The sequence below is a fragment of the Rhipicephalus microplus genome, chromosome 7 (genome assembly GCF_043290135.1).
Source record: "Rhipicephalus microplus isolate Deutch F79 chromosome 7, USDA_Rmic, whole genome shotgun sequence".
Lineage (NCBI taxonomy): Eukaryota > Metazoa > Arthropoda > Arachnida > Ixodida > Ixodidae > Rhipicephalus > Rhipicephalus microplus.
Window position 1 is genome coordinate 70,917,505 of NC_134706.1, and position 288,358 is coordinate 71,205,862.

At 44.9% G+C, this 288,358-nt stretch overlaps 1 protein-coding gene and 1 long non-coding RNA gene across 2 annotated transcripts; both read right to left on the bottom strand.

Moving 5' to 3' along the window:
• Positions 1–13,205: 13,205 nt before the first annotated feature.
• LOC142767787 (uncharacterized) lies at positions 13,206–149,497 on the bottom strand. The gene is made up of 7 exons (XM_075870028.1): positions 149,412–149,497; positions 130,241–130,279; positions 125,446–125,505; positions 109,418–109,522; positions 102,322–102,359; positions 16,126–16,266; positions 13,206–13,301 (listed from the first exon to the last, which is right to left on the bottom strand). The coding sequence occupies exons 1-7, from the start codon at positions 149,467–149,469 to the stop codon at positions 13,206–13,208; spliced, it is 537 nt and encodes a 178-aa protein (XP_075726143.1). The 5' UTR covers positions 149,470–149,497.
• On the bottom strand, positions 98,767–100,674 carry LOC142767502 (uncharacterized). Its single transcript, XR_012884930.1, has 2 exons — positions 100,466–100,674; positions 98,767–100,339 (listed from the first exon to the last, which is right to left on the bottom strand). It is a non-coding gene; the product is annotated as an uncharacterized LOC142767502 (long non-coding RNA).
• Positions 149,498–288,358: the final 138,861 nt, after the last annotated feature.

Consider the following 288,358-nt stretch of genomic DNA (forward strand, 5'->3'; position numbering starts at 1 on the left):
CACGTTTATCATGAAATTGAGGCTGTTGTATTTTCACAACGCGTTTTAGGCTGCAGGTGTTGCGTCGCCTTAGTCAACTGTGTTCGAGGCTAATTACGCGTTCCCTTTTTGTTGTTGTCGTAGTCATTCCGCACACAGGTCGTATCGCTCGAGTTGCATTTGGCGCGACGACGATCTTTTACAGCTAGCAGGAATGCGGGCGCCAGCACGCACAAACGCTTTGTATTACAATGAAGAAAAGGCATACAGTGGCAGCGGCATTGCACGCTGCGATACCGCGATGCTATCTACAAATAGCTGAAGGAATTGACTGGTCAGAGATGTTTATGATTGGGCCTGGTGTATATCGTTGTGCGCGGCTTGCTGACGCGCTCTTTACTTTGCTCTATAACATGTCACAATGAGCTCGACAAGTATTGAAGTAATTGAAATTTCAGCCTAGAAGAAAATGTTTAGCATGTAAGATATATTCATTAAAGCTGGAAAAAATGTATGTGCATATCAAGTAGTCATGCATCATAAGAGAGGCGTTATATCTTGTTTTTTTAAGAATCCAAATATGAAGTGTAATGTGTGTTTACATTTTATTCAAGACACCTTGTTTCTGTCGAAAACACATGTCTGCATTTTTTTTTGGTGTACGTAAAAACTGACACCACAAACATCGCTGTTATTTTAACTCCTCTGAAGATTTCACAATTTATTTGTTACAACCCATTCACTTCTACATTCCTGTTGCTCGCCTCATCATCTTTTCCCATTGGCAATATGGTTCATTGCATTCACAGACACAGCCTCAATGTTACATGGACAAACATGATGTCATAACCAGGTTTTCATTTCAGAATATTACGTTTGTCCACCCACTTGAATGTTCTGTGGATGATGAGTGACAAATTTTTGGTGCTTGAGCTTCCTTTTTCCACATTTGATTAATTTTTATTAGGAAATCTTCTGTTTAGCTATGGTCACAGTAGTCCAGTAAAAGGTATGTTTGAATGAAATGCATTTTTCTTTTTGGACGCCAATGAAACCATGAATCTCGTTCACTGGCGCATATTTGTGCTTACTCTAACGTAAACTTTCTTTCTCATCACTCAATATCTCAGTCTCTTCTGGGGAGCCTGAATGCCTCCATTTCATATTCTGCTAGCTGGCGCAGAGTGGCAAATGCAGTAAAACATGGGCAGCATCTAAGGCATTCTCATTATGAACAGTTGAGCTGTGTCTAACGTCTCTTTCTTAGACACATTTGCAGCTATCAGTCATTTTGGGGCATAATTGTATCAGTAAATTCAAATCAATTGTCACTTCTGCAATTCATGAATTTTTAGGTTTTCGCAAGGAAATATTGCTGAAAATGGAATTGTGTTGAAGTGTGTAAGGCTTCAGAATAGACAAGAACACTTCTCTTCGCTTTAATTCTGGCTACATAAACAAGAACACCTACAACGTAGTGTAACGTGCTGTGCAAGACCATTCAATTGGCACAAGGCATGGCCTTGGCTTTCACTAGCTGTACTTGGGACAACTTGTGATACAATTTGTGATTTCTTCTTTTTTGGCTGCCAAGTTAACCAGTATAGACTATTTTGAAAATATGCCATCTTATCCTGAATTCTGACTGGTGTGAAAATGCTTGAGCCTCACCACTTATTTTTTTTGTATACATGTCCTTCTATTCTAAATATGCATGCAATGTGTGCCTTCACTATATGCATACACATGGTCATGGCAACGATTCACAACACTGAAGTGAGCACCGGAATGTGTGTGAGCTGCCACAGGGGTGTAGGCAGTTTTTTTTGTGGGCGTGAAATTTGAGGAGGGGCACCACTATGATCTTAAGTGGGGCCCGGTTCATGGATGTGATCAAGCGTCATTTTGCACTTTGTATACTACGGGGGGAAAATATTTCAAAATGGGAGGAGGGTGTTAGCCCGGTGTGCCAACCCGTGGCTTTGCCACTGGGCAGCATGAACGTTGCATGCCTTGCCATACTAACCATAGGATGTGTAGGCACGGCCTACTTTCACTGACTACAGGGTGACCATGATGTGACGTGCGGAGTTGAGATGAGGCATTCGCATGCTAATGTTTCTGTTGTACTATCCTAAAATCAAATATAAGTCATGCTGTACTAGCCCATCGACCCGTTTCGTTCTGTCACTTGTGGTAATAATGTAAATGTAGTGGGTAGATCACAAATTGTTTTCTGCTGATAACATGAAGGATTTTCTGCTGATAACATGAGTCTCTGTCATATTGCTTTTGTAATAATGAAGCATCATCAGCAAATCGCAAGCCATTGTTGAGTCAGTCTGATGAGGCATTTTGTCCGTCTGTGACAGTCTGTTGCCATGGAGCAGAACAGGAATGGCTCAACATACTCATGAACACCCCAAGAAGATGATTACTGGCAGTGTTATTACTTTTGTAATATGTGAAATACTCTACCTGTAGCTGCTGTTTCACTAGAAAATTTTGCTAAGAAAAAGCACATTACTGAAAAAAGTCTCTTTTTATTTGGAGTAAATATATATCTTGCTCTATTGCCTTGTCTTGAACCAGATTGTCACAGCATCCTTATACAAATTCAATATTGATTTTAAATATTGCTTTTTAATGTGACTACTGCGAGAACAAATAGCAGTAGATAAAAATCCACCTGTGGTATCTCTTCTCACAAAGGTGATGCATAGTGCCAAATTTCATTCATCCATTTATTGAGTATTAAGCATAACAAGTGTAGAGGGGGCACCAAAGCCTACAAAACAAGGTCTTGGTGGCTGACCATCTGCCACTGGATTTTGTTTTAAAAACCTATAGCTCAGTGATAAAGTTTCAAAAGGTGAGCACTTGCTAAAAAATATAACATGAAATGACATGCGAAGCTTCCCAGTATCTGTCTTTTATTCTAAAGTAAACCAAGATAGCACACCGAATTAAACATAAAATGGGTTCAGTGATGTCATAGAAAAAAAAGGTTTACCTTCTAGCTCACGTGCATTTCTTCTAACAAGCTGCTTAAATGGACACTGAGATGAAAGCTTGCAAAAAGTGACTTAGGACAGAACAATGAGCCACATGTGCTAGCGTACTAACTGTAAACTGCTGCAAGTTATGGACAATCAATTCAATTTGTCTGAATAACTTTTGCATCTTCTAATGAAAGAGAATAACGGTTGCATTACACAAGGTTGTTCATTAGCAGCTTACAAAAGATATAGCATAGGGTACGCAAGGAAGCATGTCACGTTGTTTTTGGGTTGTAGTGCAGACCCACAGTTCTTGGGCACCCCTTTAAAACAGTGGAGAATACGTTGCATGCAAATGTGATACTGTGAGCATGTTTTACAGTAAGCTATTTATATAAACAAGTATAATGGAAGCAGCCCCATCAGCACTATAAAACAATTTCAGACTCTGCGTTATTTTAAAGCCACAGCAGCCAAGTCATTGTGCTAAAGGTTAATTGATCATGCATTCACATACTCAATGCAAATCCACACATCACAAGTAGTGCTTCATTCCTTCCCATATTGCCTATGCTAAAGACCGCAAAGAAGCTAAAGGATATGTTTGAAACACCTAAAAATGATTCAGTTTGAATGTGCGAGATCATGTACACTCACATTTGTATGTACATAGTGATTATACTGCCCCCCCCCCTCCCCACTCCTCATTTCCTCAAAATAAAATCTGAGCGAAGTCCAAACACGAGCTTTTAAGCACTAAGCCTGACAAATCATGGGAATTTGAAATTATTGCACCAAAAGCGACCATAAGTGGATCATCGAAGATGGCACTGTGCACGTCATGTATATACTAGTCGGCATGCATGATGTAAAATGCCTTCTTCGCAACATATATGCTCGTTCATTATTTGTAGTACCACCATGGTGTCGCATCAAACCCCAATAAAAATTGTACCCAAAAAGTAATTTTTAATAAGAATCATTTTAAATCAGTTTGCCCGAAACCCGCCTAAACCCAAGCCGAAAAATATATCTTGCGAATTTAGAGCAAAACTTTCAAACGTAGGACATCATACCAAACTAGCGGTACTACAACTGAACACATAACTGAAATTTTGTTTTTGAAAGTGTGTCTGCAACCACATTGCCAAATACTATAGGAGTTATTGGTTTGAAACAAATAAAGTGGTTCAATGTAAGTGTAAACAGCATATGTTGACTCTTACATGGTGAGTTCAACTTTAACAATTCTCCAGCAGTGACATTTTTGCATGGAAAACTGACTTCCAGAAAATTGCTAAGGGGATTACTAATGGCAAACAGTTGCCTGCCATTCAGTAAGTATTCCTCTAGGGGCAGTGCCAGCAGTGGGGGGGGATGTTGTGGGGGGCTGGAGCTCCCTGAAAATTTCCACCGGCTCCCCCCCCCTTGCCACCACAAAAGCAAACATAGTGAAACGCAGCACAGAAGTTCTCAGCGTCCCTGCCCCCTGAAAGAACTCGCGTATCACGGATGACCCTCCATAGTGAAGAAATCCTTGCGCCACCCCTATATGCACCCCGCCATGGTGGTATGGTAGCTAAGGTACTCGGCTGCTGACTCGGGAGTCACGGGATCGAATCGAGGCTGCAGCGGCTGCATTTTCAATGAAGGCGGAAATGTTGTAGGCCCGTGTGCTCAGACTTGGGTGCACGTTAATGAACCCCAGGTGGTCGAAATTTCCGGAGCCCTCCACTACGGCGTCTTTCATAATCATATGGCGGTTTCGGGACGTTAAACCCCACATATCAATCAATAAATCACCCCTGTTAGCCTTTGTTTTTTGCCATCCGTCATTTTGGTGTCGTATTAGTAGAGCCACCGCCCCGAAAGGTGTTGGTCTCTGGTTCGATCCCCGGACCGGGATAAATTTTGCGGCAACTAGCTTTTCCTTGTCAGAAATCCGTACAGATTTCCTTGTGGCCTCGTGCCACAAGCAGGGAGTTGTCATGTTTCCCTTTCTGAACCATTCTGCCCCCTTGCAGGTTTCCACAGAACGTATTTGCATTAACTTTGTTGTCTCATGTTACACAAAGCAGTTTGTTATTTCACAAACATTAACAAGCTTGTGTTCCTTCAGAATTATGCATTATGTCGTACCCTCCAAAGAGACCATGTGTTTTAAATGATGCATGCTGCTTTTCTTTCACCTTTTTCAGTTAAAGTGACAAAATCAAAGCATTTCAATGTAAATAATTTTTGGCAACACATGTGACATATTCAAGTGCGAGTATTCATTGGCCCAAACTGAAGAATCTCTTGCATGCTTGCAGTGTGGATATTATTATATTGATAAGAATAGAAGCGTATATCACGCTTCCTTAGGAGCACAAAAAGATGTGCATTCATGCGAAATGGTTTGCTTTTGTGTGCAACCAACACAAGTAGTGTTAACCAACAACCTACGCAAAGTGAAACCTTACATTGCATTGCTACATTAGGACAAAACTATTTACTTTCTTATGAGTGCTCGCATGCTAGTCGTAATATCTGCAGAAGTCACTGTAGTGCTCAGATTCTAGTATTACGGCCCGTGTACTTACTGCCACTCATAGTGATTCCTTCAAAAAACTGTGCTGGTGGCTACGTATGCTTTGGTACCACATTATGTAGGCTGCATTTTCACTGGAAGGAGAAAACCACCATGCTATGCGAATGAAATATTACAAGGTATGCCAGTAATTGTCATCTGCTTTTGTTTTTAATTTCTATGTTTGCCAGCACATGTTTGCTAGTGCCAACCTTGCTATTATTTTTGCATATACCTCAGGAGTATGCAAGGAAGATCTCGCCACATCAAACTCAGCTTGTAAATTATTCTTGCAGGATATCTTCAACTCAGTGTGCACTCAAAGAACAGTGCATTATGAATGCGTCTACTTGTTTGAAACAAACTGAGTGCGAAGTTTGCTTCGTACAAGCACATGCATCGATGATGCACTGTACTTTTTCTTTTTATTAAATTCAGTGTGACTGACATAATGCTGCCGCCATGTCACATGTGGTGTACGCTGCTGTTGCCAGCAGAAAATAGACTTTCTTGTTGTATTGCTTTCCAATCAAATTCCGCGGTAAATATTTTCAAAACTCCTAATCATTCGTCCCAAAGACTTTCACTCAGTGAACGCCTGTAACAACTGTAATGAAATTCGGTGGACTTTCATTTTTCGAATGTGCCTGTCAAAACTGAGCTTTTGTTTAGACTGGAACAATATAATGACGTGAGCATGTCTTCATCAGTAAGACAATGAGGATGGTATGTGCCCATAGGGTGTCCTTTCGAGGCATTTGTATGTAAATGAAAATGCTCCTGGCGAAAGAGGATGCATCCTGACAATGCAAGGGAACAGGAAGACAGTTAGGTTGTCATGGAGTTAGAGGCTTTGGACATGCAGTGTCACATTTATGACATCTTCCATCAACTGACAGTGTACAAGACCTGGTTGACTGGAGACGTGTCTCGTTGATGTTGTAGGATATGCAGTATTTGGTGAGGAGTTTAAAAAGCAGGCCAGTGGTTCATCAGCCAGACTAAAAGTCTGTCCAGTGTGTAGGGAACTTTGCTGTCCCAACGAATGATCATTTGTAGTTGTTATTGTGCAGGCCAACTGACAGCCTTCCTAAGTGTATTAAGAGGCTACAGACAGCACTGTGCACTCTTATCAGTCAAGGCTGTTAGCCAGTAATGTTTAAAGTGTACAGTCAATCCCTATTTGAAGGTTATTACGCGAGTCACATCCAAGAACTATAGTATTTTCATGTCCAAGAATACACTTTCAAGAAGAAGGTGGTATCACGCAAACTTAACACACTCTTTTTGCTGTTCCTTAAGCAGCCATCGCTCCCACCTGGAGAAGCTGTTTCAAAGAAGCAGTTCCTAGCACAACCTGTAACATATTTTCCCAAGTAATTCTGTAATCGGCTGCGGAGATAGAAGCCCATGAAGAATCACGTAACACCCTTCCAATCCGCTCATATCCAACATCTTGAAGCGTGCTGGATCGCAATTACAGCATGTGTACCAGCAGTACATTTACCAGCTTCCTGTGTCGACACATTGGCCGCTGAACCAAAACCACCCACCATGGCTGCTTAAGTTACTAACTATTGAAACGCCAATAGAAGGACTACGCAGCAAACATGAAGTGCAAACTGTTGCAGCACAGAAGTTGGCATTACATCATCAGTTTTACAGGTACCAAGAATACACTCACGTGTAAACTGACAGCTCCATCACCAGAGACAGCGACATCAGCATTCATAATTCTGGAATTGCACGAAGAGTATGCATGTCGGTTGGGCCACCTCTCTTCTTCAACAACGTCAGAGCTCGTAGCGATTTTGCTAGCCGTAAGCTTTATTAAACTATCAACGACACTAAGAAAATGGGTGGTAAATACAGACTCTCTGGCACCACTGCCATGTGTGGAAAATACCACTTCTTGACACATCGATGTGCGTATAGTATACACTAATCTAAAAGTGTTCTCAGAAGCTACGAAGTCGAATCATCGAGTGGCATTTCAGTGGGTTCCCAGTCACTGCGGAATGAAGGGAAGTGAAACGACGGATGAGTTGGCGAAAATCGCTCATAATTCTACGCAAACGTGCCTCATTACGGCATCACAATATGGTGTAAATAGTATTTTAAGAACAACAAAACGTGAAATATGCCTGTCTACCTGGTTCACAGACAAAACAAAGGAATCGATCCTATATTCTGTTGATCCTAATCTTGTATACCGATCAGACCGTGACCTCCCAAGACGTATCGACACGCTCATTCATCGCCTACGACTCGAAACTGCTTACACAAAGCACTTCCTACTTTGTATTCAGCATGCAACATCGTCAGCATGTTCACACGGCCACGACGACAAGGATACCTGTCACCTCTTGCTCGACTGTCCGAAACACGACACACACTGAAGGCGACTAGAACAGGAACTGAATAAAATAGATCCCAAGCGGCCATTTGTGCTGAATAAAATACTAGGTGCTTGGCCATCCAAAACAAATGGCAAAGCAATGAAGGTGCTGCAACAGTTCTTCAAAGAAACAAATATTTGTGACTACTGAGCGGACAAAAGTTAAAAGTGAGCGAAGCGTCTACGTGTTTGTTCTGCCCATAGGAGAACTATTGCTCTCACCCATGTAGGACTGTATATATGTATAAATGCTAGTGTTTTTATATTAATATTTGTACCAATCAAGTGGAAAGGGGTAGCCGTCGCTAAGTAACTGTGACAAAAACTCCTCCGTTTATTTTCTAATTCAATAAAAAAAGAATACATTTGGATTGCGACGGAGGAGCGACACAAAACTGAGAGAAATTAAATGTGTACAATTCGCCTTATGGTTGGTTGTTGTAGCATGCAACTGGCAACGAGGGAGAGAAGAATGCACAATCTTGATTTGCACTGTTTATGCCACTAGCCCTCTGGGATGTTAGGCAAGTCAACAGTCGCACGGCAACTTTCATATCTCGTGCAACTGCACAAGTATGTTGATAGGCAAACGTGAAGAATACAGAAAATCCTGTTTAGTGGGAAAAAAGGTAGATCCCTGCAGTTGGTCTGGGCAGGTGTTGACCCAGTGTGAGCTCATTCCGGTACAGCAAAGTCACAACCTTGCCCTATCGTGCGCAAGGCAGATTTCCAGATCCAGTGCCCCAAGCTCGGCAAGTGCAAGCCTCTGCCTCAACCTCAATCTAAGTGTATTATTGTTGCTAAAGCTTGGGTTCGACTAGTATAGTTATTATTGTTGCTGAAGCTTGGGTTCAACTATCGTTAACAAATCAGACCCACAAATGACATTTGTTTAATAACAAAACACCTCACTTCAAGAAAAGAATGGTACTCCAGCACAAGTGTAATGGAGTTGCCATACTAAATGGAGTGTGCAACTAGCTTCACAGTTACTACACTCAGAAACAGTCGATGTGAGTGTAATAAGAATGTAGAAGAGGCTGAAAAGCACGAGTTACCATCACAGACAAGCGAAGCATTCACCAAGTATTAGAAAGAGTCAGTGGATGTTCCCGTTCAACCAAAGAAAACAGTAGCATGGGTCAAAAACAATAATTAGGGGAATTTCTGACCGGTCGTATGAAGTTCAGTTGGAAGACAGCGTCCTGAGAAGGAACCGAGTACTCAACAAGGCAAGCCCTTCCTCAGAAAAGCACATTTAAGTCAGTTAGCTAGAGACTAATCAACCAAAGCAGACTGGAATTTCTGCCGGACCTCGAAGAACCAAAGAGCCTCCAAAGAGGCTCGAGGATTTCACTGTTGAAAGACTGACTTCAGAAAGTGATAAATGTAACAAAAAAGATCCACCATTGCAGGGGCGTGCCGACACACACACACACACACACACACACACACACTTACACACACACGCGCGCGCACACACTTACACACATACACACACACGTTGACACACATGCACACACAACACACACACATGCGCACAGGTACACACACACACAAACACACACACACGCACACACACGCACACATATTCATCGTGTGGGGACCACTTACAAACGACCACGAAAAAAGTAACAGAATAAACTATTTTCAATACGGAAGCATATTGTTTGCCATTGCTTCTTTGGCATCTAAAATTGTCTTTGTGCCATAAAATCGCCTACCTTTTACATCAGGAATCTGTGGAAGTATGTGGTGTTCATTACAGCGCATGCACAATAAACAGGGCATTCATGCACTGAACAATACCTAAATCTTTTTGGGGTAGTCGGAGGGCATATTCTTTTAAATAATATTCAAATAAAGTAGCCGCCGGTCACATTGTCAACGGTTACTTATAGCAGCTTCCAAGATGAAGTAACAAGAGCGTAATAAGATATTTTCACTTGCAGCATCAAAGTGTTTAGTAGTTTGTGCGCGCACACATCTCTGTGAACTCATCCTTGCTGAGAGAGAGGAAGAGAGAGAAATAAACAGTGCTGCACGTGTTTGCTTCTTTGCTGTCCAAGTTGTATTTTGAGCTGCAAAAGACCATTTGAGTTGAATGAAAACCTACTAGCCTCACTCTCAATTAGGCCTTCATAGTGCTGAAAACCATACTCTTTGACCTTCTCCTTGGTCAGGTGGCTCAAGTTAAAGAACAAGCCTAAAAGCTGAGATTTCCATTGTGCTCACAATGAGATGGATAATCCAGCCCTCGATTGCCAGATTACAAAAGCGGAAGTGAGGTCCGCAGTTTCACAACTGAGACCCCAATCAGCGCCTGGCCCGGATAAAATTACAAATAAAATCTTACGAAACCCTGAAGAAGACTCACTTGAAACTCCCACATCTTATTTGCAAATGGTTTGGGAGTCGGGAGAAATACCAACAACATGGAAACCCGCCACAGTCATTCTGATACCTAAACCAGGAAAACCACTGACTATCGAGAACCTTCGGCTAACATATCTGACATTTTGTGTCGGCGAGCTACTCGAGCATGTTATTCACACTCGACTACAAAGGTCCATGGAATAACATGCCCTCTACCCGCATACAATGTTCGGATTCCGCCCCAAACTTTCGACACAAGACGTGATCCTGTAACTGGAGAGTCACATTATTACGGTGAAGACGGCTCTCGGTATGGGACACGTACTATTCTGGGGCTAGACTTTACCTAGACATTTGACAATGTGCTACATTCATCCATCCTTGACGCCCTCGCTACGCTCAAAGTAGGTGCCCGTACCTACCGCTACATCCGCAACTTTTTAACGGACAGGACAGCCACACTTTCGGTCAACGATTTGCCTGCACCTTCCATCACTCTCTGTTGGAAAGGGACACCACAGGGGTCGGTCCTCTCCATTCCTTTTCAACCTGGCCATGCTTCACCTTCCGCTACTTCTAGAAGATATCCCCCACCTTCACCACAGCATATACGCGGACAATATCACCTTGTGGATTGCCAGAGGTAGTGACGGAGAGATATAAGATGCACTGCAATTGGCGATTGATAGAATCACAACTTACGCTAAACAACTAGGACTGTCCTGCTCGCCCCAAAAGTCAGAGTATCTCGTCTATCGACCTAGATCTTCCTACAAAGAGGCCTTCCCACGATAAATCTGCATGTGCAACATCACGCTGTACGAACAGTTCCTACCATTCGCGTATTGGGCTTCCGCATTCAGCAGAACGGCGGCAATTCGGAAACAATGCAACTACTACACCATCATGTCTATCAGACTACTAGGCTCATCTTCCGCATCGCCAATAAACAGCACGGCATGAAAGAAGCCAATCTCGTACGACTGGTGACCATCTCCTCCATAAGCAGAATCCTTTACGTTGCTCCATTTATGAAACTTACGCTCACCGACAAGGAAAAAAACTAAACAGAATGATCAGGTGCTGCTACAAGTGCACGCTGCATTTCCCCATGTCTACGCCCAATGCGAAACTGAATGACCTAGGACTTCATAATACAATAGACGAATTCAATAAAGCCCAACGTATATCGCACTACGAACGATTAGGCCAAACTCCTACAGGACGTCATCTCATGTGCGCACTCGGCATACCTTACGTCTCCCAGTTTCGCTAGAAACTCCCAATTCCTTCGGAAATTTGTGACACTTTCGTGATTCTCCCCATGCCACGCAATATGCACCATGAATATAACGTGGAAAGACGAGTAACCGCGCCAAGAAACTAGGCAAGGGCTGCGCGAAAGCCACGTACGTGGCGTATGTAGACGCAGCGGAATATCCTACGCATCGTGCCGTGGCCCTCGCTGTCGCTACCAGGCCGCAGTACATAATTACCGCAACTGGCACCATTCGTGCAAACAAACCCGAAGAAGGAGAAGAAGCAGCCATCGCTTTCGTCTACGCTTCAACCCAAGCATCTTGCATCACCAGCTACTCCAAGACTGCCATCCGCAACTTTACCAAAGATTTGATTTCCCAACCAGCGCACCGAATTCCCACAAGTACACCTCTGTCACGTCGTCGCCGCGTTGAAATCATCTTGTCTCCGGGCCACTCGGGGCTCACGGAAAACGAAAACGCTTATGACGCCGCCCGAGCTCTCGTCCACCGGGCGCGTCATCTAACAGAGCACCACCCCTCGCGACCTGACGCGGCTGAGCGAGAGATGATGGTCTCCTCGTTTCGCGACAATGCAAGGGACAGAATGGTTACCTTTGGAAAAATCCTAATGTATTACCGCAAGGCCAGACTTAAATACCCACCACCAGACAAGTGCCTTGGTAAGCAGCAGTCCACTACCTGGCGTCTATTACAGACACGTACTTTCCCCTGTCCATCACTGTACAGCTGTATTTACCCCGCTATTCACACACCACAATGAAAAACGTGCGGTGCACCTAACGCTGAGCTCGACCATATTATATGGGTCTGTTCCGAAGCTACTCACTCAGTTAAACACAGCACGAACCCTACATTCACAATCACCACAGCCGAGCAGTGGGAGGCTTTGCTGCTCAGCACGTGTCCAGAGGACCAGCTCTGGGCTGTCTGGCTGGCCGAAGACGCCGCCAGGATTCAAGGCCTGGCCGCCGCCTGAGAAAGGGGGTTACAGAGGGGCCTGTCTCCCGGCTCCCCAGCACGTTTGACCCTAGCAGGGACACTTGAATAAAGTTTCTTCTCTCTCCATTTTTCTCGAGTCCGCTGCTTTGTTTGTCGCCACTTTGCAAGCTGCCACCATTGCTCCAAGTTACCATAAAAAAGGCTGCTCAAGTTTATCGGAGACTAAAGCGGAGATCCCTTTTTGGCGCTTCCAGATAACACTAGAACATTAAAAAAGATTTGTAACATAAATCAGCTCACAGAAGCTTCGACAAAGCAGCATTGATATACATTTTCGATCCAAGAAAATCATTTTCCTGAAGCAACAGATCGTTTGACCAGTCCATAAAAAGTTTGTTCGTTCGCATCCGTAAATGCATCAGCCACTCGCAGCGGAACAAAAGCGTGGACAAGCTGTACAATGTTATTGGGCCCCTGTTCAGCGCTGGCCTGCTCTGCAATGCTACAGCACAAGACACCAAATCGCCGCTTAGGCGGCTCGCACCACAAGAGCTAACAAGGAAAATTATCACAACTGCAATGTTGGAGAAATTTCACCATATTGTAATATTCTCTTGTATTAACATAATTCAGTGAATGCTGTGGTGAAGGAAAACATCGCCTCAATTGTTGCTTTCCCCGGCATGCAGCCAACAGCCACCGCTGTCGAAAGGGCGGGGGGTGGCTCGCGCCCCCTTTGCCCTCCATGGCTGGTACGCCTGTGCACAGATGACACAAAGCATCGTTTGCAGCATCCTACACAAGCCACATGCTTCTTTGGAATTCTCCACTTCCTCCTTCTATGAGAAGGCACAGTGTTCAGGGCAGTTGGTATTGATCCATAACATTTCTAAGCACTAAATGCACGTATGTAAGACGAGCCAACCGCTTGTCCTGTGTCCTTCACTCGTGTCAGGTGTGTGCATTTAGCGCTTACAAAAGTTACTGATCCCTCTTCTTTGTTCATATACACCTCCTCCTCCTTTTCGAGCTCATGAAGTATCAAGTGTCTGCCTCTCCGACTCTGCACATAGGTCACTCCCCACCTGAATCTCAATTATGCATCCCTGCCTGCATGCACAAATACGCAACACCTTATTGTCTCTGGCGGCACCCCGCACAACAGTACAACGTCCGCTCCCGGGACGTGGGTAGCAAAGGCACCCGCACGCGGACGTTCACAATAAGGGGAAAACCGCGAGCACGTCTTAGCTGGTAATGGCGAGCTTTGACAAGCCGGTCGGGAAAAGGTTCCTCGCGGCTATGCTGCGCACTCTCACGATGGCCAATGGGCCTGGTCGCGAGTGTTAGGGCAAACCTCGTACGCGTAGGCCTACGGCAAGTGCGGCTCGTTGTGGTACGACCACTTCAAGCACTAGGCACCGCTGTGGGCTTAGCGTACGCTACCGAAGCTAGCACTCAAGTAAACACGCCTGCCGAGGTGCCCAAGGCCACCCCAGGCGGGCTACAGTCTGGCGATTCCCAAAGGGGACGTGGACGAAGGAAAACACGTGCTTACCCGGCGCCGACCACGGAGAAGAGAGCGCTCCCTCGGCGCGCGCGTTCCGCGTGCCGTGCCCGCATGTGGTGCCATCTATCGCCACGTGGTGTTAACAGAGCAGAAAAGTTAAAGGGTGTGGCCGTGCGGCGGAATGCCCGCGAAATGGTGGCGGGCGCGCCTCAGATCCCCACAGTAGACAATCGATCATAATGCGTACCTTAAATATTTGAAGGGGGGGCTACATGCAGAAAAATGTCTTGCATGCAAGCTCCTCTTCAGGGCACATGCACGACACTACACGAATCGGAAACTGAGCTGTACACTCCTAAATATTTCAAGGTTTACATTTCATGAACACACTTCACAACACTGGACAGAATCGCTCAAATGTGACACGGACCTCAGAACTTCACCACAGCGCTACCCACAACAGCACTTGTACGGCGTTGCGCATTACGAATGACAACAATGACGGGCAATAAAATTTGTCCTTCCTTATCGTAGCAAAAGCTAGCGCTAGCAAGCGTTCAAAATTTGTGCATGCTATTTGCTGGTACGAACGGTACACACGGAACACACCCGACGCTAACACTTGTTTTGATGATTGCAAACTTTTCACTTCGGGTCGCACTAAACGCATATCCTGCTTTAGAAAGGCGGATGATTACATCACAGACGTTCTTTGCGATTACACTTGAAAATATGAATGCTAACACCCAGGAAACACAAGAAACAACGACACTCACATCCCCAAACTCACTTTTCACACTGTGCTGGTTTCTTCGTTTCAGCTGTTGATCGCACGTGCTGACGGGGTAGTGAACACTGGCTGGCTACCGATATCTCCCCTGGAGTCTCACAGCGCTTACGATGGTCACAACAATAAAATCAGCTGTTCTTTTTCTTTTTCCATGGCGCTGCAGCGCCCGCTTCAGCAAGCGCCATGTTTGCAAAGCGAGCCGACGTGGTGGCCGTCCAGGCCGTTTTTGAGAGCGAAAGTTAAGAAAGTTGAGAAAGTTGAGAGCCGCTCTCGCCCGGTTGTGTGGTGCGGGTGTGTGGAGTGGCTGTTCGGCAAGCGCGTGTAAGGGCCCTAAGTGGCTTGGACACTGCTGTGGTTACTCCTCGACGGTCTATGCGTTCATCGTGCGCGCCCATTGAGCTCAATTACTCCTTTTCGCTTATTTTTGTCGTAGAATGTACTAACTTTAAAACGCGTTCATACGCACGTCCAGATTTGTCAAGTTAGCTATAAAGTACTGGTAATATAGACTTTGTTCGCTTTGCTTTTTTCACGCTGGAAATGTGCTGGCGAGTTCGATACGCCTACGTGGTCAAGCGTGCCGTCACGACACTACTGACCGTTTATTTTGCGTAACTGCACGCACCCCGTATAATTTAACACGTCCACGCATCTAACACTACAGAAATCGCTCCCCTGTTGGATAGGTTCACACAAAAGTATGAACTAGCCCATGTTACAGAAAATATTGATCAACACACTGACTCGAAATTGAGGTTGCTTCTGTAACCGAACCAAGACACTGAGCGTGAAAGTCATCCGTCCTATCAGAAAGCTGCACTAGTGCGAGAAACTGCTGCTGATTTAAGATCTATACAATCATCATCTCGGGTAAACAAGTCGGTGTAGTTCCAGTACTGGCTAGATACTTTGAAAACAATGAAAGAAAAAACGTTGCATATTTATTACAATCAAGCAGCGAGCTACAGTCAAGCAATGATTGACTCTGAGAGAAATACGTTAATGACCGACACACATGATACCTTAACGCACAGTACGGTTCAGATTGCTTGTGTTCTCTAATGTGTTCACTGATCTCAGTCTCGTCATCAGTTACACTACTGACACCACTTAACTTGATGAGCCTGGCGAGCATTCAATGTACGAGTAATACACAGCTGGTAATTATTTGGTAAAAAGAGAATAAAGAAAGATGCTGCATTGCCAGCTACTCTCTGTTTCTCGTGATATAGATGCTCACATTGAGCGTTTAGTACTTGGAAGGTTTTATAGCACTACTTACCGGTGCTCTTTTCATGAGCAGAGTGCGGTGGATATATCCTCCCCGAATATCATCATACTTTGTCGCTACGCATGAGTACTCTGACTTGTTGAGAGTCTTGGAGTAACCCACAAGGTAAAGAGTATTTTGTGAAGCGGGTAACTAAAACAGAATTGATTGTTTTTATTTCGGTTAACAGTACTACTATAGTCGCATTCAAAAAAGAAGCTAAAGCAGTTAGGTAGACATTCCACTATTATGCGTGATGCGTCATACTAACCTCTCATAAGTCAAAGTTAACGTTGGAGTGCTGCTGTACTAAAACTAGATGACATACAAGGCGAGAGAAACACAGGTAGGAGAAAACTAGTTTGTGAAAAGGATTATTAAAACTTGTGTCAACAAGAAAACTGGTTTTCTATTTTCCAGAAACAAATAACCATTGCGAGTCAAGTTTGTTTTTATCTCCCTGTTAATATACGCCCCTAAGAATATACAGTTACATGGGTTGCGCTGATGAATTTGAGGCAGTGTGTTCAATTGTAGGCAATGACTGCTGTGATACAACAGTTTAGAAATAAAATCACACCCACGTAACGGAATAAGGGCACCTGCTAGGCAGCTCTAAATATTCAAAATTGATTGGTTAGCTTTCATCTGTAACTCAAACAATGAGCTTCCCAGCAACCGAGTTAGCACCCATGGACCAGAAAGCATTGGCCCAAAGCCATAACTAGCAAAGACCTAATACGTGGGCAGGAAATCAGTAGTCTAAAGTGTTGGATCAATTCCTACAGAGATATACAGCTTGTAAGGCGCACAGGTGCTACGTGTGACAATAAATGAAAATAGGTAAATAATGAATTATGATTCTTACTATATAAATAAAACTCAGAAGCGAACCTTGGCATATAACATAAAACAAAGAGAGAAACAAAAAATCTACACTGCACTGATGCGCTTACTAAAAGAATACTGCAAATTACACGTGGTTTAAACAGAGATTTTTACGTTCAGCCTACTTCTCTGCTAAAATAAATTTGGCCGAAACCCTCTTTTCGGGTGCTAGCTTTGCTAAATGTAAGTAAACACGAAGTTCTAGAAGATGTCTGCAGTCATTATGAGGAGGAAAATAAAGGTAAATTGAAAATCGACCTATTCCTTGCGCCTCCGCAGACATGAAAGCTTTAAAAACAATCAAAGACGCCAAGCCTACGCGGAAGGCACAGCGCAGTCACAGCGAAAGGTAGAAGAGCAGCCTTTCGGAGCTTTTTTAAAACACTTATTTGGTAACTGCTGCAAGCTCACATGCTTGGTACCCTCTGTAAGCATTAATAATAAATTTATTAGGTGGTGTCCGCTAAACACTTGCAAGGAATTTTGTGCGAAGTGTTCATGCGGTGGCTGATGACGATGAGGAATCATGGCTGAAGTGGGTATGCGCCACAGTTAATGGGGGAACAAGAACAAGCATTTGTATTGCGTTGGAGCATTGAATGGCCGATTCGTTACGCTATTCACAATGTGCGACTACTGGTAATTGTTCTTTTGATGTTTTAAAACGCTCGATAAGGCAAAATATGCTTTCCCGACATCAAGCCGGCCTAAGGCAAGTTTGCCAACAAGTCACAAGCGACAGCGTAGCTGAGTGGTATAATACTGGGCTGGTACCCAGCGTACCCGGCCTCGAGCCCCACTGTGTCATTTGTGCTAGTTTTTATAAGGGGCAAAGCTCCATAAGCTGTGGGTCGTACGTCCGCGATGTATGTAGTAGTAGTCATCGTAGTATTACGTAGCCACCTTCACCTGGACTATAGTGCGGCACACGGCTGGATTGAGGAGCGGCACACGCGCACTCGTTTGAATTGAGGAGAAAACGCGTGCACGTTAATCATAAAGAAAAAAAGATTGTCGTTTCTGATAAAAATGACCTACGGAGAAGAGTATTGGTGGCTTAATCTCCAATAAAATTTTTCTTCAATACGATGTTTACTAAAAAGCTAGTATCCGAAAGACGGGCTTTCTGACCACAATGCATTGCCACGTTCAGCTCGGTAGGCGTAACCTCCTTGGTTTTAGAAACGTTTACCGAGAGTAAGGCCGCAGCGACATGATGTGGCAGCAGTGAAAGGTGAGAACTACACACGAAGCGAATGCCGTAAAAAAGTGCGTGCATGCCGCTACTTTAGTCCGGCTGTACCACCTGTCGTTCAGTACTTGGAATGTCCGCTGGATGGCGGTACTTCGTTATGATGAATATACGAGGAAAGGTACGATATGAGGATACTTCAGTGTTCAATATATGGACGGACGGATGAACAAACACGCGTACCAAGAAACAAATAAATGCACGGACGGACTCACAGATGAATAGACGCATTGACGGACGGACGCGTAGACTGGTGGACGCACACACGGACGAGTGGATGCACGAACAAACAGACGGAAGCGCGGATAGACTGACGGATGCTTCGCCCCACTCTTCTTCATGCACTTCGTGGATATGCTGTGCTCTTTCTAATTTTGCGCAGTGTGGTTACGGACAACGGCGACAGCGGCGGTAGACAACTGCGCGTCACCCCAGTTGTAATCCCATAAAAGCTTTCGCTGTAAAACTGGATACTAGAAAAATTCGTAGTATCCTTCATTACACTGTAGATAACAGAACGCGGTACCTGTTAAGACGGACTTTGGAGGGACACGCATTTCACAGTTTTCCAGGTGCCAGATCGCGACGAAGTGACAAGTAGTCAATCGATCTGAAGCTACTGAAGCACTCAGTGGTGGTGATCGTTGTTCCGCGGCCCTCAAGCTTTTACAAAGTGGCATATGGGCAATTAGGCTTCCTCGTTGTGGGCCTCCCAGAGCAGCGGTCACCCTTTCACGTGAGTGGGGGACTACTTTTGTCGTTGGAGTCGTATACGAGCCATTTCACTTTGCTCGTTCGTATTATTTCAACACTGTCGAAATTTGGGCTTGTTGGTGCATTGCGACGACTGAAAATAGCGCTAAGAAACGAGGACACAAGAAGTGCTGTGTGTCCTCTTCTTGTGTCCTCGTTTCTTAGCGCTATTTTCAGTCGTCTATTTCAACAAGTTCGCCTTTTAAACTCGTATTCACACACAATCGCTTCGCATATCAAGAAATGATTGTGCGTGCTTGCTATCGTACACCTAACTGCTCCTCCAACTTTTGCAAATAATTCCATGACTGTATGCACGCTATTTTTGTCAGATACCCAAATTCACAAATATTTCTCATGGTGTACTTTAATATCCCAGTAATTAGTTGGAGCAGTGAGGATGGAGAGGCTAGCTGTCTTTCAGCAACAGGTAACCGCCTAAATATATGCAAATATTTAAGTTTTTCTAAAGTATCTCTTGAACCCACGTGCAAACAGCATTTTTCCAATATACTTGACTTGGTTTTCACAACTAATCTTTCAGTCAATTCATCGATTTACCAGCTGCCTGAACCCAGTGGTGATCGCGTTGCACAGTTCACCTCCACTATTCAACCACAATGTCCAACGTATGCAACCGAAGTTATAAAAGATATGCGAAAGCTGATTATGCATCCATAAGTGCCGAGTTAGAAATTGGTAATAAAAAGTACATAGCATCTGGCTTCAAGCTGACCCTGGATATCTCCGAATGGAACCAATATTCATTGATCAATTAGGCTTTTTTTACCTAATACCTAAAATGAAAGCATCAGCACCTAGCAAAGATAGTCACTTCTCAATTTTTCAAACAGACGGGCATTCATTGATCAGTCATTTTTTGCAGATTTTTTTTACAGTCACTGGAATATACGTCTCATTGCCCCGTGACTGGAAGGCAGAAAAGGTGCTTCCTGTGGTCAAATCCAGTGACTCATATAATCCTTTCAATTACAGGCCTATTGCATTGAATAGTATTCTATGTAGGCTTCCTAACATGCCATCTATTCTGACCTAAATTTATTGATTGAAGAAAACTTCTTTCACGACAGTCAGCATGATTTTAGGAAACATTACTTTTGCGAAACCGAACTATTTCTCTTTGCCAATAATTTATTTTCAGAATCTGACAATGGCTCCGAAATTGACCGCATTTTCTCTGATTTTTAAAAAAGTTTCGACACCGTTTCTCACCGTTTACTCTTACTAAAAGTAAGCAGGCTAAATCATTGCTGGCTAAAATGCTTTACGGTGGATTGAATTCTTCTTGTCTTACAATACTCAACACTAACAGCTAACGGTCACAACTCACACATTTGTACCGTAACATCTGCTGTGCCGCAGGGTTCTGTCCTTGAACCCCTATTTTTTATTTATAAGCGATGACCTTCGATCCTCTAATATATAGACAATCAGGCCCTTTGCCCATGATTGTGTCATCTATTGAATAACCAAACCGCAGTATTCATGACAACTTCAATCTGATCTTGATAGCATTAACTCATGGTTTTCACTCAGGTGCATAAAACTAAATGCTAACAAGTGTAAAACAGTAAAGATGTCTCGAGGAAGTACTTAATGCACTAGCCTTGTTTATTGAATTAGTAGTTTTTAGTTACCATCTGTCACTACTTACAATTATTTAGGTGTTCACATTAATAACAATTTAAAATGGAATAGCCATATTAGTTTTGGGATTTACGATGAAAACCACACTCCCGGCTTTTTGCGCCGTAAGTTTTCTTCAGCGGCTGTTTCATTAAAACTTTTTTTGTAAAAGTCTAGTCAAATCTAAACTCCAGTACGCCTCATCAATTTGGGAGCCTCAATCTTGCACACTTGTTGGCGCACTAGAAGCCATTCAGAATCGTCCAGCACGTTTCATTGTTGTGATGCGCTCTCGCACTGCTAGTATCACATCAATAAAACTTCTCTCGGCCTCCCTACCCTTTCTAACACGATAAAGCAGGCCCGCCTATGTCGCTTCCACAAACTTTTTTTCATGATTCCTGAAATATAACACACATTCTTCTCGCCCCTTTCTGACATTTCATCTCGCATCGACCACAACTTCAATGTTCATGCGCCATTCTGCCATACCGACATCTACTTCTCCTCCTATGTGCCCAAGACCTCATCTTAATGGAACTATCTTTGTGCTACATCGCCAGACACCCTGATCTTGCATCATTCAAGACTGCTATTGCTGACTTGCAACACCACTCCTTTCTGTAACGCCGCCAATTACGTTAGGAGTAGGTAAATAAATTATTAAATAAATAAATAAATAAATATATAAATGCATAGAAGAGGAATGCCCTCTACTGCAGCGATATCGACACGGCGCGAGGCGTAAGCAAAGGCTGCCTGATTGCTGCTGCGTCTCTGCCCGTATAACCAGCTTGCTCTTGCTGCTTCTGCACCGACGCTGCTACCACTATTTAGTTTGCATTTACATTATATTTTGGTGAAGCGTTTTCCCCGGCCCTGGTACTGCGTAGCCGAAAGCTGCCGTCCGACACTGTCTTCACGCCCTAATCGGCTTCACCATGCAGGGGCTGTCCCGTTGCCCAGCTCTTACGAGAACCCGACATTTTCAGCAGCATCGACGTGAAAGACTTTGAGGATTAGTTGGAATTCTATGAACGAGGCAGCGCTACCAGCAAATGGGACGATACTATGAAGCTGCGTACCGTGATGTCGCATTTAACGGATGTTGCCAAGCTGTGGTACAGAAACCACGAGGTGGATATCCCCTCTTGGATGACCTTCAAAACCTGCATCACAGATGTTTTTGCACGCCCTGGTGTGCGCAAACGTCGTGGAAAACAACGCCTACGATGCCTGTCGAAACAAACTGGTAAGATATTCACCAGCTACATTGAGGACATCGTCGACCTCTGCCGGCATGTCGCTTCAACGATGACGGAAACTGACAAGGTACGACATATCATGAAAGGCATTTCTGACGACGCCTTTCGAATTCTGCTCTAGAAAAACCCTGTCACTCTCTTCGAGCTCATCGAGCTGTGCAGAGTTTCGACGAGTTCCAACAATAGCGTCTTCTCACGCGACGGCCTAACTTCTCGGATGATACCCTCTCAAGCCTGACTACCATCTCTGAATTTCAGTCGCTGCTATCGCAGATCAAGGACTTTTCTTGGATTGAGGTCGCTCATCAGCTATCGCTGATATCAATAGCCGGCCAACCACCGTCACCTCTACCAGCAAATATTCGCCAGGGCATCCAGGAGCAAAGTTTGCGTGGCTCTGCCACCTGCACGTGACACTTAGCCGTTGCCTCCCCCGTGGCTTGTGCACAGGTGAATGCACCTCCGAGCTATGCTGACGCTACCGCTAGACCATCTTTTTAGACTTCCATGACACTACCATCAGCCGTGCCACTGTGACTCACTCCTCGGTTTGCTCAGCCAAGGTTTGTCCAGAGTAGTGTACAATGGCGTACACTCAGCAATCGGCCAATATGCTTTGCCAGTGGCCTGCTTGGCCACGTAGCGCCATACTGGCGTCGGTGCGCCGTTGTCTATCTTCTGAGCTACCACCATAGCTTCAAACCTGCTCTTATATACCACCACGCCTTTCGTTCACAGGCTCACAGCAACCCGACCAGATGTCATCGTGCGCCAACCAACGTCCTCCTGTCAACCGCCGCTCGCCATCGCCTAGACGCTGCTCGCCATCATTGATGCGTCGTCGTCCTTCATCGCCGGAGCAGGAAAACTAATTGCCGCAGTTTAAGAGGCAGGAACTGCGTCACCCGCGAAAAGGCCAAATCCTCCTTCTTCACCGACTAATGTTCTCGACGTATATGTGGACGGCGTCACTGCACTCGCTCTTGTCGACACTGGTGCCGCAGTTTCAGTGATCAGTGCTAGACTCTGCCACTTGCTCAAAAAGTTATGGCGCCACAACCGAGTATATCGCTTTGTACAGCCAGCGCAGAGCATGTCACGCCGGCCATAGCCTGTACTGCTCGCATTATGATTGATGGCGTTATCTATGTTATCGGGTTGCTAGTGTTAGATTACTGCTCCCATGACCGCATTTTGGGTTCGGACTTCTCCACTACTAAAGCCGTCGTCGACTGCTCTCGCGCTGAGGTGGCATTTAAAGTGTGTGTGGGGGTGCTGACACCCCCTGTAGAGTTGTTTGCGCTGCGTGACGCACGTGTCTCGCCAAAAATCCACATTTCGGGTTACCGTCGGGCGGTAGGTGGCGTTGTGCTCACGTTGAGCACCACTATAATCATCATGGTTGGTAGAGTGGTAGCGCCAATGGGGACCCCTTGCGGAAGGCAAGCCTCGGTGGCGGGCTAGAGTTGAGCGAGTCTCCATGCTCCAGAAACTCAAATTCCCGCGGTGGCCGTAGAGGCCGAAAAATTGACCGCAGCGAGTTTCATCAATTGCGTATAGTGGAACTACTAACTCCTCTTTTAGCGGTCAGATAAGTTTGTGTGCCTTTTCTCTGTTAGGAGTGCTGAACATGGTGAAATTTTTATTTCAGAATGTATCGAAAATTGCTAAAAGAGTAGTTACTACGTCGTTTATCATTAAAAATTGAATAAAATATTTTTGTTTTACTTTTACTAATAACATAAAAGCGGTGATTGGCTTAGCTAAAGTATGAAGATTATCCTGACGCTCCAAAAGCAGCAGTCTATTGGCATCGATTGCGTTTCTGTCGCTTCATTTGTTCAAATTGTCTGCGGTTGGCCACGGTACTTTTGCTCGACCGGCATTTCGAAGCTCCGTTTTAATTCAGCTTTGATATATCAATGCGAGCTTATTAGTCAGACTTTACGGGACGCTATGATGAAGCGAACGTTTATAGAGGCTGTGAACTACGTCAGATGCTGAGCTTCACCGACGTCTGGCTGCACAGCCTCCAGCGTAAAAATTCAACGCCGGCAAATCCCTCGGAGACTGCTATGAAAACGGAATAATCTTGCACAATGTAGGCGTGTTCGCCGGCTATTGAAATGCACACCTTGTGAATGTTTGAGATTGTTTAGATCATTGTGAAGTTCACAGAAAATATCTCTACTGCTAAAATTTGTAGCACATATCACAGCATATGTTTTACCTGTTTCTGCTCAAAATGAGTCTGCCGCAATAAATGCTCATAAATTCATTGCATAGTAGAGCATAGTGTCTTTAGTACGTATACGCGTTCGTACCTTTTTCGTAAGTTTACATTGAAGCATATAACTTTTCCTTGAACTATATAGTCTATCCTGTTGGGGAATTACCTATCTTTATCCTCTAAACAAAGTCACTAAAAATTCATTATACTGCCATCCGCAAGACTAGTTCACAAAAACGCCAATGTTATGTCCACCCTATCTTTCTTATAAAATTGTTATTATATACATTCTTTTTAGTCAGGAATGACGAATCTGTTCATTCTTCTTCCAGAGTAACCAGGAGTGTTTTTTACAACCAAACCTCAGCCTCCAAAGAACTGCTCACATCAGTGTAAGCTTGGATGCGTCATTACTCTGAACTTATCTCATGTCAGCGGACACTGCGTCATTACTGAAAGCAAGCTCATGAGCCAAAATCCTCGCAAGGAATGGTTGAAGACACTTTAATAATTAAACATAATTTGTTCAACGACTTCTGTCTTACCCTGCTCATGAGCCTGTTTTATTTTCTTCTCAGAAATATCAAATAAAGAGAGACCATTGATTTTCAAGCTACCCACATCCTGTCATAAGAAGCTCTACAGTTGCCATAGTGACAACCCCATGCGCCCACCAATATGCCAGGCGGACAAATGGAAACCTTATACTGAAAAGCAGTGATAGCGTATGGTATGTTCAAGCTGTATGAAATAGGGTACACATATTATTGTTTCTTGTTTTATAATTACTCAGTTTACAGAATATATGCAGGCTTAAAAATTCTTGGACAATGCATGTCATGGGTTACGCATACCGTACTTTTATTTATTTATTTTTTTATCAATACTGTTGGCCGAAGGTCATTACAGGGTTGTTACGTTACAAAATATGCAATAAAAAGGGAAAAATGCCGTCGCAATCGAGAACAGACTAATCGTACAGTACACGCAAAAGACACAATGCAGTAGTACACGTTATACAATGATAGAAAAGGTACAATGCGAGCAAGAAGAGCTGTATACACTAGTAAATCGTGGTACCAACAATTGTTCCGTGGTAGCTGAAGCAATCAGCCCTTATACAACAAGAACGACAGTTTTCTTTGGGTAATTTGAATCATCAATGTATAGGCTGTGCGTCTGCAGTCGAAGTGAAAAGTTTAGTTATCCAAGTTTTGAATTATCTTACATTGTTTACTAACAGTAGTTCACGTGGCAGTGAGCTTCACTCCTCGATTGTTCTGGGGGAAAATGAGTATTTATGTGAATTTATTCGAGCTGGAATTGGTAGAACATGTTCTTTGTGGCTGCTTCTGACTGTTCGGGACACTAGATGTTTTTTATATTTTTAAGCATTGAAATTAAACTAGTTACGATGAATGAAATACAGAGTTTTCAATCTAGCTATTCTCCTGCGTTGAACAAGTAAAGGCAAGTTTAATTTGTTAATCATCTCGCTTACGGAGTCAGATGATCGGTATTTTGATAAGATGAACCTTGCAGCTCTTCTTTTGATTTTTTTAATTCTTTCTATCAGGTTCTTTTTAAAGGGGTTTCACTTTTCAGTTTTACTTTTTCAGTTTCATCTACGTGTCAAACTTTGCTTTGAGTAGCACATATAACTAGGTAACAAATGGACTTGTAGTAGTGCATATTTAGGAGCAGTTCTTTTTCACATTGTGTATAGATTGCTGTGAATGTAACGACTGTTGCCAGGCAATGGTAGGTACTGCTATAGTAGTGTTGAAACAGTTACTGATACCACGTGCATGTTGGGAGTGACACTATCGATGTTGTAAAAAACTGTCCAAGAAATCGTGTCTTCATTAAGCAAGACATGCGTTGCAGAGGTAGCAATTACGGAGCCGGATGATGAGAGCAAAATACCTAGAAAAAAAAGAAATAATAAGAATGGGTGGATCACATTCGGCAAGCACTCTAAAATCATGAATGATAATCTGTCACTACCTCTCAAGAGGAAGGTATATAACAGCTCGGTCCTGCCCGTACTTACTTACAAAGAGGGTTCAGCTTAAATTGAGGACGACGCAGAGAGCAATGGAAATGAAAATAATTGGTGTAACCTTAAGACACAAGAACAGAGCCGAGTGGGTCAGGGAACAAATTGTTGCTGAGGGTATCTAAGTTGAAATCAAGAAGAAGAATTGGACATGGGCTGGGCACGTTGTACGCAGGCAGAATAACTTTTTGTCGTTAAGGGTAACTGACTGGACTCACAGAGAAGGAAAACGCATGAAGTGAAGACAGAAAGTTAGGTGGGCCAATGAAATTAAAAAGTTTGCACGTATAACGTAACATCAGAAAGTACAGGACCAAGTTTATTGGCCGATCAAAGGAGAGGCCTTTTTTGCAGTGGGTGTGATCAGGCTGATGATACGCCAAAAACAAGCACCAACACGCACGCGAACAGTGAGTCTTAGTGTTTTTACCTATTTCAATATTTGTGCTTCGAAACATGTTTGTTTACATGACAGAGTAAACGCAATCAAAATGAGAAGTAATCAGTAATTTGCATTCGCTTGCATTTATTCCACTGTGACTCCATGACCATCATTTCTAGCTTGCCCAATGGCTCTAGTTCAGCTTCCGAAATCTCATCTGCTGAGAAACGCTGATGTACAGTTGTCTTCCTCCTCTAGTAAATTTAGCTAGGGTTGTTTTTGCAAAATGCTGTCATCGCTCTGGACAGAGTCGTGCGAGCAGCAACGAAAACAAGGGGCTCCCAGTGTGAATGAGCTGTTGTGGATACCAATCTGTTCAAATTGTCGAGAGATTTCCCCTATTAGAAATACACAGGGCTGTGCGCTTTTACGTAACCGAACTCAAATAACGACCTTTTAGTGTAATAATATTTATTCTATGTAAGATTCCTGACGCATGACAAGGAATTTTTAAAAATATGTTAAATTTTAACGGTACAATGACTGAGGGCACTCAGTAGGTATAATCAAATTTGGCCATTGTTTGTGCATGTTGATAGTTCAAATGTCTACTAACCGCAATTTCCTTGATATTGCTGTGAAACAAGTAGCCAAAAGGCCTAGTTTTGTATGATACCCGTGCAAACAATGAGGCAGACAGTTAAGAAGTAGTGAAGAATAAAAATGTGAAATCAGCTTCGGTAGTTGTCCATCGTTCGAGCAGTGTCTTTGGTGACTATTCGCAACTCAAATGAACATGAGAGGGCGCTGTGGAGTTGAAGCATGGTGGACCCAGTTGCAGAAAGTGGACCCAAGTGTAGACGCGGATAGAGAAGAGGCTGACGCGAAGTGTAGGCAATCTGAGGTCGAGGAAAAAATGAGGAAAATGATGGTTGCCCAGAGCGAACTGCTGATGAGAATCGCCGAGCTCGAGACTGCGTTGGCGACAGAGCACAAGAAAACGAGGGCAATGGGAGAAAGACTGAAGTCCGCCGAGGAGGCACTAGTCAAGGTAAACAGAGGAGCGGCCTACGGAGAGAACAGCAGGGAACCAGCGACCAGAACGGTGGTGAAGGAAGAGCAAGCAAGCTTGAAAAAAATTACCCGCAGCTTCCCTCGGGGGAGCACTGAGGAGGATGCGGAGCATATAATTGGTTAACGGGGTGTTAAAGTGCGACTTACTTGGGTCGATGGCTAAATTGGTTAACGTGGTTGTGAAATGGGGTGTTAAATTGCGACTTACTTGGGTCGATGGCTAAATTGGTTAACGTGGTTGTAGGAGGGGGTGTTAAATGAGTGAACACGTACACACGTATGCGAAAGGGCGGCGCTGGTCGAAGGGACGTCGATCATTGTGTTTGTGGATTCGTTGGAATTCATTTCACCGCGACCTTGGACGTCGACGCGCCGTACAAACCAACCGACGAGCGGCAACTGAGCGAGCGAGCGCCGACCTTGAGTATATATACAGCTCGACGGCGCATGCACTGTCAGCTGTTGAATGTTCTCGAAGCGCGACGCCACATGCGCGTCCACTGGAGAATCAGGAGAATTGTAGATGTCGAACGCGGTGTGTAGAGGAGGAAGGGTGCACAGATGGTGGAGGAGTGAAGCACGCGCGGTGTGTAGAGGAGGAAGGGATGCACAGATGGTGGAAGAGTGGGCGACGGCGCGACGGCGCATGCGCGCACGTCAGCTGTCGAATGTTCGAGAAGCGGTGCGGACGGCGCGGACGGCGCACTACAAGGCGCGAGTATAAGATGCTTCCGCATCTAAAAACAGGTTCAGCCGGTTCATTGTCGCAAGGCCCAGCTTCAGCGAGGTAGTGGTGGGGCGGGGAGGTGACAAAGCAGCCGGCATCGCAGGTGCAAGTAGCCCCCAGGTGCAGAACGCTCCAGCTGAAAAGTCACAGCATGTGATAATCGCCGGGGATTTGAATTTAAATCGATGCACAGAAGCCATCAAAGAGAGGGTAAGAGGTGACAATAGGGTTGCAGTAGGGGTGTTCCCAGGACGCAAGCTTGAAGCAGTCATGAGGCAAGCAAGCGCAAAACTCAAAACTACAGCTGATAGACGAAACCTTGTGATAATTTCAAGCGATTTAAACGATGTCCTAAATGAAGATACAGCAGGACTAGCTGCCACACTGGCAAAAGGCGTCGATGACATGTGCGCCACTTCTCCTAAGGTACAGGTAGTGATATGCACGATACCGGAGGTACCGGTGCGTGATAGCCACCTGCAAAGAGTGGTTGTGAACGCAAACCAAGAGATATGGCGGATGAGTCGAGAGAAAGGCTCTGACGTGGTGGAAATAAACAGAGAGGTGCATAGGTAAGGTGGTTTTCAACGAGACAGAATTCACTTCGATGGACGGCTAGGTCATGAGGTGGGCTGGCGGCTTGCAGGACGCGCAGTAGCTTTTTGGGGGGCAAGCGAGCCCTTCGCAGTGCAGGATAGCTAGTAACGAGGAAAACAGCCAGGGAGACTCCTCGACAGGTGGTATGGACAGATACCATTCCAAAGTGGCACCAGTATCTAAGATAGGTAGAGTCCGGGGCATAAATAGACGTAGTCACAAGCGCCGAGCCGATTCAGACATAGGGTATATTAACATGCAGGGTGGTAGGAACAGGCTCAAGTGGGAAGAGATAGAAGAACAGCTAAGGGAAAAGAGGTCAATGGTATACGGTTTTGTAGAAACACTTCTCAGGGACATGGAACAACTTCCGAACAATCCGCACAACACGTGGAATTATTGTAATAGAACAGAAGGCAGCAGAAAGGTGGGTGGTATTGGGGCATTAATTCATAATAGTACAGACTGGCAAAGGATCAAGCAGGAGTGCAAGGAACATTTATGGCTAAAAGGGAAAGTGGCTGGTCAAACGACACTCCTTGGTTTCGTGTACTTGTGGACGGGAGCAAAGGCCAGAGAGGAAAACCAGGCAATGGTAGAGTGTATATCAAAGGACATTCAAGAATTAGGAAGAGAGTGCGAGATAATTATAGTAGGAGACATGAATGCGCACATAAAAGATATAGATGGGTATACTGACCCGACAGGCAAAATGATCATGGATGTGTGTGAAAGCCTTGATTTGACCATTTGCAACAGTACCGAGAAGTGTGAAGGGCAAATAACATGGGAGGTAGGAAGGCTGCAGTCGACGATAGATTATGCACTGATGTCTCATAGAATGTATGATAAGCTCAGGGGAATGCAAATTGATGAAGGTGGCTCCAGAAGTCTGGGTAGTGATCACAAATGTATCGAGCTAAGTTTTCGAAGAGCAGTGAAAGTGGGAACGAGAGAAGATGAGCAACTACAGCAACATTTTTATTCAGAAAGGCAAATTGAAATTGCCACTAAACAAATTGAGAAAGTAATCACGGAGGATAATAAGACAGTGTGGACATACACGAATCTAATTAGACTGTTTGAGCTAGAGCTTGCTAAGACGCGTGACACGTCACCCCGGAAAAGAAGAAACAACCCAAACGTTGGTGGAATAAGGAAGTTAAGAGAGCCATAGCAAAACGTCAGGAAGCCTCTAGGGAACACAGACATACTAAGCACGGAGTTAACCGACAGATGATGTAGAAAGAAAATGGGAAACCTTTCTAAGCTGTAGAAGCGATGCATCCCTTCTGATCAATGAAAAGATTAGAAGAAAAGGAGCTCAGTGGCTGGTAGAACTACATAAAAAAGTTAGAAAGGCAGCTGTGAAATTTTGGAACCATCTGAACTCCCTAAGAAATGAGACGCGCCGAGAGCAGAGGTTTATAACTACAGCCCAAGGTGCTAGGCTAGAAGGGAACGAAGCTATTGAATATATAAGAACAAGGGTGACAGAAACATTTCAACAAAGAAGTGCTTTATGCACCACAATAGACAAGGACGAACCAAGTGGTGCAATGGCTTCATTTTCACAACGTGAGTGGGAAAGGGCTGAGAAAAGGGTACCGAGTAGTACATCAACAGGTCCAGATGGCATTCCAATTATGGTGATAAAGACATTAGGTCCGAAGTCTAAGCAGGCTTTGAGAGAGGCAGTGAGCAAACTAATAATCGATGGGGAAGTTCCCGATGGATGGAAACTTAGCAGGATGAGCATGATCTATAAAGAAAAGGGGGACAAAGCTGACATAAACAACTACCGTCCCATAACAGTCACATCAGTGGTCTACAGGCTGGCGATGCAGATTATAAACGAAAGACTGCAGGCATGGATAGAGGATGAGGGGGTGCTGGGAGAACTACAGAATAGGTTTCGGAAATACAGGAGGCTGGAAGAAAATCTGTTCTCGCTGACGCAGTGCATAGAAATAGCAGAAAAAGAACACAGCCCCTGTTGCTAGTATTTTTGGATATCGAGGGAGCGTACGGTAGCGTGGTTCATGAGGAATTGTGGGGAATACTGGACGCACTATGCGTGGAACATGTAGTGACTAATCTTTTAAAGGATATCTATAAAGGTAACAAGGTAGTTATAAAGTGGGAAAAACCGGTATCCAAGCCTGCAGAGGTAAAACGGGGGCTTAGGCAGGGGTGTCCCCTGTCACCCTTATTATTCATGATGTACCTACAAGGATTAGAGGCCAAATTACTGGGAAGTGGACTGGGCTTCAACCTCTCTTTTGTCAAACAAGGAAAACTCATTGATCAGGCACTACCAGCATTAATGTACGCAGATGATATAGTGCTATTGGCCAACAGCAAGAAAGATTTGCAGAGATTGATGGACATCTGCGGTAATGAGGGAGATAGGTTAGATTTCAGATTCAGTAAGGAAAAATCAGCAGTCATGATTTTCAATGATAACGAAGGTAGTGAGCTTAGAATACAGGAGGTCACGCTAGAGATAACAGATAAATACAAATATCTGCGCGTATGGATAAGCAATGGGACCGAGTACCTGAGGGAACACGAAATATACGTGACGACTAAAGGTAACAGGAAAGCAGCAGTGATGAAAAATAGGGCACTGTGGAATTACAATAGGTATGATGTTGTGAGAGGAATATCGAAAGGGGTCATGGTTCCTGGGCTGATGTTCGCCAATGCGGTCTTGTGCATGAGATCAGAAGTTCAAGGAAGATTAGAAATTAAGCAACGTGGATTAGGTAGGCTTGCTTTAGGAGCTCACGGGAATACACCAAATCAGGGAGTAGAAGGTGATATGGGATGTACATCATTTGAGGGCAGGGAAGCTAGCAGCAAGATAAAATTTGAGACGCAATTGAGAGAAATGGGTAAGGAGCGTTGTGCTAGGAAGGTCTTCAGCTACTTGTACATGAAGAATGTCGATACAACATGAAGGAAGCGAACCAGGAAGTTGACTGGTAAATACTTAGAAAACAGCAGGTGGCCAAACTAAAAAGAGCTATCGGTTAAGAAGAAAGTGAAGGAAACTGAGACTGACATGTGGAGAATGGGCATGATTAAGAAGTCCGCACTAGAGCCCTAACGAACCTTTAAGCAGAAAATTGCCAAGGAAAGGATCTATGATAATACTCGGGGTAGTTCTCTACTGTTTGAGGCCAGGACGGGAGTACTGCGAACCAAGACATATCGGGCCAAATACGAAGGGGTAGACACAGTATGCAGTGCGTGTGGAGAGGAAGAAGAAACTGCCGAACACTTGATAATGTTCTGTAAAGGGCTTCACCCTATAGTTCAGGATGATGGCGCTGAGTTTTTCAAAGCACTGGGGTTTAGGGACCGGGAGGGCAAAATAGGTTTTAAGCGGGTTGACTTAACTAGAAGAAGGTTATCTGATTGGTGGCTGAAGTCTAGGCACGAGTGAAAATTAAACCCTCCTTTGCAAAATACGAATCCTCAAACTCACTTTTTAAAGAGAAAAAAACAGGAAAAAAATAAAAAAAATAAATCTAGTTTTTGGTTCATTAAGTATGACGGCTTGGTGGCGCTAGCCACCGCCCGATCTAAAGGGTACAGCCATATTCATCCGTCCATCCATCCGTCCATGGCGGATTCATCAAAGTCGCAGCGTCCACTGTCGCTAACATAAAGGTTGAGTTTTCTGCAGTGTGATTGCAGTTCACTCTTGCAGTTTTGTAGAAGGGGAGAGCGTTGTTAACGCTGAGCATCTAATTTTAACTGGCACCATTGGTCCCGCAAGCGCGAGCGGCGTTCTTGAAGTGGTCAGGTTGTGTGTGTATTAGACAAGGTGCACGGCGTCCCTGCGAAATTCGTTTACATACTTCGGGCGCCGCTGCGACATGTAGTCAGTCGATACAATGGTCATTTATTATGTTCGACTTATAAGGTAACTTTGTTACTTCACCTGGAAAGTAGAAATCTGCTTCGCCATACGTTTTTTCTTCACGGGTGACACCATCCTACCAAGCTGCTACCATATAACACCGGCGATTGGACTGTTTGGGCCTCATTATGCAGCTTCCCTATATTGCCTCTAGGTGCCACATAAATGTCTGGAGTCACGAATGCACCATTTCCCAAAAACACTCATTTATTCATCTGTCAAGGCAGCGCATAAGAGCTTTGAAGGCCATTCAAAAAGTAAGGAACATTTCGTTCCAGGCAAGTAAATATTCATTAGCAAAAACTTTTATTGGTGGGCTTAGTTTAGCAAAAACCTACTTCACTTTTCTACAGAATCACTGCTAACTTCTTAGTGCTTCTCGTACCACCACAGAAGTTTCTTTATTCAATCTAAATAAAAAGAAAGAACAAAAGATCTTTTATTCTTCTGAATAAAAGATCACCGCTTGGTAATTGAATTTGTTGTTAACGGTCACTTTGAATTTTTCACTGCCTTCAGATCGTACCCTGAGCCATTGCTTCGAGTGAAAGAAGAAGAATAATCACACGGTGCTGGCATAGGACAGTAGGACGAGCAATCAGTGTTCCCCACCAAAATATTTGTTCTTCTCATTCGTTCTGATTGTGGTGCAAGAATGCATGTTTTCTAGTAGGAGGTCAATTCCAGATGAGAAATAGTGACGTCATCAATGTTTATCGTACTTATTACTGTAATGAGTGTTTCACAGCATATGTCAGCTGTAAGTGTGGCTTCTTTTATTAAAAAAAAACCAAAAATTCCCTTTTACTTCGAAAATGGTAGCCATTATTTTCCAACTAAAGTAAGCTAATTGCTCGAGTTTTTCAAATTTCAAGAAAAGAATCGGTGGCACCACTGTGTTGTTTCTGCAATTGCATACATTATAGAGCGTCGTCACCTGTGCAACAGTGTGCGAAAACAAATCATCCCTGTTTTGCCGGTAGCAGTCCAAAATGCTCATTCACTTGATGTCCTTTATTGTTTTAGTTGGTCGGTAAGTATTTTCGGAACCTAGCTTTGTGATTTCTGGACATATCGGCTACATATGAGCAAATTATAGCGAGGCCAGCAAGGGGAAGTTTGTCTTGCAGAAAAGTAACTGTTAGTCCTCAATGTATTGCAAAATCTTGTTCACTTGAACGATTTGATTGGTCATGATGCTTGGCGTGGTGCTCCACTCGTTTGTGTATGCATTTGTGCAGGCATTTTGGAAGTTTTAACACCGTGTTCTGACACTTGTTTGAATCCTCATAGTTGGTTCATGTACTGTGCACAACTATTTGTGAATTGGAAAAGCTAGTGACTCTTTTGCCTGCAAAAATGTATATACAGTGTGCACCCCACAACGGGCGGGAGCAAAAATATTAGCCAACATTGTTGTCTGCATTCTCCGTCAAGCAGATGACGAGTGAGCCAGAACAATCACATCAGTACTTTTACTGAGAAGTAGCTGAATGTGCTGTGCACATAACTCTTCAGTCTGACGTGCAAATACTTAAAGATGAGGAAATGGTCCTTACTTTGTGAATAAATATTGTAGAAAATTTTATTAGGCAGATTTGACTAACTGATTATTCAGTGCTCATTTTCTGACATTGCTACCATGACTTCCAGCACTTCTTAGCTCTGTAGTTTACTAGGGTTCCATATGCCACTATTGTATGCGTATATGTCATGTGCAGTGTATTGCGAGTGCTATTCAATGAAGTACAATTTATTTTTTGCGAATGGGTGCTTTTGGTAGCACCAACCGGCATCCTCTATCTCGTGTGCCGGCTGATCTACAGTATGCGACCAAGGGCAAGGATAGCTAATTCACTTAACTTGTCATTCGTGACAACTTTCACAAGAAAGTTGACTTACTGAAATGTTTGACTCAGGCCTACGTTATTCGCCAATAGTTACTCCATTATTGTGCCCATCACTGCAACCCTTTTACTTCTCTTGAAACGTAAACCAAGGTTCCTTTTCAAAATGATCCTGTAAATGGTGTTCCCCTGCATGCACTTGCTTACCACAACTTGAAGTAGATCTAGTTAGTCGTAAAAAGATCAAACGCGCAGGTTAGAACACAGATTTTAAACACGATGTCGAGAACAATGTTATATACAGGGATACCTAGCACAACAGCGTGGAGTCATTTCTTTTTATGAAACGCGATGTGCTTCTCGCAAATGCATTGATCATTATCATAATACAGCTCAGGCCAATCGTACTGACACTGCACTTTTTGAGAGCATGTCTGGTGAGAAAGACTATCTGCAGCACAGTACCATGTATTGTGCATGGGGTGTCCACTGTAAATAACGTTGTCTGACTGAACAAGCCAAGAGACAAAGTTGCCCAATTTTAGCGGGTAAATTTATTAAACAGCTGGCTCTCACTGCTCTTTATTCAATGGTTCAACTCTGTGAGAGACAGTGTTTCTTGTTTACATGTAAACTGCTGCATTCACGATTGTTAATAAACAATGTAAGCTTACTTGCTTGGCGTGTGTTTGCCAGTTCAGGCCTTTTGGTGACTTGGTGGCATAACGGAAATATATATAGCAACGTTAGGGTGCCGTGCACGCGATTACCACCCCTAAATAGCAGTGAACAAACACCCATCAACCTTCGGGCGTGCACCGCGACCCCCCGCACCCACTACCAATGCAGCCGCCACATTGCCCTAGCGCAAAGATGATGATAGGCCTACCAGCGCCGTCTCTAGTTTGGATAAGTTAGTTTACAACGCCACAGCTACTCTTATTTTCCTTGCATTGCCAAAGGTACAGTTTCCTTTCTCTGAATGGTAGTGTATAGGTGTTCTGTAGATTCTCTTCTACGCGTGGGGGTTGCCGCGAACAGCTGTCTCTAGCGTGGGTCCCCGGTACTCGGCACCGTGGGCTGCGCGCTGGGGGACCCAAGTGGTAAGTCAAGCATTGGTGACGCCACCTTGGGTGTGTTATCGCGTTTGTCATGTTATTGTGTGTTTGTCGTGTTACTGTATTTGTGATGGAGTGTATGGTCATATTGTGTACGGATGTCCTAGGGTGTTGATAACGACTGATGCATTGATTCGGCGGATGATATCGTCGTTCAAAAGTCGTTAAACGAATAATTGTGTGTTTGGTTTGTACTGACCGCGTCTGCTGTGTCCGTTCACCCCAAGGGTGTGGCGCTCGCTCGCCAATTAGATATCTCACACTGGTTGCCCTGCGTTAAACTCTTGGAGTGTCGGACAACAGTTTTTGCGGTTCGGTACAAGCTTGTGTTAGAGCCGGGGAAGAGTAGGCCTAGGGGGGACGGTGGTGTGTCGGCGGTGTGCTGTGTTGAGAAGCAAGGAGATTGGTTTTGTAACGTGTTTGAATTCGTCGGCAGATTGAGTTTTTTTTGTGCTCGCAAGCGTTTTTTTGTTGTTGTTGTCGTCGTTGGTTTTTAAAAACTTTGTTGAGTTAGGACGAGAGCCTTGCGGTCTGCATCCTGTGGTAAGCAAGGCTTAGGACACGTAGATTGTAGGCCAAGCCCGAAGCGAGTGAGTACGGAAGGCTTGTGAGTGGTTCAATTTTTTGTAAAGATCTCCTTCTATCTCTTTAAGCTCAGAAAGCCGGGCGTCGTCGCCGTCTGGTATTGTTGTTCGACGCCATGGCGTCGCTATATTGTCCGCGACAGAGGACACCCATCATTTGGTAAGCTTGGTGTCCCTACACCGTCCGGCTCTGTGGACGCCGATCGCTCGGTAAGCTGCTGTGTGCGGCGAGCGATATGGCCACCTTAAAGATTTGATGTCTCTTTGCGGCTGCCTCTTCTGCATATAGGCTGGGTGCTGGGTGGATGCTGGCTGTTGTCGAGCGACTCATTAGGCTTAAGGCTCTGCGCAGCCGACTGTCGCACGTGGCACAACAAGGTGGATCGTGGCGCCGAGTTCTCGCACTCTGCTTTCCTCACTTTTTTTCTCTTGTGATGCACGAAATAGGAAAAGTGACCTTTGCTTTATTTTTAAGCTGGACGTCTTGGCTGCCGCCGATGTATCAACTAGCACTATTGACCATCGTACCACATGGGTGAGGAGCCCTAAGCCCTGTTTCCTTTGGCCTACTGCATTGTTCTCTCGAGTGTTTTGGAAAGTATGCGGTGGGAGTGATGTGACCTGCAGCTGGCTGTCTTCTGCACATCGTCAGCACCACTGGCCAGGACTGCGGTCGTAAGGTCGGGCGATAAAGATGCCTGGGACCGGCGCAACTGCCTGCAGTCCGCCGCCCTCGCGAATGCTGGTCGCAGCTGCAAGACTGAATGCTGGTCGCAGCTGCAAGAATGCTGGTCGCAGCTGCAAGGTTTGTCGCGGCAATGTCAATGCTGCTGTTGTGGACCGGTAGTGATTTGACGTCAAACCGGACAGTGCAGCAGTGTCGACCGGCGGCGGTGTCGTGGTGCATAGCCATTATAAAAGGACATGTTTTGTGATTTTTTGTTAGAGCTTGTGCAGCTGATTTTTCTAGTTTTTTTTCGGGAATATGGTTTGCATTAGGGTTGGGAAAATGTGGGGGTGCTGACACCCCCTGAAAAGGTGTTTGTGCTGCGTGGTGAACGTGTCTCGCTCAAAATGCACTTTTGGGATTACAACCACCGGGCAGTAGGCGGCGTTGTGTTCACGTTGAGCACCAATTCATTATCATGATTGGTAGAGTGGTGGTGCTGGCGGTGACCCCTGGCGTAAGGCAAGCGTTTGTGGCGGGCGAGAGTTGAGCGAGTCTCTGCTGCGCGTGGTGGTTGCCGCGAACGGCTGTCTTTAGCGTGGGCCCTCGGTGTTCGGGACCGCAGGCTGCGCGCTGGGGGGCTCACGTGGTAAGTCAAGCGTTGGCGACGCCGCCTTGGGGGTGTTAGTGTATTTGTCATGCTATTGTGTGCTTGTCGTGTTATTGTGTTTGTCATGAAGTGTATGATCATAATATGTACGGATGTCCTAGGGTGTCGATAATGACTGATGTATCGATTCGGCGGATGATATTGTCCTTTCTAAATTAGTTGAATAAATGGATGTTGTTTGGTTTGTACCGACCGTGTTTACTGTGTCCTTTCACTCCAAAAGTATGGCGTGGCGCGTGCTTGCAAAGTCAAGACCCCACAAGTGTTCGGCGACGCGCCGTTATATCGTTACGTATAATAAGAGGGACGAGAATATTCGCCAGCGTATTTACATCGAGAAAATCAAGAGCACAGCACCCAGAGGGAGAAAACCAGTCCTCTTTGTCGTCCTCTGTCCACAAAATGGTTCCCCCTTCATGCGATAGCTGCGTAGCATTACCCCCCGTTTGTAAAAGCACCGGCTAGGTGCACTTTATAGGTGTTCTTCAGAAGGAGGGTGGTATGCTTTCAACCTACAGACGTGGACTACGTCACTGGGGGTGTTTGCTGACAGGTTAGTCCCAGAGACTAGAATTACCTTATAGGTAGCATCCGTTACCCGTCGTATATAATACGGTAAGGTCCCTTGTACGGAGATAGCAACTTCTCTGACAATCCAACACAACAAACTGGGCTCCAGAGAAGAACTAGAGAACCAGGTGAGAAGTCAATGTCGACATGCTTGCTGTCGTAGAGAGCCTTCTGGGTTGCTTGCGAAGTCAACAACCTAGATTGGGCAATCTGACGAGTGATAGCATCACGTGCGTATTCGCTCGGCGAAGGTGTAGTAGTCGGTAAAAGGGTGCCTAGTTGTAAGGTTGGATTACGGCCATAGAGCATGTTACCACGATGGTAATGCCAGAAGGTAATGCCAGAGGGTAATGCTTGTGTTGGTGGCAGAAGAGGAGAGCGAAGAAGTGAAAAGGCTGCTGTGGCTGAGTAACTGCTCATCCACTTAGAGTTCCTGTCTATCGTTTCTTCCTGCGACAGACACGGGGACGTGCTGGATTATGCCTGCTGGTCCTGAATCCGGATTATGCCTGCTGGTCCTGAACCACAAGCAACCACCACCAGTGCACCAGGGTCTGCTGATATCCATCGAAGCAGCTGCTGCCTTAAAGGACTACCACCACAGCACGGCCCTTTGGCACGTTCCGTCAGGACAATGTTTGCCACATCCGCAACCCAAACCGAGCACGACCCATTTGCTAGAGTACCCTGTGTCATCAACACGCCTCGCACACTCAACCCACTCGCCGGCGATGCCGGTAAGGATGTCGAAGACTGGCTTGACCATTGCGACTGGGTTGCAGCCTTCAACGACTGGGACCACCGCCGTAAGTTGAAAAACGTGTACATCTCTTTCTTTGACGCGGCGAGAGGGTGGTACGAGAAACGCAAAGCTTCACTCACAAGTTAGCAGCAATTTAATCGGCAGCTTCGCGAGGCGTTCAGTAACCCCGAACGGAAAGAGGGAGTGGAGCAGGCACTTTCATCGCAGTTTCAAATGCCGAACGAGAGTGTCGCAATGTTTGTCGAGGAGATGTCATGACTGTTTCTACGGGCCAACCCCCACATGCCAGAAGACAAGAAGGTGCGCCTGCTAATACGAGGCATAAAGGAGCAACTTTTTGTGGGCCTTGTGTGCAACCCTGCTACGATTGTGTCGGAGTTCATACGTGAGGCCACAATTATCGAGCGCATGCTTTGGCAGCGGTTATCACAGTATGAGCGTCAGACGGCCATGTCCACTGCGTGCTCGCTTAAACCAGGAGGAGATAACAGGGAGGTTCGCACAGAGCTCATAAGGCAAGTTGTACGCGAGGAACTTCAGAAGTCTAATGCAGCGTCCCATCCCAGGAGTGCTGCCCTTACGGACGTCGTTTTTAACGAAATCAGGCAGTTCGTTCATTCCTCACCACCATCGCAAGTAGAACCTGCCACGCTTTCCTACGCAGATGGCCTGAGCGTCTCTACGCCGACGACGACACAATTTGCTCTTCCACCTGCTGTGAGCCCCAGACGCTTTCCAAGTCCAACCCATCGCCCACCTTCTCAGGCCGATTTTCGTCCTAGCCCGCGGAAGTTCACCGTCTGGCGTGCACCTGACAATCGTTCTTTGTGCTACCATTGTAGCGACGTTAGGCACATGTACCATGACTGTTACTACCGACGAATAGGTTTACGCAGATTCCACCCAGATGCTCGTAGTCCACGCGAGTGTGAGCGCCCGTAAGAAATTGCGGATTACTTGGAAGGTAGCCATCACGCGCCTGTCTCGACGCGACGACAGTCACGGTCACCATCACCCCGTCCGTGTCAACGCACCGCGCCCGACCCGCCTTTAGGTCCCCTGGTGCCAGTGGCGCAAGCCCACGCTGGGGAAACTGAAAACGGAGACCTCCGGAGGTGAGGCCGCTGTCACGTGAACCGACAAACACTGTCCGTCGCTGCCTTTCGACGAGCCGTTCAAGGCTGTCACTGCAACCGCTAACAGAACGTTCGTTGCCATTACCGTTTCCGTCGACTGTCATCCGCTGACTGCGCTTGTCGGCACGGGAACTGATTACTCGGTGATGAGTGCTTCATTGGCTACCCGTCTACACAAGGTACTCACAACGTGGGATGACCCTCAACTAATCACCGCTGGAGGACACCTCGTATCCCCCATAGGAAGGTACACCGCCAGGCTTGAGATTTGTGGGTCGGCTTTAGTAGCGTCAGTTCTTGTACTGCCCAATTGTTTTCGGCCGGTCATTTTAGGCACGTATATTCTGAAAATGTGTGGAGCAACAATTATTCTGCGTGATTTCTCTGTCAGTTTTGCTAACTCTGTTTCTCCAGATTCCGACATTGAGAACGAACATCGTGGCATAGTCTTATGCGTAGTTGATGATTGCGTCACGTTGCCACCTCGCAGTAGTATCTTCGTGCTTGCTGAGGGTCCACGGGAGCAGTCAATTACGGGCATAGCCAAAAGTCACCTGACGTTATTGCTTGATCGGGAACTCGCTCGAAGTATCGTTTAACTGCGAAATGGCCAGACTACCCTTTTAAATACAAAATTCAGTGGTGAATACAGTAATTTTGTGAAACGCACAACTATAGCTCACTTGGAGGCATTGAATGACTTGGGCGCCTTCCCTTTGATTACGACGATCTAGACTGAGAAGAGCTGCGATACTGACGTGATTAGGCGCCTCAACGTCAGTCGTCAGAAGAACCTAAGAGGGCAAGGCTTCTCAGTCTCCTCTCATTCTTTAGAGACTAAGGTGCCACTACGTCGAAAGTCCGGCAAACCCCTCTAATGAAGCACAGAATTATCACTGAGCCCAACGTCCAACCCGCGCGCCACAATGCTTACTGCGTGTCGCAGAAGGAGCAGGATGACATCTGTCAAGTGAAACAAATGCTCGACGACGACGCAATTTAACCATCGACTACTCCTTGGGCGTCATCAGTTGTTCTGGTTAAAAGAAAGATGATTTATTATGATTTTGCGTCGACTACTTAAACTGAACAAAATAGCGAAAAAAGATGTATATTCTCTTCCTCGCATTGATGACTTCTTGCATCGCCTGCGACACGCCCGTTACTTCTCTTCCATGGATCTCCGCAGCGGATATTGGCAGATTGAAGTAGATGAATGGGACCGAGAAAAAAAAACAGCGCTTATTACACCTGCCGGTCCCTATGAATTTAAAGTTCTCCCTTTTAGCCTGTGCTCCACTCCAGCCATATTCCAATGAATGATGAACACAGTTTAATGTGACCTGAAGTGGCACTCTTGTTTAGTGTATTTAGATGACCTAGTCATTTTTTTCTACGACTTTTGAACAGCGCATTGAGAAGCTTGAGGTGGTTCTTCTGGCAATTCGCACTGCTGGCCTCTATCTGAAACTAGAAAAGTGTTATTTTGGATAAAAGGAACTCAAATTTCGTGGCCACATTGTCAGCAGCAGTGGTGTTTGCCCCCACCCTGAGAAGGCTATGAAGTTACTTCTTTCCCGATACCAAGAACAAAGCATGATATACGCCACTCTCTGGGCCTTTATGAATATTACCGCCGCTTCGTGCCAATTTTTTTTTTTAAAATCGCCGACCCTCTACAACAACTCGTCAAGGACGATGTCGCCTTCGTCTGGGGTCCCAAACAATCGGACGCTTTCCGCGACCTTCTTCAAAGCCTACAAACGCCGCCTATTCTTGGTCCCTTTGACACCAAAAGAGACACAGAAGTCCGCACTGACGCGAGTAACAATGACCTCGGAGCTATTCTCGCGCAAGATCAAGATGGTGTGGAACGCGTCATCGCTTACGCTAGCCGCACGTTGTCATGTGCGGAGAAGAACTGCTCGATAGTTGAAAAAGAATGTGTAGTTGTTGGATGGGCCGTAACTAAATTCAGGTCCTTCTTGTACGGACGCCCCTTTCTAATCGTCAGTGACCACCATTCTCTCTGCTGACTAACGAATCTGAAAGATCCTTCGGGCCATCTCGCAAGATGGAGCCTTCCGTTACACGAATTTGATATAACGATGGTTACAAGTCTGGCCAGAAACACACCGATGCTGACTCTCTTTCCTACGCACCTCTCGAGATCACTGCAGAAGACAAAAATGAAGACATCAGCTGCCTTGTCATTCTCGCATCATTCAACCCGGCTGAGCAGCAACGCGACAACTTGAAACTACAACCACTGATCGAATACATTGAGGGACGTCGCCCACAACCCCCCCCCCACCCCCGTCACTTTGTGCGTGATTTGTCATCTTTCTGTCTACGCCAAGACATTCTCTGCAAGCGCAACTTTCATTCAACGAAAACTGTTTACCTTCTCATCGTTTCTGGAGCTCTACGCGAGAATATTTTGCCTGCTTGTGACCACGAGCCAGTGTCAGGTCATCTTGGCTTCGCAAGTATTCTGTTACGGATCAAGGACAATTACTACTGGCGGGAACTTACAAAAACCATCCGGCATTACGTCAACACATGCACAGCCTGTCAGCGCCGCAAAAATCTAACGACAAAACCAGCCGGTCTGCTTCAGTCTTTATCTCCCCCTCACGCACCTTTTGAAAACGTCGAAACGAATTTACTCGGCCCATTTCTGAAGTGTACGGCTGGTAACCGCTGCATTGTGGTTGCCACCGACTACTTGACCAGATACTGCGAAACACGAGCCGCCCAGTGAGCAACAGCTACCGATATGGCTGACTCATTATGCGCCATGGTGCTCATTCTCCACCATGGTGCTCATTCTGCACAATGGTGCTCCCGCAGTCGTCATCACAGATCGTGGTACTACTTTTACGGCAAAGTTGCTCCGAGAATTCCTGTTGCTGAGCGGCACGACGCACCAAACAGCAACTGCGTACCACCCGCAGACTAACGGGTTAACCGAACGCCTTAACAAAACGATTGCAGATATGCTTTCGATGTATGTCGCCAAGGATTAGAAGAATTGGGATGAAATCCTCCCGTATATGACATTTGCCTACAATACGGCCCTGAAGGAAACCACCGCTTTGCTCCTTTTCCTGTGGTTTACAGCTGCGACGTCACCACAATGCTTGACACCATGCTGCAACCAACTCTGCAGGACATGGTTACCCTGGACGCAAATGTACTTGTTCAGCGTACTACAGACGTCCAGCAGCTGGCGCGCTTATGCATTTTATCGCGGCAAAATCAAGACGCTCGCCTATACAACACTCACCACAGAGCAGTAATATACAAACACGGTGACCTAGTCTGGGTTTGGACTTCTATACGTCAACGTGCACGCTCAGAAATATTGTTAAGTCGGTACTTCAGACCCTACCGAGTTCTTAATTGCCTCGGTGAAGTGAACTTCGAAGTTGTCTCAGCAGACACGTCGCGCCGTTCTCATAGATCACGTTCCTCGGAAGTGGTTCACGTCTCCAGGATGAACCCGTACTACTCGCGTTGACTGCAAGGCAAGAACATTGTTATGTGGAACTTGCCTTTAAGACAACTGTACATTTATTTCTCGCTTCTTTTTTTCATCTTGTCCTTTTTACTTTCAATGGACACAGGAATTTTTTACTACCTTTTGTTGTTTTTTGAAGCTGCAGCATTCATGCAACGTGTCTTGTTTTTTTTTTTGGAGAGAGGGTATTGCCACGATGGCATTGCCAGATGGTAATGCTACGTGTTGGAGGCAGAAGAGGAGAGCGAAGAAGTGAAAAGGCTGCTGTGGCTGAGTGAAGAGTCATCCACTTCGAGTTCCTGTGTATCGTTTCCACTCGCAACATTAGAAAAAGGTGAATAACCTGCCTATCATGACGAGATGAATTATAGGTGAACATCACGTGAGGGAGCGCTAGATCACAGTCATGGTGGTCAGATGAGACATTCATCGAGAGCATGCCTATGAGGGTGTGATTTAGACGTTCGGTAAGGCCATTTGTTCGATGATGGTAGGAAACGGTCAGTTTGTGTTGCGATGAGGAAGAAGGGAAAAGGTCATCGAGTACGCGTGACAAAAATGCGCGTTCATGATCGGTGAGCGATCGCCGAGGAGCACCATGGTGTGGAAATATATCGTAGAGCAAAAAGTCGGCAACCTAAGTAGCAGTTCTCGTGGGGAGTGCTCTAGTGATGGCAAACCTGGTCGCATGGTCTATAGCAATGGCGACCCACTTGTTCCCAGAGTTTGATTCAGGGAACTGTCTGAGGAGGTCTACAACAACACAGAAGAAAGGTTCGATATGGATAGAGATCTGGTGAAGGAGATCAGCAGTAGGTGCGGCAGGTCGTTTTCGACGTTGGCATTTATCGCAGGAGGAAACGTAGCGTCGAATGGACCGCGCGGGACCACGCCAAATTAAGCGGTGCCGGACGCGGTCGTAGGTGCGAGATACGCTCAAGTGGCCGGCAGTTGGCTCATCGTGAAGCTCATACAGGACCGCTGAACAGAGATGGTTAAGCAAGACTAGAAGTATCTCAGGGCACGGCGGTACAGCGTGTCATTTAGGAGAACAAACATGCGGAGTGACACGTCGATAAAGCTCAGATTGCAGACGGGCAATGAGTGACCGCAAGGAAGGATCGTGACGCCGTTCGTCATCACTCTGATGAAACCCAGACATGGACATGACGCAAGGGCCAGGCTCACCGACCAATTCATCTGGTTGTCAGCATGGTCAACAAGCAATCAGCGTCCAGATGGAGGCGTCCAGACTTGTAGGCAACTGAGTAGGAGTACTGCTGAAGACACAATGCCTAATGACCAAGTCGTCCAGAAGGGTCCTTCTGTGCAAAAAGCCAACAGAGGGCGTGATGATCTGTGATGGCAAGGAACGGGTGACCATACAAGTAAGGATGAAATTTCGAAACTGCCCGACAAGGCCAAGACATTCCCGTTCTGTTATAGAGTAATTGCGTTCAGATTTTGAAAACAGACGGCTTGCATACGTGATTACGCGGTCGTTGCTTCACTGAATTTGCTCCAAAACTGCACCAATTCCGTGACCACTCGCATCTGTTTGCACTTCTGTAGGAGCATCGGGGTCTAAATGTGCATGTATCGGTGGTGTCGTAAGAGCGCTGACTATTCGAGAGGAAGTGTTAGCTGGAAGAGGACCCCAACGAAACGGGACAGTCGTGTTTCAGAAGTTGTGTGAGTGCGCGTTTGAGTGCCGCAAAGTCTTTTACGAACAGGCCCAAATAAGAGCGTAGGACCACGAAACTACAAACATCATGGATAGAGCGCGGATTGGCAACCTTTGTTACTGCGCGTACTTTTGCCGGGTCTGGTCGTGCACCGGAAACGTCAATAAGGTGGCCAACCACAGTACGTTGACGAAGACCGAAGTGGCACTACGACGAATTAGGCTGGAGGCTGGCATGTCCGAATGTTGATAGAATGGTCGAAAGGTGTTCAAGGTGTGTGGCGAAGGTGGGTGAGAAGATTATCACGTCATTTAGGTAACACAAGCACGTCGCCTATAAAAATCATTTAGGCAGCGTGTGCATCATTCTCTTGAAAGTTGCTGGGGCATTGCAGCGACCAAACGGCATGACCTTGAGTTAATATAGGCCGTCGGAGGTAAAGAATGGTGCTTTCTTGTGATCCATTTCGTCTACAGCAATTTGCCAGTAGCCAGATCGAAGGTCGAGAGAAGAGAAAAGGTGGCACCATGAAGACAGTCAAGTGCGTCGTCATTACGTGGAAAAGCATACACGTCTGTCCTGGTTATTTTGTTGAGGGGCCGATAATCAATACAGAAACCACAGGAGCCGTCTTTCTTCTTTACAAGTTTACTGGGAAGGCCCAAGGGCTTGACGTTCTTCGATGGTGTATTTCGATAGCATGTTGTCCAGTTCTTTCTGAATCAATAATGCTCGTTCTGATGCGGACACGCGGAATGGCCGACGGTGGATAGGCGCATTGTCACCAGTGTTAACTCGGTGCTTGACAATATTAGTCTGGCCCAAGGGACAATCACAGATATCAAAAATGTCACCATAGTAGGCCAAAACGCGGCCGAGAGCGTCGGCCTGATCAAGCGTAAGATGTGGTTCAATCATATTTTGAAACATGGCTTCGGCAGAACCGGGCAACCATGAGACTTTAGCTTGATCTAGAACAGTTACAGCGAGAAAGTTTATGTTATCATCTATTATGGCAGTGAGTTGAGCAAGCGACACCTGGTAGGGCAACACTTGAGGAAGGAGGCAGAAATTTTGGAGCGGATGAAACACAGTTGTCGACTACGGTGGCGATGTTATGGGGCACTGAAACACTGCGCGTCAGTCGTGTGTATGTTATCGGTGTAACAATGTAGTCTCCGTCGGGAACTGGAGGGGTCGGTGACAGACAGACGTATGTCACAGCTCGAGGCAGCAAGCGAACAAAAGTGGTTGGACCCAAGTGGCTGACGGGATTTTCACGGGCATCGGAGAGCAAGGAAATGTCGAGGCTGAGCGTACCAGAATAACAGTCAATTAAAGCCGAGTGCGCCGAGAGAAAATCAAGGCTTAGTATGAGGTCAAGGGGGCAACGATCTAGTACGGCAAAAAAAATCACAGCGTGACGACCAGCAATGTTGACACGAGCAGTGTACATTCCGACGACTTCTACAGCGCCGTTATCGGAAGCATGTATGGCTTGCGTAGTAGAGGGCGTCATGATCTTCTGCAAACGGTGGCGTAGATGTGCGCTCATAATAGATAGGTGGGCGCCTCTGTCAACAAGGGCCGTAACAAGGACATTGTCGGCGTTTACTTCAATGAGACTGAGGTGTGTGGGCAACGTCAGTAGAGGGTTTCTGGGTGCCGTTCGCATTGAAGCTTCACCTCCATAAGCTGCAATATCTAGTTTTCTTGCTGCAGAGAAGCTCAGTGATGAAAAGCGCCATAGCGGCGAAGAGCTGAATTGGCGGCGTAGCGGCAAGGGGGAGCGGGAGTATCGGCGACCAGAAGAAGGGACGTCAGTGGGGAAAGGCTCGTGAGGAGGCGGCGAATGGAAGTTGGACGGTGTAGTGGCTGGACGTCCAGAAGTGGTAGGGTGAATATTAGTAGGGTAGCTCATACGTGGTGGGTTGGGCCAGCGGCGATGGCAATGACAAGAAATATGTCCAGGTTGGCGCCAGGAAAAGCAGATAGGCTTGTCGTGAGGGGTTCGCGATTGCGTAGGTCTTCCAACGTGCAATGATGGAGGAGATCGGTGAGCGTTACTTGATGGGTATGGGCGTACTTCAGGGTGAGTCACAAGACACGCTGACGGCAGACCGAGATTAGTGAACTCCTACCTTACTACAGCTTGAATTAAGGCTGCCGATCGGTGTCATGGGTCAGTGGCTTGGGTTGTAAAAAAATAGGCTGTTGAATGGGAACTGGACAGGCAGCTTCAAGCTCCCGACGAAAAATTCAGGTGACGTGGTCATAGGTAGGTGGTTGGCGAGCAGCTTCACACGATGAAGTTGCGGCCGGGTTGGACAGGCGTGTGAATCTCTTCGTGATACAGCGGCTATTAGCATGTTCAAGCCGCCGGCACTCTTTGATGATTTTATAGAAGGTGGTGACGTTAGCGTATATGAGCAGGTCGAAGGCATCGTCAGCGATGCGTTTAAACACATTCAATACCTTCACAGGCTTGGGCATTTGTTCATATTCCTGGCGGCAAAGGGTGCTTACGTCATGAATATACGCGACGTATAATTCGGTAGACGTCTGTGCCCGAGTAGCCAACTGATTTCGCGCAGTTATCTGTAGGAAAGTGGTGTTCTCAAAAAGGTCACGGATATTCTCCTTGAAAGTGTCCCAGCAGGTAATGTCGGCTTCGTGCGTCTCGTACCACACCCACGGATGCTCATCAAGGTAAAAAGGCACGTTGGCAAGCAGGAGAGTCGGGTCACACCTAAAGCTGGCGCTGAGCCATTCATATACGTTGGGCCACTTGTCAACGTAAGGCCATCCTGTCCGGAAAATACGACAAGATCACGAGCAGGAAGTAGGACAACGTAGGCAGGAGTCACAGAAGAGGCGATGGTGAAGACGGTGTACCTTGAACCTGTGACATGGTAGGACCCGTGATGATGCGGCCGTTGCGGATCTTCGTGATCGGTACAGGGAAGGACCAGCACCTTCACCACAACTGTTGTGTTACATAAAATGAAACGGGACGTGAGTACTTGCAGGTGTATTTACACCGATAAAGTCAGAGCGCAGCAAACAGAGTGAGGAAACCAGTCTTCTTCACTATCTTCTGTCCACAGAATGATTAACCCTTCATGCGATAGCCACGCAGCAATATGATACTTTTAAAACATGAAACACTATTTCTTGCTGAAGATGTCACCATACCGCCACACTCATTCGCCCTTCTCATGTTGTCTTGCAATTTGCTTGCAGATTCGACGGCCCTTTTCATGCCGTCTGCCTTTTTTTGTTCGTCGCAAGTGTTCACCGCTACCTTATGCCCTTCTAGACCCACATGGCGGCGTCAGCAGACTTTTTATCTCGAACCTGTTAAAGTGTTTACCTTACCACTGTCCTGGCGCAGCGCAAACCTAGACTCCCTGAATATGTCGTAGCATATGCAAGCCGTACGTTCACGAGCAGCCGAACTTGGCCGCATGGGGGACAAGCAACGACGTCGTGGAGACGGCAATTAACGAGAAGATAGACCTGGGCGAGACGGTGGTGGCATGAACGGTGGTTCGTCGTGATAGGGACGCCTGAGCTGGCCAGCAACACGCGAAACAATGGGAGCCGGCTGTACGCGAGAGCAATAACGTGCTACGTGGCCGCCGTAACAACAGGCAACGCAGATGGGCCAGTTGTCGGCTGTGCGCCATCGGTTTGCCGGGGAAGGTCTTGTCCATGTCCCAAGAGCCGATGGAGGGAACGGTGGCTGAAAAGGCTGAAAGATGGGCTGGAGCTGAGTCTGATCGGTCACGTCAACATACGTAGCCATCATACCCGCTGCAAAAGATGGAGGTCGTGCGGCAGCTTCGGCGTAAGCCAGTGGGACAGGCACTTGAACAACTGCAGGCGGCCTGGCGACCACTTGGGCATAGCTGGGGAGCGCATGAGCCGAACATTGTTGTGGGTGGTAGGCAGGCATGACCTCCGCGATTTCTTGATCAATCGCTCGGCGAATGGCGGAAGAATGGTAGTGGCTGATTGTTGAACAGCCGGTGGGTGGGCAAAGGGCAGGAGAGAGAACTGGTGCACGATTTCCTCACGTTTGAAGGACTTGAGGTCTGCCAGCAGCGCCACCTGATTACAGCTCACCTCCAAGCCAGCAAGCCCTGCATCTCGTTGTGTGGAGTGACGGGTCATCTAACGCTGCCAGCGGAGCTCCTCGTAGCTTTGGCACAGCCTGATGGCCTCAGCGATTGTGCCTGGGTTTTTGGCAAGCAGCATCATGAAGGCATCATCGTCAATGCTTTCCATGACGTATCAGATCTTGTCTGATTCGGACATGCAGTCGTTGGATTTCTTGCACAAATCCAGGACATCTTCATTGTAACTGCTGAATGATTCACCGGCCTGCTGAGCGCGTTCGCCTAAGCGCTGCTCGGCTTGCAGCTTACGAGCAGCAGGGTAGCCAAAGCGTTGGTGATAGCGGTCTTGAAATCGGAGCAGGTTGCGAAATGGGACGCGTGGTGTTGTACCACAAACTTGCAATGCCAACAAGGTAAAACACCAAGTTTTTCAACTTGCCGTCCTCGTCCCACTTGTTGGGGACGCTCACGCGCTCTTAAATGGCGAGCCAGTCATCTAAGTCAGTACCATCGGCGCCCGTGAAGATAGGTGGATCGCTGATCCTAGGCACACTGGGACAAAGAGGCGACACGAGAGGAGGCGTTTGCTGAGAGGCATCGTGGGACATGGTAGATGGCAGGGTACGTGATCGTAGTTCCAAGGGCATCGTAGGGGATCGTAGCACTCTCCACATATTTGTTGGGGCGTTTGTTAGCTTGGACGCAGCGAGCCTACACAATGACGACAGTAACGGCCAAGCAGGGACTCTCAGCGCGAGCGACGTCCTTTTTTTGGTAGACCCACCAGAAAGCACTTGTTAGTTCGACCGATTTCAATATTCAGAGGCTTCTCTACAAACCTATTGTTATTTGCTGTAACACTACTTCAGGGTGAGTGCGTCAGGCGGCTTTACAGTATCGACCCTACTGCAACTATCGACATGACGACGGGTCCTTCCACCGAACACGATGTCGCCGGAGTGACCTGTGCCTCTTTGCCGCCGACTACTAGGCCTGAGGTACTGAGAAGCTCCATCGCCGACACGTTGACCGTTTCGTAATGTGATCGGCGTCCACGACTCTTGGACAAGTTACGTTCTTCCTTAGACTGCTAGAATTTGCTCCTCGGCCGCACGTCGGCAGTGTGTCACCGCATCAACAAGGGTACCAATGCGCCACTGCGTCAAAGACCCTATTGGGTGTCCGCAGCTGAAAGCAACGTTATCCAAGACCAAGTAACTGACGTGCTTAAGCGTGCCGTCATCCATCCTTCAAATAGCCTCTGGGCATCTCCAGTCGTTCTCGTTAAGAAGAAGGGCGGGTCCATTGGCTTCTGTGTTGAGTACTGTCGTATTAACAAAATAACTCGAAAGGACATTTACCACATTCTGAGAATCAACGATGCCATTGACTGCCTCCAAGGGGTGTTCTTTTCTAATGACTTACGGAGTGGCTACTGGCAAGTCCCTCTGGCACCTGAAGATCAGCCTAAAACAGCCTTTGTCCCACTTTATGGCCTTTACAAATTCTGTGTCATGCCTTTTGGTCTTCGCAACGCGCCCACAACATTCGGGCGGATGTTATACAATCTATCGCGAGGCCTAAAGTGGAAAACATGCCTGTGCTACTTGGAAGATGCATTGATATTTTCACCAGGTTTTACAGCGCATCTCGCAGGCTAGATAAGTACTGCAGTGCGTAATGGACGCTGGCCTTCAGCTTAACCTGAAGAATTGCGGCTTCGGCGCTGGTCAGCTCACAATCCTCGGCCATGTTGTCTCTAAAAACAGTATTGTTCCTGACACCGCAAAGCTTCGGGCAGTTGCAGAGTTCCCTAAACCTGCGTCTCAGAAGCATCTGCGCAGATGTTTTGGGCTCTACACGGGTTTTCGCCGCTTTATTCGGAACTTTGCGAAGATCACCACCCCCTTGACTGAACTTCAGCGCAGTAACTCGAAAAGTTACGCATCGTCACCTGCCTGTGACGATGCTTTCAAAGCTTTGCGCTGCCTGTTAACCTCGCCGCCAATATTGCGTCGCTTCGAACCGACTGCACTGACTGAGGTACACACCGATGCCAGTGGTGTTAGACTCGGCGCCTTGCTTCGAACTCGGCGCCACCCTATCTAAAAACAGCACCAGCTAAGGGAATTGTTGTACTACACAATCGCACAGTCAGTGAATGCGTGGGTGTGTTCTACAAAACATAATAATATCTGGGGGTTAGGACAATATGATTATCATTGCAGCCAATGGGCAAATCCGCTCTGACTCATGTACAGCTGCAAAGGCAGCATTTGAACTTGTTTAGAAACCTCAGGACTCTGAAACAGGGTAAACTCTTGAGTACTTTCTTGTGGGTCTAGCCAAAAAGAATGCGGCTCGCGCTGTGACTCCATGCTTGGCCGTAACTGTCACCATAGCGTGTGACCACTGGTTGCAGGCTAAAAATGTCTTAACAAAATGGTGGTGAGTGCTACGTTCCTTTTCGATGCCCTTGGAACTTCAATCACGTACATTGCCATCTACCATGCCCAACAACGCCTCTCAGCAAACGCTTCCTCCCATGCCACCCCCTTGACCCAGTGTACCCATGATCCGCGAGCCATCCATCTTCACTGGTGCCGATGGCAGTGACGGGGAGGAGTGGCTCACCATTTACGATCGCGCGAGCGCTACCTACTAATGGGACAAGAATGGCAAGATGACCAACTTAGTATTCTATCTTGCGGGCGTAGCCAGTTTATGTACAACCCCCACGCGTCCCATTTTACAACCTGGTCGGATTTTGAGACCACGATCAACAACATTTTTTGACGCCCTGCTGTTCGTAAGCTGCGTACCGAGCAGCGCTTACACAAAAGTACTTAGCAGGCCGGTCAGTACTTCACCAGCTACATCGAAGATGTCCTGGACTTGTGCAAGAAATCTAACGACAGCATGTCCAATTCTGACAAGATCCGGAACATCATGAAGGGCATTGACGATGATGCCTTCATGATTCTGCTCGCCGAAAACTCAGGCACAGTGGCTGAGGTCATCACGCTGTGCCAGAGCTACGAGGAGCTCTGCCGGCAGCGCTCGATGACCCGTCGCTCCCTGCAACGAGATGCAGGACTTGCTGGCTTGGAGGTGAGCGGTGACCAGGTGGCGTTGCTGGGAGACCTCAAGTCCTTCATAAGTGAGAAAATCGTGCGCCAGTTCTCTCTCGTACCCTTTTCCCACCCACTGGCTGTTGAAAAATTGGCCACTACCCTTCTACCTCCCATCCGCCGAGCAATTGAGGAGGAAATACCGGAGGTCATGGCTGCGTACCAACCACAGTCACCTCCCGCTCTACATCCCTAATTTACGCCCAAGTGGTCACCAGGCCACCTCCGGTCGTTCCAGTGCCCGCAAATCTGACTCAAGTTTTAGCTGCCGCTTAACCTCTGTCCCCTGCAGCGAATATGCCAGCTACGTATGTTGACGCGAACCCTGAGACTCAATTAAAGTCCACCCTGCAGCCTTTCCAGCCACCATTCCGTCCGTCGGCTCTTGTGACTTGGGCGATACCTACCCCGGCGAACCGATGGCACACACCCAACAACCGGCCACGTAGCACGTTATCGCCCTCGCGTACAGCCGCCTCTCCTCTCATCGCTGTTGCTTACCAGCTCAGCCGTCCCTATCACGACAAACTGCCGGCAATGCCACTACCGTCTCGCGTAGCTACATCTCCTCGAAGGTCGACATCTCCACGACGTCGCTTCCTGTCCTTCATGCGACCAAGTTCGGCAGCTCACGAGCTGAAAAACTAGTCGTCGCAGCCCCCGAGGCAAGGGCTCTCGCATTGAGAAAGCCTCGCATTGAGAAGCACTCGCAGCGAGAAAGCCCTCAGAACAGCCTATCTATTGTCAGTGACGCGCTTGTGGACGGTTTTCGTGCATGTGCTCTTATTGACACTACAGATGCCGTATCAGTTATGGACGAAAATCTTTGCCGCTTACTTCGAAAAGCGACGACACCACATTCTGGGTTGTTCTCGATACCGCTAGTTCGCACTGTATTCATTCTACAGCAAAATGCACAGCTCGCGTTGTCGTTCAGTACGTTTTGTAGGTCGCCCTGTTTATCGTCATTCCTGCATGCTCTTATGACGACAACCTGGGATGGGATTTTCTCTCCCGCCATGACGCCGTCAATATTTGTTCCACCACCAAAATTCAACTGTCACCCTTCTCGCATTTGACGCAAAAAGACAGTCCCCCGACACTCACCAAGATTCTCGTGCACACGATACAATAGTGCCTTCTAAGATCCACGAAGGCTGTTTTTGTCTACTGTGCCAGTCTCTCTGACACAATTGCACTCGTTTCGCCATCTTATTGTTCTTGCAGTAGTAAAAGGTTGCTAGTGCCTTTCACGACCCTGCAAATTACCCAGGGCAACGCCACTATTTTTGTAACCAAACCATTCTCTTACACTGCTACCTTGATGAGGGGAATGTCTCAGCAGAGTGAAACCAGTCGACGACGCAAAAGTTCTGGGTGTACCCGATGACTCCCGTTGTCTCAGTTCGCGCACCATAAGGGCTCTTTCCACTTCTTATTCGTCATCTCCTTAAGTATTTGGCCCTTATATTGCTGACAACCTTACGTAGGTACAGCGTTTCCAGCTGGTGAACCTGTTGCAAGAATATCGTTCTTCTTTCGATGTCGGGTGAAGTTCTCTCGGATCACGTGTCAGCTGTTACGCATCGCGTCAATAATGGTGCCCATCCATCATTACGGCAACGTCCATATCGCGTCTCACCTACTGAACGCCGGGAAATTATCGAGCAGAATTACGACATGCTCTGACGCAACATTATTCGGCCATCGGACAGTCCATAGGCCTCTCCTGTTGTTCTCGTTGCGGAGAAAGATGGTTCTGTGTGGACTACAGACGGCTCAATTAGATCATTCGCAATAATTTTTATCCACAGCTGCCCATAGATGACGCGAATGACAGCCTTTGTGGAGACGCATTTTTTTTATTCTCTCGATCCATGCTCTGGGTACTGGCAAGTACCCACGGCTGGTGACGCTTGACCGAAAACCCTCCTCGTCACACCCGACGGCTTGTACGAATTTAACGTCATGCTCTTTGGTCTATGTAATGAACATGCGACCTTTGAGCGCATGATCGACATTGTTCTATGCAACTTGAAATGGCACACGTGCTTGTGTTACCTCAACCACGTCGTTGTCTTCGCTATAGATTTTTCCATGCATATACAGCGTCTGAAGGAAATGTTTGAGATCTGAAACAGTGCCGCTTCGCAGCAAAGCAACTCGCCATCCTAGGGTACGTCGTATGGGGGCGGAAATGTTGTAGACCCGTGTGCTCAGATTTGGACGCACCTTGAAGAATCCCAGGTGGTTGAAACTTCTGTAGTGCTCCACTACAACGTCTCTCGTAATCATATCGTTGTTTCGCGACATTAAACCCCACAAATCAATCGATCAATCAGGGTACGTCGTATCCAAGGACGGCATTATTCCTGATCCGAGCAAGCTTCAGGCCGTGGCCGAATTCTCCAAACCTGCGTCCGTCAAAGAACTGCATAGATTCGCAGTCCTGTGCTCATACTTTCAACGCTTCATACAAAATTTCGCCACGCTCATATCACCACTGACGAATCTCCTTGTGTTACGGGAGTTTACTGAGGTACACAGCGACCGGGAAGATAGCAGCAGCAGCAGGCAAAGCATAGCCAGGGAGCGAACAGCCAAACAAGCCAGGCGATGCCAATGCGCTTCTGCTTGTGTATATCTCCTTCCTCACAAGAACCCCCGGTATCGAGAGGTAGCCATCCTGGCGACCTAGAGAGAGGTCGGAGGGTCATAATACAGCTCAAAACGGCTAATGTGGACTGTTTCTTGCCCCCAACGACGAAGGTCGGAAGATGGCGTAACAGGTTCAACCACAAAAATAGCAAGAGAGATCTGCGCAATCACGTGGTAGGGTTTGTGATACTTCGAAAGAATTTTAAACGAAAGGCCTGGAGCAGCAACTGGCGCAACACAAAGGCACACGAGAGAGCCGACGGTGAAAGGGTCGGGTGGGATTTCGGAGTCATGACGATGTTTTTGGCGACACTGTTAGTAGTAGGGGAAAGAACAGGCCAGAGTTCGGCTTTTCTCGGCGTGGTGAGCTACTGCAGACACAGGCTGCTAGTTGTCAACGTCTGGATGATATGGTAGAGTCGTATCAATGGTGCTAGTGGGTTCACGGGCGTATAGCAAGAAGAATGGTGAGAATCCGCTGGTTGCTTGGGAGGCGGTGATTTAGGCGGTTGTGACAAACAAACAAACAAGATCCCAATTCCACTTGTCTGACAAAACGGACATCGACAACATGTCAGCCAGAGTTCGGTTAAATCGTTCCGTTAATTCATTTGTCTGTGGGTGATATGTGGTAGTGGTGCGGTGAATAATTCTGCATCCGGATAGAGGATACCAAAACGTGTGAGAGAAATACATGGCCCCGATCACTGAGCAGTTCCAGAGGGCCACTATGGCAGAGAAAAAAGCTGCGTAGAATAAACGAGGAAACGTCTTCGGCTGCTGTGGCAGGTAATGCAGCGTTTTCAGCATATCTTATCAACTGATCCACGGCGACGACAATCCAGTGGTTGCCAGCGCCAGTGCATGGGAGAGGCCCATACGTGTCAATGCCGACGCGATCAGATGTGTGGGCTTGGCAGGGAAGCTGCTAGTGGGGCGCTGTGGAGAAATTCGCGACTGCTTTGCGTCGTTGGCAGGCGAGGCATGAGCAGACGTATTTGCAGACAAAGCTCTACAATCCGCGCCAAGAAGAGCGTAGGCGAAGGTGCGTGTTTGTCTTGAACACGCCCCTACGGCCACACTGAGGGTCATTGTGGAAAGTGGAGCACAGATCGCGATGAAGATGGCGGGGCACGACCAATAACTATGTGTGACCATCGTTGTGGTAGTTATGGCACTGTAAAAGACCATCGTGGATAGCGTAATGCTGCACCTGGAGGTGTAGCGCTTGTGGAGCGGGTGTGGTCAGAGGGCTTGACAAAAAGTTTAGAATTGTGGCGAACCAAGAGACATTTCGTTGCTCCGAGGCCACGTCCAAGATGTCAAGTGGCGAAATATTAGGATTGAGACTTGATGCGTTGGCATCTGAAATAAGTGGGAAGAGTGACAGGTCTTCAGCATTAGAGTGTTGTTGGCGAGAACAATATACAACACGGATGTCGTACTTCTGGAGTCGTAGGGCCGACCAAGCGAGGCGACCATAGGGGTTCTTGAGGTTTGACAACCAACTGAGAGCGCGGTGATCTGTTACGACGTCAAAAGGACGACCGTAAAGATGAAGGCAGAACTTTTGTAGAACCCATATGATGGCCAGGCACTCTTTTTCGGTTACGGTGTAATTGGTCTCAGATTTTGTGAGTGCACAACTGGCATATGCAACCACGTATTCGTCGTTGGCATCGGCACGTTTTGAGAGCACAGCACCAAGGCCGAAACCACTAGCATCATTGTGAACTTCTGTGCGTGTGCTCGGAGCTAAGTGACACAAAATTGGTTGAGTCGTAAGCAGGCGTCGAAGGGTCGCAAACGCATCGTCACAAGTTTTTAACCAGGTGGATAGTTCGTTGTCAGCTTGGAGGAGTGCTTCAGAGGTGCGATGACAGTAGAAAAATTTTGAACGAAGCGCGGTAACTAAGAGAATAATCAATGAAGGTGCGTAGTGCTTTCAGGTTAGGAGGCTTCGAGAACTCGGATACGGCGTGAAGTTTTGCAGGATCGGTAAGAATACCTTCTTTGGAGACGACGTGGCCTAGTATAGTAACTTTTATAGCACGAATAGGCACTTTTTGAAGTTAAGCTGAAGTCCGGCATTTTGGACACAGGTCAAAACTTGATGCAACCGTTGTAGATGGGTCGAGAAATCTGGCGCAAAGACGACAATGTCATCTAAATAGCAGAGGCAAGTGTGCCACTTTAAGTCGAGTAAGAAGCCGTCCATCATGCGTTCAAAGGTGGTGGGTGCGTTACAGCGACCGAATGGCATTACATTGAATTCGTACAATTCATCTGGTGTTACAAACGTGGTTTTCGAGCGGTCAGTCTCAGCCATGGGCCCTCGCCAGTAGCCAGAGCAAAGATCCAAGCACTAAAAGAACTTCGCTCCTTGCAAGCAGTCGAATGCGTCATCAATTCGTGGCAAAGGGTAAACATCCTTTCGTGTAATCTTGTTAAGCCGGCAATAATCGACGCAAAATCGTATTGCGCCACTTTTCTTCCAATACACGACGACAGGTGATGCCCAAGGACTGTTGGAAAGTAGAATGATACCGCGTCCAAGCATGTCATTCACCTGGTCATCAATAAGGCGCTTTGACTCGCCGATACTCGGTAGGAACGCTGTCAAATAGGCGCATGAATTCCGGTGTCTATAGTATGCGAAACAGTCGTTGTGCGGCTGAGTGCCCTTGCTTCGCTGTCAATAGAGGAAGAGAAATTGCCAGGCAAGCGAAGAAGTTGGTCTCCTTGTGTCGTCGTAAGGTCGCTAGCTATAGCTGGTGTGAAAGATTGCGGCAGTGGCCGAGGAGTTGATGTCTCGAGGGTGGTCATATCAGTGCGGTCATCTATTTTGTCGAATATTGAAGATGATGCCAGCGGCTCGGCCTTGCCGAGGGTTTCCCTGCGGCACAAAATGACTGGCTGGGACGATGGATTGGTAATGTACATCACAGAGGCACCTGAATGAAACTCGAGAACAGCGAACGGCAATATCAGTGATCGGCAGCGAACTAAAAGTGCAGACGGTGAGAAAAGCACTGAGCCGCCGTCTTCATAGCCACAAGAGATGGAGACAAAAGCAGCAGACCGCGATTTCGCGACATGTGATTTTGCGACATGTGTCCTTGTCATTGATGACGTCTGTCGAAAATGGGAACTACTCGAGTTCAGCGCGGGCGCAATTGACGATAACACGATGTTTAGAAAGGAAATCCCACCTTAACATGACCTCGTGAAAACAAGATGGCAACACAATGAAGTCGGTCCGTAAAGAACATCCTGAATGACGACACGGGCTGCGCAGGCACCGGATGACTCGACGTGGTGCGCATTGGCCGTACTAAGGGATAGTCCAGAAACAGGCATCGTGACTTTTCCGATATGGTGGCAAATGCGGCATCAATCGCTGAAAGGGCAGCGCTGGTGTCGACAAGGGCTAGCGTTCATGTTCCTTCTAGATCGACTTCAATAACGTTTCGGGGAGAAATTCGAAGCCTTATCGATTTCGCCAGAACCACAGTTCTAGCCTCGTGAACTGCGCTACTTAGTTTTCCTGGCGCACAGGACTCCCTCGTCGGTGCGCGGGGAAAAGGGAGCGGCGGCGTGGAGAAGGCGAGCGGCGAAAAGATGGTGGGGTCTGGGAGGTAGGATCAGGTTCGTAGTCGTCATAGTAACTGCGGCGGTGTTCACGTGGCACATACGTCACCTTCTGGTGAACGCACACTGTTGGAGATAGGGTGGTGCACGAAAGCGACAGTAACGGGCCACTTGGCTAACAAGACCACAATGAAAACAACTATGGCGGTTGTCTTGCGTGTGCCAAGGGTCATTGGCTTGTGCGTACTGTACGACTGGGCGGGCGGGCGGTGATGCTGGTGGGCGAATAGGTGGACTACGTGGGCTGTAACCTTACTTCACAGACCTGGAAGCGAGTGCGGCATACGTCAGGGGAGCGGCACTCGGAGCCTGACAGAGCGAAGGTGATACTTCTTCGCTGACCTGGTCCCTGATGATGTTTTAGCGAGGGGGTGCCAATGGGGAATTCGACTGGTCGTGAACAAGCGGCATCAGATAAATGTGGCGAGAGACCTCCTCATGAACGAAATTCTTAATCTGTAGCAGCCGAGATGAGTCGTCAGGATCAACAGCCAATCCTGACATTGAAGTCACCTGCGAATGAGAGTGGCACGTGGCTGTGTGTTGTTTGCGAAGCTCATCAAATCTTTGCAAAGACTGACAAGTTCAGACACTGTGGACGGGTTCTTTGCCAGCAGCATCTGAAAGGCGTTGTCTTCAATTCCTTTCAAAATATGCCTAATCCTATTAGCATTGGTCATTGCGACATCAATGCGGTTGCACAGGTCAACAACGTCTTTAATGTTCCTGGTGAAGGTTTCACCATTCTGCTGCGCGCGGCCACGCAACAGTTGCTCGGCTTGAAGGTTGCGAACTGCAGGGCGCCCGATTACCTGCGTCACATGCGTTTTGAAAGCAGCCCACGTCGGGAAGTCTTGTAGGTGGTTTCGATGTCACATGCTGGCGATGCCGATGAAATAAACTCACACGTAGTTGAGCTTCGCGGCGTCATCCCGGCAGTTGATCACGCTTAACCGTTCATATTCGGCGAGCCAGCCTTCAACATCCTCTTCTCCTGTACCACTCAAGATTGGTGCGCCGCGTTGAGGAGATGGGCCAGAGCAGACCAATGTGTTCACTAGGACAGCAGATTGTTGCTGCGGTTGATTTGGTACTTAATCCGGCATCGCAGAGCCTGGCTTAAGTTTACGGCTGCGAAGTTCCTGGTTGTTGCTACCCAGCAGCTCCACCATATGTTACGGGGTTTTATTGTGGTACACAGCGACCGGGAAGATAGCAGCAGCACCAGCAGGCAAAGCATAGTCAGGGAGTCAACAGCCGAACGAGCGAGGCGATGGCAATGCGCTTCCGCATGTGTCTATCTTCTTCATCACACTTAGAAGTAATGGGCCCCTCGATTCGTGGACGTCCGAGTGCGACGACGCGTTTGCAAAGCTCCTTATATTTGTTGACGTCTCCTCTTATTCTACGCTACGACGAGCCTACGTCCCGAACAGAAGTGCACACGGATGTCAGTAATGAAGGCCGTCGGCGCTGCCCTGAAGCAGAGCGAACCCGGATTCCCAAAATATGTCGTGGCATATGCAAGCCGTGCGCTCACGAGAGCCGAGACAAACTACACCGTCACTGAAAGAGAGTGCCTGGCGATCGTATGCGCCCTTACAAATTGAACTTATGGTTAAGGTCGTCCATGCGATGTTGGCACCGATCATCATGCACTATGCTGGCTATCCTCATTTAAGGACTCCTAAGGCCGTTTTGCCCGTTGATCTCTTGGCTAACAAGACTACGACATCCGCGTTCTGTAGCGCAACGGACGCTTGCGTGCTGACACCGACGCCCTCTCGCGCTCCCCTCTGTCTGAAGACGACGTGCCCTGCACAGTATCCTTTATTGCTGTTTCTGTCATCAAAGTTGAAATCGTCCCTACCGAACAGCGAAACAACAGTTTAATCACCCCGCTGATAAAGTTGCTCTCTGATTAGTCCCAGCACCTTCCACGTACGCCATGCGTTGTGGAGCCCACCGTTACGCCATCCGTTACAGCTTCCTACACCAACGAAATTACGACGCCGATGGCCGGCAGGGGTTACTTGTGATACCCCGCAGTCTGCGGTCGGAGATATGTGAATCCTTAAATTCTGATCCCCAATACGTGCACCCTGGGATATCCAAAACCTGCCACTGCATTCGACAACGCTACTTCTGGTGCTTGATGTACCGAGGAAGAATGGCGATTTGGGCTAGTTGGTTTGAGTTCATGATAATAAGGGTTGCAGCGCGAGCACGAATGTGCTAGAAAAAACAGACGAAAGTCGAGGTATGGAAGGCAAAGAGGACAACACGAGTGCTGACTACCAACTGAATTTTATTATTCGCAGCACACATGATAATATATACAACAGGCAACCTTTGAACAGCACACGTGAGCAACGTGACATATTCTGGGGAATATTCTTATAAAAGGAGGTACAAAAATGGCTAACCCTTATCTAAAAGTGCAAACCCTTTGTCATGCAAGGCCACCGAAGGTTGGCTCACGCAACCGTCACCATTTTTTCTAATAAAATACGCTTCAGCTATTTCCCGAGTTAACTTGTCCATGTGGCGTGCCAGCACACTCACGCCCGGAAATCGAGGCTGGCACCCGCAGCTTTTGCAGTGCAAAACAAGGTTTGAACTGATTCCTTTACATATATCATTCATATGTTCTCCTAACCTTTTATTAATGCACCGCCCAGTTTGGCCTATATAACAACGACCGCACGTTAAAGGAATCATGTGAACAACACCAACTGCACAATCTACAAATTTATTTATGTGTTTTACGGCGCATGTCCAACTTTTTTTGGTGATTCCTCTAAGTCGCTCATCCGTCATTCTGCAAATCTGGCTTACTTTGCACGGAGCTGATAAAACTACATCCACGCCATATCTCGAGCCCACCTTCTTCAAACCATGAGATATATTGTGGAAGTATGGGATGACTGCAACTCTTTTTCGCTCCTTATTTCCTCGTGCATTTTCTTGTTTTTGTTTGATTTTTTGCAACAAGGCTTCGCACACTGAAGAAATTACAGATTTTGGAAATCCTGCTAACAGAAGTCTGGTAATTTGCAATGATACACTATCCGCCATCTTGTGTAGGCATGACTTGGATAAGCCAGCACTTACAGCCGACGAAGCAATAGCCCTCTTGAGCAGTTTTGTGTGGCAGGAGGCATAGTTTAACAAGGGTTTAACACTTCGCGGTTGATATTCCCAGCATACGTGATTTGCAAACACTGTAATATTAATATCTAAGTACCTCAGTGATCCCTGTTGGGGAACTTCGCAAGTGAAGTCTAGCCCACCTCCATGTGTTTTAAAAGCACTCAATACAAGTTCAGCCGGGTTTTTACTGTTAGTTACGGAAGGCAGCAGAAAAATTAAATAGTCGTCCACATATCTGAAAGCGGTTTTCACCAAATCCACAAGTTTAGCACAAAGGATGGTGTCAATCTTGGCAAGAAAAATGTCACTCAGAACCGGGGCGACCCTTGACCCAATGCAAACTCCCTTACGTTGTCTATAAAGAGACCCTCCCCACGACGCAAAAGTGGAGTTCAAGTAGAAAAGCAAAAGTTCCATGAAAGAATTAACACTGACACCACAATCATTAATGAACAAATCTTCATGATTATCCTTGGTTATACAATCTCTAACATAATTTAACAATGTGCTCTGAGGAATGGAGTAATACAAATCTACAACATCAATACTTAAAACAGGGCACCCAATTGGATTATTATCCTTGAGGTATCTGACAACTTCTTGCGAATTACGGACGTGGTAGGGGTCATTCAAAACTAAACTAGATAGAGTCATGCCTACACAAGATGTCATGCCTACATGCCTACACAAGTCATGCCTACACAAGATGACGAATAGTGTATCATTGCAAATTACCAGACTTCTGTCAGCAGGATTTCCAAAATCTGTAATTTCTTCAGTGTGCGAAGCCTTGTTGCAAAAAATCAAACAAAAACAAGAAAATGCACAAGGAAATAAGGAGCGAAAAAGAGTTGCAGTCATCCCATACTTCCACAATATATCTCATGGTTTGAAGAAGGTGGGCTCGAGATATGGCGTGGATGTAGTTTTATCAGCTCCGTGCAAAGTAAGCCAGATTTGCAGAATGACGGATGATCGACTTAGAGGAATCACCAAAAAAAGTTGGACATGCGCCGTAAAACACATAAACAAATTTGTAGATTGTCCAGTTGGTGTTGTTTACATGATTCCTTTAACGTGCGGTCGTTGTTATATAGGCCAAACTGGGCGGTGCATTAATAAAAGGTTAGGACAACATATGAATGATATATGTAAAGGAATCAGTTCAAACCTTGTTTTGCACTGCAAAAGCTGCGGGTGCCAGCCTCGATTTCCGGGCGTGAGTGTGCTGGCACGCCACGTGGACAAGTTAACTCGGGAAATAGCTGAAGCGTATTTTATTAGAAAAAAATGGTGACGGTTGCGTGAGCCAACCTTCGGTGGCCTTGCATGACAAAGAGTTTGCACTTTTAGATAAGGGTTAGCCATTTTTGTACCTCCTTTTATCAGAATATTCCCCAGAATATGTCACGTTGCTCACGTGTGCTGTTCAAAGGTTGCCTGTTGTATATATTATCATGTGTGCTGCGAATAATAAAATTCAGTTGGTAGTCAGCACTCGTGTTGTCCTCTTTGCCTTCCATACCTCGACTTTCGTCTGTTTTTTCTAGCACATTCGTGCTCGCGCTGCAACCCTTATTATCATGAGCTTGATGTACCGTTACATGCAGCAGTTCAGTCGCCTCTGCATCGTTTGCTGACGACGCAAACCGTCAGAATGCATGTCGCCATCCGATGTGCAATCGTTAACTTGCCCTGATAGTCGATTTAGGTGCATAGGTATCGATTTGTATAAACCACTTGCTGTGACGTCGACTGGTAACCGCTTAACCGCTGGGTCATTGTCGCCGTAGATCATCTAACGGGATACACCGAAACGGCCACTCTCCCAGCAGCTGCTGCACGTGATGTTGCGTGCTTATTACTGCTTCCATTCAATATACGGCCTGGTCTACCCCATGAGCTTCTCACCAATTGAGGCCGGGTCTTCTTGGCGGATCTCGTTGAAGCCATTATCACGGAGCGCCATTCTGTCCACCGCAGAGCCCTTGCTTACCACCCGAAGTATAATAGCCTCACCGAACGCTTTAACCATACTTTCGGGGACATGCTTTCAATGTACGTCGCCGCCAACTACACGAATCGGGATACTATACTGCCCTTCATCACCTACGCCTACAACACCGCCCCTCGGGGCACAACCGGTTTTTCACCTATGTTCTTACTGTACGAAAGGTACCCGTCACACACCATCGAGACGATACTACCGTACACGCCAGATTCATCTGAGTGTGCACCTACTTCTGAGACAGCCAGGCTTGCTGAAGAGTGTCGCGAGCTTGCCAAGACTTTTACAACACATAAGCAAGAGCGGCAGAAGAGCCTTCGCTATGTCTGCGCCATTTCTGAGCCCACGTTCCCTTCTATTGCGCTTGTATGACAGCCTACCGACCTTTGTAGCTGGCATCTCTTCCAAAGTACACCCGAAATACAAAGGCCCGTACCGTGTCATCGAGCGCACATCTCTGGTCTGATCGAATACATTTAACAATCTTCGGACATGCGCGTCGTGGGCGCGACATAGTCAACGTGGAGCACCTGAAGGCTTACTATGACTCGCTCATAGGAATTAGTTGTCAGGTCTCCAGGCGGCTCCTTCTTCGATCCCGATCTAATTGCAGAAAAAGCCTCTAAACTTTTAAATATGTCCAGCTCTTTGTCAACCCAAAAAGGATGCCACTCGCACTGTGAGTCCGTGCTTGGCCGTGACTGTCACCATAGCGTGTTATCACTGGTTGCCGGCAAATAAACACCTAAATACACTATATAGACTTCTCACATTCTTTGGCCTGCGTAGTTAAGCAAGAAGTGTAAAAAATACGAACAGCCCACTTGATTAGTGTTACTCTCTGCATCTATGTTCGGACATAACACCATGTTCTTTTATAGACGTTCCGCGGAAGAGGCCACTGCAAAGCAAGGATAACCCACTTATACTGGATACGTGACCTCTGCATTAAGGCTGACGTTCATTTGGTGTACAGATTGGGGAAATGGGCTGACTGGGCTAGTTGCTTGTGCACACTTGAGGCTAACAGCGCGATAAAAACAAACGGCGGACAAGAAAAAGACGAAACAGGCGCCGACTTTCAATTGAAGCTTTCTTGACAAGAAGGCTCACATATATACCTGGGTGAACCATAAAAGACAGTGAGAAAAAAATGAAAACAGGTGCAAAGATACAAAACAAGTAAACATAAACAATCTCCCAGGCTGCTACACGGACCCTCGTAACCTCAGAAAGCAGAGATTTTTTTCTGACAAAGCAGCTGATGGCTTGCTTGCACACGTGCTCCTTCCATGTGCTATCTGAGCAGCCTCACAGATTTCACTTTTTTTCACCTTTCACCGTTCTTTACCGTTCATTTGGGTATAAATAAGAGCCTTCCAGCCATTAAGAATGCAGTTGGACGTCAGTGCTTGTCCAGTCTGTTTCCAGTACGCTGGGTGTTATTTTCGCACTGTTAATTTCACGTATGCTGAGAGAGGCATGACTTAAGAATTGTTTCTTTAAAGCTTAAACTGCTTAGACTTGAAGTTTGACAGCTGTAGAGAAGGTCCAGAAGAATGCTTCCAGCAAATGTAGTTCTTCAGAAATGTCAACAAATGCCTGGAGTTTCATCGTTCTGAAACAATGTCGCAAAGACTTTTGGTAATCCAATTCCCCTAAATATTTCGCTCTTCGAGGTAAACACTGCTTCAAATTGATCACAACAACAAAATATCTATCAAATAATTGTACACGTGCACCAAATTAAGGAACTTACCTTGACCTTAATGCCACACCACTTATCAGATTTATATTTTAGTACAGTTGAGAAACTCTTAAAATATCGCTCATATATTACCCTTATTATTATATTTAATTACCAGGAAAATTACGAGATAACTTTTTGTATAGGAGTCATAAACTTGAAGCCATAATTACAACAGCGAATGGACAATTTTGCTGAGTAGGGCGGGAGCTGAAGTTTTTTAATAATTAGCTCAGTATTAAAAATCGAAAAATTTTAGGACATTGCCACAGCATTTCCCGAAAATTGTGCGCTGAAAGTAGTTTCCTTGATATTGAAAACTGGTCCTCTAATTTAATCATTCCAATTTTTATGAACTGCACATGCATTGCTGGGTCTTCCCTTAAAAGGATATGAAGGGGCCAATGGTATATTTAAATTTTTAATGTTATTTTAGAAAGTGCTGCAAGTATTGACATAAAACTTCACAGGTTCACAAAAAACGCCATTGGTCATCACATGGTGACATTTTTTGAAAGCCTAGATTGCCTATCGTTCTTGTGGCCCATTAAAAAATTTCAAGTGGTTTCACTTATTCATTGTACATTTTCTCTGGCTCACTGCGCCATCTTGCTGATAATGCTGAAAACACGATAGTTACCCCCAAGATGCCCGCGAACAGCGGTAAGTGGTACTTATAAATAGCTTGCCGTTTGAACGTCCAAGAAGATACCCCACTGTGGGTCAGTGGTTAACACCTCGCATTCACGACGCGGAGGTTCCACGTTCGATTTTGTGCGCCGATGTTTTTCTTTTCTGGACTTTTTTTTCCTTTTCATATACATAGATACGTATACATATACAGTGTATGACATAGACTCTGACGCCCACGTTGACGCCTACGCCAGTGGCGAAATTCAGCGGAGAGTCCGTATAAATGCCTTCGCATGAAACTATCACGGATCTGTTCCTTGAAAATGTCCTAGCTGGTAATGTCATGGTCATGGGTATCGAACCACACACAAAGGGTTCCGTCGGCGTAAAAAAACTGAAGTTCGCGAGCATGAGTGTGGGGTCCCAACTATAAGTGGCGCTTACTCATTCGTAGAGGCGTAGCCTTTGGTCGACGTCTGAACCCTCGCAGCCCGAAAACACGCCAACCTATTTTAAGGCGGGAAGCGTCACGAAAGTTGTTGCCGCCGCTAGGTTGGCAGGCAGGGCAGGGGGCCGGACTACAAGAGAAGATGTAGGTGACTCTTGGGTCGTCATGTTGAAAGCTGCGAGCGAGCGTCGACTTCGGAGTCTCGCGGCAAGGACGGGGATCACACCATTCACCCAAATATTTTACGAGAACGAGACTGACTCGGAAGAGTAGACACAGATATATTTACAGCCGGTTAAGCGAGCAGCGCCAGTCACACAGGTTATCTCGCACCAGTCTATCTTTTTTGTCCTCTTCTTATACATGCAACTGACACGAAGCAATTTGAACGGGTTTGCGAAAGCCATATTAACAAATGTGTGTTACACAGTTTTCACATTCAGTGCTTATCTCGGAGGCTAAAGAAGGTGGGAAGTAGATAAGACATAATGACGTCTTTACATCTTCTAATAAGCAAGGTCATGTGTACCGCTGTATTAAGAATAAGCAGAAAATTGGCAAAAGGTGATGTGGCAAAATTTTCTGCAACACATATTAGCTAATTTATCTATTGGTGTGTAGTTGCGGTTGATAAAGTTCTCCATAGCTGTGGCTGTTTCTACACAAGACAGAGAGGCTACTGCGTTATTCAGATAATAATAAAATGTTAGATGTCATAAACCGATGGCTCAATCTAATCAATTTCTGCATTGTCGGGGGCGAATATGCAAAACAAAATTCTATGAATGCCAGCTATTATCTGTTACTATCAATATGCCTGGCATATCAGTAGTAGAGGAAGTGCATGCTGAGGAAATCTATTGAACAATAACCTTTACAATTAATACACGAACAGCCTACACAGTTCTGAAGTAAAGACCTACGTGTTCAGAAATGATAAGTGGTGCCCTAAGCCTGCGTATGCCTAAACATTTGTGACTACTTTTTTTCAGCTTTCAGCAAGGAATAATGTTGTCCCAATTTCTCTCTCGGGTTCCCGTTTGCATGTTTATAACTGTTGAGTATGGTTCAGAGTGGCGTGACTGCTCGATGCTCAACCGTAGTTTTGAAAACAAAATGTCCTCTCATTGCGAAGCTATGAAAATAGGATGAGTTAGACACTGAACCGTGAACACAGCTGCATGAACGTAAAATTAACACTTACCCACTGTTTTGCTACCTGATCTGAAAAAGCATTGCACCTCAAGACAGCTTCTTTGTATATCTAAAGCAAGAAGGGAAGATGAAATATTAAACAAAGCACTATGAACAGTTTTTACAATAAAAATTCACAAGGGGTAAACAACAGCAAGTTCTATAAGCTGCTAGTCCTATATAGGAAGGTTCCAAGAAATAGTGCTAGAAGCATTCGCATGCAAAATTTAGACAAGATGCATTGTCAGTGAGTCAACATCTTTCGTCTGTTACGTGCTAGGTTATCTACGAGCAATCCTTAACACAATGCCCAGACACAACTATATCAATGTACTTCATCCTGATCAGCAAGATCATATTTACAATTTGATGTCATGTAAAGTCTCGAAAAGAAGTTCTACAGGTGGTGCATCACTTGCCCAATCAGTTTATAAAATTGCTCAAGCAATCGCAAAAAGTCCTTCAGAGATTTTATGGTCACGAAAATGGCTTTGAAGATGAGTGAACAAAAGTGCAAAAGATAAATGGCACTCTATGACTCGGGGAGCACTTTACTGTGCCGCTATCTGCAAGAAATGATTTGTTACGCCACAGATATCTCCGCTGACATGGGTGTTGCCAAGTACTATGAGTATTCAACGACACTAGGACAGAATGTTTACAGCCGCGTGTAACAATGAATCAAAGCAAGAACCCATGCAATGATTAGCTGCTAGCATATCCCGTTCCCCATGAGAAAGAAAATGTTGCAAGGGTGCATAAAGTGTGTAATTGTGCTTCATGTATAGCCCGAAAGTATTATAGCATTAAAAAAATAGAGCACTGTGAATGCACCATCTTACATTCAATACATCGTACAACTTCAGAATGGTGCTGAACAAAAGTTCACACATGTTGAAATAAAAACAGCATACAAGAATGCGATTACGCACAAATATCACGAGCCATGGCGCCATTTGCTTAGTAGATTTCGGACTGCTCCCAAACATTTGAAGTGTTCTATGTTTATATAAACACAGACACGCACAAATGCTGCGCAAACATATGTGAAAGCCGAACTACAATCCCTCAAAAAAAATTTCTGCATATGTGTTGGCTGGTTATGTATGTGTGTGTTATTTTCTACTAGCTCCATTTTTAAGCTCTAGGAAAAAGACACAGCTGTGCCATGGTGCGTACTTAAAACGCTAAAGTGGCTGCGAAATTGCTTGAATGTGGCCATATTTTCTTGATTCAATGAAGTAACTGTAGGCGGTACTAATACTAAAGCGGCAAGTCCGAGTAATGCGTTACACGTAGACACATGACCAATACAACACTGTTCTGATGTTCTAGCACCTGAATAGGTTGCTTTTGGATTAAACTAAACTTGAATATTAAGCGACATACTTTAGTTAACTACATATACTTGAAACCCTATGTTGACGTGTGGACCATAAGTCGGATGCATTCAAAGAAATTCCAACACTACATCAGTAGCCCCATATGCTCCTCTGCTGATGTGTAGCAGAAAAACCTAAGCCTATGCGAGCAACCATACATAAATTGCAAAAGCTTATTCTGTGGCAACAATAATGTCAAAGCTGTGTACCTTTGGTCTACCTGTCTGTATTCTTAACTCAATTTCACTTCAGCATCGGCTGCATGTAGACACCACCAGATTCACCAGGCCAGAAGGAGGCTGCACTCATTTCTTCGTTAAAACATTGCCAAAGATTTTATCTGATTTGTTGCCAATGAATTCTGGTAAAACACACTTTGAGAGCAAGTTGTGTATTAAGGCTGTTGTCAGACAATACAGAGCTTCGTCTCATTCAAATGTAACTCTAAATAATGAATGGCACAGATAAACACAGTTAGTTCTGCTGAACATGTCAGTAATGCGTTATGCACTATTTCATTTGTATGATAGAAAATAACCGCAGTGAAAATAAATGATTTTACTAACCACATAAAACAATCCCCACCACCTGCATGCTATACTGGGCCTTCGACCATTAAATATATACAAACGTGTGCTTGTTATCTGAACTTTTTGAAGCGTTATGGTTTATGTGATTATTACTCAATACGCTTTCACATGAATTCTATTGATTGAAATTCTATGGTCTACATGTTTGTTTACAGACACCAAGCTCAGCATGCCAGTGTTGCATGGTGCATGTCAGTGGATCGGCACTGCATCTAGGGCGAGTTGGCACATTTACATGTTTGGGTTAGCGTGCAGTGTGGTACAGAACAGCAAACAAAAATTCAATTTCATTTCACTTTTCGTCTTTTGCAAGCTACATGTTGAATCAAACCAGCAATACATGTGCTAGAATATCTATTTTACATAGAGCATGGCTTATTTCTGTCTTTAGGTCAATACACAACGAACAAGTATATTTACAACATAGTTCAACCTCGAAAAAACTAAAATTTGTTTCCCGTAATACAGCCTGAGCTGCAGTCATTGAGTTTGATAATAGGACCGCTTTATGATACTCGCCGTTGTCATAAAAACTACAGTACACCTTTAGCATCTGTTGAGCACCAATAATCTGTAAATGATTCTGCGTATTTGCCGATTACGAATGCAATAAATGCAGAAGTTGAGCTCAAGGGAAAATGAGAAGAAATATTCGGGAACACGGTGTGCAGGCGACACCCAGTGTTCATGAATTTCGCAAGTATACCTACGTCGCAAATAACTTTAGTGCCCAAATGCACGTCGAGCACCGAAATCCATCGAAAATTCAACTGATGATATTGTCATTACAATATCTAGAGGTTTAAGTCCCAAAACAACGTTTTGTATATGAAAGATGCCATAGCGGAGGGTTCCGGAAATATCCATTCGATGTTTTCCACAGTGCGCAAAACACGGGTGTGTAGCATTTTACTTCTACTGAAATGTGGCCGCTGCGGTTAGAATCGAACCCGCGATCGTCAGGTCAGCTGCGGAGCACCAAAACCTGTGCTCTACCTTAGTGGACTGCAAAATTTAGCTGAGAATACGGCTCAAATTCGGTGATTATGCGTGGAGGTCAAAAGTTGGCCCAAGAATTTGTGCTAAACACCGTCTCATGCTGAAAAAAATGCAATTTAGCAAATCTACTTCGTTCCGTATAGCTCAAAAGACGTTAAAAATGTCGTAAAGTGATCTCCAAAATGCTTTCACAGATCCTGTTACTCAATAACACGCACAATGCACACCTAAATCAAATGGCGTAGAGCAGTGCGTGCATGTCAGCTAACTGCCAAATCTATTTAAAACTGAAGATTATACTCCTGAGAAATGTAGCGCTTCAGCGCAGTCTACACAAGTACAACAGCGTGCAGTAAAAACACGTTATACGATCTCAATGGGCGACAACACTACTACAATAAGAGTAACTCACAACGTACAAATCAGAACGATGAAAATCACTTACCACTGGCAGGAAACCATGCCATCCGCTGGTGTTCAAGCGATGCGCCGAGCAAAGAACGGCCACCGGTCGCCGTTCACCGTATCAAACGCCAAAGCATTTTCCAGGGCACAGATAACTTCGTCAAAAAAGGATTGCGGCACTGCTATTCACTGATAGGTCATTTCATGCCAAACGTCGCAGTCATTTCGGCGATCATCTCAAATGTATTTGAAAAAAATTGAGCTAATTTATTGCACTGAAAAGAGTGAAACGGTAGAATATTTCCGACAGAAAACTGTTTTGGTCACCTGGCTGCCTTCCGAACTTCCCAGAATGTCGTTTAGGTGTTGTCTGTTGAAAAAATTATTCTAAAAGTACCGCTTTTTTTCTATACCAAATTTGGTCTACATGTTATGCAAGGGTTTTTGTGTAAGGTGTTTGAAGCTCAGTAATATTAGTGCGTATCTTCTGGCACATACCGCTCCAAAAATTTACATAACTGCGTTATGTTTGCATTTTTTGTGTTGCACTACTGACCTTTGTATGAATATCTGAGTAATGAACACTGACTTCACAGAAGGTATCTTGTGAGAAAAAATATTTTCATACCTCTCAATTTGCTAAACCTCACAAGAAAAATTCTTAGGTTTCACAAAATTGTCAATTTTGTTCTTAATGAGACGCAGTTGGCACCCTGTGGTGGATTTAATCAAAATCACCTTCCTGCCTAAATCGAAAGCAAATAAAGACTTGTTTTCATATGACAAATCTTATCAATACAATTTTTTAAAGAAGAAAGTTATTTTTGATTGATATATGGGGTTTAACGTCCCAAATTCACCATATGATAATGAGAGACGCCGTAGTGGAGGGCACCGAAGAAAATTATTTTTCAACTTTCACATTGACGGCGATGAGGAATATCAAAACGGAAGCTGTCGTATGACCGAATGAAAGTATAACCGCCAATGGACCAATTCGAAAATTATTTTCTTCCTTAAAACCAACATATGTAATGATAACTTTTGTAATACCGAAAGAACTGCTTATTCGCTTTCCATTTACGTATAAAGGTGATTTTATTAGAATCACCACATGGTGCAAAATACGTCTTATTATGGATTAAATTGGCAATTTAGTGAAATGTGTGAATTTTCATCTTGATCTTTAGCGCCTAGAAAGGTTTAAAAATGTTTCTTCCTCAAAAGATACATTTCGTGAAGTAAGTATTTACTACTCAGATATTCATACAAAGGGCAGTATTGCAAGAGAAAAATTCAAACATAACACATTTTCGCTAAATACTTGGAGGTGTATGTGCCAGTATAATCGCACTATTTTTGAGCTCCTAACACTTTACACAAACGTCTCTGTTTAACATATACACCATATTTCGCATAGAAAGTAGGAGCAGTACTTTTCAAATAAAATTTTCTACAAACGACGCCCGAACGACATACCAGGAAGTTCAGAAGACAGCGCCCCGCCGTGGTCGTCAAGTGGCTAAAGTACTCGGTTGCTGACCTGCAGGTCGCGGGATCGAATTCCGGCTGCGTTTTCGATGGAAGAGAAAGTTTTGTAGGCCCACGCGCTAGGATTGGAGTGCACGTTAAAGAACGCCAGGTGGTGGAAATTTCCGGAGCCCTCCACTACGTTGTCTCTCATAATTATATAATGGTTTAGGGACGTTGAACCGCCATACTCATGCAGAAGACAGCCACGTGACCAAAAAGTTTTCTCTCTCCAAAATATTCAAGCAGTTCACTGTTTCGATGCAGTAAACCAGCACGTTTTTTTAATAGATTTGAGACTGTCGTAAACTGGCTGGGACCTTTGCGTGAAATGACCCTGATGTGTAAGGTACCTCGTTAGTCGAGTTGCTTTGAAGGACGCCGTAATTGAAGTGCGGGTATAGTTCAATCGAAGACATTTTTCGTCCGTTGATGACACTGAACAAATGAGTCGCAGAAGTCAACGTCACACCGCCGGTACCTGGCGATATTTTGCCGCACACCGCTAATATAACTAGGCGAAGAACTTGCGCTTACGTCAGTTACTGCAAGACACAGCACACAACACAACGCAGGGCCGTAGAAGTCAGTGGCACGAAGAAAACTGGACAGATATGATATCACGCAGTAAAGAACGTCACCATGTCCGAGGAAAAAAATGGCCCCGTGTCAGCATGTTAATCTGCAAATGTCGTCGAAAGACAATAGTCTTGCATGTGCAGAGAGTAAACAAAATATTTATTTGACGTTCTGCGCAAGAAAATTGGTGAATGGTGTTGTAGAGGCACTGCGTTAGAGTGCTTCGAGCGTGCAGCGAAGCCGAACGAGTGCATGAAGTCGCGTCACACGGGAAACATGAGCGCCATCTGGCAGTTTTCTGGGAAAACGAAGCACGTGGCTCTGAGACGGGTGTGCGCGCCTGTCTTATAGGTAAAAAATTGCCCGCAGCTTCCCTCGGGGGAACACTGAGGAGGATGCGGAGCATATAATTGGTTAACGGGGTGTTAAAGTGCGACTTACTTGGGTCGATGGCTAAATTGGTTAACGTGGTTGTGAAATGGGGTGTTAAATTGCGACTTACTTGGGTCGCTGGCTAAATTGGTTAACGTGGTTGTAGGAGGGGTGTTAAATGAGTGAACACGTACGACACGTATGCGAAAGGGCGGTGTTTATTTATTGCGACGAACTTTGAGCACGATGGCTTTTAGATGCCACTTTGGCCGGCGCTGGTCGAAGGGACGTCGATCATTGCGACCTCGGACGTCGACGCACCGTACAAACCAACCGACGAGCGGCAACTGAGCGAGCGAGCACCGACCTTGAGTATATATACAGCGCGACGGCGCATGCACTGTCAGCTGTCGAATGTTCGAGAAGGGGGAGAAGCGCAACGGCGCATGCGCGCGCGACAGCTGCCGATGGTCTCGAAGCTCGACGGCGCATGTGCGCGCGTCAGCTGCCGATGTTCTCGAAGCGTGACGGCGCATGCGCGCTACATTATACAGCTAGCGAATGTTCGTGAAGAGGAGAAGCGCACGCGGTGTGTAGAGGAGGAAGGATGCACAGATGGTGGAGTAGTGAAGAGCGCGCGGTGTGTAGAGGAGGAAGGGATGCACAGATGGTGGAAGAAGGAGGAGGAAGCTTGCGGACGGCGCCGCACTACAAGCCTCGAGTATTAGATGCTCCGCATCTAAAAGGTGTAGAACGCAAGGCGGCGATTAGGTGCTACCACCGTCTCGTCTTAGCAAAGCGTCGGCAAACATTCACCTTGTCGTGCAAGCGTTGCATGGTAAGCGCAGCGTGATAGGCGCTACGGTTCTCAAAATTACTTATGTAAGCCTTTTGTAGTAAAGGACGCACATGCAGAGTATATACGTGTTGTTATTGTGCCCCTTACATGCGCGATAATTGCTTTTAATTTGACCACTGCACAAGTATGAACGCCGAATCTTGAGCAACATTGGTGGGCGCTGCAGATGGGGTCAGCTGTTTCAAGTGCCCGATGCCGTTAAGGGTGGACAAACAGACAAACGTTCAGACCGACTGACAGACAGACAGACAGACAGACAGACAGACAGACAGACAGACAGACGGATGGACTGACGGACGGACGGACAGACAGACAGACAAACAGACAGTCAGACAAAACAAAATCTATGCGTTGAAGTTCCCCAAGAAAGACGATCGTCATTAAAAAACACGCAGAGACAGCATTGAGACACGGTGATCGGGGTGCCACCACGCCCTCAGTTTCAGTTTTGCTATCAAGTTATCATTTGAGAGATTGCAATTGTGTTCCTAGAAATGGCTCAAACACGGGTAACAACGCCATCTTACGCAAATGCACTATCCTTTATATATGTTTGTTATATCTTTCAGTAAAATTGTCCACCATGTATTCATATAAAATACAAACTATATGGAATAGTTTGTGAAGTTGTTTAGGTGAGGTTTGCCTTTGACTTGCGATAATAGTGTGCTTAGGGTGTCCCTTGAATAATTAAGTGGGAGAAGGCGGTGGCGAAATTAGATTCATCTCATCATAACCATAAATGATAGTCATTGAAACAGTAGACTTTGTGCTAACTTCGCCCTCCCCCTCCCGCGCACGTCGGTGCTTACATTATGATAACACACTTCATGCATTCACGAACATTTTTTTGCATACTTTCACCCGCAGCCTAATCAGTGTTTCTCCTTAGCGTTCTCCGCATTTCTTAACTAAAGTGAGTATGTCGTGAACCATGTGATTTATTACTTCCCGTTCCACAGAACAAATGTAATGTTCAACTATGCTTGAGTCTTTTTTTAGAGAGCCAAATCCACTTTGGGTGAAACTGAAAAAAGTGAACTTTTTTTTCTACTGACGACACAGTTTGGCCTACTCAAATAACTTTCTGCCAGATGTTTCTTTCCCTTAAATACCACACATCTCTATTGTGGCTACATTATACCTAGCAAAAATTTCAGTATTGCGGAGTAAGAGAGCGAAGAAAAATATAGAAAAATGGTATTTGGCTCATATAGATCGAAAAACGTTATTTGAACAAGAATTAGCTCGTAAATTACCTGTAAAACGGTTCAAATGTACGGTATTGCAATATTTCGTGATGGAATTGACATCATGCTGCTGCTTCGGTCGGTGCTGTGCTTCGAAGCATAGGCGTTAATAGCGATTACTAGACTTGAAGAGCCAGTGGTCCTTCCTAGCAAAAGGGACACCATTCTGGACTGTACTCAGTGTTTTCTTAATCCTGGCTTTTATATGGCATTGAAAAGTGTTCCATTAAGTTCTATTCCATGCCATTTCTGACCCCTTCTTTTCTTTAGGGAATACGTAAGCGCCCAACAACTTTATTTCATTCCTACTTTATTTCAAATACACCATGTTGGAGTGAATGGCGGATGGTGCTGTTGTACCAAAGTTGAAAAAATCACTAAGATACAAAATAAAATTTGCAAGTCAGCCTCTTACTCTTTAAAATCGAGTTTTGTTTTACAAAATGATGTCCTTCAGGAAGTTTCAACTCAGGCTGGAAAACCTAATTGTGGAATGCAAACTCGATTACAAAGCAACTAAAACACAAATAATTTGGTTGAGACCAAGTTGGTTGTTTGGTTATGTCTGTAAACGCAGTGCCGGTTTAATGAATGTGGCTCACCTTTATTCGAACAGTGTGAGTATTTGGCTTATTTGTGATTAAGAACGACCTTTTTGAGCTCGAGTTACAATAAAGAATAGGCCCATTTTGATTATAACTGTTCTAGAAATGGAAGATACTTAGGCATGCATTAGGTTTCAGTGAAATGTAGCCTAGTTTAGGTTTCTGCACTTGGCTGGTTTAGAGAAAAAAACGCCTCACGTGTGCTTTTCAGGTGCATTCCTTAGTTCCCACAAAATCGCCGTTCGTGCAACGTGATCAGAAAGTCGTGACATTGCTGCCAGCTGCAGTGACTTAGCAAAAGTGTGTCCGCAATAAATACAAGCAAGTAACATATGTCTGTCGTTTGATCGTTTCACTAACGCTGCCACGTACACGACGTTCCCCTCTACATAATTACCTTTACATATTTTACAACGTCAACACAATTCTTTCATGATGTTGGAACAATCAGAGATCCAACTTTTAGAATACTAAAGGTAACAGCACAATTGGCGTGAATGTGTTGCGTGAAGTTTCGAACTGTTCGCTTATATTTTGTAGTCATCCATGAGGTTATACGGGAAGCTTGAGCCCACGTTTAAAAATAACTTTGTTTTTTGCGAGTAAAGGCCATATTTCATGAAATAAATCCCAGGTAGAGTTTAAAAAAGGGACCTTTCAAAAATCCACCTTACGACGTTTTAAGGGCACCTAACGAAGAGCGTCTTTATCCGTGTAAGCATAGTACGACCTGGTATGGCTATGGGTGAAGTACGACAATCGTGGGAGCTAAGCCACGCACGTTTTTACGCTTGAATTATTCATTATTCTGCGTAAAACTCATTCCCACAAAAAATATAAAGGAACAGATCATTTAAACTATCAAGCACGATTAGTATTATGCAAAAAGCTTTCGTGTTGCAGACATTTGTTGACTTAACTTTCTCTCTGGCACAACACAGGGCGTCACAATAACATTCAATACAATTTACGTCATTTTTACGTGGTTGTTGGCGGTTTTGCGTTAATTTGCAATTCTGAGTAAGATCTCGAAGAAGGGCCTTGTGTGCAATCTCTTGTTCTGCCTGGGGAGTTGCATGTTTCTCCCCAGTAAGCTATGGTCTGTAAAGTAGGGGGTGAATCACACGAGGCAGATTTGCAATAATGTCCTCGTGCGTGCGGTTTGTTGTGTTCCGTTGTTTGGCGGCCGCTAAAATAGTGATGAAGGTACAGAAACGAACAGTGTGTGCGGATCAAAGTGAATGCGCGTGAACGATGTCTGCCTGCGTGGTGAATTATGCCTTCTTCTAATACTGTTCTATTTAGGTTTTATTCTGATAAATTCGTAAGACCCTCGCCTTTCTGCACGAGTGTTTTCTTTGACCGCTGTTAGAACTTTTTCCGTTGCATGTTAGCGCCACTGTACAACAGCGGAGATTCTGGGTTTATTTCAAAGACACGAGAAGACTGATCAAACTGAAGAAGCATTTATAACATGTGAATGCGGTTTCAGTGTATTCCTAATTTCGAGTATCGAAGACGGTGGCGAATCTTTGATACTCAACCGATATATTTGATTATTGTTCAAATTGTGTCTCAAATGTGCCAATTTTGTGGCCTCGTCACGCGGGAGATGTGCCCTCAATAAAAAACGACAAATGTGATCGCTCTCATATTGCTTCGGCGAAAGCGCCAAATATAGCTATTCTGCTATCATAAATATAGCTATCATAAATATAGATATTGTGGTGGATGTCGTGCTTTGTGCGTAAATACACGCATCGCCATGCAGGGTCGAGTAAGCATTATAGGCACCTCTAAAGCTACCTTACAGGTAGCCATTCTTGTAAATTTGTCTAAAGGGAGCTGTTGCACACAAATTCTTGAAACGTAAGCCTTAAGGAACCGAGGAAGTATTACAGATGTATGTGCTCTTTAGAGTACATCTTTATATTGCGCCAGTGCATCGTAATCGACGGTGCAACCCCAAGCAACTTATGCGTTTGCGTTAGATTGAGTCACTTGGCTATGGGTGAAGTACGACAATCGTGGGAGCTAAGCCACGCACGTTTTTACGCTTGAATTATTCATTATTCTGCGTAAAACTCATTCCCACAAAAAATATAAAGAAACAGATCATTTAAACTATCAAGCACGATTAGTATTATGCAAGAAGCTTTCGTGTTGCAGACATTTGTTGACTTAACTTTCTCTCTGGCACAACACAGGGCATCACAATAACATTCAATAAAATTTACGTCATTTTTACGTGGTTGTTGGCGGTTTTGCGTTAATTTGCATTTCTGAGTGAGATCTCGAAGAAGGGCCTTGTGTGCAATCTCTTGTTCTGCCTGGGGAGTTGCATGTTTCTCCCCAGTAAGCTATGGTCTGTAAAGTAGGGGGTGAATCACACGAGGCAGATTTGCAATAATGTCCTCGTGCGTGCGGTTTGTTGTGTTCCGTTGTTTGGCGGCCGCTAAAATAGTGATGAAGGTACAGAAACGAACAGTGTGTGCGGATCAAAGTGAATGCGCGTGAACGATGTCTGCCTGCGTGGTGAATTATGCCTTCTTCTAATACTGTTCTATTTAGGTTTTATTCTGATAAATTCGTAAGACCCTCGCCTTTCTGCACGAGTGTTTTCTTTGACCGCTGTTAGAACTTTTTCCGTTGCATGTTAGCGCCGCTGTACAACAGCGGAGATTCTGGGTTTATTTCAAAGACACGAGAAGACTGATCAAACTGAAGAAGCATTTATAACATGTGAATGCGGTTTCAGTGTATTCCTAATTTCGAGTATCGAAGACGGTGGCGAATCTTTGATACTCAACCGATATATTTGATTATTGTTCAAATTGTGTCTCCAATGTGCCAATTTTGTGGCCTCGTCACGCGGGAGATGTGCCCTCAATAAAAAACGACAAATGTGATCGCTCTCATATTGCTTCGGCGAAAGCGCCAAATTTAGCTATTCTGCTATTATAAATATAGCTATCATAAATATAGATATTGTGGTGGATGTCGTGCTTTGTGCGTAAATACACGCATCGCCATGCAGGGTCGAGTAAGCCTTATAGGCACCTCTAAAGCTACCTTACAGGTAGCCATTCTTGTAAATTTGTCTAAAGGGAGCTGTTGCACACAAATTCTTGAAACGTAAGCCTTAAGGAACCGAGGAAGTATTACAGATGTATGTGCTCTTGAGAGTACATCTTTATATTGCGCCAGTGCATCGTAATCGACGGTGCAACCCCAAGCAACTTATGCGTTTGCGTTAGATTGAGTCACTTGTTAGGTGAAGCACATGAATCTGGAACTTTGCGCAATTAGGCGAAGCATGTAGGTGACACGAAATGTCATTTTAGAAGTGTAGCACTTTGTCGCTTACGTTTTGTGCGATTACTTAGGTCAGGTTTTTGTGCAGTGCTTGCGTTGCTCATTGGCTGAGAAGTGAACTTTGCTCACTTCGTTTGTTATTGAAGAAAAATACCTGTAGGTGTGCGCTGAGAACTGCTGCAGAAAGTACTACATCTCAAAGTTCTATCTCAAAAAAATCAAGTTTTTCTTCAATGAGTATTACGCAGGACAAATAAAGCTGATCACCAAGCATTCCTAATAAGTAAAGCACGTGCAAATCGACGCTAGCTCCTTATCATGTGTTATTATCACATATATTGCACCAAGCATTCACACAGCAATCGCTACATATACTACCATCCACCAACTTTGTGCACCGAGTTAAGCAAACAGGTGTTTGGTGGAATACGTGGTCAGCAAAGCGGTGGAAACTTAGTCGGTTTCCACCGAGCACGCCCACTACATCTCTTGGCGTCCGCCATCCGTGTGTGTGCCCACCGTGTTTCCACCAACCCACCTACCTTCCCAGTATCAACCCGCCACTCCCACTAAGTGTCTCAAAATGCCCACCACTATTTTCAGCATGTACACCACCTTTCCCGTCATACCCGACATAATTTCATCAGTTTTCACCATAATTTTTATAGTCAGCAATGCTGAGATTTTCAATAGATTTGTACTGATGAATCAGCCCATTACCTTATATACGCTGACGATATGAGCTTTTTTTTCCAAGCACACTTAGCAGCGATCTAGATAGCTGAGCGAATGATGCACTATCTGAAGTTAACTCATGGGCCGAGGAATACGTACGAAAACTAAACATAAATGAAACAAAAGCTAATTTATTTCACACTCACCACACTGAACTTCAATCCACATTATTTCTATTACTAACTCAGGAATTGAAGTTAATGCGTGTTTTGAAATTTAGCGTGTGTTTTCCCAAAACATGACTATAGATAATCACGTTAACCATATTATCAGTAAACTACCTCGAATAATCATTTTATCGCCGTCATTGCCACTACTTCCTGTTTTTGTATATATGTTTATATGTAACTTGTTCTTTACTCCTTTTTGAATAGTGCCTTTCTTCTACACTTCAGAACGACAACTGTAAACGTTCGCAAGCTCACCATCTTGCAAAAGAAAGTTTTGCGCCTTTCTTGTAAATTGCCACATTGCTTCCACACAGCAGAAGTTTGTAAAAACACTTGATTCTTCAGGTTGCATCAATATACGATTCAAAGTAAGTTGTTTATATATGTTCTGCTTATTGAAAAATATCAGTATGATTGCCGAAATAGCTAGGTTAAAGGATAAATTTTTCTGCTTGTAATGTACATGAACCCGACGCATGGTGCACATCAAATTATAGAACGAAATACGGAAATGAAATGTCGATGCTTTTTTTTCTATACCGCATAATTAGGGAGCGTAACAAACTTATCTAGCGTATCAATAAAACAATTGCAATTAGTGTTTATATATTCATGTGACCTGATGGCTACCTCTTTAATACGTTAATTGCATTCATTCGTTTTGTATCCATCCATCCATCCAAACATCCATCCATCCATCCTGCCATCCACCCGTTCATCCATCCATCCATCGATCCCTCCATCCATCCATCCATCCATCCATCCATCCATCCATCCATCCATCCATCCATCCATCCATCCATTCATCCATCCATCCATCCAACCATCCATCTGTGGCATACTTTTCTTCTTCTGCTACGTCACACTTGGGACATAAGATAGTAATGGGTAGTCTCCTGGAAAAAGAGGAAGGAGTTGGAAAAACAGCGGAGATGCAATAATAAACCAGGCTGTGTTTTCAGAACCGCGTTTCAGAGTGCCATAGTAATTGGTGACCCGGACTACGAACGCGACCTTCCATGGAGCAGCGTCAGCATCTCGATAGCCTCAGCCTTGGTACCGCTGCCACTGCACCCGGCCATGTACCCTCTTTGGGTGTTGTTGGAGGTACTACTACCTTGACGCTACCACAGCTGTGGCTTGCCGTTCCCTTATTATGGTTCATTCAAGTCGAGAACAAGTTCCGCATTCATCGCATCACGTCAGAAGTTTGCAAGCATGAGCTCCTCGTGGAAGTGTTGCCGCCACAGGCAATGACCGAAATACGCGTCATCCTCGTGGGCCCGCCTGGTGACACTTCATATATGACAGTCAAACAGGCTCTTCTTCATCGACTCGTTCCGCCTAAGCATCGGCGCATTCGGCAACTTCTGTGCAACGAAGAGCTCGGGGACCACCGTCCCACACAGCTTCTACGTCACCTGCAGCACCTGCTTGGGGACCAGCACGACGTCTCGGAAACAACCATAATACGTGAGTTGTTTCTACAGCGTCTTCCACCCACCATGCGAATGGCTCTTTTTCCAGCTCATGATAAGCCACTGTCGCAGCTGGCAGAAATGGCCGATGACATGATGGACGTTGCTTCGGCAGTCACAAACACTGCCCACACCTCTCCGATTTCCGAAGCAGATTCCCTTCGAGAAACGGCAAAAGACCTCGCAGCTGAAGTCGCCAAGTTGCATCTGCAATTGCTGAGCATTCGCCACCTAAATGATCAGCCTCGTCCACATGGACCATCTCTCACGTCGGCTGCTCCGCAACGGCCCCTCCCCCAGCGCGAGCACTGCTTTTCACCGCGGAACACATGCTATTATCACCGGCATTATCGTGCCGCGGCTCGCATATGTGTGCCACCTTGCTCACGGCACCTGGAAAACGCTCCGGCCGATCGTCAATTACAGCGGCGGGCGATCAAGGCCAAGCATCAAGCCGCCTCTTCCACATCACCGACAGAACCACAGGTCTGCGCTTGCTGGTGGACAATGCAGCAGAAGTCAGCAGAAGCAGAAGTCAGCTCCTTTACAAGCGATCAATTCTTCGGCCATCGAAATTTACGGACAGAAGTCTCTGACCCTTGATCTCGGCTTAAGAGGAAACTGCAGTGGTTATTTTGGGTAGAAGACGTACGCCACGCAATCTTAGGCGCCGATTTCTTGAGGCATTTTCATCTGCTCGTGGATATGAACCGCTGTCACCTGGTGGATAGGTATACCGTCTAATAGGTCAATGGTTTTCTGTCACGGGCTACGGCCCTAAACCCCACTTTCGTGAAACCGCCCACGTCACCATATACAGCCCTGCTCAACGAGTTTCCGGAAATTAAAACGCAGTCTCCCACGGATAAGATCCCCAAGCACACTGTGACTCACTGCATCGTTACCACACGCCCACCGGTTCACTGCCGCCCTCGCCGACTTGGCCCTGGTAAATTTCGAATAGCTCGTAACGATTTTGAGCTTATGTTACAGTTACAAATCATTCGTCCGTCTCAAGCTCCTCGTCGTCGGCGCTACACATGGTTCCCAAGAAGAAAAATGAATGGCGGCCCTGTGGTGATTATCGGGCTCTCAATGCAGTCACCATTTCAGATCGATACCTGTTACCCAATATTTAAGACTGTACTGCCTTTTTAACCAGCGCAGCTGTATACTCGAAGATTACTCTTGTGAAAGCTTATCTACCAAATCCTTCTTCAGCCTTCTGACAACCCCAAAACTGCAATAATTAACCCACTTGGACTCCTTGAGTATTTACGAATGCTTTTCGGTTTGAGAAACGCTGCTCAGACATATCAGCGTTTTATAGACGAAGTACAAGAGGCTTGCCGTTTTGTTTCACCTATATCGACGATCTTCTCGTTGCCAGCAAGGACGCTGAAACGCACAAGGCACATCTACGTCAGCTTTTCACTCGATTGCGCGATTACGACCTTGTCATCTGTGTAAAAAAGTGTGAGTTTGGAGTCTCGAAGATAGCATTTTTTGGACATCAGATCACTAAAGATGGCATCACTCCTCTACCTGACAAGGCTCAAGCTATCCTCCAGTACGCGCCTCCCACGTCCATACGCAGTCTACGACGTTTGCTTGGACTCATCAATTTTTATCGCCGCTTCATCCCTACATGCTCTACACTTCTGCAGCCTCTGGAAGCACTACTCTGGACTTCGCAAGCCGAGTCAGCCGCACTTCCTTGGGACACGGTCGTGGATCAAGCTTTTGCCGCCGTTAGGACCAAGCTCGCCCAGGCCACCCTCCTGCACCACCCTTCACCAACTGCGCCCATTAGCCTCATGGTGGACGCTTCTTCAGAAGCAGTTGGGGCCGCTCTTCCTCAATGGATCAATGGTGCATGGGCTCCAATTTTATTTTTTTCCTGCAAGTTACGCGACACTGAGCGCTGATATAGTACTTTCGGACGGGAGCTCATCGCGGCCTACCTTGCGGTGAAGCATTCCGGGTACTTCCTTGAAGGGCGACAATTTGCTGTTCTTACCAACCACAAGCCCCTTGTTTCGGCTTTAGGTTCCTGCAGTGCCACGCACACACCTAGAAAACTTCAACATCTTGCTTTCATTGCCGAATTCACCGCAGACATACCTTAAATCAAAAACAGCTTTAACAGTGCAGCGGACGCTCTCAGTCGTAATACCATCAATGCCACAACAGGCACCACTGACCTTTCGTTGTCCTCGCTCACCGAGGCACAGGCATTAGACGATGAGCTTCCACGACTCCGATCCTCTACTGCCCTCCGACTGGAACAAATCAACTTTCCCGACGACGACGTTACGCTCTGGCGCGATGTTTCACCCAACTCGTATCTATGTTCCTTCACAGCTTTGTCGTGCTGTTTTTGGCATCCTCCACTCCATCTGCCATCCAGGCGTAAGAGCTACGCAACATCTGGTCACTGAACGCTATGTCTGGCCGCGCATACGCGCTAACATTCGTGAGTGTGTTTGCACTTGCAGAGCATGTCAGCGTATCAAGGTGCAATGGCACACCAAGCCTCCATGGGGAAAATTCCCTCTCCCTGATGCACGTTTCGACACCATTCATTTCCGCATTGTCGGGCCATTACCTCCATGTCGGGGAAATACTTATTTGCTTATGTGTATTGACAGGTACACTAGGTGGCCTGAAGCCGCTCCAATGCCTGACAACACGGCAGGAACAGCTGCTCGTACCTTTCTTGCTACCTGGATTGGCCGTTTCGGTGTACCATCAACGGTGACAACTGATCGCGGCAGACAGTTTGAGTCAGCACTTTTCACCTCTGTCACATCTCTACTGGGTTGTGCGCGTATTCGCACAACTGCGTATCATCCAGCATCAAACAGCTTAGTGGAGAGACTCCACCGTCATCTAAAAGCAGCACTCGCCTCGCAGCCTCACGCCGAAGATTGGGTATCACACCTTCCCATCGTGTTCTCGGCCTCCGTTCAACACTTCGGCCAGAACTTGCCTGCTCTGTAGCCGAGATGGTTTATGGCTGCACACTCCGTTTGCCTGGTGACCTCGTCAGCGCCGTTACTACGCAGAGTGTTTCGGAGCCATCTTCTTTCGTCCAGCGTCTGCGGATCTTCATGCATAACATGCGCCCATCGCCAACTTCAGCTCACTATAAGAACGACGTTTTTCTGCCGGCAAACCTACAGACATCTCTCCACGCGTTTGTTCGTGTCTATCCGTCTCGCTGTGCTCTTTAGCCTTGCTATGACGGTTCTTTCCCAGTCATCAAGCGTTCTGAACATCATTTTACAATCCTGCGTAATGGGCATGAAGACACAGTCAGCATTGAAAGGATCAAGCCAGCACCCATTCTGACAAGCTCCGTCTGATCATTTTTTTGTCAAGTGCCAATGGCCACTTGTCTGCAGGGAGGGAATATCGGTGGCATACTTTTCTTCTTCTTCTGGCACGAAACACTTGGGACATAAGCTAGTAGTAGGTAGTTTGCTGCAAAAGAAGAAGGAGTTGGAACACTGGCGGAGATGCATTATTAACCGCGCTGTGTTTTCGGAACCGCGTTTCAGAGTGCTATACATCCATCCATCCATATATCCATCCGTCCATCCATCCATTCATCCATCCATCCATCTATTCATACATCCGTCCATCCATCCTTCCATCCATCCATCCATCCATCTATTCATCCATCCATCCATCCGTCCATCGATCCATCAAACTAGTCGCCTACGACTTTTAGCTGTGTTTTGTCGATGGCACCAATACCACATTTGGTATGGCATAAGATGAGTGAATTACGAGCGTAACTGACTAGTCGTAACTTGAATATTATGACATGTATGCCTTGAATGTTATGATTTACAACTCAAAGTGTTGCTGCTCTTGCGGTGGTTTCATTGTCATGGCATGCTGAAAAAACTGGTATGGTGTGACATGACTGCATGGCGAACAAAAGTGACCGACTTTAACGTGAAAATTATGACATGCATCGGATATAAGTCAATGTGGTTGATTGGGTGAGTTGGTGATATATGATTGTTTTGAAATGAGAGGTCACTACTTAGACGCGGACAGAAAAACAGGGCCAAGCAATTCAAGTAGTACGCTTTCATTTCAAAACAATCATGTAAGTCATCTGTCCTGACTATGTGACACACTCATGGTGCGCTCACTGTCGTTTCGCCTGCTTCACATATTCCAACTTTGGTATTACCTGACATGAATGAATGAGGAAAGTATGTGACTGGTGCAAACATGAAAATCATGAGATGCGTGTCACGTAACAACTTGACTACATGCCACGCTAATGATGCGCTCATAACCGTTTCTCTAGCTTCACATGTTCGAAATTCGGTATTACGTGACGGTAAAGGGCGAGAAAGGCAAATTACACGTGCAAACATGATGATCATTATACGCGTGTCATGTAACAACATGACCACAAGCGGCGCTCATAGTGCGCTCGCGGTCGTTTCACTAGCTCTACATGTACGAACTTTGGAATTACGTGACGTCAATAGATAAAGAAGGTATATGACAGATGCAAGCATGATAATAATTACATGCGTGTGATGTAAGAACATGACAGCTTTCCACGCTCAGGATGCGCTCGCAGCCGTTTTGCTAGCCTCACATATGCCGAATTGAGTATCGCGTGACGCGAACGGATGACATTGTACACGCCCAAACATGATAATCATGACAAAGAAGTTATGTACGCGATATTTTACGTCCGTGTCTTAACGTTGCGTTGATTATAGTGACCTATAAACCTTCCTCATTCCTGCTTCGCATATTATTCATTCTCACTGTGCGTGGGATATGCCAATTTTCGCTTGCGTATTCTTGCTAAGTGCTTATATTCTGTAGTGTGACGTTTTCTTCGCAATAATTGTGGTGCTTTAACGCGATAGCGTTACAGAGATCGTGTCACAGAAACTCCGCCGTCGGCATTGGCAACGTCGTATGTGAGCGAAAAATCATCCGTGAGCGAACAATTGAGGAAGAAGGAAATAAAACAAAAAAACTAAATTTTAGCTCCCACTGAGGGTTGAACCGGGAGTGTTCTCGAGGCAAATAGGATCCTACCACAAAGCCACGATGTTGCGTGCATCTGTTTCGGGCAAAAACACTACGTAAATGTCACGTGGCGGAAGGAGTCTGCTTAACTCATTTTGTTCGACAGGTGTCATGACAAAAACGAGCCATTCGTCGATTTGTAGGCGCATTTGGGAGGCCATCAAACTACGTCTAAAAAGTCTGGGAGAGTGCAGAAGTTGCCGCTAAAACACACAGGAACTTACAAACAGCTCTAAAATGAACTACGAAGTCTATATAGCGGAAACATATCATGCCTTTCTTGAGGCCTTGATCAAGGAATCACCAAACGCTAAACAAACTGCTGCCATCTTAGGCATTGTGAGACTTTTTATGGCCTCCAAAACGACGAGCGCACTGTGTATATATTGGAGGCTATGCGACTTCTGCTTTAGATCAAAAACCTGTATTTACCATTCGTGCACGCACGTGTACGCGTGTGTGTGTCTGTGGGTCATTTCAGAAACATTGTGAAAAACGTGTCTCGACTTCAGCAGCGCGCAGCTCTAGCAGAGGTAAGTGGCCACACTGCACAGGCACTGCATTTCTATAGAAACTTCGTGCCTGCGTGCGCGTGTGTGTGTGCGTGTGTAACAGAACATAATACTATGTATACATTTTCCTGCTGAAGGCGTAGCAGGGGCCGGATTTCGGTGTCGCATTCAATTCTTAAACGCGTAGCTTAAGGGTCCTCTAACTTCTTGTTTGCCGAAATTACTGAGGTAAGGTGTGTTTAACGTAAAAAGCGAAACCTTTATTGCTGTTACATTGCATCATCGTGCAGCGTCATAGCTAATGCACGCTCGTAAGTACCACTTTAGGCAGCCTTCTCAAAGATTGGTTTTTCTGTCGGTGAATTACCCTTGAACGTAGTCAACCTATATAAAGATATGACGTGTCAAACCAGTCGTCACAAGAGGGAGGTGTTAGATGTTTAATTATTATGCGGACCACGTAACTATAGCAGAGTGCGCAATCGAGCAACTTCATTTTCTCTATGGCCATTATTTTGTCAACGCTAATACTTCAGGTGCTCACGCCTGGATGTAACACTACCCTTTTTGTTGTGGCACTTCATCAGACCAGCCTTTCACAAAAATTACAGTTTATGAATACTTAATCTCTAGCGACTATTAAGAAACTTGTGTCTAGAATTCAAGTACACAGAGATCACAGCATTCCCAAATTTGTTGTGTTTGCAGCCGCATAATTTGTGGAATTGTCCGAAGATGTTAGGTGACAGACAAATTCACGACATGACATGGCAAATTCACGTTAGGTCTTCATAAAAACTGCATAATTTGTAGTTTGTTTCAATTTACTTACTTTGCTTGGTTAGTTTATGGCGTATTCGTTTGGGCGTTTTCGAGGCTCTGAAAAGTGGCTGCCTCTTGGGTTAGTTGAATTCGAGCTCTCAGACTACCTTCAGTCGATTCTTTCTGAGCGTTAGCCTCAGGCTCAGAGCACTCCCGACCACTCTGTCATCGAAGTGAGAGTGTGGCGTGAACTGACCGGGAAGAAGGATCACGTGACACACGTCGGCTAATCACGTGGCTGCCGGCAGGTTGTCGAGGTGAAGAGTGCGAGCTTGCGTTATGGAAGGGGATATAGTTTTTGTATATCCTCTTAAGAAAGGGGATATAGTTTTCGCGCGTGTGTTCAGTGAATTGACATCTATTAAGCCATAAATGCACTATGTCAATAAATTGGTGGCTAACGAAAGCAAGGGAGCCCTCAATGCTGTCGTTACAGCAGCTCACGGAGAGCCTTGTGATTTGCCTTAGCAGCGCGGACGAGGACGATCGCCAGATTTAGATGCTGAGATCAGAAGGTTTTCACTACATTGAGGAAAGTCAGAAAGAGAAAGAAGGAGTGAGAGAGAGAATATATGAAAGGTCAGACATGCCTGAGATATACACTGAACTAACTGATCGGCACGATTTATTGACAAGCGCAAAAATGTTTACCCAGGAGCTTCCCGCGCTGGCTACACGGTGGTCCTACAGGCACGCTGCACTAAGCGCTTCGAAACTACCAATGCAACCGGTTGGTGCACTGCCTTTCGCGCACTGATTGCGAGTTGCCTCTGCATTTGGCTACTCAGAGAGAGGACCAGAGTGGCCAACCGAATACGCCATTAGACATATTATGTCCTTAGCTACGGAGGTGTCCCAGGAAACTTGCCCGCAGTACTGCGAAGATACACTGCGAGGCACTATTCTAAAAAGGCCGTTTCTTTTCTTGACCACTACAAATGCATTCAATCACTCATAACATTGCTACTATATTTCATGAGCGTACAAATATAAAACTTTACACATTACACGATATCAATTTAACAGACTCAAATCACGCACGGGCAAAGATGTAAACCTCTCTAAGTGTACGCTCATGAATTATATTGAAGATGTTATAAGTGAATAAACGCCAGGCTTACCATAAGTGGCTTTACTGCACAGAACCGATATGACAGAATGCCAGCTGACAATTGCAACTTAGTAATGAAAACGACATTGAGTATCCTGATTTTTTTGATAAAAGGTCAACGTGCGCACAGACTGCCTAATGATCACCAGATACTTACACACGGTAGGTGTAATTAGGGGTGAAGCTCCTTAAGATGTGGGTCATGTGTTTTCTGTATGTAGTAGCTACCTGTCATTTTAGTCCTTGGAATGTCCGCTGGATGGTGGTAGTTGTATATGATGAATATAGGGTAAAATATGTGAGATGACAGTACTTGAAGTCTTTACTAGATTGACGGATGACTGGGCAGACAGACATACAGATGGGCATGCGGACAGTTGGATGGATAGCCGGACGGATAGAGAAGACAGCGACAGGCGACAGACAGACAGATGGATGGATGGACACAAGGACGGATGGATATACACATACATACATACATACATACATACATACATACATACATACATACATACATACATACATACATACATACATACATACATACATACATACACATACATACATACATACATACATACATACATACATACATACATACATACATACATACATACATACAGACAGACAGAGAGATAGACAGACAGACGGACGGACGGATGGACAAACTAACATACAGACAGATGGAAAGACGGATGAATAGACAGATATACAGACATACAGACGCATGCGGATGATGCACTGTTTGCAGACAAAACCCTTCGAAGTTTCGCCCTACTCACCATCATTAACGCGGTGTATATGTGATTTTCTTTCTTCAACCTCGTACAATAGAGATAATGTACCACCCGCACCTGGGGGGCACACTGTGAATATCAATACTAGTTGGTATATGTATGGTTACCTGTATCACGAAAGGTATATGGCAAGCCGTCAGCGTCTCGAATAAGACGAAGAAGTTGTGGCGCAGCTGCTCCGCTTGTTTGAAGCAGCACGAAAGAAGACGCCAGCAAAAACAACAGCGTATTTGAAGGTTCATACCAGAGCAGGGATAAATAAAGTATGTAAGAAGCCAAACGCCATACGTCTCCCGACTTGTAGTGACCCAGACTTCGAGTGGCCACGCGCACCTACTCATCCTTTCGTCAACACACCGAGCTTTGTGGCCAACTCTGCTTTTTCTGCCCGGTTCATTTCGGCGGACCATGGACACCACAGCGAACAGCGACGCCATGCCAAATTTAATGGTAGCTGTCCCTGTCATCGCTACGTTCAGGCTCCCCAAGAGTCAGCAGGCGGACTCTAAACTGTGGTTTCTGAGCGTCGAGCCACTCATTCGACGACACCGGATAATGTCGCAAACAGCGAGGTACGACTAGGTTACCAGCGGTTTACCGCCTGCTGTTCTCGCTATCGTAAGATACATTCTGCGTTCTCCACCTTCTGACAACCCCTACGACATCCTTAAATACGAGCCCATACACCGGCCAACTGAGTTGGAACAGCGTAGGCTTCAGCCGCTACTCCCTTCCGAAGAACTCGGTGACCTAACAACTACGGAGCTTCTGCGTCACATGCGACACCTGATCAGGGACCACCCTGCTGCATTGGACACACCCATCCTACGCAAACTCTTCTTACAGCGACTGCCAAAGCCGGTGCGGGAGATTTTGAGCGTGTCATCTACAGAAACCCTCGACTAACTAGTGCGGATGGCTGACAAGATTATGAATATCGGTGCGTCGTCCATATCTGAGATTGAAAGACCACGCGAATCTACTTTCTCTGCACCGGTCTTCGACGACTGCTTCGCCCGCCTTCTTCAAGCTAACGAGAGGTTCAACCGCAAGGTGGGTCAGTTGGGCACTGAATTGAGCCCGCTCAAGGTAGACCAACGCCGCAATGCGTCAAGAGAACGGCGCCAAAGCTGCGAATGATTGCCAAGTCTGCCTTTAAGCGTCTGCTGGTACCACCACGGATACAGAGCTTAAGCTCGTCATTGCAAACAGTCATGCCAGTTTGCGGGAAACGCACAGGCCACGCACTGACGGCGGCTAATGTTTCAGGCCCGACATACGGCCGCCTATTCAATGTCACGGACCGCGTCGCCAATGACTACTACCCCAATGACATATGTGCCGACGTGGTTCCTCCTACATTGGAGGACCACTGGCGACGCCAGTTCTTGCCGCCTGTCACCGCGGTCAATGGTTTGGCTATACGGACCTACGGACAAAGATCTCTCACGCTTCACATCAGCCTGAGAGGCACGTTTCGGTGGATCTTCTTAATCACCGACGTACATGTACCCATCATGGTGTGCATTTTCTATGGCATTTTGAGCTTGTGGTAAACCTACGACATAGCTGTTTCATGGATTCTGAGACCCTTCTCAAAGTTCAGGCCGTGACATCAAATTTTCCTCCCTTGTGTCCCTTGCAAGCTCATGCCAAAGTCTTCCCGCCATGGTCTACGCTTCTGCGAGAATTCTCCGACCTATTTCATGCTCCATTTCTTGAAGACCCGATACGCAAGAGTGTCACTCATCAGATAGTGACAGTAGGAGCGGCAGTGTTTGCACGTGCTCATCGTCTCGCTCCTTACCGCTACAAGATTGCACGCCAAGAATTGAAGCACATGCTTGTACTTTAATACGTCCACCCCTCTTGCGGTTGCCTGGCCGTCACCACTACACACGGTTCCCAAGCACTGAGGTGACTGGAGATGATGCGGTGGCTACCACGCCTTCAACCAACTGACGGTACCGGTCCGCTATGCGATAACCACACATGCAGGACTTCAACGCATTGCTGCACGGTTGCACCGTATTCAGCTAAATTGACTTAGTAAAGGCATACCACCAACTACCTGTCGAGCCTTCCGGCATACCAAAGACTGCCATAATAACAACTTTTGGCATGGTTGAATACACGCGTGTGCCCTTAGGTGTACGAAACCCCGCACAAACCCTTTCAACGGTTCGCGGACCATTTACTTCGTGGTTTGACCTTCTGCTTCACGTACATCGACGACATCCTCGTCTTCAGCACCACTGCAGAAGATCACGAACTTCACCTGCGTCAAGTTTTCCTACGACTCTGCAAATATGAACTAGTCGTCAAAGGACCAAGGAGCAACTTCAGCGTTTATTCACTGGACTTTCTCGGCCATCACGTGACTTCGCGTGGGATCTCTCCACCGGCCGCGCGTGTTGAAGCTATATTGCAGTTTTCACGACCACCAAATATGAAGCAACTACTTGAAGTCCTCGGGCATGCCAACTATTACCTGCGGTTTATTCCTCATTGCGCTGCCATCTTGCAACCACTCCACGCACTTCTATCCGGTCAAACGACGTCCAAAGATTGCAACTCCTCGACGCGCAATGCAGAGACAACTTTCAGTTTCGTCAAGGAAGCTCTGCCTAACGCAACGCTCCTCGCGCATCCAAAGGGCGGTGCCATCACGTCACTCACAGTGGACGCCTCGGACGTCGCCGTAGGAGCAGTCTTGCAGCAGTTGGTCGACGGGGCTTGGTGGCTGGTCGCTTTTTTTCACAAAAGCTTTCACCGACCGAGTATCGTTATAGCACATTTGGTCGCGAACTGCTCGCGGCCTATTTGGCTGTCAAACACTTTTGACACTTCCTAGAAGGTCGGCAGTTCCATATCCTCACCACTCACAAGCCGCTTACGTGTCATTCGACCACTGCCAACTGTTTCCGCCCCCCGCGTGAGATCTACGTGCTTGCCTATATATCGGAGTTCACGAGTGATATCCGGTTCGTCAGTGGCAAAGAAAACCCTGTTGCTGACGCGCTTTCCCGAATAGAAATCAACGCAACTATAGATGAGCACCCACCAGTCAATTTTCAGCCATGGCTACTGCCCAACAGGACGACAGCGAGCTTCAGGTATTGCGCCTCCACGAGAACTTCCTCAAGCTCGAAGATGTCCAACTTCCAGGCTGCGCGATTCCCCTTGTTTGCGACACCTCTACCAATGGTCCTCGCCCATACATTACAGTACCATTTCGCTCCAGAGTATTCGACGCCTTGCATTCCTTGTCTCACCCCTGTATACGGGCGACTCAGCGCCTCATCACAGGGCGATATCTATGGCCTCGAATTAACATCGACGTCCGCTGCTGGACATGGCATTGCATCAAGTGCGAGCTAACCAAAATCTAGCGCAACACGGTCAGCCCACTGGGTACCTTCACGTCTCCTGACTTGCGGTTCAGTCACGTGCACTTGGACCTCGTCTGCTGCTTGCCCCTATTGCAAAACAGCCGTTATATGCTAACTTGCGTAAACCGGCTCACGTGGTGGCCTGAGGCACTACCGCAAACCAAAATCACAGCAGAATCAGTCGCCCGTTGACTCATCACCGTGTGGATAAGCCGCTACGGAGTTCCCAAGACCATCACAATAGATCGTGGTCGTCAATTTGACTCCGCGCTCTTCCGCAACTTGTCTTGAATACTTGGTGTCAACCACATCAGGACAGCGGCCTACCATCCAATGTCGAATATTATGGTTGAGTGATTTCAATGCCAACTCATGGCCTCGCTATTTTTGAAACCCCGAATGAAGTGACTACCACTCGTCCTCTTCGTCCTGCGCAGCACGATACGTTTGAACGCGTCCTGCTCCTCAGCTGACCTTATATTTGGCAATACACTAAGGCTCCTTGGACAGTTTTTTGACACGTCACCGGTATCACTATTGCACGCAGCTAATTATGCCAGTCGCCTCAGGAATGCCACGAGAGATATGCCCCCTAATCATGCAGGTCAACACTCAAGCCCAAGTCTTGTCAGTCATGCACTCCGTGACTGCACCCACGTCTTCGCACGAGCTGACGCAATTAGACCACCACTGCAATCTCCTTACGACGGCCGCTTTAGGGTCATCAAGCGTGGCCTGAAGCATTTAGTTCTGTGGCTTACCGAAAGCAAAGACATTGTCTTCCTTGACCACATAAAAGCGGCTTTCTTTGACACTGACGCCGTCCTTGAAAACTACAAGCCATTAACGAAAACCAGACGAACGCGCTTCGCGATAAAAAACCTACAACCTTCCCATAGGTTTGCTCCTTCGCGCACGGGCTACCTCGCCAAATGAGGGAGAGGGGGGTATAAGAAGCCGGCAGTGTCTCAACGACGAAGTTGTGCTGCAGCTGCTCCGAGTGTTCGAACCAGCACCAGAGAAGAAGACGCCAGCAACAACGACAGCGTCTTTGGACGTCCATGCCAGAGCAGGGATAAATAAAATATGTTGGAAACCAAACACCCAACCTCTACCTACAGGTATCTGCGTTTTTTTGTGATTATGATGTGTGTGCCGATGTCCGTTAAGTATATAAAAACTCTAGTGGGTAAGGTACTCTAGTGGCAAAGGTACTCGGCTGCTGACCCGCAAAACGCGGGTTCGAATCCCGGCTGTGGCGGCTGCATATCAGATGGAGGCGGAAATGTCGTAGGCCCGTGTGCTCAGATTTGGGTGCACGTTAAAGAACCCCAGGTGGTCGAAATTTCTAGAGCCCTCCACTACGGCGTCTCTCATTATGTTATGGTGGTTTCGGGACGTTATAATAATAATAATAATGGTTTTTATTTCCACCAATACACAGTTGATGGAGGGGGTGAGAATAAAAGCGATTATCCGCTTGACTAAGTTCTCACCCCCCAATGTACATAAGGCAGTGGCGGTGGCGGCAACAGAACACCACAGCTGACAAGAATACACAACATTAACAAAATTAGAATTGATAAAGCCTTCAAACTAAAAAAGAAAAAAAAAAAACCAACACAGACACAGTGCAATAAACATATATAGTAATATAAATCAAAAGTCGCAATATGTAAAGCACGAATACATTAAACATATTATTTACATGCAGCGGTGACTGCATTTTCATCCTTTGTGTTTTTGTTTATTGTTTTCCCTAATTGTTATCTACGAACTTTGAAGATAAGGTCTTAATTGTCAGGAGTGTTAATAAGATATTGGCGAAGTTGAGAAAGGGTGATATCTGCTATGTTAACACCTGATGAATATAACCTGTTTAATTGTAACGGTAGCTGATAAGTAATTTTTTGTTGTCCATAGTTAGTTCTTATACGAGGAAGCATCCAAGGTGGTTGATGACGGTGAGGGTACTTTGATTGATAACGTATCATGGAAGCGATATCTGTAATAGTAAATGAACGTTTTTTTTGTTCGATCTTATAGCGGCGTAAAAGCCTGTAAATGTATAGGTGGTAAACATTGATGATTTCATGTTCACTAAACAAGTGATCTGTTGTATGTCTGTGAGGAAGGTTGTAAATTAGACGGAGGATTTTATTATGGAGTGATGAAATTTTTCTTAAATTAGTTTTAGTCGTTGTCGCCCACACTAACGTGCAGTAGTTCAAGTGTGAAAGGAATAAAGCGTGGTATATAGCAAGCTTTGCCTTTAAAGGTAAAACAGATTTATGTCGCCAAAGTATACCAACCGCTCTCGATGCTTTTAATAAAATGTTGTGGACATGATCATTCCATTGCAAATGTAGTGTGAAATAAACTCCTAGTGATTTTATTGACCTGACAATTTCAACTGGCTGGGATTTATACAGCAAATGTACTAAAGTATCAGATTTTTTATTAATAGAATTAAAAATTATAGCTTTAGTTTTATTTACATTAACTGACAGTGCATTTTCCTTTGTCCAAACTTCTAGCTTACCTAATACATTGTTACCACGGGAAGATAGCTCATTGTGTGTATCAGCTGACAAAAGGATTGTAGTGTCATCCGCATAAATAATAAACCTGGATTGATCATCAATGTTCGCAATATCATTAATATAAATGTTAAAGAGAAGAGGCCCAAGTATACTGCCCTGTGGCACACCGGCTGTAATATCACGCGTTTTGGACTGAAAATTGCTGATTTGAACGTACTGCTTCCGATGAGATAAATAAGATTTTATTAAATCTAAAGCGTGCCCTCTAATACCACATAAATCCAATTTTCTAAATAAGATACTGTGTACTATGCAGTCAAATGCTTTGGTAAAATCTACAAAAATGCCTAACACGAACTTATTTTTTTCTAATTTATCAAGAATATATTCTTTTTGATGAATCAAAGCAATTTCCGTAGAACGGTTTTTTCTAAATCCATACTGAGAATCATTGATAATATTGTTAGATTGTAAAAACTTGTCCATGCGTTTCAGTATGATTTTTTCCAGACATTTAGAAAAAACAGGAAGGATACTAATTGGCCTATAATTGCTAAAGTCATTTTTGTCTCCCTTTTTGTAAAGCACAATTACTTTTGCTATTTGCATAGCCGAAGGAAATGTAGCGGTTTGCAGGCACAAATTAAAGATATGTGTAAGCGGCACACAGATTAATTCAATGACATATTTTACTGGACGAATTTGTATGTTGTTTAAATCACATGACGTACTGTTTGAAAGCTCAAGAAACGTTTGCGTTACTTCACTCTCACCTACTGGTTCAAGAAAAAGAGTAGATGAACATCTGGCAGTAGGGGTGTCTTGTGAGTTATGTGGTGTAGAATGATCCCTTGCGAAGTACAAACTAAATGCCTCAGCTAATTTTTCCCCTGTGTAATCTTCTCCTTTATGAGTGATCTTGTCGAAATGCGTATCCTCAATGAAATTAGCGTCCAGAGAACGGATTTGTTTCCATAGTTTATCAGGATGCCGAAATGAATTTTCGAATTGTTTTTCATAATATCGCTTTTTGGCATTTCGGATGTCACTGGTCAACTTGTTTCTGTAGCTTTTAAACTCTTGAAACAGCTGTGTGCTTTTGGAGGCAATGTATGTGTTATAGAGTTTATTCTTCTGTTTAATGCGTGTATGAAGTTCATTACATATCCAAGGTTTTCTTATCTTTTTCATAGTACGTTTCTTTTTTAGCGGAAAGTGCCTATTATAAACACCGCAGAATTTACTAAGAAACTTTTCATAAGCTGCCTCTGCATTAGTTTCATTGAACACATCACTCCATGACATAAGTGACATTTTACTGTGAAAATTTTCAAGAGCATTAGGTGTGACGTACTGAACCATTGGGGTACATGTGTGTTTAGATCTAGGCTGCTTTTTCTGAAAAAACAAATAAATGCCCATGTGGTCACTTAAATCGCAACAGATTACCCCTGAATGTATAACAGAATTGTTAATATTAGTAATAAACAGGTCAATCAGTGTTTCTGAGTTAGTAGTTATACGAGTAGGAAGCTTAGTAACAATACTGAAGCCAAAACTTCTTAACAGCACATCAAAATCAATTGCATGGGCAGAATTAGACATCATGTCTATATTAAAATCACCGCCCATAATGACATCATAGTGATGCGCAGAAGTAAAAGAAATATATGATTCAATGTACTCAAAAAATACGTCAACATCTCCACTGGGTGGTCGGTAGAACACTGAATAAACGGTATTATTTGCCAATACAGAAACAACCTCAACAGCAGATGACATGCAACAAAGTTCCGAGATCAATTCACATTCGATTTTCTTATTAACGAAAATGCAAACACCTCCACCACGACCCACATTACGATTGACGGCAAATGTGGAAAATGATGGCAAACAAAAGCTACTGCTCAGCCATGACTCAGATACCATGACGAAATCAAAAGACAGGTTAAAACTGTCTAACAAAATTTGCAGTTCATCAGCCTTATTGTTCAGTGATCGTACATTCAAATGAAAACATTTCACTGATGAGCCCAACCAATCGGTAGGCATGACGCTGCGAATGTTGCAAGGCAACACGAATCTATTGTTAGCCATTTTGACGTGATGTTCACATATTATGTGCTGACGTGCCTAACCACAGTAAAATTAGCCAGCTGACTCGCGTCCCTGACAACATGGGACGGTTCGCCATCTTTCCTGCGGATGAAGATTTTCCCGTTTGCATACCACACGTAACGGAAGCCATTATCGCGAGCCCATTGCTTCACAGTCCACAATAGTGTTCTTGCCCTGCGCGTTAGGTTTTCCGAAAAGTATATGTTTGCATCCTTTTCCTTTAGTAATCGCCTTTTCTGCAGCCACATATCCCTCAGCTTTTGGCTTTGAAAACGTATGATAATGGCGGGGGTCTTATTTGCCTTCGCCGGAAGGCGATGATAAGCTTCAAGGTCGTGATCGCTGACCTCAGGAACTTGGATCATCCTGGCTATCTCGTTTATCTTTTGGAGTAGATTCTCGTGCTCGTTGAAAAGTTTCCCATGAATTTCCAAGTTTCGGCTCCTGCTACGCATTTCCAGGTCATTCAAGTCAGAGTTTATCTGGTGTAGTTCCTCGTCAGGCCTTGCTCGTTCCAACTGTTCAGTTCTCTTACGGAGCTGCTCAATTTGTTTATCTTGGCTGTCCAATCGCTTCAGAATGGTATCGAAATGATCAGACATTGTTTGCACTGCCTGTTCAATGCTGTTCATCTTTTCATTTAGTGGCATTAGAAAATCAAGTTTTTGACTTAACTCCGCAAAAGCAACAGCAAAGCTAAAATCCTGACGAGCCGCAGCAGCGGCACCTGCACCGACGCATGGCGCACCAGTTTTACACGTGGAACACACATAGTTTTTGCGAGAATTGGTGCCACTTCTCGTCTTATCAAGCGGCTCAGTCAGTCCAGAGCACTGTTCGATGTGATAAGAATTACCACACTTTTTGCATTTCACTTTAGCATCAGTAGTTTCTAGGGTAAGCATGCAAGCAAGGCATATGTCCTCCCCAGAAACACTCATCTCTCATACACCTCGAAAAGCATGACTACGACGACAAGTTTGGCAGTAGCAGCAACCAGCAGAAAAATAGGAAAAGGAAAACACTGTGTGAATGTGTGAAGACAAACCTGTGAAAAATGCAGATGAACACGTCAGAACGGGCGTCTATCGCCGGTCACCGCTACTGCCAAACTGCCGATAACAGGTGGGGCAGGGGCGTCTCAGATCATGACGCAATCCCAATGTTTGCGATGCCAGATTCCGTCGGCCGCCGAGTCCTGGACATCCAAAAGAAGAATAATGTAGCAGTTGCCGGCGTTGCAAGGTACCACGCTCGTCAGTGCGGCAGAACCAGCTATCCAGAGAATAGGACCACCGGTATCAGCGGCAGGACAGGGACGAACCTGTGAAAAATGCAGATGAACACGTCAGAACGGGCGTCTATCGCCGGTCACCGCTACTGCCAAACTGCCGATAACAGGTGGGGCAGGGGCGTCTCAGATCATGACGCAATCCCAATGTTTGCGATGCCAGATTCCGTCGGCCGCCGAGTCCTGGACATCCAAAAGAAGAATAATGTAGCAGTTGCCGGCGTTGCAAGGTACCACGCTCGTCAGTGCGGCAGAACCAGCTATCCAGAGAATAGGACCACCGGTATCAGCGGCAGGACAGGGACGAACCTGTGAAAAATGCAGATGAACACGTCAGAACGGGCGTCTATCGCCGGTCACCGCTACTGCCAAACTGCCGATAACAGGTGGGGCAGGGGCGTCTCAGATCATGACGCAATCCCAATGTTTGCGATGCCAGATTCCGTCGGCCGCCGAGTCCTGTGAAAAATGCAGATGAACACGTCAGAACGGGCGTCTATCGCCGGTCACCGCTACTGCCAAACGTTAAACCCCACAAATCAATTTTCTAATGTTAGTCTATCATCCCCACCAATTCAAGAACAAAATAATGGTATCTTCGCCTTAGTGTCCTATCCGCAGGATGCTGTTCGCCAACATAATGCCTCATGTCAAGCACTTCCATAGAACGGGGGTCGACCCACTAATCACACATCGTTCACTGCAGCAGAACATTAATTCAAAACGATTCAGTGAAAACCAATTAGGTTTTGCTGCCACGGCTTGTGAACACGTGTGGTGCAATGTGAATTGAGCTCTGCTCCAGTGCATGCAATGTATAGTGTTACCGGAAAGTGTATCCAATCACTAGTCATTGGTAGATGGAATTAAAGTGTGCCACCAGATGTCAACATTACTGCATAAACGTTAAGGGTTACGAAGTAATTAAAAAGCATTAAACGACATTTATGAATCTGCACAAAACACCGGAACATTTCTGTGAAAACAAGTTTTACGTTCATGCATTATACCAATTTTTACATTAAAATGATCAGCCATATTTCTCCTTCTCATATATACCAGTCGTGAGTGATAAGACTAACGCCCAATCAAGAACACCTGTGAATTGTTACCCTCAATGTCAATGCCTCAGAAGAGAAATACAAAGCAGGTACAACGATCTGTAGTAATTATGTGAGCAACAGAGTGCATGACGAGTACATAGACTTCTTGAGCATGGTAGCTGCATCAAGCTGTGAGACCGTGTTTGCTATTCTTTTTGGCAAATCTGCCTGCTCACCTTATCATGCTTACTGGGAATTTAGATACTCGTTGTACCAGGGCCCATAGCATCGATGTGAGCAGAGCAGTCTGTGATGCGGAGGTACTACAGGTAGCGTACACTAAGGAACCATGACGCTACATGTGAGATAATCATTTTCTTTATATATGCGATATTTTGCTTGAAGTGAGATACAGTTGCGGTGGCATTAACATGTAGGTGACGCCCTAGATTTCCATGTTTTGTACTATTTAACAGGTCGTCGAGGGAAGCCTACCGGTCATCTCACCCTGAACTCTAAGATTGACTCCTCTCATGCATTTTGAAAACAAGGAAAGTTGGTCATGGCGCTATCATTCTCTTCGGTTATCCTTCTGACACCTTACGGAAAGTATAAGCAGAAAACGACAGTCAACTTTTGTTCACGCATACCTATATTATCGTGAAACACCTTTCGACAGACTTTTGCGTTGAAGACATCAACGCATACGTAGTACACTACACGTAGCAGGCGCTCGGTGCCTTTCCCTTATGCTGTGGGCTCTGGCGCCACAGTTTGCCATCGGCGCAATCGTGGCCAGCAGCGACTGCGTCCCCTCAACGGTCTCTCCTGCTTGGTGGCAGTGTGTTGTGTGTCTTGCAGTTTCCCTAATTTTCCCGAAATCTCACGCTGAAAAGCATCCACCGTTCTTCATTTCAGGAAGCACGTTCTCGCTTTCTTCTCAATTTCGAAACCAAAGCAGCTCATAGAGCTGCCCTGTAGAACTTTAACCTACCAAGGCGTTGGTACTGTGACTATTCACATAAATTTTCGGTGTGTCTCTAAATTTACTAAAGTTTTGCCACTGTTGTGAAACACAATTGAGGCTTTATGATAGCCCAAAAACATTCAAACAATGCTTACCGGATAATAAGGGCCTGTCGTTTCATCAAACGATTTATCTGGGCGAGAATAAAAAAGCAGTATTTAGATCACTTGGGAGGTCCTACTTCTCGTAATTTATTTATTTATTTATTTATTTCATTTATTTATTTATATTTCATTTATTTATATTTCATTTATTTTATTTATTTATATTTCATTTATTTATAATTCACTTATTTATTTATTTTATTTATTTCTTTATTTCAAAAATCAAGTTACCGAGATAGCTGTGCGAGGCTACTACTTGTCCAATTAGCAAATCAACTCTCGTGAATTCGTAAATAATGCGTAGGGATGTGGGCCGTCTGCCTCAAAGGACTGCTACGAGTCGTAGAAAATTTCCAAGAACATTTTTATTAGAATTATGAAAAAACAGCGAAGTTCGTGGGTCAACACACAATCTATTAACCTATGCCCAAGCAGGGGCACACCGCGCGTGCGCACGCCACACCATCACTGAGCGCCTGGCCACCGTGTTGGAAGGACCTTTCTGAAGCGCATGTCTGGGCTACGCACATCGCTTGGGCGCAGCATGTGTCGCGCCAACCGCGCGATCCGCGTGAATTTCAGAATGGCTATATTTCAGATGGCGGCGAAGTTGCTGTAGGCTCGTGTGCTCGCATTTTGGGGCACGTTAAAAAGCCGCCCCCCCCCCCCCAGTGGTCAAAATGTCTGAAGCCCTCCGCAACGGCGTCTCTCATAATCATATGGTCGTTTTGGTACGAGAAATCGCACATATCAATGAGATAGTGAGTGTCTGAAGGTGTAGTTTTTGGTGACAGTGAAGTACATTTGAGCAACGACTGCATGTTGATTAGTTCTAGTTATTATAAATTCGCTGCAAACCTCCGCCTAGTTTGCAGTATTTGCAATATTGAAGATAGCTTGTATGTAGTCTGTTGGCTAGTGTTCAAGTCCCTCAGTTCTGGGCCTGGGCCAAACGTGTTACAATTTAAGGCCCGAGAAAGTTTATTCTGTAAGTTGACATTTCTTTGCTTCGTGTTATGTGTAGGTTAGAGAGGTTCTGGTGGTTGACGAGAGTTTCTTTTCAACACCGTTTTCACCAGCTACACATGTTGAGTTGATCGGTATGTGGTGTTTATTATCACCAGACAACCATATGATTATGAGAGACGCCGTAGCAGAGGGCTCCTGAAATTGTGACCTCCTATGGTTCTTTAACGCGTACACAAGTTTAAGCACATGGGCCTACAGTACTTTCGCTTCCATCGAAATTGCAGTCACCGTAGCAGATACCATAACCTGCGGGTAGCAGCTGAGTACTTTAGCCACTAAATACCGCAGCGAGGCTCCTACACCGGTAAGTCAATACAGGCATCATTTGAGTCAATACAGGCACCGCTCTGTATGTATGTAGTTTGAAACCAGGACTACAGACCCGAAATTGAGTACCTTAATCAATACCTGGGGTGACCATTGTGCTGGAAGGAGTTAAAGGAGCCAACGGGGGTGCTTCTGGCTTCCTAGATTGTAACGTACCTGTGACAATACGTGGGCTATTGACATTATGTTTCTTCCCTTTCACATATTGAGCAAAATAACTCAAACTGCGAGTGCTCGTTTAGGGTCTTTCCAATAATTTATTTAATATGTAGCAGATTGGTATTCCATGTGTTCATGTCTGTCATTTTGCGAGAAACAGATCACAGTGTGTGATTGTTACGACTGGTTCTAACGTTGACACATGACAATTGTTCACTGTGTATACAGATATCATTCGGCACGTAATCGCAATGACCCATGTAATATATCGTAGTATAACTATAAAATAAAACCATTAACGACACTAGAACGCTCTCTCTGCAACGAGAGTGCGGTTTCTTGTTGCCATAATACATCATCGTCATGAAATACGCAGCCCCCATAAGTTCTTATCGTTTTGAGCCAGTCAGTCGTACACAGGCCGCAGGGCTGTTCTGTACGCATTACATTAATTCAAAGAGCCTCCCTAACTTCCTTACGTTTGGAGCCAGTCAGTTTTACACAGGCTGCAGTGCTGTCCTGTCCGCATTACATAAATTCCGTGAGGCAACCGGTAAGGCAAGTTGCCTGTGGTACCGCCTGATGGGTACGATTCTCCCACCGTCCCCACACTTTTTTCTATCTTTTAACGTGACAGTGTTAAAGAGCTCGTGTCGCAAAAGCCCTCCGCTGGTGTCGGCCCCACTGGTTGTGAGCGAAAAATCATCCATGTGTCTGACCAAAAAATCAAGTTACCGAGATAGCTGTGCGAGGCTACTACTTGTCCACTCATGCGCGCGATCACACTGAAAAAGCCGGGCATTTGAAGAAACAAAGTGCTGAAAGTCATAGGGCGCAGTTGTTTTTTTGCCCTGCCACTCCTCCCTGCTTAGCTTCTAGCCATTTCGTCGGGACGAGAGAAGATATAATGCAGTAGCAGCATGCGACAAACCTTTGTAACTACACTCGCACTAGACGGATTTCTAAAGTGTTTGGGCATTGACTTCATGAAGCAATAAGCTCTTTTAGTGAGATCATTCAATGGTTACTTAAAAAGTGTTTCAGGGCCCCTTTAACGCTTTTTGTTTGACAGGTGTAACGACGAAAACGAGCCCATTCGGCAATAATAGCGCGCGCTGGTCCATTCTTCTGTGTGCGTGTTTGTGTACGTGTCTCTCTGTGTGTAAAACATATGAATAAGTGTGAACTTAGCGGTTGAAGGGTGCACAAGGGGCCGGATTTCGCTATCGCGTTCAGCTATTGAAGGCGAAGCCTAAGGGTCCCCCAATTTTTTATCGCTGGTTTTTCAAATACTTTAACCCCTTTTACTTTTGTTTCTACGTTACATCTCGTACTCCTCTGAGTTCTCTCTCTGTCTTTTTTAGGTGGCTTTGTGTCTGAAACTTCATTAGAGCATAGTGTGGCCAATCTCCCTTGCGGGAATACGCCAATATCTTTTAGGCGACAAAAAGTATAACAATATTTTACAGATGTTTATCGGAAATCTCATTATCCACAAGAAGACAAATGTTCACATAGGGCGTGCTTTGAAAACCTAGGGTTCGTTAACAGGTCCTTCAAACTTTGATTTTTCTAGTTGATACCTTGAAAAAAAGCTCTAACTTCACATAGTTGGCCTTGCCGAAAGACAAACCTACGTTTATAATTGGCAGTAGGCAGTGTCTCAGTCGTCGGTGATATTGTCCCTGTTCGTTAGATTTCAAGTCTTTTTCTACTTTGTACCATGAACGTGTTTTATGCCTAGGTTCATAGAAATTTCTAATATAAAAACACGCGGCTTTGCCACTGCTATCGATCACTGACGATGAGAATAACAAGTAGTATATAGATTAGCCTAGGCTTCGTGCTTTCGGGCTTGCAATTGCATCTATTGCTTCTCTATGGCTGCGTTTCAATTTTGAGCAAAATAAAAAAAACGTCTTGAACTTCGTGACCGGGTTTGAATTGGGCAGCTTAAAAATTTTGGGTAGCGAAGCGCAACTGATAAAATATTGCTGATTGCTCTTTTTGCAAAAAAAACAATATGAAGGCATGCAAACCCAAGCACGATGTAAAGTAGGAAAATTAGAGAAATCCACGTACTACCCATAAACCCCAAACTCGCTGAAGCGTCATGCATTGTAGCTCCCTTCAACACTGGCGCCAGAGTTCACTCTGGTGTATATATAAAAAAACTCTATGCCGAGGTTCACCACAAATCTGTGACGTATTTTCCTCAGAGGTATGACGTTGTGAAATAGTTTCTAAAAGATACAAAAAAAAACGAGAACGAAATGTTCCGCAGCAGGGCGTCGAATTAGCGACCTCGCGCTTTTCACAGTGCGTGACACTAACCACTAAGCTACCGAGTGACCCTACTCTGACATGTGAACGCCGAGCTATTTATATACACCAGGTACTGCTGGCTGTCTTTCGATCTCGACACTTCATCAAGTTTTCGTAATTGTTGGCGAGCTGGCATGACGAGCGTGCGTTGTGTGCGCGCGTTCTAAAGGTCGCTGTGCCGCGCCACCCCGCACGTGGATGTGCCCACGTCTCTCCACATGGCGTGGTCAAAGTGCGTATAGATGATATCTTGCATGGTGGCTTCCTCGCGCGCGTGCTTATCTCGGGATTCGGGCGCTCTTTACCTCTTCTGCTTCCACCACAAAAAAGCACGTTTTGAAGTTGCAGTGTTGAAGCCAGCATGAATGTTCCTTCGCTCGTCACTACGGCTGCGTTTACTGAAGGATGACGCTGCCCACACACGAAGAAATAGGAATGGTGAACAGTGTTCGTGCTTGTCCAGGTGTATGATTTTATGTTTGTTTCGTACGCCTTTCATTTTGAGCAGCGCGCTTTGAGTCTCGAGCTGTGACAGGTGTTTGTCCACAATCATCCCGTGTATATGCTCCTGTCGTGCGTGCTTTCTGCTTGAAGAGTGCGTTGCGAGTTTCGGCTGCAGTCACTTTTCGCGTGACATTGCAATTTGTTACTGCAGCATTCATTGCTTCGCTCTTGTGGCGAAACCATGCACAATGGAAGTTTAACTGCCTCTGCGAGAACAGTTTTCACTTGCACTTTAAATTCATTCCTAAATATAGGTACCTAGCACGTTTCCTTTTTTATTGAGTTCAATGCAGTTTTCTTTTCATTTTTCCCTGCATTACTTACCGTCTGGCATCTTGTCCACTACGAAATTGTCCTCCTTGCTCTATCTTGCTTTTCCTACGCTCTCGTTATGCTATTTTTTTTGCAACGCTCTGTGGAAATGTCTGAAAAGCCGAGTGACTGCGAAGCCCATCTTTGGATTGTGGTCGTACTGGATCGAAACTCGCCTTGTGTCGAACTTTTTTCACCAAAAAGTTTTGTGTCTTTAAGAGTTTTCTTTCTCTTTCTTTCCCTCTGTCTGCACTGGTTGTGTTCCTCAACAGATATATTGCATTCCGCGCCGGAGTAATCAGCACATGGGTTTGACAGTGAAGCTTGAAAAATGAAGGCCGTAACGATTAAGTAGAGGACGAGCAGGCCAGGCTCTTCCCTCAGAGAGTACGTGTGGGGAATCTGTGACATTGGTGGTTGCTGGTATACGCAAAAGTGCTGACGGGTTTCTGTTCACAGCAATGCTTCTACGGTCGCTTAATTAATTGTTTGATTGATATGTTGGGTTTAACGTCCTCCAAGAAGCTATATGATTATGAAAAATGCCGTACAGGGCTTTGGAAATATTGACCACCTGGTATTCTTTACCATGCGCCTAAGCGCATGGTAAAGAATACCATGCGCCTGGTATTCTTTACCATGCGTCTGAGCATAGGGGCCTATAGCATTTTCGCCTCCATCAAAAATGCAGCCGACACGGCCGCGGTTCCATCGCACAACTTGTGGGTTAGCAGGCGTGTACTTTACAACTAGATGACCGTGGCGTGCGGTGGACTTAGCAGGTCATTGACAAAAGGCAGTCTGACACCCAGCTGCAGCATGAAAGTTCAAAAATTAATGAAGAATAAAACACATTACAGTTTCTTTTTAGTGCTGGGGTATAAATCTGCGTTTTGGTTTCCTGACGGTTGGTCTCGTGCGTAATCTGCCAAGCGTCTTAAAAAATCAGGCACAAAAAATTACGAACACGTTATCTTGCCGAAATAAAGAAATGAGCTCTACTAAAGTTGAAAAGAACAACTTTAATGATGAAGGTTTCAGTCGGTGCTTCATTGAAATATTTGGCGTTGGTGTGCTAAAGGTGACTGGCCGGATGATGCGTGAAGCCACAAATATATTCATAAATTCCAGCAGAATTCGATTTCGGGAAATTGAGTTTCTCAGATGCCTTTTATTTTTCTGAATAACCTACTTCATGGGTCATTTATTCGGTGGATGAATGCTGGGCCCAGCATGAAAGACGGCTGCCGATTCCACTCGAAAACAGCCATCTAATAACACAAGTGCAGACAAAGAGAAACAAAAAGAATGGAAAGGAAAACTGTATTTAAGGCAAACACACGCCAAGCAGCGCTCTCCCAGATTTCCCAATAAGGGATTTTTCCTGAATTTTCGACCCACACATGTCTTGATTTATAGGGGCACGTAGTTAAAGTCTATTGCAACAATCACGCACTGAAGAATGACTCGGTACGACATTAGGCTTCTTTCAATAGGATGAAGTCAATTGAACCATGATTCGAAATCTTAAATTATGACAAATGACAGATGGCAACAAGCAAACAATAACCCCGTCGTTAGCTTTTAAATAAGAAAGTATATTTGCCTGCACAGTAAAGTAACATGATTGCTCACTAAAGAAGTAACATGAAGTAACATGAAGAAGTAACATGAATTCTTCCTATCAAAAGAACCTGTACACAATAAATCGTGGCTTCAATGTTTTTGGAATTTTAGGTGGCATGGCACGAGACGCACGTCACAATATTTTTCCGCGATCGTTTGTTTTGGGAAAGAAGGCGCATTGCGGTAAAGCATCAACGCAGACACCCACAGGTACGAAAGTGACCAAAGTCGCTTTTAGAAAACCCAAGGTTAGGATAATTGTTTCAAGAATTGTATCAAGGTGCCAAAAAAACGGAATGTAAACCTAATTGCAGGCGGGGCCTAGAGAGGTGATGAAACCCTCTTTAATCTCGAGACTTTATAGGTGTTTTTTTTTCGTTTCCTCGCATAACTCATCCTCATACTTAAAAACTGATTAAGGAATTCTCAGTTCCTGGACTATCTGTCGGTTTGCACATGTCGTCCTGTATGACGCCTATTTTCATATATGACTCAAACAACGGCCAACTATAAGCCGGTTCCTTTAAGGTACAAGCTATGATGCCCCTCGAAGCTAGCTTTTGTCCTGATTTCAAAAATAAGTCCTCGGAGAGTTCATGAGTAAGAATGGCGTGAACCACCTCAATAATTTGAGAATTTGAAAACATTGGGTGCGTCAATCAAAACTTTTGCCTCAAAATGCCTCACATAGAGAAAAGTCAGAGAGCATATAGCAACCTTGATATACCAGCATGCATTGCAATCTGAAGGCAATGTTTTTATTGTTTGGAAAAAAAGCATAAGAATCAAAGGTGTTATGTCTTACCTAATTCATTTATTGGGCCTTCTATAAGTGCCAATGGCGGCTCATCTTCGCATAGCATTGGGTTTAAGGTCTTGTTCACGCAGAACGTTCCCGGCCCGTTCCAAACTGAAGACATGAAAACGAAAAATGCTTGCAGCGGCACAGTCCTAAAGACTTCTGTTGATGGTGTTCCAAAAGGAACTAACCAATCTAGGACCTACTTTGCTTAAGTGGATCAGGCAAAACAAATTGATGCATTAGTTTTTAACCACAAGAAGTTTCTTCCTACGCCTCCTAATGATGGTGTTACCCTCTATTTCAAGAAAACGGGCTGTGCAAACACTGTAGATTGTAGACCACAAAATTCTATTTTTTATTGAAGCTTGTGAAGTTTATTTTAAAAATTGGTAAACCCTCGGCATACAAATCCGTATAAAAGGCAGTGAAACTCATTTTCATAAAAGCTGTGCTTGCTGTATAGTGATACGTGGCAGCTTTTACAATATATATTTGTGTTTTGGAGCTATAGAATCACTTGATGTTTGTATACTAATGTTAATGCATAGTGCCACATCTCAATCTTGACGACTAACACTTGTGATCATGATGTAACCGTTATAGCAGCTGCAGGTGTCCACTTATAGGTGGGCACAACGCCTTGTTCATCTCATCTTAATATGACATAAACCTAGTCATATGAAACACTAGTACACAATATGCGCGCATTCATGGTGTCATCAATTAGGGAAGAAGCACACACGGTGTGTGCTTCTGAGTAGTAGGATATTCTGAGGTTCGAGTCCCGACAAGGAAGGTTTTTTCTCGTTTGGTTGCGCTAACTTAATCCACGTTATATGCACAATGAAATAACCTGACTAAGGTCTAGCTGAGCCTACAGTACTTCTGTAGCTGAGCTACAGAAGTACTGACATACTTCCGTAACGGAAGTGACGTTGAAAATATATGCTGAGAAATTCCCGAGAATAAAAAACAAAAGACAAGGATATATCACGAAGAATGAAACCAGCAACCTCTCGCTTCTCAGCGTGCAGCGCTAACAACTACGCAACAGAGCACACTTTTTTGCTTTATTGCCAGATCATAGGAGCGCAAAATAAACTACCAGTGTAACAGAAACAAGCAGTGAAAGTCAGACTACCTAAAATTTCCTAAGTGCTGCTAAGGGTTCTACGCCCGACAACCACTCAGGTGTAATCTCCTGAGTTTTCTGCAGTTATAATCTCCTGAGTTTTTTGCCATACATTCACGGAAATACGTTCGTGCAAACCGTGCCCCATAATCGCAATAAAATCTTGCCATACAGGCCGCGCCATAATAAGTGAAGGCCACATAGCATAATCAAATCAAAACGCATTCCCTCTTCGTCAACTATTGGCAGAAATCTTATACCATAAAAACTTCAAGCGAATTCCTTCTTGATCGTCATTTCAAGTACATACTAAATGTATACTCCTTCCTAACACTGTTAGAAAACAGGTTTTATAGTTTTTAGTTTTTCATAGTTAAGGCAATGGGTCCCTCAAGGTGATCAAAACCACACTCTGCTTCAAATGTCCTGCCAGATAATGTACCCGTATGAGCTCGAAAGAAGACTTTGCGGCAAGAGTCACTTGAATTCTTTTCACTCGTTCAAGCACATCTTGCCCTTGACTTCCAGTGTACATGGCACGGTACAGGGGTTCAGGTAAAACAACATCACACACATCGTTGTAGAGCTTTTCACGAGTCACTGAAAAAATATTCATTGAAAAATCTAACAGAAAAAAACCGTATACTTAGAATAACCTCCTAAGATACCCGCAGACAGCACCAGTCATGTCAGTTGTGCTAACCACATATTAAGGTAGAACCCACATATGTCTCACTTGGCACAGTGTACGTAAGAAAGGATCCCTTGTGTATCAAAAAAACAAAATGAACATATTTATGACTTGGTACCTGAAAAGATGTGGTAAACGCAGCACTCCATGTTTCACTGTTCGAAACAGACTGTTTCGACTGCATCTTTCCTAGTTCGAAGCCAACGCGAACTTTGCGATGAGGCGATGGAGCTTCTGTATGTTTGTTCTTGAACGATTCGATACTTGCACCACATACCAAAGTGCTTAGGCAAAGAAAAGATGTCAGACAATCGTCCTTGAGAACACTAACAGTTGATTAGCGCCGCTTCGGCGGTCTAGTGGCTAAGGTATTCGGCTGCTGACCCGCGGGTCGCGGGATCGAATCCCGGCTGCAGCGCTTGCATTTCCGATAGAGGCGAAAATGTTGTAGGCCCGTTTGCTCAGATTTTGGCGCACTTGAAGAAAATCCAGGGGTCGAAATTTCCGGAGCCATCCACTACGGCGTCTCTCATAGTCAAATGGTGGCTTCGGGACGTTAAATCCTACATATCAATCAAATCATCCAACAGTTGATTACCGTTGCATATATTGGCTTTCATCACATGTCTTTCGCTTGTTTTCGCCAGTAGTTTTTGTTATTTTTATATTTCAGTGGCACGCCAAAGTACGCGGTAAGTGCGGTCACCCACTTACCATTGGCAAAAATTCTGGTCTGGAGGACCACTCTCCATGCCAGAAGCCGAGACATTTTTCCCAGTTCACTAGACTGCCAGTTGCAATGCCAAACTTTTTAAATACAGTGATAACAGTGCTAACACTATGAAATGGTTCCTTTTCAAATTCCTTTTAAAACAAACCACGAAGGCCGTCCGGCTCGGGAGATTTAGCACAATTTATTTTTACTATAGACCTTTTTACTTTACTTCCGTCGGTGACATAGATAGCTCTAAAGCTGATTTGGTGTCACCAGATAGCTTCGCCGTTCTGCTAAGAAACTCTCTTAAATGCCTCTGAGTCAATGGAAGTGGCAGCGAAGAGTGCCTCGTAGTGTTTACCGAAGGCGCATCCTACGTTATTGTTGTCTGAAACTACAATACTGTTGATATAAGTGTGATATATATAGTTTCGTTTGGCATCAATCTTCTCTAATCCAAGCGCTCGCTTCATTGGGCGATCATCCAAAGTCATTGATGTTGCTCTGGTTCGCACTAGCACTCCGCCGTAGCTTTCCTTCTCATATACCACTATCCTCTGTTTGATACTCCGCAAATTGGCTGTGTATACTGCGAGTTTTTCACAATCAAGAGCTGTTAGCTTCTTAAGTGTCCGTGTAAGCTCTTTTTTCTTCTTTTAAGATCCAAAACATAAAACGCTCAATCTCTCTATTGCTTTCATTTTCATTCGCTGCTTGAAAAGCTCCCATTTTTCTTCTATTTTGGCCATACGCTCAAGTTAACAATATTAATTTTTGGTATAACTGATTTTGTACATGACTCAAAAGGTAGGAGGTAGACTTCAGTTTCGTTCCCCAAAAACAGCAATCCTTCCTTTGACCCGATATTAAAATTTTGAAAACAGTGATCAGAAAAGAAAACAGGGACAACGTTATAACTGCTACACAGAGCTATCGCATCCGCAGTAAGGTAAAGTCGGTCCAACCGGGCATTACTTGTGCCACGAAAGTTGATATACTTCACATATCAGGATCTATACAGTCACTGTGCTACATCTACTAACTCGTATTCAATAATCACCTGTTCCAGGACATGAGGACAGAGGTTTCAAAGAGGACACAGCTGTAATCCACCACCAATAAGAGTTTCCTACCAGTACACGTATGCTGTCGTAAATTAAAAAAAAATACTGCCGCTTGCATGGTAAAGAATTGGAGCGTAAACGGATAAATTGCGATCTTCAGTGTCACAGTGATTGCTATCACACTATAATACTCGGCCTCATGAGAACGAAAATACATTTGTATGAGTAATCCAGGAAGTTTTTTTATCAAAGAGAACACATCCCCCGCATGTAACGATGGTATGGCTCACAGTCGCAAAATACCGTGACGTAAACTTAAGCGCCATGCTCCGAGTTTCCTCCTCTCCTTCAAATTTCGTCTTCTGCACTGCAAGTGTACTCAGATTTACTTCCAACAGCAATCGAATCAATTATGTTCGCTTCTTCTTTGAAGCTAAGCCTCTAACGTTCAGGGTGGCAAAGCTAAATGACACTTGAGGCGCCATTTCAACCAGGTGAAGGAGTTGGGCTCGCAGTATGTCGCTTATGTTGCACGTCCAACGCAACGCTAGATGCCTCCGAGACCGCCCGACCGCCCGGTTTCACTACAAAGTGGAAGCAGTTTGTTCACACTTTTCTTGTCCGCAATGCCACTAGCCCTTGCTCCAATGCTGGCGCGTCTGCCAGCCAACGTCTTTGCTGGTGGTTCTTCCATGCTGCTTGCGCTGTTTCTGTCTCGCATCTTCGAAGGTTCTTCCAATGGTATTTTAGTGGCGGGAATGGCACTGTCAGTCGCAGTGACGCAGCTGGTGTTACGCGCGTCTCCATCCGTATTTATGTCAAAGCCGACGTTGCAAAAGGCACCATAGACTACTTCGCTCTGTTTCTACGAAGAGGCATACGTTCTTATGACTTCACAGCTTGCCTCTGTCACAGTAATGTCAGCCGAATCTGTCGATACAGCTGCATAACCTTGTCGTATGCCCACAGGTGCCGGTGTAGGTTCGTCTACTGTCGCTGCAGACTCACAGTCAAAATTTGCTGTGACCTGATCTTCGCAACCTTCAGCTGCGTCCTCTGCTTCCGTCACGGCCACAATGTGATTCGTTGCATTCTCGCCTTCCGTTGACCCTGTCACTGAAGCGTATGAACGGAAGCAATCTGCGTCCACGTGAGTGGGTGAGTGAATGAGTGAGAACAACTTTATTATGGCCCAGGGTAGACACTTAAGTTGCCACACGTCACCCGGCTACTTCCACGTTGGTACCCACAGGTCGAGCCTGATGGCCCTGTCGCGGGCACACTGGACGGCCAGTAGTTGGTCCTGATATTCTGGGCTGCGCAGAAGCGCATCCCACTCGGGTTTGCTATAAGTCGGTAAGTGACCCGAACTCCCAGAGCATGTAGCCTAATGTAGCCGTCTGCCCGCAAGCGCCAATGGCGGCATCGGGGATTTTGTGAGGATACATTGCATTAGGGTATGCTAACGACGGGTACAAATGGGTTTAAATTAAGCGCAACGAGACGGCCTGTGCTCTATTGAGCTTTGAATTTGGCATTAGGAATGCCCACCTTGCCATGTAGTAGTACTTCGTAATCTAATTGTGTGCAGTAGGTGTGTCTTTTTGTCCCTCGTCGTCGGCACTGGAGCCGTCGCCCAGGTCGAGACCAGCGCGGTCAGTGAGTGCGCGCACTGCTGTGTGGGCAGACTCATTCGGAATAAGTGCAATGCCGTTTACGGAGTCGACATGCGTGGGGATGCAATATATGGCGTGAGGGACAGTCGTATCTCTGGTGGAGTTGTTCAAGGTCATGGTGGCCTGTGTTCGTTGCAGCCCTTTTGAAAGGCTCTGACTGTAGATTTGAAGTCGCTGTACACCTCATCGCACCGACCATTTAGCAGAACGAGTGCCATGGCAACTTGTTCGGCCACCTGGGGGTTCATGTTGCGTACAGTGGCGCAGTTCGTAGCCGAGCCCGTTCAGTCCACGAACCGCTGCGAACTTCTTGCCATCTCCATATGCTGCAGCTTCAACAAAACTTGCATATACACCACTATTTGTCAGTTGCTTCAGTAGAGCCGTCGCCCTTGCCCCACGACCTCCCTCAATGTGCACAAGAAGAGTGTTGCAGGGTATGGCCGCACGAATGGCGTTTTCCTGTATATGTTTTGATACACGCACGCTATTTTTTCCAGCTCCATAGGGTTAAAACGTAGCTCGCCAAGTATGAGCCGACCAGCCGTCATAGGGGACAACGGATCCAGCAGCGAGATTTGCTGCACTTCCGCTATCTCGGCAGCGTAGTTGTGCACACAGGAGCACGGGCAAGTCTCGGTGTGTGTGCTTACGGGAAGCCCCAGTGCCCTTTTGACGATCTTTCTGATAATCACGTCGAGCCGGTCCCACTCCGACCTAAGCCAGTCGCACATGGCAACGGTGTAGGTAAAGTGGCAGACCACAGAATCATTCATGAGCCTAACAAATTGTCTTCCATAAGGCCTCTATGTCTCCTGGAGATTCTTTTGGCGAGTCGACAAGAGTGGTCAGTCTTGGCGACGATCTTCAGCACAGTGGTGCCGTTGCCATCCTTCGCTTCAATAAACATGCCGAGGATCCAGATGGTCTCTGCCCGCGGGATTTCCTCCCAGTCACTCGTGCAAATGCGTATATCGCTTTCTTCGACTCGTTTCCATCCCTCAGGTTGGCCAATTTGTTCTTTTCTATAGAGCAGTACCTCCGACTTGGCGGGTGAGAATCTCAGTCCCATTTGGCGCAGGTACGATACCAGTTTGGCGACTGCTTCTTGAAGGGCATCTTGCACCCGGCCTTCGTTGCCACCAATGCACCAGAGTGTGATATCGTTGGTGTAGGTGGTACGCTTAATGCCGTCCACGCTATCCAGTGTTTTCCACAGTTCGATCATGCAGAGATTGAACAGTACGAGAAAAATCAGAGACTCCTGGGGCATGCCTCAATGTCCGAGTTGTACGCCTTCATAAAAGTTCCCGATGCCCAGCCTCACTTTTCTTCCAGACATGAAGGACTTGATGTAGTTGTACAGCCCAGGCCCAAGCTCAAGTTTTGCGACAGTCTCCAAAATAAATTCGTGCTTGATGTTGTCAAAGACTTTCTCTAGGCCTAGGCCAACAAGAGTCTTTGTATCTCTAGAGTAACTATCAAGGACTTGGTGCTTAATTAGCAACATTGCGTCTTGGGTTGAAAGGCCGATACGAATCCGATCATATTGTGTATGTAAATCTAACTTCCCTCCGGGTAGTCGTTGTGTCTGTTGAGAATTGCATGCTCTTCCACATTAGTCACGCACGACGTGAGAGAGGTGGCGCGAAGACTCTCTATGTTAGGAAACTTTCCTGGCTTAGGAATCAGTATGGTGTCGGCTAGCTTCCATTCCTTAGGAAGCCTAGTCATTTTCCATGCTTCATTGATGAAACTAGTTAGACGTTCTATGGATGTGTCGTCGAGAATTGTGAAGGCTCTGTTCGTGATCCCGTCTGGCCCTGGTGCCGAATTATGATTGATCATTTGTACCACTCTCCTGATTTCAGCTTCTGAAAAGTATTCGTCCAGTTCAGGTAAAGGGGGGTCACCACACCCTGGGATCACGCCGTCTTCGTCCTCTCGTTCGGCTGGCACGTACTTGGAAACTAATCGCGTAATGAATTCGTCAACCCCCTGTTCTTTGGTGACTTGCAGACAAGCTATTCAGCAAGCAGAGGATCATGTTTTTAACCAATATGTAGTTTGTGTGGCGAATAAACACCTCACCGCATCGAGGAATGCCAGCACCGATATCGAATACTGTATGTCGTCAGGTGCAGGCAAGGCGTGAGGGCTCGCGGCACTCGGGAAAGGTCTTCATCTGTCAATGTCGATAGCATCCTCCGGCTCAACGAGTGTCATCAGCAGAGCCAGCCCAGCCCATCGGCTCCTAGAGGCCAATTCAAATCACGAGGGAGATCCAGAACCAGAGACAATTGCAGGAGTCCCTCTCGTCCAGGGTGCGTCTCGGATCCCATTCAAGATCCGGGGCCCACTCCATGTCCAGGACACGGTCTCAATCCACAGATGGTACTAGACCACGTCTCAGCTCCCGTGCCCATTTTGGATCCAGTCACCGACCTGGCCAAAGAAAGACTGACGCACCCAGCACCGGACCAGGCCCCTCGCTCAGGGCAGACTGCGGGCACGAATGGGGACTACTCCTGTCCGCGGCAGACCATGCCAGCAAGGACCAAATCAGGAGCGAGTCAAACCTAACCTGGGCCGAGAGGGTTCGTAGTAATTACAGCGAGAAACCCACGCAATGCGACCCGCCTCCACAGCATGCTAGAGACGCGGAGATATTACGATTGAAAAAGGAAAACACCGAGCTTAAGGATACGTTTAGGAAGTCAAAAAATGAAATGGTGGCGTTTAAAAGAATGCTGAGCACGATGCACAGCAATCAAGCAAGGAAAAATCCTTGCTAGGAAGTCTGAGAACTCGAAGGTAGTTCAAGTTACATGCGAGGATGATCTCGCGAAACTAGTGTAGCTGCTCTTCTTGATCACCTGCCACAAGAATTTTCAGAGAAATGGCTGTCACGATAACTCAAGTAGATCAGCTCATAGATAAGACACACACTAACATATTTGACTGCAATATCCACAGTATAAGGAAAAACCTAAATTTGCTTCTTGCTTTCTTATCTAAACATACAAACCACTTTGATGTGCTAGCAACTACAAAAACATGGTTAAAAAAGGAGAGAATGTCAGCATTCCCGGATACGAAACCATATCACATCAGCGAGACTCATGCTCACGTGGTGGTGGAGTGGCGCTTCTTGTAAAAAAAGGCTGCGCATATACAGTTATATCCTTCCTGAACCACAGCTCTACCGATATAGAAGCACTTTTTATAAGACTCCCCTGTTTTGGCATGATTGGCGTGGTTTACCATCCACGAAATTCCAATGCAGCGCATTTCCTCGATGGGATGGAAGAAATTCTTTTCTGTCTTTCAACCAAGTACCAGAACCGAGCAGTCATCGTTGGGGATATGAACATAGACACCGCAAACACTAGTTACACTCATTACACACAATTGGTTAGTTCATTCAATTTTCGTAATCTCATACATACCCCTACGAGAGTAACCAGTACGTCAGCAACAACGATTGATCACATCTTAACTAACGTATTATCGAAAGTGAATGCTGGTGTTTATAATGAACCGATAGCAGATCACATTTCTACCTTTGCTTCCATAAGGAAAACTCCTAACAAGAATGCACAATTTTTCAGCAATGCAAGCAAGATCAATTACAACCTATTACAGAATCACATTCTCTCCATCGAATTTGAAAAATTGTATGACAATGATGCCAACATTGAATTAGAGAACATAACAAAAGCCCTTCGCCATGCCATTGAACGCAGTCGTTCACAACTGTCCGCACGCTCATATAACACCTCGCTAACTCCTTGGATGACAACAGAGATCCTTGCATTGCTGAAGAAGAAAGACTTCTGGTACCACAATTGGAGACAGCACAAAGAAAATAAACATTTATGTTAATTCAAACTTTTAAGAAACCAATCCGTGAATCTAATGAGGCAACAAAAAAGGTCTATTAATCTCGACTCATTTTTCAAGCACAAGGCGATTCAAAGAAAACATGGCAAATTGTAAAAGAAGTTGTCGGTAAAGAACCAACACAGCGTGTATCACCTTATGTAGTCGATGCGCGTATACTTGATAAATTTAATCTATTCTTTACTGAAATCGGCTCTACCTTAGCCGCGAAATTTCCTAGTAGAGAAAAGAAATGTTTTTCAACCTCCTTAACAAATTCATTTGCTCTTCACTACATCACTGAGGATGAAATTCATGACACTGTTGTCAATATAAGCACAAACAAAGCCACTGGAATAGATGGTATTACTGCTCGCTTAGTGAAACATAACATTGATATTTGGAGTTTCATCTTGTGCCACGTATTTAACCATTGCTTGCGTACGTCGACGTACCCATCTTGTTTAAAAACGCCAAAGTTGTGCCGGTATATAAAGAGGGCAATCGCTCTGATCCTTCAAGCTATCGGCCCATATCTGTGTTAAGCATTGTGAACACGATATTTGAAAAGATTCTTTGCAAACGAATGCGCCTATTCTTAGAAAAATATAATGCTTTTTGCCCGGAGCAGCATGGATTTAGATCACACCATTCCACTTTAACAGCTGTGTTATCGTTATCCCAGAATATTACCAAAGCACTGCACAACAACCTTCTTGTGGCAGTTGCTTCATTGGTTTAGAAAAGGCATTCGATACCGTCGGTCGTAATATTCTGCTTATGAAATTAAAACACTATGAATTCCGCGGCAAAATTTTTAGCCTCTTTTTTAACTACATTGATGGACATCATCAAATGGTCAACATGCAAGATCTTACGTCGTCATTATTAAACATAAAGACAGGGGCACCTCAGGGGTCCATCCTGTGGCCACTATTATTCACACTGTACGTAAATGACCTGCCATGTATACTCAGATTGGCGGAGTTGCTAATGTACGCTGATGACACAGCTTTATTAGTTACCGCCGATAACATGGCCAGTCTAGAATGTAGAGCTAATGAAGAACTAGAAAATATTTTAAGTGGTTTACAGTGAACAAATTAACACTCAATGCAAAGAAAACCTAATACACCATTTTTCACTCCCGTTACCGAAATGTAAACTGTGAGTCATTTCGACTTACATTGAACAACTGCCAACTTGAGCATGTAAAGGAATTTAAATATCTCGGTTTAGTGTTCGACAGCCAATTACACTGGAAAAAATCAAATTAACTCTGTTTGTACTAAGCTAGCATCTGGCTGCAGTATGCTACTGACTGTTAGAAAATATTTTAGCAGAAATATTCTCAGTGTTCTTTATTTTTTCGTTTGTTCATAGTCATCTATCATACTGCTTAGACTCATGGGGATGGACCTTTAAAACTTACCTTGATCTTACCCGAATATTACAAAAGCGTGCATTTAGAATAATAGATTATGCGGCATATAATGAACCCAATGCATCTTTGTTTCACGAGTTGGATATTCTACCTTTTGATTACTTATGGCAGCATAGAACCACGGTCAGCATCAACAATGTTATTGCACACAGTGTACCTTTCGATGTATCTATCTTTTCTTCCTCGGCCCGCATCACTAGATGTATGACATTGAAGAATTTTAATCTTCCACTCACTAAAAACGTGTATGGTGAACGTTTACTACAGTTCGTAGGAGCTAAAGTGAGGAATAACCTACCACTTCAGATTGAAGATTCTAGGCTTTTCTCCAGCGCACTCAAAAAATATTTGCTACATTTAGATCTATAGTAATCACCATGTACTAAGCCTTACAGATAATTTGATGTTTTGTCAATACTTGATTATTTCATTATTTATGAACAAAGTACAACAATGTGTATCTTGTATTTTTGTTCGTTTGTTGAAAAATCAACGTTTTTTGTTTTGATTTTTTTCTTATATACAAATTGTATTCTGCTTGTATACTTTCTCCCGTTAGATCCCTTACTAGCCTATGGCTATGGGTCTAATCAGTGTTGTGCATTTCTTCAAATGTGGTCATAACAACCTCAATAAAATGTAAAATGTAATGTAATACTGAAGGCGAAACCACTATACGCCGGTGCCAGCCCCTATAGGAGATAGGCCCTTGGCAACTAAACGCAGGGTGGTAGTGAGTAAGCTTAAGAACATGGAATCTCAAGTCGAGGAGATTAAGGAAACGCTGGTTACAATTACAGGTACCATTTGGATGGTGGCTAGACTACAAAAACTGTGAAACAGATTCAAGCTTCACTCAGCGACCCAGTCAAGAGGCTGAGGGTAATGAACGAGCGCATCATTGTGCTAGAAAATCACGCCAAACTGTCTAAATCTGCTCCACAGGGTGAGTCGCCTGGCGACGTGGAAATGGCCATTCCCATACACCTGACAGCCCAGGAATTCGTAACGAAGAGGGGCAGATTTTTCGAGCCACACTGCCCCCCCCCCCCCAGGGCGGTGATGAAAGCAGAATCCATAATGAATAACGATGAAGGCACTGTCTGTAGTTGGCAGTAAAACTACAGGGGGTACGCTGGTAAAAGAACACTCCTGTAGCAATACTTTGGAACAACAACGAAGAAACCTGAAATATAGCCCTTCAAGAAACTTTAGCCTCTGCAGCGTTCCTTTCTTGTTACCGCGCAGTTCCTGGCCAGTCGGGGGACGAGGTGTCCGCACACTTATAAGTAAAAAGCTGACACGCGTCGCTCCCAACTTGAAGCTGGCCATATGAAATATCAAGTATACAATAGTATAGAACCTTCTTGACACACCACAGCGCAATCAGCAGAAAAACAGTGTTTTTAATGTCTATAGCAACCCCACGTACAGGTGCCAGCATTTCAAGACGTTGCTCGAGAGGGCAGTTGAATTATCCAGTCCTCGGCCCCTCGTCATAGCTGGTGACTTCAATGCCCCACATGGCTTATGGAGATACGTGTTTGAGACAAAAAAGTGTCAACCCCTCTGGCATGATGCCGCCAAACTAGACCTTACTTTAATCACTAATAAGGCTTTTGCTACGCGGGTAGGTGACTCTGCGACCAGAGACAGGACACCGGATCTTGCTTTCATCAAGCATGTCGAAAAGACTACATGGGCCAACACAGCCATGGATTTTGGCAGCAACCACTACCTTCTGCCAACTTCCATTAGAGTGGACTGCAGCAGAGTCCGAGAGTTAACGGTGGTTGAATGAAGTCTTTTTCACAGCATTTCTGGCACAAGGACCAGTTCTCTTGACGATTTCAAGGAATGGTGCGAGGGCATCCGCAGCCACTGCCACCAAGAAGATAAAGACAAATTTAAATGTGGAGAAGATAAACTGTAGGCTTTCCCACCTGTTTGAAGCCAAGGCAGCTCTATTGTTTTAGTGGAAAGAGCAAATGCACCACCGTAGGCTCGGGCAAAAATATCAGAGCTGAACAAAGATACCGAACAACATTGCGACACACTGTGCAAACAGCAGTGCGACGAGCTCTGTGAGTCCGTCGATGGTCAAATCAAAAATGGCAAGTCCTGGCACCTTCTGAAGCACCTCCTGGACAAGCACAGCAATAGGGCCACGGGAACGAAATGCCAGCAGCGTGAGCACCATGGCACTTTACACTCGTGACGCACATGTCCTGTTCCACTGCAACGCAGGCATTGCATAGGCCGACCGGGGGCTACTACTAGGGCTAATTCACCGGCTACTCGTGTCCGGTGAGTCAAGTCCTCCGTTTTTATACCGCTTTTCGGCTTCATGAAAACAGTGCGGGTCATCGAATTCTTCTCACTTACTCCTTCTACACGCCAGCGTTCCCGAGTCACTTCTGTAACTTTTCCGATTGCCGCTAACGCTGTGAGGTCATCTTCGTCCTTGACACTGTGTAACAGCCAGTGAAGCCGCAGCCTCACCTACTGCTCCTGAGCGTCGATAACGGGGCAGCGGTGTTCCTTGACCTCGAGTTCTTTCAGTTCAGTGAACATCTTTGTCACCTCCGCGCTTCTTAGGTGACGGTTCCCGAATGGTTAATCTGTGTCAGGGATGACAAGAAAGAATAACCGCACTTGAGGACGCCATATGGAACGGGCGCGCAGTGGAGAACGTAGCCGGCCAGGGCGACACAGAACACGGTGGAGGTTCTAGATTGCCTGGGTCATGCCCTAGTCTTTGAGAGCTTCGAGGTCTACCCAAGTTTCTACCTCGGCGAGCTGCCGTCTTCATTCTTCAAACATCCTGCTGGCCAGCTGTGCGGTGAGCTGCCGCGACTGGTCATCGCGTGCGACAGTGACCTTCAGCAAGCCCGGGCTCGCCGCCACCTGTCTACCCCACCCTTGCGTATGTACGAGGGTCTCCTGAGGCGCACCAGGAGAGCTTGTCTGCAGTGAGTGCAACAAGTGAACGCCAGGCGAGCACCTTGCATCATGCACGAAACGACGGTCGACACCAGCACAAAGGACTAGAGGGACGGACTTCGTGAGCGACGATAGTGACGACGCCCAACCTAGAGTGGTTACTTTCGATTTGAGCATGCTTATAGATGTGAACTGACTCTAAAAAGGGGAGACAATTTCGAAGTTGCCCTGATGTGTGTAGTATTTAGTGCGTTGGGTTTTATTATCTGGATGCTTTCTCGTCTTGCTGCAGTCGTAACAATCAGGGAAATGAGTGCTTTTTTGCCACCCCGTGTCCCCCTTCTTGCATTCTATCTGTTCGCTCCAACAAGCCGAGCCGGGTAACATAATATTGTGACAATCTGGTAGGTGACCAATGCTATTTCGTCTCGAAGCCATTGTTCTTTGGCCAGCGCATACGGAAATCTTCGACCTTGTAACGCCTCACTACTATATCACCGTGCAAGAACACTGCGTTCAAAACCACACATACTGCTGGTGGATTCGGTGAGATTCAAAATTCTTGTCACTTTCATCTGTAATTCTGTTTCCGCGGCCACCAATAACCGCCTTCTCTGCTCCACCGGAGCCCATAATTCTTGCGTCCGGCACGTGCGACTGCCGGGGAAAGCATGGCGCCATAGAGCATACGCGGACGGGAATGCTAACGACAAGGCATTTATATACACCATACACCATTGAAGAGTTCTGGTAGCTTGGCAACATTATTGCGTTTTCGTTATCTGTGGCGAGACGGCGTGACAGGCTCGCGTTGAGGGTGCTCTAAAGGTTACCTCAACAAAAGTCACCTATATGAAGCGCCACTTCCACGAAACGTGATCACTCTGCGCGCGTGCTTATCAAAATCGTAATTCAAGAGAGAACGAAGATCACTTCGGACGCTGCCACCGCCGCGTTTACAAAATCAGCCCGCTGCTGACACGTGAAGCAGCAAGAATTGTTGCAGTTGCTCGAGTTTATCCAGTGTATACTAGGGCGCTCATTTCATGCGTATTTCTTTCTTTTTGGACAGCATGCTTTTAGTATCAATTTATGAACTTGGTTAGTGCGCCCTCACACTGTCTACGCAATTTCGGAGGTTGCTTTTTGTTTGAGGTGTTCGGAAATGGTGACGTCACACCTGGAACACCGACGTGGCGCGAGCCAGGGAAGCTGAACGCAAGCGTCGGCAGTGGAAGACCAACTACACTGATGAGGTGCGAATCAAGAATGCCGATCGCGTTCGAGAAGAGAGACGGCAAGCGGGTAACACTGACGGGACGTGAGCCGAGGAAGTCGTGCGCAAGTCTCTTCAACGCGTTCCTCCTCCAGTGTGTTTTCGCTTCAAATAAACGTGTATTCCAGTAAACGCTACACTGAATGTCACTCCAAACCGCTCTTCCAGCTCCCGCGTTCACACCCGGTTAAGCAAGGTTAACGCCGTGCGCACTGCTGCTGCTTCGCATCTCATCAGCGTTCCTGTCGGGCAGATGATCCATAGTTTTTTTATAACATTGGGTAGAAATTATTTACTATAATTACGTCGAATTAGAATCAGTGCTTGAATGCTTTGCCTTGCAATGTGTGCGAATGCCCTCCGAAGAAATTTTGTACTGTCATTGCACTGCTGTAATAAAGGTGTGAATCTACTTCAGGTCCTGGTATAGCAAAATTTTGGATGCAGAATAGATCAATGAATAAACGTACATTACAATAGCCCCAACACGAATTCCATCCAGTTAGTTCAGTTATAAGCCTAGAATAAATGAATGAAAGGAAGAAAGAATGAATAAACGGATTTTCATAAATGTGCAGCAGTTTTACCGGGCAAGGCGGGGAAAGAGGGGATTAACCCCTGTCCCTTCGCACTCTCCGTTGATTATTGTGTTCAATGTTTATTTTATTTCAATACTGCGTGTCTCACATGAAGACCAAGGGAGGTCTCCATGTGATTATTAATGATTATCATGTAACGAAAATTTTTGTGTATTTGAAGTACAATAATGTTTGACAATGTACAATGTCCTTTTCACTCTTTTTCAGTTTAATCGCTGAGTGGCTTATGGCTTCCTCGAAATATCTCATATTACATCGTTTTTCTTGACCATTATTTTATCGCGGGCTTACACCATTGCTGCATTAGTGAGCGAGACACTTCTCTGCCGGATCGAATATTGACTTGATGTGAGTTTACACTCTACGGTATAACGTGTACCTCTGCTGTTCAGTCAATATACATTTGGTTGAAGCGCTTCAATACTGTCGTGTAACAGAGGCAATAATTACTATATATTGTCACTCAACAATACTTAGTACCTACAGCTGTAAACACCAGTATCTCCAATATTTTGATTTTGTGCAACATTTTTTCCAGTGTGCAGCATTGTAGATTTGTTTATCCGATATGTGTTCTTCAATCTTGCGCGGCTGCCAAGGCCAACTCACCTGTGCATTTTTTAGAATTCCAGGTGGTGTTCACACAGTTATGTGTTGTGCTCGAATTCACTGAAAATTATAACGTACTGATTTCAGTAACAAAACAACAGCCAACACAACAATAAAGAAACCAAGAAAAGGGAAGCGAAAATTGCTCAACTAAAACATTACAATACCAGAGGTTTTCCACCTTCCAATTACGTTATAATAATAACGGACACCGTAACAGCAGACTGCGAAACTTTTGACGATATGATGTTCTTCAACCTGCTCTGTTTATAGAGTAAATCGAGTCCCACGCTGAAATTATGTCACTTCAGGATGCCCGATAAAGCTGACGCACTAGGATTATGGACTTTCGGACTGAGCACTAATATGTGGACATCATCCAGAAACAGCCTAGGTGTATGATAGGGATGATAGTACGCAAAAATGAACTTTGCAGGGCCCGAAAACGTCAGTTTGAGACGTCATAAATGTTTTTTCTGTGCATTATTCAGGTACCAGTGGTTGGGTTCACCTAGCCTGGCCGGTCGGTGGTTCTTTTTTTGTTATAATAATTTCATATTTGAAAGGTTATTGTTCTCTTTGCAGGCTCATTCAATTAAGTTCGAGTACTCTTTCCTGTCTGAGAACATTGTTTGAGTTGTTGTCAAAAGACAAATGTTTCACTCGTAACTATTTTTATTTCATGTATACACATGTACTGTTCGAATGTTTTCTGTACAGAAGCTGGTCTGGTCAGAGTTGAAGCATCGTTTATGATAAAATCTGATCTTTTACGTTCCAGGATACGATATAATTATGGCGCATGCATTATTGCAAGGCTGTGGAAAAGTTAACCATCTGGTATTTTTCCACATGCAGTGATATCGTGCAGTTGGCGGCCTGTAGCGTTTCACCTCCGTCAAAATGCGACCAGCACAGCAGTGACTGAACGCTCCACCTTCGCGCCAGTAGCTGGGCACCTTGACAGAGGCACCACCACAGGTGGACAAGACATCATACATGAACATAAAAGCCCAGTCAAGAGACTTCGGGCCAATTTGAAAAGTCGCAAAGCTTCCCAACACTGACAAACTATGGAAGCGCGTCATCCTGTGCCCTCTGCTCCTCTGTGTTCGGGTGTTCTGGAGATTTCTAAACTAGGAACGCTACAGCTGAGACGTCATAGTTTTACTCCACGTCATAGTTTGACTCAGTGTCTGACTCGACGTTTTTGATACAGCGGCTTGTCGGGAGACATAGTGGCTGAGCGCAGAATATTAGGCTGTGAGTAGGAGAGCCAGGCAACCCTTTTTGAGTCCCTTGATGCTTGTTCAAAAAGGGCGGGGCATTTCCTCTTTAAATATTCAGCATTTTACTGGAAGTGAGATGATGAAAAATGCCATTAAATGTGCTCATCAAGCAACACTAATGGTTCACTTGCTTGAAGTCTGCTTCAGTCGCCTTTGTTGTTCCCACTTGCACGCTCCAACCCATAGAAAGATCATATTATGCATGCAGGAGTGTTTGCAAAGTTAAGACTGGTGTACACCGGTGACTAGCAGTGGTCATGCGACCATTTGCGACTGATCGAAAACAGTCGCGAACGGTCGCAAATGGTCGCAAAGCGACTGCTTTGTCTAATCGCTTCTTGACTGATTTTTTTCGTCGCGCGACTGCAGTCGCAAAGCTGCTGGAACCAATTAGCGATCCTCAATTTCCGTCCTTTTGTTTTTTCATTGCGCTGGCTCCCTTTTGCCAGATACAAACGAGTGCATTCCTCTGGGTCTGTAGCACCATGGCCACCACGGAATACTTGGCTTGGAGACGGCGGGAGGCAGCAGCTCGAGCAAAGTGTTGAATTTATTTGGCGGTATTCGCAAGAAAATAAACACCGTCAAATTAAAGAGAAAATAAATTGTGCACTATTGTTTTCCCGTATTCGGAACCGTTTTATTGTCTTGAAATTGATTTCTCGCCGCCTTCAAACAGCGCGTTTGGCCCGCGTTTTTGCTTATTGCCTTGGCAACAACTTAGAACAGCGCGTTCGAGACGCGTTTGTGCTGTATTGTAGGCTGTGGAAGTCAATTTATATTAAAGAACCATTTCTGAATACCCACGACTCTCGGATATACTCCTCGTCGTCTCAGCGCAGTTCGGGAGGCAGGCGGCTTGCATGGCCGGCCAACTCCCGCGATCGAAAGGACGGTCACACCCACTACCGTCTTTTTCTTTTTTGGAGGCATCTGTGATGCCAGCGCTGACACCATGGCACAGCGCATCAGCACCATGACAATGTCTAGTTCTTCGCTTGAAACAAACTTGACGCTGATGGGAACGCTGTGCGAAAAAGGGTGAAAACAATTAATGTGGCGTGCCGGGTTTGCTCCGCTCACTGAGCTGGCAGTGATCAGCTGATCGGTGCCGGCCTGTAGTGTTCTCGCTGATAACGAGATCCGAACGTGACTCTCCGCTTTTGCGGCTTCTGGTCCCTCGCATGCAGCCCTTGCCAGTGTGAAAATTAGTCGCTTTTGAGTCGCAAGTCACAAATGGTCGTGCGACCACTGCTAGTCACCGGTGTGCACCAGCCTTTAGCCAATATAAACGACGTAATTGCTATGCTGACGCTTACTCTCAAAACCCTTCTAAAGTATCCTCATGAGCTCTATAACAAAAGTAAGCACTTGCTTTCATTCATAGTTGATCATATATTCGGCCTATAAATATTCATGTAATTTTCCGCAGCTTCCTTTTATATTTAACTCAATTGTTTATTATAATAAAAAATATTTGCACGTATTTTAAGATAAAAAATTCCAGCTTCTTGAGGATTTATTTCTGCTGTACTTGTCAGCTCTGTAAAATCTACTAAGTACACAAGTGTGACTTTGCTGGATGCAGCGGCCGCCTTTTGCTGAAAGATGCGCTGGTAAATCATAAAGAAGTAACTTCCTTGAAAGTTCTTAGCTCACGCTTGTTTTGTGGATAGTTCTACGTTCGTTTTGTGCATCCTTCTTAGTGTTCAAGCAGCACAATTGAGTATTAGGCTGTCACACTTGGTTTGCGGTTAGAGCTGAAGCAGCACGCTGCATCGTCTGTGCTTCTTGCCGTGTGTTTCAACATATTTAATGTTGCAGCCACCGCATTCAATGCAACGCCCTTCCTGCGTAATATCAACTTTTTTATGAGCTTGTTGATGTCATCTTTGCGCAGCGTTCTCTAAATGCTGCATGCAAAAAAATTTTGAGAGCTTCATCAACCACAACGGTTATGATTATGGACATTAGTCACCGTGATAAAGATGTGCTTTATACGCGTCAACGTGTGTGCACGTACGTCATAAAGTGCAGTAGCTGCCAAACACCAATAGAGCGTGTGCAAGCCCTAACATACTAATTTACATTCACTATCATCATCATCATCATCATTATTCAGCAGCCTGACTGTGCCCGCTGTAGGACAAAGACATCTGCAATGTTCCACCAGGCAGTTTGGTCCTGTGCATGCTGCTGCTCCTTATTACCCTGAAACTTTCTGATCTCATCTCCCACAAAGGTTTGTATTTCCCGTTCAACCACTTGCCTTGTTTGGATTGTAGTCTGTGAGCCTCCATGACCAACGTTTATCTTTCTTGAAATGGTATTGTTGGCCGAAGTTGGTTAACACCGATTGGGTGCGTAAAATCGCAAATTTAGAGAAAGACAGGCTCTAAAAAAGTAGAAGGGAGCCGGAATTTCGGCTTTTAGCTTCCGACTTCTTTTCTAGAATCTGTCGTTTAGATGCAAAGAAGCCATTTGACTAGCCCATGTAGCGCTGTCCCTCCCGACACCCCCATTGCCCCTGCTCGTGTATCGCGTCTCGTGCCGCATGATCGTCTTTCGTGCCGGCCCAGGAAGACACCCGCTACACGGTCGCTCCCCTTCCCCTCCTTCATCTCCCAGGGTCGACGCAGGCAGCGTCTGCTAGTAAAAAAACCGACTTTTCTTGTGGCACAACCTTTCACTGGCCACCCTGTATATGTAAGTACTGAATCGCGCGTTTGGAATCATTTAGAGGCATCTTCACATTGCTTTTGCTTGATAAGCGCCAGTGTCAATGTTGCCCCCTTGTAAGCGTAAGCGCCCGCTGTTTCGCATCTTCACATGGTTCCCTTTACCTGGAGATGGTCCAAGTATTTTTCAGCGTTTTTTCCCTGTTGTGTACCCCAACGGTTATATTGCTTTGCGTTAAGTACCCTGCCTATGACTATTTATTCATTTTGATTTCAATTATTATGTCCTTAACACCCGTTTGTTCCCTGATACACTCTGCTCTATTCTTGTTTCTTAGGCTTACGCCTGTGAATAACTTTTCCTTTTCTCGCTGCTTCGTCGTTAATATAAGTTCAGCCCTCCCTGTAATCCTCCTAGTTTCTCGTCCACAGATAAGTACCAGTAAGACTTCATTGTTATCCACCTTCCACTTGAGAGATAGTTGGCAACCTACTAGTCCTCATTTAGGAATGCATGCTGCATGTGGTCCAACCTATTTTTAATCCTCTAGTTGCTTGAGTCTTGCGCTTGGCGCAACAATGCACCAATGTACGTTTAGAGCTCAGCCATCCCTCTGATGAAAGAATCAGCTTTTCTGTTATAGCGAGCCCTAGGATGCAGCGATAACCGACCTATTTTATTTACGTTGCTAAGTGAACATCAATATTGAGCACATCTACTGCTAAAATAAAAGCTACACTTTTCTGCAGCGCCCCTCATCCAGATTACTTTGAACAGGCTTGGTTTTAGCCACTTGTAAGTAGATAGAACATCGCTGGGAAGCTCACCTGGGCAAAAGGTGGACTCCAAAGCCATCTCTTTAGAAGCTGTAATGACAAACACCGTAGTAAATACTGTGACAATAAGGACCTAGTTCTTTTTTAATATTATGATTTGCGAGAGCCACAAGGCTGCATATCTTTTGTAGAGAAATAGACAGACTATTAGGTGAATGAAAAAATTGGGAGATCCCATGTACAGCAGGAATCGATGATATCCAAAGCACGAATGGGGAAGGTTAATACGTCACTTTGAAATCAACACAACGTTACCAGGTGAAGGGAAGTTATGACGTACACGACTTTCGTGTTATGATTTTAATGTTTGAATGTGTCGTTTGTATTTACGTCACGTGATGCCTATTTAGTATTTGTGAAGCTAGCGAAACGGTCATGGGCACGCTATGAACGCGGTACGTTGTCACGTTCTTGCGTGACTCGCGCGCCAGGGTTATCACGTTTGCATCATTGACATACCTTCGCGTTCCTTTGACGTCGGTTAACACCAGATTTGGTATATGTGGAGCTAGCCGAACGGCCACGAGTGCATCTTTAAAGACCCAATGTACTTCAACATGACGTTGACGCGCGCACACACTCTGCACAGAGACGCTATACGTTATCAAAATGCGAGAGCTCTGTAGTCTCACGCCAGGCGTTACCGGCGCGACCAGCGTTCATCGGCACGGCCTGAAGGCAACCGCTGCAAAGTGCCACATGCTACATGTCACGCCGATGAGTTACCCAGACTGCACTGCGTCTGCCTCTTTTTGTGTGGGCGGGACCGGCACCTGGTATGGCAGGACCGGCGCCTGGCGTGGCAACGCCGGCGTGACGCGACGAAATGAACGCCGGCAAGCATGCGCACCACGTCACGTCGCAATGTATTGACGCCTCGACTGTGGCAAGCAGTCATGTTGTCAAACGACACAAATATAATGATTAACATGTTTGCATCTGTCACATACCTTCGTCATTCATTGACGTCGCATAATACGAAATTTTGCATACGTGAAGATAGCGAAATGACCGCGAGCGCATCATCAGCGTGACATGTAAGCATGTTTTTACAAGACACGCTCGTCATAATTTTCATGTTATGGTCTGTCACTTGTGTTCGCACTACAATGATGTATACCACCCGCACAATACTGATCCCCAAGCCGAACATCGAGAACATCCGCCCGATCGCCCTCACGTCGTGCATGTACTCAACAACCGCTGGCAACGTTACATGAAAGACAGCAATGCGTTTTCGGCTACGATGCTGGGCTTTCGGGCCCAGCTGAGCAAGCTGGCCGCAATGCAACTCATTCAACGAGGATTGCTCGATTCCACGAGCAAGACCAACTGCAGTGCGATTCTTGGCCGTGACCTAAAGAGCACCTTTTATAACGTGAGACACTCGGCGATCTTAGTCCAGATCGCGAGACTTGGACCGGGCGAGTGGACGCACAACTACATCCAAGCTTTCCTGTCGGACCGAGCGACGTGCCTCTGTGTCGGACACCTGCAACTAAAGGAGCGAAAGTCTGGCAGCATCGGCACACCGCAGGGGGCCGTCATCTCCCCTTTCCAGTTCAAGAAAGTCATGACACCTGTGGCCGAGTGCTTCGCTCGACTACTGCACGTACGGCACACCATCTACGCTGACGACATCACCCTGTGGACGACCGACATGACGCACGGAGGAATCGGTCCAAGAGGCGATCGAGCAAATCAAAGGCTGTCTGCGCGGAACGGGCTCAAATGCTCCCCGCAGAAGTCGGAACTACTAATGCTTTCACCACCCGGAAACTGATGCGAGTCGGTAGAAGCGGTGGCGACCAAGATTACAATTCAGACCGAAGACGGCCCCACTATCCCGCACGTCCGAGGAATCAGAGTTCTTGGCATGCACATCGACGCCAGCAACGGCAACCACACGGTCCTCAACAGGCTCTTAACGAGGATAGGGGTGGCGACCCGCCTCGTCAAGCAAATCTCCACCAAACGGAACGGCATGATAGAAGCCAACCTCCTGCGACTGCTGCAGCCACTACTGACGAGCCTTGTATCGTAAATTGGTGCGTTTCACGGATGGCTGCAGCACGAGCGAACAAGATCAACGCAGCCATCAGGAAGGCCCACAAGTCTTCCCTGGGTCTCCTCGAAAGCCCGAGCAACGACTTCCTTGCCCGACTGGGGGTCCACAACACCCTAGAAGAGGTGAACGAGGCTCAGCCCACGTCGCAGCTCACCCGCCTCGCAAAGACCACTGCCGCCAGAGAAATCCTCTGAAGAGTCGGGCTGCGCCCGTCCAAAGCCGAATTCTATCTGGATGAGGCCCTGGAGCACACGGAGATTGGAAGAGACATCGCTAGACACCTCTGGGTTCTGCCGCTACCACGCAACATTCACCCGGAACGCAACAAAGAGCAACAGGTCGCAAGACTGAGAGCGCCGGCAGAGACTCACGTCAGTGACTCGATGGCGGAGTTCATAGACGCCACCAAGCATCAATACAGACCATACACCTACGCAGCGGTGGTGGTCCGAGCCACGGACGGCAAACTCCTTAACGCCTGCAGCATCCAAGCAACGTCTGCGGAGCAAGCGGAGGAAGCCGCCATCACGCTGGCACTGTACGGCACTCCCGAAGTCACCACCATTCTGAGCGACTCCCGCACGGCCATCGCCAATCTCGGCCGCGGGAGCATCGGGACCCCTACAGCAAGCCTGCTGCCGAGAAGCAAGTCGCGCACGACTCATCTACGGTGGTTGCCGGCCCACGTCGGAGCCATCTCGGGCCGATACCGTTGCACGCGAGCTCGCGCACCGTGCGGCCATCCCCCCCCCCTCGATTGCGGAAGAAGCCGAACACCTGGACTCGGACCCGCCACTCGAATACGGCAGCATTCTTCAATGGCACCGAGAGGGCCACCGAGCGCCGCGCCTCACCCGAGGCTGAGGCAGCGCCAGGGGATCCTCCCGAAACAACTACAGACCGGCACTGTTCTCACGCCCGCACTGGCCCGACAGGTGTGCCCCAGCCTCTACGAAAGTGCGAAGTGCAGTAACTGTGGGCGAGAACTGGCAACGCTGAGACATGTGCTGTGGGGATGTGATGTGTGTGCGGGGGGGAGTGATCACCGACGCACTACCACCGGACATTGTGAACCACATAGGCTCACCCGATCACGAGACGCAGCTCAACGCCATCCAGCGGCTTGACGCTGCCCTGGCGCGGCCAGAGCGAACGGAGCAAACTTCCAGTAGCTCGTGCAGGGCCGGCCGTTTTTGAGGTCTATATAGACAAGACGGTGCTGAACCCTGCGTGGTGCTCCCACCCTCGCCACGCAGTATTGCCCAATCAGGTCTATTTTTTTCTCTCTCTCTCTCAAAAAGACGCGGATCGTTGCGCGAAACGCGGTAGCGTCCCTCACAGAATCTAGGGCTCCAGTCAACCCGTCTGCTCTTTGTGAACGCTCGTGAGAGACTCCTTGTTGATAATTCGAACTACTGTGGTTGTTTCACGAAGTGGTAAGAGGCACCAATGATATTTCAGAGATGCCGCTGTGAACGCATCAGACGTACAAATTATATCACTGTAAGAATGAGCTAGCGAATGAATAAATTTGCGTGCCACCAAACGCGGCTACTTAGCGAGAGGTCCCGTCACGCATAAAACCTTTACATGGAGTAGTGTGAAAATCATCACGTGAGATGTCACGTATGCAGCACCCAAGATTTGAAGGCATGCATACTTTGCATAGCTACTCTAGCGTCACAGGTCTCCGGGCTGAACGGCTAACATAAAGGGCTAGATAAAGCAATTTTCACTGAAATATACGAGCATGCAACGAAGTCTAATTAACAGTACTAGTCTTAGTGTGAGTTTCTGCAATACAGTTTTGTTTGTTCAAAATAGCAACGCGGAATTATTGAAATTTATAAATCCCATGTTTGTTCGTTCTTGAGCGTGGATGTCAAGCGCACAGACTAGTGCTACAAACTCAATTCAGTCGGCGCATAACGTCAAGCAGAAAACGTAACCATTTAACCATCGAGTGTGCATGTTCTTTCAACGTCATCTCGTATTTTATTTATTTGAATATACTGCAGTCCTAATGCATAGCCCTGGCAGGAGTCGATCAGTTATACAAAACCAATACAAACAGAGCAACAACAATAAAACAAAAAGAAAACTTAAATACACTACAGCAATACATAAGAAAACTTCACCATGGAATTGGAAACAGTAACTTTACCTGTTTTGTAAATGGGAAATAACAACATCAATTAAATTTTGTAATGATAGAGAAGAAATACCGCCGGGTATGGAATTCTAGAGGTCTATAATACGTGGGAAAAAACTGAAGTTGAATGTGTTAGTACGAGCAAATAAAGGCTTTATGTTCAAGATGTGGGAGCTGCGGGTGCAAGATTCATCCATAAATGCACTGTAGTTACCACGAAAGTTGCCAGGAGAGGAGTTGGTGGCTGTTTATAATGGTTTTAAAGATTTGATGCAATAACAATAAGGTATTGATACAATCTTTAGTGACTGCAGAGCCTGTGTTGGTGAGAAGTTGCGGCTGTAGTTACGGAGTATGAAGCGGATGGCCTTACGTTGAACGCTATCGAGGATTTTTAGGTCACCTTGTTTGTGAGGGTACCAAACGACAGATGCGTATTCTGGAACAGGGTGAATCAACGTTTTATACAGAAGAAATTTGGTATCACGGGGGGGATTTAGCCAAAGTACGGTGCAAATAACCTATTTTTTAGAGCTTTCACGCTGATAGATTTGATGTGGTTGGTCCAGAAAAAATTTTTTATCAGAATCACACCAAAATATTTATATCATGAGGCTTTTTAAGTTGTATACCATCCAAGTATTATTCAAACGAAAACAGATTCTGTGCATTGGAAAATTACATGACGACTGTTTTAATGCAATTGACGTTCATCTGCCATGTTTCACACCAAGAGCTCAAAGAAATGAGCGATTGTGAAAGACGGTGATGATCTTCCGCAGAATTATGGGTTCGTATATTATGCAATATTCAGCATAAAGTCTTATTTAAATCAGATGCAGTGAGGTAATTTATTAATGTGTATGAAGAATTATATTGTGCTTAGTACACATCCCTGAGGAACACCTGACGTGACGTCAACAAGGAATGAATCCACTGAGTTGAAAAAAACAAATTGCGAGCGATAAGGAAGAAAACTGGCGGTCCAAGAAACAAGATGGCAATAATTGAGTATGACATCTAATTTAACTAGCAACTTAGACTAAAGAACAGAGTCACAAGCTTTAAAGAAGTCAATGAAAATGGCATCTATTTGATTTCCTAAGTCTAGGTTGAATGCAACGTCGTGAGCAAAATCGACAAATTGTGTAACCGTGCTGTAGCCACGACGAAAACCATGCTGAGCAGACGTTCTAATTTCATTAGAGTCGAGTATTTAATGATATGGTTGTCAATAATGTGTTCCAACATCGTGTATGACGGTGGTGTAAGAGATATTGGCCTGTAATTAGATAAGAGTTTTTTATCCCCAGATTTATACAAAGACAAAACTTTGTACAAAATGGAGAAGTACTTCACCACGATGTAAAGATTTCTGAAAAATTACAGTGAGATAACGGGCTGTTCAAGCGGAGTATATCACAAGAAAGGAATTCGGTATGCCGTTAGAACTGGAACATTTGTTGGTGTCGAGATTCAAGATACGGTGCAATACACCTTCACTGGTTATTACAATATCGCCTAGTATATTGGTTTGTACGTCATGATTAAAAATTGGAACAACATGATTGTCAAGGGTGAAAACTGACTGAAAATAAAAGGTAAATGCATAAGAAACTACGATTGGGTCGTTTTTATAGGTATCATTATTTTTGAAAGAGGAACTGGTTGTTGTACTAGGCAAGACTGAAGTCCAGAACTTGCGAGGACACGATTTCAGTAATAAAGGTAGTTGTGGTGAAAAGTAGAAGTCTTTAGCGTTATCTGTGGGAGCGCGAAGTTCACCTTGGCTTTCTCAAAAGACGCTTAAAGCTCAGGGTTAGCATGTCTTCTCTTGCGCAGTCTGGTAACACGGCGAGATAAATGCAATATATCCCGGTTAATCCAAGGCAGATTGTTATTCACCTTTTTGTATTAAATGAAAAGTATTTATTGATGGAGAATTTCATTAAAATCTCAATATAACCAACAACACTGTCGACAGGAGACACAGTGATAAGTGACAAGAAATGGTCGAAGTTATCTGCCAGAGTATCAGAGATAGACGTATCATTAGTTGTGGTGAAATTCTCAAATGTAGAGTAGCTGTAACTTTCATGCGGTATAGGACAATTAATGTGTACAGGGATTGCGTCATGGTCCGAAATTCTTTCTTATATATTGTATTTAAAGCCCAAGTAAGCAATACTGTCACTGATAAAGACTGGATCGAGTATAGACTTCTGCCGCGTGTTTCTTTCAACTAATTGTGTCAGGTTATGGGACGAGGAAAATGAAAAAAACTGCCCTACAGATAGATGAATTAGTGGTGCCATATGTGAGGGAAGGCAAATGAATGCCCGGAACATTGAAGTGGCCAAGAATAATTAAGTTTGTGCTGTCAGAAGGGCGATATAGCTATAGGAGGCGATAGCTATCAGGAGGGCGATAAAGACCACAAATTGTTAAGTTCCGCTTATGGGCTAGTAACCTGCACCATGTTCACGTAAATGACGTCTGTTTTCTCATCGTCGTTAGAGTATGTCTAAGAAGGAAATGTTCTGTTGAGGTTTATTGACGTTTGTGATAATAAGATTTTTCTAAAGAAACAGTCCCTACAGAAGCAATAATGAGGCCTGAGTGAGAGATGGTGACGTTTTCACAATCAAAAGTAACACGTCTGCAGAGTTAGTTCTGGCATGAAATGAAGCAAACACTGAAACGTACATAAAATGAGAGTTTCGCGAACTACTTCGAATACTACAATCGAAAATGTCGGCCAGAAACTCTCACTTCTGATTCTGTGCAACCGTGTCTTTTGTTGCAACTTCTTGCACTTAACGGGCGGTATCACGAAGAGCTTTTGGTCGTCACTAGCCTTTTTCTGTCATCGCAAGTAGCAACAGCCTCCTATGGGAACCAACAGCGATGCAAGTCTTGGGGGAAAAGTGGGGCACTGCACGGGCCAATTTTTCTGGCCCGATATGGACCCAGCCCGAAAACTTTATGCTCCTGCCTGCGGGAGCCCTGCCCGGCGTTTTTATAAGGCCCGCATTCTATCTGAGCCCGAAAGGTTTGGGCACGGCCCGTTTCAGCCAGTCATGTCTTGAACCAAAATGAGACACTGTTTACTCTGTTTATGGCTAAGATTCCTGTATCAAACAAGATATCCTTCCTAGTCAGAGGTTTGGAGCTTCCTTCAGTGTGAAAACTTTCACTGGTATACCCCGTTTACTTGCGGGTTATTAGGCCCGCAACACTTAAGCGAAATAATTTAGGGGTAATATTAATTTTAATTGCAGTCATACCTGCAAGTTAGTCCGCTGCCGGGATGTCGCTGTGTCACGTATGCCTCGTTTTTCTCGGCACGGGGAAAGCTACCAAGATTCTGTGTGGCTCGAGATAAACAAGAAATCACGGTAAGTCAGTCATAGCTGGCTGAAAGGTTTTTTATTAGGTAATGCCATGTAATAATAAATACGCTTTACGCACTTCTTAGAGAGATACACCAGGCTGGACAGCGTTACATGAAATAAAGCGGTCATGTTGACTCCTCAGGTATCTCCAACGTATACAACGTTTTGTTTTAAAAACAACAAAGTTATCTTCCAAATCCTTCTGCCCCAAGTCATTACCCTCACAGTTCCCTATACCTGTCAATGCTAGCGAAACCCATTGGAAAGTGAGCCGCTATTCTGCTTCCATAAAGTTGCTTATCTAGTCGTTTTCGTGTGACCGCCCTGGATCATTGAAAGTGTTATGTTTTAAAGCAAGGTCGGACTCAGGGTTCACAAAACAGCTGTTGCTTAAAACACCAGCTTAAAAAAGCTGCCACCTTCTTTAGCGCTTACCGTATAACGCATAGTATCAGGCGCCCGGAGCGTTATTCCCCACAGGGGCCGGAAGTGGGATAATGGGTTGCTTAGTCGCCGGTAGCCGAAGGCGTTGGTGTGAACAGAAAGTTAAGTGTGGATGTGGTTGCTGCTATTCAGCTTGCGACAGCCACAATGTAGGATAACGTGATGTGTGGCAGAAAGGAAGAAGTGGTGACTATGGTTGCGAAGAACAGGTGGAGGGTGAACAAGACGCCACATGTCTGCCAGAGACACTTCAACGAGCCAAGCGACAGGCATTTTTAACAAGCTCGTGTTGCGCAGTGCGTGGACCCCCATCAGGTATCTAACTAGAAAATTTTGAAGCTCGCTAAAATATGGGACGCTAGCAGGTTGCTCCTCTAACACACCTAAGAAAGATACGCTGAGAGCGTGCAACCTGTATTTGCTAAATATTTCACAAGAGCAGGTGCTCATGCCTTGAGATTGGATGAGTTACTTTTCCTTTATAGTCAAAAGCCGCAGAAAACAGTACAAGGTGTTTGAAAGAAAGAAAACTTCCTGCATTAGGGTTGCTGAAGAAACTGTCGGACATTTATGCAGTAAAAGGAGCCAATATACACAAGCTCCTATAAACGATTTTCTGGAGTGACGCCGAGGCACTCCCATGTTTGATCATGCGACCATAAACTGGCATCCGTCCAGCCAGTTCCCCACACGAACTTCTTGGGCTATGGCTGCGAGCACCGATAACTGGCTTTAGAAGCGAACAAGGCGGCACCCATGCGTACGCGACAAGCCACTTCGAACGAAGCTCACGCTTGCTACTCGCCCGTCGTCGCAGAAAATAAATGAACGGTTAAATGAGCCCCGCTTCGCGTCATATCACGCTGGCAACAAGACGTCAGGTATGTACTGACTTTCAAATGCAGCTGACCTGTGATTATTTAGCGATGTGTACTAACCCTTGGCTCCGAGAAAATGAGAATTGGTTTGGAAAACATTGCAAAATAACGACGAATATGTTGCTCTCGAAGCTTCAGGACGTAAATAGAAAATAAATAAATGCGGCCGTTGCTCTTTTACGGGCTTGGTGTACTGCAGCGGGGCAGTCTGTCGTTTCGACAGCGAACAAATCGGACAGTGGTGGTCACTTTTTCGACGACACCACCAAGAGGGCACCACTACCGAACGGTATCGTCTGCTAGCTTACTGTTTTAACTGCAGAAGGAATAAGAAAGTACATCGCTACTCGTTTCATCCTTATGTATTGCTGCTTTAGCTATAACACTAACTTGAAGTCATGGACGAAACAAACGAGAAGGCCCTGAAGGATAACTTTATGAACGGGTGACTTTCATTTCCACAACTTACCAGCATGAGCCAGAGAGTAAGCACTCGCGCTGTTAAAAAAATAACACTGAATGAAGTACTGATCTGCTCTTTATATATTTTTCTACTCCTTTTTTTATATCTTATAACCAGCAAGGCAGCTTGATGTACCAACTTTGGAGCCTTTGTATCTCAGTTTCTCCTAGGTTTCTTCTGAGGATGCCAACAGGTGGCGACACGGTAGTGCGGTGCGCTCCAGCAGCACTGGCCGTCATCGCAAAAATAAAAAGCGCCCACTTCCCAGAAGGGAATTGTGAGAAAATTCAAATGAATTTTTTGCACTGAGAGTAAATGTAGTAAATCTAATGGCGTAAATAATGGCGAGACGAGGATTTGTAGCGTAAACATTTATTTAAATATTCATGAGCACCTGTTTGTGTTGTCATTTTACCTGACGGCCATTATCTCAGCGTAATATTAACACAACTGCTACACAAACGCTCACAGGATAACACTACAAACGCGTCTCAAACGCATTGCACTGAGGTGGTGGCAAGCCATGTTCAAGTTAACGAGGTGGTGGCTCTGGTTGCTAGGGTCGAGGACGAGCGCGCACGCACGCAGCTGTTGCTAACAGCTGCCGACACCGATACGTGACATCGGGGGGCGGTGGGGGAGGAGGTGGCTCCAGTTGCTAAGGACGCACATACCCGCAGAGTTTTCTATGCGAGAGGGCGGTGGACGAATCCCGACAGACGACTGACATAGCCTGACTCAGAAATGCATTCATATTTAGAAGAGCAACGTCTGGGGCGCGAGCCGGCCCACTGTCTTCGTCGAGTACACCATGATACGGGACAAATAGCTCAGATTGACAGCATGATAAGATTGACGCGGATGAAAATCGCACCCATAAGTGCTGCCTTGTTTACTCTCCCTACCGTGGCCGCCTTTTTGCCGTGGCATTCTGCAGCATTGCTAAAAAACCACGTCACGGTTAGGCTCAGCGGCACCATAGCATCTGCTTCGCTTGTTTGTTTTTGCATGCGCGCTACGGCCAGTATGCTACGGAGATGCCAAGCAGAAGATGTGAAGGACTTGTTGAGCAGTGCTGCAGAAGGCCACGGTAGAAAGATGGCCTTGGTAAGGAGAAGTTCGTGGTGATGTGGCGCCATCTAGATTTGAATGAGCAAACCAACTGCGCGAAATCGTTTGTATCTCGACCCCATTCTGGTTCAAAGGGTACAGCAGCAAATCAACATCATAATCAAAACCTTACTTATATAGAGCCCTTACTTAACCCGCGGAAGTGCTTCAAGTTTTCGGACGCCATGAGAACACTTGCGCTTCGATAAAGGTGGACGTTTATGATTTACTGTGGAAATATGAAAAACATATAGGTTGTCATAACAAAAAGAAATAATTTGTCCCATACGATGTAGATTCCAGAATAATGCTAAACATTTTGGGTAATCGCCAAGTGCTAAATGTTTTCAACTTCCTTCATTGCACAATTGGCAGTATTTGCAATGATTGTTGGGCCTTTGAATAAAGTCTGCCTGCGTTTTCGCGAATAAGGTGTACCAAGGGCCACTTCGGAGATAAGCATGACAACGGGTGATGTCGACGAGTCCATGAAGCACGCAGGCGGATAAAAGCGCGATGCACATACGAGCGTATCCGAATTCTTCAAAGTTTTCTCTACACACAAGTGTGCATATAATAAAAAAATTGGCCTGCTATCTGCATGTTTACTGCAAGTGTCGAAAAAGAATGGTCATGCGTCTGGATAGAGTGAAGAAAACGTGTATTTGATGTTCTGCGCGAGAGAATTGGTGAATTGTATTTTTGGAGGCGCTACGTTAGAAAGTCTCATTCGGTGCAGTGAAGGCGAACTAGCGCATTGAGTCACGTTAGACACGAGAGCTATCTGGCATTTGTCTTCGAAAGAGAAGAAAGGCGTGGTCACCTGTCTCGGAGACGATAAGGTGTAAAATGCAAATCAACAGGCAGATGCCACCATCGTGTCGTCTTAGCGAAGTTTTGGAAACACTTGAGCATCGCGTTGCATTGTCAGCAAAGCGTGAAAAATGCTACGGTTCTTAGAATACCTTATTTATGCCTTCCCGAGTATAAAGAACACATAAAAAATATTGAAGTGTTGGTATGGTGCCTGAGATAAGCGTGACAATTGCTTTTTTGTTAACAATCGCACAAGTATGAACGCTGAAACTTGAGAAATATTGGTGGGCGCTGCGGATGAGGTTGGCCGTTTGGGATATTGTTAAGGCGGACGAACATACAAATGTACTGACAGATAGACAGACAGACAGACAGACAGACAGACAGACATGCGAAAATTCCTGCGTTGAAGTACCCCAAGAAAGACAATCGCTCTTAACATACTGTATAACGTACTACCTGGCAAACCTTTCCCCACTTTTGTGTTGAGCGATTGTGGCCTCAGTGTGTCGGTAGTGGCAGTGATGTGTTCTCGGTATACTGTTCTGGTGTCGTCAGTGCGGCATGGACACGACAGCGGCACCGTGCAATGGCCGCGAGTGGGGCAAGAAAAACAAAGATGTTGGCGGGTGAGCACACGCGTCAATGGATGACTGCAATGAGGGCCATGGCCTGTACGAATACAACTACCAGCAAATGTAGGCTTAGCTTACCGGCTGAGTCCGTCAAACATGTGATCGAAGCTTCTAGGATTAATTCCGAGGAGTAAAAATGCCTTTAGAGTAGAGCCTTGCCATCGGTTATCTTGAATTGACGATTGTAATTTGTTTACGGTGTCCGCGCGAGGCCCGGTGAGCATCGATGTGAGTCCAATTATCGAACGCATACTGGCCGTCACCGATGGATTTGCAGCTGTTGGTTTACAGAGGCTCATCAGTACACACTGACACGGCCGCTGCGCTAGCATATCATCGCTTGGACAAAAAACGTCCACGTGTAGCAATCAAGTAGGCGCGTAGTTATCGAACTTTACAGACGTCATAAAGATTGTGTGCGCGCAAACTTGCAGAAAACGCGAGAAACACCCCTCTGACTCTCAAGTAACAGCTGATAATCCACCTCAACCCCTGGTGATATTCATATACGTTTTTTTGTGTATGAATTCAAAATCAAAAAGAAAACTGAAAATTTGGCTAGCGGCATGTCATACGAAGCCGGAAGCAGTTTTCATGTTATGAGGACGCATCGCGTCTGCTTCAAACAGTGACCCGTGAAGCGAAACAGCGCGTTTTAGGGGCGAAGATCCTTTGGATGTGGGTCGTGTCCGTCGTAGTAGTTTTTTTAGTAGTAATAATAGAGACTTCTACTTAGCTTTATGAATTGTTCACTAGATGGCGTTGTGTGTACATCATGAAGTCTTGGTTTAGAACACCTTTATTAGGCCTGAGAAACCAGCAGCCAACAGCTACGATGAACTAACAAAGATGCTGATTCTACGCGATAACATTCAGGATACATGGGGATTACATAATGATGGTGATAGTGTACAGATGAAGAGAACCGGTATACTACATTCCCACACTAATCACCCCCACCCCTGCCGTGAAAGTGGCCAGGCTGGACGCGGCAAGTCAAGGGGACAAAGAACGTCGTATGAAGGGCTTCATACGGGAGACACGGACGACCTGAGTAGTTCGATAACGGCGATCTACTGGGAATACAAGTGGCGTCTCGCGATATTTCACTACTACAGTCTCTTCAAGAACTGTGTATGGCCCGATAAACCATGAATGAAATTTGTACAAACCAAGTGTGCGAATACGCGTCAAGAAGAGCACTTCGTCCCCAACTTGAAAGAATACAGCACGATGCGATTCGTCGTGACCTAGCTTTCTCTTTTGCTGTGGGATTTCAGTATTTATACGAGCACGTTGGCGACACTGGGCGAGTCGTAAAACATATTCCTCTGAAGCGGATGGAAATGAATTCGCATGGCAACTAACAAAAGAGACGTCGACGAAGGAAGTAGGGGACCGTCTTTATACTAGGTAAAATGGTGAGGAGCCGTTTGTCTGCTGAATGCTCGTATTGTATACGAAAGTGACTAATGGTAGAACTACGGCCCAGTTCTTGTGGTCTAGTTGAATATAGGTGGCGGTCATGTCAGCAGAAGTGTGGTGGAATCACCCAGTGAGGCAGGGCTGCTCGGTGATCACGTAGTTCCTCTCGGCTTTGGAGAGGGCGCGGCTGGCATGTGCAACGACTCGCTCTAGGGAAAAGTTGTCGCGTTGCAGGAGCATGGCTCCAAAACCACGACCGCTCGCGTCTGTGTGCAGAATGGTCAGTGCGTCATCGTGAAAACGGGAAAGAACAGTGTCGTTCGTGATGGCAACCTTTAACTTGTCGAAAGCCGATTCACTTTCCTGAGACCACTCAAATGGTGTACCACAAGCAAGTAGCTAATGAAGTGGAGAGGCTATGGAGGAGCAGTTTTGTATCAATTGCCGAAAGTGAGAGGTGAGACCCAGAAAACTTCGCAAATATTTCGATTTGTCTGGGCGAGGGAAGCAAAGCACCAAAGCAGTTTTATCAGGGTCTGGATGAATTCTGTCTTTGCTCAAGACATCACCGTGGGCCTTGATAGATCTGCTGGCGAAATCGCACTTCTTGGTGTTATTTGAAGACCAGCGCCCGCAATACAAGTTATAACCTTGTGCGAGCGTCGCAGTTGTTGAGGAAACGTCAAGAAAAAAACAACAATGTCATTGAGGCATCATAGGCAAGTCTTTCATTTCCGGCCACGCAGCACAGCGTCAATCATGCACTCAAAAGTAGCGGGCGCATTACATAGAACGAACGGCATAACATTGAATTCGTATTGGACGTCCGCAGTTGCAAAGAGAGTTTTTTCTTCATCATCTTCATGCATTAGGATTTATCATTAGCTGGAACGGAAGTAGAGGCTCGAAAAGAATTCAGCACCTTGTAAAAAATCGAGGGCGTCATCGATGCGTGGCATGGGGTATATGCCATTTCCAGTGATCCTATTAAGTGCCCATGAATCGACAATAAATTGTACTCAACCATCTTTTTTATACACCAGAACGATAGGAGAAAACCAAGGGCTGGTTAAGATTCGGATTATCTCCTGTTACAGCATATTGTCTACGTTTTTCTCAATGATATTTCGTTCTGCTTGAGAGACGCGGCATGGACGACTGTGCATAATGGATGACTCGTCGGTCTGAATACGATATGTTGTAGCGCTAGTCTGGCGCAGGGTGCATGAATAGACGTCAAAAGAGTTTGCACGCTTTTCTAACAAGTCAAGCAGCTGCTGCTTCTGTGAGCCTGTCAAGTCTTCGCTGATGGCTGCTGTAAATGCCGATGAAGCAGCATGATCAGCACAATGATATTTAGAGGAGACAAGAGTAAAAAGCACGACGCAGAAATGCTCCAGATCGGCAACGGAGGCGACAGTAGTGGTCCGCAGCAGTAAAAATCTTTCTGGTGCGGCCAGGACAGCTAATTTATTGTTGAATTGAGCCACACCTGATGCGAGAGCTATGCCTTTATCAAGGCAGCGGGGTGACGGAGTGTCCGAAATTGGGTTCAGAAACCCAATTTCTGGCTTATAGACGTTAAGTTTTCTTGCAAAGCACTTCAGGTGTCCACTGGGAAACCCCACCAGGTAATCGACTGATTCATTCATTCACAAAATTTTCTCTCCTGAAGACTGGTTTTTTCAGACCGAGGCGGGCCGCGTCCACGTCGGTACCGTCAGGCCGAGCCTGTGGCGTCATCGTGGACCTTCTGTACTGCCTGTAGTTGGTCTTGATAAGACGCGCTTCGCAACATTTTCTGCCAGTAAAACCATTGTTCTTCCGGGTCGACGAGAGTCGCGGGACAGCCCGCCAGCATGTGTCTGATCCCAGTGATGCCACGCACGCGTCACAATTGTCTTAAGTTTCACTGTCAGGGAGAGTTTTATGTAGAAAATATGGAGTGGGGTAAGTTCCGGTTTGCAGTAAACGTAGCTTGACTGCCTGAGCCCTGTTCAATTTTGCGTGTGGCAGTGGGAATTGCCTACGCCCCAGGTAATAATATTTTGTGATGTCGTTGTAAGTGAATAAATTATCTTCATAGCCCCCGGAATGGTAGTGGGCGTCGTATTGGGTCTGACCGGCACGGCAAGCGAGTTTTCGTGCCAGGTCATTCGTCACCTCATTAAGGTAGACCCGAATTTTGCCCACTTGTCCCATATGCGCAGGAAACCATTGAAATTCAGTATCGATAGGATTGACTTTGTTTAAAAGTTTAACCACAGTTCCAGTGACATAGCCCTTGTCGAAGCTCGTAATTGCTGCCTTGAAGTCGCTATAAATATATGACCATTTTCTGTTCCTAAAAGCTGAAGCAATTGCGGCTTGTTTCGCAACCATGGAATCCTTAGTGAGTATAGTCAGGCCGTCCCGAACCTCTCCCTGGCTGTCGACCACCACAGCCGTGTAGGCCTCTTGGCCTTTCACCCAGGCTGTGTCCACGACGGCCACCTGTTGTCTTACCTGTTCGATTTCTTTCAATAAAGCTCTCGCAATCACTCTTCGCTTGCTGACATTGTGTTCCGGATGCATGTTTTTCGGCAGGGGAGTGGTTCTTATCACGTCTCTAAGCTTCGCGTTCAGTTCGACCTCGACCTCCTTCGCGTTCTTCGATCAATTGGGGACCGATCCGATTGCCCTGAGTATCAGCCGACCCGCACGTATCCTTGTTAGTCTTTCCTGCTGCGCCATCGGTTGCGCTTCAGCCATTTCTTGCATATTATTGTGCACGCCTAAGCTCATTCGATGCACTGCTGGGTATACCTAGCGCAGCCTTGACTAACTTTCTGATAATGGTGTTGAGCTTGTTCTGCTCGGCCTGCGACCATTGGATGAGTCCTGCCACGTAGGTGATGTGACAGAGAGCGAAGGCGTGTAGTAGCCTTAGAGCGCTGTGCTCAGCAAGGCTCTTGTGTCGGTTGGTAATTCTTTTTAGAAGTCTGAGTACTTGGTCAGTTGTTTTGAGAATATGCTGATTGGCCTCGAGGTTGCTACCTCCCGCTATAAGCCTAGAACTTTACTTTTTTCGACCTGCATGATCGTGGATCCATCCTGAGAGCGCAAGATAATGTTGGGTTTCTCACCTGGGACATAGCCCTTGGGTCTTCGACCCTTATCTCGATATTTTATAACTAAAAGTTATGACTTCGCCGCGAAACAACTTAGCCGCATTTCGCCGAGAGTGTTTTCCACGAAGTCTACACCCTTTTGAAGTCTAGTCTTCGTTTGGCCTATGTTTCCGTTGGTGCTCCATATGGTTGTATTGTCGGCATATATTGCGAAGTGTATACCTTCTATCCGCTTCCAATCCCTCGCAACTCTGGTCATTGCTAAATTCTATAACATGGTTGACAGCACAGCTCCTTGTGGGGTGCCTCTATCGCCCAGTACCCCCAACTTATATTTTAGTTCTCCTAGTGTAAGGCTCGCTTGTCTACCACTAAGAAACGACTTGACTATGTGAAATCCCTCTCGCCCAGACCCAGCATGAATAGGATCTTGAGGTGGGCCTTATGCTCTATGTGGTCAAAAGATTTTTTGACGTCGAGACCTAGGAGTGCTCTCGTATGCACTGGGCTAACCTGTATGAACTTGTGCTTGATTAGGAGCATGGCGTCCTGATTCGACAACCGATCATGTTATATGGGAGTATGTAATGTTGCTCGATGTAGCGCGTGACTCTGTTGAGAATGACGCGTTCCATACCTTTACCTAGGCATGACGTAAGCGAGATTGAACTGAGGTTATCTAGGCTGAGTGGTTTACCTGGTTTGGCTATGGAAATAGTATTGGCTTGCTTCCATTCCTCTGGATATTCTCCTTTTTTCATAAGTCGGTGAAGTGATCCTTCAATTAAAGATTAGAGTTATCATCCAGATTTGTTAACAGCTTGTTAGTATTGTCGTCGGGCCCGGCTGCCAATCTGATAAAAACACCATGGAGGGCAGCTCGCACTTCACCCTCAGTGAAATCACGGTCCATTTTCTGGCACGCTGGTCCGGAGTACTCTATGCGTTCATCGCTATATCTTTCGGTTGTTTCAGTGTGAGATATTTTTCTGCAAGCTCCTGCATGACTACCCTTCGAGTCCTGGACTGGCTCACCTGATGTACTAGTTTCGCAATGGCCGTTTGCCTGTTATACTTAGTTTCGTTCTCGTTCAGTAGGTGTTTGAGGAGGTTCCAACTGCCCCCACGTTTGACTCTACCATCTGCCTGGTTGCAAGCTTCGTCGCACTGTTGTTTTGTGAGGGTTTTTGTGTGCACCAAGTCTTTGTGTTTTCCATTTTTGCGGAATTGATTGCTTGGCCTCGATCAGATGTGTGAGCCTACTATCTATGGTCTCTAAGCTGTCTTCCGTCGTAATATTTCTAATGGCCTCCTGCAAGTCCTCTACGGGATGGTTGATTCAGGTCTGGAAGGACAATCTGCCAGTTTCAATGGATTCCAACTCTAGTCGTTTCGCTCTAGCTTTCCTAAAAGGTCCCAGTTGGTGCACCTAAATGTTCTAGTCTGTTGTTTTGGCATTCCTATACCAATGTGTATGATATAGTGGTCGCTATCTAGATCTGTGTCTGAATTTTCCCAGCTAGCTTTGTTTAGGTTCTTCAAGAAAGTGAGGTCTGGTGTAGAGTCCCTGCACGTGGACTTACTACAGCGGGTGGGAGAAGCCGCATTGGTGATCAGGCTCAGCTCGAGATCTGTGGCGAGATTCCATAGCCCTTTTCCTTTCTTTGTATTCCAAGTGTATCCCCACGCCTGGTAGGGGACATTAACGTACTTGTCTCGTACGTTATGTTGAGTCACATGTGCATGAGGCTTGCGCAGGGAGGTGTGGACTTGAATAGCGCCGACATGGTGGTCCCTGCAGATGGGCTCAGGCGTGTTGGAACAACGCACGTCATGCACACTCCGCAGAAGCATGAGGTCCAGTGTGGATCACAGCACACACTGTTAGTTTACGCGTTAACTTCATGGGGTCGGTAGCCAGGGAAAGGTTGAGCTCGTGATTGACCTGACACCACCTCTCTCTGGCCTGAAAACATTAACGTCTCAATGTGGGAGAGCTAGCCCACTATATTAAGTGCTAGTTTTATTTAAAATTCATTCATCTTTCGCCTGGCTTCGCATTAGCTGAAAACGCTACTTCCTAGAAAAGAAAGTCTTGTCAACATAACGGATGTTAGGAGACAGATGCGTACAATTGCTCCAGGATTCAATAAAACTATTTTTTGCAGCTAGTGAGTTTTTTGAAGGCTCATGAATTACAAAACACTAAGAAATATTTAGGCACAATCTACAGCTGAACCCCTCTGAAAACCAGCAACTCTGCAGGCTAGCGTGTTACGTCACGGACACGTAGAGGGACATTTAGTTGACTTGGTAAGGAAATAACGATAGCGTGCTGTTCACTTAGCAACAACACTTGTGCTATGTGTTATAGTACTGTTCATACGTCTAGTTTCTGGCTAATAGATGTTGCTTTTTCTTACAGGGCATTTCAGGTGCCTACTGGGAAACTACATCACGTATTCGACTGATAAAACGATGTGAATGCGGCCGCGTTTTGCATACACTTTCGCTTTAAAAGGTGAAGCTCATTCGTGCTGTAACTTTTCGAAGGCTAGAGTCGTGTTAATCTGCATTCTTTCGTTGAATCACTCCAGTTTTTCTGCAATTAGTGCACCTAAAAATTCTAGTTTATAACAATATCGCATATCTTACAGATCACTTACCGCTTAAGGCAAGCCTTAAGATGAAGGTGAACAGTGCATGAAGAAAACATAGACTCATTTTTTCTGTCAACTGACGTTGATACACGTACACGCGCTCAAATGAATCGTTCGATTGTGTCGCGCTTCCTTTATACACATTCTCTGCCAGCCAAGTACGTCATTGCCGCTACATCAGGACAACAAGAACTCATTTTGAGGGAAGAGCAAGCACAGATCACTAAAATTGCCGTCGTATGTTGAGAAAAAGTGTCTGCCATTTTTTAGCACTTTGTACTTGACTATGAGAGAGCAGTGAGTCGTCTCGATTGCAGAATAAAGTAAATGATGACGAAATAAAGTGGGGCAACATAAAGGCGAATAAATCATGATTCTCATAAGGAAACCCTTACAATGTAGCCCACTGATGCAGAAGGCATGAATGCATAAGCATAGCCTAAGTGAACATGATTAGACAGCCTGACTCAATTATTAATACAAACGTGTTTATCTTCCCAGTCACTGAAATGTGAAGGAAAATGCAAATCAAAATGAAAAAAAACCTTAAACACCCTTATGCTTGACGTTTATATGTTGAAAGCAATAGAAATATCCTGCTTATAGTGCTTCAAGCAACGGCTTTTGAGCATTATGTTCCAGGTTTTCACTTTTTCTTCGTCCTTGGTATACTGATGTTAGCCCATTTTGATACATCTTGTTCCACATCCTCACTGTCTGTTTATTGTTGGTACACTCATTTTAGCCCATTATTTTGCCTATTGTTGCACATATTTACTTCACATCTACGCCGTTGCTTATGGTTGCTTTACACCTTTTCTTTTTATGTTTTTATGACGCAATGCAGTGTAGGTTTTTGTATATTCCTTGACGTATGCAATGAATCAATTACCTATTATTTAATACACACGTGCCTAGGCTACAAAAAGATATCTTTTTTGCAAAGTATGGCTTCTCCAGAAGTCTTTTTTCAGCGGCATGCCACAATCACATAGAACGAATGTTCACATCTCTTTATGAACGTTGTGTATATCATGTCTACCTGTTGTACCACGCATACAAGAAGAGCAATGCTAATATGCTTTGAATTCCCGGACGAAGGTGTGGACCCCCGCTGAATCGTTTGAATAATAAGGTTCTGCGCGGTGATCCGTTACATTAACTATTAGGAAACACGGAAACACTACATTCACGGAAACTTTCGCTACATAAATATATATATATATATACATAAATATATATATATATAAATATATATATATATATATATATATATATATATATATATATATACATATATATATATATATATATATATATATATATATATATATATATATATATATATATATTTATATATATATATATATATACTAGTGTGTGTGTGTATGTGTGTGATGGTTCACAGGTGAACAGGAAAAAAGAAAGATGAAGAAGAGGAACAGTTAGAATAAACTGGTGTTCTGACTGAGGACATGTCTCATCCGTTACCGTAAGTCCACAAGATCTACCGCAGCAATATCATGAGCCCAACAAAAAAGAGGTTCAGCCTGCCGAATTACACCGGAGCTGAAGACAACGTCCCTGTGGACAAGTGGTTGCACCTCTTCGAAGCGAAAGCGAGCAACGTTAGCTGGTCCGAACTAGATTGCATTGACTGCATCAGCGAGTCTCTCAAAGGTGAGGCGTTCCGCTGGTACCTCACCGAGGTTTTTGACGCAGAAGATACGTTGGAACGCATCAACACAAGCATGATAGCACAATTTGCTTCACCTGTCAGTGACTCTTTTCACCAATTGATACACTGTAGGCTCAAAAGACAACAGTGCATCAGCCATTACTACAAAGAGAACACGCGCCTTGGTCGCCTCGCAGACTTGAAGGACGTCCACATACTATCAGGATCGACCGACGGTGTACCTCAGAAAATCGAAAGGCGCCTCGCTGGACTGACGCTCACCAGCCAGGCCAAGTGGCCTGCTTCTGCGCTTCAAAGAGAATATTCTGTTCACAGAGTTGCTTCCCAACACTCGTCAAAGCAGCAGCTCATAAATCGAAAGCGTTATTAATCGCGACAATGGCTCCCTGCTGGATCAATACGCACCCCTCAGAGTGAGCGCCGACATCGTGCATCTGTGTGATTTGCTGAATCAATTTCACTGGTACAATGAGTGGCCCAGTTCTGAAATAGTATCTGCTCAAACTGACGACCAGGGAAATGAAGAGGGCGGCCCAAAGCTGCATTATTACAGTGCACTTGTGAACAGACACATGGTGAACGCAACTCAGGATGCCGGAGTCACTAATACCTGTATCCATGAAATTATGTTAAAAAAACTCAAGTTGCAGTTGTTCCGGGATCCATGCATTAGTGTTCAACAAGTCATGTGAACCACAAAACCTTTGGGCCGCGTACACATACAGTTGGAAATAGGGAAGATAAAGTGGGCAGTCCAAGCCCACGTTCTGCCAGGTATGAAGACTGCATTCTTTCTAGGCCCTGACAGCACCTCTTTTTTCAACCTTTCTCTGTACTTTAACACGATGATTTTGCTTCAAGACAACAAAGCTCTGCAGAATTCTTTTCATACTCAAAAGTGTGGCTTCAGCACTAGTACAACCCCACTCCAAGCCGTTGATGTACAGCAGCTTCCACCGTAGCAATAAGCTGCTTTGAGAGAGGTGCTTCAGAGTTACGAGGACATTTTCTGGAAGTCACAGATAGGCTCCGTATGTACCGCAAATGAATGACATAGCATTGCCCTCAGTAATAACGTCCCTATTCACAGACCGCCGTATTGATGCTCTCCGGCAGACAAAGAGGAAATCGTCAGGCAAGTGGACTTACTTTTCAAGCATTGTGTAGTGCGTCCACCCTTTTTACCATACGCGGCCCCCGTCATTATCGCAGAGGAAAAAGGCGAAGGACGTACACATTTATGCATTAATTATCAAAAGCTTAATTCTGTCACTGTTCATGACTTCCAACCTTTTCCACGTATAGACAATGTTCTATACTACCTGGGAAAATTCAAATATTTTTCACCATTGGGCATCACATGAGGCTACTGGCATGTCAAAATTAACACAAAGGACATCCCAAAAGCAGTTTTCGTTACGCTGAATGACCATTATGACTGGCTAGTTATACCTTTCGGTTCGAGAAATGCTCCTGCTACGTTCGAAAGAGCTGTGAAATTAGTTGTCAGAAAACATAACTTGAAGAATGTCGTTATGTATTTTGATGACATTGTAGTCTTCGCCGACAAATTTACTGACCACCTAAAGCACCTCCAAGCTCTATTGCATACGCTAAAATTAGAGAATATAAAACTTAAACGGAAGAAATGCCATTATGCCCAAGATTCTATTGAATATCAGGGTGACAGATTGTCGCACGGTACAGTGTCACCTATACGAAGCATTAAAGAAGCTGTATTGCAATTTCCAAGACCGAAATCCCCGCAAGAGCTTCAGCGTTATTTAGGCACCACCAACATTTACCGCCAGTTGAAACCGCATATCAGTGACACAGTTTTTCCAATTACAAAGCCTTTTAAGAAGGGAACACCATAGAAGTGGGATTCCTTTTGTGAACAAGCTTTTGAAAAAATTAAATACTGTCTTAACAAAGAAGTCATCTTACGCACTTTTTCTTGGGAGAAACCACACATTCTCTATTGCGACGCGTCTAACGTAGGCATAGGTGCAGTTCTGAAGCAACGAGATCATGATGGTAAAGGACACCCTGTTGCCTATCACTCGCGCAATCTACTCACGCATGAAATAAGTTATGCCATTACAGGGCTCGAATGCCTCGCTATAATTAACGCTGTTGACAAGTGGCACTGCTATCTCCATGGACGACATTTCACTGTTGTTAACCATCATGCTGCTTTACAATAATTCGACTCTTTCGATGGTCTCTGACGCTGTCGATGTATGATGTTAACAGTCGACATCAAAAAGGCAGCGAAGACATCTAGGCGGACGCATTTTCGCGGAGCCCTATGGTTCAACTCCTTTTGTTGCCAGAACTTTAAACTTACCAAAATATTCACCCTCGCTGCAAGTACACAACAAAAAACTGGGTCACCATCGTGACACATAAAGGAATTCACAAAGTGTACGTTCCTCTCAAGCTTCGACAGGGCCTCCTGCAGAAAGCACACTGTCAGTTCGGACACGTTGGAGTAAAGAAAACTCTAGGTTTGTTGTCATCATCCTACTATTGGCCGGAAATCATCGTAGACGTTCCATTTTACATCCACCACTGTGACATATGTCAGTGTTACAAGAAGCCCAAAACGAAGAGATTCGGATCCCTCGAGTCACTACCGCCCGCAAAACAACCCCTTGATTTTCTAGAAATGGACACTACATGTGACTTTTCTGGCTACGGGTTGACAAAGTTTACTCACTTTACGATCGACCACGCTACGCGTTATGTCTGGGCCCCACAAAATTGAAATTTGTGACGCATACATTTCGTGTCTCACCGGTATTTTTGCTGCAGTAAAGCCCAAAAAGTTTCTATCGGACCATGTGCCAGCTCAGCTGGAAAATTCAAGCAGTTTCTAAAACGGAACGGTGTCTACCGATTGATCACGTCCTCCCAACATTCTTACTGTAATGGCATGAACGAACGTACTAATAAGACTATTCTACCCGGCTAAAGTGCCAAATGAATTAGCAGCCGCAGAAGTCTTGGGTCAAACATCTTTCAAATGTAATCGATGATTACAACAGAAACGCACGTCAAGTAACACATTATGCACCATCGTACCTCATGTATGGAATCCCTTCATACAACACAATTTTAGCTGCACCAATAGAGAGTGTGCAAGAAGCAAGGAAAAGTGCAGTCAAGAACATATTTGCCTACCATGAGAATAACAATATCATCTACGACGAAAATTCCTACCACAAGATCTCTAACCAGGAGAATTGGTTCTTTTAGAAATACCTTGGCACTCGAACAAAAGAAAGCTCAGTTCAGTCATGGAAGGACCTTACATATGCCTTCGCAGAGTCTTTCCTGTGAACTATGAGATCAACCGATGCGTGGCACTAATAAGCAGAACTACTGACATTGTGCACGACCGCGAACTGCGGCGCTACTTTTGTCCCAATAGTTTGACGCTTTCTGGGCGGGAGGGGAAAAAGAGTGATGGTTCACGAATGAATGGGGGAAAGGGAAGAGTTAGAATAAACTGATGTTCTAACTGATGGCATGTATCATTCAATATATATATATATAAGTGTGTGTGTGTGTGTGTGTGCGTGTGTGCGTGTGTGTGTGTTGAAATAGAGGGGATGTACATCGAGAAAGCTTCAGACGCAGTTTGGCGAAAGGTGCTTTATGAGGCAAGTGCGGCTACGGGCGAGCGGCGTGCGCGAGCTACTGCTACAGCCACCGATCATCATCGTCTTCAGTAACAGCAGAGCTTCCGTCATCCAGATTCAGTACAATATTATTCTATATATATATATATAGATAAATATATATATATATATATATATATATATATATATTTATATATATATATATATTTATATATATATATATATATATATATATATATATATATGCATATGCAGAATGCGATTTATTAATCATAACTTTCACGACGAAACCCTTCACAATCCATAAGGTATGTACCTGCGCAAAAAACGGACGGAAACAAGAAGGAGAGAAAAAGGACAGACAAGCGCAGACTATCAACTGACGCTTTATTGCAAGAACGAGGCAATATATATAATAGGCAGAAAAAAGCAAGAGGGGGCAAAGGGGGAGGGGAAAAAAAACACGAGGGACCAAATCACCAAACTTACTCTCTTGCTTTTTTCTGCCTATTATATATATTGCCTCGTTCTTGCAATAAAGCGTCAGTTGATAGTCTGCGCTTGTCTGTCCTTTTTCTCTCCTTCTTGTTTCCGTCCGTTTTTTGCGCAGTTACATACCTTATGGATCAGTACCAACTAGCCCAACTTACCATTCTTCTGACCTTCACAATCCGCCTCTATCGAAACATCTAACAATATGTGCTTATTTTTTTGACAAGAATAAAGCAATGGTATTGGAATCCGCTTTCCGCCCACATCATGAGCGGGAATTCCGCTACTCATTTCTTATCTACAAGTTCAGTACCCTGACTCTGGAGTTAACGAACACGCGGATGCACTCACTAATACACCTTCTTTTACTTAAGGTGTCCCCTGCCCTTCCGAGATGTTTATTTCATTTTCTGTTTTTTTACTTCCTCGGTTTCTTCTTGGCCGAACCATCCTTGTTCACTACTTTAAAAACTCAGAACACGCACACATACACACACACACTGCCATGGCGATAGGAGGTGGATAGGAGGTGGAAACTGCCATGGCGATAGGAGGTGGATGCTGTACCCATGTTTCTTTATGTATTGCGTCTTACACTAAGTGTATTTAGCATTTTTGTATAACCATGACGCATCACTACCGATTTGCATTGCGCATATCCCAAAACATTTTAGAAATGTATATAATGGCTACAAAACTGCAATACATGTCACCCTGACGAAGGTTGGGTCACCAGCCGAAGCGTTTTTAATTATTAAAAGTGGTTCGCCTTACGTCATGCTTTCTCGCTTCCATTTTTACTACGCCCTTACAAAATGAACTTTGAGTTTCAATTTACCACGTACCGATGCCTTTTTGACTCACTAGATGGTCAATTAAACGGCATCTTCTGCAGAGTGCACTCAATAAAAATGTAATTGACATGAGGTACGAAAAAGTCAGTTCACAATCACTCTTTACGTTTCTAATTGGCATGCGTTAAGAATTGTTCAATTGAAACACAGTCACTACATAATTATTTGACATGTGTTAAAAACGTTCAACTAAACCGCCGTCACTACGTGTTTATTTGACCTATTACTGATCAATCTAAATGAGCGATAGCTGATGATGGATGTTGACACCTCGCTACATCAACATCAGGGGCCCGACGCACAAAACTTGTGTGTGTGTGTTTGTGTGTGTGTGTATGTGTGCGTGTTCTGGAGTTTTATTACGGGTATATTTCTGCAAGATGGATTCGTCATTAAGGGCCCTGCATCAAGCATACAGTTGCAGTACTCCGGGAAATGGCAATGTATTAGATAAAACTATACACAAGAAAATGTTTTCAGGTACGAGCTCTCCGACGCGCGCGTTTCTAAATTGCGTACATGGATCTTTATTTGAAGCACACCAGCATGTAGCAGTCAAGTGAAGTACATTCATTTTCTTCACTGATGCGAAAAGAATTTGTCTTCTGAGATTAGCAAAAATATTGTTCATTCGTTGTTTATAGCGATGCAGATTCTCTGCATTGAGAGACAGGACCTTCATGGTTAATATTAAAGTAATATTTTATTAACAATATAATAAAATATTCAAGAAATGTATGGGAAACATGCGGAGAAGACGTATTGCGGTAGCAGTTCTACGCGGAGATTGCAGATTCGCAGCGTCTTTCAAAGGTCGGGCCCTTTTTCCGCTGCTGTCGACTCGTGTGGGGGAGACTAGTGGGCTGTTGAATGCGCACACCATTGTTCAAAAATCTCGTCGGTCTGAACGTTTTTTTTTCTTTTTGTCAGCAAGTCTAGAGCAGTGGTGGTTGCACGTGCAGACGCTAGCGTGGAGAAACCATGGGGAGTTCGCGAGCACTGAACGGGTGAAAAGCCGCCTGACCCCTTCTGCTGTTGCGACCAAGAAAGTAGAATGAGAAAAAGATAATTTGTAGAGTGTTTAACATTGCGTTATAAAAAGCTGAAACTCAGTTCTCAAACAAGCTTCTCAGTATTAGCTGCCAGTTACACCTGTTTTAGGTGTAAGTTTGAGATGGCCGCTTTGCGCTTGTTGTGTATCTCTCGGTAGTGCACTTCTATATTCCGAACCGGTGCTATATTCTGAACCTGTGCGAATAAATATATATTGTAAGATGGCGTACAGTACCCTCAAGACTCATCTTTATTGTCTCAAGTATGTGCCCCCACAACTTAAACTGAAGTGGTGATGATTAGCATGTACAGTGGAAAAGATGAAACGAGTAATAATGCTCACAATATATATATATATATATATACACATATATATATATATATAAATATATATATATATATATATATATATATATATATATATATATATAATAAGGGAAAGAAGTCTATACCTAAGGGCTCGTTTTTTCCGTGTTTTTAACACAATATTAATGAGATCTAACAGACAGTAATGCCAAGGAATGTACAAGGGAAGTTATTAGAACCAATGGAATGTAAATAAGAAAGAAAAGTGGATGAAAAAATAACCAACAGTGGGCAGGAATCGAACCTACGACCTTCGAATAACGCGTTCGATGCTCTAACCACTGAGCTACCACAGCGGCCTTCCCTCCATCCACTTTTTTGGGCTTATATGTGAATTTAGAAGTAGCAGTGACAGTCAGCGCCATCCATAAGCCAAACAACGAGTGTGAAAACACTCTTATGCGTATGTTTGGCGTCACGTAGCACGTGAACTTATTATGAGCAGGCAGCTGATTAATTGTCCCTCTTATACAACCTAAACACACCAAGTCTGCCTTTACGAGACCCTCGTTCAATGAAATAAGGGAAAGAAGTGTATACCTAAGGGCTCGTTTTTTCCGTATTTAGGTTGTAAAGAGGTACAATTAATCAGCTGCCTGCTCATAATAAGTTCACGTGCTACGTGACGCCAAACATACGCATAAGATTGTTTTCACACTCATTTGGCTTATAGATGGCGCTGACTGTCACTCCTACTTCTAAATTCAAATATAAGCCCAAAAAAGTGGATGGAGATGGAGGGAAGGCCGCTGTGGTAGCTCAGTGGTTAGACCATCGAACGCGTTATTCGGAGGTCGTAGGTTCGATTCCTGGCCACGGTTGGTTATTTTTTTATCCACTTTTCTTTCTTCTTATTTACAATCTATTGGTTCTAATAACTTCCCCTGTACATTCTTTGGCATTACTGTCTGTTAGATCTCATTATATATATATATATATATATATATATATATATATATATATATATATATATATATATATATATATATATATATATATATATATATATATATAAGGGAAAGAAGTGTATACCTAAGGGCACGTTTTTCCGTGTTTTAACACAATAATAATGAGATCTAACAGACAGTAATGCCAAGGAATGTACAGGGGAAGTTATTAGATCCAATGCAATGTAAATAAGAAGAAAGAAGAAAGAAAAGTGGATGAAAAAATAAGCAGCCGTGAGCAGGAATCGGACCTACGACCTTCGAATAACGCGTTCGATGCTCTAACCACTGAGCTATCACAGCGGCCTTCCCTCCATCCACTTTTTTGGGTTTATATGTGAATTTAGAAGTAGGAGTGACAGTCAGTGCCATCTATAAGCCAAAGAACGAGTGTGAAAAAGCTCTTATTCGCATGTTTGGCGTCACGTAGCACGTGAACTTATTATGAGCGGGCAGCTGATTAATTGTCCCTCTTATACAACCTAAACACACCAAGTCTGCCAGTAGGAGACCCTCGTTCAATGAAATAAGGGAAAGAAGTGTATACTTAAGGGCTCGTTTTCCCGTGTTTTAACACAATATTAATTTGATCTAACAGACAGTAATGTCAAGGAATGTACAGGGGAAGTTATTAGAACCAATGCAATGTAAATAAGAAGAAAGAAGAAAGAAAAGTGGATGAAAAAATAACCAGCCGTGAGCAGGAATCAAACCTACGACCTTCGAATAACGCGTTCGATGCTCTAACCACTGAGCTATCACAGCGGCCTTCCCTCCATCCATTTTTTTGGGTTTATATGTGAATTTAGAAGTAGGAGTGACAGTCAGCGCCATCTATAAGCCAAAGAACGAGTGTGAAAACACTCTTATTCGCATGTTTGGCGTCACGTAGCACGTGAACTTATTATGAGCGGGCAGCTGATTGACGCCAAACATGCGGATAAGAGTGTTTTCACACTCGTTCTTTGGCTTATAGATGGCGCTGACTGTCACTCCTACTTCTAAATTCACATATAAACCCAAAAAAGTGGATGGAGGGAAGGCCGCTGTGATAGCTCAGTGGTTAGAGCATCGAGCGCGTTATTCGAAGGTCGTAGGTTCGATTCCTGCTCACGGCTGGTTATTTTTTCATCCACTTTTCTTTCTTCTTTCTTCTTATTTACATTGCGTTGGTTCTAATAACTTCCCCTGTACATTCCTTGGCATTACTGTCTGTTAGATCTCATATATATATATATATATATATGTATATATATGTGATTAGAGTTCGACGCACCTTGGTTTTAACGGTATATTTTCTGACGTTCCGGCTGCTGGATGAGCCTTTGTCGAAGTAAAAAGTACATATCAACGCGTTTCGTTTCAAATACGATTCACATGGGATAGTGTAGGATGGTGCGACGTATATAAGCGAATAGGGCACTCATTGTGGGGGAAAGTGTTTATAACGATACAGTTAGATATTATTCAAAAAGATATATATATATATATATATATATATATATATATATATATATATATATATATATATATATATATATACATATATTCAAAGAACACTATTCTCTTCGCACGCCTCATAACTCTGTAGCAGGAGGTTGATAAATATGATAAAATTACAATGCAAACGAAGACGTGAAAATAACAAAATACTGGGTGACATTACAAACAGATTGGGCGTCACAATCACAAACACAGCTCAGTCATTGTTGTGGTATGAATAGATGTATAGTTGATGCTTTTGTGGGCACGTGCGTGTTCAAGTATTCGTGGTAATTTGGGAATTCATCACACACACACACACACATATATATATATATATATAGAAAGAGAGAGAGAGAGAGATGCTTAAGCTACCTTGGCTTCACATAAGATGAACTAAAATACAATTCAACCAAAAAAAGTCATGCGCATTGGCATTCATATATATTTAAGTTCCCGCTAGGTTAAATATTCATCGCAAAACTTTTCTATTCCAAACAATGAAGCCTACTTGATTCATATTTCATGGTAGTCAATAAGTCTGCAAATATTGAAGAAACGACAGGAGGTTAGAGCATTTCATTTAAAAAAAACTGGTGCTACGCGCCTGTCAGTTCACCGCCAGAACGCTCTGACAGAGTGCTGCATAGCACGCAGACATCTACACCCGTACACTTCTTGAAAGGTTAATATGAGTCAGCCACGAAATGTCACGCTTAGGTTCATTTCATTCGGAGGGCCTTCCTAGTGTTTCATAACAACTAAGGTTGCCCTTGTTTGAAAATTCCACATCGTTTTTTTCATTATTTTGCCAGACCAAATGAAAGATACTCACAACAGAGCGTGGCCAATTTATTTTGTAGTGTGCACACATGTGGTTACGATAAAAAATAAGGCATTTTCTGTTTGTTTGAATTTTGTCCAGACAAGTGTGAAAACTACAAAAGAAACACTCGGCGAAGGAGCTGTGGTGGTTTGTACAGCGCCTAATAATATTCATCTGACTTCATGTGCACATATCTAAAGAACAATTTTGTTTTTGTGGTGGTGCTAAGAAACTATTTCACTTTTTTGAAGGTAAGAAACACAAAGATAGATACAGGTCAAGGTTGCTACACACGGAAACTATACGCAGTCCTGTCCATCTTATCGAGGAGGGCTACCTTAATTTTGGGTATTAAGCTCGGTAAAGCAGCCTTTCATTGCTCCTTATAGTTATTACTGTAACGGGGAGTAGTTAATACGTTAACGCCGGTTGGGCTAACACAGCACACAGTGGGAAAGGATTCAGGACAACAGGGCAGTCCAGACACGGCCCCACAACAACATCGTCGTCTTCATCCCTTCTGCGTCACTTCTGCATCTGTGCCTGAGGCAGCTTTCCCTAACCGTGACGTTACCCCGGGCGGCAAAGCACTGTCTCGGTGTCTGCTCTTATTAGACGGACGGGTCACTGTGGTAGGGCTTCAGACGAGATACATGCACAATGTCACTTCTGGATGTAGCAGTGTGGTTCGTAGTAGGAGAAATTTCATAGGTGACAGGTCTGACTTGGCGCAGACTTCGGTAAGGCCCAAGGTATTGTGATAAAAATTTCTTGCACAGGCCGACCCGACAGGATGGCAGCCACAGTATTCCGAGAGAGTCCGGAGAAAAATGGAAATCCCTATGTCGGCTGTCGTAGAGTGACAATTGTCCTCTCTCGAACGATGAAGACCTGGCGCGGGCTACTGTACGTGCGATCAGAGTACGGGAGATGGCAACTTGTGCGTACGAAGTGGTGGACGGAAGGTCATGCACAAGCAGGGTATCGAAAGATAGTAAGGGATCACGGCCAAAGAGAAGATAAAATGGTGAGTAGCTGCCAGTTTCATGACGCGACGAGTTGTAGGCAAACAATACGAATGGAAGGGCAGTGTACCAATTGGTGTGGTCGTCAGAAACATGCATAGCAAGCATCTCCGTCTGTGTGCAGTTGAGGTGATAAGTAAGTCCGTTACTCTGAGCATGTTAAGAATTTGTAAAGTTGTGCCATGTAGCACAGGATCTAAAGAGGTTGTCAACCACACGACACAGGAAGCAGCGGCCACGGTCCGTGAGTAGGTGAGAAGGAGCGCCATGCTGAAGGATAATGTCATAGATTATGAAATCTGCGACGTTCGTTGCGCAGCTGGTCAGTAGCGCTCGAGTAATTGCATACCAAGTAGCATAATTCATAGCTACAGCTATTCATTTGTTTCTCGTTGCCAATGTTCGAAAGGGACCTAACAAATCCAACCCCACCCGACGAAACGGCTCGGCTGGGACTTCAATAGATTGAAGGTGACTGGCAGGGAGAGACATAGGCTTTTACTGACGCCGGCACAGGTCACACGCTGCAACGTAGCGGCAAACGGAACAATAAATGCCCTTCCAGAATACCTGTCGGCGGACGTGGTCATAGGTTCGGGAGATTCCTAAATATCCGGCATTTGGGGTGTTGTGAAGTTCTTGCAAGATGTCCTTGCACAGTACGTGGGACGACGAGCAAAAGTTTCGCGCCATTGATCTGTAAGTTGCGGCGGTACAAAACATTGTTTTGAAGAAAAAATAGGCTCAGTGAAGGGTCTTTGTGGCAAGAGCGAATGCGGTCAATCGTCGATATTTGTGATGGATCTCGGCGTTGTTCGTCGACTATTTGCAGAAAATCTGCTTTGGCTAAGTTGTTGGCATCAGCTTCCAACTAAGAGGAGTTGGGTGGATTAACAGGGTGTCGAGATAAGCAGTCGGCATCGCTGTGAAGCGTGCCAGACTTGTGCACTACAGAGAACGTGTACTCCTGCAATCGCAATGCTTATTGCCCGAGTCTTCCTGTAGGATCCTTAAGAGTTTACAGCCAGCAGAGCGCATGATGGTCTATAATGACTGCGAACGTGCGTTCATATAGGTACGGACGAAATTTTGCGATAACCCAGATGAGAGCCAGGCACTCTCGCTCAGTAATTGAATAGTTTTTTCCGACTGAGAAAGTAGGCGGATAGCATACGCTTTGACTCGGTTTGTGCAATTCTGCATTTCTCCGAGTATTGCTCACATGCCATGGCCAATTGCGTCGGTGCGAAGCTCCGATCAAGTGGCTGGGTCAAAATGGGCCAACACAAGTGGTGATGTGAGTGCAGAAATCAACGACGCAAAAGAATGTTCTTGGTCATCACGCCAGGACAAAGTCATGCTCTTTTTTAAGAGATTCGTTAGTGGCCGAGCAATTTCCGCGAAGTTGCTGACAAAACGGCAGAAATACAAACAGAGTACCAAAAGGCTGCGGACTTCATGCGTGGAACGTGGGTCGGAAACTCGCGCACCGCACAGACTTTACCAGGGTCGGGTCATACACAGGTAGTGTCAACAAGGTGGCCAAGTAGCTTTATCTGACGGCGCGCAAAGGTGCACTTAGACGCGTTAAGCTGGAGGCCAGCAGAGCGAAAAACGTCAAGAATGACCCACAGACGTGGAAGATGACTTTCAAAAGTTGGCCAGAAAACAATGACATCGTCTGGATAGCACAGGGCCGTCGAGAATGTAAAACCGCGAAGGATGGAGCCGCCGGCATTCACTGACAATTGAATCAATGGTGGTACAGTTCTTGCTTATCAGAATGTTGAAGGCATCGTCGGCTATGCCCTTCAACACCTTGCTGACGTTGTCTAATTCGGTCACGTCTTTGTCAGCCTTTCGACACAAGGCGAGCACGTCGTGGATATCGGTGACGTACGACTCGATGGAAAAGTGAACTCGTGACGCGAGTTCCTGCCTGGCTGCAATTTGTCGAGCAACTGACTGGCCGAACATGTCACGGAGCTTCTGCTTGCACACGTCCCAACTATTCAGGTCCTCCTCGTGCATTTCGTACCAGGCGCGTGCAGTACTTCGCAGGTAAAAGATGATGTTGGCCAGGATACGTCCCATCCCACCTGTAGTACTTGCTGACGAGCTTGTAAAAGCGAGCCACTCGTCTACGTAAGTTGTGTCGGTGCCGCAAAATGTACGTGGATCGAGAAGATGGGAAGGCATCACAGGTGACGGAGCAGTCGTAGACTGAACTGATGGCGCACTGCCTTCAGGCATCATGGCTGGAAGAAGATGACGTCCACTACGGAGATTCAGAGTCGGAATATTACCAAGCACATCCACCAAAAATATGTAACGGGGAGTATTTATGAAGGTAACGCCAGTTGGGCTAACACTGCACACAGTGGAAAGGATGCAGGACAACAGGGCAGTCTAGACGCGGCCCCACAATAAGATCGTCGTCTTCATTCCTTCTGCGTCATTTCTGCATCTGCGCCTGAGGTACCTTTTTATACCCGGGACAATACTTTTCAGGAAGACTAGGGGCTTGGTAAATCTAGTCATGCCCGCTAGAGAATAAAATATAAAAAACCTTCTTATGCCTCCGTCATAATATATATATATATATATATATATATATATATATATATATATATATAGAAAGAGAGAAGAGAGAGAGAGATGCTTAAGCTGTCTTTTCTTCCCATGCAATGAGCAAAAACACAATGCAACCAAAAAAAGTCACGCGCAATGCCATTCATAAATATTTATGCTCCCGCTAGGTTAAATATTTATCGTCAAACTTTACTATTCTAAACAAGGAAGCCTGCTTGATTCATATTTCTTAAAGTCAATAATTATGCAAATAATGAAGAAACGACATGACGTTAGAGCAATCCATTTCATAAAAACTATTGCTGCGCTCCTGTCACTTCACCACCCGAACGCTCTGACAGAGTGCTGCATAGCATGCAGACATGTACACATGTACACATCTTGAAAGGTTAATATGAATAAGCCATAAAATGTCACGCTTAGGTTCATTTCATTCGGAGGGCCTTGCTAGTGTTCCCTAACAACTAAGGTTGTTCTTGTCTGGGGATTCCACATCGTTTTTCCATTCAAAATTCAAACTTTCTATTCACAAGGCCAAATGAATGATACAGCGGTTCGTGGCCAACTCTACGTTTGAGTTTGCACGCATATTGTATTGTATTGCACGCATAAAAAATAAAGCATTTTCTGTTTGTTTGAATGTTGTCCAGACAAGTGTGAAAAGTACAAAAGAAACACTCGGCCAAGGAGCTGTGCTGGTTTGTACAGCGCCTACTAGTATTTACCTGACTTGATGTGAACGTTTCTAAAGAGCAATTTTTTTTTGTTTTGGTGCTAAGGAACTACATTACTTTCTTGAAGGGAAATAAACAAGGATTAATACAGGTCGAGGTTGCTACACACGGAAGCTATACGCAGTCCTGTCCGTCTTGGCGAGGAGGGCCACTTTAATGTCGGGTTTCAAGCTTGTTAAAGCAGCATTTCACTGCTTCTTACTGTTTATCACTTTTCAGAAAGACGAGGTACTTGGTAATTCTTGCCGTGCCCGCTAGGGAATAGGATATAAAATAACTGTATATGCCTCCATCATAAGAATCGGTAAAATACACTAGTGAAACGTATCATTACAGTACAGTTTATTGTTTACTGTACTGCGCAACGACTCTTGGTGTTTGACAGCTATAACACCGCCGGGCATGGATGCATACACGTTAGCGCTTAGTCATACATCTCCGTTCGATGACTAATATCAATCAAAAACCTATAAATAAGCCTAGCGGTCATATGTAAGTGTGGAACCAGAGAAAATATTTTGACAACCAGAAGAACGCGCCTGATTGGATGCCAAATTCAGCAAAGGCCCCGTAATAGCCTCGTGTAGGGTATTTTAAACGCCACTGCCCGACCAGACGCAAACGACATTGCGCGTTGTGTCTTGTCTGTTGGCAAGCCCCGATATTTTGCTAGCGCAAAAGGTGAACGTGGAGTGCGTGCACTCAGACGAAGCAGGAACGGTAGTCTATGTTTTACAGAGCAACGTTTTGTTATCGTTGAGTGCTATGAGCGATAATTGTGCTTGCAGTGAGATTGCCACCTGGGGTTCTGTTGGCATTGACAAATTGCGCTTACTCCCATTATAAACGCGCCATATGATACCGACGCTTAAAAACAATGCTTTGATACAAATACTCGTATATCCCACGGTCATAATGCGTTACTGCAATTTACCAAGAACACCGAGAGAAATGTAGTAAACACAAAAGACGTATTTTTAAGGTTTCAAGGTATGGGACGATGGAGCAGTATATAGCATGCCCCCAATCTGGAGCCGTGCATTGAGAGGCCGCGAGCTTAACATCTGACGAGCAAGTTTTTTTTGTGTTCTTCTCACGCGTAATTTTTTTCGACGTCTCTTCCGTGACGCAAATACGTCATTCAAACATGGGTGGGCCACAGCATCAAACACTTTCACGTTATGAAAATACACTATCATATCCCGCTAAACGGTACCATGATTAGATGCGAAGCAGCGGGCGTAAATGCTTACACTAGTGGCGACGGTTACGCTGGCGTTCATCGCAGCGTTGAACCAGAGAGAAACCTGCGGAGGCGCAAATAACGCAGCGATAGACCGGTAGGCTCTTCTAGAACGTGTCAGCAACTGCTAAAGGGCAATGAGAGTGCCCATATATACAGGGTTGCCAGTGAAAGGTTGTGAAGCGCAACGGTTGGTTTTTCCCCTCTTAGTATAAGAGGAGCGCCCAATCGAAAGAGGCACAGCGTAGAAGAGGAGAGAGAGGGGGAGGAGACGCACATACGCAATGGGGTTTAGGATTGTGAAGGGGAAATGCCTAATTGGAAAGGGGGGCAATCGTAGGTTCACAGGCTCTCCCGCGTCGGCGTTGCGAGATGAGGGGGGGGGGGGGGGTCATAAGGCGGGAGAGAGAGAAAAAGCAGGTACCCATGCTCAGAAAGGGTGGAAGTGCGGCACACTCGACTGAGCTCTACTGTAAGATTCTTCACGTATAAAACATCGAGAATCCATTCAAAAAAATTGGCAGCATACGCACGGAGTGAATGATGAAGAGTGGGGCGAAGCATTTGTCCGCTCATTCGTTCTTGCTTCCGTCCGTACACGCTTCCATTTGTATGACGGTCCATGCGTCCATCCGCCCATGCGTGCCTGCGTCTGTTCGTGCGTCGTTCCCTGCATTCGTTCATGCATCCGCCCCTGCGTCTGTTCATGCGCCCATCCATGCATCTGTCTGTGTGTCCGTTCCTCCAACTATTAAACATTCCAAGTAGCACCATCTCGCATCTTTTCATCATATATTCCCCACAAAAAAGCCCCGCCATCCAGCGGACATTACAAGGACTAAACGAGAGGTGGCACAGCACACTTTCTCACGACTTGCGCTTCGGGTCCACTTCCCACCTTTACCCACCTCGAGTTCATGGTATATACTAGTTCATTGTATTCATGGCACTGCGGCTAAACGCTCGCTAAACCTTTTTAAAACTAAGGAGGTTACACCCAGCGAGTATAATGTAGAAACCCTTTCTTGTCAGATAGTGCACAATGTACATGCCAATGGCTGCTAATTGGGAATTATGGACAGAAGCATTCGGCTTTTAGGTAACGTGCACGCCGTGAACTTTTTATTGTGCGAAAAAATTTCCCACTGGCACCACCTTGCAGGTCAAAATGTAACACTTGTTACACACTACGTCTACGACTACGAGTGAAGAACAGGTGCCGCTTTAAATATTTTCGCCCCTAAAAGAGCTGTATGTCTCCTACGAAATAGATATTGCCACGCGCATGCGCCCGTAAGAGCGATAACGAAGCAGCACAAATGTCATTGGCCGAGCGCAGAGAAGATCAAGGTAGCTTCTGTAGCTTCAGTTTGGTGCACCTTGCGCTCGTTCTTGTTTTGGGGTTCTGCCCAGAATTCACGCGTTTGCAGAAAAGGTTTATTCCTGCCGAGTGTTTCTATAACGCTATTGTCGATCAGTGAGTGCTTTTTGCGCTTGTAAGTTCATGCATGCTGTTTTCCTCACCTGGTCAGGGCCTTTCTTTGGTCCACTTTTCTTCCACCGCAGAAAACCCCAGTTGACCTGTTCTTGCGAAAAGTTATCTCCTCAGGTTTTGTGGCCTTGGTCCCAACCAATGAGGGCACCATTCGGAAGAAGACTCCAAAAGTAATACAGATGGAGCTGCGAGCAGCCAGAGCTCCTTTCCAGGGTATCTCAGAGGTCCAACAGTTTGGCAAGCATGGTATCCTCTGCTTGTCCTCCGATCAGCTTTGTGTTCAAGATCTCCTGCACTATTACATGTTTGCTATTTATACGGTGAGCGCATTTATTCCTTCTCGCTTAGCATGCATGAAAGGGCTTGTGCGTGGCATAGACATCAATTTGACTTCGTCAGAGCTATTGTAGATTTTTGCAGCGGCTGGTGAAATTTCCGTTTATAGGTATGCTTGTGTGGTTGATAAGATAGGTGTGTTCGTGTGGTCTCCACGCTCTCCGTGATTGTAACATTTTCTGGATAAAGTTGACCAACGAAAATTAAGTCGTGGCCCCTTATCTACCATGTTAAACTGCTTTCGCCTCGACCGCTGTATTTCGTAAAATACTGACATTATGGCCTCAGAGTGAAAGGCTGTAATTCTGCTCTCAGATACCGGATGTGTGGAGAGCCTCACAATGACAGTGAGTGACAAAGCTAAAAAATTGTGTATATGATGAACCGCACAGTGCAGACAATAAAAATTGCTAAGGCTCGTAACATATAAATTCGCGAAATTGTTTATGAATATAGATGCTTAGGCTGCCTTTGCTTCGCATTTAATGAGCTGGAACACCAATCAACAGAAAACAAAAGTCACGCACATGGGCATATATAAATATAAAAGCTCCTGCTAAGTGTTATTCACCAAACTTTTTCATTGCAAACACGGAAGTAGGCTTGCTACCGCTGAATTTCATAAAATGCTGGCCCTATGGCTCCACAGTGAAAAGCTGTAGGTCCACTTCCACCACTAACAATAGGCTTTCGATCTGATATTTCGACCTAATGTGCCCATGTAGACTTACAGACCCGAAAACAGCTTGCTGAAAAATGAAGACAATACGCGGAGCCAGTGACTCGATATTCCAAAAGCATATGATAGCTTTGAACGTTCCATTTTACTAAACGTAATAATGACTTTGAATTTCTCACAGTACATAACGGCGTGCTTAGCAGACTTTTTTAAACTCAAGATTAATTCATTGCGTCAAAAAAGAATGCTAGTCATTAAAATAGAGAGTCGCGGAGTTCCACAACAAGCAGTGCTATCTCCACTTTCACGTAATATGCTGATGAGTTCTATACCGACCAGCCAGGATATTTATGTATATGTTTATGCTGAAGATATAGCCTTCTTTTCTGCTGACAATGACATTTGTGCTCTACAGCAAAAGTACAAATATACTTGAACATGCTGGAAAGATGGCTGCAGTCAATTTTATTGACTTTGAATGTAAATAAGAGTGAACTTGTGACGTTTCCTATCGCCAGTTTTATTTCACTCGACATTGCATACATTAAAGAATTCATTCCGCAAGTAGACGCTCCTGAATATTTTTCTGTGTTGTACACAGAAAAAGTTCACTGGAGTCTCCGTAGAGAATACATCTCGCGTAAGGCTCAACGGGCTTCATAGTACGCAGAATGAGCAATTGCAAATTTGGCGTACGTACAAAGTGCATGTTATTGTTGTAAAAATTTGGAAGCGCACAATATATCATTTTAGATGTGTTTTCTTTTCAGGAGGACCTGCATAAGAAACAACGCTATAGGTCATCTTGGAGCGGGAGGCTCTGCATTTGTGTCTTGGGCTCTCTAGGTTTGCTGAAATGAATGATATTTTTCACGAATCGCGTCTGCGTAATTCACGAAGCGCGTCTTCCTGCGAGAGAATAGCTGAATATCTTTTTTGATCAGTGACCCAGATTCCTTCTTTCTTGCTCACTGGCCACGTTTTCAGACAGTACACATATTCTATGTACAAAAGAAACTGGCACGTGTAAATGTGAACATTAGTGAAGTAATTGCATTTGATAACTCAAAAGAAATTCGTAATATACGATTTGATCAGATCGTATCTCCCCATTCTAACTTTCATACCCGCAAACTATTAGAGAACAGACTATCAGATTTCGTGGTACATACACATACACGTTACATAATAGCTACAGATGCTTCTGTTAATGAGGAGAGGGAGGCGGACTAAGAGTCTCCGAATCACTTGGCTGGTGGTTTGCCATGAGGCTACCGGATTTCACTCCAGTCATTGAAGCGAAGCTCGTGGCAATCACCGTGGCACTGCAAGAACTTGTGTTAGTTGAGAACAGGGCAGTAATAATCGAGATTCGCTATCAGTATGCGCAGCTCTTACAGGTTCTGATACTCTCTTGCCTTTACGACGTTACGATCTTTATTTCCGTCTCAGTTCAAGTACCTAAAATTAGTATGGGCCCCAGGTCAATTTAGGTTAACATTTAATCAAATGGCCGATGTCTTAGCCAGCTCATTGCTATTATTCCCAATAGTTTAAGTTCTACTGGTGGAACGATACTTCACCGTACTTAGGTATAAAATAGCTCTTCACACAAATTAGATTGAAGCTATAAGCACGTCGGCAAAACATATTCACCGAAACTATCCATGGAAGTTGAAATGGAGCCAATCTCGACAAGCAAAAATGCTGTTTTCCTCACCTGGTCAGGGGTTTTCGTTTGGTCCACTTTTTTTCCAATGCAGAAAACCCCAGTTGGCCTGTTCTTGCGAAACGTTATCTCCTCAGGTTCTGTGGCCTTGGTCCCAACCAATGAGGGCACCATTTGGACGAAGACTCCAAAAGTAATACAGATGGAGCTGCGAGCAGCCAGAGCTCCTTTCCAGGGTATCTCAGAGGTCCAACAGTTTGGCAAGCATGGTATCCTCTGCTTGTCCTCCGATCAGCTTTGTGTTCAAGATCTCCTGCACTATTACATGTTTGCTATTTATACGGTGAGCGCATTTATTCCTTCTCGCTTAGCATGCATGAAAGGGCTTGTGCGAGGCATAGACATCAATTTGACTTTGTCAGAGGTATTGTAGATTTTTGCAGCGGCTTGTGAAATCTCCGTTTATAGGTATGCCTGTGTGGTTGATAAGATAGGTGTGTTCGTGTGGTCTCCACGCTCTCCGTGATTGTAACATTTTCTGGATAAAGTTGACCAACGAAAATTAAGTCGTGGCCTCTTATCTACCATGTTAAACTGCTTTCGCCTCGACCGCTGTATTTCTTAAAATACTGACATTATGGCCTCAGAGTGAAAGGCTGTAAGTCTGCTCTCAGATACCGGATGTGCGGAGAGCCTCACAATGACAGTGAGTGACAAAGCTAAAAAATTGTGTATATGATGAACCGCACAGTGCAGACAATAAAAATTGCTAAGGCTCGTAACATATAAATTCTCGAAATTGTTTATGAATATAGATGCTTAGGCTGCCTTTGCTTCGCATTTAATGAGCTGGAACACCAATCAACAGAAAACAAAAGTCACGCACATGGGCATATATAAATATAAAAGCTCCTGCTAAGTGTTATTTATCAAACTTTTTCATTGCAAACACGGAAGTAGGCTTGCTACCGCTGAATATCATAAAATGCTGGCGCTATGGCTCCACAGTGAAAAGCTTTAGGTCTACTTCCACCACTAACAATAGGCTTTCGATCTGATATTTCGACCTAATGTGCCCATGTAGACTTACAGACCCGAAAACAGCTTGCTGAAAAATGAAGACAATACGCGGAGCCAGTGACTCGATATTCCAAAAGCATATGATAGCTTTGAACGTTCCATTTTACTAAACGTAATAATGACTTTGAATTTCTCACAGTACATAACGGCGTGCTTAGCAGACTTTTTTAAACTCAAGATTAATTCATTGCGTCAAAAAAGAATGCTAGTCATTAAAATAGAGAGTCGCGGAGTTCCACAACAAGCAGTGCTGTCTCCACTTTCACGTAATATGCTGATGAGTTCTATACCGACCAGCCAAGATATTTATGTATATGTTTATGCTGAAGATATAGCCTTCTTTTCTGCTGACAATGACATTTGTGCTCTACAGCAAAAGTACAAATATACTTGAACATGCTGGAAAGATGGCTGCAGTCAATTTTATTGACTTTGAATGTAAATAAGAGTGAACTTGTGACGTTTTCTATCGCCAGTTTTAATTCACTCGTCATTGCATACATTAAAGAATTCATTCCGCAAGTAGACGCTCCTGATTATTTTTCTGTGTAGTACACAGAAAAAGTTCACTGGAGTCTCCGTAGAGAATACATCTCGCGTAAGGCTCAACGGGCTTCATAGTACGCAGAATCAGCAATTGCAAATTTGGCGTACGTACAAAGTGCATGTTATTGTTGTACAAATTTGGAAGCGCACAATATATCATTTTAGATGTGTTTTCTTTTCAGGAGGACCTGCATAAGAAACAACGCTACAGGTCATCTTGGAGCGGGAGGCTCTGCATTTGTGTCTTGGGCTCTCTAGGTTTGCTGAAATGAATGATATTTTTCACGAATCGCGTCTGCCTAATTCACGAAGCGCGTCTTCCTGCGAGAGAATAGCTGAATATCTTTTTTGATCAGTGACCCAGATTCCTTCTTTCTTGCTCACTGGCCACGTTTTCAGACAGTACACATATTCTATGTACAAAAAAAACTGGCACGTGTAAATGTGAACATTAGTGAAGTAATTGCATTTGATAACTCAAAAGAAATTCGTAATATACGATTTGATCAGATCGTATCTCCCCATTCTAACTTTCATACCCGCAAACTATTAGAGAACAGACTATCAGATTTCGTGGTACATACACATACACGTTGCATAATAGCTACAGATGCTTCTGTTAATGAGGAGAGGGAGGCGGACTAATAGTCTCCGAATCACTTGGCTGGTGGTTTGCCATGAGGCTACCGGATTTCACTCCAGTCATTGAAGCGAAGCTCGTGGCAATCACCGTGGCACTGCAAGAACTTGTGTTAGTTGAGAACAGGGCAGTAATAATCGAGATTCGCTATCAGTATGCGCAGCTCTTACAGGTTCTGATACTCTCTTGCCTTTACGACGTTACGATCTTTAGTTCCGTCTCAGTTCAAGTACCTAAAATTAGTATGGGCCCCAGGTCAATTTAGGTTAACATTTAATCAAATGGCCGATGTCTTAGCCAGCTCATTGCTATTATTCCCAATCGTTTAAGTTCTACTGGTGGAACGATACTTCACCGTACTTAGGTATAAAATAGCTCTTCACACAAATTAGATTGAAGCTATAAGCACGTCGGCAAAACATATTCACCGAAACTATCCATGGAAGTTGAAATGGAGCCAATCTCGACAAGCAAAAATGCTGTTTTCCTCACCTGGTCAGGGGTTTTCGTTTGGTCCACTTTTTTCCAATGCAGAAAACCCCAGTTGACCTGTTCTTGCGAAAAGTTATCTCCTCAGGTTCTGTGGCCTTGGTCCCAACCAATGAGGGCACCATTCGGATGAAGACTCCAAAAGTAATACAGATGGAGCTGCGAGCAGCCAGAGCTCCTTTCCAGGGTATCTCAGAGGTCCAACAGTTTGGCAAGTATGGTATCCTCTGCTTCTCCTCCGATCAGCTTTGTGTTCAAGATCTCCTGCACTATTACATGTTTGCTACTTATACGGTGAGCGCATTTATTCCTTCTCGCTTAGCATGTATGAAAGGGCTTGTGCGAGGCATAGACATCAATTTGACTTCGTCAGAGGTATTGTAGATTTTCGCAGCGGCTGGTGAAATCTCCGTTTATATGTATGCCTGTGTGGTTGATAAGATAGGTGTGTTCGTGTGGTCTCCACGCTCTCCGTGATTGTAACAATTTCTGGATCAAGTTGACCAACGAAAAATAATTCGTGGTCCCTTATCTACCATGTTAATCTGCTTTCGCCTCGACCGCTGTATTTCGTAAAATACTGACATTATGGCCTCAGAGTGAAAGGCTGTAAGTCTGCTCTCAGATACCGGATGTGCGGAGAGCCTCACAATGACAGTGAGTGACAAAGCTAAAAAATTGTGTATATGATGAACCGCACAGTGCAGACAATAAAAATTGCTAAGGCTCGTAACATATAAATTCTCGAAATTGTTTATGAATATAGATGCTTAGGCTGCCTTTGCTTCGCATTTAATGAGCTGGAACACCAATCAACAGAAAACAAAAGTCACGCACATGGGCATATATAAATATAAAAGCTCCTGCTAAGTGTTATTCATCAAACTTTTTCATTGCAAACACGGAAGTAGGCTTGCTACCGCTGCAGTTCATAAAAAGCTGGCGCTATGGCTCCACAGTGAAAAGCTGTAGGTCCACTTCCACCACTAACAATAGGCTTTCGATAAGATATTTCGATCTAATGTGCCCATGCAGACTTACAGAGCCGAATACAGCTTGCTGAAAAATAAAGACATACGCGGAGCCTGTGACTCGATATTCTAAAAGCATAAGATAGCTTTGAACGTTCCATTTTACTAAACGTAATAATGACTTTGAATTTCTCACAGTACATAACGGCGTGCTTAGCAGACTTTTTTAAACTCAAGATTAATTCATTGCGTCAAAGAAGAATGCTAGTCATTTAAATAGAGAGTCGCGGAGTTGCACAACAAGCAGTGCTATCTCCACTTTCACGTAATATGCTGATGAGTTCTACAGTGACCTGCCAGGATATCTATGTATATATTTATGCTGAAGATATAGCCTTCTTTTCTGCTGACAATGACATTTGTGCTCTACAGCAAATGTACAAATATACTTGAACATGCTGGAAAGATGGCTGCAGTCAATTTCACTGACTTTGAATGTAAATAAGAGTGAACTTGTGACGTTTCCTATCGCCAGTTTTATTTCACTCGACATTGCATACAATAAAGAATTCATTCCGCAAGTAGACGCTCCTGAATATTTTTCTGTGTTGTACACAGAAAAAGTTCACTGGAGTCTCCGTAGAGAATACATCTCGCGTAAGGCTCAACGGGCTTCATAGTACGCAGAATGAGCAATTGCAAATTTGGCGTACGCACAAAGTGCATGTTATTGTTTTACAAATTTGGAAGCGCACAATATTGCATTTTAGATGTGTTTTCTTTTCAGGAGGACCTGCATAAGAAACAACGCTATAGGTCATCTTGAAGCGGGAGGCTCTGCATTTGTGTCTTGGGCTCTCTAGGTTTGCTGAAATGAATGATATTTTTCACGAATCGCGTCTGCCTAATTCACGAAGCGCGTCTGCCTGCGAGAGAAGAGCTGAATATCTTTATTGATCAGTGACCCAGATTCCTTCGTTCTTGCTCACTGACCACGTTTTGAGACAGTACACATATTCTATGTACAAAAGAAACTGGCACGTGTAAATGTGAACATTAGTGAAGTTTTTGCATTTGATAACTCAAAAAAAATTCATATTATACGATATGATCAGATCGTACCTCCCCATTCTAACTTTCATACCAGCAAAGTATTAGAGAACAGATTATCAGATTTCGTGGTGCATACACATACACGTTACATAATAGCTACAGATGCTTCTGTTAACGAGGAGAGGGAGGCGGAGTAACAGTCTCCGAATCACTTGGCTGGTGGTTTGCCATGAGGCTACCGGATTTCACTCCAGTCATTGAAGCGAAGCTCGTGGCAATCACCGTGGCACTGCAAGAACTTGTGTTAGTTGAGAACAGGGCAGTAATAATAGAGATTCGCTATCAGTATGCGCAGCTCTTACAGGTTCTGATACTCTCTTGCCTTTACGACGTTACGATCTTTAGTTCCGTCTCAGTTCAAGTACCTAAAATTAGTATGGGCCTCAGGTCATTTTGGGTTAAAATTTAATGAAATGGCCGATGTCTTATCCAGCTCATCGCTATTATTCCCAAAAGTTTAAGTTCTACCGGTGAAACGATACTTCACCGCAGTTAGGTATAAAATAGGTCTTCACACAAATTAGATTGAAGCAATAAGCACGTCGGCAAAACATAATCACCGAAACTATCCATGGAAGTTGAAATGAAGCCAATCCCGACAAGCAAAAATGACGATCACAAGATTTTCATGTCATGTCCCCCCCATTGAGTTTTTACTTGTACAGGGAGAATGTGACAATATCGCCCCTCTGCGAATTCTGCGGAGAACTAGGTAACGTTGTACATTACGTTTTGTGATGTTCACGATATGCTCATATTAGAACTCTACTCCTACTTACTCCTCTTGCAAAAAAAGAGCTTGATCTTGTCGGAGGAAAATGTTCAAGGTTGGTGCCTCAAGCTTGGAATATAGCCACAGGAATGGCTTGGATGTCGTGTGTAATTTCATTAGAACTATTCAACAAGTACAGTTTCAGACTGTTACTTAAAATCTTCGTTATTTCAATAAATAATACCTAAGTATTCAATAATACCTATGGCATGGAACGAGGTTTAGCCATGCCAATGCGAGTATGTGCCATGGTGTGAAAGAAGAAGAGGACAGTTGGTGTGTGCTCGGGCTCTAACGTTCGGTTCGGCTCGACGTCCAGTGCTGCTCCTGTGAACAGACGTTGTGGTCATTCTGTGATCACGTGACAATATTCTTCCCATCAGCTTCATACGAGAGTCTGAAATACAAGTTCGAAAACATATTACTTCTAGTTTAAATGAAATATTTTACGTATTATTGCCCCCTGTTGCTTTATACTAAATTTTAATCACATACATTAACTAAAATAGCAATTACAACTCTTAACGTCGCATTCTTGGCCAATCCCTCAAAGTGGGTTCATGCCATTTATCGAAGGAAACTTTCCTGTGGACGATAAAGCCTATTCATTCGTGCTTTTTCGTGTGCTCGTGGATCCCTCGTCGTCACACTGGTGGAGGTCTGGATAGTCTTCATGCTTGGCTCCTCTTCGCGGAGCTGATAATAGAGCCCGTAATAGCTGCCACGCATCGACACACCGGTGCACTGATTCAGACACCGTCTGCTACGCTTGGCGCCCGAGCTCAATCCAATGCGAGAAATCGCCAGCAATTGCTTGCTTTTGTCAGTCACCATGGCCACTGCAGCTGCATCACACGTGACACTTCAGAAACGTACAATGTCTGTTTGTTTTCATGCTGAGGCTCATGAAAACGCCCAGAGCTCCATGGAACAAACAGTTGAAACACTGGGCGAAGTACAACTAGAAGGTGTCAGCAAAAGACAAGCTTGCAAGTGTTTATTTCTAATTGAAAGACAACGCCCAGACGTAGAACATGAACAGGGAAAGAAGGTTGCTACGTGGGACGACTTCCGCATCTTGACACTTTAACACCTCAACGTGGGACGACTTCCGCTGTTTGACACCTTGACACCTCAACAAGCCGGAGAATGCGCAACATCTCTTGGAAGCTCGAAATCAAAAACCAGACGAGAGCTTTGGTGCGTTCGCCGAGGACAACGCCCGTCTTTCCGGCAGAGCAGAGCCGGAGATTCCGGAAGACAGGAAGCTATGGTATCATATGCGCGGTGTGAAGAAGCAACTGTGTGAGGGTCTTGCGAGAAATCCACCAGGCACAGTAGCTCCGTTCAAGAAAGAAGCCACAGCGATCGAACGGGCCCTACCACAACGGTACAACCAGTGAAACCTGGTCACCCTTGTAGCGAGTAATCCCGTAACAGCTGCGGCAAGCCTCTGCGACAACGACAGGCTTCTGCGGGAACTCATCTGGGAGATTCTCAAGGAGGAGCTTTAGCAGCTCGGTTTATTTCCAGCAACTGAACTGACACCAACATTTTTTTTTTGTCGCCGATGTTGTCCGGGATGAGGTCCTCACGCTTTCTCTTCATCCGGCTAAGATAATGCGCGACGACATCTTACTTACGCTGATGCAGTCCGACGCACCGTCGTCGCACTTTTGGCACTGCCGACTCTAGTGACTGGGCTACCACCAACCCTGCAGCTACCCCCAACCCTCAATGTAGGCGTTTTTCTCAACCTCGTCGATCTCGCCAACAAGACGACTGCAGTATCGTCGACATCTGAACCCCACGACGTGGTTAGGTAATGAGTTGCCGCGGACCTTTAAGCATCAGAAAACCAACTTGTTGCGTTACTGACAGTATATTGCCAATACTTCGCGCATTGCATGACTATGGACACAGCTCACTAAGGAACATATCCCTTTCACGTGGGATGAACACCATCAGCAAACATTTCACGAGCTTTGTCCGTTCTTGCCAACACCTCTCATGCTTGCCATCTTTGAAGAAGGCTTGTCAACAATACTAGATACACACGCTAGTAATGTGGGCCTTGGAGCAGTGCTAATGCAGCCGCAAGAAGACAACAAAAAGGTGATCGCCCATGCTAGCAGGGCGCTATTTCGAGCAGCAGCTAACTGTACTACGAAGAAGAAAGAGTATCTTGTATTAGTATGGGAAGCACTAAAAGTTCGTACATACTTGTTTGGGTGCCCATTCACGATTATCAGCGATCGCCACTCGCTGTGTTGGTTAGTTAACATGAGATCCATCTGGCCACTTTGCACGCTGGAGTCTTTGGCTCAATGAGTTTGACTTCACTGTTGCCAAGTTAAGAAAACGGCACACCGATGCCGACAGTGCTGCACGATCTTGGCCTCAAGACGATGACATAGCCTCTTTGGAAAGTACGTACGCTGCCGCCTTTTCGCAGCAGCAGCAAGACAGCGCTAGACTGCTACCTCTCATAAATTACCTAGAAGGACGAACGAATAGCGTGCTGAATTTATTTGTGAGATGGCTGGCGTCGTACTGCTTGTAGAATGACGCCCTTATTAAGAACTTTCCACGTGACGGTAGCAACTACTTTCTCGTCCTTCCTGCTTTACTCTGACGTGATGTATGGCAAGCCTGGTACGACGAACCTACTGCTGGTCACTTGGGCTGCACAAAAAATTGGTGAGGATTAGGTAAAAGTATTTCTGGCCAAGACTTTTGGGGTTGGCAAAACTTATGTGCAGGGATGTCTTGATTGTCAGCGTCGCAAGCCGCTATTCATCAAGCCAGCCGGCCCGCTGTAGCCTGTGCGAGTGCCGACGACACTATTCGCACAAGTGGAATGAATTTCCTGGGTACTTTCTCAAAGTCTCCTACTGAAAACGAGTGTATAATCGTCGCCACAGATGACCAAACTCGATACCCGGAGACGGGCACTCTGCCACGGGCAACGGCAGCTGAAGTGGCGGAAGTTGTCATCGAAGCCATCGTTTTAAGACACGGTGCTCCCGCAATAGTTTTCACTGCCAGAGGTACTGCGTTCATGGCCGAACATTAGGGCATCTTTGTCAACTAAGTGATACATCTAACAGTAAGACCATTGCGAATCATACCCACACTAGCGGGTTCGCCAAACGTCTCAACAAGACCCTGGCTGACAAGATAAACATGTACGCAGGGCATCTTTGTCAACTAAGTGATACATCTCACAGTAAGACCATTGCGAATCATACCCACACTAGCTGGCTCGCCAAACGTCTCAACAAGACCCTGGCTGACAAGATAAACATGTACGCAGATATAAAACACAAGAAGTGGGATCTCGTTTTGCCCTACGTCACGTTCGCGTACAACACGGCTCGTCCGGAGAACACTCAGAAGACACCCTTCAGTTCTGTTTACGAACGTGAAGTTACGACAACGTTAAACGCAATGCTCCCCCTAAGAAATGTTGGCAATGAGATGGACTCCAAAACGTTAACGCAGCAAGCAGAAAAAGTCAGACGACTGGCCAGCTTTCGAATCACCGAACAAGAATACGTCGATGCCAAGCATTACAACCCGGCACAGAGCTATCTTATACAACGTGGGTGAGAAAGTGTGGGTCTGGACACTTATTCGTCAGCATGGGCTCTCCGGAAAGCTGTTGCGAAGATTCATTGAATCTTACACAGTTTTGCGACGCATCGCTGATGTCAACAACGAGCTTCTTCCGGACAGCGATCGGTGTTCGAAGCCCCGCGGACATTCACCACAAACTGTAAACGTGCTTCCAATAAATGCCTATTTTCAGTGCCTAACTGTGCAGTTTGGTTTTACCTTGCTTTGCGACTATTGACAATCAGGGTGATGTGTTTAAACGTGCATAATGCCGCGCGTATGAGTCAGTGACGGCGACAACAAAGCAGCGAGTGCGTCCTTCACCGAGCGCAAAGATGAAGAAGACGTTGCAGTCTTTTCATGCGATTGATAAAGCATCTGCGCTCGTCGATCCTGCATCGTCACAATATGACAGAAAATTTTCTACGTCAGTTTCTTTTCCAGCTATAGCCTTCAAAACACTGGTGAGGTATCGTAATGCTGAATGCCCAAAATATTTTTACGAGGACATTCATTCTCCCCTTTGTAAACCCAGAAAGTCATCCAGACTTTCTCCCATCCCTAATCTGCGAGAAGCTATAAGGCTTTTAGTATTGAAACCTCACTCATCCACTCCGAAATGCTCCAATACAGCTTTTTTGTCCTTGAACAATAGAAGTATGGAATTCCCTGTGAAGACGTGTCTGTTTGTTACCACCTACGTAGTTCCCAGGTGACTGTTCATTAGTACTCATTGTTTTTTTTCTTCTTTTGCGACTCCTCCAATTGCTATAGGCTCATTGAGGCGGCTTTACGTAAAAGTAAAAAAAAGAAATAAATATATAATATATTAAATTCTCAATATGTATTGAAATTCTCAATAGAGACAAGAATTTTAACGTTGGACACAATGAATGGGCCTCGACAAAACTTGCCTTTTGATATCTGTCTTCAATCCTTTCTAGTGCATATTCTCTCTTTATACCCTCAAAAATCTCTGCATCTTGTTTTTCTAATATGACTGCATCACTTTCATGAATAAGGTAATCTAAAGGGAAGGTATAAAACCGAGAGCTCAACAAGATTCTTTTGCTCCTTATTCAGTGAATTTCAGTCAGCGTTTTCTTTTTTTATTTCGATTGCATCGATTGAAGTTTCTTGTTTTAGCACGCAGAATATCCAGAATTGTTGTTTCGGTAGAAAGAATATTTCCTTTTTTCAAGCAACATCAAGATTTCCTGTTCTCCGGCGAGAGTAGTTTCATGAAAGTCTACAGAAAATTTAAAGATCACAGTTACACCTTTTTCTTGTGGATCGTGCACGGCGAGCTATCAGGGACACCATAACGGAGGGCTCCAGATACTGATCGCCAGGTGTGCGTCAACATGCACTCAAATACACAATACATATGCCTATGGCATTTTGTCTCCATTCAAGTGCGACCGCCGAGGCCAGGATGGAACCTGCGAGTTTTGGCCTAGCAGCTCAGTGCCGTAACCACTATATCACCACAGCGAACGGCTAGATATGTTTAGGTTTTTTTCAGCAAAGGTGGAAGCGAACTCGAAATTCGGCGTTATGCTAAATGTCTCATTTCGACCCACCCTAACTCACACCACTTCATCATCTGACTTGATAAAAATTTCAACAAAAGGTTCGCTCCTAACGTTTCCATATTTGTCTAACTCGAACAATAACTGATGCTTCATGTACACCTAAATTTTGAATCTGTAGCTGTGCAACAAGGACCAGAGTGTGTGTGGTTTCTCTGGTCAATGCCACGTTCTGTCGACTGCTTCTATTTATCGCGACAGAAAATGCATACACAAGATCTGGGTGTCCTAGGCCTCGCCTTAATTATTTGTATGAAGCCGAAATCCCTAACATCACTGCAGGTGCTGTATCATTGCCGGAAATCAGCGTTTCCGTTGCCTACCTGTGTCTTTCAGCATACTGGGTGGCACTGCAAGCGTAGTGTATCATGTCCCAGTGTACTGCAGTGTGCTGTGAGGCACTGGAAGGCATTCTACAGTATAACACTGTGCGCTGAAAGACAGTGGGAGTGCTGTACAATATAGTCCTGTAATTTACGGCGCACTGGCAGCCACTGGTCACGGTGTACAAAGCCTGCAGTGGCTGTGGGAGCACTGGCAGCACAATCCCATAATGTTTCTTAAAATTCCTTAGAGGTGATTCCGGCACTGCGATCTTTCAGTGACCATGGGAATGATGAGTAGTACACAGATTTGCCTAGTCTTTGTACATGCGGGCGGCGAATAGTACTTGCAGCTTCGTTTATTGCTGTGTATCGGTTTTGTTTTGAAGGAAAGAACGAATCCTTTTGAACTTCCTGACCCGATTGGAAAAGGTAAGCCTAAAAAAATAAGGTGGTAAAGCAGAACCACTGAGCTTTTGCTGGTTTTTGTTTTGTGAGGAAAACACCTGAACGCAACACGAACACACACAGAGCCAGAGGCAGGCCACAAGCACAAATATTAGACAAATATGTGTACTACCCCTCATTTCAATGCTTGCTGAAGCGCCGTGCGTCGCAGCTCCCATTGACACTAGTTCCAGAGTTCCCTCTAGTGTATATTGGAAAACCCTATGTACATTTCGAAACCTGAATGCTAGGTTGATTTCGCATAAGGTTGTATATTCAATCGCAATAGGTCGAGCGCAACATTTATTAAATATTTAGAAAATATTGCTACGGAGAGGAAGAAAAGGAAGAGGTGCGACTGACAGGCGCGCGACTGGGCCAATCAGCCATTGTGTCTCTTGCCTGTAGTTTTTACTCTGCAAATACATCTCGCTCAGAAGCAACCAACCTCGTAACATATTGGTGAGAGGTGCTGGGTAACCATCAGGCAACGGAGCTCCGCAGCGGACGTCGCATCGCCCTTCCAGCCATGGCCAATGCTCAGCCCTCCGCGTCAACGTCAGCGTCTCCGACGAACATGGCGTCGCAACCGTACGTTTTCACGCCTCTCAAGGATCCCGGTACATTCTGCGGAACCGATGGCGTCGACGTTGACGATTGGCTGGCCATGTTTGAACGAGTGAGTGTGCCGAACAGATGGGATCCCACACTTCAGTTGGCTAATGTGCTGTTCTATTTGAGAGGCACGGCCAAGGTGTGGTATGAGAACAATGAAGAAGAACTCACAAGCTGGGACCAATGCAAAGCAAAGATGCGGGAGGTGTTTGGCAAAACCGCCAGTCGGAAGATCGCCGCCAAAAAGGAATTGGCCTGCCGTGCCCAATCCCCTACGGAGTCATACCTCGCTTACATTCAAGACGTGCTGGCCCTCTGCCGAAAGGCCGAAAGCGACATGACAGAAGGTGACAAGGTGGGACATGTTCTGAAAGGGATTGCCGACGACGCGTTCAATCTCCTGATGTGCAAGGGCTGTTCCACCGTAGACGCGATCATCAAAGAGTGTCGTCAGTTCGAGCAAGTGAAAAGTCGCCGCATTCTACAAACATTCGCTCGACTCCCAAACACCGCTGCAACATCTACTTGCGAGGACCAGTCAACACCACAACGTGCATCGCCGCCGGGAGACCTTACACGCATTGTTCGTCGTGAACTGGAAGCTATGGCGCCCTCGGCGTTCTATTCGCGCAGTACCGATGCCACTCCTGTTACTGTTCCTCTTGTTCAAGCCATCGTGCGCCGGGAGCTTGAAAACATCGGAGTGCATTCCGTGTGCCATGTCACCGCGCCTAGAGTCAGCGAACGCCCTTTCGTGATGCCCTTCTCCGACCGACGGTCTTCTCCACGTACTCGCAACCCGGCTGAGTGGCGAACTGCAGATGACCGCCCTATATGTTTCAACTGCCACCGCGTTGGACATATTGCCCGTTACTGCCGCAACACATGGTCCTCGGCACATCGCGCAACGACCAATATGACCCGTTTCGACGATACCGCCCGCACCTTTCCACCTGCCGAAGAGCCCAATGCCATTGACCATTCTCGGAACACTTGGTACAGCCGCTCGCCTTCACCACGTGGGCACCAGTCTCGATCGCCGCAAACACGTCGCCCATCGTCCCGTTCGCCGCAGCCACGGCGCTTCTCGTCCCCCGTGGCTTCCGGCCGCGTTGTCTCGGAAAACTGAGAAATGCAGCCCCCGGAGGTGGTGCTGCATTGACGACTTCCGCAGCAAATCCTCTTTCCGTTCCCACCAGACGAAGTGTAATAGACGTTAAAGTAGACGGCGAACCTGTACAAGCACTTGTCGACACCGGCGCAAGCATTTCGGTCATGAGTTCAAGCCTACGCACACGTTTAAAGAAAGTTCTGACACCAGCGGCTGCACAAATGCTCCGTGTGGCCGATGGCGGCACGCCGATGGTTCTCGGTCTGTGCACTGCCCGCTTACGTATAAAGGACCACACTACTTCTGTCATTTTAGCCGTGATTGACCACTGCCCTTATGACATTATCCTAGGCCTGGACTTCTTGTCGAATCATTCTGCTCTGATCGATTGTGCTACAGGCGTTCTTCAGCTAGAGTTGCCTCAGATAGTCGCTGACCCCCCCACTGCCCCGCCGCGCCTGTGCTCTCTTCAGGATGTGCGGCTGTCAGCTCAGGCAGCCACCTTCGTCGTTTTGACCGCACAGCCCCAAGTTCCCGATGGTCAATATGTCCTCCTTCCTCTCGCCGACGTCCTCTTGAGCCGCAACATTGCCATTCCCCATACGCTTGTGACTGTTACTGACAATTGTACCTCGCTTCCACTTCTCAATTTCAGCTTGTGCCCTCAAGTGCTTCCTCGTGGCATGTTCTTGGCCAGCGTATCTAATGCTGACGAATTCGAAATAGCAGCGCTCACCACCGAGATTGATTTACTTCAGTCTCCAGTAGCGAACAGCACCTGTTCTCGGCCAGATCGTTTCTCGAAGATGATTGCACCCGACCTCAACCCTGCGCAAGCCAATGACATCCATCGCCTTCTCGCGTCATATACCGACATTTTTTCTTTCGACGACAGACCTCTAGGGCAAACATCCACTGTTCAGCACCGTATAAATACTGGTGACGCCAGTCCTATTCGCCGACGCCCCTATCGTGTCTCCCCCACTGAGCGTAGAGTTATCCAAGCAGAAGTGGACAAAATGCTCAACAAAGGCGTCATAGAACCATCAAGTAGTCCTTGGGCCTCCCCTGTCGTCCTTGTGAAGAAAAAAGATGGTACCTGGCGCTTCTGCGTTGACTATCGCCACCTAAACAAGATCACACGAAAAGACGTGTACCCGCTACCACGCATCGATGACGCGTTGGACTGCCTACACGGGGCTACATACTTCTCGTCTATAGATCTCCGGTCCGGCTACTGGCAGATTTCTGTCGATGAAATGGACCGCGAGAAGACGGCCTTCATTACACCAGATGGTTTATACCAGTTTAAGGTCATGCCTTTTGGACTATGTAACGCCCCTGCCACATTCGAACGAATGATGGACTCTCTCCTGCGTGGTTACAAGTGGTCTACTTGTCTTTGTTACCTAGACGATGTGATAGTCTTTTCATCTACTTTCGATAGCCACCTGACCCGTCTCGCTGCAATTCTCGCAGTCTTCAGAACAGCTGGGCTACAACTCAATTCCAAGAAGTGTCAATTTGGTCACCGTCAGATTGCCATTCTGGGCCATATTGTAAACGCCGATGGTGTCCAACCAGATCCCGAAAAGATCCGCGTCGTCCGTAGCTTTCCAGTGCCCCGTTCTACATCCGACGTCCGTAGCTTCGTCGGCTTATGTTCCTACTTTCGCCGTTTTGTGAAAAACTTCGCTGACGTTGCCCGGCCACTGACAGATTTGCTGAAGAAGGATACCACATTCTCATGGGGCCCTGAGCAGGCTCAAGCGTTCGCCGCTCTCATCGGCTACCTAACTACGCCCCCCATACTTGCCCACTTTAATCCTTCTGCTGCCACAGAGGTTCGCACCGACGCCAGTGGCCACGGTATCGGCGCAGTTCTCGCTCAGCGGCACCACGGTAGACAGTGCGTGATAGCTTACGCCAGTCGCCTGCTTTCTCCCCAGGAGATGAATTATTCCATCACCGAGAGAGAGTGTCTAGCTTTAGTTTGGGCCGTCGCCAAGTTTCGGCCATATTTATATGGTCGCATTTTCACTGTCGTTACGGACCACCACGCCCTCTGTTGGCTGACTTCTCTGAAGGACCCGACTGGACGTCTGGCTCGCTGGGCTCTGAGGCTTCAGGAATTTTCGTTTAGCGTCAGCTACAAGTCTGGCCGTTTGCACAAGGACGCAGACTGTCTTTCTCGATATCCGGTAGATCCTCCTGATCCCGTTGCGCCTGACCTGGAGAGCAGAGTAATGGCGTTTACAGACGTCAGCGATATGCGCATCGAACAACGACGGGATGAGTCATTGCGCACTATCATCGACGCCATCCAGTCTGACAGCCATGACGCTGAATCCCGTATGTTCGTGCTGCATGACGGCATCCTCTACCGCCGCAACGTCACCACTGAAGGCCCTGAGCTTCTGCTTGTCATCCCTCGTCATCTACGGCCTGCCATACTTCAACAACTTCACGACGCACCAACAGCGGGACACCTCGGCGTTTCCCGCACATACGACCGCGTGCGACGTCGATTTTTCTGGCCTGGATTGTACCGCAGCGTACGTCGATATGTCGCCACTTGCGACCTCTGCCAGCGCCGGAAAAGACCTTCTTTGCTGCCAGCTGGATATCTTCACCCAATTGAAGTCCCCTCTGAACCATTTCATCGCGTGGGACTCGACCTTCTTGGCCCTTTTCCGACGACGACACTAGGGAATAAATGGATTGCCGTCGCCACAGATTATGCGACCCGTTACGCGATAACAAAGGCCATGCCAACCAGTTGCGCCACTGACGTCGCGGATTTTCTTCTTCATGACGTCATCTTACACCATGGTGCACCCCGGCAGCTGCTTACGGACCGCGGCCGCTCTTTCCTGTCCAAAGTTGTCGATGACCTCCTTCGATCGTGTGCTACAGCCCATAAGCTATCTACCGCCTACCACCCACAAACTAATGGCCTAACTGAACGTCTCAACCGCACGCTCACAGAGATGCTTTCGATGTACGTCTCCGATGATCATCGAGACTGGGATACAACGTTGGCCTATGTGACCTTCGCATATAACTCCTCTCGACATGACACTGCGGGATTCTCGCCTTTTTATCTTTTATATGTTCGCGACCCCATATTGCCATTTGAAACCACCTTGCCTCTCGTGCCATCTCCTTCCGAGTACGCGCGCGAAGCCATTGATCGGGCTCACATGGCTCGTCAAGTTGCCCAGTCTCGCCTCACCAGGTCACAGGATATGCAAAAAGCCCGCTACGACCACCGGCATCGAAATATAACGTTTGCCCCAGGTGACCACGTGCTCCTCTGGTCACCGTGTCGCCGTGTAGGTCTCTCCGAAAAACTTTTGTCCCGATACGCCGGACCCTACCTAGTCTTACGTCAAGTTAGCGACGTAACCTACGAGATAGCGCCATTGCACTCCAATACGTCACCAAGTTCGTCACTAGTTGACATTGTCCATGTTTCGCGCTTGAAACCCTACTTCTGTCGCACTTCTCCGGACTCTCGCCGAGACGGCGCTCCAACGCCCGGGGGTCCTGCTACGGAGAGGAAGAAAAGGAAGAGGTGCGACTGACAGGCGCGCGACTGGGCCAATCAGCCATTGTGTCTCTTGCCTGTAGTTTTTACTCTGCAAATACATCTCGCTCAGAAGCAACCAACCTCGTAACAATATTATCAAGTTCAATGTCCTACATAGAGGGACTGCTCTAAAAATTTCTGGAATAGTTTTTTTTTTAGTCAGAAACGTCGCCTGGCGGTAAGGCCCTTTGGGAGAAGTAGTTGGTGGGAGAAAGCTTCAAAACAAGTACCGTTTTGGTTGCGTGCGGATGGTGGTAAAGGAGGATCATACCATGCAGTGTGTACAGGTACACTTAAGGAGGAAAAAAATGTTGTCAAATTTTTTAGCAGCCTCGACGACGACCACTGGGAAGGTCTGTCGAAATCTTGGACTGACGACGCGGCACAGAAACTGCGTAAAGGTACGGATAAAGAATCGAGCCTAAATCATATTATCGCAGAGAAGTGAGAGAGAACAAAAATACTCGGCCATTGTGGCACTACAAGAATAAAGAAGAAGCAGAGGCTTAGGAGCATCACACAGAACTTAGTTACATGAAGGCGAAATGCAGAAGAAAATGGCAGATCCCACGTACAATGGAAATAGGTGATATGCGAAGCACAAATGAGAAATGTTGATATGTCACCTTAAAATCAGCACTATGTTACGAGGTGGAGGTAAATGATGCGGTGTATGACTTCCCTGTCGTGATTATCATGTTTGGATGTGTCGTTCACCTTTGGCACCTATTCCCGTCACGGCATACAAAATTTAGTATATGTGGATCTAGCGATACGGCCGCGAGCACGCTGTGAGGGTAGTATGTTGTCATGATCTTACATGAGACGCGTGTCAGGATTGTCATGCATTGCATCAGTCATATACTTCGTCATCCATTGACGTCACGTAACACTAAATTTGGTATATGTGGAGCTAGAAAAACGGCCGCGAGCGCATCTCAAAGGGCCCAATATACTCCAAAGTAGCATAGAAGCGCGCGCACGCTGGGCGCAGCAACGCTACGTTAGCGAAACGCGACAACTCTATAGTCTAATAACAGGCACCACCAGCGTCCATCGCCGCAGCCTGGCGGCAAACGGCGCGAAATGCAAAATGCTGCGTTTCGCGTCGACGCGTTACGCAGACATCACTGCGTCTCCATTTTTTCGTGAAGGAGGGACGCCGGACGCGCTGAAACGCGCAGGCGTCAAAGCGACGCACCGCAGCTCGCGCCTGCGAGTATATGGCAGGGCTGGCGCCACGCATAGCAATGTCGGCGTGGTGCGACGAAATGAACGCCGGCGAGCACGCGCACCGCGTCACGTCGAGATGTATTGGCGCCTTGACTGGGGCCTGTAGTCATGTTGTCACAAGACAGGCATCTCATAATTATCTTGTTTGCACCAGTCACGTACCTTCGTCATCCGTTGGCATCACGTAGTACCAAATATGGTAAATGTGAAGCTATAGCTAAAAGCCCGCGAGTGCATCACGATAGTAGTAGCGCGAAAACAAAACGACCACACAGAGACAAGAAGCACATGAAGGACACGTCTCTTTGTCTTGTCTCTGTGTCTCCGCTTTGTTTTCGCGCAATAACTATCGTCATGCCATTCCAAGTAGCCCAAGCTGCCACACTGCGGGTGCATCATCAGTGTGGCATGTGGTCATGTTGTTACAACACACGCATGGCGTGATTATTGAGTTTGTATGTGTCATTTTTCCATGTCGGCCGTTCGCGTCTTGTAATACCGAGTTTTGTGCATGTGAAGCTAGCGAAACAGCCACGAGAGCATAATGAGCGTAGATTGTAGTCATGTTGTTACATGACACGCATCTCATGGTTGTCATGTTTGCACCAGTCACATACCTTCGTCATCCATTCACGTATTGTAACACCCAATTCCGTATATATGTGATTCTAGCAAAAAGGCCGCGAGCGCATCATCAATGTGGCATGTAGTCATGTTACATGACACGCGTATCATGATTGTCATATTAGCGTTTGTCGCTTGTGTTCGCTATGCAATCATGCCATACCACACAAGTTTCGCAACATGCCATGTAAACGAAACCACTGCTAAAGCTACAGGACCATGAAAGGTAAAACATGACATCCATGGCATACATATCATAATTTTCTTCTTATGGTTGGTCAAATATTTTCTTCATATAGTCATGTTATGCCATACCAAGTTTGGTATCGATACCACTATCGAAACAGCCAGGGGCAGGAGAGCTAAAACACGTAGGTGGCTAGATAGATAAATAGATATGCTCAAAGTCGCCGAAGTTAGATAAGAAATCCTTCGCATTTAAAATTGACCTCGTATATGCATGGTACACTGCAAATGTCGCCGACAGACGGTAGTATTGCGTCTGGAGAGAGTGAGCAAAACGTGTATTTGATGTTCTGCGCAAGAAAATCGGTGAATTGTATTCTGAAGCTGGTGCGTTAGAGTGCCTCGAGCGTGCAGCGGAGGCAAACGAGCGCATCAATTCGCATCACACGCGAGACATGATCCCCATCTGGCAGTTTTCTTGGATAACAAAGCGTGGGCTCTGAGACGGGTGTGCGCGCCTGTCTTAAAGGTGATAAGGTGTAAAGCGCAAGGCGACGGTAAGTGCCACCACCATCCCGTCTTAGCAAAGCGTTGAAAACACTCGCTTTTTTGTGCAGACGTTCCATGGTCAGCGAGGCGTGATAAGTGCTATGATCCTTAAAAAAATTATATATGCCTTTTCTAGTAAAAGACGCACATGCATTATATGTACGTCTTATAGTGGAATCCCAGACATGCGCAATAGTTTCTTTTTATTTGACAATCACACATGTATGAATGCTAACCTTGAGCAACATTGGTGGGTGCTGTGGATGGGGTCAGCCGTTTCAAGTACCTGGTGCCGTTAAGAGTGGAGAAACAGACAAATGTAGAGACAGACAGACAGGCAGGCAGGCAGGCAGAACGACAGACAGACAGACAGAGAGACAGAAAGACAGACCAAATTTTTGCATCGAAGGTTCCCAAAAAAACTATTGTCTTTATTATATACCCAGCATCCTACATGCGCAAACAGCACTGCCTCACGTAGTCTCTCCTAGAGCTGTGCGCCGCCGTGCCACGCCACCGCTGCCAAATGTTTCTGCTCACGCCACCCGCGCCACGGCGGAAGCTTCACGATTCATAACGTCACCAACGCCGCGCGACAATTGTGGCGCGTCGACGTTATTTATTTTATGCCGAACAGGCAATTTGGACATAAAAGATAGCGCATCACGAGGGGAGCGTTTTTAATTGTACTCTTGCAATGAACTTTCCGATTCAGACGCCACTGATTGGTGGGAATTCGGCGAGCCAAGCGCCTTTCTTTTCTAGTTTTTTAGGCGAAAGATGTTATAAGATCACAACACAAGTCACGCGCAGCGCCCAAGTTGCCCGCCGCCGCCGCTGTTCGTTTTCGTAATAATTATTCAATGGAATAAAAAAACTTTCTTCATTAAAGCCAAGGACAAAGTGAGATGCGAACGCGGGTCCACTGCGTGCCAGCCCACTATTCATCCGCTGAGTCACGCCGGAGTTTTTTCTTTCGTATGTCCTGCACAACATTATCACCAGTAACTGTGAACTACGTATAACATATTTCATCAGAAGTCAGGCAAACACACTCTAGTGTCCAGAGGAGAAAGCCACTCCGCAACGAGGTCGAAATTCTCAACAACCTTGCGCAGTTGAGCAGCTGCTTTCTGGAAGACGGATCTCGTCGACTGTAGTGGCTCAGCATGTCTATCAATCATGCGGCTTTTTTATACTGAATGAAGTCCCAACAACATAAAGAGGTCATGCCCCTGGCAGCACATCGAAATCGGACCAATCTTGGACAAGTATCGGCTAACGTCGGCCGCAATATTGGCCCAAGTTTGGCATCTCAGCCAAGTACAACTTCTACCGATGTAGGACCAATGTTCAAATGGACATGGTGCCGACGTTCTGCCGTGGCATTCGCCAATATCCAGCCGACGCCGGTCCACTCTAAACATGCCAATGAAGGCTCGTCCTTTCAGTGATGTAGTTGGCAACATACATTCTGCATAGGACCATTCTCGAGCCACTTTGTTGCCAATGTAATGCCATTATTATGCCAGCATCAATTTACGACGAATATTGGCTTGCCAATATTCCACCGTTATAATATGTGCTTTTTACTACTGCCATTATTTAGCCAGTAGACTTTACATTACACCCCCGGAACTTCCCCTAGGAGCTTATAGCAGCCCCATACGAATTTGGCGGTGTAGTATACTTCAAGGCGACTGATCACTGGATGACTAGTGTAGAAACACTACACGATTCCACTAAATTGTTCATTTTTGCCTGTTTTTTCTTGCATTGCCTTTAACCCTCCCCACATGTAGAGCATAAGACTGCACAAGACTAGTTACTGTCTAGTTGTCTCCACACATTCCTTTTCAGTTTTGTGAGAAATTGTAACATAGGCTGTTCCATCAAGTAATAGCTAAAAACATCACTAAAATAACTGCTCAGTGCAAATATTCCGCAAACAAGCAATCTCTAAATAATAAAACCAGAACACAATATTGGTAACTTTGTTTCTAAATATACCAAGTCACAGCATCGATTTTTCAGTTCAGCTTTTCAAGTTACTGCTGTTAAGTAATGCAGCCCAAACTAGGAGGCGAGTTCAGCAAGGCTCTATGGGCAAAGGGTTGGCCAGGGAAACAGAGGTTGGGCGATAATTTAGAGGCTGCAGCAGGAGATGAGGAAATGACGGTGGGCTGCCTAGGGTCCTGCAAGCAGCGATTGGGCAGGAAACCAACCTTCACAGGCTGCCACAGATTTCTGCTGAGTGGCAGCAGCAATCGGGCTGCAAACTTATAAATACATCTGTGAAGTGCCTTTCCTAACCTCCATCGAGGCCAACAAACTTCAATAGCCGCGTCTTGATAAAATACTGAGCTTTTTCAAACACCTGCATAAGTGAATAGGAATAAACACCTCAAAACAGGTTCTAAACACTGCAGTTCAACACATATGCAAGCTGAAACAGTGGAAAACATTGACAAAACAAGATCAAATGCCATGTGGACATTATGAAAAGAAATGAACAAATACTTCCACAGTCATTCAGCGAAAAGTATCTGCCGAAGATCAAAATATTTAGAAATAGGTGTCGATAAAAGTTGATTAAAACAAGCTCGTTTGACTAATATACAAGTGAACACAAGGTCTTTCATATTTTCTAAAAATGACTTACAGGGTTGCAAGCTACGTGAACTAGTCTTCAGCTATAGGCTACGGCTGTACAAATTTATAACAGGACAACAAGACACACGACCGCACGAGCTTTCAACTCTGGATTATTCTTGGGCACACATCAGCTAATACTGCACAAGAGGATAACGGATCACCAGATAGACAACACAAGATAAAAGAATCTATGCAAATTCAATTTCAGAACTGACACTTGTGGATTATTGCAGGGCTCCTGTATTAATTTCAAATTGGTATCACCAAATTCTATGAAAGATGCGCTGATGTGGTTTTCTATGCTGTTCTTTTCGCAATAAATAAACCTCCGAAATTTTATATGCTTTTTGAGACTTGCAATGATCCGAAGTCTTGGTTTTATAACAGACCAGGACTGGATAGGTGGCTCGACAAACAACAGCACTTGACAGCGAATTGCGACACAACTCAGCCATTTGCGCCCAGACGACCGGCTACAGGGAGAGCATGCACTTGTGGCACTGCTGTGCTTCATTTTAGAACGAAGAGCTCTGAAAGGCATGGCGCCAGTAATACTGTACTGTGGAAAAAAACTCTCTGAAGGCTACTTTCACATAAATAGCACTTGAAAACGGAGAAAAGGTCTGCGAAGCGGACTGCATCTATGCATTTGGCATTGAAGAGGCAGTGTTTTGCAGTTATCGCAACTTCCTCGGGATCAATTTATGGTTGGGATTTTGTGCTATGGCAGTACCGGCTATTATGCTCGTGCATTGACGATACTACAGCGCGTTCTTCTGTAGTAAAAACAAGAATAAGTGGTGGCTGTGGCATCACTTTTTTTCTGGGGGCATATGTACACCCTGTCGGCGGTATGTATATACGTGGACGTTGATAAAGCAATCCACTGTGACAGCATAGCACGGATGGTGTCGTGGTCTTATGCTTGATAGCGCGGGATGGATTTGCCACCATAATGGCTGCATTTAGATGGGGACGAAATATAAACAGAACACCCGTGAGCCAAAAGGTATCTGGGCATCGGAGAACCTCAAGCGGTCACAATCTTGGTATGCACACTACAGCGTACCTCAAAATGATATCTTGTTGGCACCTTAAAGGCTAGCAGTTATCGATGTTGAACAGACATGTTCATTTTAGGCCGACACAGGCAAGCGGAAAAAACTGAAGCCGTGTGTTAGGTGAACTAAGCAACAAGTAAACATCGAAGCCTTTGATACTTCTCTAGCAACGCATAAATTCCGATGTTACTTAGCCACGGCATCAAGTGAGAAAAACGCTTACTGAATTGGCTGGCTCCATAAAGCTAAGCTTTGAGTAGTCCGCTCCTTTGTTCGTGAAAAAAAACCCTGTCTTTTGCACAAATTAAGTTAAACCGAGGAACTTCGGCATCGAGTTTTAACCGCGAGAGTATCTTTCATAACAGCCCAGAGGCGTATGAACGTGGCCCTGCACAAGTGTTGTGCGCAACGCAGCTATCCTTTACACGCAATTGTTTACAAAAAAAAAAAAACCAAAGACTACCTGCCTATCGTTTCGTTCTCTACATGCTTTGTCATCAGAGATAGAGTTTGATGGTGATTGTCCAATAAACGGAGGCATGGAAACTTTGTTGGTCTTTAAGTTCACTACTCAACGCTCAGCGGGCCAGATAAAAAAGTTTACAGTGGTGTTATTTCTCATAATATGCTCGTTTCATTTCCGGCAAAACACCGTTTAAACTCGACTCTTTCGCCCTGGTTTCCACTGGTGGCTGTCTTCACTATCGAATAATAATAACAGACACGTGCCATCTGGTTTAGCAACGAGCCCGACCGCACTAGAAAGGATAGCGAGAGCAGAATTTTGCTCGGCTGACCGCTTGGATGCAAGGCTGCGTCCTCTTTCTACGTTCTCCCTTTCCTCTATGCGGCCTCTTTTTTTACATACTGTTGCACGTTTTTACGCAGCAGTACCACCAGCGCCCTTTGGTTTTTTTTTTTTTCAGAGACAAATAGATTTCCTTAGTGTGCAGGGAACGTTTCAGAAGGACGTTATAGCAGAGAGATAGCAGAGAGCACACACGTACAGCCAATTTAATTGCACAGACGGCGGGAATAGATATACGGCCAAAAGGGTGAGGACATCACGCACAGAAGAAAGGACATATAATGGCGCATGCGCCAGACCACCTTATTCCGGTCTTAGACTGACGACTTAACTGAAAAGATACCTGTATTCATCATTCGACAGATTGAGAGGTATCGTTTCAGTTAGGTTGTCATTTTAAGATATGAATAAGATGGTCTAGCGCATCATTTGTCCTTTCTTTTGTGTGTGATTTCCTCACCTTGTTGGCTGTATATATTTTCCCGCCGCCTGTGCAATAAAATTGGTTGTATGTGTGCGCTCTGTCCTATCTCTCTGCAATATCTTTCCTCTGAAACATTCTCTGCGCACTAAGGAAGTATATTTCTCTGAAAAAATGCAATACCAAGCTGCCCAAGTAACCACTTCTTTGGTTTTGTTACAGGGATGCGCTTGCACCATCTCTACCAGCCACCACTCTCGTCAGCGGGAGCAGTTGACAAGTGCGCGCTCTCACCACCAAGTGGTCGTGGAAACTCCAACACTGCTTCTTCTATACTAGCAATGTTTAGGATTCGATGGTGCGGGTTCTGCAGAAAAAAACTTCGAGAAGGATGACTTCGACACAGCAAGGTTTGAACAACCCCTTTACCAGGGATTAGTGACAGAAGTCAAACCTGATAGGCACATTATCAGCATATGGTGAGGACCCTAAAGAACTAGAGATGGCCGGACTATGAAGACGCAATTTCGTACCCAATTGAATCCACTAGGCAGCCAGTGTATCTTTGAGGTAAAACATTTTGATTGAGAAGGTACGTGTATGAATAAATTTTATACAACTCGGAGGTTGCTAGAACAGAATCCAGTTGTAGATAACTGAAATGAACTTTTGATTGTGTAACTTTGTGCTAGCCTTTTTTCCCAATCGTATTCAGCCAAAAACAACGTTGTCACGAAGCTGCCCCACACGATGTAGAGTAATTTGCCCCACCTCACCTCCCCACCTAAATAGAGCCACTTGTACTAAAAATGCGGATCAGTAGAACATTCCGTAGTGCGAGAAGAAGTTTTACAAACGTTCTGCCATTATTCATTCGCCTTTATATTCAAGATTCTGCAGCATGGCAAAGAACATGAAATATCTGTCACAAAGTAACACCATTTCATGGTAGTACAGCTCTTTGACATCTAAGCTAAATTCACTGCATGTCTTTGGATCATTCTGCCGCAGAAATTTTGCAGTAGCCCCTGAATTGGGCACAAGAAAGGGATATTAAAGCTACGCCATGCCCCTAAAAGAACTCATGACTGCTGTTAAGTCGCTAAAACACGAGTTCAACGACAAAGCCAAGTTCAATGAAGTGATAGGACTGAAATGTCGGGGAACCTGTGATGTTTTACTTGAATAAAATCAAATATTGCTTCAAAGCAGTGTTTGCAGTGACTCGTGTTGCACCAGCAGTTGGCAATATTTTCTTAAAGGTACACTAAAGAAAACCAATGTCTCAGTTTAGACTGACACGCTGCACAGCGAGACCTCTCATGTCACAAGCTCATTATCAGTGGAGAAAATTAGGGTTGAAGTTTATTTTTTTTCGTGATGCTCAAATATTGAAAATGTATTTTCACAACATTGGCTTGATGAGTATTTCTGAAACTTTGCATCTTAGGTCCATCACACCGACAGATGACAGTGTACTTAAGTTCATGAACTATTATTTTCGTAAGACCCAGTATACGTGTTTGAAATAATGATGTCGCGTGGTTTCCTGCGAGAAGATCAAGGCGGCATCTCTACGCACGTTTTCTTTTCGCGCGTTATCTCAATTACCAAGCGTTGTTTCGCGGTACAAGTGGTATTTCCTGGATTGAGAAATTGTAATTGACTAATACATGAATTACGTTTTTTTTACCGTTTTCAAGGTGTACTGAGACAATTTTGACACATCGCCCAAGGGACATCTTTAGTTTCCTCGGTATGCAAGTAGTACTACCACTTACCACACAATAATCAGCCAGAATACATAAGGTAGTTACTTTTTTTAAAAATTTCGTTCCAGAGTATTGGCAAGCAATGGAGTGGGCATTCTCGTGACGAATCAACAAAGTTCCTCCGAGTTTGCAAACGGAGTTTCCATGCAGCCTGAATCACAGAAATCACTGTCATGGTCAATAGAAAAAATGCACTCATGGTTTGTATCTACCACGAGCAGATCGCTTATCTGCCATCAGTACGTAGCTAATTGGCAAGTTACTGCAACATCACACTGCCTTGTCATGTCACGGAGAAGCCGCCCGCTTGATATCGAAACTGAAAGTGTCTTTTACAGGTAGAGGTATTAAAAACATATGCGATGCTTTGCACGCAACCCAAACTCTCTTCTTGAAAGCAATCGTCTTGTATAGAACAACAATTCCTAAATATTGAAAATTAGTCTTAGTACTCCTTTAACTGATACCAACAAGATGAATCGGGACAGTAATATTAGATGGCTTGGCAGTATGTCTTTCGGTAAATGGACAATTACCTGACCAATTGTGAAGGAAAGAATAATAGCGAATAATTGGAAGGTCATGGCCGGTCTATATGTGCTTCGTCTTTCCCTGCTTTTATGGCCTAAGCAGCTGCCACGAGTAAAATATAGTTGTGTTTATACATTGACAGCGCACTCCGCATGAAGACGTCGAGAGCGAACTCTTCAAAACGTATTTTGCCACATACGCATTGTATTGTAAATAAGCTGTCCCCAGCCACTTTCTCTTGCCAATTACTTTTGAATTTGTAGAAAGCAGAGAGAGTAGTAGAGCTGTGTGTGGGCACATCCTGCAATTTTTGGCACTCATGCATTGGGTAATGAATACACACACGCAAAGGCACACAATCTCTTGTTAAGGATCGAACACAATCTATTCGCTGAATTCAAAAATGCTTGAGACTTTTGTGGTTGGATTTATCATGTAGGTGCACGTTGAAGAACTCCACATGGTGAAAATTCCCAACGCCTTCCACTATGGCGTCCTTCATAAACATATCAGTGAAATAACTTCCTCGAACAAGACTCCTTGACAACCACAGTTCATTCTTGAGCCATAAATTGAAGATTCACTGCTATTGGCCTGTCGTGAAAGTGTGGACAAGAGTCACGCAGAAGCGTCGGCGCTAATTACTGCTGAAAAACTTCTCTGGACTCTTCTAGTTAATTGCATAAAAATCTTAACGGATCAAAATGACATGCCGTCTGACTTTGTTTACAAGCCCAAGCAAAAGCATTTCTAGTTAAAAACAATGTTGCTACTTGAGCTAAATCATCACGACACAGATTTGCAATTAGTGTTTTTTTTTTGTTTAGGCGCAATCAAAATATAATAGCATTAATGAGAATATGTTCTGATTCTCTGAAATTGTATCATTCCCCTGCATCTCTGGCGAGCCTTATTGCTTATGAAAATGTTTCACATTTTTAATCGGCACGGAAGATTGCATCTGGTATTGTGTAGGCTTGGGGTTTTTTTTCTTTACGACAACGACTTTTCAAAACTGTATCACTACACGCTCTTTTGTGTTTCTAACTTTTGTGTTAACATTTTGGACAATTATTTTCATTGACATTCTTATTAATATCGCTATTACTCCTGCTATTGCGATTGCTGTTCACACCTACTTGTGAAAAATAGTGACCATCCCTATTATGCTTTTACTTTCACCTTTTCGAAGTACTATTTAAATAAGCACAAAATGTGATACCTTGAACAAAATTGTGCAAAAACTATCATTTTCAAGGGCACTGGCTTCCAGCATGTGGATTTGAAGTAAACATCCCCAAAGCTATTTTTCTCAGAAAAAAAAAGATTACGTTGTCTGTCATTTCGTCTGAAAGTTATTGGCGGATCATGTGGCTGAGCCTTCTGAACGCGACGCACAATGATACATGCGTGAAGAATGAAATATTCATTATATTACTTCTTTTTTGAAGTAGCAGAAAGAGTTGTCATATATGCGTCCTACCATGTTTCTATTGCATTGGTACCACCAGGAAGTGCAACACTAGAAATCAACCTGAGCAATATTTGAGTGCGCTAGCCTTTTTTTCCAATAGAAGGCGGCGAATTAGTTTGGAACAAGATTGCGGCGATAGGGAGAAGCACAGCTGCCTTCCTGTGCACAGGCCGTAAAGAAAGCGAGCATACGTCTCTAGACCAGCCGCAGGTAGATATACCCAGGACAATAAAGAAAAACAATGATTTGACTTAGATTAACAAACTATGGTCTCAGAACTGTAATGCTACAAGTTTCACTTTCATCATATCATTAATAATGAATAAAAATCGAGGTTAAAATATTAATGTTAAATTTCGTGCTTAAACACTTGCCCGGGGGGCAACAGCCGAACTAGAATTTGAAGAAATTTTCGGAGCGGCAGAATGTTACTTTTGGAGCACTAAAACTCAAATTTGGAGCAGGTTACAAGCGAAAAACCATTCATTTTTTTTACCACGAAAGACCGAATTTCTAGCAGCTTGAGAAAGAAGGCTTAGATTTGAATGTATATATATATATATATATATATATATATATATATATATATATATATATATATATATATATATATATATATATATATATATATATATATATAATATATATATATATATATATTTATATATATATATATATATATGTATGCAAGCCATTTAACATTCCCTGAATCATGCACAGTGAATATGAGCACTGCTATTTCAACAAAGTAGTATTTTCTTTATTCACATCACTCAGCAAACAATGATGAGGTCTACATTAGAAGTCACCAGGCCTGTCAAATTGTGTGAGAATTCAAATGTGGATTTCCCAAGATGGTGACCATAAGATTCGTAAAACTGAAGAAAAAAACTGTTTGACTTTTTACATCTGCAGAGATGTCATATTGTGCTCCAAATAATTTTACCAATAACGTTTTTAGACATTTGCGAGCATATTAGTACTCACAAATATGTGGCATATGTATACTGTGCAGTGAACAGACTGTGAGTGTCTAGAGACTACAACTATAAGCCCCTTTTAAATATTATAACGCCTTTACGCAGCCCACCCATGTACTATGGCGAAGGTGGCTTAAGCAGTTAGAACAAGACCAAGAAATTTTCGAACCACAACCCCCCCCCCCCCCCCCCCCCAAATTTTTTTCATGAAGGGGTTACGTTTAGGGCACAACTTTTTGGCTTGCTTGCAAGGCACGTTTGAACAGATAAAGCAATAATGGCACGCGCCAGTTGGCCTCGCAATGGCAACGGATATCTATCGCATGTGGCGTTTTTATGGCAACTGACGTGGTCCGGCATGAACTAAGGCTGATAGTGTACAAGCTCGATGTGCTGAGAGTTTATAAACTACCAAATTTAGTTCCTAATGGTTCCTAACACGCCATGGCTGCACTTGCTGACTAGAAAATTTATATTTCCAACGAATGTTGCTGGCTATGGCAACAGATCTTTTGTGTTGTAGTTGCGTCGTCCCGCCGGTAAATATCTGCTGCGGTCAGCAGACCGACAAGCACGTGGCTATGTTAATTCATCTGGTCGATCGCGTTTCGCGAGTGTCTTGACCTAATGAGCAGCTATCTTACACTGCGATTTAGGGTTAGGGTCTGCCCGCATAAATAGATGATGCAAACTACAAGTGGATAAAGTGGTCTCCATTTCTGCGCTCGAATTAGGCAAATGAGAAAATTTTGAGGCTGGTTGAGCATTATGGCGCAGCTTGGCGCAATTTGGGCAAGTTTCATGGTTTTTGTCCAGCTCGGCGCACAAATGAGGAATTTTATCAAATTGGCGCAAAAAGTGCAGCTGCTGCACCCTTGCAATTGAGCATCACGTAGCAAATTTCAAAATGTGTTTTTCGTATTTTCAAGACATTAACTCAATGAAGTTTTTAACCATCATATGCTAGGTTTAGCACCTAATGAACACATTGTAATTCATTTTTCTTGAGTAGAAGCTATGTGCTCCCCCCCTCCCCCTCCCAGTAGACGTCTTCAATATTTCGTACGTCACTGTGTTTGGCACGGCAATCTCAGTGGAATTTTCACCCAAATTTCCTTCTTGCATGTTTTTTACGTTGTCGAGCAGCATGTCGTGGCAAGAGAGGCGTTTTGGGGATAATTTAATTACAGTTACTTATATGCAAAAAAATGTTTTGCTCTTTAGTGTCTCTTTGAATAGAATAGAAGCGTACTTGACTTCACGACGGAACTGCCGCCGAAATTAAACCTTCAGTTTTTAGAACTAAGGCTAACGCTTTACTCAAACTGGGGTGGGACGGCTGAAACTAAATGGAGAGCAGTTTTTGGAGCAGCAAAACTTCAATTTTGGAGCAGTTAGCAGCCTTTACTAAGTTGTCCCGGAAGATTAAAAATACCAATGTTCAGCAACGGGGGGGGGGCACCAGTGCATATTTTAATAGACTTATAGTATACATTACACTTAAACAGATTTTGAAGGAAGATTCTGAACATATTATCGCTAGGCAAGAACTACACTACTTTTTTACATACCACACACGTGACCTATTTAGCCTTTGTAACAGGTGAAATAATAATAAAAAAGGTTTTGTTGAAAAAAAGCACATCATGCTCAAAAAGAAATAAAAAAATTGTGATTGCACAAGATTCCTAATGACTTAGCAGTGGACGTTCGCTTGAAAAAAAGCCTGACATGATAGCATCAAGAACATTTATCCTGCAATAGCATGCTGCACTGCCTTTCACGGCCACCTCATGCAGGACCACCTCCAAGAGTGCAACGCCAAAGCCAAGCAATATCGCCACATAGATTATCTCGTAAAGCACGTTCATACGGCACTATGTGATAAGCGAGTGACACTGATAACGCCTCTTCACATGAGCAACCACGTACTATTATAAGAGCACAAGTTGTCCAGTTACATACTTTTTTCGATATCTATTGGTCATCACCATCGATGAAGAACTTCCAGTATTACATCGACTTGCGATTGCTGCCCGTGCCGCTCCGTGACTCGCGTAAAGTGATCACGCACCACAAGTGAAAAAATCCCTATACACGCAAACAAACCGCTTATCATAGAGAGGCAGGTTTTATTGCAAAAAAGAAGAAGAGAAAGAAAATGAAGTCACACTGCCGCCGACCGAAACACTGAGATAAGCCAAACGCTCATGTAGCCCTGGGCCGGCACGCATGCAGCGACACCTCTTTAAGCACTTGTTGCGAGTTTCGATTACAAAACGAAACAGTGGCGCATTGCCAATAATGAAAACTTTGCGAAGTGATTGCCGATGCGTAATGAGTCACGAATAAAGTGCCAAGGTGCCCGTCAATATTGTTTACAATGGTTTGAACTTCGCATGTAACCAAGTGTTTCTCTCTAACGGCAAACACTGATGTGCGGATTTTACTTGCAATGGTTTTTTTAAATGCAGAATGCAATGAGAACTCGCCTTTCTAAATAAATTAGTAGCTAATGAGTGTAAACCAGGAATAGGTTTCACACATTCTGCCGCTCACGGAACCCACTTTGAGAACCCATGTGCACGTGCCAGAGCATCCGGGAGACGCGTCAGATGCAGGGAAAAAATGACTCCAAGTTTACAGTTACTCGCTCACAGCAAACACGTACTCGTAGGTGACTGCATGCAGCAGCGTCACCATGAAAACCACAGTGGCTTGAGGAACGCGCTATGCACGACAAAGAACCGGCGAGTCAACTCCGCTATGCTTGCCACCAAACTTGGTGGTTTTCTCTAGCCGACAGTGGCACTAGAACGCACAGCCTAGCTAGCAGAAGCAGCACGCTCGATGGACGGCAGCACATTTTTATAAATTCATGCATATTTGCTAAAGTTTAAAGATTATGGTGGCACCATGGAAGCCTTTGTCACCCGAAAGATGGAAAGTGAAATAAAAACCACAATTGGGTGCGTCTCATTAGTCAAACTCGCCATTTTTTCCCACTCAAGCTGAGGTCGGCATCGAAATTCCAACCTTCTAGGCTAATTCGAAGCAGTTCGGTGCAGTTTCCTTGATTACTATGCTTTTAGAGCAGCTGGGCGCGAAAAAAAGGAAATGTATAAAAAATGCGCAATGTGAGCAGCTGTCTCACTCCTTACCAATACATGTGTGTTTGCAGCACAGGCCAAGGTCGCAACAGCCTCTTTTGCCTTACACATTAGCTAATTCCAAAGTGATCAAAGATGCATTGGCTGCATTTTTGGTACAAGAGGCTGTGTGAAGTCATGTGTGCACAAGGTATTGAGCTGTGTTTACGCTGAGATCCAGAGGTTTCGAACAGCGGGGTTTCCAGATTATGCGGTCACTAGATCCTGCGAAAAGGTGGCGAGATGGATCAAACATTTCAGCAAATGCGAAGTCTGTGAGAAAAATCATAAAAGCTGCTTTAACCTGCTGCCCTACGTTCAAGTTCTTTATTGATACAAGCTCTTATTAGTACATGAAAATACACAACACTTGTTAGACTTGTTCACAAGATGGCGCAGAAATAAGAGTGTCGCTTCCAGATATGATGCGGCAGTAGTAAGTACGGCTTTCAAGAAGCTGGACAGCACTCGCACCCTTGTTAAGCTTGGGGCCAAAGGCAAAACCAAAAATAAAGGTGAATGTGGTCAGAAACACCGAATCTCATCCATTCCTTTGTGTGACAGAAGTAGTGTGCAAGAATTCGGGTGCACGTTAAAGAAACCCAGGTGGTAGAAATTTCCGGCGCCCTCCACTACGGCGTCTCTCATAATCCTATGGTCGTTTTGGGACGTTAACCCTACATATCATCATAGTGTACAAGATCCCTCAGTCATGCGCCCACAGTTATATTGCTCAGACTGGTAGGTGCATATTACATTACGGGGGCTCCAGAAGAAATGCGAAAAGAATGCTCAAATGTCAAAATTGTTTGCTTATTGAACACAGCGTCACTGAAAGCTACTATTTAAAAGATCAGGGGTGAAACAGCCGAAATAAAACTTAGAGCAATTTTAGGACCAGCACATTATTACTTTTGGAGCACGAAAATGTAAATTTCGAGCAGGCTACAGGGAAAAAATAATGCAATTTTCATTACCAGATACCAAATTTTGAGCAGTACAAAAAATAAGGCTTACATTTACAAACAAAATATGTATAAATCATTCGACATCAACTGAATTGTGCAGTGTAAACATGAGCACTGTTATTTCAATGATAGTGGTATTAAGAACCACCCCACTGAGCCAACAATGATAAAGTTCATATTAGCATTTGCTGTGCCTGTAAAATCAATTGACAGAGTCTGAAAATTTAAATATTGTCCTGCCTATCTTGCCACCATGAAGTTTGGGAGATTCCTGAAACTGAAGAGCGAAGGTGAAGAAAAAAACTGGTGCACAATTTAGTTTTTTAGGCAAGCAGAAATGTCATACACTACTGCAAATTATTTCCAGTAGCATATTTAGACACCAGTGATTACACTGATACTCATAATTAGGCAGCGTACAAACGCATGAGTAAGTGAACATTATGTGCAGTGTCCCGTGACTAGGGTAACAGCCGCTTCCAAATCTCATTACGCTTTTTCGCAATGCATTGATGTAAAATGGCAAAGGTGGCCTATTTAAGATTCTCTGCACGGGTTAGAATCCCAAGCCAAGAAAATTTCTAATCAGTACACCTCCCCTTCCCCAAGTTCCACCTTGTTTTTTTTTTCGCCGTGAGGTTAGGTATCGCATTGGCTCGCCCTTGAAGGCGCGTTCGACCAGGTAAAGCAACAACGGCGTGCACCCGTTGACCTGGCGACAATACCGCAGATGTCCATTGCCAGGACCGTGGCCGGGACGACACAACTTCAAGACAAAAAAAGGGGGAGGGGCTCAGAGCTTTTAATGAAATAGGATGTGTTTATTTTTAAGCTTTATTCACAAACTGCGATATTTCACTGTATCTCTTAGAAGATGAATCATTTTTCGAAGCTTACCAAGTTTTCGCCTGTAGATCAAAACGGCATTGGGAGGAAGTGACAGTTGCTATGGGCCATCCTACCGACGTAATATATAAGAAAAAACTCTGTGAGCTGAGGTCGCAGATGGCAGAGGCATTGACACAAATTTTTTTTGATGGGGGCGGCACTTTGATTGGAATGGGTCCCAGCTAGGCAAACAGATGTGGTAGGCCGTTATTTTCGGCGTTCCTATATTCCATAGGAAAATATTGGGAGGGCAGAGGCACGAGTCTGGTGTGCCACTTCCTGGCTACGCTACTGGTGGCTGGAAACCAGTGTGGTCGAGTACATACATAGAGAAGGAGAGCTGGGGAGGAGGGTGGAAGGGGCACAGGCTGCTGTTAGTTTACCTTGGCGAAAGAAGTAGCTCTAACTGGAGTGGCACATGTATGATGTAAGAAAGAAGGTTTTGTCCAACAGGCTGGCTGAATACACAGGAGCTACTGACAAGAAAATAGACTGGAATAATGTAAAATTACCAAAATAAAGGGAAAATAATAGGACTTCCGGGAAATATCTAGACTCTCTGACAATTCGGACAACAACGGTGCACATTCTTGAGTGTAATAACAATGACAGCAACTTCTCCCAGATATACACACCTGCATCCTATATGGAAATTTACGTATTTATACTGTTCGCACATTCATTTTTAGTTGTGAGCGTGGCTCCTGTGCGGAAACCTAAATGTTTCGCTTTTATGCGAGCATTCATGGTCGGTGCTCATGTTAACCCCATAGTTGTTAACCCCAACCACAACACAAAAAGAGAGAGGTGACAGTGGCACTGCAAGCCGCCGTGTGAGTAACCTCGCATATGCGGCGCACTGTGGAATGCCGCTGGTAACTTTTGCTGTCTTTCCGAATTGTGTAGTCTGCAGAAGTCTGCACACATGATGCCAAAGCAAAACAACGCTGTTCGAAAATGAAGACACTGCTAAGTCATGGTAAAATCACACATGAAACTGCCAGCTTTCCTTTGCCAGTGCCAGGGAAGAACACGTGATCCAATCCTGCACGTCACAGCGATTGCAGCACTCGCGCCCAATATGTAAGGGAAACTGCATGACCGAACCTCAGTATACTGGTCGGTGCAGCAAGCAATAGAGGAAGACAAGAGTGGTCGGTGCAGGGTGAATCAGTGGTCAAAAAGACAGTGACAAGAGACTTTTCGAAAACAGTCAACCATAGATTATTCGCTCTCTAACCCATTTGTAAGTAGTGTAAATAAACATCCTGTGGAATATAGAAACAAAATGTCAGTGAATTGCTGAATCAAACCTTTTTATAACATACTCTGTCCTTTCATGCAATTTTTGGTTCATGTCAAACTTTAGTTGGCAAAACATTTGAACTCACACAAGCTCACTTATACACACTCATAAAATATCATCATCAAACGCCAGAAGAAGAAGAAAGAAGACTGCTGCCTGGAGCGAGCGCGCGCTACTTCGCTTCTTCTAATAAACCGTATTCGTTCGAAGCAGTCCCTGGTCTCGATCGTCTTCATAATGGTGCCGTAAACCAGGATACTACCTCCTCGCCGGCAAGAAACGTCAACCTGCCACAGAGCAGCAGAGAAGAAAACAACGGAGGAGCAGAGGATCGACCTGATCAAGCAACGAAACCACGGTGGACAGTACGAGCATCAGAACGAATGATCGACAAGTAAGGAGTCATTGTTAACCGCCTCAATATGAGCAAAAAAGTGATAACGAAGAAAAGGAAAGCGTTTGTTCCCAGATCACGCGACTGATTAACGCAGCCGAGCAGCAAATTAATGATGGAGCTCACCGGGAGCAGCTGCTTACAACGCAAGTGCAGATATAAGCAATAAGCGACAGTCTCAAGAGCGCGAACGAGCAAATGGAAAAGTTTCTAACAGAAGACAATGCCGAAGCTGAATTTGAAAGCGTCATAGAGTACGACTTGAAATTAACGACGATCTTATCTGCAAAATAATTCAGACTTCGACAGCCTGAACAATCGGATTCGAGCGATAGGACAAGGCAGGTGACGCCCTGAAGTACAGGACAAGAAGCAACGGAACCAGTTAAGCTACCAAAGCTTGAAATGATAAAGTCTGGGGGAAAAACTTTAGAGTGGAACCGCTTTTGGTCTTCGTACGAGTCGGCAGTTCACCTGAGACCGAATATGAGCAAGGGACAGAAGTTCAATTACTTGTTTACATCACTAACCGGAAAAGCTGCGGCTGCTATTGAAGGGCTTTAATACTCGGCAGAGGAAAATTCCGATAACGCAATCAAAATACTGCAAAAAACGTTCGGCAATCGAGAACATTTCATAGAAATGCACATGAATGAGCTATTGAGTTTGGAGAAAAAAAGCTCTGTTCAAGATACCGATGACTTAAATAGGCTAGTACAGAGAGTGCAATTTAACATATTTGCGCTCAAGTCACTAAAAGTGAAAACCGAGAGCTATGCGCCGATGTTGTTACCGGTATTGAAAGAGCAATTCCACCAGGATTGTCAGTGCAGTTCAAATCAAAAAAGACTATGAGAAACAGCTCAGCTTCAGAAAACGGCGAGCAAAACAACGCAACGGGAAAAGCGTGCGAGGAAAAGCTGGACAGGCTTATGTTATTCATAAGAGAGCAAGCAGCTTTTCGTGAAGAAACACAACGTGAGGAAGAGAGGATAACTGCAAAACCAAGAGAGAACCGCGGACAGCTGCGAACAACTTCAAGCTTCTATATCTCAGTGGACAGAATATGCTTATTTTGCAAGCAGAAAACCCATGCAACCGAAAACTGTCGTAGGAGCATTCCAATGGATGAAAAGAAAGCTATGCTTACCGAAAATAGAGCATGCTTCAGATGCACGCGACGAAACCACCCAGCACGCATTTGCAAGGCCCAAGTAAAATGCAAGCAATGCAAGGGACGACATGCCACATCAGTATGTAGAACGGTGATGCAGAAAACAAGGGCAGAGCTCGTCTCATCAGCGCAAGCCGAAGCGACGACGTCTACGCTACAAGCAACCGAAAATATCAAGCATAAGTTTGTGCTTTTGCAGACGGCTGTAGCGTGCGTAAAAGGAGAAACATGTGGCCGACATTGCCGTTTGTTATTAGACAGTAGGAGTCAATGTTCATTTATTGAAGCGGGATTAGCAAAAGAAATAGGTGCGAAGTTGTTGCGACAGGAAAGGCTGACGATTGGTTCATTTGGAGGAGACGAAAAGGTCAAACTAATGAACGTGGTGCAAGTGACTGTAGGATCACGAGAAACAAGCACGACAACAGTGGTTGAAGCGCTACAAGTCGACGTTCTCTCGCACAGTTGTATACCAACTCCAACTAAGAAACTCAGCGAGAATATAAAACAGCTAAATATGCAAGTGGCTGATCAGAGGACCAAAACGACTGCAACAAATTCTGTGGATAAACTGATCGGCTCAGACTAATATTGGGAATTCTTTACTGGTAGAACTCAAAGAATTGAGGACAGACTGATGGCTGTAGAAACTATACTGGGATGGGTACTGCAAGGGCCGTCAGAGCAAAGCAAGACAAAACTAACACATAATCAAGCAGTCATGGTTCTGAAGGTCGAAGCTGCGGAGACAGAACTCCAGCAAGAGCTACAGAAGTTCTGGAGCCTGGAGTCAATGGGGATTATAAGAAATAGTTTGGATAACACCGGAAATGAAGTGGTCAAAGAATTCGAGCGCAAGATTGTACAACAAAACGGTTGCTACCAAGTCAGCTTGCCATGGAAACAGGACGTAAACTTGGAAAGCAACAAGGAAAATGCGATAAAAAACTATAGCAACCGACTAAAAGGCTGCAAAAAATGAAGACATGCTGTATCGCTACGACAAAGCTATATCAGAGTATATGGCATTAGAAGTCGCAGAGGAGGTCCAAGAGCCATCAGAACAGCCAAATGCACTTTGCTCCTACATGCCACATCATGCGATCATTAGAGAGGACCGAGCCACAACAAAGGTTCGAGTAGTGTTTGACGCCTCATCACATTCTCGAAAAGGCATGTCTTTAAACGAGAACCTAAAGGCAGGACCCAATTCGAATGAGGACATGCTATCGCTGCTCAATAATTTCCGAAAAGAAAAGGTGGCGTTAGTTGGAGATGTTGAAAAGGCATTTCTACAAATCTTTATACATGAAGAGGTTAGAGATGCAATGAGATTTCTGTGGTGGAAGCACGACGCTGAAGGAGGGTAATGAATGAAGTGCAAACATGGCGCATGACAAGAGTAACGTTCGGAACAACACCAAGCACGTTTATACTGGCAGCTACAATTAAACACCATTTCAAACAAGTGAAAGACCAGTTTCCTGATACGACAAGGACACTGCAGAAAGCGATCTACGTGGATGATGTCATTTTGGGAGCAGCAACGCTGGAAGAAGCAGTTAAGTTGTACAAAGAGGCAAAGCAAGTGTTCAGAGAGGCAGCGATGAATTTGAGAAAATGGACATCCAATGAAGAGCGATTAAACACAATAATTGATGAAAACAAAAGAGACAATATTCACATAGATATTCAATCTAGAGGATTTACAATGCTTCTAGGCTTGATATGGAAACACTCAAAGGATATGATTTGCTTCCCTATGAAAAAGTGGAATTTATTAACAGATACAACGCACTTGACGAAAAGGGCCCACTCGGTTTGTCCACTATTTGACCCACTCGGTTTGTTGTCGCCATTCACTGTACGCGCGAAAATAGGACTGCAGAGACCGCAGAAAATGAACGTCACGTGGGATGACCAGCTCCCTAAAGATGAATGCGACCAATGAAAGAACCTTATGTCTGAAGCGGAGGACTTTCAAGTTCTGGAAATACCACGATGCTACGCGAGCAAGAATCAACCAGTACAAGCATACAAGCTGCATGTATTTGCCGACGCAAGCCCAGTAGCATACAGAGCGGCAGCATACTTGAGAGCAGTATACCACAATGGAAGCAAAGAATCAAGGCTGGTAACAGCAAAAAGTCGCGTAGCTCCAATTAAAGAGCTGACATTGGACTGAGGGCAGCGGTGGTAGCATCAAGATTATGCGACTACATCAAAGGTCACTTCAAGGAAAGTTTTCAGGAAATACACTGATGGACGGACTCGATGATTGTGCTGCACTGGATCAAGGGAACAAGCAAAATAGACCCGTTTGTTGTCAACAGAATTGCAGAGATTAGAGAAAAAACACATCAAGCAAGCTGGTCATTCGTTCAAAGTGACGACAACCCTGCTCACCTACTTACACGAGGAATAAGCGCAAAGGCATTGATAACGTCAAAGTTATGGTGGAACGGTCCCGAATGGATAACATCACTGGAAAAGAACTTAGTAAGCATAATTGGCACAAATACAGACGTGGAAGACCAGCATAAAACAAAATGTCACCCATGCATGGGAAGAGCCGAAATTGCGCCAATCTTGGAAATCGAAAGGTATTCATCATACGGACGGCTTATAAGAGTGACAGCATGGGTGTTCAGATTCATAAACAACACAAGAAAGGAAAATCACAAAGGCCCGTTGACAAAAAAGAGGTAACAAATGCAGAGAAATACTGGATAAGACAGACCCAAATGTCACTGAGACAAACAAAGGGTGAGGCCTATTCAAACAATCAATCATTTGAAATTATAGGACACGAAGTCTACCTTGATGACGATGGAATCATCAGACAGAAAGGACGATTGCAGTGCAACCAAGAATTCAACAAGCACGTAATAGTAATTCCAAAGGTTGAGCATTTCACGGAACTGCTAATACGTCACGTGCATAAAATGGTATCACACGGAGGAGTTCAAGTGACGCTAGCGCAACTTGGAACTAAGTTCTGGATAATGCAGGGTAGACAAGCAGTGAAAAAAGTTCTAAACAAATGTGTCGTCTGCAAGAGGCATAACTCCAGACCGGCGACTCAAGACATACCTCCACTTCCGGCAGACAGAGTCACTGAAGCAGAGCCATTCAAAGTTACGGGAGTTGACTTCACCGGACCTCTTTACGCAAAGGACAAGTACCACATTGTGAAGCAATATGTACTGATACTCACCTGCGCGGTAACAAGAGAAGTACACTTGGAAGTTACCAACGATTTATGGAAGTTACCAACGAGTTACCAACGGCGGGAGCCTATAAGTTATCATCCTCAAACGCCGGAAGAAGAAGAAAGAAGACTGCTGCCTGGAGCGAGAGCGCGCTACTTCGCTTCTTCTAATAAACCGTATTCGTTCGAAAGCACTTACGAGACATTTTTAAACTTGCCACTCTTCACTAGCGCTGGTGTCTAAGCGATAGCCGACACACTGCCCTAAACAAGCCTTGGAATGCAAACCACTGGTCAACAGCACGAGAAAAAATCAACAGGACGACAACACTTGCTAGGCTAAAAGCAGAGATAATTGGAAAACTGATTTTTTTTAAACACCCGACAACGCTGTACAGACCTTGTGTAGAATCTGCGGCCATCTAGCAGACACTGAGCGCATTTCTGCAATGTTGAAGGCTGGGCGCGCTCCACTTGTGCAGGCACGTAATGTCCATACTAACGTGCGGTGGCAGATAGAGGCAGCAGGGCCAACGAATTTTCATGTGCCACGTTGCTCCGACTGAGGAAACTGGGATGCTAAAAAATATTTGCAGGAAATTACCCTATATGTTATTTGTCTTCCTCGTCGATGACGCGAAGGGCCAGATCTGTTGCTTATTTTTCTGCTTAAAAATAAATGCCTGTTTATGTTCTCCGTTCTACCCAGATGTGGGAAAGCAAAGGCACTCATCACAGCACGCTCTTTCATGCCATACCAGAATGAAACACATTTTGCACGGTGTAATCGCAGACACAGACAAACCGGTCTTGTGCATGAGCTTCAAAACTGCATCACGGCTACTCATGCTTGCCTCTGCTGCTCTTTACAGCATTTTGATTACATCGCGATAACAATTACATATTAGCCACGTAGTTTCTGCATGTCATCGAGTCTCATCTAATGGAATGGTTGTGCTCGAACATGTTGCTTATAGTTACTTGTTTATTGTGCAGTTTAATAAGGTAACTTTGGTGGTGCTGTTTGCACACGTATTGCTTCACTATGTGTACTTTTCACGCATTCCATGTGCTCTTTCAGAGGGGGCTCCCAAGTTCAGATCGGCGACCCGAATGCTGTGACCCTCCACAAGTTATTATTATTTTTTACCCATGAAGAGCAATTACGTTATTCCAAATGGGGATCTTCCTTTAGAAAAAAAATCTTGTATCCAAATTTGTGTGCCGTAAAATGTGATTAGATGTGTCAAGTGTGTCAACAATGTTCAAAACTGAAAAATGCTGTTCTGGCAAATCTGTTACCCTTAACTGTGGGTGCGCTCCCACTGTTTACGCACAAAGGTGGTTTCGCAAATGTTCAGTAGGTGATACACAACTGCCGTGCGGCAAAAGGCGTGAGATTGTAACGTGCAAATAAGCCTAGAAAGTGATGACGTGAGCGCAAATATTTAACACCCACTGTGCTGTTTACGAGCACATGCTCCCAACCCCCCAAAAGGGTATTCTATGAAATACCAGCTATTCAGCATCTACTTCATGGATACGCGTTTCATTTTTCTTTTTCACTCTCAGAAGACAAAATGTAAAAAAAATTTACTGGTGTGTTTATGTTATATAAAGCGTACGTTGATGACAGCTGCAAAGCATCATTTATTGGAAATGTAAAGAAAGGGTAAAAAGTTTCATTTCAAGTTAGGTGTACAATAAATCATAGGGGCTATTTCGTAAGTATTCTATCTAGAACAGGGCAGACATGAAAGAAAAGAATAAAATGGAGCTTACTAGATTGGTCAAGGCTATTCTGATGGTCAAGACGCGAGAGTAGCCATGGAAAGTGCATAGAACGGGTGGAGGTAGCATCGCGTCAACAAAATGGAGACAAAATGGCATCCGAACAACATAGATTTAATTGAAATGAAGCGCTTGAGCCCAAAGAATTGGATTAGTCTGTTTGCACCTGACTTATCATAATCGTGCTGCGCAAATCACAATAAAATGACTCTTCCGAATCGTAACGCCACCTAGCATCTACTCAACACACAAATAAATGGCTGAAGTCATCCCACTCTGCAATGTCAAGCTTTGAAAAACAACACGTGCCAATATTGATAATTTCCATTATATAACTTTTATGTGTTGAAAGCATATCAGAATTCTCTTAGCTTGCCTACAAGCTTTTCGATCCCTCTTGTTCTTTCGATCTATCTCCTCCCATATTAAATAAAACGCTTACAAATCAACCCCCACGTCGACATAGGCTATATCTAGTAAATAACGTTTTGTAATGGTGTAACAGAGCTTCCTTAGCCCCGCGCTGTGTCTTGCTATAGCCTCTTCCCTGCAGCCCTGCATTGTTCCTTATGAATAACAAATAACTTAAGCAATCCTTATTTTAAATTCGGCGACTGCTCCGGTTCAATTAAAGGTCCCCTAAACTACCCGCTATATATTTTATCAAACGTTTGAAGTAAACACGTGTATCATATACAAAATGATGCATGATCAATGATTCTCCACGTGGCAGCACAACAAGCCGCCAGTGCCCCACAACCTCCAAGAAACAATCCCCCCATGCCTTTCGGGCTGGCACGCGACATCAAGAAGTTGAATCTAACGTGCAGAATAAATATGCTGCAATTAGTGAAGCAAGCACCTATGACATCCTGTTGGCTTGCAAGAAGCTGTCGACACCACTCGTCGTTTGTCGTGATGCCCGCATGCATGCACGTGCTTGAAAATCAGGTACTGTGATTTGTAGCACAGGGTTCATTCCGACACTATTCCTGAAGGCACCGGCTGGCACAGCAACAGCGATTCGCCAACAAGCACACAGTTGACAGAGGGTGGAGTCGCGGCAACCGTAACAAGGCAGTGTTTGGAGCAATATGTCATCGATGATCAATGCCGCGCAAGATTTGTAGAGGCGCTCGGCAAGAGGGCAAAGCAGCTTAGGGAGAGATACCAACGGAGGGTAGTGAAAAGAAAGAAAGGAGTGATTACTGGGCTCAGATAATCAAACACATTTAACTCTGCTATTACATCAGCGTTTCAAAAAATTTTGACGGCTTTATGGTTGTTGTGCTTTTGCGGACAACTTCTTCACCACAACTGAATTTCCATCTTTGGGTGGTTAATTGCATCTGGTTTCTGGCTGCATGCAGTATAGCACATATGGCATGCCAGCACTGTTCAGTTATTAAAATATTCCTTGATGTGTGGCTGTGAGATTGGCGGCCTCGAAATCAAGTGGCAAATGTTTAGACCAGCAATCCTATTTCAACTGATACACATTGTCAAACGTGGGTCTCTGGTGCAGCATGGCACAATCCACATTCGTTTTATTAGGATGATGCAAGAAACTTAGTTTGGCACATTTGTGCGCAGAAGCAGCATCACTGGATGAGTAATGGGGGCGTTTACATTATTAAAACTTCACGAAGCTAACAGACAACGCAAGCATAGGAATTCAGATGAATTAATTCTTGAAACTTTATATTTATTTTTTGACTCGCCACGAGTGAATTTTTAAAACGACTTGAAAGGTATTGTTGGCTTGCAAAGAAAAAATGGAAAAGTAACTCAGACCTTTTGTTGTCTGCCAAGCTAACCCCGCTAGTAGCAACATAATCACCACCACAACTTGCTTCGCTGCGAAGTAACTGACATAAAAGTTGATGCCACTTTTATTTAATCGTATTGATGTCACCAAGCTTTTAAACGTCGCTGCTCATTATATCTAATGAAGCTAGCAAGTTACACAAGCATTGTCCACGGTACTCACCTCCCACACAAAAAACTGCCTTTACTAACAATGGAGCACGCTCCACATAATAGCCACGCTCAACGCACTGCAGACGGCAGTAGTTCGCCTTGTTTTATATACATCGTAAATACGCGGTTATGCAAAAGGGTGCGACTTGTGCTACGTGTATGCCCCATTTAGCTCACACTGCCGATCCACTGCATAAGTTTGACACCCAGGCACATAAAATTAGCATTGGTGACAGACAGGCACTTTTCTAAACGATACCCGAGACATAGGCAGACGACATAGGCTCCCGTAATGTTGCGGTAAGCTTACACAAGTTGCACTATAAAAAATTACCTGTACTCTACTATACGTACTGTACTCCCTTGAATCGAAAGAAAAAAAGATCGATCACTCGGGTTCCCCGTACGTGACAAGCCGCTACTGTTCGTCCTACTTATTTGCTGAATACTCGCACACTACGGCGAGTAGTTGATTAAGGTGCACGTGACAGGTATGAACAAGAAGGCACTCGTACGGAAGAACAGTAACTTATACTCAGAAATGTAATCTGGCTCGTCGCTGGTGTTGTTGAGGCAGCTGAAAATTTCTTTCCTCTGCCCAGAACCCGGATGACAAAATGTTGCCAGGTCTTGGTAAGGAAGCGTCGACAAAATCGGACAAAATTGACCAAAATGTGACCAGAAAAGTATTTATTCACAACAAAACTAAAAATTATTTCAAGCCTCCCTAATAAAAGTGATATTTAGCTTTCAGAAAGGCAGGGTTGGCGTAGTCAACCAGCAGATGTCAAACTATACTGTCGCTCAGATTGGCGAGCTGGTATCACGACCAAAATCGTGGTTGGTGAAAAAAACTGTGAAATAATTTTTTTTATGAAGTAGCATGCAATAGACAGCTTTTATACAGCACCATCTGGATGTATAACCAACAAAACAAGCGAACTACTTCTTACGACTGTGCTAAGCTTGCGTTGCGTGTCACACGGACACCTATCACAGCGGAAAAATAAGACGGCCGCGATCTGCACATCGCAATTTCCGACTCTCAGGCCGTGATTTCGCTAACGCCTTCGCCAAACGTTTGCGTGATTCTGCGCTAAACATAACCTGAGGCGTCTGATCACGCTCAAAAGACTCCGTTAGAAAGCATCAGGAAGAAAAATCAGGCGATTCTCGCAAAATTGCGAAAACCAGCATCAGCTGATCCGATTGCAGCATATATTTTATTTCATCATGCTGAAGTTCCGGGTGGTATGCAGCTGCAGTATACTTGAGCTCGACCTGCGTAAAAAGCCACGGTTGTACGTGAGAGAACGACGTGTAAATACCAAGCGAGAATGACGGCCGTAAAGAGGCGAAGAAGCGGACAGTTTTCGTTCTAATTAAATTAAGTGGTAGTATATGGTGCTAGGCCTTGCCACAATGTTGGGTTCAAACTATATAATTCAATACAATAATACCGATTCAGCCACAGCGTGGGTTTGACGCTTCACCCAGAAGTAAACAATGGCTAGGCCTCTGAAAACGTGACCTAGCATGGTCTCACGTGTGTACTTTTAATCGCAGATACTACTCGCTCTGATTGCGACATACACCAGACCACGTGAACACAATACGGCAGCTCGTAAAATACAATAACTAAGCGTATACGAGAGCATTCTCCATAAGTAAGAAATGCGCAAAGCCATAACAGTCCACCTACGCCTACGCGCTACACTGTAAGCAAAAGTTAGCCGACATGCGAGTTTCTCCAGCAATTGAGCCCACAAAACTCCTCTGCCCCAATCAATAATTCCCTGCTAGGGAGTGAACTCGGCACATGTAAAACGCCCTCTGCTTAATGACTGAGTTTACGAACGACATGACCTTATTAAACTCCTCAGGGAGTTTCAGGTCACGTGGTTACAAACTCCCTATGGGAGCTTTAAAAACCCTCTTTGTGTGTGTGTGTGTGTTTGTGTGTGCGTGTGCGTGTGTGTGTGTGTGTGTGTGTGTGTGTTTGTGTGTGTGTGTGTGTGTGTGTGTGTGTACGGGCATATGTTTGCTTTGCACGTCGGTGTGAAACACAGGTGCTTTGTGTGGCTACCTGTGTGAGCATCTGTGAACAGGCCACGAAATTACAAGTGCAGCGAAGAATCGGAACGACCGGTTGGTATTCACTGTGAACATTTCAATATATTTCGCACCGTTAAACCACGCTGCACATCGGTTCGATTTCTCAACGAAACGCGGTGAATGCCGCGCTTCAAAGGACCGAGTAAGAAAAAACTTCGAAGAATATTTTAATGGTAGCAAAAGTAAGTTGTTACGATCGTCAGCGGCTGCTCCTGGAGGTTCACCGCCAAAAACTTAAAGCGGTCTGACGTAGGCTTCGCTCGACTACGGCAGGCTGACCGGCAACCGGTGTGAGAGTTGCGCCGGCGACGCGCTCGCCCCGTCTCCGCCGTTGGTGAGTTCTCGGTGTGTCACCGGTATTTCACCGGCTGCAACATCTAAGCGGTAAGAAAGCCTCACTATGCCGTCGGTATCAAGCTGGCATCGTATCAAGCTCGCACTGCGCGCCGGCCGCTACAAGCGCTACGAGCTAGCACCGACCACCGGCGAGGCAAAGATTGTGTTTCAGAAAAAATAAAAGCTTCTGGGATGAATAACAGTCTTCCTCGCCTTGTGACCGCAGCTGTCAAATGACTAACTCGAAGGCGAGCGCCGAACGAGGCGGGGACACAAAAACAGCATACGGCATGCATGCATGCCCATGCAATGTATACGAGCAACGGCAACAGCGACTACGAACCGTCGCGTTCGTTTAGGTCTATCGCTCCGTAGCTTATACTGCGTGGATAGCGGACAGCTGTTTCTGTGCAAGGGAAAAATAACGAGACGTAAACTGCACATCAGCAAGCATTTTGTGATCGCCAGCTGTCATTCATCGAATCACCGTGCCGTACTCGTGATTGAGGCCTAGTCGTCGAACGCGGTAGCGGCGGTCTCCCTTGGTTTATCACTGGAGCTGCTGAATGTGCCTCGTTAATGCGTTCGTGCAAGGCAGCGCGGGCTTTGTGTACGATTCAGTGCATTTTACGGATCCACAAACAGTACTTTTAAGGCTAATGCAGCCCGTGGGACACAGCACCAACTGATAAAACTTTTTCTCTATAGTTAAAAATATTGAATATTAGGCAGGTTTAAGATATAAGGCATGGGTGTCGAAGTGCTTACCGCAACTTCACACTTACGCGGTGCGTGTTTATTGCTTAATTATTAGCAAAAACGGGTTCCTCTAGGGCTACATGGGAGGTCAGAATGTGGTGCCTATATATACCCGGTAACTGAATGGTAGGTGTGCACTGCGGGTTGCAAGCTGTGGTAAGTGAGTGTTGTAATATTACATGAACCTAGTGGGCATGTTTTTGTACTGTAATAATTGTTGAGCGCTTCGAAGGTAATGTAATTAAAGTTACGCTTGCACATGGTATGGCTGCTGACGTAATTTTTTTCTCGGTTGATGCAAAAAATTTACTCCCATACTGACCTGAAAAAGTTCCCCGAGGGATGTAAATAAAAACCCCCTACTGATGGGGAGTAAATTTTTTACTTCCTCTGGATGGTGTTTATAAAACACCCGTCGGGGCTTGCACTAGAGGACAAGGTCATCTACTCCCATTTTGGCTTATTTCTGTTTACAGTCTATTAACTTAATCCTAACAACATTACATGTATACACTCTGGAAAAGTACCAGATTATGCTACGAGCGAGCGTATAAGCGAAACATCGCAAAAATAACGAGGACTATGGAAGAGTGCGCACAACACGAGCGCCAATATTCAACATTTTTACAGCTTAACGGCTCAGGAAAGCTCTGCATCGGTGCGAAACGAACGGTCAGATTATTACTTGTGTTTTAAGGCATAGCGAATGTGCCTGCTTCTTTTCGTTGCAACGATATTATATCACACTACATTATCACTGTTTCAGATATAAAACCGTGGAGCCACCACAACAGTATGGGATGGTTCTTTGAGATAGAGCTCTAGTCTCAGGGCTCTCATGACAGAAAAACAAAGAATGAATTTTACATATGGCAACTCAACCATGAAATTGATGTACTACGTAAGTTTTATTAGAAGCACCATCTCAGTTGGGCTGCCACTCAAAAGAATTTTCGAGGCAGCCATACGAAAATGACGCATATATTTACAGATTTTGCTGACTTCACTCAGCCCAATGTGTGCTGTGTGTTGGTCTTACTGCGTTCTGCGAATGGTCCTGAAGTCTAAATCAGGATGCTGACGGCATAACACCAACAGTCAGCTGAGCTTAGCTGTTTCAACCCAGCACCTCACATTCGCATATGATGGCACAGATATATGTAATGCAGCAATTTCCTCTGAAGTTGGCCTCGTGTGGTTCAACCAACAAATCCTTTAAGAAGATGTGTAGATTTCAAATAACATGCTGATAGTGACACTCCTCATCGTGTCCGATCTTCTAGATATGCCATGTGGCATGAGAAATTCAAGACATACATTTCAGCATTTTCCCCAGTTATGAATTCTGTCATGCTTGCCTCAACAACCTACTCATCGTGAGTTCTACAGATGAGCACAGGTCACATCTGAATTTTGTGATTCAACACCTGAACAAGGACCATTTTTCAGCATAAGCAGGTGTTCATTTGATGTCCAAACGCTCACCTGTCCTATTATTGTGTTTTCTGCATCCAGTATTCAGCTCTATTCAGGCAGATTTATAGGTGTTGAAAGCTTCCAATCTTCGAATACTCGATGCTGATAAGCCCTACAAGCTCCTTCGTCTTAAATTTGTGAACTATGCACTATACCAACATTTTTTATCATGGTGCCAGGCCCTTATACATATTCCCTCCACTTCGTGCTGTTCATACACAGAAATGCTACCATATTGAGCTCCCTCAGACCGAGAACACCCATAAGAACTTTCGGGAATCAACAAATATTTGCGCGACAGTACATGCTACTCCCTCAATATCAAATGAGAGTTCCACGATACATCATCGTACGACATCTTGAATGCAATTTGTGGTAGACCACCGACACGTAAAAGGAGTACATATGGCGGTCAATCAGTTCCGTGACATGTTCTGAAAACGTATGCCCACTATCTGAGCAGCATCACAGCATTTTGTTTGTGGAGACTGAAGCCAATACATCCACAAAAGTGTCACTGAATCATGTGATTGGCCCTGTAAACGTATCCAGCATTGTGACAATGCGACTGAATCTTGAAGTGCCGCAAAGCATTCTACTCAGGTGGTACGTACACCCACGTGATGCTATACTACACCTTATGTTATTTGCCCGGAGAAGTCTTTGGATTTCCCGTGTACCTGGGTGTATGTGAAAGACTCTCTAATTGTGATATACCTAATTGTGCTTACAAGTGGGCATAATAGGATAGTGCTTATGTCATTACATTATTACATGAAAGAAATTACGTGATTTCTTTGTCATAGAATATGTGAGTACATCTCTTATCGGTACATGGTACACTCCCTCAGTTACAATCATGGCATCCATATTCGCATGAACTGCAGCAGATGTCAAACATATCAGAAACCTATCATTGCGGCTGTCAACATTGTCATTGATGCCCTGTCACATAGCCCAATCAACATGTTCACCTGTCCCAGAGAAATATACACCATAAAGAAGTGGTGACTGGTTGACATCACAAATTCTGCCATCTGCAAGACATATAAGCTTCGACGCTGCGAGACTTTCAGTGGTGCAGAGTCGTTTGCCAGTAACAGGAGACATATTATCTTCGACACAAGCTGTGACCTAAGAACTGACCATATATTCCCACATGCAAGCACAATTAAGCATACTAATAGACTGTATTTCATGCCCTAATACAGAGAAAATCTAAAGGCTTCCCCTAGCAGATATTGTAGGGTGTATGGCATCACGTGGGTTTACGTACCACCTGTGTCGAATGCTTTGCAGCACTTCAAGATTCAATCACATTGTAACATTGCTGGATATGTTCGCAGGCCCAACCACTTGATTCAGCGGCGTTTCTGAGGATCTTATCGTGCCATTGACTATACTGCTGCGCAAACTTGTAGGCTTGTGTTGATTGCATGATTCAGCGTTGAGTGGAATATATTCCTACTCCAGCTATTTTTTGCTTATGCACTGTTACTCCTCCTTTTGTAGCTGCTGGCTGCAACACTCATATCATCCTTGGAAAACAGGTAAAGAAAGCCAATATAAACCGACTGTATTCTACGAAGCCTTAGCTCCAATGAGCAATGGAAAAAATGAAACTTATATGCATGACATTCAAGGCAGACATTGCTTGCAACACTGTAAAACTTGCTTTAGGCGTCCTGTAGGTGTACTCAATGACCATGTTCTTTTACTCTGATCGACACGAAGCCCACCTTTGCCAGTAACAACACATCTCGTCTTTGTTACATCATAAAGAAGCTTCTACCTATAGCTGTGTGACAGCTCATTGGAAGGCACATATAGTAGCAGTGAACTACACTCTTGGACACACATGCATATTGAAATATTGGGGGCTAACCATCCCTCATCGGTGTCATGCTGCTAACTTTTAAAAAACCTTTCTCTCAAGTATATTTCACTGAATTTTTATGAAAACAATACAGATGATTCCATTCCTATGCAGAAGTCATCATCTGTGCACAAATGGCCTAAAACAGCAAAAATATCCTACATACATAACATCAATAAAAATTCCCCACAATGCCATGAATAAAAATGCATGTTAACTGGTTGTAAGTCAGTCTAGCTAATAAAGCTTTTACCAGCATCCCTTCTTCAGGCAAAGTGAAAATAGTTTTTCAGTGTTTTATGCATTTGTTATATCTGAAATATTAGTTTCGGTGTGAAAAAATGCCTCATTGAATTTCTGACACCTGAGTTATGATGGCTACAAAAATTATTAAATAACAGCTGTAATGTTATCATATTATTCAGTAAATCAATGTTTTGCATGGATTTGCAATTGTGCGATTGCTCGAGTGCCAAAAATAAAAAAATGAGAATGTAATTTCACTTCTTTTTTTGGCTGATACTTACGCTCAAGTGCTATGAAAAATCAAGTGCAACTTCATGTTTGCTGTGAGCTTGACACCTGCAACCAGGCCTCACTTAAAAAGGGTGAGGCACAATTCTAAATACCTGAATTTTCAATCAGTTGGAATAAAACACGGTGTGGTCTTGCATCTTGTGCTGTGTTTCTATTGTAGATCAACAAGCTCGTGGTCGTAAGTTATGCTTAATTGTCTTAATTGCTAACTCATTCACACCATAAAAGCACTGACGCTTGTAAAGCCATATTTGAAAAAACTAAAGATTAAGATCGTGCATGTGCCCCTGAACAGCAAAAACCAATATATGCTTAGCCAATGGGATGAATGCTGTGAATACTGCCGTACATCAAACGGTCATTTCAACATTTTGAGAGGTATGCTTGGTCATAACTCTAACATGGTTTAGTTAGAGTAATGACTATAGCTCTAACACAGCTATAGGAGCCAGAACGCTTGAATAGAACTGAGAGATTAGGTTGGTAAAGATTCGTATTAGAACAGTACAACGAAGAAGATTAAGAACAAATGAGCCACAGGAACACAAGCGTCTATTCGCGACTGAAGTTTATTCAAAATTACAGAACACATATTTACTACATCCACATGGCAATACGCCAAAATTGACCAGCAATCCCGAAAATTAAAAATAAAGTTGTACACACCAGTGAAGGATTTCTGTACCCTTCAGTATAATTGACAAAAGCTGATGCATGTTCGTTTTCATTTTCACTGTACCTTCTCAGTCAGTTCCTTTTTTTTCAATACATTATCACAGGACAACTCAGAAGCCTGTGGTCACGCACGGTACTCAATACTCTTTTTTCCTTCATTTTCGTGCCAGTCTAAAAACCAGAAAGCTTAAATTACATATAGTAGTCTTTCCCCTACTTGTTTATTTGAAAATCCAATAGTATGAGCTCTTTTCGATTTCACTGTTGCCATAATTATTGTGTATCATCTGCCTGAGTAGTTCCTTATTGAGTCAACTTTAGCACACTGAAATAATGCTACTATTCAGACTCCCTGCAGCTCTAGTGCGATGAACTGAATTTGTTGCTGTCAGTAGTCAATGCAGCAAATTTTCCTGCAGTTCACTGAATGAAACACACATTCAAGGCAAATCAAGCAAGAGGACAGCTATCGATGACATTTTTCATATTGAAAAAGTTGTTTGGAGCAAGGCACGGCATTTGATTTTAAGAAAATTCTATAAATTGAAGAACATGTGAGCCCTCTCTAGATGCATTTAATATTAATAATAATTATTAACATGAGAGCCGAGTGTTACAGGGGCTATACAAGAAAGCACGTTGACTGTCATTTTCTGATCAGCTTCCAAACCTCACATTAGCTTAAGCAAACCTGGCTTTATCCCCTAATTGTATGTAGAAAGATAGTAGAAACACAGTACAAATATTTCTCTATGATATGCACCGTGTTATTAGTGCCACAATTTTTTTAATTCTAATAGTTTAAACTCGCAATAATTAAAAGACGTCTCAACGTTTACATGCCTCTCGTACTGATATTTATGTTTTTCATGACTTTATTAGGCAAAACTACTGCACTAACTTGTCAACGTTAATATAACAAATGGCTCAGACGTGAAAGGTGGTCTAAGAAGACCATGCAGGCCATTGCTCATTTATTCGAAGAACACCATCTGCATACAGCCCCGCCAGCGCCCTCTGTCTCCTTTATATTGAATACACTCCCAGCAACAATGAAGTTGGTGGGCTTATTAGAGAGAAATTTGGTGAGGCGGTCTCTGTAGACCTGGAAGCAAGAGTATTCCAATCAAGTAAAGATGAATTCTATGTGTTTATATGCCCCTGTTTCCCATCATGACGATGTGCAGCAGGTCATCGGAACATTGCTATCATGTCTGTGAGGTCGAGATTTCGGTTGGGAACGTTGAGTGTTCCCAGTGTTCAAGATTTCTTGCGGCAGCCACTCTAGCAGAAGTTCAAGGTTGGTGGTTGACGTGTTCATTGTGTCGTAGTGTAGTCTGCCTTCATGTATGGTCCACTTGCTGTCAGCACTTTTGAGGGTGTGTTCAAGAGTTGTACTGAAGCCATTCTTGTGAATTGAGGTCCAAGTATATTCCATCAGTGCATAAGAGCCGGATTTGAGTAATGGTTTTTTCTTCATCAGTGTGTATTTCTCTAACGTTCTTGTGCAAGAAAGGCATTGAAGGTAGGTTTGCAAGAATTTTCAGTGCTGTGCATGAACTGCGGATATGACTGAGAGGTTTTTCTTTTTGTTGTGGTGTTGTCTCACTCAGGGCCACACAGCCTCCTGTTGCTTTATAATACTTTGCTTCGAAGGATTGCTCTTTGTATGCTTATTTAGCACTATGTACTATTACGAAAGCGGGTACAAGCAGGTGCTGATTATGGTGCTTTTATTAGCTGTTCCACATACTTCTCGCTAGATACATTTGCACACAAAGCAAGAGGTCAAAGTATGGTGGTAACATTTGCTTTGAGTTTTCTGTAGTTCATATTGCATTTTAGCCAGGGTAGGTGCCTTGAGTGGTCTATACCGGGGGTGCACCCATGATAAGCAAGGTCCTTCAGGAGCAGCAGACAGGTGAGAAATTTAACCATTGAGTTACGACTATGTTCCCTCTTAGGAACATACTCGTAACACATAGTCATAACACAACACAAGGGTCAGGCAAAATTTGCGCGGGGGGGGGGGGGGCTCCAGCCTTCCTGTGCCTACCCTGGCACCACCCCCGATTCCAGCCTGTGTCATTTGACTGGTGACGACCTCGTGTGACAGCTCTCCCTTGTGAACTTATTGTTTATCAGTTGCTTACTCGCCTTATCAATTGAAGGCTGTTCTTGTGATGAAGACAAACCTACGTTGGTTCTTGTTTTGTCATTTCCTGATGGCGTATTTTCAGTATCTTTTCTCAATGTACCCTTATTTTACTTGGCTGGAAGATCAGCAGCGTTACAACTTCGAACTTTTGGCATGTTTTTTGGACTGTAACTGTAATTGCCGCTTTTTTCTCCGGGAATCCATTTTGGATGGCTAGCACGTCAGTACTTCTCCTCTCAGCTAGTGAGTGATTTGTAAGTAGGACTTTGCCGCTGCAGCCTCCTGGTACTGGATGCAGTGCTCACCCAGCCCGCCTTATTGGGACAGCAGAAACATAAAAAGTGTGGAATAATAACTAAAGGTGTGCCCTTTCTTGGTTGCGGCTGGTGTATCTTTGCAGTGGTGGTGTCCTGAGTGTGTATTACTAGCGCGAAAGGCAAAGTCTCTTCTTTTAGTTAGCTGCAAATCACGTGCGAATAGTACTATTATTACTTGCTAAGATTATGGCCCCTTCAGGTGTGAATTATGATGCACTGTCAACTAATGTGGCAAATTCTGATAGCGCAATCACAAGGCACTCAATATTACATTCCTAGGAAGAAATTTCTGTGTTCGTTTGTGTGAGCTTCAGCAAGCCAATAAAGTTTCTATGAAAATAAATACTTCATCATTCTGCTGTAAGTTATATTTACTTTTGACATAAAAAGAATGAAATCATAAGCTCCTATTCTGTGTGCATTTATTTTTTATTGCACTATTTCGGGAGAATAAAAGCAACACTTGACGTTGGTTTTAGAACAAGATTTAAATGGCCCATCAAAGATGACAATTCTTTCACTAGAGTGATCAGCTACGGTTGTGCGCAGCAGACTGAGGTCAAGTCAGGACATACTGACTAGAGAGAAGGTTCAGTTCATCAAAAGAAATATGTATTTTACTCTATTCTGGCCTCAAGGTGACACAACTAGCACAAACAAATGGCATACTCGAATGTTGTCACTGATGCTAAAGGGTTATATTTGTTTCTCTTAGAAAATTGTTTCTATTTGAAAACATAGAGTCGTATAAACCTTGACAAAATGGTTGAACATGGGCCATAGACTCATAACCTGTGATATAGGCAGAACTTTGTATGGTCGAGGGATAGGGGGATGACATCTTTGGTCTTCAGTGCAGGCGAGTCAAGTATGTGTTATTTCGTTCTCGGTATCCCATTTCTGAAAATTTCAGGGGTGGGCCGTTTGCCCAATGTCCAATTCCTTGGCTACACTACTGCATTAACTATGAAGCACTCATCTTGCATGTTTTGTGCCTTCAGTGGCTCATCAATTAACTTGCCTCTCTGGTGGACGTGACTATTTCAGCCCTTGATAATACAGATAAGCTAAATATCTTGATCTGCATGTCAAACTAAAAGTAAAAAGGGTCGTTTCAGTTTGAAAAACCTTGAGGAAACATGTTCATATACCGCATGAATTTGAAAACCAATGAAACTTTATGTGTGTAGGGCAGTATAAGTAACAAAGAAATAAAATATTGGAAGAGCGATATGCACCAGCTACTTTGGACAACTCAGCCGTTCCTCGCTTTCAGTTCTGCTTGACTCTCCCACTGAATATAGGACGTCCTGAAGACACATACACCACCAAATTGCACACAGAGTATGTAATAATTAGAGACAAACGAACTAGTTATTCACTGATCACAACAATGCTGTTTGCTCTTCTGCACTGAGTATGTATTAAAGAAATTATAAAAATATGACTGAGCTAGATTGAGAAACACTGTGAGAAAGAAATTTCTAGATTGCACATGCTAAATTACAAAAAATGCACAGCTGCTGAAAGTACAGGTCTTCAGCTGCTGAAAGTACAGTCTTCAAATCTACAGACAGTCACTCACTCGTAGCTTAAGATTTATTTAGAGATATTGCCTTTCAGTTGTGAGGACCAGTCCTGACACCAGCTGTCAAATGATCCTCCCTTTGTTCTGGGGATTACTGCAATTTTCTACACATTTTCTGGCTTGTAACGTGTACGTCCATTGATTTCTCGAAAGACAGCCAGCTGGCCTTAGCCACCCCACTAAACGAAAAATAAAAAAGGAGAGCGATTGTGAAATAAAACTCTCTACTTTACAGGAACCAGCTTGCCAGCTCTGTACGAAGCACTTCCTTCTTTCCACAGATTTAAAAAAAGCAGGAATGAGGGGCGGAGAGGAGTCTGTGGTTCGGTAATTGATGAAACAACACGACGCCGTAAGCGTGCATCTTTGTTGTTTATAAATAATTTAGCCTACGTGTTATGTTTTCTGTGCATCAGCACATGGAAACTCACGGAAAATTTGTTTTGCGCGTCGTACTGCGGGTTCAATCAGGTCTACCTACTGCGTATGCTAGCTGATGTTTTGGCTACAGTAGGGAATTGTATATATATATATATATATATATATATATATATATATATATATATATATATATATATATATATATATATATATATATATGTATATATATATATATATATATATATATATATTCATCAAAAATTTTCACAACAAAATTGCCACTCGCGACGACCCACGGAGATAAGGTGCCCGACGCCCACGCACTCCATCACACTTTAACAACCGTTCGCTGCATTGTTGTGGATAATTCGCGTGGTCGTTGCGATACAGGATGCCAACGTCGGTGCGTGTGTCAGATTTCGGCAAATGCATGTGTTGTACGACTCAATCATCGTAACGCAACCGATAACTCCAGTTCCTTTACGTCAAGCACTTGTGTGCCGTTAACCGGTACAGTGCTGTGAACGCAAAAAAAGCAAATCGGTCGTGGCGATAGCATACAGCACACACGATACGATGCGCTTTGCGTGCGATATCCGCGAAGTCCAAAGCGCTTGGCGTAGCATCGCCGGCGTGATGCGATGTAACGGACGCCGGCGCACAAGCGCCGGGTCATGTCTAAGTGGGTCACGTACGGCAGCGGCATCCGCAGTTGCATCATCGCACAGATCTGCACGATTTTCATCTGGTAGAGTACCGCATTGGACGTCGGACAGGCGACAAATCGATAAATGTTTATCAGTAAAATAGTCTACACTGCGCAACTTCATTCGACAATCATGCATATCAACTAGGTGTGCATGATTTAATGACAAGAATATATTACTCATGTGGCCGGCATATTACTCTCACAAACTTGAAAAATCAACACGTGAGTGATGAATGACTCATGCGCCCGGAATATTTCTCTTTTGAACTTGAAAAATTGACACGTCAGTGGGATCAGAACAGCACCAAATGCAGCAGACGCGGAAGTTAGCTCATACTGGTCTATATTTATGCCAACAAAGTTGACTCTTTAGCCGGCGCCGGAAATAACGTTTGAAAGAATAACGTTTCGATAATGCCAGCCTAATTGAATGGCTCCACTCATATTGGCTACAGGTTGTACAACTCGGTCCCATGTGGCCGTTATATTACGCGAGCACGGCCAATATTAGCGAGAAGTTCTGAATGCTGGTCCATCACCGTTCTATTCGGCTGGCACTGCCATTAGTGGCGGTACGTTGTCACACTGAGCCATTCTTAGGCCTGGAACTGCCAATCTATTCCGAACATTAAGCCAACCTTATGTGCTGCCTGGGACGAAGTATAATCGATCAGGCCTGCAGAATATGGTTCCTGCAAGTGTAATCCAAGGGTTTCTGGAATATGCGTCTATGGAAAGAGTAATGATATCTTGGTACATCAAATATAAATGCATACTACATTTAAAAGAAGATTGATGCGTGTGTCAGTGGTACAGTGATACATCTGTCGCTCTGCCTGGTGGTGAATTAAATATTTTTTAGAATCTTTTTTTGTTCAGTAAATTTTTTGTTATCAATCTTGTGTCGTTGATCTTAACGTGTGTCTTTTGACTAGCATATGAGGCCATTTGCGTGCGTATCGTTGCTACGGTTATAAGTTTTACTGATTTTTCGAGAATACACTTAGTTCCAAGTGACGCCATTTCTGTTCTGTCCTCAGTTTTGGTACTCGATGTTATGCGTCTTTTTGTATTTTGGTAAATACTGTGTTATTTTACAATAACAAAACATTGCAGCACTAACATTTTTTCTGTTCACCTGCCTATCTAGGTAAAGTAAGGATCAGCTGTACACACAAAAAAAAGAAGAAATGATAGCATCAAACCTTGAACCAGAATAAAAATAACAGAATAGTCGAAATGAAAAATATGCAGCCCAACTGCTCACTTCCCAATATAAAACCAAAAAAGAACGTTCATCATCTTAAAGTTGCAACGATAGCGTGCTCAAACTGGCGTCAGCTGACCCTGCCATCTCATCTGCCTGAACTATCTCTCAGAGCTATTGACCTAGAATAAATACAAGGACCACACTATATAATAAATAAGCCTAAACTATTGACTCACATATAGATTCTGTGAAACCCCAATACTGCTGTTTGTACACTGCAATGAATCTCACAGAGTGTATCATTACGTAAGATTCCTGTCTGAGTGACTGACCGCCTGCATGTCAAAGAACGAATGGAGCATTTAGGGCTCAAATTTATTTCACAAACACAGCGTGAGAACTCACACACAAAATATACATAGCGTTTTTTCTGTTGCAATAAGTAGTTACCGACACACGTATCATGCCTGGAATTGTTAGTTACCTAAAAAAGTTTCACAGTGTTCATTCACAATTTTGGTTTCGGAGAAGGCCAAGTGAGGTGGGACCTAAAGTGGTTTTCATGTAAACATAGCTGGCTACATGAACAAAAAACCGCATGCACGTGGTCACCGCAATGACAACTTTCACGTGACACCGCAATGGCAAGGCTTCCTGGTGCCCCTATAATTGCCTCTGAGACGTTTTAAATATGCATTTTCCATAAAATGCAAAGCCAAAGCAAGTCGAACAGCTTTTCTGCTCCCTCCAAGTCTGCCGCCTCTTCTTTGAAAAAGTCTGCTAGGACAGCACTTGCAAGGGTCGAGAAAGCGAACAGAAACTCATGACGTAGGTAGCAGTGGGTTGTTTAGACAAACACCAAAGAGGTGTTCTGCACGTAATGGCATGAGAAGCACTGTAAAATTGATTTTAAGTGTGTTCCAGCGTAGAATATTTGTTGATATTCTGTAGACGACAAGTGTGTCCCCGCATATCTATCCCACACGTTAACTCGCCTGCAAAGGCTGCTCCCGAGCAAATGCAAGAGGAGGGATAAGAGATACAAAGATACAGCACCAACTTCCCACTGAAATATATTAGAAAGCAGTGCGAATGTACGTACAGTCCTTCGATTAGAACTAACAGTCTATCAGCCCATAAAAAATATAGGAGACTGTGATGGTTAAGGACGTTCGTCACTATGTTTGTTGACAGCGGACGAAAAAGGATTCACATCGACAATGGATGCGAACAAAAGAAGCGTTATATTGTACACTAGAGAACGTCATGGCAGGCGAAAATAAAACTATATGTCCAACCCTACACGCCGAGCGTCACGCAACATGTACGAGAGTCAGACCTCTAGCATGCGGAGAGCTCGCGGCTACGCTTACTCCGAGTCCAGCGCGTAGAGTTCTCAGTTCACAAGAGGAAAACGCTGCCTCACAGTTTGGGTCCCCGTCGTCCCAACATGATGCGATTGTCGACGTGCGCGAGGGCAAAGGTGGCACGGCTGGAGCGGCTGGAACGGCTTACGGCACACGGATGCGCTACCGTGTGCAGCGCCGTTTAGTCAGACGTCGCGGCCAGCAGTCAGGGTCGCAACTCCTGAGGTTCAGGGTCAGGCCCCGGCTCACGAGGACCACGCCCGGTAGGCCTCGCCACGAACCTGCTCCCGGCCACTGCACCCAGGCAGGAGCCGTTCAGCAGGCCCCGTCCTTGCACCTTGAACAGGCCGGCGGACTCGACCCCGAACGAACACGCCAGAGCTCGACCTGGCCGACACGTACGGGTCCCACGTCCGGCTCAGGAACGCTCCCAGGAACTCGTCCAGCTCGAGCGGCGCACTGCTTCGTCTGCCTTCGTGGCCTCCACGCTCGAGCTCGCTTTTCGACGTTCCTTCTTCTTCTCCTCTTCTTTTCCATTTCTTGTTATCGCCTTCGTGCCACCTGCCCTCCGCTTGTCTTCTTTAGTTTCGGTTTGGCGTTCCTCGGCGCTTGCAAGTCCTTTTAGCCACAAATCGTACCTAAACACAGCACTTTTGTGTCCATTCCTTACAAATATCCCCCTGCTCAAGAAAGTTGTTTAGGGGGAAAACAACTTTTCACAAGCGCGCGAGGTGGAGTACCCAAAAGCGAAAGCATAGCAAAAAAACATTATTTACAGAAGTTCATTCTGTTAGGAAAAGGGTGAATTGACATGAAAAGAAATTGTGCTACCACTAAACGCTAACCAGCGGAGAAGTCAAATGCGGCTGAGATAGTCGGCACCTACGTTGTCGGAGCCCTTAATGTACTCAACCACAAAGTCACACTCAGTAAGCAATAGGCTCCCTTTCGTGGTATTTCTTGAGAAGGTTAATGTGAAAAAGACTTCTCCGTGTTCCGAGATCTATCTCGTAGTCATAGTCACTGCGTTTTTCAAGCACTGTGAAGGGTCCCTTCCATGTCAAGATCAATTTATTCTTATCTGATGGTAGCAACAGCAATACTTTGTCGCCGGGTGATAGCTTTCGAACTCTTGCTTTCCTATCGTAACATTTCTTCTGTGTCATTTTCGCCTTCAGGAGTTCTTCGTGCGCTATCTTGCAGGTGTCTTGCAGTTGCTCCCTGAGATCTATAACATACTCGTATGTTGTTTTCGTTTCAGGATCGATGTTGGCCCCTGTCCACAGTTCCTTAAGGATCGACATTGGCCCGCGTACAAATCTGCCGTAGAGGAGATCGAACGGCGCGAATCCAAGACTCGTCTGGGGAACTTCACGGTATGCAAAGAGCAGGGGAGCCAAGTATCTGTCCCAATGTCGCGGCCGTTCTTGACACATGCGGCGAACCATTTGTTTGAGAGTTCCATTAAATCTCTCCACAAGTCCGTTGGCCATGGGGTGATAAGGCGTTGTGGGTAGCTGACGAAATGAAAGTAGCCGACCGAGTTCTTGCATGAGACTCGAGGTGAACGACTTTCCACGGTCGCTCACTATCTCACGGGGCACTCCAACGCGGGAGAACATCTCTACTAGTGCTTCCGCTATGCGCTCTGTCTCGATGCTCGGTAGTGCCACCGCATCCGGGTAACGCGTAGCGAAGTCTACCATCGTTAAGACATACTTGTTGCCCTTGGATGACGTTGGTGACAGAGGGCCAATAATATCGATGGCGACCCGCTGAAAAGGTGTGTCTATGATAGGCATATTTCCCAATGGAACTCGTCCGACGAGGTGTTTAGGCACGGTCCTCTGACATACGTCGCACGACTTCACGAACCGTATCACATCAGCCCGTACACCCGGCCAATAAAACTCTGTAAGGACACGGTCTGTTGTCCTTCTTTGCCCTTGGTGACCAGACAGAAGGCCTTCATGAGCCATCTTCATTACGGTGTTCCGAAGATCCTTGGGTACTACAAGTTGCTCCAAGTCTCGCCTTTCTGCCGTGTGGTGGCGCCGGAAAAGAATGTCGCGTACCAGCACAAACTAAGTGACTGCCGGCTTCTTAGATATGATCTTCCCCAATGCGGCGAAACAGGTTTTCAGCGTGGGATCTGTGTGCTGTAAATTTTTTAGCGCTTCCCGGCTGATATCCAGGGGTTGGATCCGAGGAACAATCAGTTCACTGGGCTTTTTCCTTTCTTTTCCTGCAGCTGCCGACATGTCATCTTGTCGTCTTCTATCTGATGAGGTTGCATCTTCAGGTTCTTCTTCAGTGCATACTGGATCACGGTGAATCTGTGCTAGTTTTGGACGTCTTGCTGGCTGCTTCGGGGCTGGTCGGGCAGCTGATAGTACACCCGCTATGTTGCCAAGCACGACTTCATACAATGGATTCTCCATACAAACAGCAAGCACCTGACCTCTGAAAAACGGAGAATCTATGTACACCTCTGCTTCTGGTAAAACTTTTGCAGATCGGTCCAATAAGCGAACGGTACGGGTGTTGCCAGTCAAGTTGCAGTCAGGAACTAGCGATCGTTTCACCACTACTGTATTGCAACCTGTATCCCGCAATACGGTAACCAGCTTCCCTTCGAGATAGCCCTTTACAGTTGGCATTTGTTTTGACCCGTTGTCGCAAGTTGCGTTGCTTTGGGTCCCATCACACATGTCATGACAATGTTTCTCATCCTGATTGTCAGGCGCATCTTCCATTGATTTCTCATGCTGCGCTTTCTGGTATCCCAAGACGGAACATGATGCCTCTCTACGTTTTCCCGAGTTTGAGGGACAACTATCGGATCTGTGCCCTGACTTCTTACAGATCCAGCACGACGTCGACTTGGGAGCTCGATACTTTGTCCAGCAATCGGAAGCTCGATGACCAGGCTTGTTGCACAGAAAACAAAGCGGTTTTTTTTTGCTTTCGCTGACAGTGTCAACTTTAGCTGTAGCCATCGGTTTCCCTTTTTCGTCTTTTCCTCTAGCGAGATTCACAATTCCCTGAGCTTCCAAATATTGATCAGCCGTCGTTGCCAACGTGTCCAGGTTATGACATCCTCGCTCCTTCAAGAAGACAGCCAACTTCTCGTCGCACCGCCTGAGGAATTGCTCGGACACCATCTTGTCTCGCAGTGCATCATATGTTTTGGGAGTCTTCGCCAGCTCCTGCCAATGGTCGAAGTATCCACAGAGACGTCCCGCGAACTGTCGACCTGTCTCAGTATTCTCGGGCCGGGCATCCCTAAACTTCGTGCGGTATCCCTCCTCTGTATAACGGAACCGCTGGAGGAGCGTCTGCTTGAGCTTTGCGTAGTCCGTAGAGTCTTCTGCAGACATCCGTCCTACCACGGTCAAGGCTTCTCCCGTTAGACACAAGCTCAGTGACAGGGCCCACTTGTCGGTTGGCCAGCCTTGGCTCATGGCAACCCTCTCAAATCTCTGGATGTACGCATCCAGTTCGTCCCTACTCTCATTGTAGGGCGGAATCATTTTGTGTGGGCTGCGAAAACTCTGACCACCACCCATGCTATCGTCCGCAGAACTCGTGCTCGGCCGCTGCGCTTCTGCGACACGACGTCGCTCCTCGAGCAGGAGCCTTTCAGCCTCCATGCGAGCTATTTCACGCTCATGCTCCACCTGTGCTGCTAGCCGTGCCTCCTCTCGATCTTTCGCTCTCTGGTCCCTCATTTCTTTTTCCTCAGCGCTCACCCATGCCAGCAAAGCCTCACCACTCAGCCCCATCTCCTTCCCTAGCTCAACTAGCTTTCTCTTATCGTCCATGCTCGTCCGCCACACACAAACAACGTGAGGCTCTCAGATCTAACGCGAGAGCTTAGTCCTGTCTCGTGGACGCCAGAAATTGTGATGGTTAAGGACGTTCGTCACTATGTTTGTTGACAGCGGACGAAAAAGGATTCACATCAACAATGGATGCGAACAAAAGAAGCGTTATATTGTACACTAGAGAACGTCATGGCAGGCGAAAATAAAACTATATGTCCAACCCTACACGCCGAGCGTCACGCAACATGTACGAGAGTCAGACCTCTAGCATGCGGAGAGCTCGCGGCTACGCTTACTCCGAGTCCAGCGCGTAGAGTTCTCAGTTCACAAGAGGAAAACGCTGCCTCACAGTTTGGGTCCCCGTCGTCCCAACATGATGCGATTGTCGACGTGCGCGAGGGCAAAGGTGGCACGGCTGGAGCGGCTGGAACGGCTTACGGCACACGGATGCGCTACCGTGTGCAGCGCCGTTTAGTCAGACGTCGCGGCCAGCAGTCAGGGTCGCAACTCCTGAGGTTCAGGGTCAGGCCCCGGCTCACGAGGACCACGCCCGGTAGGCCTCGCCACGAACCTGCTCCCGGCCACTGCACCCAGGCAGGAGCCGTTCAGCAGGCCCCGTCCTTGCACCTTGAACAGGCCGGCGGACTCGACCCCGAACGAACACGCCGGAGCTCGACCTGGCCGACACGTACGGGTCCCACGTCCGGCTCAGGAACGCTCCCAGGAACTCGTCCAGCTCGAGCGGCGCACTGCTTCGTCTGCCTTCGTGGCCTCCACGCTCGAGCTCGCTTTTCCACGTTCCTTCTTCTTCTCCTCTTCTTTTCCATTTCTTGTTATCGCCTTCGTGCCACCTGCCCTCCGCTTGTCTTCTTTAGTTTCGGTTTGGCGTTCCTCGGCGCTTGCAAGTCCTTTTAGCCACAAATCGTACCTAAACACAGCACTTTTGTGTCCATTCCTTACAGAGACATTATTAGTAGCCTTTTAAATGTATCATAGTAATTATGATATTAGTGTGAAGATAACAGGACAGACAAAAACATAGGTTTCCACCAGCAAAGACTAAAACTACTACTTTATGATAATGCATTGGGTGCTTTTATCAATCGAACTAAAGCGGCGGCTGTATTATTGTCGACATTGTCGGTTGTTAGCGTGCGCGATAACCTGGAAGTGTTAGTCGACACTTTCCGTAGCAGGTAATCTCTTTACGTTTGAGTAGCAGACAATGATCCCTCCCACGCTGTTTGAAGGCATTAAACCTGCAGGAACGAGAACTTAGCTATGAATATACAGCGGAAAGTTTTAAAGGCCCATTTTCTTTGTCAGGGATTGCGCTCACCCTACGTTTAAAACGTGTTACACACTTCTGCATGTGATCAGAGCTGTACTTTTTTTAGTTGGAGAAGTGGATCTGCACAGGCAAGAAAGTACACCGCCTGTACTTCAACACCTTGCTCCTACATCTTTGAGTTTGTGAGAGACAGTGTACATTGAATGTGCTACAGTTTGCCTTAGTTCTTTCTTGTGCCTTCGATGTGGCCCCCCCACTCGTCTACACGCCTTGGAATCATCACACACGTAAGCAAACTCATAGCTTCGAACAACACGTTTTGAGCGATACCTGCAAACTTATAATAGACTGCTGCTTCGGAGAATGCACAATCCACGTTGTTTATCATGAGGAAATTGCCACAGAGCAGTCTGCAAAGCCAAGTGCATGTTCTGCCTTTCAGCCACTTTTGAACACCACGACAAAAAAGCAGCAATGGCTTCCAAGCACAACGTTCATACCACCATTATGAGTGTTTTTTTTCTGAAAAAGCGCTTTAATTTAAGGAATTAACTTGTCCCTCATTCGAAAAGCAGCTACGCTATTTATGAAGTTGGTGAACATCCAGAAAAAGCTTCAAAGTAGGCTTGCTACCTTACTCGCAGCCTATATATGCCAAATGAAACATCCATGATTTATCCACATAGCAGGAGAATCTTACAGCACTAGAAGTCAACAACCTTTCATTAATTTTTTTTCCCGTCAGCACAGGCCAAGTACAAGTGAATAAATATCAACGCAATGTTTAACTAAATATACAAAGCCTGCGGCCGCAAAGATATACTGCTCTCCGTCAAGGATGCTGTAGGTTTTCTTTTAGTCGTAATCTTCCCTGGGAATTTTTCGAATGTCGCTGCCACGTCTTTGGAAGAGTTTTGCAAACAGTTACTTGAATCTACCATTTCTGGCTAGGTCTTAATTGTGTATTTGTAAGAGCAGAGTAGTTGTGCAGGATCTAGCACTATATCAATAGTAAGAGACGTGTACTTGACCTGCGAATAAAAGAACAATACCAACAGATTGCTAGATTTCAGAGCTATACAATATTCTGCTATGTGGACACGTTTTGCTGTTTAATTCATCCGAATCTGTGGGCTTCAAGGAAATTGTCATGCTTAATAGGAAGGTTTCGTAGCACAACCTCCAGCATCTTGTGACCACACAGGAGATTACCAAATGTGTTGCGCTTAACACAGCTTTTATAAATTGGTGCGGAAGTTGCTGACAAAAGTAACGTGCACGGAAGCCTCTGCTGTGTTTGTCATCGGGCGCACAAACGTGGTCGATAGGGCAGCTATGCACGTGGACTTGCAGAACGCTTTAAGGGGATAACCTTATCACAAGGTGGTTGAAACACTTTCCAAATAAATGTCTAGATAGGCACTCAACTCAAGACGACCTGCCTGTAGCCGAAAATTCGCTTACGCATACAAGGTATCCCAGGCGTAAAAGCAGCTGCAGTCTATCTGAAAGACTGCAAGAGAAGAAGACAGCTGTCATACTTAGCATACAGTGTTTTTCGCAGGCTCTAAGAAAACAAAGGGAAAGTGCTGGAATATAAGTGGTGTTTATGACCCCTGAAACTTTCTGGCCCATGTAGATTCATCAATCACAAGAGAGGAAGGAAGCACTGCAGCACTAATCACAGGCAGAAATATGTTACTTGTGTTAATGTCATCAGGTATATACACAACCACTGACATGCAGCAGAAGTACAAAGGTCAGAAGAGACGCTGTCTTGATGACAGACTTCATGAAACCTTACAGCGCACAAACAGCAGTGCGAAGACATTTCTAAAAATATGAGCGGAATTGTAGGTGTTTTTGAAGAGAGTGGGGTAATTCGAATTAGTCTGTATCAGAAGGTTATTCCGCTCTGGTAATTCATCATTCAGGTTATGGTCGACATTTGAGTGGTTAGCATTCAGAGGGTCGGGATTGGTTACCTGTCGACAAAGTAGTTCTTAAAGATCAACGCAGAATTATTAACAATGTTGTTTTCATTTATTCACTCTTCAAATATTTACAAGTGGTGAAAGTGAATAAATAGTAGTGCAGCCCCTCACCCTGTCGGTAGGGATAGCCTTTACAGGCGGTGGTTGTTTCAACATTTATGACCGCCTTATTAAAAATATTCTCCTTCTACTTTCAGATAAAGGGAAGAAAATTATATTGGTGCTATAAAACAAAAAAACGTGTACAAATTTACTAAATCTGACTAGAGCCCAACTAAGAAGGCCACAAAAACATAAGCAACGGAAGAGGTTCTGACTAAACTGGTGGGCTGGGGAACAAGAAGAAATGGCTGTTCAAACTAACAAGGGGCTGCAACTCATTAAAAGGGCAAATTTCTATGGATATAATCACATATGGCTAACTAACAATCAACCTAAGAAAAGCAAAGTTATTATTGTTTTGAATTTATTTAGTGTACACGTCCGGCATCCACCAGTTGCTGCTCCGTTATACAAGCTCGAGCGAGCTGGCGGGCCTCCTCCGCACGTTGGAGTTATCCTTGGACGTCAGCGTTGAGGTCGTCGTCTTCTACGTGCGGAAGCATGTAGTCGAGCATCGTAGTCGGCCGTCTTCCGTAGACGAGCTCGAACGGTGTCATCTGCGTGGTTTCTTGAATAGCCGTGTTGTACGCAAACGTGACGTACGGGAAGACTTCGTCCCACCACTTTTGTTCAACGTCGACGTACATAGACAGCATATCGGCGATTGTCTTATTGAGCCGTTGTGTTAGTCCATTCGTTTGGGGGTGGTACGCCGTCATTCTTCGGTGATCTGTGTTGCTGTAGCGTAAGATTCCTTGCATGAGCTCCGCGGTGAAGGTCGTTCCGCGGTCCGTGATTAGGACCTCAGGGGCTCCATGTCGCAGCACAATTTGGTTAATAAAGAACTTTGCAACTTCTTGTGCAGTTCTCCTAGGAAGAGCGGTGGTCTCTCTGTAGCGCGTCATGTAGTCTGTCGCTACGACAATCCATTTGTTCGCGGATCGGGATTTAGGGAACGGGCCCAGAAGGTCCATTCCGATCTTTTGGAAGGGCCTCGTTGGGACGGCGATCGGCTGCAGAAGTCCGGCTGGTCTCGTCGGTTGTGTTTTTCATCGCTGGCAGTCACAGCAGCTCCGGACGTAGTGGGTGACATCGGATGTAAGGCGGGGCCAGAAGTATTTCGCCTTGATTTTTGTAATCGTGCGAGCTGTTCCGAGATGTCCGGAAGACGGGTCGTCGTGGCACGCTTCCAAAATTTCGTCACGAAGGTCTGCGGGGATGACAAGTAGATAATTCGTTCTCGTTCCGGGTTTGAAATTCTTCTTCACTAGGATGAAGTTTTTGAGGCTGAATGCTGGTAAGTTGTGCTTGAACGCCCTAGGCACGACGGCGTTGCGTCCTTCGAGGTAGTCGATCATGGCGCGGAGGTCAGGGTCGGCACGCTGCTGGGCGGCTAGGTCGCTCTCTGTCACGACTCCGAAGAACGCGCTGTCTTCATGTACCCCGCACCTCCACCAGATGTCACGCAGCAAAGGACGACGCAGTTGTCTATGAGGAAAACAAGTTTATTGGAGCGAACCTGTGCTCCCCTAACAACTGAAAAAATACACAGGCGGCGAAGCAGTGGCCAGCAAAACGACGGGCACGCTAGTGAGCGTCGGCGATCGAATGACGCGGCATCGGCTGTGCGGGAATTTATATCCCTCGGCGCGAGGGTTTCTCGCATAGTCGAATTGTATCGAGAACGCTGTGATAGCGTTTGTTAGAAACGCTGTTCGTTCGAACAGCGTCTCTAACAAACAACGCTTGAAGCGTTGTTTCTATCGAACAACGCCTGAAGCGTTGTTCGATAGCGTTTGTTCGAAACGCTGTGGTAGCGTTTGTTCGAAACGCTGTGAAAACGGCGATAGCACAGGCCGGCGCAGCCAGGCCGAAAAAACAAAACACAAATAAACAAACCCAATGCATGGTTCGCGGCAATATATACAACATAAATAGTAATATTGAAACTGAATGAACGCACAAATGACACATTTACGAATTTTGGCTACATACATGGATTACATCGGTGTCACACGAGTACTTTGCTCGTCATCAGGGCTCATTCCGGTCAAATGCCTTGATTGTGGTCAACAACAATCGACGGTAAGTGGTGCAAATTGATCTTGATTGAGTTTGCTAGAGATTCACGTGAGCCAAACCGCAATTTGTGTGACAGATCGCGATCAAAAGTGTCCTTGTAAGACTGGTAGTAAACGCGATGTACGTCACACTTACTGCGACGAATTATGCGATAGCAAAAAGGATTACTAAAAAATGGCAGCGTATCCACGGAGTGAATGATGGAGAGTGGGGCGAAGCATTCGTCCGTCCATGTGTCCGTCTGTGTGACCGTCCATGCGTCTGTTCGTGCGCCCGTCCCTGCGTTCGTTCATGCATCTGCCCCTGCGTCCGTTCATGCGTCCATCCATGCATCTGTCTTTGTGTCCGTTCGTCCATCTATTCAACACTCCAAGTCCCACCATCTCGCACCTTTTTATCATATGTTCCCCATATAGAAGGACCGCCATTCAGTGGACATTCCAAGGACTAAACGAGAGGTGGCACACGCACACTTTCTTACAGCTTGCGCTTCGGGTCTACTTCCCACCTTCAACTACCTTAAGTTCATGGTATAAACTAGTTCACTGTATTCATGGCACTGCGGCCCAATGCTCGCTAAACCTTTCTAAAACCAAGGAGGTTACGCCCAGCGAGTATAACGTAGCAACCTTTTCTTGTCAGATATTGCTCAATGTACATACCAGTTGCTGTAATGTGAAATGAGAGACAGGTGGATTCAGCTTTTAATTTCTTACGGCTTGCGCTTCTTATCTGCTTCCCCCTTTAACCACCCCGAATTCATTCATGGTATATACTAGTTCATTGTATTCATGGCCCTGCGGCTCAACGCTCGCTAAACCTTTCTAAAACTAAAGAGGTTACACCCAGCGAGTATAATGTAGCAACCCTTTCTTGTCCAATAGTGCTCAATGTACATGCTAATGGCTGCTGATGGGGATCGCCGCGTGCGCGTTGACTAAAAGGCGAATGCTCCTGTCTCTCAATCCCCATTAGCAGCCATTGGCATGTACCTTGAGCACTATTTTTATTGTTAAACAACGCACAGGAAATCTCTCACCGGCACCACCTTGGAGTTCAAATGTTATATCTATTTCGGGTATGTGCCACTGGTGATAACGTACTACGAGGGATGCCCAAGCCACGCCATAAGGAGCTTCGCCCCTAAAAATAAGACGGCAAGTGGTCTTCGAGACAGACCCCGCAACTTACCCGATCATGCAGCGTATGAAGTGGCGAGGTAGAAGCCATTGCCACCGAACGCCTTGCTGCGTCGTACATGGACAAGACGGGGCACCGTGACACAAAAAAGCCAATAAGCGCAGCCGCGCAGACTCTATAAATACTAAAATTTCACATCGTTAACCACTGAGGAAAACCGCTTCATGGTACCCTCCACTATTTTGAGCGCGAAACGCTATCACTGGTTAAAACAGCACATGATGCATTGTGGCACCCGCATGGCATCAAGTGTCAATCTTCAAGGTTATCACTCTTTTTATAAGTTGGTAATTTAAAACATTTTACGTACAAAGTGTTATCGTATTTTTAATCATTACGGCATTTTTTGGTGACTTGTGATGAGCGCAACAAAGAAATCGTCGTGAAAGAGCATCAAGAGGGTGCGAAAAAATTGGCAGGTGACGAGTGCGTAAGTGAAACTTGAAATGCGCTGTAAAATGCTGAATTCATATTCAGCCCGTGTGATCAGTTTTGCGTACACGTTAAAAAACCCCAAGTGTTTGAAATTGCCAGAGCCCTCCACTACATAGAAGTCCCTACTGAAACGTTCCGTATGAAATCTACCGGAAAATATATGGACTCCGTAACATTTCCTTATGCTACATACGGAAAAAATATGGAGTTTTATGGAAATATACGGAAGTTGTATGGCATTTACAGAAAGGTTCTTATGGAGCATAAGGAAGGATAAGGAAATTGTATGGCGTATACGGAAAGCTTTTTATGGAGTATACGGAAAGATAAGGAAAATGTAGGGCATATATGGAAAGCTTTTTATGGAATATATGGAAGGATAAGGAAATATAAGGAAACTTATGGAGCATGATGATGGAAGATATGGAAGGATAAGGAAAGCGTATGGAGTGTACAGAAGCTTTCATAAGGAAAATGCAGAATGTAAGGTCTTACGGAAATATACAGACTTTGTAAGGTGCTTATGAAAATGTGCAATAGTGTATGAAAGGCATCTGAATTGTTGCAAAAATGTGGAAACTCTACAGTTGTTGTCACATTTTCAGCAGGAAATGCGAGCTCTGTAAAGTTATGAATGAATGCACAGTGACATATATAGTACAAAAGAATAATGCAGGCTAGTCTGTGTTGTCAGTCACCGCTGTTCACCCTTTTCCAGAATGAATACAACTTCTGCAGATGACCAGGTGCTAAAGTCTGTCACACGGAAAATGTGTCATTCACAAGGAACGACAATAACTGTCATTTTACTTGCATGCTGTCACACGAAAAAAATCAAGCAAAAAAGCATAACTTCAAGGGCTCGTTTTTTGGTAGAAACAATAATAATTAGAACTAAATTCATTGTGAATGAACTTGTCAATATTAATGAAATTGTTCTCATTAACATAGGCAAAAAGAAATGTCATTTTAAATAATCGACCATGAGCTTAGCTCTCCTGAGTACCGACAAAAGAAATGAAAATCTATGAAAACTAATTGCATGTAGCCTAAAAATTAGTTTTTATTGATAGTATGTGCTCCTACAATATAAATACAGCTATACACAACTTGCCACAGCTTCACGACAGAAACGAGGTAGGGGCAGAGGGAGTGGTCAGAAAAATAGTTAAGTATGAGAGCACAACTGATATGTACAAACACATAATGGTGCTTATCGTTGATGCACGGATGGTCGTGTATAGAGCTGGGTCGTTTTGAGATTTTCAAAAGCATTTTTTCAGACCACCATGCAGATTACGCTTCAATTGTAGTGCTACATAAGACACAACTTATGGGCCAGCTTTAATGAATAAGAAGATTATAGGTTAATCAAACGCTTTCAAATATATCATATCATGGCTGCATGGACGCATACAAGCTATGTAAAGCGCAATAAAGTGAGGACGCATGAGCTTCTCTTGATGCTTCAGTTCTACATAGATGCTTCAACTGTGCTGCACGAAATTTAACCAATGTCTGTGTGTGCAACATTGTCCATTTTAAACTATCTATATGTATATATAAAATTCCTACTGCGTGTCAAGCTACGTAGCACTCCATAACTTTTCCTTTTATTAAGGGCAATTTTTCAAACAATCAACATTATTCATTTTCTGTCTCATGACTTCGTGCCCGCAATTCTTGGTTTGGCTCGATCACAATTGTGCAACCCTTATTTTGGAGGAATCAAAAAACATCAACCCAAATATATTTTGGAACTGCTTCTCGGTGATATTGCCTTCCCTCAACTGCCACAGCTTGAGATGAGTCATATAGCAAGTCTCGCGCATACCTAGGGCCTACCCTTGAAGAAACTGGTCCGGCTGTGAAATGCTCAGTTTTTTCTCAAATAATTTTTTTTAGTTTGAGTGTTCTCACTTCTCGAGTCCCTTCACAATCAAGCAGACCCAATGTTCCCCTTAGTCCTAATTTTGTTATATTATGAAATAAAAAAAAATAATAATGAAAATAAAAATACTAATAACTGTTGCGCAAAAAACACAGTCCCACATACGTACTTGAACGCAATATTGCTTTTATTTTATTTTAGAACCTAAGGCATTAGAAAAGATAGCAGTACAATAAAAACGTTGAAAAAAAAATTAAACTTGGCGGGACTCGAACCTGCGCCGCTCAGTTGAGCTACCGTACGTGAACTGAGTGCGTTAGCTTGCTAAGCTATTCGCGCTGAAGGTAGCACGTGAGTTTAAGTTATGTATATAAATTTGCTTTTTACACGCTATGTGTTGGCATAATTATGTACGATATGCGATCATATCTATTGTTGTGTGCATATGTTTTGGGATTGTATATACGTCACATGCTTTTCGCATGTCTCAACTATAGATTGCTGCTTTGCCGCTGATGAAAACAAGTATTTTTACACCCACACACAAGCTTGAGCAGTTGAAGGTTGTTTCCCGGGGCTCTCTTGCGATTGAGTCGGCCACCACAGGGAATTAAAGTGATACGCCATTAATCCCTGCATCTAGCTGTATTCCACTTAGTAGCTCTATCGCTTGATGACAAATTGAGCGCGGGGCGCGACGCTATTGCGCACGACCATGCCTTGCGTAGTGGCGACATCAGCTGATTGCGCCGGCCGGCTTGCTTCGATTTGCTTCAGAGCAAAGAAATGTCATACCTTGAAAGATTACGTACTGCACTATGTCAAAATGTTACTGTTTTGTAGTCATCCTATGATTCATTGCGAATTGATAACTCTGATATCACTACTGTAGAGCTTTGCGTCGGCGACACGCACCGAACGTGAAACCGCACTACGTCTGTCGTAGAAGCAGTAGGAGGCTGTCGTCTGCTAGAACAAAAACAAAACAAAGACCTGCGAAAATATTCATAAGTTGTAACTTGTTTTTTGAATAACCATTTATCACTTTTAAAGTTATTTTGCCAGATAACATACATTTTTTTCAGTTTATAGCAGCGACAGATGTTTTTTTTTTATTTTCCTCACACAGATATCTAAGTCAAATCCATTCACAGCTAAAGCCACATGTTGTTTCTCTTCTTTGTTTCTGTGGGCATGCCGTTTGGGTGCGTCTCTCATGTGTTCGCGCTGCTACACACGAGAGCACGAAATGTTAAATTTACGCAAGGAAGCGCCGTTCCTCGTTCGTGTGATGTGCTAAGATTGCGCCCTATTCCCGCGGTTGTTCGAGTGCGGATCAAGTGCGAGTCGTCCAAGGAATCGGCGGGTTGGGCGGGCGCTCGAAGGACTCCGAGGTGACGGCTGACGCCTGTGGTCGCTTCCCTCAGGACAGTGTGAAAGAAACTAAGAAACTAAAGGTGAGGGGGACACTTTTTTATGTAGACCAAGTATACCACTCAGTGCAAGTGTGTGTTGCTGCACTCGAACGAGGCGTCGTGAAACGGCAACCTTAGGCGCCTTTGCGAGTGCGGTTGCCGATTCGCTTTGGCAACGCTAACGCCAGCAGAGCCATGGCGCATCGGCGCGGCCTTACTGGAGCTAATTCGAGACAACTGCGGCAACATGCATGTGTATGGTGATCGATTTTTTCATATGTGCAATGTAGTGACGAAGACGCACACGGCGCTTGCTACGTTGTTGATTAAACGAAACCTGCCGTGCCATTTGATGCAAAGCAGCATTTTGTTTGTAACTGCAATTTGTAACTGCAAGCAGCAATTTGTAACTTGGCTCAATTCACCTAGCCAATCGCCTAAGTGGGTGGATTAGCATACGTTCACGGTAGAGCGTTATTATTCCCCTAAACAGTGGCGTGTGCTTGTTGAAAGATATAATGTGTGTGCCTAGTGTAGAGAGAGAGAGAGGTGTTCGTGCAATCTGCATGTGTACCTGCAAGACGCCTTTGCTTGTAACTAATAATGTACTGGCCAGCACCTAGATTGTACGCCTGACTTTGCAGAAAACTTGCATGCACAATGTGAGATTTTGTAATCTGCCAGAGTTGCTTTTTATAAAATAATACACTGCCAGCATGTTCAAAATATGTTTCGCTGCTGTGTGGCAGGGGTGCGGTTATCACGCTGTTGTGTAGTTGCTGATGCAAGCACTTATAGTTTTGATGCGTTAATATTTCTCATCTAACTCATCAGGTGTTTGGCTGTTTCAAAACAAACAAGGCAAAGAGAGAAGGAAAACGGGTAATGACAGGACCAGTGCCGACTTTTGTTTGCAGGAGAATACCCATGTTGGTGTATTTATTGTGACAGCCTTTCTGTGTTGCTTTTTTGCCCAATTTATGCAACAACAAAGTTGTCAGCAATATGACAGAGAATTTTGAAATTAGCTTTTAAAGATCATGGTGAGTAAATGCCTAGTAACTCACAGCACAAAGTAACAACAAAAGACACCAGTATGATCAATGTGGATGAGTACAGTCTTGCATTTAAAAAATATATTGTGCAAAATGTTGCCTAAGTAAGAAACCTCTCTATGTTTGGAAATAGTGTGACGTCACTTCGAGCACCGTGCCAGCCATTCCCTCCCTCTGTGCAAGGGCTGGTTGGCAAGAAAGTTGTTTGTGACGTTACTGATAGACCACTGAGATGTATGCGATTCTTAACCTGTAGGCTAATATATACGTAATCTTTTGTGCAGTTACATCGCTGCATCTGACACCTACAACTTATTTGCATATTTACATTGCTCCTTTAGGACCTAACACACAAACTTGTTTGCATTGTCACTTCATGAATATCGAGCGGTAAAGGTACTGAGTATATGTGAAACAAGAATCTCTGCTTATTACATGAAGAAATGTGAGGCCTTCGATAAAACGAGATATACCTTTATTGAGCTTGCGTACTCGTCGGGGTGATTCATACATGCAGCTTCAGCAAATGGTATCTTCCAGCCCGGTGACCTTGCAATTTTTTTCTGCACACAGCGCAAACACCGAGATGTACCCACTCGCAGATGGTCGCGTCAAGTGCATATTTACCTTCACTAAAATGTCGAATCAAGTTTTTTCATCAACCGGTCCCTTCCATGAGTGCTAACGTCTTCGCAAACAAGACACATTGTTATTGACACTGCACACACCACACACAGTATTCTCAGTTGAACCGATATTCTCAATACCTTTCAATGCACACTACATGCCGCAATCAACAGTGCACATTTTTGAAGACTATGCCACTGTTGCTTGCACAGGCCACCACGTGTGTTGACTTCTTCAAGATAAACAGACAGCGTGGCAAATATTTTACCACACAGTTTACCACACAGCTGGATGTTTGCTGACATATACTACAGCTAATGTCGACATTGTAACGTGAAGTGTAAGCTTTGAAAAATTAAATTTTGCCCCAAACACCGCACGACTGTACCGGGCTGAGCCACCAGCGGGAGTGTTTTTCCAGCCACACCGTTTACATGTGGCAGTGACATCATGCTGTGACGTACCTCAGTAGGGGCCTATCGCTGCACACTTTATGTGAATGAGGGTCCTGTTAGTGAAAGCAGGCATTGTTGATTTCGTAACTTGTTCATGCCCAACTGGACCTTCATTTGCACAAGTTGTCTGACTGATATTCAGGCGAACTTTTGTGTAATAAATTATACAGTTGGCAGTCTGTGGTTGCCCCATACTGTTGTTACTGGTGTTTCTTGTTGTTACTTTGCACTGCTCATTACTACTCACCTACAGAAACTAGCCTATCTTGCCGCTGTTTTGGACAAGATGCAGCTGGCAAGTGCGATAGTGTTCATAACTCTAAATTCTCGAGCAAAACTTATCGTTTCATATTCAGTAAGTTGCATTCATATCAGTACATTATAAGAAATCATTGATTAAACATGAATCCGTGTTCCTTTACATAATGTTCACAACATTTATATCAAATTGAATGGTGTTTATAAAAAACATGGTTTTTAGCTAAACTTCATGCTTTTTTTTCGAAGAGCTGACAAAACGCTATTGCATGCTTACTTGCCATGAATTGGACTGTGTTCGAAATATATTGCAATTCTTCACCGGACGGCCAGTACACTTCACATTGGGGGAACATTTATTAACCATGGATTGATTAATTAAGAACGGAAAGAAAGAAGCGGCAGGCCGAGATACTTGATATTGGCATCTGTTTTGCTGCCCAGCGCATTATCATGCAAACTTCCTATAGAGTGGTTATGCGTCTTGCATGTGTGTCTGTAAACCAAGAACTTTGGGTAGAACTATATTTATCTTACAAATGGTTGCAGGACTGTGGAGGCTGTAGGGCTGCTTAGGAATGGTGGAATCCCTGGACATGTGTTCAACCTTGCTGCATCAGCTCCTTGGTGTTTTCACGGCATCTTTACAGATGTGTTGGGTGAGTAAAGCAAGCAGGTTTCAACACAAGGAAAAGTATAATATGGCAGCACCTCTTGTGCGTGCCTTACATCCCAAATATATAAAATAATAATCTTGCCTTGTGGCCTGTAATTTTTAAAAAGACACTTCTTTTTGCTTTATATTTGAGTCTTGATGCTTCGACAGCAATGTATTTATGTTTGACAGCAAGTGTTCTTGAACAAATAACGGATCTCAATAACGACAAAACACCCTTCATACTTGGTCCTTAGCATAAACTAGCACATATCTGTAGCAGATTCAATTATTCATTTTTTGCTGGGATGATAATGGGCAAGTAGCGAAGGCAAGTTCAGATTGGAGTGATCGGTGACGTCTGTTTAGGCTCTGCCATATCGCTTTGCAACCAGAGTTATTGTGGCCACATATACAATGAAGCCACATGACGTGCAGTCTAAATGAGATTACCATATCACATTTCACTGCATCTTAGTATGTGCCAAACAAATGCAGATATCATTAGCCTGCCACTATAAAGGGACCCTAAACCAACACAAGGTTGAAATTTAGTCGTGGTGTTGCAGCTGTGTATGACTCTACAATGGATGCATAGCCGTGACAATTTGTCTATATGTTGTCGCAATAGTAATGTTACACACATTGTACGATAAAAAAGAGGTCCTCACTTATTTCGCTTTTTTTCGCTATGCTTCTTTCTTGTCTCTTTTTGCCATGTGCTCCTCCTCACTGTACAAGGAGCAAGAGCCGTGGGCACACAAACACGTATTTAAAAAAATGTTGTAAGGTGAGCACTGAGAAGCTGAACACTTCCAAAAGGCTCAGAGGTAAAGGTATTGTTTCTAGCTACTTTTTGGGCACCCATAGCTAGTTTTGCTGCTGCAGTTAAAAATAGGTTAAATGGTAAAAATTAATTGGAGATGGTTTGGCACCCATAATTGCAGTTACATACAGAACTAGGTTTCAATGCGTAAGCAAAATCTGTTCACTCTAAATCAATCCTAATGATATCTGAAATTCAGAAAATTTTCACAGAAAAGCTCAGGAAAAGGCTAAGTGGTTGCCCCTTGAATGTGAAGGAGATACCCTTCTTCTAAAAGGTCAATAGACAGTCTAGTAGTCTCGATATTACATGCACTATAAAATATTCTGGTGTGGTGCTTTTCATGCATGTTATATTGAGGAGATTTTTAATAGAACTGTTGTCACTTTGCCCTGCATTGCTGAAATTGTTCACATAGTTATAATACATGAATCACTTTATGCCTTTCGATTTTATGCAAATGGTTTGCTTACCCAGTCGGTTTAACTTCATTTGGGTAAAATCATAAATGCTCTAAAATCTTTTTTTACTATACAGCAGGTTTATTTTTAAATACGCGACCATTGATGTGAACGCAGTTGGTGGCGTGCTTGATTAATCCTTCACTATCACCACTCTAACTACACCTGCTACAGTGCATAGTGTGACAAAAGTAATGGTACTTAACATTACTGGCAGCATACACTTTTATGCCTCAAAATAGGTTAAAAAGCCTGGTAAAATGTGCGTGCGTTTTTTTTCGCTCCAACTAAATATTCTGGTCTACTCAAAGTAGCTTCCGCTCTTTTAGGTTCCTCAAACTTTTAGGTGTTAAAAAGAAGTATCAATGCCATATACTTTCTTTGTCAGCCTACTCACCACTCTAATAATGAGAATTACCCGACAACATTACCCAGTAAAATAAAGGGATGTTATAAAAAGTAATGTAAATTCAATTGTCAAAAAAAACGTTGCCAAGTTACGTTTTTGTTCACTTTTCTTTTCACAGTTTTGTTAAAGTTACTTTTGATAACATTCCTATAGTTTGTTTGGCATCATTTTCTGCTAGTTTTCATTATATTGTGTTCAACAAAGACAACAAACCCTTAAATTTATAGTTCTTTCCTTTACTCATGAATCTGAAACAGTGAATCTCAGTAATCTTAGTGGTGTGCGACTTGTTTTTTTTTTTGATCAGTTGTGCATGTGTTCAAGTACATGCATTTAGGTGGGAGGGCGAACTATTGCCTCCTCCTGTGACTAGCAGATTTTCTGAGAACTGACAGATGCATAATGCTGCCAAAGAAGTATAGGGATATTGGAAGTAATCGTAACGTAATTGCGATCGTAATGTAATTGCCAGTAGGCAAAAAAAGGTGTCCCACACTCGCCATAATGGTAACAGGCAGCGCTGACTGACTCTTCCGTGTATAAATGCACATATATACCGTACAAAATGGAAGAGGGATAGCCGCCATGGTAGCTCAGTTGATAGAGCATTGGACATGTTATTCGAAGTTCGCAGGCTCGGTCCCTGTACAGGGCAGGTTATCTTTTTTTCCGTCTGCTTTTCTTTCTTCACAATTACAACACTTCTATTCTTCTTGAAGATTTTATGGTGTAAAAAAGGTACCTTATAATCTGAAGAGGCAAACAGAATGTGCCAGTGTACCAGTTAGCTCTTGTAGTGGTTACAAGTAAGATATGTTTTGAAGAATAAATCATTCTGCCACTTGCCTAAAGAATGGCTACAGAACATGGCGCTGGATGCACTTTGTTATTTTTGAATCAAGCTATCTTGTATTCTATCTTTATAAATTACATGGGATACACATGACGCTATCACACACTTTAGCGCCACAAAGATTATGCAGCGAACAATGTTATAAATGCGAAATTGCATAAGGATAAGGTGAAAACTGCACCCGCAACGAGACTGTACAGAAAGCACAGGGTGCAGGCGTCATTCCTTCTGCCCGTGCTTTTCAAGTGCGAGCTGTTTTCACCTCGTTCTGACCAACTAACTAGATTGAGATGTGTTGTTATAGTGCAAGAGGATGCTCCACGGGAAACTAGCTGTTTCTCAAACTCTGTGTGTGTCTTTACCTATATGGTGCCTGGTTCAAGAGTTCATGCAGTCCAGATCGTGTAATATGGACCATGTAAATAAAATAAAATGGACCATGTAAAGAAACAGGATTGTGTAAAATGTCGTTTTTGTGTGCAACTGTAGTTGTGGTTGTGCTGAATGACCTTTCTTTATATACACTACATAACAAACTTGCTCCTTTAGAGTCGAGTGCATCTTCGGATCGATTGTAAATGTTTGCATATGCGAGGCCTTAAGTTTTATAAGAAATTCCTCAGTGTGCCACGAGGAAATGTGTGTTGAGCGAAAATTTGTATATCATTATACACAACTCTTAAAGCCTCGTCTACAACTTTATGCAGGTTGACCTTGAGCAGAAAACGAAGAGCGGCGGCCGCCCCCAGAAAAGAGCATGCACCCTCCAAGCTCTCGAAGCTCTCTTCGACAGGAACAGCAAGGTCACTGTGTGGCATTGAAAACCATTGCAAGGAGTGCCTTATCAGTACACTCTGCTGCTCTTTCATCGCAGAAGACGAAGTTGACCACTCCACAGGAACTTCACGCTGTGTATTGTGAGTGCTTCGTTGGTTTTGTTTTTGTCCAGCCAGCAGTTAAGAAATCATTTTTCAGATTCAGCCAGGATGGCTCGAGGGAGTCGGGCAGGCATTTTTGGACATTTGTCTAGCCAAGTAGTGCCAGTTTTCGCACTGGTCCTGTTGGAGTTACTGCCACAATCACAGAAGCTACGTCACCTCTCTAAATGTACAGATGTGTCGGGGAAGATTAGCTGCATTAGGTTTTTCTATAACTGATAGCTGCCAACAATCTTTATTATCAAAGAGTTTTTCCTCACTTATGGGTGTAAAGCCCTCTACAGAAAAAATGCAACACGTCTACTTCCAGAAGACTCCAAAGCCCTACTTGTAGGTTTTTTCGGCTTGTATCATAAGCATCTCGTTTGGGGTACATGAACATTTTATAAACATGTACAGCGAAAATTTTGGGTGGCTGGTCGTTTTGTCGTTATCTTGTTCCTCGCAGTATTCTTAAGCATGTTGTGCATTACGTTGTCAATCTGGTTCATGTGCATAGAAGACATTACCAAGTTTCAGGCTAGTGTATAAAAAGCCGGGAAGCAAGCTCTCAATAATTTTTTAACAGAGTTGCTTAATCTGATACATGATACATCACTAAACTTTCGTGCGTATTCATCAGTGTAAGCTCGTCTTAGTGTTATCCAAAATGAAGATGTGAGTCGACAGATGGAAACATCTATGGGGTAATCAGTGTGAACAGTAGAAGTGCTTCAGACAGGCTGGCCGATGTTGCGATAGGAGGACCCATTTTTTAGAAGTCACCTTGTCATCCTTGGCGTGTTAGTTTAAATGGGGTCAGTAATGACATCATCTTTTTGTGTAGGCGTGTGTGCCTGTTAGAAATGTTTGTCTGAAAAAAAACTTATAACGCAGAAGAGTGCAGCCCTTGCTTTTTTTCAAGTTAGGTTGCGCTGATACAAAGTGTTCTCCTGTCGGAGGTTGGGGGTAAGGGAAGCAAAAAAAAGATAAATGATAGAAAAGAAGAAAAAAGAAGAAAGAAAAGGGGAATGCAAAGTAAAAGTAGTGCTACACTGCTCCTACTTTGCATCCCCCTTTTCTTCTTTTTTTCCCTTGTTTTCTTTTTTCACCTTTTTTGTTACATTTGCATTGTCCCATCTAGTGCATGAATCAATGACACATGGCTTTGCTATAGCAAAGATGCCTATGTGGTGTTGGATTGAACAGTGCATTGTACATCATTTAGTTAATTACAGACTGATCAGTCTTGCAATAAGTGCTTCCTGTCTATCACCACACATGTTCAAATGAAAAGTTTGTGCTTGGCTCTTAGTATGCTGGTATATATCTTGTGTCCTGGACTACTCAAAATGAATGTTATTTTGCTGCTGTTTATGGTAATGAATTTATCCAACATGAAAATATGTTGCCCTGTGAACTTTGTCGGACCTGCCTTTCTTTTTCTTTCCTATGCAGGCATTGTATGTAAGGGAGGCAGTAACAGAGAGGTGATAGCTTGAGCTTCGGAAGAATAAATGCTGGCAGTGAGGCAATTACGCATCAAACATCCCAGCTATTTTGCCAACCGTCATAAATGTGTTTTGAAAAAAATATATTGTGCTCGTTTACTGTATTTTTCTGAAAACAGCAAAGTGCTAAAGTATATCGCAGAGAACAAAATATTAGGCCACGTTGGTGCCTTCTGGACTTCCCAGGATGTCGTCTGGGTGTTGTTTGTAAAGAGTAAAAAGTGTTTCAAAAATACTGCCTCTTCTACACCAAATTTCGTCTAGGTATTAAGTAAAGGTGATTGTGTGTAGTGCATGAGGCTCAGTAATATTAGTGCAATTTTTTCACCACATCAAAAGCAAGGAAGCAGTTCTCTGTATATGGCAAGTTATATGAGTACACTTTGTCTTAAAGTAGAAATGAATTTTCGAAGTTTTCTTATGATGGCTGTTTTCTGCATTTGATATACGACAGCTTCCGTTCCGAAGTTCCCCATGGCCCTCAATAGGAGACTTCAAAAATCATTTTCTTCATTTAAACAAAAATTGTAATGATAACACTTGCCATGTAACAAGAACTGTTTATTTGCTTTCAACTTACACATAGAAGTAATTTTCAATTAGACAAACACACAGCTCAAATTGCATCTCAATGTAGACAAAAACGATTATATAGTGATATTTGTAATCTGGACCTAACATTATTTTTTTCGTGAAATATAACTTCTGTGCAGTGAGTATTTGTGGCTCAAATATTCATACAAAATGCCGTATTGCCATACAAGAAATGCAAACGATAAACAGTTTGGCTGAATGCTTCAAAGCCTATGTAGCGGAAAAATTGCACTAATGTTACTTGGCTTCAAGTACTTTAAGAAGCATCTTTACTTAATATGTAGATCAAATTCTATATGCCAAGAAAAAGCGGTACTTTGAAATTTTTCTCACAAATAACACCCACACGACATTCTGCAAAATTCTGAAGGTACCCACGCGACCACTACTTTTTGCTCTTCAAAACATTTCTGCAAATAACTATTTTCAGAAGAGTAAATTAGCATCATTTTTTAAACTATACATCTGTGATGGTCGCCAGGCAGTATGGTTTGTATGTTTCGTGTAGAATAGCCCAGTGCGAAAAACAACAAATGGCTGAGGATCCTTTGACGCTCGGGCAATTTCGAAAGCATTTGTTTGTTAGCAGCAATTCAGTTAAGCCCTTGTCTTTATGCTTAGGCCCAGAAACAAAACACAAGTAACCAAAGTAGTCCTAAGAGTCATGTAGTCTCGCTGTTTCAAGGCTTGTGGAGCCTAATTTAGTGCAAGCTTCACCATTTTTTAAAAATTCAGAATCAACCAACAGGTTTTGGAGGCACAGTGCATTTTCAGCTAACTTGTTTCACACCAGTTACTTAGATAAAAAGCGGAAAGTAGAGGTAAAAATACCATTTTAAGGGCATTGTAGGTAATAACAAAAAGGACTGCTTTCTTTTCTTGTGTGGTGCTTTGCCTGAACGCTGTGCTTTTTGTGGTATAGTTCAATGTCTAGTGAACATAGGCCTTGAAAGTAACATTACCCATGTAGAGGTCGATTTCTTGGTTATAGTCATAGTAGCCATATTAAAAATTATGACTTCAAACTTGATTGTTCTTTTGAAGATTTTTTCCTTGCATAAAGTTATTTGAGAGTCGTAGTCAATTTTGTTATAAGAAAACGTGATGTCATAATAGGGTCACTTTTTGTAGAGTCGTTCAGTTCTACCTTACCTTTTACATTCCTAATAGAGCAGTTATCTTCAATATCGGTATTTAAAATGGAATGAGCATGCTGTATGTAGTAAGATGTAAGCACTTACAGATAGCACATGCGCCCACTTTTCTGTTGGCAGTTTATTTCTGTTATTCTTGATTTATATGTGGGGTTTCACGTCCGAAAACCACTATATGATTATGAGAGACGCCGTAGTGGAGGGCACTGGAAACTTCGACCACCCTGGGTTCTTTAACGTACACCCAAATCTGAGCACACGTGCCTACAGCATTTCTGCCTGCATCGGAAATGGAGCCGGGGTTTGATACCGCGACATGCGGGTCAGCAGCCGAATTTCTTTTACTCTTGCTCCCCTATATGTGTGCAGTTTGGTTATAGTTATCTGGCTTCCACAGAATTTAAAGGCACCTGCCTGGTCCTGTTTGCTTTCATGGTGATTTTCACCTTCATAGGTTGCATAGGTTTAACTCTCAAAATTGTTCAAGATGCCAATTTTGTGCACAAACTGTATAGTACAAAGGCAGCAGATGTACATGCACACACTATTAATTGTACTTTGAGAGCTTTCACTTGCAGTTCCTAAAGGTTTACTGTGCAGGAAGCATTTAAATCATAATTTCATAAGGACATATTAATCGATTATCTCTACCATTGAAAATCGTGACAACCTAGTTATTTTCACTGTGATAAGCATGCTGTTTTTTTGATGTGGCAGAACTAATTTATACACTCATTCCTTCTATTATTCACATATGCATAACATGAAGGATTGTGTGCCTTACATTTTCAGTTTCGATTTTTGTGTTATATTTCTTGTGCATGTAAACTATTGTGCTAAGATGTGTCTCTGACATTATTTGTGCCAAATATTTTCATTTTCAGGTGCCTATGAAGGACACATAAGTTCTATGGCAGTGACCTTCGAAATTTACAGTGGTGCCGGAGCCTCAAGCAGCATTTCGCTGATCTCCACAAGGCTTTCATGAGATAAACACAGCGCCACACTTTCACAGTGCATTGATTATTATTTATGTTCAAACATTTCTTTCTAAAATTGCTGTTACATTGTGCCACCATCCTGCGGCTTAGGTGAAGCTCGTGAAATTACAGTGCAGTCACCTCATTTGTGTACGATCAACACTCCAATGTCACTATTCACAGCTAGAGCATACAGACAAATAAAAAAATATAATTATTAGTTGCGGAGCATCTTATACTCGCGCCTTGTAGTGCGCCGTCCGCGCCATCCGCGCCGTCCGCACCGCTTCTCGAACATTCGATAGCTGACGCGCGCGCATGCGCCGTCGCGCCGTCGCCCACTCTTCCGCCATCTGTGCATCCCTTCCTCCTCTACACACCGCGCGCGCTTCACTCCTCCACCATCTGTGCACCCTTCCTCCTCTACACACCGCGTTCGACATCTACAATTCTCCTGATTCTCCAGTGGACGCGCATGTGGCGTCGCGCTTCGAGAACATTCAACAGCTGACAGTGCATGCGCCGTCGTGCTGTATATATACTCAAGGTCGGCGCTCGCTCGCTCAGTTGCCGCTCGTCGGTTGGTTTGTACGGCGCGTCGACGTCCAAGGTCGCGGTGAAATGAATTCCAACGAATCCACAAACACAATGATCGACGTCCCTTCGACCAGCGCCGCCCTTTCGCATACGTGTGTACGTGTTCACTCATTTAACACCCCCTCCTACAACCACGTTAACCAATTTAGCCATCGACCCAAGTAAGTCGCAATTTAACACCCCATTTCACAACCACGTTAACCAATTTAGCCATCGACCCAAGTAAGTCGCACTTTAACACCCCGTTAACCAATTATATGGTCCGCATCCTCCTCAGTGTTCCCCCGAGGGAAGCTGCGGGCAATTTTTTTTGTAGCAGGGCTGATGTGTATATTAATGCTTCTCTATTGATAATAATAACTTTATAGGTTCTTTAAGTCTTCCATAGAACACTGCATTAATGTGTTGCAATGTAACCACCATTTATGATCGCTAGCATGTTAATTTAGTATTTTTGTAATGTATTTTATTTAAAAGGTAATTTTGCTTCCGCATCACGACAATTAGAAAGATGCCGATGATTCAATCCCTCATCATGCACATTTAAGAAATATTGTGATTTGTACACAGTATTGCATGTACTCAAGATGTGGACGTCTATTCAATTTACACATTATATTGCTTTGCAATAGATTCAGACGTAACATGCACACATTTCAGTAATTTCCGCATGATACGTCTTTCCATAAGATGCGGATTCCGCATCATATGTCTTATGCGGAGTCCGCATCATACGTCTTATGCGGAGTCCGCATCATACGTCTTCCATATTACAATAATTCCGTACTTGAGGTCTCCGCATTTTAGGGAACGTTTCAGTAGGGGTGGGGCAGTTTTGGCTAGTTGATCGCCCTTTCCAATAATCATATCATGTTTTCGGGACGTTAAACACCACATGTCTATGTTTCACTTTTTTTGGTCTAGTTTAAATTTTCTTGGTTGTTGTGGCTGTGCTCCTGCGTTGTGTGTTGACATATAAAGGTGTGGATCTTGCTTGAATAAAGCCAGTTAGTTACTTGCACTTGTCCTTGTCGTTCTCTTTCTGTGTGTTGAGTGTAGTTGCATCCTCACGATGGTTTTTATGTGTAAGCCCCAACTCCACAACAGCCTACTCTTTTGATGAGTGCGCATTTAGCAGAAAATTGTTCATTTTTGCACTACAAACTCCGAAGCATGCCCTAAGAAACAGAGTCACCTGTATCATATTCAGGCGTAGCCACGTAATGTCACCATATGCTCTAAGAACAAAATTACTTTCGGTGCGATTTGAAATAGGCTTTGTTGCCCTGAGCTTCATTTGTGAGCTTTTCGAGGCGTTTGTAACATAACCTACTCCACAGCCAGCAGGTACAAATGTAGTCAATGAGTGAGGTCAGCGTAGTACGCACACGGGTGGGCGAACTTTTTTGAGAATCCACGTGATTCAGATGGAACCTCGCGTGTGAGTCTGGGTGAATGGTATTCTTGCGAGTTTAATTCCGAGTCAGTCCGGTTGGAGAGAGTTTTCGAGAGTGTGAGTTCAAAGTGCACAACATATTTCTTGAGTGAGTCACAGTGAGCTCCACTGGTTTTTTTTCATCTCTATCTATTTATCTTCAGCATTAGTACCAGCCTTGTCTAAATTCATGTTTGTACTCACGTCTACTAAGTAGTATTGTTCACTGAAACTTGTGTTCGAAAGTACAGTATCAAAAAGGCACCAAGAAGAGCACTAATGACGTGAGGTATTTGTGTGTTAAAGAGTATTGACGCCATAATGGACTCACGAGACATGAGTCTATTGATTCACTCAGATTCAGATTCAGCCGTGAATGTGAGGCTAAATGAGTTCAGGTTAGTAATATTCAGGTAGGTTTGAATCCGAGGGAGTATGGTTGAAAAAAAGTTTGGTGTGGGCAAGCCCTGATTAGGAAAATTTTGTTGGGTCCAAGTTCGAATGACCGCTAAGCGCAAGATATATTTTAGGAGTGGGTTCCACAGTTTTGTTGAACTATAAGAGGCAGAAGACTTATCACATAATTCTACGCCAACGGTGCACAATAAGGCTGCAGTTTTACCAGCCGAGTGTAGCACAATGAATTACAAACTTGCACCATCAACCACTACGCTAACTCAGACCTGCTAAACAAGCCTCACTAAGTGATATCATTGTCGTGTGGATATTTTAGTGTGTACACTTCAGTCTTTTGCAAAAAGCTTTTGTTTCACGTTTTAATGCTTCCCAGCGTTTCTTTTTTACAGTAGACTCCATTCAATGATTCTACAAAATCACCTTAGAATTGAAGCCGAAATCGAAGCTTATGCAATTTTGATTTCGACCCACTATTATCATCATAACACAGCAGCATGGAGAATCTAATTTTTGTGTTCCTGCTCTGTATTCTCGTTCAATGGCGTCCAGTTAGGGTGGCGTAGTCAGGTGTGAGGATTTGTTCAGAAGTGACCGATAAAACAAGCACTAGTGAGAAATGCAGAGTACCTCCACGCAACAGCTAAACATTATTATTGAGCGGACTTTATGGGTAGATTACAGCACAATATAACGTCCACAGCAGAAACATCTGAGTGCGAGAGCGCATGATCGGTAATTGCAGGTGAATTGAGTGCTGTTCATACAGGAATTACAGCTTTATGTTACCGTTGCAAGTAAAAGCTTGCATCTACCAAAAGTACAGTGACACTACAACTTTCCATAGCCGGTGCATCTGTTGCCATTTTCTACAACATTTTAGACTTCGGTGCTCTAACTGAGGCGATTCTGCACCTGAAAGCAAGCTTTGTCTTGTGAAGCACACGCTTCATGCACACTACGCTGACACGCTACAAAGCGTATATTTCCTACATCCTTCGCTCCAGAAAGCGGCAAGCTAAATAACATTTCTGCTCTTTTCCACCATCTCAATCCTATAAGTGCATAATTGTAACAATGAGCAGCAACGTGACGAGATGATCAGGCAATAGACTTCCGCAGGTATGAATTACGATTTGTGCAGACTTGTGACAATGGCCCACAGTTGTCATGTACAGAGCTCGCCGACTTTATCAAGCAGTGGCAGCTTGCACCCAACTTCCGCCTCAAACCACTTTTAGTCTTATTGAACTCTTGGCATAATCGTAAATGCAGCTAAACATTCATTCAAGAAAGCATTGAAAGATGTTCATGAGCTGCACCCATGCTTTTTTGACCACAGATATACAGCATGCTTGAGCAAAAATGGAGGCCCGCCTAACTTCTGATAGGTTGCTTTACCAGCTCTGTAGACAAGAAACATGCTGCCTAAATTACCTATCATGTACTAGCAGACTAATTTGTAGTAAAAACGGAATGAATAAGAAAATACTACAGAGAGAAAGCACGGGACATGCCCCTGCTGAAGAAAGAAGACTCCTTTGAGAGTACAACCGTTCACGCCTCGAGTGCCATAGAAAAAAAGTGTTGTTGTGGGACTAGTATTGACCAGATCATACGGTATTGAAGTGCATGGTGGCATGCAAAGGAGAAAGAAGCACACCTGTTGCATGTGCCTCAGCTATTCGTGTAGCGATCAACTAGAAAAAACATTTCAATTGAACAAATAGGTCAATGGTCCAGACAGCTGCACAAACGTGGTGCTACTATTCATCAACTACATAGAAATCTGCGTGAACTCAGGTGAAGAAAAAATGGTATCTTGTTAGCAGCTTTGTCTCAGTTGTGTGTCTTCTCGCTTGACCTACAAGAGCAAGGGAATCACAATCGGTAGGTGCATATATTCAAACTGACATAAGTTTTTTTTGTGAAAGTGAAGTTGAAGCCAGGCTTCGGACGAATGGCAAAAAGACTGTAGTGCAATGGTGTTATTTGTGTGCTGCATAATGTGTTGTGCAGGTTTGGAATCGACTTCTTTGTGTCTACCGTATTTGTTGTGGGTGGTAGTGTGTGCAGATTAGTGTGCCCTTTGACGATAGTAGAATTTGTGCTTTAGGTTTTCTCAACAACAACACATTGTGTTCAGGAGGCCTGCTTACTCCATGCCGGTGTCTGCTGTGTGTGCTGTTAGCGAGTGTTCTTGTGTATTATGGTGCCCTTCCATCTTGGTGCAATTTGATGTTTAGATTTGATTTTATACAGTGTGTTCTGCAGGCCTGGTGTATGTTGTGTGTGCCATCAGTGATAGCTTTGGCAGTAGGAGACTAACGCAGTTTTCACAATTGCTTAATTTTCTGCTGATGTTTACTTACACGCTCTTCTAGAAATGCTTTCTTGAATATGCGACTTACCAACAGAGGTGTAAGTGAATAGCACCTTAAATAGCTGTCCTATCGTCTTTTCGTCAGTCATCAATGCAGCTAGATACGTGAGTACATCAAACAGATATTATGGCAGTTTCGAACCAGAATAAGCACGCCCTTCTGTTCGAAAGCTCACTCTGTGTACAGATTTATTGGAAGTTTAACAATGATTTGACTTTTTACCGTATAAAGGCACGTTTTTTTCTGTCTTCATCTTTTCCTCAAAGCACTTTATTGCCTTTTTTGTTCCCCAAAAGTAAAGACCCAGTGAAACTGCGATTTTTCTAGCTTGATGCCTTCAACTTCTTCCACTTTCATAGTCCTTGGGAATGGTAGGGTCGATTGTAACTGTTGCCTTAAATCATGCAAGCATGTAAGTCCCGTTTCAGTAGATATGTTTCTTGTGTGTTCTGTCTGAAACCACTCTTGAAAACATTACCGTTGTGATGCATATTACTTCTGTCACAGTTTTATTTCAGAATTGCTTGCTGACCTATTATTGTAATAAATCTAATAGATTGTGATTGCTTTATTCTACAGACCCATGAGCAGAAATGAAAAAGGCGCAGTAGAGTAGCAAACGTGACGAAACTTTGTTGTGTTTATAACTCCCGTGCGACTTTACCTTTTACATATTCTGTTAGTCTTCTGCATGTAAACCAACTTTCCCAGAGATATGCTCTTCTATGCATTCACTACCTAATTGTATAGGATGCAAACGCATAAGACGAAGACAGAAAATAGATTTCACACCCATGAGCGATGTGTGTCAAACCTTTTTGTTTGTGTTTTCCGCTTGCACCCTACACCATGAAAAGCAAGCTCAAGCTACTCTTGTGAATCTATTAGCTAATGATAGTTATACCCTGACTTGCACTTGGAGTTGCTATTTTTAGCGGTAATAGTCTGTTTTTCATTATTTGATTTATTTTTATTGTCGCCTATAAGTTTTTCATCCATTCATCCACAACATAATATTCATATAGTTTTTTCCCGAGGCAGTTTCAAGCAATAGGGCCATTCTGTGGTAGAACACCTGCTCACCACCTAGACGGCCTCTATGTGATTTTGAATCGAACTGAAGGATTTTGATATTTTTGTTTATTTGCACCTATCTCAGTTTCTCGGTTCAGAACAAAATGAGTTTCATTCATAACCAAAGACTCCGACGTGCAAATGTCTTCAAAACAAGCTCTTCAACGCTTCCATGTTAACAAATCTTTGTGTGTGTGTTAACTTCCTGCTCCGTCCAGGAAAATATGAAGTACTGAAGCATTGAGGCATGAGCTTCCTTTTCACGGGTCTAGCTCTGCATAGTCCTGATTGTTTCTGAATTCTGTGGGTCAAGTCACACTTCTACTGCATTAATGAATAGGTGCTCGAAGGCTTATTGTGTCTGGTGGTGTCTCTGATGTGATGGTAACTATGTGTAGACCAGCAGTTGGCTATTGCAATGTTTCAGAGTTTTGTCCGTGGCTTGACGTCTGGGCATGTTTCTGCTTAAAATCTTGCCGTGAATGTTGAAATGGTATGAAGAGCTTTGTGCCACAGGTTCTTTGACGTATCTCTTCACTATATGTAGGAGTTGACAAGGAATTTCCTGGGCGTGTGTGAAATTTGGGTTTATTTGCATCTAGTAAAACAGTAGAATGAAAACATAATTTCAGCGCTTTGGACCGAAGCAAATCATTCTTTGCAGTCTATGGCACAAATACGAGCCAATTCTTCAGGGTGATAGGGCTTCTAATGCTTCTAGAACATCAGCTTCAGTGAATAACGAACTCGTGCACACAAAGTTCGTTTGTTAAATCGGTGGTTTGGTACAAGTGGCAGTATTTTTGGCAAATAAAGGACTGCGTGACCGTACTTTCAGGTGATTGAACTCCTTGCCGGATTGAGTAAATAGTATGAAGATCCACAGAGACAGAATTTATTTCCTCCATGATGAATTGAGTTGAGCTGAGTTTGAGTTTATTTAACCACGTGACAAGTACACGAAAATACACTGTTTACGCGGTTAGGTGCGAAGGGAAAAAAGCTGCATTTCACAGCTTGACTGGCCTCTTCACCCAGAAAAAAAAAATTTTAACTACAAATTTACAAAAAAATACAAAAGTTACACGCAGCGGAAAGCGACAATGCAAAAAGAAACACGCATGTGGCCCATGACAGCAAATATTCCAATCACAACTCTAAAATACACACAAAAATATTCATAACAAAGCAATGCATGAAATAAAAACTGAATAATCATTAGAGAAATCACCCAACATTCATTTACAACACAATCAGCACATCCGATTTAACATTCCAGTTTTAGACAGCATACGCAGATTATCAGTTGTTAGTTTCCATTTGTTAATCACACTTGGAAGGCGGTAACGTAGTGTTTCAAATCCATAGTTTGTGCGAGGACAGGGTACGTGACAAGTCTCCTTACACCGAGTAACGCGACTGGCAGGGTTTGGTTGCAAGGTGGCCAAAGTGCGTAAAAGGATACTTCCTCTGCGTATTTCTGATTAAAAAGCTGACAAAAGCTGATATTCGTAATAACAGGTATTTCTTAAAATTCTATATTTTGCAAATATTGAAGCAGTGTGTGCGTTTTAGGATACACCTTCAATGCACCGCAAGGCCTTTTTTTGTAACACGACCAGGTTTTTTAGAGATGCTTTAGAGCCCGTAGACCAGACCAGATGACAATAGTGTAAATGTGAAGAAAAAAGAGCATTGTACACTAATATTTTTTGTTTCACAGGTAGTATGTTCTGGCATCGACGCAACACACCTAGAACTCTACAAAGTTTGTGACTAATGTGTTCTGCATGGTAATTCCATGCCATGTGTTTTCTGCCATGCCATGTCTTCAGGGTTGAGTTGCCATAAAGGTTTTCTACTACTGAAGTACGAACAGCACAAAATTTGACATGGGGACACAACAGACACACTGTGGTCACTACTCTTTCAGGTTCTAGTATTATCTGTGTTGGCACCCTGAGTTCTGTGTTAAACAGATTAGTGATATCTGATTCTGGTCTACTCACAGCAGTACAACACCGTGAAGGAAAGACTCCGTGACACAGATGTATACAGCACATTTGAAGAGCTGAAGGCTGTGGTTATGATTACTCAGACAGAACAACAGTGCCTGACACATTTTGGACAAATTGTATTATCTGAACTGTGCTACCCGGTCCGGCCACCATACTGCAGTGACAAAATTTATCAATTCCGGGTCACATCAGGGCGTAAATACAAATGCCGCAGAACGAAGATAAACGCCAAATACCACAAAAGCCGAAGGCAAGCCCTAGAAAAGGCACTCAATAAAACTTTCAGACACTGTCAAAGTATGCTGTATTTGTACGCCATTCGAATTGTCAGGAGACACGTCATAGTATCCGTTTGGAACACACAACGCGATAAAACTAATATAACGGCGTCACCTACACCAAATGCAGAGCCACAGCTGAAGCCTCAGCAATCGAGATGTCAATCAAACATTTTGACAGCACCGAGGAGTCAGGATTGTTTATCTGTGATTACCAAGCAGTGCGCAGAATGTACGTACACGGGAGGTCACCGCGAATCACACTTAGAATATTAGGTTCCTCACTCCGAGAAGACCATGTGATCATACGGTGCCCAGATCATAAGGCCATACCAAGGAATAAGAAGGTGCGTGCCTTAGCTAGAGAGCTTACATACCGAGTGGGGAGCCACAGCCTATGCCAAGGTAGTCCGCCTACTGTACAAGACATCCTCGTTCAACAACGATGCGCGCGCGCGAGAGAAAATAAATGTTTATCAGAGCTGTCAGTAACTAAATTGGGTGGGAACCTAAGTCTAGAGCTCCACTGTCTGTAGCGGCTCGACGGGCCTGATCCAGGGTTGCCAATTTGTTTTCCAAAGCCTGATTCAAAAGTCGCGCCTCCCACAATTAGTGTGGCAACGTGCGCGCTTGTATGAGCGTCAAGTTTGTCGCAAAAGGGCGTGAGGGACAGCTGTATGTAATGTTTGTAAGTGTGGGTACCACAGTGCACCAGGGGCGCTCATCTTAGTATTCGGAAGGGTGTATTTTAGAAAGCGAAAGTAGATTGAGGTACGTGTTCGTCTGAAGACGGCACCAGTCTTTTAATTGCGTTCTGTTTAGTTTCCAAGCAGGTGGTACCATCGATAGATTGTCGCTCCAGAAGTTGAGCTTCGAGAAATTCCGCTGGACTGCTTAGTCACTCATAAGAGTTAGGTGAGTTGACGTCGTCTACCGGCGCGTCCGTCGCTCACTTTTTACTTGCACGAACGAGTCGGTCGGCCCGTTCATTACCCGGAACACCTGTATGCGCCGTGTACCAAATGATGCCGCGATCAGATACAATGTTTGACCCCAGGAATTTTAGAAACGATGCACGAGAGAACGTCTACACCAAACGCATCTGCAGATACGACCCGCAAATTCTCGCGCATACAGAAGAATCCTAGCGCACGCCCCCCTCCAACTTGGAGGGGGCGCACGACGTCATTCCAACGATATATTGCCCCAGGCATGGAACGAGGTTTAGCCATGCCAATGCGAGTATGTGCCATGGTGTGAAAGAAGAAGAGGACGGTTGGTGTGTGCTCGTGCTCTACCGTTCGGTTCGGCTCGACGTCCAGTGCTGTTCCTGTAAACAGACGTTCTGGTCGTTCTGTGATCACGTGACATTTTCTGGTGGAGGTGCAGGGTAGTGTTGTATGTACTGCAATCAGCAGCAAGGTCCCGACACTATTTGCGACTTGGAAGAACCAGCTGACCTACGGCGTAGCAGGCGACAACTAGGCCTACCTCCTGAATTCGGACAATTTCCACAACTCGGCAGTACTATGGCTAGTGCGGGAACGCAAACCCAAGAAACATCAACGCTGCCTCCTCCATGGTTCTTCAACGTCCCGCGTACTCCGAAGCCGTTCCATGGTGAACCTTATGAGGACGTCGACGACTGGCTTGACGACTACAACCGTTGCGGCAGCGTCAACGAGTGTAACGAGCAGCGAAAGCTTCGGTATGTCTACTTTTATCTGGAAGACTCCGCGCGCACTTGGTTCGAAAATCATGAAGCCACTATGACAACCTGGTCAGAGTTTTGCAACCAGTTGCGAAATACCTTCCGAAGCTCTGACCGAAAGGAGCAAGCGGAACGGCTCCTCAATTCCCGAAACCAGCGTCCGAACGAGAGTGTTGCCATGTTCGTTGAGGACATGACGCAGCTGTTCAGGCGAGCCGACTCTTCAATGACGGAATAGAAAAAGGTGCGCCTCCTAATGCGGGGAGTGAAAGAGCAGCTGTTCGCGGGACTAGTGCGGAACCCTCCCAGCACTGTAGAGGATTTCCTCCGCGAAGCCACGACAATGGAGAGAATGCTAAGGCAGCGTTCGTACCAGTATGAGCGTCCTGGCAGTCTTTCGTCAGTGTCGTCGGCCCTACCAACATCTGACATCACGACTGTAAAAGACCTGACGGAGCTCGTGCGCAGTATTGTGCGCGAGGAGCTGCAAAAGCTGCACGTGGTGTCTTCTCCGCCCCATGTTGCTGCTCTAACGGATGTCGTTCGCGAAGAGGTCCGGCAGCTGGTGCACCCCATGACGACTCTGCGTGCAGCCGAAGTCCAACCCATGACGGCCCCACGTCCAGCCGAAGCTCCGCTATTAACGTACGCGGAAGCACTACGTACTCCTGCACCGGCTGTTGGCTATCCGTCCCGTCCGTCCACCCTGCAGACGGCACCGTCGTTCTTGGTGCGCTTGTCCTTGGTGTGTTGCACGGCTGTCACATTCTAATTAGACGTTGGAATGCGCAGCAAGACCACATGAGGCAGACTCGCCTGGGTAAGGAGCTTACTCTGTAGAGAGCCGTGGGAGATCCTCCTCGCTCGGCCAGGGCTAGAGGTCCAAAGAGGCCTCTGGATCAGGTAAAGCGTGAATCGAGGATCACAGAAGTCTTGCAAAAGAGATCCACCTACTTCCTCTTTCCGGTTCTGCCCCTTCACCTAAATAACCAATAAAGTTTTTTTTCCCACTCGCATGTAAAACTGACTTGTTTTTTTTTTACTATTTGCCATCATGAAAGGTTCGAAGCACTGTTTTGAGGACTTTCGGTTTCCTTCAAGGCATCCTGAGCAGAACATCTCTGATTTACTAGGTACCATATTGGTATGACTTTTTTCCACACGGGTACCTTTCTCATTACAGTTCTCTCGCTACGCAGCCATGGAATTTTCTCATTTCAAATGTATCCTGGTCTTGATGGCCGCTTGCCGTCTCTTGCTCTTTTGCCAGCGGTTTCAGCATATATGGTATCTTTAGTCACGTCTCTATAACTAAAAGAAGCCAAAGTAGGTTGGGTAGCAAAACTAGCTGCATCAATTTGCCGGGGTGATGGTCTGCCCCGATGACGCCACTCAATGTGAAAGAAAAACGGAAAACATTGCAATATACGACTGCTAGCTTTATTAGCACAGAGTAATAATTAAAATAGACAGGTGATTGGTATTCTTCAAGTCTGCATGCATACATGTTGAAAGGAAGCCTGCCTACAGCAGGCTTTTTATAACCTGGAAATTTGGTGGCCGAACCTCTTCAACAGGGTCCTAAAGGGATTGCTCCTGCAAATCTTTCTCACATATCAATTCACTGGTTTTCGAGTATCTGGTTACAGACATAACAGGGCAACGCAATGTTCTCCGCAATGTGACTGTGTTCTTGTGTTTCGTTTTTCGCCATAGCAGCCACTCTGTTTGAAGATTGTACAGTGTGGGGCTAGAGGCCTAGTCAGGTGGCTGCTGATGTTGTCTTTCATCTCCTGCACTATGATTATCATGTAATGTCAAACAAATTATTAAAGCACAGGCAGCAGCTATATCATGAAATTGGATTCATAGAAGTATTAGTGTTTGAAGAACACAGGCTGAACTCTTGTCTAAATTGTTTGTGCTTCTTTTATTACTCAACCGCAGTAACTAGCCGCTATCAGCTGTTATTCAAATGAGTACACCAAGTTGAAAAAGCTCCCACACCTGTTACTAGAGTTTTCAGCAATCTTGTTCTCCATGTTGTCATTACGTTGTCTTTCAAATATTGGCTTGATGTCTATATATAATGTTGATGCAATGCGGTTAGTAGACTGTAGCTGCCAGATTAAAACCATTATGTTAGGGAAAAGTGATAATTTAAATGTTGTTGCCTCAATAAAACATCACATAGGGACAACGTGAATACTTGAATGTTGCTGCTAAATTAAAAACACTGTTCTGAAAACGGAATATTGTAAACGTTGATACAATGGTATATATTACTGTCTACTGTTGCCTCACATTCCTTACAATAAAAAAAACGCTAAGTCAACGTCCTGTGTTAATAAAAGGGGGGGGGGAGCCGGACGCTCCCTCGTTCGCGTGCATATCACGCGGTTGGGAAAATCGTACTTTTCGAACTTTCACCGCAACGACTTTGTTGTAGTTACTGGGCGCAGAAAGCTTACTACACTCGCTGCACATTCTCCATTTGCGAAATGGGTGCGCTTTTCTCACACAGCGAAGCAACAACTGAGACGGTTATTGGCATTCATCTGCACCTTTGAGTATGTCTCGTGCGTCATTTGTGCGTGACAAATGCGGTGCACGTTTTGATCTGCTTGACATTCTTTGCGTGGCGTTCTAATTTGTTCATCGCGCTCATCGCTTTGCCTTTGGAGCAAAGCTGTGACATTTTACCTTGTTTTTTTGCCACTGAGCGTTAAAAAGGAAAGTGTCGCTTGTGGTGTTTTCACTACTCTAAGGAATCCGTGTTTGCACGTCAGAGATTTTCACAACCAAACTGCCTTTCAAAATACCAACTCGAGCACGCTTTCTTCTCTTGGCACTTCTCGCGTTTGTTTAAGCACTCTTCTTCATGCCGGAACCGTGAATCACCCGAATCAATTAGGGCGCATACTTTCGATTCGTTCATGTACGACAAATATCAGCGGTGAAATTCCCTACACTGACCGATCATGTATTCGCGCGCCCAATCTTTCTAACCTCATATGGTCATGATGTACAATAAACTGGTTTCATTGGGTTTCACGTGTTTGCGATTGCGTGAGAATAAACGAGAGTCTACACGGCAAACCAAGAAGTCCTGGTAAGCTCATCGTTTATCACTCACATCTACGCGTACTTTATGAGTAAAAGTCGAGGAGATATTGCCTTTGAAAATTGTAGTGGAAGTGAGGACGAAACCAATAGAAAAGGAGTTTGATTGTTTCACTCATTCAACAGACGAACTCTTTCAGAGATGGTGCAGCTCTCCAGACAAAAAGTTGAGCCATATTTGATAATTTCTGCAAATTTCGTTGAAATAGTAATTCTATCGAAACTCTATACAGGGTTTCATTGTTGCTTTATTATTCCGTACAAAGTACTAATCGACCGATTTTGTACGTTCATCGTACTGTACTCATGAGTACAGTACAGTCATGCTGTACTCATGAGTAAAAAGCCCACGAGCTCTGGCAAAGAACACAATTGAAGCATAGATGATTATTGCTGCCCATCTGTGCCGCATAGAACGCTCATGCGATAACGTCAACAGCATGCGAGGACTGCCGTCGATTGGTCCTCAACAAAAACGGAAACGTGTTGTCCGCTTCTTCTTGGATGAATGAATATGAAGAAATTCCGAGGCACGTCCCTAACAGCAATAGAGAACTTTGACTGAAACGGTATTGAGGCGTTGGTCTAGAGCACTAATGCGTGCTCTATCTATCCAGGAACCATCAAACAGCTCGTAAACCCTTCAACAAATTGTTATCTCACCACTTAGTGCTGTGACGACTGACACGACCATCTGCACAAAAACTGCTTCTTTGCCGGGAGTGGACGAGTTCCCGCTATGCAATGGAGTTTTTCAGAACGACTTGAAATCGGATCAAAAGGAGTTGTGTGTGTGTGTGTGTGATTAATTTTGTGTCTTTCTTCAAGTTATTAGTCGTCTGTTGGGCAGAAATCAATCAATTGCTATTTTTAGTATGTTCATCCAGAATCACGTGAACTGTCAAGGTCAAAGGTCTTTTTCGGGACAGTTTACGTTAAGTCCTTGCCTTGCGGCGAGCTCTGCATTTTTATTTCCGGGAAAAAGATTATCTCGATGTACCTGATTGCGTATTGAGCAAAGCTGTGGCGAATTTCGTCTTCCAAATATGAATTTCACTATAGAACTTGAAACGATAAATAAATAGGCCACGAGGCCACATAAGATGTTCTACAATGTAAGTGTGTGTAAAGTGATAGTGAAATTACATAGGGGTGGTTGGTTTCGCAGTTGGAGTGGAATATGGATTCATCGGCTTGTCTCTCCACGCCCATGCGCACATTTGCGATATGCAAAGGGACTTCAGTACTCGAAGCGTAATTTGAGCACCGAAAAATTTGGTATGTATAAAAACGTGCTGCATCTTCATCACCCCTTTTCCAAGGAATTTAAAATTACTGCGTTATTTTATTTGCTGTCGAAACACGAAAGAGCATCTCAAAGCAAATCAAAACTAAAGATAGCGAGGATGAAATAAGTGCACTTTGGAGAATGGGACTTTGTGCAGTTTTTTACCCTACAGGTGGAATTGAAGTTGAGAGTGTGAGCGAGACAAAGCCAAAATTTATGTTATTCAGAAGTCATATTGCGGCCTGCATGTATTGAGTCTGGGGGCAAGGGCGGCCCTCGCCCTGAAAGCAAAAGAAGCTCGCGCGTTCGTTCTCTGCTCGATACTCAGACCTGAAAAACGCGCATATAAAGAGCCAGCTGCTAAGTGATTCAATAAACAACCTAACATTTTTATAGACTCGTGACAGTTTGAAAGCTTTCTTCAAGTATAGAAAAAAAATTGTATTACTTTATGAGCTGGTTAGCTCTCAGGCGAGGCTCGTAAGAATCTTTCCTAGATTGATTGATTGACTGATATGTGGGGTTTAACGTCCCAAAACCACCAAATATTATGAGATACGCCATAGTGGACGGCTGCGGAAATTTTGGTCACCTGCGGTTTTTTGACGTGCCCTCAAATCTGAGCACATGCGCATACAGCATTTTCGCCTCTACCTAAAATGCTTCCGCCATAGCCGAGATTGGATCCCGCATCCTGCGGATTAGCAGCCGAGTACGTTAGCCATTAGTCCCCTGTGGCGGGGCGAGATTCTTTCTTTAAAACGCTATCGATTCATTCATGTCGTGTCGCAATTTTCATGAAGTAATGTCCGGTCTGATAAGAGACATTAGTCCCGCGTCCCTCAGTATATATTATTATGTGCCCTGCACATTGATGGATTGGGTGTAGACCTCGCTTTATGGGTGAAATTATTAGGACCTACTTGCACCCTCCATTGTTATTTCACAACACCGAATCACCCCTATAGTCTAAACATATGTTAGACAAAAAATGCTTCCCAAATAGACTTCAGAATAGACGTAGGCCTAATATGAGGTAACATATCACTGTTCCCAGCAAAAATAAATTTTCGGGAGTAGTATTCATGAGTTGATCTCGACTAAAATGTGCCCAGACGGTGAAGCTTCTCAGGGAAACGCTCTCAAAAAAATGCAGTGCAAGCAGCTTTCACGCTTTACAGAGGGATAGAAAACATGTTATTAGGCACATTTAGGCAAAGCACATGAGAAGAGACCCTAGTCCGGGTTCCCTGCAACGATGTCGGCGACCAACCTGGCTTGTTAAACCAAGGCCTGGCCGACCTCGGGAGGCCCATCGCAGAGGGCATCGTCCAACAGCTCTTTGGTGCGGAAGAGTGCAGGATAGCGGGAAGGGGAGGAAGTAATTTTGTGGCGCATTCCACCGTGACACGCAATACTGTTGGGGAGCTGCCACAGCCCGGGCGAGGGTCTGCATGGCAGTCAAGGTATAATTTAAGCATGAAGATTAGGCTGGAGAACGTATGTGTTTGGAGTTGGTGGAGTACCACCTCTTCCTCCCGCGAGAACGACGGTTAGGCGGGTGCATTGTGCGTCTAGCTCAGGTGTAATACTTCAATATGTCTTGGTATGTAAGTGGAGGGCCCACTTGATCTGGACTCCCAGCCTCGCTATGCCGCGCCGCTCGGCGGGTGAGTTCTCGAGCGACCGCGTGAGCGTGATCCTTACCCGGCTTGGAAGCGTGAACAGGAGTCCAGAGCTGGTGGATACGTTTTTGACTGAATGTTTCACTGTTTGATGCCTTCAGTAGGATGTGGAGGGCTGCCTTAGGAAAACCGTGTTTCATCAGAAAGGCTCGGCATGCATGCTGTGAATCGGTAGTATGTAAACCTCCCCAAGAATGTCAACTGTGTGTCGAACAGCGAGCGCCACACCACGGACTTCGCTGTCCGCAGAAGTAGAACTCTGCAAAGAGGCAGCTGTAAGTAATGTTGCGCGGCCATTCAACACTACCATGGTGTACCCGTCGCTGCGTCGTGCAGAATCAGTATATATTGTGTGGCCTCAAGTGATGTCGCTGAGCATGGCGCCGGATGGGCTCACCGGCGTCCAGCGTCATGCTCAGGACTCATGTTCTGGGGGAGCGAATGCACCTTTAGGGTACGACGTACCCAAGGTGGGACAACAATAGCGATGTCTTCGACGTGATTGTGCAAGACTCGGCATTCCAGACGCGAGAGCACGTGTCGCCCAGTGGGTGTGAGCAGTTAGCGTTCTCTTCGGCTGGTCCACTGAGCTTCCAATAGTTATGAGAGTGTGTTATGGGTCCCTAAGGCTAGTAGTCGTGTCGTGGCAGTATAGTGTGGGAGGGCCGTGAGCGAACTTGGTCGCCTTTCGCAGCATTACATCGACCCACGCCTCCTCGGGCTGGGTAAGTGTTTGGAAAGGGAGATGGTATGTGATGTGGCTGATTAAGCCGTCTTACACCAGCCGCAGCAGAACAGGTCCTCGTAGTTCTGAGCGCCTGTATGATACCCGTCTTATCATGGCGAGAATCTTTTCGGTTTGTCGAGACAAAAGAAAAACAGTGTAGTTTGCTCATCCGTTCGCTTGAACATGCAAGCCAAGTATACCAGCCCACTCGACCTGAGGGCGGCAACGCCATCCACATGCACAAGGATCTGGGGTGGCGGCGTGATGCTACGCACCCGTATAGTAACAAGCTCGGACTTTTGAGGGAAAGAGCTCAAGCTGCACATTCGTGCGTAGGCGGGAAGGATGTCGGTAGCCTCGTCCTTGAGTTGCAGAAGCTCGTTCTGCGTAGAGAGATGTGCCTGAAATCCCAACTGTGAGTGCGAAAGGAATGAATGTCACTTGAGGAATGGCTGCAGACGCCTTGAAATAACGTGTTTTATTAACTTCCCAACGCATGAGGTAAGGAATATCAGCCACAGATTTTCTGCAGCTATGGGTCGATCTGGTTTAGGTATTAAAACTATCAGCATGACGCAATGGCTGCGGTAGTGTACTCTTATGCCAAATGTCATCGAAGAGGTTCGTTAGATGGTTCAGACTTGAGTCACCGAGGTTACGAAGGGCAGAATATCGAATGTGATTAGCATCTGATGCCGTAATGCGACGGAGATCTTGAAGAACTACTCGAACTTTATCAACAATTATGTCTGCGTCAAGTTCCTCGTTATATTACACCTTGTGTGGGTATTCAGGACACTTTGTAATAGAAGCGATAGCGATGAAACGCCGTTCAAGTTCTTCGAGGAGGCTGGATGGATCGTTGCTGTACATATGTGTTAAGCGATGTGGTTGGTGTAAAGAGGGCGTTCAGACAGCGTATGAATTTATAAGGGCGCGAAGTATCGACACTGCTTTCGCAGTGCCCAGGGTGCCTGGAAGACGCTCGCAGAATTCCCGCTAGTTGTTGTTGACGAGGTGCGGCGCGTATTCTTGTACCTCCTGCGAAAGTTGGTCGATACGGCGGCGCAGTTTGTGATTGAGGCGTTGGCGCTTCCAACGCCGCCTGAGCCCTCTACGCGCCTCCCACCGATGCAGAATGCGTGGGTCCACGTCCGGGTTTGCCGTTGTAGTAACGACTGCGCGCGTACACGCATATGTCACCAGAAAGAGACTCTAGCCATTTGTCATTCTCTGACTCTTCGGCAATGTTTTGTCGCCGCTCTCAGAACCGCACCCAGTCCGTGATACGTACCTTCCGCTCGGGACAGCGCGTATTGGGTAGTGTTAGTATAGTGGTCACAATATAGTGGTATATAGTGGCCATGATGTTAGCTCAGAGTACGATGTGATATCATTGGCCCAGTGTTTTTAGAAAAGGTGAGGTCGGGGTATGTGTCTCGTGAGACACTGTTCCTTATGCGAGTAGGGTTGTCTGGCATCTGTATGCAATGTGTATTGCAAGTTGCATTTATTGTCCCAGAGCCTAGTTCGCTTTGCTGCTGATTTGCTGTAACCCCAGTGTGTGCAGCGTTGAAATCTCCTCACACAAAAAAGGTGTGCCCAAGACGCCCAAATTTGATTAGGAGTTCATGAAATGAACCTGTGCATCAGCGGGGAGAGTTATACATGTTGAGTATATGGAAACTGCAACTTTTCTTGCCCTGGATGATAGTTTTAACAATTTGATGAGGAACATTGATGCTTGTAGTTTTAGTGGTGCATGTGATGTTTTTTTTGGAAATAAGGCTACAACGAGTGGAGAGTTACCTGCAAAAGATTTGAAACCAGATAGAGTAGGGCAGCATTTTGGCTCTTGTCGGATAATTACATCTGGAGCGTTAGTGTCCATATAAATGTGCTGTTGCAGGGAGCTCCTCTTTTGTCGGTATCCCCGGCAGTTCCATTGTCATACCTGAATTCGCTGCCGGTTAAGGGACGCCATCATCATCGTGAGAGGAAGTGCTCGGGCGGAAGCCTGGGTACGTTCGTCTTGCACCTGTGAGTAGGGGTTGAGGCCGCACGGCTTGAGAATTTTGCAGGGAAGCAACGGACTCAAATCGTGAGACGAGCTCAGCGAAGAGGGAGTTTGTGCGCTCCTCTGATGCCTGTATGGCAGCTATTATCTCATGCCAAAGCGCTAGAGACTCCTGCCTCGTACTCTCTATAGCTGCTTGAATTCTAGCGTTCGTACGCCCTTTTGCTGACTCCAGCTGCGTATTCATTTGTGCGTAACGCGCTTCCATGTCACGGCGTAGCTCTGCCATATCGGGGATAGGGTTTGAATTGTTATTCAGAGGTGGAGGGGGGCGGGGCGGGACGTGCTTCACGGTGAAGGTTTAGGTCTATTGAGCTGTCCGGGACTCTGCCCCAAGCTTACCTCCCGAGATGCCACCTTGGCTTTGTTAGTCTCCCAAGCCTCTGGTTGCTGATACTACGTGAAAGCGGTTGTAGTTGCCGCCTTGCCTGAGAGTGCCAATTTGTAGGATGACGGGGATACCTGTGATGCCGGGATAGAAGGACGCTTCGCCTGGATGCTTAATGAAGTTGACTGGCATTGGGATTGAAACTGATTTTGTCCATGCCTTGGAGCGGGCGTAAACCGTGCCTTCGAACGGGACCGCCCACTCTTCGTCAGCGGTGTGGCAGACGCATCAGTGGTCGATGATGGTGAAGGAGCTTCATCGGTGGATTTCATCGAGTGTCGTTCTTCCTTGTGGATTGCTTTTTGAACCCAGGACCCGTATAAAGGTTGTCGCTGGCTTCACGGGTACTGTGGATCAGTTGTGGCACGATCCCCTTCACAGGACTTGAACCGCGGAGAACACGGGTGCAATGGCTTTAAATTATCGACGCCGCACTGCTCACAAACAATGGCGTCGGGAGTGGCGCAATGGTCAGCTCAGTGTCCCAATTTGACGCACGTTTTGCAGACCTGGTATCGGGGGCGATGGGGTAGCAGCGTAGCTCTACTCCAAGGAAGCAGACAAAGCGAGGCACACGAAGGCCTCAGAAGTGACGAGTGGAATATTTGTCGGATTCATCCTTCGAGCTTCAAGTATCTGGATTTCAGTCGCTTGTGGTTCTTCTACCAACCAATGTGAAGTGGTACCTGGTGCCAGTCCCGGAACAATCACCCTTGCACGAATCTACGGGGGCTGTCATATATGCAGATACAGGGTAGGTGTGCTGGCCGAGTGACAGCTCTTCGACCTTCAGGAGGGCGTCTAGGACGTGTGAAGATGGGGCGCGTATGACGGCCAAGTTTTGCTCTTAGCGCGTTTGTAAGATGAGGTTTCTGTGGTCACTTGAACTCACTCCGGCCGCGGCCCAATGTGCGATGGCTAAAGTTGGTCGGGGCCATAGATGAAATCTGATTCCTCCGAGCGGACGCCGAACAACCTTTTCATCTCTGAATGGAAGAGAAGGTAGGCGCTGTGCCGCACTCAGCCACGGCTTGCCCTTAAGGTTCTCTGAGTCAGTTGGGAGGGACGACGCTGCTTCGAGAGCTGCGGCGTTGCGGGCGCGTGGCTTGTTGCGGACAACCTTCCAGCAGGCACCATTGTACGTGTGTTCCTCCGCCGTGTTTGGAACGTCGTTGAAAGCAGTGGAATCTTCGTCCAAGCTTTCCTCAAGATGCTGGTCATTGTTATGTGCAGTGATAGGAAGACTTGTAGCGTTGGGGTAGGATGATGCCCTGATAGCACCTGTCTTATCGGTGTCAGCGAGCGTCTCCTCAGCGTCGCTGAGCATCATAGGCGTCGTTCGCTCGCAGTCGCTAGCAGGAACAGTGTACAATAGCGATGATGATTCTAGACGCTGCTTGCAATGAAGGTCGTGTTGGCTGTCGCCAAAATAAGCGAGATGGATCGCTGTCCACTGCAAGCGAGCGGCGTGCATGCATGTCGCCGCGCCTAGGCAGTACCGATACCAACTCCGTTAGGCTTAATGGGGTGATCGCCACCTCGGGATTATGAAGGCCTGTAAATCAGCTATAAGTGAGCTCACAGTGTCCGCAGAGACACTCGGGAGCTCCGGTAACTTGGTGTGGCCAACTGAGTAGACGAATCGGATGCCACAATTGACTATCATCCGAAAAAGAAGATGGAAACGAGAGCCCGAGTGAAACACGTCCGCACACTGTGGCCTCCTCTCACGCTTTGCAAACAAACGTGTCTTGTATACATGGTTCATAATATGACATGAAATGTTGCAGTAATAATGTGTGGTACAAGTGCGTGATGCCAGTGGGCGTCAAAATGTTATTATATTATTGGCTTCGTGGTTTCAAACCGGTCACCCACTACAACAAATACGCGAGCTACAGCGCCTATTCCTTTAACAGCACATAGTTAGTTCATATCAATTTTGAAAAGGTTTCATGCACTAGGTGATTGAAACCACGCCCTTCAAAACGAAGATTGATATCTCTTTCAAGCCCTAAAGACGAAGATGTATGGTCGTCGATTTTTTTATTTTGCGGGATTATTGAAATCGCTCTCGAGCATGTCCTGCACTCTATTATTTTTCCAAATGTGCCTAAATTGCACAAGACGACTGGAAAAAATACATTTCCATATACACCTTATATCACTCAATATACATTATATGTATATTGATAGGTGAATGTGTAGAAGGTGGCTCATGGCTTTCACTGGGACTGCGCTGCCCCTTCTGCGCTAGCAATTGCCGCACATTTTCGCCGCGCGATATCCGCGTGCTACTTGCGCATTCCACAAAACTGTTAACATCATGGATTGAGTGTGAAACGGCTCACTCACTCGTTACTCACTGCACGTGATTTTGTGGGGTTTCGTCGTACACCGGAAGCGTCGGCAAGGTGGTCCTACACTGAATTTTTTTATGAAGACCGGCTAACCTCCCTGTCCTTCTTCATTTATTCCTCCTTGATGAGGAGCAATGTGATAATTCGAGGAATTTAGCTCAAGGCTGGCCTTCTGAATATAGATAGAATGGTAAAAAGACGCTCAAGCTATGTGGTGAAGGTGGGTGCGATTTTCACGTCATCCAAGTAGCACAAGCACGTAGCCGATTTAAATCTTTGAAGCAGCCTGCACATCATTCTCTATAAGGTTGCTGCAAAGCTGAGGCGATGGCATGACTATGAATTGGTAAGAACTGCCAGGGGTAGCCAATGCAGTATCCTAACGATCTATTTCGTCAACAGCAATTTGCTAGTAGCCGTAATGGAGGCCGAGAGATGAAAATAAGGTGGCGCCATGAAGACAGTCAAGCGCGTCGTCAATACGTGGTAGAGTTTATACTTCTTTTTTTGGTGATTTTGTTGAGTTGAGGACAGTAAACGCGAAACTCCGCGAGCAGCCTTTCTTCATCACTAGTACACCTGGGAAGGCCCGAGGGCTGGACGATTGTTTATTGATGTCTTTCACTAGCATTTTGGCCACTTCCTTCTGAATTACTGCTCGTTCTAATGCAGATACGCAGGAAGGCCGACAGTGGTAGGGTGCAGAGCCACCAGTGGTAATTTGGTGCTTGAAAATATTATATATCCTCAATGACGATCATGGATGCCTGAACTGTCACAATAGGAGGCTGAAACCCGGCAGAGAGCGTCGGCCTCATGATCAGGCGAATGGCCTAATCCAATCATACTTCGATAGATGGCTTCTTCAGAACTGGGTAGCTATGCGTCTTCAGCTTCGCCCGGAAGAGTTACAGCGGCAGCGTAGCGGTCATTGTCTGTTATGGCAGTGAGTGAGAGAGCGACATCTGGTAGGGCCACACCTCGGAAATGAGGTCGAAATTTAGGAGTGGAATGAACACACAGTTGTTAACGATTGTGGTATGGCATGTGGCACTGTAACACGGCGTGACAGTCGTGCTTCTGGTTTTGAGGTAGCGATGTAGTCTCCGTCGGCAACTGCAAGTGTGGACAAAAAACTGACATATATCACTGCTGGAGGTGCAAGCGAATAGAAGTGGTTCGATTTAAGAGGCTCACGGGCCTTTTCACAGGCATCAGTGAGAGGAGGAAGGTCGAAGCTGGGCGTGCCAGAACAGTCAATTAAGGCAGAGTGTGCAGAAACGAAATGAAGGCCTAGTATGAGGCCATGGGGGCAACGAGCTAGGACGGCGAGAAGGAGTATGGTGTGACGACCAGCGATGGTGATGCGACCAGCGAACATTGCGACAACTTCTACTGTGCCGCCATTGGTAACACGAATGGCTTTAGTCGTAGAGGGCGTCATAAACGTTTGCAAACAGTGGCGTAGATGAGCGCTCGTAATGTATAAGAGGGCGTCTGTGTCACCAAGGGCAGTCACAGGAACACTGTCGACTTTTACTTAACTGAGACTGTGGTGTGTGGTCAGCGCCAGCAGAGGATGCCCGGTCGTTGTTGGTATTGCAGCTTCAACTCTATAAGCTGCAATATTTTGTTTTACTGCTGCGATAGTCCAGAAAAGCTCGGCAGCAAAAAGCACTGAGGCGGTCGAGAGTGCGATTGGCGGCAAAGCTCTGATGGGTAGCGGGTGTAGCGGCGACCAGACGAAGGGACATTAGCGGGGAGAGATTGGTGAAGAGGCGGTAAGTAGAACTTGGACAGGGCAGCGGCTTGACATCTAGAAGTAGTGGGGCGTATATAAGTGGGGTATCTCTTGCGGGGTGTTGAACAAGTGACGGTGGTATAATAAGAAATATGACCAAAATAATGGCAGGGAAAGCAAGTAGGCTGGTTGTCAGGTGTTTCGTATTCTGCATGGTGCTGGAAGGGCAATGTTGGAGGACATCGGCGAGCGTTACCAGAAAAGTAAGGCCTTACTTCAGGGTGGGTCCGGGAACACGCTGGCGGACGACCAAGATTAGCCAACTCCTGCCTCACCACAGCTTGAATTGAGGCTACCAATGGCGGTGATGGGTCAGTGATGGCGGTGATGGGCGAAAATGGGAGCTAGACAGGCAGGTTCAAGCTCCCGACGAACCATTCGGTTAACATGGTCACAGTTCGGTGGCTGGTGAGCGGCTTCACACGACAAAGTTGCTACCTTGTTTGACAGTCGTGTGAATTTCCGCGTGATACCGCAGCTTTCGGTGCGTTTAAACCGCTGGCACTCTGATGATTTAATCAACGGTAGCAACGTCAGTGTAGACAAGCAGGTTGGCGGCATCGCCTACGATGTTTGAACCCATGCGATACCTTCTCTGTGTCGGGCATGTGTTCGCCAAACAGGCGACAAAGGGCAATGGCGTCGTGAATAGGCGTGACTTGTGATTCGGTAGACATCTGTGCCCAAGTAGCCAACTGATTTGGCACAATCATCTGCTATGGTGCGGTTTTGCTTAAAAGGTCACGGATGTGCCCGAGCTGGTATTGTCGACTTCGTGCGTCTCGAACCACAACCGCATTGGTCATCAAGGCAAAAAAGCACGTTGGCGATCATGAGTCTGATGCCTTAACTACAGCTGGCGCTGATCCAATCATATACGTGAAGCCACTTGTCAACGCCAAGTTTATCCTGTGTAAAAAATATGCCAGAATCACGATCAGGAGGTAAGACAACGTATGTAAGAGTCGCGAAAAATGTTAGTGGTGAAGACGATGTTCCTTTAACCTGTGACATGGTTGGATACGCGATGATATGGCCGTTGCGGAGCTTTGTGATGCGTACAGAGAAAAACAAGCTGCTCCGCCACAAATGTGTTATGTAAAAAAAGACGAGACGTGACTATCTGCGAGTGTATCGACACTAGTCGAGATGGTGCACAGCACGCACAGCGGGCAAGCGAGTCCTCTTCGTCGTCGACTGTACGCTGAATGGGTCACCCTTTAGGCGCCGCCTGCAGACAAATACATATCCGCACCTTTATTTAAAACATACGACGCACACAACAGCATACCTGGCTGTTTCTCGTTGTGGAGAGTACAACCTACGCTTGCTCACATCCCATAGAAACATGAGTTGAGGCCAGCCAAAGTTATTACTTTCGAATACGGGCGAAAACGAATCACGAAAAAGCAGTGGGAAGCTTCTTCACCAGCGAGAAAAAGGCGGCCCAAGTGGTGCTCCTCGAGCAGGCGTGGCGGGCTGCTGAGGCCAGTGAAGCCTTGGACAAGAGGTCGCACTCACCTGCTTTTAACCCTCATTTTATTTTTAGTTCTCTGCAATAAACGTTTTTCCATCCGTCGTGTGCTAGCTACGCAGCAATATGTTCGATCGTCTTCGGCTTATTGCTGAGACAACAAAGGTCTTTCCGAAAAACGAATATGACCTTTTCTAGCATCCATCTTTTGAGAGGCAATCTTTTGGTGTGAAATTTAAAGAAAAACGTTCATTGGTTTGTATATCCTTATTTTTCCGCGCAAAGTGTTCCACTTCATGTGCTTAATTTTTTCACACGACTGAAGAGTACTAAAAACTCCTGTGCATAAGAACCCTGTGCAAGCGTTATGCCGGGAAGGAATCGCGTTACCGCCCGCGATATATCGTGGTAGTAGAATAAAAATACATGCAGGTGTTGAATACTACGAATTGTGTAGCCACGCATCGCGCAATACCAATTGCTTTATGAGTACGAAGGGCTAAGCGTTCATCTTTGTCAACAGCCATCGAATCTGTTATTGAAGTAGTGGTTAACTTTAATCGTACCTATATTAGAAACCCCAAGACAGTTGACAACCGATTATAGAATTGGCGCTCTTCCAGCTTTCGCTGTGACTGTGCTTCGCCTATCGCGCAGGTTTGACAATTTTTCTCAATTTCGTGACCCTTCTCTCTTTTCTACTCCCCTTCAGAATTTTCAGGGCCCTTCTCTGAAGTGTAAGTTAGCTAACCCAATGCTACAGTCTTGGTTGACCACTTGTTTTTTCCTCGTTTCTATCTCTCTCTTTGAGTTCCTCTTTTGTAGATACTGCATAGACTTCGCGATAAACATCACAAGTGTTTACTTTAATAATATCACGTAATAAACGTCCTAAAATCAATGGTTTCAGGACGTTAGTTATAATCAATTGTTATTTGTGACATTCAGTTGCGATTTCGTTGTTCCTCCGAACAAGGAAAACGGTAAGGAAAAGGTCATGTGGCTGCCACAGGCGTTCTTCGCATGCGTTCGGTACTCTAAAACAAATATCTACCAGCGTGGTCAACATATATTGTACAGTAGGTGCAATTATAGGCCAAGCCCTTGAGATCCTAGAATGATAGTGCTAAATGTAAGTGCACCATGAAAACGCAAAACAGTGAATTTTGAAAGGCTCGTTTGGTTTCTTGTTCTACCCTGACTTCAAAACATGGTACGAGCACCTCGTCCCGTCCTTGCGCAATATCTAGCGAAGCGTGCACGATCGACCCACACCGTGGCTCTGTTGGTGACGCACGCGAGGTGATTTTTTAATTCTTCGGCTACGCGCAAGCGGCTTTCTTGGAAGTTTCGAAAGCTAAAGTCATCACAAGTAGCCAGCCTGCAGTGTGAAGTCGCAAGAATGAGTAGTGTATCCTCATTCAAAGTAGTGTGCATGGAGACACTGCCTTTATTATACTATAAATGGTCAGAATTTCCAGACTTTCAAACCTAATCAGAGTTATCATTGTATACGTGGTAGTCATATGGCTGAGAGAACTTCCTTTGAAAAAAGGTGCCAGTACCCCTTTAAATGCATATATATACCCGATAGTGTGAAGGAAGGAATGACAACCGCCGTATATCAGTGGTACTGAAGCTAACTACCCCATTATCGGTGAATGTATTTTCACTCATGAGAAGAAAGTTAGTACGTGGAGCGTTGCCAAAGTCAATTGGACGAAGGAAAGTTGATTATCATTCATTGGCGTCGTTTATAGAGGTTTTAATAAAATCAAGTAAAAAGTCACAGCTTTGCCGCAAAGGCGAGGCAATAAACACAATAGCGAAAAATTGGAAGTTCACGCACAGAATGGCAAGCACATAGAGTGGTGCCCCGCGTTTCTCACGAACAAATGACGCACGCAACGTACTCACAGGTACGGATGAACGCGATAAAAGTACTCATAGGTACGGATGATAGCGAATATATAAGCATCTAAGTTGTTACTTCGCTGTGTCTTAAAAGTGCGCTCTTTTCGCAAATGGAGGTTGTCCAACAATTGTAGTGGCCTTCGTGCGCACATTAACTACTACAGAATTGTTCCAACAGAGCTCAAAGGCTAGCCAAGTCGTATGATTCTCCCCACTGCAAGATAAAAGCGCGCGATTGAGCGTATACCCCCTTTTCGCTACGTGGGCCAAAGTACGCGTGAGAGATGAGAGCTGCCGCGTGCTCACTGCGTCATCTTGCAGATAATGCTGAAAACAGAATATCCCCCCCCCTCTGGAGACGACTGACAACAGTGTTAAGTGGTTGATATGAATAGCTTGTCGTTTAAACGTTCAAGGAGGTACCTTTCGGTGTCTCAGCGGTTAACGCCTAGCATTCACGACGCGATGGTCCCATCCTCGATTCTGTGCTGCGGAGTATATTTAAAGTCAATGGTCTCTCTTGAGGGCCTTCGACACCAAAATATTCATCTGTCTCTCGCTCTCTCTCTCTCTCTCTGCACATTTGTCTGTTTGTCCGCGCTAACGATTACCCAAACGGGATCAAACGATACATCAAACGGCCAACCCCATCCGCCGCACCCACCAATATTGCTCAAGTTCTAGCGTTCTTACTTGTGCGATTGTCAAATAAAAAGTAAATATTGCGAGTAACTGAAGGTTGATTTGTTGATTGATGGATATGTGGGGTTTAACGTCCCAAAATCACCACATGATTTTGAGAGACGCCGTTGTGACGACTCCGGAAATTTCGACCACCTGGGGTTCTTTAACGTGCTCCCAAATCTGAGCGCACGGCCTACAACATGTCCGCCTCCGTCGGAAATGCAGCCGCCGCAGCCGGTATTCGATCCCACGACCTGTGGGTCAGCAGCCGAGTACCTTAGCCACTATAACACCGCGGCGGGGCGCATATCTGAAGCACCGTAAACAAGTGAGCGAGCGAAAAACTTCATTCGTTTCCAGCAGGATACCGGGCTCGTTACCGCCTGGGAGTTAGCTGTAAGACTATGTCTCTCAACAGATTCCTTGGCCTGCTGGGTCGCCAAGAGTTGAATATCTAGTCCTGAGCGGAGCAGTGCGGTCTGCCAACGCTCCCGAAGGTCCTCTTCGGTGGCCGCGTCTCTCATATTGCCAATTAGTGCTGGACACTCCCAGATAATAAGTGCTAGTGTGGTCCTAATACTTCACCCCTTGCACGAATTGGCCATACCAGTTGGGGTAAATGTTTTTCATAACTACGGGGTTAGTGTAGGTGCCTGTTTGTAATTGCTGCCATTAAACGGACTGGGTCCGGTTGAGCTCAGGTTGAGGTGGGGAGCATTCGCGTCGTTAAGTATCTATTGTGGGATAATGTCGTTGAATTTGATAAGCCTATCCCCCCACTTCCACTCCTCCACATGAGAGTCCATACGGGTAATTTCAATTACGGACGTGGCCCAGAACGTGAGACCTCAAGCCACGTCGTGCGCCACCTCGTTAAGATTGGCGTCCGTGTGGGTGACGGATGTGTGGGCTGGTCAACCAGAGAATGCATGCATTTGGTGGTAAGAACAAGTTTTGCAATCAGTAAGGACTTTCAACACCACTGGAGAAATCTCACCATTTGCAAAATTTTTGACTGCTATTTGTGAATCACTGATAATATACTTGGCATCGGTGTGAGCTATAGCGAGCGCGATAGCGACCTCCTCTGCCGTATTCACGTGATTTGTATTGATTGAAGCACTGGTTATGTATTTGTGCGTATGGTCTACAACCACAGTAACAAATCGGCGATAGTTACGATAGCGCGCTGCATCGACGTAGACCACCTCCTTACTGCGTCTATAAGTACGGAGCATAACTTTGGCTCTACTGATTCTTCTACATTTGCTGTGCTCAGGGTGCATGTTTTTTGCAATGATTGTATTATGAGCTTAGTGCAAATTTTGCGTGGTATGTCATATTTTATACTATGCTGTGCATAGTAAGAAATGCCAAGACTGTCAAAAATTTGGTGACCTGCTCTCGGGTTGCTCAAGCGCTCTTACTGCTAGATCTGGTGCGCTTCAATTATTTCTTCAAGTGTGTTATGAAGGCCTAGATTAAGAAGGATTTCTGTGCTTCTACTGTGTCGAAGCCCTAACGACTGTTTACAAACACGTCTGATGAGCCCGTTTAGCTTGGTTTTTTTTCCGCCGCGAGTCATCGATGGTAGGCAGCGACATAAGTAGTGTGGCTGACCATGAAGGAGTGTATGAGCCAGAGAATACTATAATCATTTATGCCCTCATGTTTAGTAAATATTCTGTTAATAAGTCGCATCATTTGCGCAACTTTGGCTTCTAATTTGCGAATTGTCTGACTATTTGTGCCTTTCAACCAGAAGTCCTAAAACCCGTATTTCATCAACTGTCGGTATCGGCCGTCTTCAGGGTCATAATGTATCTGTATGAGCTCGTTGTACTATATCAAAGAACACCTACCAGTTTGGAGAACGGAAACTGTACCTTTGGGCTGTTCTATCGAAATAACATGCAAATATGTAGCGGCGGCGTACTGAAATGCGATACAGCGAGGCGAGATGGCGCTGGTAGTACTATCATTATCAATAAACAGAAGCATTTTTTGCGGCAGGTGCGGGGCCCACGGCTGGTTCGTGTTGCTCGCTTCCTCTGGTTTTTTTTTCCTTGCTAAATCGCGTTTCGCGTCTGTAGTTATCGCCAGGAGACCTAGCTGGCCTCGACTGGCGAAAACAATGTCAAGCAAGTAAGCTTTACATCGTTTATTGTGAGTGTCCAAGCCGGCACAATCAATGTACACGGTCAGGTCCGAACAATACAAGTCACTCATACATATCGATAGCTTTCAACTCATGTGTAAAAACTCTTGAAAGCTAACAAGCATATGCATATAACTGAACACGGAGACCACTGAAAAAACGTCGCTCTCATTTTGTAGCGCTGCTCGAGTTTAATAGCATGGCTTCAGGACAAGGCTTCGATTCTGCCGTCAGATGCGACGTTTGCCCTGTAGTGTTGATCTTGAAGTGAAGTGATTGCATAAAGTGGAATCGGGAAGAAAACTTGCACATTGCCGAAAGATAGCTCGCGCAGTGAGAGCAATGCAGTTTTGCTAAATTTGTTAAATAATCAATTGCAGATTTGCGCACTTCTGAATTTTTTTTCGCTCTGCGAAGCTACATTGAGTACTTCACAATTGTACAATTTCGAGTCCTGTTGACAGGGTACGCACTAGTTTTAATTCTCAGCCGTTAGCCCATATTATAGGTAATTTTTTATTTAGGTGATCGGCCTCAAAAATGTTTCGGGTTTGCTACATTGTTGTTAGAGTTCAGCTACACAGTTACTACAGCTACAATTTCTCGTCGCAGGTAATGACTGGTCTGCTGAGTATGCAGCGAACATGTATACTAAAGAAACACTTATGAGGTTCGTGCTTGCAGACCGAAAATGCCCAATTCTAAAAAAATAAGCTTTAGGCATGCATACTACAATTTTATTTATTTAGATCTTTGTTGGTGCTCTTACAGGACACTATCTACTCAGCTCTGAGCACAATCTCTTTTTTGCATAGATATGTCGGTAGAACTTGAGCACTCTCTTGCAAGCAAGCAGTGAAATCAATTGGTGGTACATGATGTGAATCTATCCGAATACTGGATCAATAAAGGTCACATTTATTACGCACTTGTTATTAGGTTTACCTTTTCAGTATACTTGTGCTTGAAAGCTGAAGTTGTTTTCTCCCAGCTACTTTTAGAGGTTTGGACTTCAAATACATACTATCTTGCAGTGTGGCTGTGGATAAGTCAAGATTATGTGTGTTTCAGCTACCTGTGCGATTTCCTAGACTTTTTTTCACGACTGTAGTGCACAGAATATCGCTTTGCAGTTGTAGACAGTATATTTATGACCGCTTAATTTAAACAGAGGCAGATCTGCTCAAAGAAATCTGGGATAGTTATCTGCTATATGAAAAAAACAGTACCACATGCAATGAACGCAATCTTGCTCTTCACCACAGAATTCACGTCATTGAGGAAGCTGTGCTGCAAGTGCTCATCACCTTTACGATTTATTATTTTAGGAGCCCATTGAACATATGTGCAAAGCTAAAGCAATCGAGTGCAACCTGATGAGCTTTGGTGCATCTTTTCGTAAACTTGTATGAGCCTAACACAGTTAATTAAGACAAAACAGTTCTGGGTGTTGTTCGTAAACTGTCGCGAGGCGCAACTATATGTCGGAAAGCCTGTTAATGTCCCTCACTGCGGGGGTGTTCGTTTTGAAATTATAATTTCCGATGATGAACATGCCAACTATGAAATGATCGTGAGTCTTACAGTAGTAGGCAAATTTAGATTGATTCTGGCTTCCAGGGGTTTAAACAAATGACATTGTCGCCTCACAGGAGACAAGACTTCTTGTCGAATCATTTGCTCTGACACCTTATGTTAGTATATTTTTCATATTTTCAAGCTTCCATCTTTTGAGGGTCCGTTTAGTTTACCTGCACTAATCGGAACTGGTTCACAGCTGTGCACGAGAAACTCAGAACATGTGCAGCACGAGTTCAGCAGTGCGTCATCAGAAGTGAATGACAAGGTGCCGACAAGGTGGAATCCTCATTTTTGTCCGCTAATTTAATGAGGTGCAAACATCTTGGCAAAACACACCACATTTGTAGCGGTGGGCATAGTACCGACGTCTAATGCTATGTTGTTTGTTAAGCTGTGCGTGCGGCTGCACCAAAACCAGTGCCGTAAGAGCAGAAGGTACAGAAAAGGCATGAACTGGTTTGGTGCTGTACCTCTCTTGCAATTTTGAAATGAATGGCATGATTTAGAAGATGTCATTGCTGCGCCACTGAAGCAAATGGCGAGGTGCAGCACTTTGTAAAATTGATCATGTGGTGCAGGCGAATTGAACAAACCCTTAAACACACAAGCGTATTAGCCTTTCACCCACATCGAAAAATGGCCACTGTGGCTGGGCTCAAACAGTGTCTTGTTGAGCTCAGCGGTGCCACACAATCTAACTAAAAGTGTTACAGTTTTAACATTATAGAAGTGTAGGTTGCACGCCACGGTAGACAGCCAATGCTTGTGGCCAATCTAAAGCACCCCTCCACGATATTCGTGGTAAAACATTCACAAATTCAGCATCACATGTGTGAATTTCGAGATGACCTGTTGTAGTGGACATTCAGCAGTAGTCATCCTGTTGTTGCATGGCAGTCTTAAAAAACAAGTAACATCACCAGATATCAATGCATAATCAATGCATAAAATTTTCCAAAGTAAACAAATAAACTCAGTTAACTAGTAAACAGCAGTATTTTATACATATATGTAATGGCACCTCATAACACGTGTATCACTCAAGGCTGCTTCTTCACAAGGCATGTCATGTAGCAGGTTCCTTGCCCATTGTACACAGCTGCTTCCATGTCAGGTGGGCCAGGAGGCTGCGGCAGTAAAAGAAGTATTTCTCATTTATGTGACGCTTTCTATGACACACAATAGCAAAACCAGTCCCATAATTATGTGATGTTTCTCAAACGCGACTGCGGTAAACTATTAACTAGTAGGTTTTTGCACTTATATATAGTAGGTTTTGCACTACGAAGACGCATGCGACGCGATAGTGATTTATTGGCCTTTTTTTATCGCAACGGCCTGGTTGGTGTTACCTGCTGATATATTTCGGAAATAACTATTGAGTCAGTGACTCGTTCTCACGTGAAGCCACTTCGCTAGTAACGCACGTTTTTCTTATTAAAGATAAAGACGTTAAACAGTTTCAAAATTTAATATTGTAATATGCAGCCACCGTGTGACGCCTACGCACTAATTTTCAAAAAAACTACATATTGATACGCAACAGCCGGCACAGCCTGTCTGGAAGAAAGAAAAAGACGACGTTGGTGGCTGGTTGTTGATGAACTGTCGCCATCTTGTTCGCCGAGCACAGTGCATCGTATTTTATTTATTAAATAAGTTACCCGTAACATTATTGGTGGAGGTGGACGACTCCCGTACCTCGATGGAGACGCGCAGCGGTCGCAACACCGGGGACTCTTCGGCTACTTCAACTGCCAGTGCCTCATCCCCACCGGTCTCTCGATCCGAGCCGACAACCTACGTCACCCTGCCACCCCTGCGGGATCCTGGAACTTTCTCCGCTGACGGCACCATCGACGTTGACTCCTGGCTGCACCGGTACGAGCGAGTCAGTGCTAGCTACCGCTGGGATCCTACGCTCATGCTCGCCAATGTTGTGTTCTACCTCGACGGCACGCCGCGGACATGGTTCGAAACCAACGAAGCCGAAATCACAAGCTGAGATCTTTTTGAATCGAAGATCCGTGATCTCTTCGGCGATTCATCTGGTCGTCAGCTCACTGCCAAGAAGACTCTCGCC

What these genes read in the sequence shown, in the direction of transcription:
- LOC142767787 (XM_075870028.1), bottom strand. Translation starts at nt 149,469, where the DNA reads ATGAGTCTATGTTTTCTTCATGCACTGTTCACCTTCATCTTAAGGCTT. An exon ending in GAATTCTAAAAAATGCACAG is followed by an intron (nt 109,523 to 125,445) that starts GTGAGTTGGCCT and finishes TCATGTCTTCAG; the next exon opens with TTTGGAACGGGCCGGGAACG. An exon ending in CGACAGGCCCTTATTATCCG is followed by an intron (nt 16,267 to 102,321) that starts GTAAGCATTGTT and finishes ATTCTGTTTTAG; the next exon opens with TTACCCGCTTCACAAAATAC.